Raw genomic sequence first — 238,834 nt, 5'->3', positions numbered from 1 at the left:
AGAACGGCAGAGCTGCACCGAAGAGCTCTCCAGGAGCTCTTTACACTCACTCAACTTTGGGATAAGCTAAGTGCACGGAGCTCTTTAAGTGTCCCATTGTCAGGCATTTTCTGTGGCCCTCGGATCATTTTTGTGGCTCTTTGCTGGGCCCTCTCTGATCTTTTAATGCCCTTTTTCAAGAGTGGGCACTTCTCTGCACTGGCAAAACAAGCAGGAACACAAATGACAGCCTATATCTTTACTAGGAGGATTACACAATTGGCTGCTTCTGTCAGCTGAGCGCATTGCATACCTAGGAGCTCCATCCCGCACTCCCCCACCCAACTCCCTGTGTGTCACCCTCCCATTCCCCTCTATTTCCAGGACACTCACCCCCTGCCTCATGCCAGGGGCACTGTGTATCCTCCATTCCCCCCTTCTCTTCCATGCCGGGATCCCCCCTTCCCATCCTGTGTGGTAGCAACGGGAGCTGAGTAATTGAACGACTGCCAATGGGCATGCAAGCAGATTGTTATGGCCACTCTCCCAGCCTCGCTCATCGGTTTGTCTCCCAGCAGGAAGCTTTGGTGTTTGCAATCCAGCCACATATTGAACAGAAGATTGGTATGTTTTGGCCAAGAATTCACTGAATGACTTGGCGGGTACAAAACCAGACTGTTTTGTGGGATAAATGAGGTCTTTCAATGCATAGTTCAAATCACTATTTTTTTTTTCCAATCTGCTCTAATATTTTTTTTAAGTCCAGCTCGTATCTGCTTGAAAGGAGTGATGTGTTCCCGCCAGTCTGTGCTGTGATGTTAGAAAAGGTACTAATCCAGCAGGCTTTCCGTAATGATCACATCACTGTGCATACATTTCAAAGGAATAATAGCTGTATTTTATGTGCCTTGTATGTATTTTCTTTCTGCACACGCGATGAACTCTTGTCTGGTTTTTTGTGTGTGGGTGATAGTTTTTTTTTTTTTTAATTACACTATGAACACTGATCTCCTGGGATCACATTATTTCTGCTGTTTGCAGTGAGGTGATGTAAGACTTTAAAAAACAAAACTTGCCACTCACTGCAACATGCAATAAAATCTCCATTGCCTAGAGAAATGTCTTTGTCTTGCTCTTCCATAGCTCTACTGGAACTTGCAAGGAATGAATTCAGGGCTGGTTCAATATGCCACGGTACCAGATGTCCGGTTAATCACTAAACCAGCACAGCCACTATAAGCGGTGCTAATTCTCTCATGCTACCATCCCAGTGGTTCATTGACCTGGGACAGGGGAATCTGATGATGGACTGAGAGTAGCGCAGCCTTGTCCAGATTTTGCCTTTCTGCTGAGGCTGATGCCCAAGGCGCTAGATGAATCACTCGAGGAATGAACTTAGCCCCAGCAGCTCATTCCAGAGACCACTGAAGGGTTAGCTGTCTTGGGCGACTACTAGCCTCTGCCGGACTTTGAGCAAGTGCCTGGGATAGGACAGATGCAGAGCTTCCATACCCTGAGCCATCCAGTCCTCAGAACAACCAGCATGTCTGTGGTCTCCAGAAGTTGAAAGAGGCCAGCCAGTCCACTCATATGCTCTCTGGACGAAGGCTTTGTCTGTGCTGGGGTTTTGCCTCTGTGGCAGCCACTGGATAGCTACGCAAGTGCAAGCCCCTAATGTGGACAGGGTCAACTGCTATTGGCTGCACTTTACAGTGGTGCAGCTTTATCCCCGTCTCAGTCGGGAATCTGCTTTGGCACTGCAAATAGTGGCTCTGCGTGTCCCACAGCTGTCTGCCAATGGGGTCTCCAGGGTTTTCCTGAGCACATCAGCATTCATGAGAGCTGGGGTGTTGGCAGAGCCTGGATTTTAAATGTCTAGGTGTGTCTGCCATGAAACACTGAGAGATTGGTAAGTAAGGAAACTAATCCTCAGTCTGTCCATGGGCCAGTGTAATGCAAGTATTGGCTCTGCAACTTTCCACCATGGTGCTTTGCCAGGGACGGTGAGCCAAGATTCTCCTTTGAGTCTAGACGTTTTTTGCATGGTGCTCAGGAAAACGCAGTCAAGCTTGAGCCATTCAGCCCTCACTGCATCCAAACAGAACTTCAGCGGGTAAGAACACGACAGAGAGGGTCGCTTCTTCTCCACAGGCTAATAGTGCAGTATTATTTGTATTCTCACAGTGCATAGGAGCCTCAGTCATGGAGTGGGGCCCCATTGTGCTAGGTGCTGTACAAACAGCAAAGAGACTGTCCTGCCCCAAAGATCTTACAATCCTAGTATCAGCCAAGAGACAACAGGTGGATATAGACAGAAGGGGGGTGCAAGGAAACCGCTTGACCTGTCCAGCTTGCATCTCCCTGGTGCAGTGCCACTTGTTCACCTGAATGCTCTGCCTGTCTTTGTTGTTACACCGATGCCCTCGCTTGGCTGGCCCAGCCAGGTGAAGATCCGGCACTCCCGTCTCCCATGAGCCATTCCTGCCCTCGCTCCCCCCAGGGGAGAGCGGCTCGCTCTGTCCCTTGGCCAAATGCCTTGACTTCCTTGTACACTCTGCTGTGGGATTACGTATGTTTCACTCTTGAGAAATGTCAGTCTCCAGCTGTCGTGTTAGGCATGACAACATGTTGCTTCATGAGTTCCTTTCTGAATCTAGCCCACAGGTCCCACGGCTCTCAAGGTTTCAGCCGCTGTATGCTCAACTCTGTGGTGTTCCTCCTCTCCACGTGAAGCACGGATCACTTGGCCTCTGCTGCTAGGACTTGAACCCACAGCTCTAGGTCAGCTAGGTGTGCCTAGCCAGATATTGTAAGACTAAGCCATCGCCTTCAGTGTATGGGAGTTGCTGGGCTCTGTGTGCAGGAGCAGCTGTGATGCATTGGCTTCTATTGCAGAGACTAGCCCAGGCTCTGCAGTAGATGGAGCCCCTGGCTTTCTTCCATCCCAAAATGTTTGGGTCACAATCTCTAGCTTAGGGTGAGACCCGCTCGGTTCGTAAAGCAAACCTCCACTGAGAGCAGCTGGGTTGCGTGCAAAGCGTTATACCACGCACACGGCCCATTTTCCATTGTTTCTATTGCACATATTGCTGTGGATGTTCTCATGGCATGTAGCAGTAGCACGAGCGAGGTTCTGCAGTACAGTGTCTTGGAAGCTGTTGCAGAGTCCAAAGTGCCAGCGCTCCTAGGAAGGAGGGAGCAGAGACGGCTGCTCATCCTGCTATTGACCCTGCAATCCAGCTCCAATTTGGGGTTAGCAGCAAATGTGTGAACAAAATCTCTTCCTGAAATTGAGACAGCCACAGAATGGAATCCACCCACACCAGGCACCTCCCGGTACATTATCCCCCACCTGGTTTTATTCAGTTGAGACTAAAGAGAGACAGAAGTACAGCACCCCCTAGGAGCTGGTGACTCAGGTGAGTCTGTGTCTGAACACCGGCTGAGACGCCCAGATGTACATGTCTGGTAAACAAACCCCCTTCTGCTGGCTATGGAGATAGTGCCCTCCAGTGGACCGACAGCAGCCTGGATACAGCTAGTGCGGATACTTTGCTCCTGCAAATTCCACGTGCGAAGGTCTCAGCAAACTGCTCCACGGGGGGTGGTGAAAGGGAGCAGAGACCCTTGTTGGCTGTGCTAGTCAAAGTAGGATCTTAATGTAACCGGTACCAAAACAGAGGCATCGCCAGAGCAGGGAAATGCACAAACATCCGAGTGGAATTTGTACTGGTGTAGAGAACTAGCACGAGCCCAGTGCACCCCGTAAGCCTGTGACACGAGCCCAGTGCACCCCGTAAGCCTGTGACACGAGCCCAGTGCACCCCGTAAGCCTGTGGCATGAACAAAGCCAGGAAATATTAACATGTCTGATATCCCCAACCAAAACTCAAGCCACGAGGGTGGTGTGTACTAATGTTTCTGTTACAAGCTGCAGTGCTATGCAGAGCTAGCGCTAGCCACCTCTGAAGTGTAAGGGTGGTCTAAGTTTGGCTATGAATTTTGCAGCTCAAATCTACATCTAATAAAAATTCCAACCTGAAGAACTGCCCCAGGGGCACAAGCGCTCAAGCTGGAGCAGGGAGATGAACCAGGTACTTATTCTAGCTTAAGACCATCTTCTCCTGGGGTTACCTGTTGTGAAAGCTGCTGCTTTTGCAGCACGTTTACTTGTTACACTTTAGGTTGTGAGTGGATTTACTGATCTTGTAAATAGAGAACAGCAGCAAGCATTTCTTCTCAAGGCATTTTACAGACGTTGATGGTGTGTCACAACAGCCCTATGAAGAGGGAGGTCAATGGTAGCATTAATATTTCCATTTTACAAATAGGGACACTGAGGCACAGAGGGGCCGTGACTTGTCCAGCACCACAAAGGGAACCCATGTCAGCTCCAGGGTTAGAATTGAGGTGTCCATTGGCCCTCCAGGATGGAATTGAGCAGGAGGCCACCAACCTGTCCTCATAAGAGTTTTAGAAACACAACAAGGGAACCATTCCAGCTAGCCAAGGACGGCAAAGCCTTGGTCATACCCTACGCAACATATATCCCAGTACAGGAAGGATTCCGAATATTTGTGCTAAAGGAGCACCAGCCTAGAGGCCAACTATATCAAGGCCTCATTATACTGGATGCTACATAATACATAGAAAATGACCTAAAGAGGGTGCAGTCTAGGAACCTTTCACAAAAAGAGCTTTTCTTCCAATTGTTTGTTAGGCATTAGAGCTAAACAGGTGCTAAGGAAACCAAAGAGCCTAATCTAAAAGAAAATCACTTCCCCACTCTGCTTTCACTTCATTGGCCTCTGTGATGTCATAGTTATGAGTTCCCCAGTCCTCTAGAGAGTTGTTCAGGAAAAGCAGGATGTGAGCCCTGTTTTTTTTTTAATGTTAAAAACCAGCGATTTACTTTTTTTTCAATTAAAACTTTCAAGTTTATAACTGCTGTAAGGAAGCCGAAAAACAAACCAAAACTTCACTTTAAACCCCACCTTTGAACTCCAAACCTGTCTTGATTTTCAAAGGCTAAATCATCCACCACAGCTGTGCTAAGCTGCAACAGTTTAAATCCCCCCTGCCCCCATTAATGCCTGTCACCTCAAAAGAGCATTAATCCCACCTCAGACGCTTTAAGTGAACCAACAAATCCCATGCCAAGAAGCCAGGGCTGGTTGAATGATAAAAGCTGAATGGATCCTCTAAAGCCTCTTCCATTTTTCTCCCTCAGTAAATCTGCAAAATGTTTAGGGTTTGGAAGAGTAAATAAAATGTCATTAAATGAGCGTTAGGAGGCAAATAGAGAATATTTTACAATAACCCACAAACATCTGAGCAATGATCAATATAAAGGAGCAGCCCAAGGAAGCTTGCTTCTCGTTGGGAAGAAGGTGGTGACCCAAGCACTTACCTTGCACCTTGGGACATCAGTGTTCAAATGCTGAATTATGTCACACAGGGAAGCTGGTGGTCACGGCCATGCCACCACGTGTGCAGTTCAGAAAACACATTGCATTGCAAACAATTGAAGTCTGGAATAGCAGCCTGGAGCACTGAGCAGGCCTGAGGTACACTGGCAGAGCTGAGTGTGGGGCGATGCCCTGGGGTACTGCATGTCAGCTTGAAGAGTAACAATAGCAGGGGGATCAGGAGGAAGCACAGTGGGGTGGTTCAGGATTGAGGGGCAGTGGCGGCAGTCAGCCAGGGTTAGACCAGCTGGGGGTGGTTTGCGGTCAGGATTGCAGGGCACTGATTTTTGATTAGTCCCCAGCATTCACTGTCACGTAAATGCATCCGATGAAGTGAGCTCACGAAAGCTTATGCTCTAATAAATTTGTTAGTCTCTAAGGTGCCACAAGTCCTCCTTTTCTTGTCACGTTACTGTCGTCAGCCGAGGCCTTTGTACGTTTCATGCACTAGTGTCACAATCGAGCTGATGGAGCAGCTCATTAATCCACATCTTACCACTGAAGCCTTAAAGTTTCGTTGCCAGTTTTCCTGCTGGGAAACGGTGTGTGATGCTAATGGTTGGTTCAGTGTCCCCAAATGACACTTCCAAGTGCTTCTTGGGCAACTTATTTGGGAGCATTCCAGGTTGAGGACTGAACGTTTAAAACTCACCTCTATGGAGGTGCAACTACAAGAGGCTGCTGTTCGCTGTCGTTCTGGGTCGGGTGGACATCACTGAGGCCAGCTGAGGACAAAGATGGTGTTTATATTGCTCGCAAAAATACCTCTGACGGAAGTACTAGGGTTTTTGATTTCAAAAGGGCTGACTTTCAAAAATTAAGGAAATTAGTTAGGGAAGTGGATTGGACTGAAGAATTTATGGATCTCTAAAGGCAGAGGAGGCCTGGGATTACTTTAAATCAAAGCTGCAAAAGCTATCGGAAACCTGCATCCCAAGAAAGGGGAAAAAATTCATAGGCAGGAGTTGTAGACCAAGCTGGATGAGCAAGCATCTCAGAGAGGTGATTAAGAAAAAGTAGAAAGCCTACAGAGAGTGGAAGATGGGAGGGATCAGCAAGGACAGCTACCTTATTGAGGTCAGAACATGTAAAGATAAAGTGAGACAGACTAAAAATCAAGTAGAGTTGGACCTTGCAACGGGAATTAAAACCAATAGTAAAAGGTTCTATAGCCATATAAATAAGAAGAAAACTAAGAAAGAAGAAGTGGGGCCGCTAAACACTGAGGATGGAGTGGAGGTTAAAGATAATCTAGGCATGGCCCAATATCTAAACAAATATTTTGCCTCAGTCTTTAATAAGGCTAAAGAGGATCTTAGGGATAATGGTAGCATGACAAATGGGAATGAGGATATGGAGGTAGCTATTACCATATCTGAGGTAGAAGCGAAACTCGAACAGCTTAATGGGACTAAATCGGGGGGCCCAGATAATCTTCATCCAAGAATATTAAAGGAATTGGCACATGAAATTACAAGCCCATTAGCAAGAATTTTTAATGAATCTGTAAACTCAGGGGTTGTACTGTATGACTGGAGAATTGCTAACATAGTTCCTATTTTTAAGAAAGGAAAAAAAAGTGATCCAGGTAACTACAGGCCTGTTAGTTTGACATCTGTAGTATGCAAGGTCTTGGAAAAAATTTTGAAGGAGAAAGTAGTTAAGGACATTGAGGTCAATGGTAAATGGGACAAAATACAACATGGTTTTACAAAAGGTATCTCATGCCAAACCAATCTGATCTCCTTCTTTGAGAAAGTAACAGATTTTTTTAGACAAAGGAAACGCAGTGGATCTAATTTACCTAGATTTCAGTAAGGCGTCTGATATTGTGCCACATGGGGAATTATTAATTAAATTGGAAAAGATGGAGATCAATATGAAAATTGAAAGGTGGATAAGGAATTGGTTAAAGGGGAGACTATAGCCGGTCGTACTGAAAGGTGAACTATCAGGCTGGAGGGAGGTTACCAGTGGAGTTCCTCAGGGATCAGTTTTGGGACCAATCTTATTTAATCTTTTTATTACTGACCTTGGCACAAAAAGTGGGAGTGTGCTAATAAAGTTTGCGGATGATACAAAGCTGGGAGGTATTGCCAATTTAGAGAAGGACCAGGATATCATACAGGAAAATTTGAATGACCTTGTAAACTGGAGTAATAGTAATAGGATGAAATTTAATAGTGAGAAGTGTAAGGTCATGCATTAGGGATTAATAACGAGAATTTTAGTTGATGCATCCCCAGCTTATAATTAGAAGTAACGGAGAAGGACCTTGGAGTATTGGTTGACCATAGGATGACTATGAGCCGCCAATGTGATATGGCCATGAAAAAAGCTAATGCGGTCTTGGGATGCATCAGGAGAGGTATTTCCAGTAGGGATAAGGAGGTTTTAGTGCCGTTATATAAGGCACTGGTGAGACCTCACCTGGAATACTGTGTGCAGTTCTGGTCTCCCATGTTTAAGAAGGATGAATTCAAACTGGAGCAGGTACAGAGAAGGGCTACTAGGATGATCCAAGGAATGGAAAACTTGTTTTATGAAAGGAGACTCAAGGAGCTTGGCTTGTTTAGCCTAACTAAAAGAAGGTTGAGAGGAGATATGATTGCTCTCTATAAATATATCAGAGAGATAAATAGCGGAGAGGGAGAGGAATTATTTAAGCTCAGTACCAATGTGGACATAAGAACAAATGGATATAAACTGGCCACCAGGAAGTTTAGACTTGAAATTAGACGAAGGTTTCTAACCATCAGAGGAGTGAAGTTTTGGAATAGACTTCCAAGGGAAGCAATGGGGGCAAAAGACCTATCTGGCTTTAAGATTAAACTCGATAAGTTTATTGAGGAGATGGTATGATGGGATAACATGATTTTGGTAATTAATTGATCTTTAAATATTCATGGGAAATAGGCCTAATCCCCTGAGATGGGATATTGGATGGATGGGATCTGAGTTACCCAGGAAAGAATTTTCTGTAGTATCTGGCTGGTGAATCTTGCCCATATGCTCAGGGTTTAGCTGATCGCCATATTTGGGGTCGGGAAGGAATTTTCCTCCAGGGCAGACTGGAAGAGGCCCTGGAGGTTTTTCGCCTTCCTCTGTAGCATGGGGCACGGGTCACTTGCTGGAGGCTTCTCTGCTCCTTGAAGTCTTTAAACCATGATTTGAGGACTTAAATAGCTCAGACATAGGTGACAGGTTTTTCGCAGGAGTGGGTGTGAGAGATTCTGTGGCCTGCATTGTGCAGGAGGTCAGACTAGACTCTCATAATGGTCCCTTCTGACCTTAATATCTATGAATCTATGGCTACAGTGGGGGATTTTTCTTATTACTGCCAGAGACCAGTTGCCTGATCTCTCTTGCCAAAGGTATTTAGGTTCCTAATGAAATAACAGGAGTTAGGAGCTCAAATACCTTTGAGGCTCTGGGCCATACTTTATGAGTATGGGGACTAGCAGGGATTAAAATGAGACCAGTCAAGACTGCAGGCTGATCAGAGGCTGATCAAATATGATTTGAAAAGTGCTTTGCACTCTCACAGTGCATTTCCTCCAGCATTACAGCATGCTATTATTATTATTTATTAGGCATCACAACCCTTTGTGCAGTTGTCTCCACCTTCTGTATCCAGCTTGCCTCTACATCGTGAAGCCAGGAAAGCTCTGCCAGAGAAGGTTTGAAAGGCTGTTAGACGGTAAGGGATGGTAGAATACAGGTGACAACACTGAAAACATCTTAAGAGGTTTCTATTATTGTCCCAAAGCAGCTTTACTGACGCTATTTCAAGAAGTTGTCTGAATCTTCTCTAGCTACTGGTAAACTTCTAGTGAATGCACTGGCTTCTTCAGTTTTGGGGTTTTCTTTGTGGCTGGGTTTTGTCCATATCCATCCATGCAGCTCTTTGGTCGATTCAGGTCTTGCTTCATTGGAAAGGCGTTGCCTGCCAGAGATGATGCTATTGCTGAAGGTCCCTTCAGGTACGGTCCAGTCACCTCTCAGATCTCCAGAATGCTGCATATCCAACACATTTGTAATTGGCTATGAAATATTGCAACAGATCCTAATATCCCATAGCCAAGTTGCTGTGCAACAAAAAATATTGCAGTAATTGGAAAACATCTTTGATTAATGACAGTCTCTCAGAATTAAAGGTGTATATGATTACATCAGATCATCTGTGCCTCATGGTGAAATGTGAGAGAAATACATTGTGACTATTACAAGGGCATTGTCAAGTAGTTCATTCCAAAAATTTGTGGATGGGAATATTCTTAATAGGAATAGAAATATTTCCACAGGTCTGTATAACTAATGAAAACAAGAATGGAGGGGAGGGGGTTACATGAACCTCTTCTCCTGCCATTTTGCAGCCTTGCAATCACCATGCATGAAAAAAACAAATGATTAAGTGAACTAGAAAGCCAGAGTGAAACTGAATAACCTGGTCTCATTGTCTAAGCTAAATGAAGGGCAGAAAAATAATCAAACAAACAGAGTGAAAAGGAAATGTCATTCGAATGTCCTTCCACCCTCAGGTTTTATAGTCTGAAGTGGCGTGGTTGCATGAGCATTTAATCTTATTCCAGTAGAACCCCATCAGGAGCGGGGCCCCATTGTGCATGGTGCTATATAAACACATGGGTTTTGCTGCCAACCGCTCACAGCTTAATCAGTTTGTTAAATGATGTTTAGCTTGAGATTGTCCCTTTGGCAGTAACAGCTGGAGCCTGGGCACAGGAACGATCCGCACAAACTCATTCTGAGCTTGTCATTCAAGGAAAAGAATTAAGGTGCCAAGTTGCACAACAGAACCACCCACATACTGGGGTTGCATAATTAGTGCGGGGTTGACTCATCCCTCAAAGTGGGGGAATGGTTGGTGTGTTCCAATGAGCTGTTGAGCCTTTCCATGGATCCAGGGGGAATGTACCTTCAAGGCAGGTGTGTTACGTTCAGCCCTTGAGCAGCAGCTGTTTCAAGCTTTCATTAAATTATACCTCCCACCCCCCCCCCCAACCCCAGCCCCATTTGAGCTGAACATGACCTATGAGTAAACGTTGAAAGAACTTGACATGTTTAGTCTAGAGGAGAGAAGGCCGAGGGAGTGACCTGAGAAGTCTCCAAATATGTTAAGGGCTGTTCTAAAGAGGATGGTAATCGATAGTTCTCTATTGGCGGTGGGGCAAGAAGAAATGGGTTTCAAGTGCAGCAAGGGAGATGTAGGATAGATATTAGGAAAAACTTTCTAACTCCAAGGGTAGGTGAGCTCTGGAACAGGCTTCGAAGGGAGGTTGTGGAATTGCCTCATTGAAGGTTTTTAAGGACAGGATGGACAGATTCCTGTCAGGCATGGTCTAGGTTTACAGGGTCCTGCCTCAGTGCAGGGAGCTGGATTTGGTGGCCTCTCAAGGTCCCTTCCAGCCCGACATTTCTATGGTTCTATGTTCTGGATTTGTAACCGGTTGGAGGAAGTGAGATTAGAATCAGACCCCATGTGGCTGCACCGTGCAGGGGATGAGAGGGCTGAAAGCTCTGCCTGTGTAATGGTGGCGAGTCTCCTCTCACTTGTACCAGCCGTACACAATGGAAGCTGAACTGGCTTCAGTGGAGCTGCTCCTGATTGGCAGCCGTGGGAGTGAGAGAGCGGGGCACGGCTGGAGCACACTGGGGGAGTCCAGCCAGCGATGGATCTGTTGGCACATTTGAGAACATGGAGGCTCCCTTCACATTCGGCTGCCATGTGTGTGTGTTGGGGGGACCTGGGCCTGCCCTGCCAGGACATCCGCACCTCTGGGCCTCCCTCTTGGGCTCCTCAGTGCGGGTCATCCAAAGCATGGTTACCTCCTACGTGTGAGGGCCAGTGCGAGGGACTCTGAGTTCCCACCCGGTGGAGTGCAGCCTCTCAGGGCCTGCCCTAATTTGGCTCTTTAAACACAGGGGGCTAGCAGGGCTCGGGGGAAGCAGTGGAGACTGCCCTGAGTGCCTGGGTGGATGGGAAGGGCCCTGTTCTGCTTCCCCACAGGTACTGAGGGTATTGCTCCAAGTCCTTTGTGGGGCGGGCATGCTGTGCCTTAGTCCCCAGGCCACTGGGGCGGAGGGAGTGCTGGCTTTGCTGGCCCACTGGGCGAGGGAAGGTTCAGCAGCAGCCTTTGCCCCGGGAAGAGATGGACGCTTGCTTTAGTTTGCGCCCCAGAGTCTAGGCATGCTCAGAGGGAAGGCACCAAGCCCCAAGGAGCACCTCGCTGCTCAGCATGCACAGCGGTGTCAGTGAACTCCAGGGGGTGCTGCCGCCACCCCTGCGTGGCCCATTCCATAGCCACCCTGATGGGCAGCCTGTGAAAGGGGTGCTAGGGGGTGATGCGGTGGGGTGCCTTCAGCATGGACTTTTGAGTGAGCTCCGTGACCTGGATTACCTTCAGTCGCTTCAAGCCCAGTCTACCGATCATTTGGGACAGTCACGGGCACCTGTCCCAAGGCCCAGACAGTTGGGTAACTGGAGAACTTGCACAGCCCCTCTGCTGCTGTAATAATTCAAACCTGACCTCCCAGTTAATGCTACGGGCTGGATGACTGGCAATAAGGTAAAGTTCCTGGTATTGCACATTTCACTTTAATTAGCCCACTTCATTCTGGAGGGAGGGATGGAAGGACAGCAAGTGCAAGTAAATACTTTCTTCAGTGCCTCTCACAGACAGAACTTGGCTCGGAAGGGCGTCCCACACCTCCAGCTCCTGAGAACTAAGCCACGTGGACCCAGGCTCCCTCACTTCCAGGGCCAAATTCTGCAGTGGTCCCCTCGCACTGCAGCAGATAGCAGAAGTGGAGGTGCCCGCAAGCCACGGGAGGAGCCTTTCAGTTCAAATGGGAAGCAGGAAAGCTCAGAAATTTTGTGGGACAGGCTGTTCTGATGAGACTTCCTGCTCCGATTTGCATAGCCAAGATGCTAGAATCGCTCTGATCAGCTGCCCACAAGCTTCCCGACTTTCACACGCTTCCCTGACAGAGCTCTCCTGTGAGTCAGTGGAATCAGAGCAATGCAAAGTGGAAAGGGATAGCTGAAGGGTGGCTGATTTGCCCCGTGTTGGTTTCATGTGCAGTAATTTAGAGTGAATTCCAGCTAAGCAGTGTATTGATTTGTCTAACGCTTGATTCCTTCACCTCCGGGGAAATAGTTTACGCTTAGTCAGACTCCCAAGTTAAATGATGTTTATGGAGTCCAATCAGTTCACTTAGTCAGTTTCAAAAGGCAATACTACTCACTCAAAACCACCCCCACTCCACTCCTGCAGATCCATCCAGTCCCTTACAATGGTCATAAGTCACAGCAGCCAAAGGCAGACCAGCTGATTGAGCACTTTAGGCAACTTGCAGCACTCTGGGTGGAGTCTTCCAGTCACAGCTGCTCTGTACCTTGCCCAGTTCCTGGAATGGTTAATCACGGTTCTGATGCATGCACATGAAGTTTGCACCGGCAGCAGGGGAAGGATTAAGTGGGCCTCACAGCCTTTCTGGCCTGCGACAGCCCCTGACCAGTGACAGGAAGAGCGGGAGAGTGTGCATTCACCCGGTCACCAACGGAAAGCTCATTCATCCCTAGTGCCACTTTTGTTTTCCTCCCAGGCTACTGCATAGGGTGCAAACTCTGACATCATTTCCACCACAGCCTAGACCAGCAGGAAGTACCAGCCAAGGGAAATTGCATCATTCAAATATCAGGAGCTCCCAAGTATGTGAGTTCAGTGCAAAAATGTTTAGTAATCGTCCCGTCAAAAGCGCTGGAATAAAGAGGCGTCACAGGAGGGGTTGGAGAGCAAGCCCACCCTTCACCGGCAGCTCCTGTCCCATAGAGTTGGGCCTGGCGCCCCTGCCTGGTGCACAGGGTCACAGCACCAGTCCGGTTTGGCCCGGCTGTAGCTGGAGACAGAGGGGCGGACAGCTCCAAGCTGGGCGGCATTGCAATGGCACTCGGTTTGGGGGGTCTATTTAAAAGACATTGCCAAGAGTTTGCCAACTTTATTCAGATTAACCCTTTCTGTGACAAACTCGTGAGCATAGCTATTGCTGGGCTGGCAGGATTTGATAGGGGATTGCTGTGCTGGCAGACTTGGGCTTGAGTCTGGGTACTGAACTGCCCTGTGGTCTCAGGCAACACACTTCAACTTCCTCGGTGCGGCCATCCTCACCCCCTCGCCCCTGGCAATGCTGGGAGAGTTACATTGGTTCCCGGTTGAGCCACTGGGAACGGGAAGGGGAATAAGCATGAAAAGAATATTTAGCACAGCGCCACTTCTCAAACCCAGCTTTCGTGCTCTTCAGCTCCACTTCTTGGCACCAGGGCGTGAGGTGATTTAGGTTTGTGTGCTTTCACCCCCATAGGTGACTAAAATAAGAGCAAAGGGGAAGTTCTTGAGCAGCATCCCGGCCGATGACTCCTGAGATGGAAGCCCTTGGAGGCTGGAATCCTGGTGCCGTTTTCCCAGCCTTATTCCCATGGCTATCAATAACAAGGGCTGGGAAAGGTTCCCCATAGCCTACACACACACACATACACACATACACACACACACGCTAGGTAGTGACCCCGCTGCTGAAGGCAGGTAACTGTCAGACAGGAGATAGACATGAAAACACCCAGCCCCGCCCGCTGCACCCAGGGCCAGGAGGGTTTTGAAAACAAAGGGAAAAGTCAGTCCCCACCCATATTGGCTGGTAAATCAAATAAAACAACTGGCAGCTGGTACAGTGGGTGCGGTGAGATGCCAATTCCCGGTCTCTCTCAGCACCGCGGAGGGGATGTTGAAATGAGCGAAGATGAACAAACAACCCAAAGAGGCCTGAGGCGAACTGGTTTTCAGGCGCTGATGGGTTGTTTTCTTATTACCAGCTCTGCTGTGCATGTGATCGGCTCTGTGATTCCTCCCTGAGGGGCTGGTGAAGCTCAGCGGGCTGGGATGCAGAGCTGCATACACACAACTTGTTACTCTCTGGAGGCTGTTCTTGGGGAGGCTCGGGTCAGGGTCCATCCTGCAACAATCACCACTGCAGCTGGTCTCGTTAATGCCAGTCTCAGTAGAATTGCCCCAGGACTGAAAGTACCACGGAGGGGCTTAGCTCTGAGGTGGCCCTACCAGATCAGGGGTGGGGCATGTTAATGGGAGACACCTGACCTGTGATTGTCCATGCAGATTACGCTGCATGTCTCAAGGGGTGTCAATCCAGAACTTTTCCTTAGCACAAAGCTCACTTATAAAACTCGGTTATAGGCTGGCTCCTCTTGCTGTGAAGGCCAAAGGCTCAGCAAATTTAAGGTACCTTTTTTTCTGACCGCAAAGACTGGCGCGTGCAAATGGGGAGTGCACACAGCATCCTGTGTCCGTCGTCGGCAGTCTCACTGCAGCTGGGCCAGGCCCTCAACGGCAATCACCCTTGAGCCTGTGGGCTTGCAAGGCCTGGGTCTGTGTGCGGGGTCAATCCAGTGTTGGCATTACGCCCATGTAAAGTCCCCAGGAATCACAGTGCTATAGTCCTGGGAGCTAGGGGCTGGAGGCAGGAGACCTGAGTTTTAGTTTCAAGCTCTGGCACTGACCTGGCAAGTCACGCCTGCTCTCTGTGCTGCTCTTTCTTCACCCACTCTTTTTGTCTTTGCTAGTTACAATGTAAGCGCTTTGGGACGGGACTGTCTCTCAGTGCATGGCTGTGTAGTATGCAGCACAAAGGAGTTCTGAGCCCCAGAGGGTCCGCTACTGAAACACAAACAGTAATAAGCTTTGTGCTAACCCATTTACATCTATGGCTTCAGACTGCACCTCTCCTCTGGCCTGGCCACTCAACCTATATTTCTGAACCAGGTCTCCAAAGGAATTTAGTTCTCATGAGAAAAATAGCTGGCAAGTTACTACAATTGACGTGACGTTTGCAAAGCGCAGATACTGAGCCCAGCGTAACACAGGGGTTTAGGTGCCCAACTCCCACTGGACTCACCTGACTCCCGTTGAGGCTCTGGGCCTTCAACCTTCACAGCACTGCCCTTGCTGCGGTTCCCTCTAATCAGCGACAGTCTGGCCTTTCTGACGTGTGTGTCTTGTGATGTACGCAGAAAGTGGAGTAGGATGACCTCATTTTCTAGCCTGTGAGCTAAGGAACATCAGGGCACCTGAACTCTAAGCACGTGAGTAATTGCATTGCTCTCCGGGGCTTCGGCGTGTGGCTGGAGCACAGTGGAAGGCAGGGTGTGAATGCAGGGCCCTGGAGAGAGGCGTGCTGCACTACCATGGTAGAAGCTCTAGCTCTGTTGGATGGCTGCCTGCTGGGTGCATCTCCTCCGCTCAGACTGCGACTTACCTGCTGCTTATCTCAGTGGGAACTTCAAGATGACAGTGTAGGCGGTGGGCATTTACAAGCACTGAACACTCACCTAGGCTGGCATCTTTGTCCTAAAACTAGCCTGACGAGCTCTTGTCAGATGATGGCAAAGTTGAGAGGCACTGTAAGTCTTACACAAACAGGACTGCAAGGGCACCGGTCCCTCTGCAGTGCATGCAATTAGCTGGCTGCATTGGGTTGGGTTCACAACCACGATCTCCGTACCATCCATGCCAGTATGAAAGGCAGCTGATCTTCCCCACGCCTGGCAGCGAAATAGCCTTGAGACCTGTGCAAGCTGAGCGATTTACACATGTGTGGGAGTGCTCAGCGCCCTCATGAACGCACAAGGGGTACAGACGCTGCTTAGCATTTCTTCCACTTACGGTGACAGCCTGATGGGGCCATAGCCATCTCGACAGGGATCCCGCCTTTATTTGTAATGAGCTAACCATATTAGAACCCCATGCGCTAACCTTCTGAAGCCAGGCAACAACCATTAATACTGTGCTCATTATCTGAAACCACCCCAGAAATCTCATAGCAGAGTCTCTCCCTCCCCGTCCACACCTGCTCTGCAGGCTTGGATTCCACCCCTCTGGCTGGCACCATGTGCACGATTCACCCAGTCTTGCTGCAATGCTACTTCCCTTCTCCTCACCTGGGACCAAAACTTATGCAAGCACCTGGCCTGGCTTCTGTTGAAATCAGTGGTGGGTGGGGCTTTTTCTATTGGCATCCATGGGCTCTACACTGCATCTAAGGGCTTGTCTACACTGGCTCTTTACAGCGCTGCAGCTGTCTCGCTCAGGGGTGTGAAAAAACATCCCCCTGAGCGCGGAAAGTTTCAGCGTTGTAATGCGCTAGTGTAGACTGGGCCCCAGCACTGGGAGCTACGCCCCTCGTGGAGGTGGGTTTTTTAGAGTGCAGGGAGAGCTCTCTCCCAGCACTCTGCTGTGCCTACACAAGCCACATTAAAGTGCTGCCACGGTAGCGCTTTAGTGATGCCAGTGAAGACTAGCCCTAAGTGATCAGTACAGCTCCTTCGGGGTGACATTCCCCCCAATGCCTTTACTCTAAACTGGATTTTCTGCGGGAGTGGCAGGCCAATTGACATTCTGCATTTCAATTTTCACCAGATTAAAACCCGTGCACTGGCTCTATTTGCGTTTGCACTGGGCTGGGACTGGAATCGAGGTAGCTGTGGGCGGTGGTTATACGCCCCGGCGCTGTGGCGTGCATGCGCTAGAGAAAGGTTATAGAAATGGGTGAGAGCTGGCACCTGAGGGCAAGGCCATTTCCTCCAGCTTGCTCCTGGTCTAGGCCTGATCTACGGCTCCTGAGTTGGTCCCTGTTCCCCATTCTACCTGGGTATCTGGCAGGATGCTGGGACTTAAAGGGACAGCTGTTGAGGGCCATGAATAGGATTGCTCCCAATCCCCTTGAGAAGGGTGGCCAGACTCTCAGACCACGTACCATCCAGCTTTGGCCTAGGGAGCTGAGCACAGCTGCCAAGGAAACCAGTCCCTGACTAACGACATTGGTACTGCAGCACATTGACACTGAAAAATGACTGTTTGAGGTTTATTTTTTAAATGAAAACTCTCAGAAAATGTCTCTTTCTCAGCTGGCAACTGAGGTTCCCTCTAGAACAGGAGCAGCTAGGATCAGGCTGATGGCTGTCACCTGCATCTGCACTGGGGCAAAGGTGGGGTTTAGCTTGGGGGTGCTAGTAACCTGCTGTAAACTGCACAGCCTTGCAATGCTGCGGTTTGTAGCCACCCAGGAGCTGTAATGCAAAGCTGACCAACCCCTCTGGATGTGCCCTTGATCTCCTCTGTTCTGGCTGTGGTGATCGGGCTGAGCAACTTGGCTTTTGCAGCCTCCCCCAACTGCCCTCCTGCTGGTGGCCCTTTCAATCCACCCATCCCAGCAGGACATGTGGGGAGCTGGCACTGTAAATAGATCACCTGTTGCCACGCAGTGGAGGCCTGCCAAGGACAGACCCACTCCCTACAGGGTAGAGGTTCAAAGGGCACTTCCCTGATATTCCTGCCTTTGCATTCTTGCAATGGGAAACCAGAGGGAGTTAGGCACCTAAGGAGCTTTGATGATGGGGGCCTTCCCTGCGCTGCATCTCAGGTGAGAGACAATGAGATAATGTTACTTACCGACCTCCTTGGAGATTAATGTCTTGTCCCTAAAGTACTCTGAGGTTCTTATGACTGAGGTCCAGCAACATCATAAATACCTGTGGGAGCCACAAAAACACAGAGGGGAACCATACAGTGCCCCAGCTGCAGAAGAGGGCAGATTGCTGCAGGGAAGCCTGGCGAAACGATGTCAAGAAAAGGACCATCCCCCTTAAATAAAATCCTTCTGAGTAACGTCGCTCAGCAATGTCTTTCAACGGGCGTGTCCCCGCCCAAACGCAAACACCCTGCCTGGCAGACAGCTCAGTACGGTTTTACAGACATCTGAATTATAGTAAGCTTCCTTTAGGCTCTTTTGCGGACATAACACAGACTCTGCTAAACCTGTCCTAGCTGCTGTTTTAGTACTAGGCGGAGTCAACAAAAACCTAAACTCCAGTGCATTCGACGCCTTTTCCAAACCCCACGGGCCACGCCTATTGTCACTGAGAAAACTGGGTCATCTCTAACAACCTGAGAAAGTGTCCGGTGTGCCCAGGATTGCCGTGAGCTGCTTCAGCGCCTGCTAGAGAGGCGAATGCGTGCTTTCAAAATCTGTTGATGCGCCACGGGACATGCTTGACCCCACTGTTAGTTTACAGCTGCGCAAACAAGTGACCACTGCAAGTGCAAAACTTGTGGCTCTGCTCCCAAAACAGGCTCTGGCTCCAGTAGAGAGGTTACAGTGCAAGTGCTGTGAGGTAGCCGCTCGAAAGTGACAGAAGAGAGCTCTTCTGACCACGACATGAATCCAGCCCGCTGGGCATGGCAGTGGGAGACGTTCTCCCTCCAACACAGAGCTGTCCACACCAGGGCTTAGGTCGGTGTAACTGACATCGCTCCGAGTGGGGCGTGGCTAACTCACACCTACTAAGCCACATACATTATCCCGACGTCAATGGCAGTGTAGACATAGCCAGACCTTCGGTGAAAACTAACAGCTTGGCCTGGCTCCCCGACAGCTGTGCATGGCTGTCTCGCTGTCAGCGCCAGCTCAGCATGGCTAACCCAGAGCGCTTTCTTTCTGTTCATGCCCTCCTGACCCAAAAATCGCCTTTCTTGGCCACACCTCCATCCTGTTTGGCACTCAAGTCCATCACCTGGGCCTCAGCTCGGCATCAGGCCCCCTGCTCTAGGGTCTCATCTTCAGGCATAGGCAGCGGGTGTAATAGGCCAGGGGAGGCTAAGCCGCCCCCAACAAGATGTGGCGCACCTCCCTTTGGTAGCGGCCCACTGGCCTGCAGCCCTGGGACCACCGCCGCCAAAAGGACGCCCAGGCTGTGGTCCTGCCCAGTCCCCCTCCCCCCCCCCGCAAGGCGTTGCTCATGCTGTGTCTCATCTGGGCCCTTGTCCGCCCCTTTCCCCTGCGCCCCACCTCCCACTTCGTGCTCATACTTCTTCTCTGTCACTTCCCTGTGCACCCCCCCACCTGCCTCTTGAATCGCTTCACTCCTCCCCCGTGACCCCCCCCAGCCTGCCACTCACACCTCTTCACCTCCTGAGAGGCAGAGAGTTGTGGGTGGGGGGGTCGGGTGGGGGAGGAGGTGGCGGCGAGGCGCAGGCAGTGGGTGTGGGGACATCCGGCAGGGGGGGAGGAGGGGCAGAGAGGTGTGGGTGGCAGGGAAGGGGCAAGCAGGAGTGGAGCATGGGCTGGGATTTGGAGGTGGGGGGGAGGCTGAGTGGGCGCCGGCCTTGAGGGTGGTGCGGGGGTGGGGAGGGAGGGGCTGGTGGCCCTACCCACTTGGAGGGAGCTTCCAGCCCTCAGGCCAACCTCCCCAGATGCGGGCGTCACCCTTGCCGCCACCTTCTCTTGAAAGCCCGCAGAAGCTGCCTCCAGCACACGCGTGCCCAGGGGCGGCCCTGTGACGCTACGCCCTTTGGGGACCCCACACTAGGGAACGCTTTGGGCATGAGCAGTGGAACCTCATGGGCATCGTTTCGAACGGCGTTCAGCCCAAACGCCACTGGTCACGCGGCTGCAGTGCAGCAACCAAAGTGCCCACAAGGCCAAGCTACCAGCCGGGCAGCTCAGCCTCTCACCCGCTTGCACACTGGTGCCTGCACTAGCCGTTGCGCCGGACTCTACCAATGCAGGCTTGCCCCAGTCATATCCAGTCAAAAATGCTGCTGCAAAGACCAGGGTTTCTAGCCTAGCCTTTTGCCCATGGCACCCCAGTCACATCAAACCTCCACTGCTTGTCTTTGCTTTCAAGGCCCTTCCTGCTTTAGCCTCCCACTCCCCCCCCCCCAGCTCTCATTTAGTACCGTGCTGTCATCTCTCATGGCTGATCAGCCAAAGCTTTCAGCCTCCGTGGCCCTTCAAAGCCCTCCTTACATTTCTTTGATTAGGGTGACCAGATGGCCTGATTTTTATAGGGACAGGCCTGATTTTGGGGGCTTTTTCTTACAGAGGCGTCTATTACGCCCCACCCCCCTGGCCTGATTTTTTACACTTGCTAGCTAGTCACCCTACCCACGATGGCTGCATGAAACGTTGCAACGATTAGCCTGCTGATGGGCTGATCAGTCACACTGATCAATAGGCTCTCATTGGTTCCTGTCACGCGCCCATCTGTCTGCAGCCATCTGTTGGCTTACACAATCAGGTCTTTGGGGCAGGGCCCATCCTTTTGGTCTGTGAAGACAGCACCTAGCCAATGCGAGCCCGGTCCATGACTAGAGCACCCAAGGTACTACAAATAATCAGTACAATACTCATAGTGTCACGAAGTAGCTGGTGCATATATTTCACATTGCTTATTGCTGGCTGGAACAAGAACTTCCCTGTGTAGAGCCTGGGCTCTCCATGGGGAACAGTAATTGAGGTTTTCTTTTAGCAGGGAGTGGCAAGCTGGCTGCGCAGCTGGAGCAGGAGGTGCTGAGTGACGTTCAGCCTGGCCATGACGTGTGTGATACTGGCCAGTCTATGACCCCTGTGCCTGACCAGCTTCTCAATAGTTCACCAAACGGGGGAGGGGGCTTGTGAGGGGCCTCTGCTGAAAGTGGTATGTCAGAAGCAGGACAGTTGCCTTTTAACACCCATGTCCGCCCCATCCGCATGTGCGCTTGCACTGACCCATGCTGCAGGGCAGCCCTGAGCCCTGGGGTGGTGCTTTCCTGCCCTGGTGCAAATGCCTAGCTGAGCCTGCTGCTTTTGGCATGAGGGGTGAGATCAAGGCTACAGCTGCCACCGCTGCATCAGCAGCATGAGCCCAGTGAAATCAAAGGGTACGAGCCCCACGCCTGAGAGCTGCAGCCCTGGCTTTGCAGTTAAATAAGGTGCTCACCAGCCGGTTCGTGGGGTGGGGAGCTGTGAAATAACCTCGCTCTACTCTCCGCCCAGGTACCAGAGCCTTCATGCCCAACCCATCACCTATCATGTGCCACTCCCATGAGGCAAGAATTTTGGGGGGGGGAGGATCTCCCCGCAGTGGCTCTAACATGCCCTGGGATGCTACAGGTGTCATCCGCTCCCCTGCCCCTGACTCCAGCCTGTGGTGGCAGCTGGCTGATGGAGCAAAGGTTAAAACTTGGCTGGACCTGGGCGTCGCCAACAGGAATGGCACGTGCCGCCCCTGAGCCAAGCCCTGAGCAGTAGCTGCCTGTGGGGCCGGTGGCATGGCGTGGCGGGCTTCCCCTATCCAGGCTGTCCCTTGGGCCAAGGGGCTGGGGTTGCACAGGACCCATCCTCCCCCCGCTGCAGCCCCAGCTTGGCTGTACAATCCTGCCCTGGCCTCTCCCCACAGTAATTACCACAACACCCTCTAATGGTAAGGCAAGATCCGGGCCTGGGCAATTGCTGTGGTACCAAGGCAGAGGCTTGAGGCACTATTGACTTTCCCAAGATTTGTGCCCGAGCAGCGTTTCATCCTTCCCGCCGCCCAGAGCAAGTGGGTTGTGCCAGTGTCCGTCACTCAGCAATTGAATGTGGTTGTAGTTTTTGGGCATTCAGCGTTAGGCTGGAAGGACATGCCTGGCTGCCAGGAGCCCCCTGAAGTCCCAGGTTTGGCCTTTCCCACAGCAGCACCAGCCTACTCGTCTTAGAAAGACACGGCTCTCAGCGCCAGGCTGCGCTCCTTCCTCCCTTCACCTCAGCCCCCAGCCGAGCTGTGCTCTGGGCCATATTGTGCCACCAAGGACCCCGCTGCCAACACACTGGGCCCGAGTCCCGCCTCTAGCCCAGCTACGCTTGTTTCAAGAATGGGGTGAGCGGCAGGAGGGCAAAACTAGCGTCACCCACTGCTGTGCCTTGTCCGGCCTCCCGCACGAGGTCAAGCCTGCCGCCCCCAGCCCCAAGGGGCAGGCTGGCAAACCCTAGAGTTAAATGCAGCTCTCGGCCCTCCAGGGAAGCCTCCAGGCTGCAGGAGCGAATCAGCCGGGGTTAGCGCCCTTTGTGCTGTTGGAACAGCATAAAGGCCCCCGGGAGAGCTCTGCCATCGCCTAGTGCCCCAAGAGTGACTGGCCACCTACTCTGAACGTGGTGCACAACCCAACCCTGCAACCTTTTCTTCTGGACAAAGGCTGAGCCGATCCAGCTTGCTCTTCCCGAGCTGGGCTGGCAGGCGGAGAAAGCAGCAAAAACTCATGTGCATCACTCAGCTGCTGAGCTCTGACTCTGAAACACGCTCCAGGTGCAGCTCTGCTAAAGGGTAGGATGCTGACTGGGGACACTTGTCCCACAAAACCCACACATTTGATAAACACACACCGGCTTTGAGACAATTCCAACCCCTCTGAGGCATGGTGGAGGGAAATGCCTTGTAGAAACCATGCAGAAGTGGGTCAACTGGGACTGAAACCCTCAAAAGAAAGGGCTGGGGATCGCAGGAGAGGATCTGCGTTCCAAAGGAGCAACCCAATGTTTCCTATGGAGAGGCCTTCTCCCAGCCGATAGTGGACTTGTCTGGATAAATCACCCGAGGCCAAGCCTGTGTCCTGTGTTTAGTTTAGACACAGCTCTCTAGGGAACAGCAAAATAGCAGCAGCCAAAATACAACCTGCAATGGGAGCGTGATAGTGCATCTGACCCGTTGTTCCTTTCCTCGCTGGACGCTGCAAGAACTGATGGAGACTGCGCCCTTCTGGCCTCACAGGCCATGAGAAATGGAGCACGCAGCACGTGGGTGTAGACGAGCAAGCTTGCTTTTGGAGGGGAGCTGGGGGAGTTTTAGGGCTCCTGGGATTTGCAGTGGCAGGGTAAATGATTGGCATCCCCAACCCCAGCACAGATGGGGTGGGAGCTAGTGTTCATGTCAGGTATGCGTTAATGAAGGGGGAAGCAGCATCAACCCACTTTAACATCATAGATGCAGCATTTGCTGATTAATAAACTAGGCACCATAGGGTCAGTGTGGATCAGCTGCGTACAGAGCTTGACTGGAAGGACGTAAATGCCATTCCTCATGCATGGCTGCTCCCGCGGTTTTAACAGGGCACCACGTGCTTCTGGAAGACACATTACAGGGGGGCTGAGATATTAGAAAAGAAACAGGCTGAAGGTTTACAACAGCCTCGCAGCACATGGGCAGGAACCTACCCCAGCTGCATGCTGACTCCATCTTACTGCTGAAACAAAAATGTTGATCCCACTCGACCCGGGGCTGGGGCAAGAACCCCTGGGAAACAGGGCAAGAGTGAAGGCTGGCCGTTTGCATGGTTGCTTACAAAGTGGGCTGAGGGAAGTTGCCTCCTCCCAGCCTCGGCAGGAAGGTGGCAGCAAATCCTGGCTCAGCGGCACACGGTTAATGCCCTGCTTCGCTTTCAAGGATGTAGCTGTGTCCCCTTCCTGGCCTGGTCACGTAATCGACCTGAAGCCAGGAGCAGCCTGCACCAGATCCCCTCCCCACTAAGGTGGCGGCTTTGGAAGCAGACAAGCCCTGACGAAGGCAGGTGCAGCTGGGAGGAGGAAGGCAACTGCTACAGATTCAGGACAACTTGGGGCAGGTTCAGATGAGCCCCATGATAGAAGAGCGAGAACAAGTGACTGGTTCCAGATTCTCCAAGCCCTGGCCATGCTGGGGGGAGGGGCAGAGGGCTCCGAGCAAGGGCCAAGCACCAGCCAGGTTCCCAGCAAAACTTTTTGGCAAAGGGACAGTCGCCATGAACCCCACCCCACCGTTCCCAGCCTGCCAACGTGCTCTTCGTTTTGCAGCTGACCGATTGGGGCAACAATCGCCCCTGTGCATAGGGCCAGCACCGAGGGTCAGATCCTCACTGGCTTCAATGATTGCGCTGATTTAGAGCAGCTGAGGATCTGACCCTATAGCCCCCATCCGGGCCCCAGGGTTATATTCACCCTATGAGCGGCGAAGACGACGCCACAGCAAGGTCCGGACTTAGTGGCCTACCAGAGCTCACAAGCTTAACAAACAGCCCATGCTACCCGTAGCAGAAGCCAGATCCTTCAAGGCGTTGCACTTCGGAGAGTGAAGAATGCAGTAAGCACCTAACACTGAAAGTAGCACAGGAACATAAATGGCTGCTGGAGCTGCGGGGCGCGTGCCCACTCCCCCTGACAGGGCACAGCTACAGTATCTTGCAATGAACAGATGCAAACTGCACACCCAGCAGCAGGTCACCGTAACATCCCCGACCTGTCAGACGCTGTACTGCATGGGCATGGGGCTGGGGACTTCTACCCTTAAATTTCACCAGTACCAGTAGTGGCACCTGCGCCTGCCCCAGAACAGAAGTCCAAAGATGACAGCATGAGGCCGAGTTTCTTTCATGGCCCAAGCTGTTAATGCGGAAAATGCAACCAGCGTGAGTGCCAGTCTCACGGTGGAGCAGCTGGAAAACAAGCTGCTTGGCTTAGGCCCCTCTTCTTCATACCACTTTGCCTGGGTCTTGTGCAAAGCACATGTGGGAGCCCTTGGCAGAGCAATTCCATCTTGGGCTCAGCAGACATGATTTCTTAAAGGACAGCTCCAACCCCCTGGCTGTGCTCAGGAATTTATGGCCAGATCTCAGCCATGCACTAAGAGCCTGAATACGTCCCAGAGCAGGATTCAGACCTAACTCCTCAAATGGCTTTGGAAAGGGAGTCACCACAAAAAGAAAAGCCAGGTCTGATATGCACTGCACGAACCCGGGACAACAAAAGAACTGTACAGTTCCCCTCTATCTACGGACAGCGCCCTGCCGGGAATAGGGCATGTGATGCTGTAGATCCGCCAGGAACCCCCACTCTATGTTCTCCTTGTCTGAGTCTGAGGAGAGACCCCCGCCTGAGGAATGGGAAGAGAGCCTGTCAGGAGAACAGAGGGACCTGAAAAAGTGCTGGGGAAGGCCAGTGAATACAGCAGGAAGAGTCAGCCCCAGCAGGAGAGGTGCGCACATGGGGCCCAGAGGGAGCTGTGCCAAAACACAGAGGCGCCATGTTCATATTAACCGATTCATTTATACTGAGGCTCTGTATAAAAATAAAAGGGTTCTAATAGGATTAACAATATTAAATAAATATTTAATCGAAAGTCCTTGGCCTAGTTTAGAGCTCGTCCTTTGGGTTGATGTTCAGGTCGTTGGCTCCTAGATGCTCTTGGTCCAATGTCGCTATCACTTCGTCTGCCTGGATTCGCTCCTGCAGAAAAGAGGAGGAAGAGGAATAAATAGCAGCCGCAGCGTCAGTGTCTCCTCTCGTCTCTGAGCTATTTCTCCATCAAGGAGGAAATTCATCATGGCCCAGAAGGCCAGTATAAGACCTAGGTACAACTCACCTGGGGACATGATGTGGCCTAATGGATTGGGCACTATGCTGGCACTTGGGAGAGCCATTCTCAGCTCTGCCACAACCTTGCTGTATCATCTTGGGGAGGTCACTTGACTGCTCGGTGCCTCAGTTTCCCCTCCCCCCCTTTGACTGTCCTGCCTATTTAGAGTTTAAGCTCTTTGGGGCAGGTCTCGTCCGATGCACCGAGCACAACGGGGCCTGTAGTGCTACTGTAACACAAATAACTACAGCCCCGCCGTGTACATGTGTCCTAAACTAAGGCCCCAAGGGATGGACAGGCTGCGGTTGCCAGCCCCCAGGAATCCAGAAAGCAGAAGCAGAGTCTAGCGACTGGATTAGTAGACTGGGTGTCAGGACTCCTGGTTTTATTCTGTTTTTCCAATGACTTGTGTGTGACCTGGGGGAGCTGTTTAAAGCCACTGTGCCAGAGTTTTGCCATCGGTGAAAAGGCCCCACCAGGCTGAAGTAACTAATGGTTGAGATCAGTGGCTGAAAGCACCAGGTGCTCGCAACAGGGGTGTGCTCCTGGTCCTCCCCCTTGCTGTGGATTTCCACTGGGATACTGTCAGGTTTCAGATTAGCAGCCGTGTTAGTCTGTATTCGCAAAAAGAAAAGGAGGATTTGTGGGACCTTAGAGACTAACGCATTTATTTGAGCATAAGCTTTCGTGAGCTACAGCTCACTGAACGCATCCAATGAAGTGAGCTGTAGCTCACGAAAGCTTATGCTCAAATAAATTTGTTAGTCTCTAAGGTGCCACAAGTCCTCCTTTTCTCACTGGGATACTGGTCATTACCCGAATTGTCCACTAGGTGTCACTAATGCTCAGCATAAACATCGCTCTAAGGGGCTGGCGATACTGCAATTAAAATCCTGCCACTGGCCCCTACCAGCTGACTTGGGCTCACGGGGCTTGAGCAAAGGGGTGGTTGAATTGTGGCACAGATGTTCGTGCTCCGGCTAGGGCCCAGACTCTAGGACCCTGTGAGGTGGGAGGCTCCCACACCTCAGCCTGCAAGTGTCTGTCTGCCATGTAGACACACCCTAAGAGCCAGTCCAGATTGCAGGTCCTGTTTCTCGACCTGGCCAAAAACAGAGCCCATGCAAGGGTCACATGGGAAAGCCTCTGGGCATTTAGCTCAAATCCATTTCCTTTAGCATCCTGACTCCTCTCTGGGTGCTCACTGGCGGAAGCCAGTCTTTGGAGGAGGAAAAAAGAAGTTATGAAAACAGGAAGTGAGAGGACGACAGAATTGCCAGGTGAATTTTGGCCTAGAGCCAAGAGCAGCGACCCTCACACCAGGGACACTGGAGGTATGTCTACAATGCAGCCCGGGGTGTGACCGGTGGCTTGTGCAGATGTACTCTGGCTAGCTCCCTGAAAACAGCAGTACAAGTCCAGGACGAACTCGCTCGTGAAGGCCACACCATGGCATCCTCGCTGCTTCGTATGCTGAGCTAGCTGGAGCACACGGCATGCAGGTCCACCTGCACGAGCTGCCATTCGCACCCCCAGCTGCAGTGTAGACAGCCCTTGGGGGTAGAGCTGGTTAATCGTGGAGCAGCAAGCTTTGCCTCTGCCCCGCTGGGAATGATGGATAAGGCATTGCTACAAGAGACACAAGGGCAGACTGTCAGAAGTGCTGGGGGAGCAAGGAACTCCTTCCCCTGGGTCTCATGCAGCTCACTCTCCAAAGACCTTTGAAAATGCCCCCCAGTTTTGATGCTTATAGCCCCTGGCCCACAACAGGGCACAATGGGCCAAGTGCACTATGGGTTTTCTTTGTGTTCCTCTGAAGCGCTTTGTCATGCTTGGGGCAGGATGGGCCTGAGGAACCACTGAGCTGATCCAATACAACAAATCCTCTTCTAAGGCGACAATCCCCTCTGGGGAGAGCCCAGCACTAGGGCTATGCTCCAGGCCCATCCCATTCAAGGACTATTCCCAGGACTTGAGTGTTGCATATGTGATGGCTGCCACCTTGGCCCAACCCGGGTCCAGCCGGTGCGAGGGTGACTGGTGGTGTTGGTGGCTTGTGAGATCCCGGAGGTCAGCCTGGATTATCTGGTGGTCCTGTCTGCCCTTAAACTCTACGACTTCCAGAAGAAAGCGCACGAGTCTCTACAGCTTGAGCCAAAGAGCCCAGCTCTGTGGGTGCGGCTGTAACAGACTGACCCCCTCACACCAGGCACAGCAGGGGACATATAAATCACACCAGCTAGTGGGTTACACAAAGACCTGGCACTTGCCCTGTGTACAGGGGTGAATGCCACCCTCTAAGTGGAGGTTCCAGTATAACCACAATCTGCCCAGCCCCCCAGTGTCATAATGGGCAAGCTCCCAAACATGGCCGAATTTACCGACATAAGTCCCTCAGAGGCAGGACAGGGTACTGTCCCCACCGTGCAGATGGGAATTGGGGCCCAGAGAAGTGAAAGTCACACAGCTCAATCCAGATGTCCTGACTCCCAGTCCAGGCCTGCTACAATGCATTTATTGCATTCATTGGGGGTGGGGGGAAGGGTTCGTTTTGCTTGCGGGAGGCTGGTTGATCCCGTAAGTCCCTTTCCCTCTCTAACCCTATGCTCTGTAGGTTATGACAGTATCCAATGCCCTGAAGATAGGTTCCAGCTAGCTATGGAAACACCCACTGGTTCCGAGGCAGACACAACACTTCTGCCTAGGCAGGCATCTTTGTGGCTAGGCAGAGGGGCCTCTTTGCTGAATATGACAGAGCATTACAAGGAGCTCCCTGGTTTTTCACTAGCTCCCCGCTGTACTGCCCCGCGCCATTCATGACTGTCTCTGCTGCTGTCATGATGGAAGGACTCACCAGCTCTCTGTAAAGTGGGTCCAAAGTGAACCAGAGAGCCACAGCACACCGCTGGCCTTTGGTGACTGCTTTGACCCCATGGGGGTTCTCCCCACCTGAGGAGAAGCTGATCATGCGCCCACACTTTGGCTTGATAGAGGCCTGTAAAAAACACCAAGTCAAACATTGCAAACACAACGAGCATTTAGACTCATGGCAAAGAACCAGCATACTGCAGATCTCTTGTGTTGCCCTGGGTTCCCGTCAGTTCAGGCCTTTGACTTTAATGGATCTCTCTGGATAGCTCCAAGATACTCGAAAACTCAGAGCATTGATAAGATGGACATTTTGCTCCAGAAAAAGGGCTCCGTCCTGTTGCAGAGGATTAACCCAGAAAAGATGAGGCAGTGTGCAAAGTCTGTGCAAAATTCAATGCAACACACTCAATCATTGCAAACCAGCTGTGCTCAAACTAGGCAATAATTAGATGTCCCTTCAAAGAGATCAGGTTAACCTTCATACTCTGACTGCATAGGAAAGGAAATAAGGCATACATTTCTAACAGTGATGGTAACTGCTCCAATGGTTAATTTACCAAGGGTCATGGTGAATTTTCCATCACTGACCATTTTTAATGAAGACTGGATATTTTTCTATAAGATCTGATCTTGGAATTGTTTGGGGGCAGTTCTCTGGCCTGTGCTATACAGGAGGTCAGACAAGATGATCACAAAGGTTCCTTCTGGCCTTGGAAACCAGGAATCTATGAAACATGAGCAATGTTCCTCTTCTCCCTCTTCTGAAGCCATAACATTATACATTTCTGAATTGACACCCTGATTTGACTTTATGATGCTTGGTCCCACAATGGAGTGGATTGCAGTTCCAAGTTACGACATTTCGACTTATGATGCAATTTTCCAGAATCAATTGTGTCGTAAGTCCAAGGACTGCCTGTATCTAGTTCTTTTTTGAACCCTGTTATAGTCTTGGCCTTCACAACATCCTCTGGCAAGGAGTTCCACAGGTTGACCGTGCATTGTGTGAAAAAATACTTCCTTTTGTTTTAAACCTGTTGCCTATTAATTTCATTTGGTGACCCCTAGTTCTTGTGTTATGAGGAGTAAATAACACTTCCTTGTTTACTTTCTCCACACCAGTCATGATTGTATAGACCTCTATCATATTCCCTTAGTCGTCTCTTTTCCAAGCTCAAAAGTCCCAGTTTTATTAATCTCTCCTCATACGGAAGCCATTCCAGACCCCTAATAATTTTTGTTGCCCTTTTCTGAACCTTTTCCAAATCCAATACATCTTTTTTGAGATGGGGCGACCACATCTGTACGCAGTATTCAAGATGTGGGCATACCATGGATTTATCTAGAGGGAATATGATATTTTCTGTCCTATTATCTATCCCTTTCTTAATGATTCCCAACATTCTGTTCGCTTTTTTGACTCCTGCTGCACATTGAGTGGATGTTTTCAGAGCACTATCCACAATGACTCCAAGATCTCTTTCTAGAGTGGTAACAGCTAATTTAGACCCCATCATTTTATAGGTATAGTTGGGATTATGTTTTCCAATGTGCATCACTGCATTTATCAACACTGAATTGAATTCAAAGGACTCATAGCAAGCTTATGTTCTGTCTTTAAATGAAGGTGGCTGGAGAGTGGAAGAGACAAGGACGGGGACACGCTTACAGTCCAACCCTACACTGTGATTGGCTTATTTCTTTAATAGGATATCACTTTCATCATTCTAGGTGCGTTAAGAGGAGTGTTGTACGCAAGACATTGGAGGTAATCGTCCTGCTCTACTCGGCACTGATGAGGCCTTTGCTGGAGTACTGCGCCCCATTTGAGGTGCCACATTTGAGGTAAGATGTGGACAGACTGGAGAGAGGCCAGAGGAGAGCAACAAAAATGATCAAAGGTTTAGAAAACCTGAACTATGAGGAAAGTTAAAAAAACTGGACATGTTTAGTGTGGAGAATAGCAGCCTGAGAGGGGACCTGATAACAATTTTCAGATATGTGAAGGGCTGTTAAAAAAAGAACAGGGATCAAGTGTTCTCCAAGTCCACTGAAGATAGGATCAGAAGCAATGGGCTTAATGTCTCGCTTGCTTCGAATGTGACCGCTAGGGGGTGCAGAAGCTCAGTGAATCGGGCAACCACACAAAGTAGGATCCTCGGCCAGCCTGTCCGGGGTGTATTTTTTTTTTTTTTTTTTAAACTTTGTGTCTTCGTCTAAACCTTTTACTTAATGGATCAGAGATTCCAAAAATCCAGTTTCTGGAGAAGTCAGGAATCCTGAGTGATTGTAGGCGCACGGGATGCCAGCAGCAAGGTTATGACATGGCTTTAGTAGGGAAAATAACAAATACTTTCCTCATAGATTGTATTTTCTAAATGGACAACCAATCTAGTTCTCACTTACTGAGGGAGAATCCCCTCTCATTGATATATTTTGCTTTCCACAACCAAATCTCCGTACAACTTTTCATGAGTGATGTACCCGAGTATTCGGATTCTAATATCTAAACTGTATTGTTAAATCTATTCACCTAAATTTGGGTTATTGCTGATTATATACTCCATGTATCATATGACTTTTAAAAACTAACTTTGTATTTGTGGATAATCTAAGCACTATACCCAGACGTACAGACACTCTTTTCCCAACCTATGTATTATATAAATTATTTTTAACATTAGCTTTAATAAAAATTTTAAATTTGCTTCCACTTGTATCTCCCATGACAGAGGAACAGAAATTTCTTATTAGCTTAATTCGGTAGCAATAAAAACCCTCCAGCCGGTTAAGGCTGTCCTCATTGGCAGTTGTAGAGAGAGGCAGCCGTGAGCCACACTGAAGACCTCACACTCTGGGTAGCCTTGTTCTGCACCATTAGGATGGTGAATATCTTTTCAGATTATACCTAGAATGGATTCTAGTCTAAGGTTACCGAGGCTAGGGATATGACTGTTTTATGGAGGGGCCCACTGGTCTGACATCAGAGCTGAAGTCATCTGAAAAGCCCTAGCTATACACGGCACCAGCTGTGGCCCTTTAAGTGGATCCCAGCATGTTGTTACCCTTTACACTCCTGAGGGCCCAATCCTGTGGCCACTGAAATTGCTGGTGTTTTTCCATTGAATCCAAGAAGAGGAGGGTCAGTTTCATTCAGCAACAGTGGCATGTATCTTTCCCGCACTCCGCCCTGCCCCTGCCGTTTCTCGATGTGACTCAGCTTGGAAAGGAAGTTAACAAGCATCTTCCCGAGTGGAGCAGCCAATCCCTGCTCGGCTGACACATGCTATCAGACAACGGAAGAGCTATGTGAACACGTCCCAGTGAACAGAGTTAGCAGCTTGACATTTGTGCTGCCTTCTGAACAGGTTCCCTCGAGACCATCACAGTGTGGCCAAAGAAGAAGGCTGTTTGTCAGGACACCTGGGTTCTCTTTTTTGGCTTGATGCTAACCTGGTGCACAGCCCTGGGCAAGCTGCATCGCCTCTCTGTGTCTCGGTTTCTCCATTTGTAAACTGGGGAAATCACCATCGCAATCCTCCTCACCAAGACATGAGACTTATCAAATGTTTCTCAAGTGCTTCGAGCTGTTCTGATGGAAAGCACTGCTGAATATCAGGGTTATCATCAGACCCCATGCATTTCGTAGAACTCCTCCGCCATAAACCATGGGCCGATGGGAAAAAGCAGTGGAGCAGCTCTGTTTACTGCACTGTTCAGCGTTAAGGGGAGGGAACAAGAACTCTAAGGTCCCAATCCCTCAAAAGGGTATTCAGGTGCTGAACTCCCATCCAGTTCAGTGGGAGCTTGGTCCAGTCCCTCAGAAGTATTTAGGTGCCTAAGTCCCATGCACCATGGGCAGTTCATTAGTGTTGCGCACTTGTGAGACAAGATATGCAGGGCTGGCCGCTGGTTCAGGAACTCCCACAGGGCCTCCTCTCCCCTAGTACAAAACCTGGTGCTCTGGAGGAATGGACTAGGAAAGAAAACAAAATGGATCTCCCCAGCCAACCCACTGACATCAGCTTTGCCAGCCAAGGCTGTTTACTTACAGTAACAGTTTTGGCATCCATTTCAGTGAATATAAACTCCCCTCCTTCGAAATCCGTGTTCATGTACAGAAGGGCGCTGGGGGAAGAATGACAAGACCCCGGTGAGGCTGGCTGGCCGCCCCTACCCCAGGCAGCTACAAAGATTTGCCTCAGCAGATCTGGCCCATGGGAAGAAGAATGCTCACCCCTCTCCCAGGGCCCACTCCGCCTGCCAGGGAAGTCAGGGGAAAGGCTCCCACTGATGTCAATGGGAGTTGGCTGGGCCCACAGTATTTCAGGGGTTTGAGTCCCGCCTGCCCTGTGGATGCCAGCAGGGGCAGGTATGTGCGGGACGGAGATGCAGGGGTGGGGATGGGTAATCTTTCCTCTGGGTTGTATCTAAACTCAGCAGGGATGCACATCCTTCCTTCCTGGCATGGATGTGCTGACGATCTCCCCAGACTGGCCAGCTTTGCGAAGTGACCGCCACGTCGGGTGAAACAGCTGAGAACACCATGGGGCTGCCACAGCCAACCGGTGCCTGGACCTTGGCCCCCCAATTCCTCCTGGAACCAAGACCATACCATGGATCCAGAGCCTGCCACTTCAGCCCATCGCTGGCTGGGATTTACCTGCTCTAGGGCAGCCTAACTTTACCAGGCATCAGAGCCAAAGTGGGCTCTCGTGGTGCCCAGCGAGGAACATGCCCTGTCTGTTTCCCCTGGCCAGGCACCTGCATCTGGCACACAGCATCTCAACTCCGCATTCCTACCTGTAATCCCGGAAGGTGTAGGCCGGGGGCTCCTTCCAGCACTCGCTGGCCTCGGGATCCAGCAGGCAGTTATCGGCATGGATGGGGTGGCTCAGGTCGTTCCTTTTTTCCTGCTGGCCTAGGCAGTACCACGTAGGGGGAGAGGAAGAGGTAAGATAAGCATGACAGGGTCTCAGAGCTCAGCTCCCCCCAGGGGCATTTGCACTTGGAGGGCTCTCGCTGCCAGCAAAAATGCAAAGACTGCAGGCGAAAAGGGGGAATCTGGAGAGCCTGAAGTCAAAGAATTGACACCTGCCTTGTGCTCACTTGAAACACAATGAGCCTGATGGAACAGACACCCCAATCTGGGGTGAAGGAGAGCAAGGGGGGCACTGAGACAGAGAGAGGAAGGAGGAGAGGCAGAAGAGGAGAGATGAAGAGCGAAAGAACGAACAAACTCGTGCCCCCTGCAGGTGGCTTCCTCCAGGGAGGACGTGGGGCAGGGATCTCCGAGGCAGGAGACAGTACAAAATCGTTGTACATACAACAGCACCATTCCCTCCCTCTTGACTGCTTCTTAAGCACTGAGCCGCAAGGCCGGCCCCTGCCCCCCTTACCCGGCAGGGCGGTGCGGCACACCATGTGCGTGTAGGAGAAGTAGAGGGTGGAGTTCAGCAGGAAGTAGGACTCCACGATCCTGCGGGCCTTCTCGCTGACCTCATAGAACAGGCGGGCGCTCTTCAGCGGGACGCGCCCCTCGTAGCCGAACTGCAGAGCAATCACACACCAGAGTGAGCACGGGCCGCCCAGAGGGTGGCGGAGCAACCCGCCGAGCCACGGGGGCTGGAGAGAGGGGCAAACCGCACCTTGAGAGCTTTGAGGACAGTGGCCCCTTCAAACTTCTCGTTGGGAGTGTGGGGTGAGGTTTTCCCTCGATAGCCATCTCCAGCCAGCATGATCCCCTGGAAAAAATGACACGAGCAGAAGTCAGGGACATCGGTTATCCTGAGCAGAAACCCCCAAATCAGTTTTATTCTTCATCCTGCTCTCCCCACCCGAAATACTGAACCCTCACCAATAAGAGCTACGGACGAAATCAGGCGGGTTCCATTCTGCTTTGGTCACCGTCAATGGCACCCTCAGCTAAGGACTGATGGCAACATCGTTACTGATTGAAATGACAATTAAGCCGCCATGGGTCTATGACAACCCAGGGAGATTCAGGAGTGCAGGGCTCTGTGTTTAGCTCAGCTACTACACTGTTTTTGGGCAAGCCACTCCCCCACTGTGCCTCAGTTTCCCCCTCTCTAAAATGGGGATAATCATCTTATCTCCTCTGTGAAGTCCTTGGAGATCTATGAGTTGAAAGCACCATGTAAAAGCTGGGTATTATTGTTAGAGAACACAGCTCAATTTTGCTAAAGAAGAAATATGGAAAATTATCCTTGCAACTCATGAACTTTCCTTAAATGTCATCCAGTTTTTTAAAATGAAAATATCGGCTGTGGGATTCAAGGCTCCCCCTGTTTCCCCCCTTCCCCAAAAGTCTTGTTGAACTCAAAGCTTATGGCCCTGTGTGCAGAGAGAAACAGGAAGAAAATGATAGATAGCTAGTGAAAACAGCTGGCTGCTATTGCTATCCCTTCTGAGTGAAATGCAAAAAGTAAACAAACTGCACCACTAGGGGAAAAGTGAATGAGATGATTCGACTCACTTCAGGGGTTACCTGGAACACAACCAAAGAGATTATTTAGGAGTGGGCTATTCCCTAACCAGATCTTCTTATGTAACTGGCAAACACAGTGGGACAGATCCTCAGCTGGTGTCTATCAGTGCCACAGCATGGGCCAGCAGTAGGGACTGTAGACGGCGTTTGATATGCTCCCCTAGTGCCTGGATCACACAGTTCTGTTGCAGAAGCCAAGCTCCGACCCTGGATACACACATGCAACTCCCAGAGACCTCGTTAGCGGTTACGTGCTTGTGGGAGGGTGGAATTTGGAGACACGTTCTTTGTGTTTGCTGCGGGCCTTGTGCAGTTAGGCAAAATCAGACAGTTACACCCTCTCCACATAGGTCCCTGGCCCAGACCCTCTGCCCGCGTGGCTTCCCTGCAACCAGCAATCCCCCTTCCCCGCCCTCCACCCAGCAGCCCTCCCCACCATCTCCGATACTCACATTGGCCACTCTACGCAGCTCTCGGCACTCCTCCTCTGATATGACGTTATCCAGTAGCACTCGCTGCGTGCCGTTCAGCTGCTGGGAGTTATAGATGAACTTCACATCGCTGTAGAGCAGAGAACCCCCTACGGGAAAGACAGATATAAAACAACCCTGAACATGACACCTTTTCCCTGGCTTGTCAATCTCACGGAGGCACCAGGCCAGCTGAGGTCACCTTGGTGGCGTTCCAGAGGCCTGGCTTCACAGCTGTGTAACGGAGAGCAGGACCTGGCCTCGTGCCAATAACAAAGACACAGAGGTGAAATCTGCTCCCTGCGAGATTCCCACTTTCTCATCAGGCTCTTTGGCAATGCACGGGCGAGACTCTAAAATGCTGCACGGAGATGCAACGGGGCCCCGGACACCAGCTGACTGGCTTTTTTCAGAGCAGCCAATAGAAGCAATTCCTATTTCAAGTCGACCCTAAATGTCCACTGTGTTCGTTCTGTAAAAGCCTTTTTTGTATTTGGCTCAAGGCACCGGCCCCGGGAACAGTCATCAGCACTTTCTCTCTCTCTCTCTTTTTTTTTTTTTTAAACTCTGTGGCTGCTGAGAGCGAGCTGCATTATTCCAGCCCAAGGCTGCTGACAAGGGCTCTCACTGAGGGCCAATCTGCGGTCATGGAGTGGATCTCCTCCCCCCCACCCCAAGCAGGGCTCCTGGGAGACAGGGAAGCTGTGGAAGTGGCGGTTCTCTGCCGCTGGGGACCACTCCCTTGTGCTGCTCACAGTAGTCTCACCCCTCCAGTGTGTCCCCTCCAGTTTGCTGTATCCTTCTCTTGTCTCTCGTTTTCTACGTTCTAAGCTCCTTGGCGCAGGGACCGTCTCATGAGGCGTGTGCGGCACCTTGCACAAAAGGGCCCGGCTTCCCAAACGCAGCCTCCATGGGCTAGCGCATCACAAACCATTCCTCGTTCTAAGGTCCCATTACTGGAGGGTCATTCCTAAAGGCCCTGGGAAGGGCTGGAGGCAGAAAGGTGACGGCTGTGATTGCAGGCTGCTTGAACCCTAATGTTCCGCCCCCCTCCTCGTGGGCTTACAGCAGCTGATTTGGCCCGGCCGTCCTTCCATCATGCCAGAGAGACGGCCGGGCCAAATTGCAGTGAGTGGCATTGCAACCTGGCACGCAGGGTCGCAATGCGACTCAAATTGTCCTGACAGAGGAGCCATAACTGCTACCTAGTTTATCTATTGCTAGAAGAGCCCCTGTCTGGGATTTGCTCTACGAAGGCTGGCCTGCACCTCCCTCTCCCATTATGCTCTGGGGCAGAGCCCATTTTCCAGGCCTGCAAGCTCGTAGGGGCACTAATATGATTTCGGGCCAGCAGAACTTCAGCACGGTGTCCCAGCGCTGCAGCCGTACACAGCCCCGCTGCGACTCAGCACGATGCCGCTGTGATGCGGCATCCTCTGGCTGCGGGGACGCTGTCGAACACCAGCTCACGAGACATTTCACGTTTGACTGGGCCAGGGGGCGCGCACACTGGTTTCATGTGCTATTCCCTGGAGATTCCAGCCAAGACCCCTGTTTTGTGGAAGGATTTTACACCATCGGTTCATATCTGTTCACAATGGGTCATATCTTGGGTTGGTTTTCAGGTCCTCTTGAAATATACCGGGCAATGTATTGTCCTGATAGTATGGAGATACTGCCATCATCACTTGGCACAAGTTTGCCATGGGCCAGCGTTCCATACTGCAGAGTGAGGCCAGGACAGGCTTTTTGTCCTGGGTTCGTACAACGCCTAGCTCCGAGGGTAATACAAAGCAATACTAGGCAGTTGGCGAATCGGACGCCTACCTTGCAGGGAGCGGGGAAGCAATTAGCCATTTGGCTCACACGCTCTCTCTCCTGCGCACAGACACGGGATGAGGCCGCCCTCAGCCAAACAGAAAAACTAGACAATGAAAACAAAAGTCTGTGTGTTTCGAAAACTAAACCTTTACCCAGATGTTTCTCTGGGTGGAAGGTGAAATGCTCCGGAGCCACGGGGAACAGATCTGCTCTTGGAACGCTGCAATAAAAAGCAGGCAGTGGCAGCTCAGCATTTCTCTGGAAATTTGCCACAATGGAACATTTCTATTAAATGCTGCTTTTTTTTTTTTTTGGTCAACTGCTGTTTTGAAAGGGCCCCAGGCCAATGGAGGAGACATGATACTGAGATCCCATTGCTTGCCGAGGAACGATCTGCAAAGAAGATTTAGGTTTCTTGGAAAAGGGAGCATCCCTCACGGTCTGTTCTTTTGCTTGAGGATAATATTTATTATAAACACGCATGTATCAGAAAGAGAGTCCTGGATCCAAACCTCACACGCTCAGGGCACAATCCAGTTGGGCTCTGAACTTCCTGGATCAGGTTCGTCTCTTATACACACACAATACAGTGGGCACATCTAAGAAAGCTTTTGTTACTGCTTCCTTCTGGATGTGCCTCCAGTAGCTCCCCATTGCTGGCAGAAGATCAACTTCAACAGGATGGAGCTGTTAAAAAGTGAACCACAAATATCCAGCAAGTTGACATGGAAGTGCTGCATGCCCCTGCCAGGGAAAGGAGGGTCACTGCTACGTCACAAATATGAAACTTCATTTTCCTTTTGTTTGTAGGTGCTGATCTACCTGGCGCCTGCTGTGCCAGGTCCCAGCATGTATCATGCAGGTGAGCTCTACAGTGCAAATAGGTAAGTGCTGGGGCTTTGCCCATGGCTAGATTGTCTTTACAAAACTGAAGAATTTGCCCTGGCCTTGCGCTGTTCACGTGGCGGTCTCCAAACACTTTACAGACATCCACTGAGCCTCTCACTGGGAAGCATCATCATCACTACTTAGAGGATGGGCAAACGCAGGCACAAAGGGGTTAACTGGTCCCATGCAGCTGGGAATGGTACCCAGGAGCTCTGACTCACAGTCCTCCGAGTTTAACCATGACCAGCAGACACAATGCTGAACGCGACCTGTCCTTGTCATCCTCATCTAACTTCAGGGTCCCAGTGGTTATAATATTTCCCAGACAGGCCCATATAAGCCATCAAACAGCTGACTGAGGGCTCAGTTCTGCTTGCTTCACCCAAGTGAACAATCCAGTGGAAGCTAATAGGAGTCCTTCTGGGAGTAAAGTGAACAAGATTTGGGGCCTGATCTACTGACCATAAATCAGCAGGGAGCTTTCCAAGCAAGTTCCATGGAGCTGAGTCAGACCAATGGTCCCAAGCAGTGAAAGGCTCTGTCCCTAATTCCTTGATTTTATTACTAATCCCCACCCCACGCCATTCAGGAGTGGAGCTATAATGGTTGTCCCTTTGGGAGGCTTTTAATTTTTGGCGATATTTTTGTAATTCCAGCCATCCGCTGGGGAAAGCCATGAATGATGCCAACTGTATGCTACAGTTACAATGGATCATTTGCAGCCAAAAATAAAAAGGAGCCGTATTAGTTCTGACAGCTAATATGTGCTCCGAGATTCATTCAATCAATCCTCTGGCCAACTTTGTATACAAATGGGGCAGCCAACCCAAAGGAGTTTGGCATCAGAGTTCAGAGGCAAAACCCAAGTACTCAGATTCTCAAGAGACACCAAGACCTTCTGAGGATCAGCTGTTTGGAGAACCAGCAGCTCCATTCCTGCATAGCCCAGCAGCTCTAGCCCTGTGGAGCCTCTAAGCTTTGCAGCAATGCAGCTCCGCATCATGTTCAGGACAGGAAACCATGCTCACAACCCACCACAGGCAATGAAACTAGCAGCTTCTGGAGTAATGCTAACGTTGGGGAGTTCGGCTAACTTTGGCAATCCTCATCCCTTCCTGCCCTGCTTTGTGCCCTCTCCAGGCTCAGGGGACACAAGCAATCTTCGGTTAAACCTGAATTCGAGTGAATCAAGGTTTGCCTGTAACTTCAAAGCCAGGTGAACCCTTAGCTCAAAACAAATATGGTCTTTGCATCCCAGGTGCCTGCTCTGTGTGGCCAGGGCTGAAGCGAGGATGGCAGGAGGTGGCTTGGTGTGTGGAGAAGCTGAAGCTGCCTTCCCTTTCCTCCTGGTGCTCTGGGAGCTCATCCTCAAGAGCAGTACTTTCTGGGGAGACTCATGATGTGTTGGCTGGCTTTGGCGTCTGCCAGGACTGACCCTACAACATTGGGATGTTTATCCTGGCAGAGAGGAGCCCAATGTGGGTCGAGATCAAAAAACAACAAAAGGAACAAAAGGCCTTACAAATGTGTTTTGGTTCCTAACAGCCGGTTTGCACAGAGCTGACCCAGCCAACTTGCAGCAGCTGCCTTGGGAGCTGTAGTGCAAACACTGCATCCTTGTATCACACCGTAGGTATGTTCTTGGCTAGGCTCCTCCAGTTTCCCGAGCCTGTGGTTACAACTGCAGCGGGATCAAGGAGAAACCTAATATCACACATACACAGCGACTGTGCTAATGATTTGTTTGGCCTCCAGTGTGTCCCGAGACTTTATATGCTCATGAGCAGAGGGGCTCCAATATCTCAGGCAGTACGTGCGTCAAAACAAGCTGGAATGGAAAAGGGCAACAAGGTCATTGGCATTTTCTTTCTAGACACCATGGGAGCCAGATTCTGATCTAAATGACATGTGGAAATCTGCAGCAAGTCCACTGAGCTCAGTGAAATTATACCCATACAAAGCCAGGACAGGAAAGAATCAGGTCCCAAATGTGTCCTGGACAGAGTCTGTCACAAAGGGTTTTTCCTGGGCAAATCTCTGAAAGGAATGAAAAATAAAACCCATTTTTTTCCAATTTTTGGAGAGTGTTTTTTCAGATTTTTTACAAACAAAAAACAATCCTTTTTCCTTGTGCCCCCTTCTTCTCTTCCTTTTCTTCTCCCCTTTTTTCACTGGAAACAGGGAAAATAAAAAGGGAATTAAAAGGTGTGTGTGTGTGTGTGGGGGGAGACAGAAACTGAAAGCCTTTTAGTTTTGGTATGTGTTTTTTCCTGAAAACATGGAAAATTTCAGCTAAAGTGAAAATTTCACACAAAAATTAAAGAAAAAAAACCTAAAACCACAAACCAATTAGCTTTTGTACCAGGCAACTTGCTTGAGAGCTCTCAAATACCAGGCTTTCCTACATTCCTTGTGCTATGCCTGGGAGCAAGAGCAATAGATTGATCACTTCCAGCAATGGTGGGCCAAACGCAGCCCCTGGAGGGACATGCAACGTGGTACAAGACTGCCGGGACACTCAGCTCAGGAGGGAGCGTTTGTTGCTGCTGAGAGTGGTGCCTTGATATTAAGGAGGATGGTAGCTATGATGTGCTCCATTGCACACAAACTGGGCTCAGCTGCTGATGATCTGAACAAGTAGCTGATGTGGCCCTGGCAAGTGCAAATGTTAGTTTCCCCTAGTTTTGATCACACAGTGTTATTAATGCTCTGCATCATTTTTGACTGCAATTGCTGACTATGATTTCCAAAGGGAGCAATGGCCAGGATTACCCGGGAAACTTAAGATCTTGTTAAAATGACAGCCAGAGGCAGAACCTTCCCCTCGCCCCATCCAAAGAGCAAAGCAAAGGTCCTGATATTTGACATGCTTTTCTCTCCCACGCAAGCAAGGTGGAGCCGGCTCAGCGGTGGAGACAGGAGATCTGCTATGGCTGGCTTGCTGTCAGGCTGCTTTGAAGCGAAGGAATGGCTTTGGAATTTGGCAAGAGCACACCTGATTTCAAAATCATCCAAGGGAAAAGCTCAGCTGTTAGTATGATAATTGATGGCTATTCTATCTGATTGGGAAACAATCACTGAACCAGTTGAAACCCCTGCAGATAACGTGCCTACCAGGCGTTAGAAGGAAATAACTTGAACTAAGCCAAGATATGAAATTGTGAGCAAGGAGAACAAATATGCAGTGCTCAGAGGACAGGCCTAAGGCTGCTAGCAAAGGGATGGGGACTGGGAATTCCCCCAAAAGTCTAATGCTTCACTGTCACCAAGCGTGCAACTTCAGGCAACAGAGAAAATACTCTCCTCCGGGGTAATGTGCGAGGATTAACAGCCGGACCATGTTTGGAAGGTGAAAGGTGCCACAGAGCACTAAGGGTACATAGTGCTCAGGATCAGTATAAATCACAACACAAGTGAGCTGTAGCTCATGAAAGCTTATGCGCAAATACATTTGTTAGTCTCTAAGGTGCCACAAGTACTCATTTTCTTTTTGCGAATGCAGACTAACACGGCTGCTACTCTGAAACACAGGAACTGCCACATCAGAGCAGCACCTAATCCAGTCTCCTATCTCCAAATTCTGAGCTCACTGGAGAGCGCTCAGCAGTTTGCAGAATTAGGCCCTAATTGCAGGGCATCGTGATGGCAAAATCAATAGGTCCCTCACTTTGGCAGCGTCACACAGAGCTGTAACAAACAGAATTGCAACTCCCACAGCTGACACCAGGATGCGACTCCGTGGCTTCATCCCCTCTAGTGACAGAATATGTGTCTTCATTGCTCACAGAAACCTCTGGTTTGGGTAGAGACCCTTGGCGCAGACTTACCCTCCCGGAGCTCTCGATCCATTTTGGGTGCAGGTTTCTTTCCCAGAGACGGTGCGGGACCAGCTGCCAGCTCACTGTTAACACCCGAGGGGACTCTGGGGAGCAGGAGACAAGAGGAAAAGCCATGAGTTTTCAGTGGGTTTCAGATTCTGGGAATGCTGCTTTTTTTGCAGCCATCAGAAAATCAGTGACACACACACACACACACACACACACACGCACGAAAGGAAACGTGGTGCTGTTCAAAACAGAGTAGGGATTTGGGGTGCCCAACCTGAGACACCTTCAAAAAAAGAGACCAGATTTTTTTTTGGCAGGGCATGGTTCTGCACTTGCTGGACACTGGACCCCTTTACAGTGTCGGCCCCTAAAATCATGAGTCACTTTTGAAAACGCTGGCCTCAGTGTTTGTATGTTGGTTGCATGATCTTCACATCTAAACCGGTACCACCAGAAACTAGCACTTGAGGAAAAGAACAGCATGGCAGACATGTTTAATAATTCAAATATCCAGTGCTGTCCTATAACAGCACAGCTCCTAACGAACCACGGGATTGCCCCTGGGGTCATGGGTCACAATCCATTCAAACTGCCTTTTTAAAACAAAAACCAAACCTTTGGGGTAGTATTTTGTGTTTCTGAAAGGTGCCATAGTCACACCAGAGACTGAAGGTCCCCAGAGCAGGTTCCTTAGGTTTATGGGCAGCAGCCGTGCATGCGATACCTAGGGAGGTGGTGGAATCTCCTTCCATAGTGGTTTTTAAGGTCAGGCTTGACAAAGCCCTGGCTGGGATGATTGGGGGTTGGTCCTGCTTTGAGCAGGGGGTGGGACTAGATGACCTCCTGAGGTCCCTTCCAACCCAGATAGTCTATGATTCTATGCCACCTTGGCTCACCAGTGGAGTTTATCTGTGACCCAGAGGCACTGCAGGGATACATGTGCAGCCCCACACCCTGCTCTATGCACCCATCAGGTCTCACAAGCTAAATACACTAGGACCTCCCAGGAACACCTCCACGCTGCAGGAAGGCTATGAGTGCTTCTACAGGTGGTGCTCTCCCCTCTGAAGGAGTCCGGAGCCCACGGCCCAGCACGGTGCATGGAGATGAGGGTGCTATCCTTTGCATGAGATGTGCGCATCTCGAAACCCTGTGTTTTAAGGAGAGCAGCATGTTCTCCGCACTCACACACAGCACTGGGGCTGAGGAGATCCGGGTTCTAGGTCTTGGCTGGTTGGGTAGCCTTGGTCAAGTCACTTGGGTACTCCGTGCCTCAGTTTCCCCATCAGTAAAACCTGGCTAACACCGTTTCCCTATTAAATCAGGGTGCTGGGAGGTTTAATTCATGAATGTTTGTGACACACTCAGATAAAACCATGATGGGTGCTACAGAAAGGTCTGTAACTAGATGGAAAAGGGACCCATCATTTCCACTGTGTTACTATGCTTGCTGGGATATCTGAAGTTCAGGACTGGAAACATCAGGTACTGCTTCGGTTCTCTTCAGCAAACAGACTGTTCTCTCGATCACAGCAGCGGCCATTTAAAAACCCGGGTGTTGATTCCTGCGAAACCCTAAGTTCCGAAAACAAGGTTGTGTCTTTGGTCAGTGACTTACCTGTGCTCATCCTGACGGGCACCGGAGCGGCTCCAGTAGCTCTGCAATAAGAGAGGGAGGTCAGGTTCTTTACACGGAATGATCGAAGTGACCCACGAAAACGATTTGGGAGGAAAAACAAAACATTGGAGGTTTTTAAACACCGGAGATGGGAATGTAGAAAAAAACCCGTTCCTGGGAACGTGAATGTGATGTCTGTGCTGGCATGTCCCAAGGAGCATGTTTACACACCCCTTCTCTGACCTTCTCTGCAGTGGTCTCTCTGTCTTACACACAAACACACGTGCACAAGCTTTTCTCCATCCAGCGATGCCAAAACACAGGCAGTGGTGCTTGTGTTGCAACTTGCTGATCTCTACAGGAAGGGCAAACAACAAACCAGATATGTTAGCAGCTCTGACATACTCCACGGCACCCTAGAGATGGGGCCAAGATGTGAACTTCAGCATTCCCCTAGTCTAGCCGTGTTCAGAGTCCAGGCATTACAGAGACAAGCCATGCTATGAAGTCTACATCCACATTCATACTTCTCTGAGAGGGTTCAGATCCTTGTATCTCTATCAGGACCATCCCTTCTCCCCACACATTAGGGAAAGGTACACGGGTCACAGTGTCAGCAAATGGCACAAAGCCCATGTAACAGCTGTGGCATTGGTTCTCCCAAAGAAAAAGGTGAGGCAGAAGGGAAAGGAGTGAAGAATCTGCATGCATATTCCACTCTGCACTTCCACATGGGTGGAGTCATGCGTGCATGGCTTTGGAGCACTGTCGCAGTCCAGTGGCATTCAGGATGTTCTCTAATCTGCAAATCCATTACTTCAGTTGCTTACAAAGGATGGTCCAATGGCTAACACACTGGCCTGGAGCCCATGTTCAATTCTCTACTCTGCCACAGCCTTCCTGTGTACCCTTGGGCAAGTTACTTAGCCTCTCTGTGTCTGCCTCAGTTTCCCCAACAGCAAAACATGGATAACATGACTTCCCCAGTAGACCAGAATGCTGGGAGGTTTAATTCTTTAATTGAGTGCTTCACAGATGACAAAACCATGACGAGTGTCACTGAAAGGTCTGTAACTAGACTGAAAAGGGCCCATATTAAAGAATGTGAGACAGTCAGCTACTACAGTGATAGGGGTCTAACAGGTGGGGTCTGTCTCTTTTACACACTGGTAACACCTTTATGGCTTATCAGGCCAATACGTTCTTCTGGACTTAAACGGACATTGATAGACTGCTTTGAGACATACCTCTTCCCTCACTTCACACGCTTGGCCTTGCTAATGGGGACAGAAAACCGGACAGAAATCAAGCGGCAAAGTTTGGAACTAACAAACTGCAATGGCAAGGAAGAGCTACATGTCGTTACCGGCTCGGTGTATGCAAATCCCAGGCCAGTTGCTCCCATCTGCAAGAGGTCGGACTCCAGCTTATGACGCCTCAGAAACTTGGCAGCTTCCTGCAATAGCCGAGGGAAAGGAGAAGGAAGCGTGAGGCTGGTCAAGGCATGAGCCTCCAATTCAGGATTCCTGCATGACTGCGGGAGATTCACTGAGGCTACAAGCACAAACACTTGCCACAGCGATGGAAGGGGTTTTCCATAACTGGAGGAACTGCCCCTGCCCCCGAGAGGCAGTACCAAGACTGCGGGAAGAAATGACCAAACGGCATCTACACTGGGGTTTAGGTCAGCTGAACGATGTCTCTCAGAGGTGTGAATTTTTCATACCCTAAGCAAAGGAGCTAGGTCAACCTAAATTTTAGGTGTAGACCAGGCCTCAGGTTCTCTGCACCCCTCCTTCCCCTGTGTACACGGGCATAACAACCCTGCCCTACTGCAGAGAGCGGTTGTGAGGCTAAATTCCTTATCGATTGTGGGGCACTATGCAAATCGGAGCCAGATAAGTATCTAAGATATATCCAGCTCTGGCAGGAGGAGTCATCTCTCAGGGCTGTGACGGGAACATTCTCCAACAGGGGGAAGGGACCCACTATGGGAAAATTATCGCTACAAAGACATTTCCTCCAGTGGTGACTCAATAAGTCGTGTTTCGTCATCTGACCCAAGGCTAATCCCCACCCCACTTACAGCAAAGCTGTTCCCTGCAGAACAGTTTGGAGTGCTTTGCCCAGTCTAGCTTTAAATGACTCAAGCGGTAAGACCGGCTTTCAGTCAAGCGGTTGACTAACAGCTGTCTGGAGTTCTCCTGATGCTCCTTAGTCTATTTCATCACATTGCTCCTACTCCTGTCCTCTCCCTCCTTGGGCCATACACCTACGTGGGCATCACATCCCCCTTGCTTGGTTGTCATTTGGCTAAAAACTGTCACACCAGCCACTGGCATTAATCCCTAACGTGACCAAGAGAACCACCTGGCCATAATCCTTTAACCTTTCCTCAACATCCGTGATGGTACTAGGAGATTGCCGAATTGCTGCATCAATTGAGCTACTTCTGAACAATGCTTCAGTTGTGGTGCCATGTAGGGTAATTTCAATACATTTATTTATTCTTACCTCTCTGGGTTTGATGGTCTCCGGGTCCATTGCCTCTTCCAAAAGGCTCTTGTAATAATCCGCGTTCTCCAAGACAGCTTCATCGTCCGGGTGGAACAGGAGGTAGGACTTGGCACATTCCAGGGCTTTCACGTACTCGCCAACTGCAAGGGAGCAGAGCAGAGGTTGGGGATGGCATGGAGACTACATGGCATGACTGATCCAGGGGACTCAGGTGTGACAGGTGTGTTGCAGCTAACTAGGAGGAGAGATAAGAAAGAAGCCAGCCAGAGATGGATGGATGAGACTTTTCACTCGTACAGACTTTCACCTGATGGCCCCCAGGCTCATGACAGACATTTATGAATCAGCTCCATCACAGCCCTCTGGAATAGCTGTGTCTTATTGTCTCAATTTTACATAGGGGGAAACCGAGGCACAGAGAAGTTATGTGGCTTTTCCAAGGCCACCCAGCAAATCAGGGACAGAGCTAGGACAGAAGCCTGGAATCAGCAGCAGACCACAGTCCCTGAGAGAAAATAAGGGGGATGGAAATCAGTGAATATGAGAAATGAGCAAGCTCCCAGTTTTAAGTAGGATTTATGATTCTCATGTTGTATTGCCACATTTGCTTATTTTCCTCTTCTCAGGCCCTTAGTATATTCCTCTCTAGGACACTAATTGTAGTTGCTTTTAATAAACAGACCATTGTCTTATCCTACATGTTGTTTTACTATCGACAATAAGCACAAGTAATTACTTCTATGGTCTTGCCAATGTTCGCGATTTTGTTGCGACTCTCGCGATCTTTGGTGTTTATTTTAGGTTGCTACAGGAGATTCTCAGTCTACCTTTTGTTAAAAGAGAAGTTTATAGCCCTAGCGTTTGCAGTAAAAAAGCGCAAAACACAAACCCCAAAGGCTCAGAAACCAGAAAGCCAATGAAAAGATCCCAAAACGTATCATTAAAAAAAGAATCTCATGATTGTTAAGCCAATCTCATGAGTTTGTAGTGGTTGGTTGTGAGCAAATAAGGCTGGTGATGCTGCTTTTTATAAAAGCACTTAGAGCCAGACTTTTTAAAGCTTATTTAGGGGCTAAAGACACAGATAAGCACACAGTGGGATTTTCAACAGTGTGTTGGCATCTAACTCCCCCACCCGGTGCCTATTTAGACACCTAAATACCTTTAAAAATCTGGCCCTTCACTCTTTGCACTTCATTCAGCTTGGAGAGTAACACTAGGCAGGGCTCTTCCACTCTCAGTTTCTAACTGGATTTATTTTCTGGTTCTCATGCTCTCATAGACTAATGTCAGAAGGGACCATCTATTCTAGTCTGACTTCTTACACACTGCAGCCCACAGAACCTCACCCACTCCTGAAATAGACCCCCAACTTCTGGCTGAGTTACTAACGCCCTCAAGTCATGGTTTAAAGACGTCAAGTTACAGAGAATCCACCATTTACACTAGTTTAAACCAGCAAGTGACCCACACCCCAGGCTGCAGAGGGCTCTGCCAATCTGACCTGGGGGGAAATTCCTTCTAGACCCCAAATACGGTGATTGGTTAGACCCTGAACATGTGGGAAAGACCCACCAGGCAGATACCTGGGAAAGAATTATCTGCAGTAACTCAGAGCCCTCCCCATCTACTATCCCATCTCCAGGCAGGGGGGATTTTTGTTACTAGCAGCTGCCAATGGGCCACATGCCATCATAGGCAGTCTCATCATACCATCCCCTCCATACACTTATCAAGCTCAGTCTGGGAGCCAGTTAGTTTTTTTGCCCCCACTGCTCCCCTTGGGAGGCTGCTCCAGAACTTCACGCCTCTGATGATTAGAAATCTTTGTCTAATTTTGAGCCTAACCTTTTGATGGCCAGTTTATGTCCATTTGTTCCTGTGCCCACATTGGTACTTAACTTAAATCACTCCTCACCCTTCCTGGCGTCTAAATAGGCACCGGGTGGGGGAGTTAGATGCCAACACACTGTATCCCTCTGATGTATTTATAGAGAACAATCAGATCTCCCTATAGACTTTGGTTAGGCTACACAAGCCAAGCTCTTTGAGTCTCCTTTCATAAGCTAGCCAGTGCCATTACGTTGTGATGGCATACACCGTACAGGAGAATATTTAAATTCCCAACTAAAGCAGTCTCCACTAACCCAAAAAGAGTAACAAAAGCAAGCAAGGGCTGCTAGAAATTGAGAAGCCCAGCTTTACCTCTGTAATAGGCAAACTGCAAGTAGTCATAATGGAGGGGAAGGTAGTTCTCAATGGGTGATAAACGCCCAGGACGGGTGGCAAGTTCTCGGACACACTCATGTTGACACACCAGGATCTGCATGTAGTGATCTGCAAAGGAAAGAGAGATATGACAATGTCTGTGCTCAGAAGGCTGATGATCAGCTCTTGAGAGATGAGCTCAGCTGGGTTTATGGAGACCAACTTTCACGTCACAAGTAGATCAAAGACACAGGGGCCCCATCCTGTAAGCTGCTGAGTATACTCTGAGAAGTCAATGGGACATAAGGGTGCTCAGCAATTTACAGGAACATGTTGTCCACGCCCAATATCTGGGCCTTCTGCCATGCTCTTTCTAACAGGACTCATAACTCAACTCAGGTCTTGAGCATCTTGCAAGCACATACTCTTCAGGCACAGCTTGGTTGCAGGTGTCTGATGTTTTACTCCATGTTAATTTCCAAGGGTGTACATTTTGCACACATGGTGAGGAGAGACTGTGCTGTGGAAACTACTATTTCTGTCTAAAGCCATAGCAAAGCCACCTCAACATACAATAGGCCTCTTGAGAGATCTTTGCAATGGGAATTAACTGAAGTTGTCAGACTCTAAGGGTCAAAACTCTGAGGGACACCAAGAAGGAGATCAAAGAAACTTGAGATGTGAAAGATTTATGAAGTCATCTAGCCCTTTGGGTGAGGAACAGGGCAAGATTGCTCTCTACTGCATATTTTCCAGTGGTTTGTTCAATTCATTTTTAAATGTGTCTTGCAACAACGTTTCTACTGCTTCCTTTTGGAGACTAATCTATAAAATAACAGGATCTATTAGAAAGTTCTGACTGACTCACAGCCTATAATTTCCTGTGTTCAATTTCATCCCTTGACAACGAAATATACTCCTGTTGCAGCACTCTTTCAAAAGACTTAAGAACTGGATCGTTGATTCTTTCTCTATTGCAACAGCATAATGCACAATACGGGACACATACCAACTGAGTGACATTTTGAGATTAATACTGCTGCAAGCCAGGCTGGGAAGTTCAATGCAATCATTCAAGCTAAACAGGACGGAATGTATGCTAATAATATTAAGGGGAGGAATGCTATCGGCAGAACACCTCTGTTCATTGCTTCTTAAAGATGACAAATTTCTCCGGTTAATTTAACTGAATGGCAAACATCTGCCATAAACAAGATTTCTAACTGGTGAAAGCATACAGTACATGTGCTGTGTCAGCTGTACCATTTACAAGCTAAAGCGGACATCTGATTCCACTTTGGGACCTTTTCTGCAATGTACTTACAAATCCACTTTGCTTGCTGTGTCTCTGTATGCAATTAAAATTTTTAAGGAACAAACATGGGTTGAAATAAAACATGAGGTCTGCTACCAGAGCGCTCCCCCGAGCTGCCAAAATGCTGGCTTTAGGAATTTACATTGAAATCAAGTGGAAACTCAAAACAGTCCCCGTCTGGGGATTCAAAGAACTGTTAGCGTGAGTGGACATTTGATTTTCCAGACACACTCTGAATTGTGCACTAAAGAGAGAGTGGGGGGAGGGGAAAGCTAAACTTTAAACCTACTGGGAGCATCCTAGAACTGAAGGTTGGCAGCAGATCCTAATATCAATCATCACTGACATAGAGTGCTTCCCCTCAATGCTCTCAAAGCGTCCTTCAAAACTTTACAGGCGATAGTGCAGGAATCATTACCTGCCATTGAAATGCAGCCACCTCTGGGGTAGAGAGTGGCAGCACCACAAAATAGCTCAGGATAGGAAATGAAACATGGTTTTGGAGAAACTTAAAACCGTTTTCTCAGTAGCATCAGAATTCCTTCTTTCCACTAAATATAAAGAGGCTGGGAACCAGAGACCTGTCAGTAAATTATAGAGTAAGACATCCTGTAATATATCACTCTCAGTCCTCTGTAGAAAGACAAGTAACAGCAATGGGAGTCTATGTTATTTTGCCTAGCTGCTCCAGTCAAGCTGGTTTCTATGGGTGGCTGGATGGCTCTGGGACTTGGTAACGGGCTATAAACTCTTTCACCTCCTGGTCATGGATTTAAGTCTCAGTGAGAACTGAAAACCTTTCCCATGTGATGGCTGCTCAGTGGCCTCTAGGAAGGGAGTTTCTTGGTCATTCTCAAGTTCCCAATGGACAGCATCACAAAAACCATTCACACCACTGGCCCCAGTAGGCAGCAAGGCCAAGGGCTGAGCTGGCCAAGGACATGGAAGAATCTTCTCAGTCTAGATGAGGTCCCTCCACGTCCATTGTGAGAAACAGGGTGAAGGGAGGTTGCACTGCCCACACTATCTGCTCCGGGGCTTCACTCTCCAAAGCTCCCAGGCACCCTTCACTAATGTCACGGTGACACTCCTCTTCCTCCTGGTACGACCTGATTCTGTTGCTGCTCTGACTATTCCCCCAAACGTCTCCCCCCCACCTCAACACAAGCAATTGCCATCAGAGCGCAAAGCCACCGTGCGCAGCGAGAGCAACATACGTGCACTAAACCAGCATGACTTTTGCCAACTTTGAATGAGTCCCACCTGCAGCATTGCCAAATGATCTCCCCAAAGGAGGTGATCAAAGCCGTCTGACACTAGGACTGTCTCCTCGGGACTCACAGCAAAGAACCCTCTGTTTGGAAAGAGGTGGGAACGCAGCAGGGCTGGTCTCTGGGCACATGCTCCAGGGGGAGGAGGAGCTGCAGATTTTCCTGGTCTCATGCATGATGATGCCCAGGGTTTGGTATAGGTAACCTGAGAGGATGGATGGCAGAGTGGTGTTAGCCTATCACACAGAGACTCTTAGGGCTATCTGCACACAAAAGTGGTACTTTCATTATACTGGTGTAGTTTTAACTATGTTGGTACAGTTAAAGCACTACAAGCCTCCTAGTATGGATAGGTTTCAGAGTAGCAGCCGTGTTAGTCTGTATTCGCAAAAAGAAAAGGAGTACTTGTGGCACCTTAGAGACTAACAAATTTATTAGAGCATAAGCTTTCGTGAGCTACGAAATGCATCCGATGAAGTGAGCTGTAGCTCACGAAAGCTTATGCTCTAATAAATTTGTTAGTCTCTAAGGTGCCACAAGTACTCCTTTTCTTTTTGCTAGTATGGATAGAGTTACACAGTTATAAAAAGGTGCTTACACTGGGATAGCTTATTCCTGTATGGAAAGGGGAATAAGATATTCCAGAAGAAGACACCTTTATGCCAATATAACTATATCTACACTAGGGTATGTACTGGTGTATCTACATTGGCGAGGGTTGGGAGTGGGGAATGACATCCCTAACTGACATACAGGTATGAAATCTACCTGCAGATCAGGTCTTTGAAAACTTCTCTTTTTTTCTTGCATGAGTAAATATTAAAACAAACAAACAAAACAATCTGCTGTCTTGTTCCAAAAACGATCAATTGATAAATCATCAGGTAAAGAGTCTTCCCTCTTTTTGTGCTAATGGTTTCCCATCTCATTGGTCTCAGTTAGGCTCTCAACTTTGTATTAGCAAATGAGTTTTGACACAAATAAAAACTAATCTGCATTTGAATGGAAATATTTTCCATAGCAGTAGAAGAAAAACAATCCCCCCAAAACCGTGCATCAGCTCTCAGAGCTGACAGGCCAACTGCAGATATATGAGACTGCTGAGGCCAAGTGGGCTCAAATTTATTGTTATGCTTTCCCTCACTGCTAATTACAGGCAATCCAGTTTATGGAGAGAGGGTTCCCACTTAACCCTGCCTTGCTCAGGGCCACACATGCAAATCAAAGGACAACAGAGCAGCAGTGTTCAATTCCCTGCACAGGTTTCTAATCTCTAGTAATTCTTTGCCGCTTCCCCATTATTTTAGCATCTATCCCATTTTTTTCGTCAGTGTCCCTGGCCTTTTCAGACAATGAGCTGTTCAGAATATGACCTGGCAAAATCTCCCTCTCCCTACCTAACTGAAAACAAGGGATGAAGTGTGCTAGGCCTGTTTATCATTCCTGCCCATCCCGGGACCCAGCTGTGCAGCCCTCCCGATCTCAGGAAGTCTAGGCAGCTGGAAGGTCGGATGCTCATGTCGGTAGAAGTACAGGACTGGGAGCCAGGAGATCTGTGTTCCATTCTTGACTCTGCCAGTGACTCGCTGACTGATCACGGGTAAGCTGCTTCCTCTCTGTGCCCCCGTTTCCCCCTCTTTATAAACAGGGTGGTAACTCCTCTCCTCGGGGTGCTATGCAACATTTGCACAATGCTTTTAGATCCCTCAGCTGGAAAGAGCTATAGAAGGGCAATGTCTAGCTGTTATCACTCACTGGGTTGTGAACACATTATCCTGACCCAGGGGCCTCATTGCTCCCAACTCCAGGCTCCTGTGTGCCAGACTTTGGAGCAGGGCAGCAAGTGCACAATTGGCAGAATCTGGATTCCTGACGTTTGGGGGTTTTGGTTCAGCCTGTTACAGTGACAGGGACCAGTCGTGAAATTCAGATGCAGACTCATCATGGACTTCAGGGATGAAGTTGGACCCCTGCATGCACAGGTTCAGAAACAGCCTTTGTATTTGGTGGGCACAAAACCTAGCTAGTTTTAAAGATGGAACATGCTAAGTTTATGAATGAGCTCATATGACAGGGCTGCCTCCAATGGCAGGGCACTGGACTCTATGACTAGGGCCCTACCAAATTTATGGCCATGAAAAATGCATCACAGCCCATGAAATCTGGTCTTCTGTCATGAAATCTGGCCTTTTCTGTGCTTTTATCCTATACTTTACAGATTTCATGAGGGAGACCAGCGTTTCTCAAACTGGGGGTCATGACCCAAAAGGGGGCTACGGGGGGTGGTAGGGTCACAAGTTTATATTAGTGGGGGTCGCAGTATTACCACCCTCACTGCCTTCAGAGCTGGGTGGTCAGAGAGTGCCGGCTGCTGACTGAGGGCCCAGCTCTGCAGGCAGCAGCTCAGAAGTAAGGGTGGCAATACCGTACTGTGCCATCCTTCCTTCTGCGCTGCCGATGGCTCTGCCTTCAGAGCTGGGCTCCTGCCAGCAGCCGCTGCTCTCCAGCTGCCCAGCTCTGAAGGCAGCACCGCCACCGCCAGCAGCGCAGAAGTAAGGGTAGCAGTACTGCACCCCCCCGCCGACAATAACTTTGCAACTTCCTTTTGGACCAGGATCCCTACAATTACAACACCATGAAATTTCAGATTCAAATAGCTGAAATAATAACATTTAAAAAATCATAAATCGTATGACCGTGAAATTGACAGGGCCCTAGCAATGATCCATGAGGTTTCTTCAGTCCTGTGTCCTTATGCACATTGTTCTAGACCCCTTAGCATCTTCAAAACACTTTACACACAGCTAGCTAGTGCACGGCAAAGCAGCGCACTGGTAAGGCAGATGTTAATGTCCCCGTTTGGTGGAGGGGAAAACGGAGGCAGGGAGGTGGAGGACCTGATTTTCAGAAGTGCTGAGCACCCATAACACCAACTGTAATCAATGAAAATTGCAGGTGCTCAGCACCTCTGAACGTGAGCCCCAAGCCCGCTGAAGGAGATGGTTTTCAATTCAGGGTTAAAAGGAGAAGTCCCTGGGTCCCAGCTGGCTTTACAGTTCAGCGCTGCTGGTTATTGAAGGGAAGCTGCTTTGCCAAATTCAGCAACGGTATTAAAGTTTATAGTTATAAACACCCCAGGAGCCAAGGCACATACACGTCCTGTGCCTTAAAGGGTCTTGGGGATTGGATGAGACCTCACCTGCAATTGCTTCATAGAGGTCAGCTTTATACTCCAAGTACTCGTACTCCTCGAACCGCTGAGGCCCCTCGCACATGACCCGGCACTCCACATCCGCGGTGTAGTAGCCCTGCAGCGCTTGCTCCAAGGACTCGATGGCCAGCACGTACGCTTCTTGATCATAGTGCTTCACCCCTGCACTGTAGTTCTCCTGCAAAGAAGCCTGACAGTCTCATTAGGCAGCTGGGAACCAGTTCCAAACACGTACAGACACAGGCCACGTGCCAGACAGCGAGGCCCAAAGATTTACAAGTGTATAGGCACTGCCGCGCTCAGCATCGCCACCCATGCCTACCAGATTTAGGAGCCTAAGTCTCATTTTTTAAAAAGGATTTAGGCACTCTGGAGCCTGAACAGCCTTGACTGTCAAAGGGATTTAGGCTCCAAGTGCCTAACCCCCTTTTGAAAGTAAGACTTAGGCTCCTAAATCAGGTAGGTGCTGTAACGCTGGGATTAAATCAGTGCCCATGTGGCACACTGATCTAAAAGAGAATCCTGTAGAACTGCACATTATGCTGAATGAACAGTGATGTTTGCTTAATGAACCTCCTGTGTGTAAATTCTCCAGAGCTCTACGAAATCATTAACCAGTGACTGCGATGAGCCTAGTTTTTGGGTTCATTTTGGTTGCTTCATAAAGCAGTTGTAAAGCTGGCTTAACCAGCTGGGCACTACCAGATAACATCGGCCATATACAAGACCTTACTGAGTCAATGGGAGTTTTTGCATTGGCTTCAATGGGCTTTGGATCATGCTCATGGACCTGACATAACACCGGTACCTCTCCCAGCATTGGCATCGGTGGCATAGCTGGGAAAAAAGAGGCATCTGTGCTCTGGATCAGTCCAGGAATGAAGATGGCTTAAATCCCCCTTTGTCACCCCCACCTCACTCATACCATCCTGTGCTCGTACATCTCAGGGGGTCTGGAGAATCCAGCCCCCATGTAAATGTGAGAGAGCCAGGATGTGTAAACCCATTTACTGAGCCGTCCGTCAAACCAAGCCATTGCTGATACTGAAAGTAGTCAGCGTGTGAGTCAGCAGCTCCTCTACGGAGAGGACAGGTTGGAGTGTTGTGTCACCGGGCATACGACAGGGGATTCTTATAACTGAGGATGTGCGGTCAGCTCCAAGAGGACACGCATCAGAAAACAAAAGGGAATTCTGACAGATTTGTTTTCCAGTTGAACCTTCACGACCAGAGAACACTGGCATGTCCACTGCCAGCCAGAGCTTAGCCCTCAGAATTGCACATTTGATGCATTGCCTTGGATGTACATGGATAAAACAGGTGGGTGAGTAAGTGCCCTAGCTAAATGCATATGGCTGGACTACAGTGAAAATACAGTTGCACAGACGCCTGAATGGAAGTGTAAATGAATGCAAAATGACCATGCTACCAAATCTATGTTTACTGATGTAAATCAGAGACACCGTGGTTATATCTTGGCTATGCACAGGGTAATGGCACAGCCAGGCAGATGCTACGAGGTGGGAATTGACAAACGCTGCCTTTCTAATGCCCAGCACAGACATGGCCGAAGGCTCACACACCGATATTCTCTAGCTAGCACGAGCTCACGTTACAGCATTGCAAACGCCATCCAACCGAGCTTGGCCAGTAGCCCGTGTTACCTTCCTCCAGGCCCAAAACTCTTCCCCAAGCTGGCTGACACTTGACATACGTGTTCAGCTCAGTGGAGAGAGCTGGTTTCCCAAACTCACCATGTGCGGCTTGGCTTCTCGATCAACCAGATGGACCTTCCCAGCCATGGTTTTGTAGTTCTCAATGTCCTGCTGCATTTCCATGTGCTCAGGGTTTGCCATGAAGAAGGTATGAGCTGCATCTGCTGCCTCCTCCAGCTGGTTCAGCTAAAACAAGGAAAGAAACAGGCAGCTGGTAAGTGCCCTGCTAAGCCAAGCCAGAACCGTCCTCCATATGAAGGCACCACACAAGATTTCTTCTGCCACCTACCACTGCTCAGCATTCTGGGGCCATTTAGGACCAAGCTACCACTGCCGCTGAACACAGGGTGGAAATCCTGCCATTTTGTCTGTCCTAAGGGTGCATCAATGGCCAAAAGCAGGAACTGGGAAGGGACCAGCAGCAAATGAGATCAACATTGAGTGATGAGCGAAATCAAGGAAAAACTGAGCATGCAGAATGAAGGAAGTGATTTCAGTGCCAGAGCCAGCCTGGTGCAGGGCAGTTAGGAGATAGGGAGTCTGTTTCCGCCTGCCTGCGTGACCTTGGGCAAGTCACTTTGCTTCTCTGCGACTCAGTTTCCCCAAGTGTACTATGGGATAGCAGCTCCTTCAGAGGTGGGTGCAGGCACAGAACAGCAGTAACTGCTGCTTGGAGCCAGTAAATACACACAGCCTGGTGCCGAGACTGGCTATGCCTAAATCATTGTTGCCACGTTTGCCCTGACACATCGTGGAACACAAACCCTAGGGCAGTGGTCCTCAAAGCCGGTCTGCCGCTTGTTCAGGGAAAGCCCCTGGTGCACCGGACCGGTTTGTTTACCTGCCACATCTGCAGGTTCAGCCGATCGTGGCTCCCACTGGCCGCGGTTCACTGCTCCAGGCCAATGGGGGCTGCGGGAAGTGGCGCGGGCCAAGGGACGTGCTGGCTGCCCTTCCTGTAGACCCCACTGGCCTGGAGTGGTGAACCACGGCCACTGGGAGCCGCGAGCGGCTGAACCTGCAGACGTGGCAGGTAAACAAACTGGTCCGGTGCGCCAGGGGCTTTCCCTGAACAAGCGGCGGACCGGCTTTGAGGACCACTGCCCTAGGCGACGTGTGGAAGAAATCTGGGCGGGTCTGGGGGGTGGGGAAGCATGAAAGACCAGCCACCCCTCCCATTCTAGACCCCTCTAAACTCTCTGACCTGAATCCCCATGGAAGCCCCGCACTGGAAGGGAACATCCTGCAGTGGAAGTACCCTGCCCATCTGCTTTTCCTGCAGCCAGACCCAGGGCTCCAGGCTCTCCTTGGCTTGCACAGGGGACCATGGAGCCCTTGCCAGGCGATTTTAAATTGCAAACAGGCAGATTCTGCTGTCAATCACACCGATGTCATCTGCAGTTAATCCCACTGAGTTAAATTACTCCAGATTTACACTGGTGTAACTGCTATCAGATGCTGGCCCTGCACTGGTCAAGGCCTCCTACACATGTAGAGAGTCCAGCCCTGTGCACACCAGCTGCAGCTGCGGGATCTGCAGGGAAAGAGACAGATGTGGTAAAACATCTGCCTGCTGACAGCCATACACACCATGATGGGGAGAGAAAAGGATAGGAGACAGCTTCACTGGCTGAGGCCCCTGCCCCCAGAATTAATCACAGCACCATAGAGAAAGAGCAGGTGCAGTTCGGGAGCCCAAGGGCTGTCCAAGCTGAAGGCTGGTTGCTAGTGGTGCTAGACTCTCAGGGCCTGATTCTCCTCCAACGGCAGGGGGCAGAGGCCCACCAAGCACGGAAATCCCACTTAACCCTGGCGGTGGTTTCACCGACGCTCCCTCATGTCTCCGCTCCTCACATCCGACTCGGTAAATGGGGGGGCCCACGGTTGCGTAAGTAGATTGCAGCGAGGGAGAGGAGCAGGGTGGGCCTAGCCCCAGCCTGCCCTTATTGCACCAGCCTCAGAGCAAGGGAGGAGGGGACGCACACCGGGAAAGCTTGTGGCGCCCACTGGAGAGTCTGTCTGAGTCAACCAGAAAGCCCCCGGGGATTCCCACCTCCGCACCCCCTCCTCAGTAACGGGGCCTGTCGCTTCCAGCCTGAAACCTTCATAACGATCAGCCTCCGCCGATCAAAGCCACTCCATGCAGCCAGCTCACAATGGTACAAGGGCCTCCGCCCGCAACGAGTGGAGGAGTCGTCGCACCTAACTGATGGGGGGGCGGGAGGGGGGGCACAAGGGAGCAGCGTGATGGTCCGAGAAGCGCTGCATGCAGCAGGCCCAGCACCCCAGCTGCCAGGCCACTGCCTGTGGTTTTCAGGCATCCCGGGAGAGGCGAGTCGGGGGGAGCGATTTCCCAGGTGCACTGCCCTGCCTACACGGTCAGACATTATCTCCCTGAAATGCCTCCTGCCTGCGTGCGGCACCAGGAAGCAGATTCCAGCCACACTTGTGCACATGTGGGAAATTCAGTCTCGATTACAACCATTTGACAGAGACCGAGCACGCCAGACTTCCTCCCAGAGGGACCACAAAGCCTGGCCGGCTCCCAGAGGATGCTACTCACCCGGGAGAGGACAAGAGCCCGTGCTGAATGCTGGCCAGTTGAAAGCCGCACACAGTGTCACAGCACAGCACGACCGAGGGTCAAGCGCTGTAGGGCTGGGAACACGAACCGCCTGCCACTTGGCCAGCACCACGGCTTGTTGGTAAACCACACTGGTTTGTTTGCTTTGGTGCTGTCTGCTGCTCAGATTCCCAGACCAGATAATTGGCAAGGGGGTCCTTCCATTTGTTGCCTTCTTTCTTAGTCTATGCTGTGGCTCAAGATGTAGGTCACAACGAAGTAGCACACCCTGAATCAGCAGGTCGTCTGCCCAGCACACGGCTGGACCAGCTTGCACCGCTCGGACTTTGATTTGTGTGACTGGTCACACTTTATATTACGGTTCCATTTAGCAACAGTCAATGCAGGGTTAATACATGACTGACAGATGTTTCAACAAATGGTAAAGCAATTGTCAGCATGTCTGCCTGGTCTATAGGTTGCTTGTGACATGGGTTATGGGAATTTATAGCTCTTCTACAGGTGTTCATACCCCTCTATAACATGTACTACTTGTGTTTAACAGCTATCAATCCTTTCTAAACCATTCATCCATGGAACCTAAATAATAATTGTGACCATTTTATGTACAGACACTCCTCACTGTAACATCCCCACACATCATAAAGTTTGCCCTGACAACTCTCCTGTGAGTATCATCTGCTACATTTTATCCACTGGGGAGTGCAGATATGCAGAGGTTAAGGCCCAGATTCGTAAAGGGAATTAGGCACCTAAGTTTCACTGATTTCAATTGGTGCCTAATTCCCCTTTAAGGAGCTGGGCCTAAGTGACTTGCCAAAGGCCATGCAGGAAGAATGTGGCAGAGCTCCAAGTTCCCAGCCTGGTACCCTAACCACAGGACAATCTTGTCTCTGCATTTCTCTCAGTTTCTGCACATTTCTCACCCCTCTCCTCCATCTGTTTACAGCACATTCCAGTCAGTCCCTGAGGAACAAGCTGTGCTGCTAGCAGTGGCGCAATGCACCGAGGAAAGGGGTGAGAGTAATGGACATGCCACATAGCTTGGAGCAGGGCATTATGTCTGAGCAGAATGTTTACGCCCTATGGGGAATTGCTAGTTTTGCATCAAAGGCTTGTCAAAATGTAGCCGTGACATTCAAACTGAAAATGTATTTTCACATCTCATGGCAAAAGAAATCAATACCTGAACTGCTTGGAGGTAAGGGGAATCTGTGATGCTTTAACTTCACACTGGATGAAAACAGACCCATTGGCAAGATGGAACGTGCTACGTTCCACTAGGAAACCAGCCACATATTGAGCAAAGGTCAGTCCACTCTTGAGCGATGAACACGCAAGAAGTTTCATGTTTTTATCTTCCAAATGCAAAAAAAAACCCCACCCCACCTCCAAAAAACCCCACAAAAATCCCCCCCAAAACAAAACAAAAACCAAAAACTGTACTGCGAAATCCCACAAGATATTGATGCTTTGAGGCACAACACTGCCCCAAACTGAACAGGTATGTTTAATCTTAGCCTAGATTATCCCAGGGAAACCTGAAGGCAGAAGGAGACCTCCACATGCAGATCTCCTCTGCTCAATGCAGAAGCTGCTTCCGTGATACTAGCCCCCACGGCCTGGCATCCAGCAGAGGGCTCTCCATGAGGTCAGGATCTCAGCAGGAGATTGGGAGGAGCGGGGTTATAAAAAAAAAAAAAGGATGGTCGGAATGCCGCCCCTGGAATTATGCCGCCCCAAGCACGTGCTTGCTTTGCCGGTGCCTAGAGCCGGTCCTAGCTGCCTTGTGGCAATTACCTAGAAGGGGTGTCCATCTGAGGCTCTGGTTCTTTTCTTGTGGCTTCAGCATGGGGATCTGAAGCCATCCCAGCTCTTTGGGATCCCTGGAGCCTATTGGATTTGGGGACAGAGCAGCAACTCATTCTACAGGGGGAGGGGCAAACTCCGTAAATTGGTGCTCACTGGCTTTTCCTTCCCTGTCAGGGACTAAGGCTATGTCTGCACGACATGCCAGGAGTGTGATTCCCCTGCTCGTGTACACATATGTGAGCATAAAGAGCCGTGCAGCTGGTGGAGGGCAGGGAGCTGCAGCGGAGGCACGGCTGAGCCTGAAACCGGTGGGTACGTACATGCTAGTCTAGTTTCAGGCATCATAGAATCACAGAATCTCAGGATTGGAAGGGATCTCAGGAGGTATCTAGTCCAACCCCCTGCTCAAAGCAGGGCCAATCCCCAACTAAATCATCCCAGCCAGGGCTTTGTCAAGCCTGACCTTAAAAACCTCAAAGGAAGGAGATTCCACCACCTCCCAAGGTAATGCATTCCAGTGTTTCACCACCTGCCTAGTGAAAAATTTTTTCCTAATATCCAATCTAAACCTCCCCCACTGCAACTTGAGACCATTGCTCCTTGTTCTGTCATCTGCTACCACTGAGAACGGTCTAGATCCATCCTCTTTGGAACCCCTTTTCAGGTAGTTGAAAGCAGCTATCAAATCCCTCCTCATTCTTCTCTTCTGCAAACTAAATAATCCCAGTTCCCTCAGCCTCTCCTCATAAGTCATGTGCTCCAGCCCCTTAATCATGTTTGTTGCCCTCCGCTGGACTCTTTCCAATTTTTCTACATCCTTCTTGTAGTGTGGGGCCCAAAACTGGACCCAGTACTCCAGATGAGGCCTCACGAATGTCGAATAGAGGGGAACAATCACATCCCTCGATCTGCTGGCAATGCTCCTACGTGTACAGCCCAAAATGCCGTTAGCCTTTTTGGAACAAGGGCACACTATCTACTCATATCCAGCTTCTTGTCCACTGTAACCCCTAGGTCCTTTTCTGCAGAACTGCTGCCAAGCCATTCCGTCCCTAGTCCGTAGCAGTGCATGGCATTCTTCCGTCTTAAGTGCCGGACTCTGCACTTGTCCGTGTTGAACCTCATCAGATTTCTTTTGGCCCAATCCTCTAATTTGTCTAGCTCCCTCTGTATCCTATCCCTACCCTCCAGCGTATCTACCTCTCCTCCCAGTTTAGAGTCATCAGCAAACTTGCTGAGGGTGCAATCCACGCCATTCTCCAGATCATTCATGAAGATATTGAACAAAACCGGTCCCAGGACCGACCTTTGGGGCACTCCACTTGATACCGGCTGCCAACTAGACATGGAGCCATTGATCACTACCCATTGAGTCCAACAATCTAGCCAGCTTTCTATTCACCTTATAGTCCATTCATCCAGCCCATACTTCTTTAACTTGCTAGCAAGAATACTGTGGGAGACCGTATCAAAAGCTTTGCTACAGTCAAGGAATAATACGTCCACTGCTTTCCCCTAATCCACAGAGCCACTTGTCTTGTCATAGAAGGCAATTAGATTAGTCCAGTAGGACTTGCCCTTGGTGAATCCATGCTGACTGTTCCTGATCACTTTCCTCTCCTCTAAGTGCTTCAGAATTGATTCCTTGAGGACCTGCTCCATGATTTTTCTAGGGACTGAGGTAATGCTGACTGGCCTGTAGTTCCCCGAATCCTCCATCTTACCTTTTTTAAAGATGAGCACTACATTAGCCTTTTTCCAGTCATCCAGGACTTCCCCCGATCGCCATGAGTTTTCAAAGATTACTATTACATCCACTGCTGCGACCCTTGTTGCACTTCTATTTATACTTGTGCTCGCTCAATGAGAGCAAGCATGAGCACGCGCACATGAGCAGTGGAATCACACCCCTCACCTGTACTGTAGAAGTAGCCAGATTGGCATGTCTGCCCTGTAACTAGCCACCTGAAGATGTCCCATGGTAGCTGAATCAGGCTTGTGGGGCTCCTATGGTGCAGAGTCTACACAGCTATGAAACAGCCCCGCAGCCCAAGCCCTGCACACGAGTCAGCTGGCACAGGCCAGCCCCGGGCTTTGCCTTGCTGTGTAGACAGACCCTCAGTGGTAACTGGGCTTGGCTACAGCTGGCCAGATGGCACACACAGCTGTCCTCTGCCTAGCACTGCTGCAGTGCTCAGGACTCCTGGCTTTGGAGAGGGGACTTGTTCCCTGTACGTTACCAGAACAGCGCTGTAAAGAAGCCCTGTGTTTATGTTTAATGCTGCTTTGAGCAGGCATGGCCTGGGCCGAGTAAGAGTGGCAGCCTTGGAATTCAGCTAGAGCAGAAGAATTCCTCTGGAAGCAGCAGGCCCAGCCAAGTGGCTGCAAACCTGTTCCCATTCGGAAACTGGAGCTGCCTGCCAGGGTTCATAAAAGAGGCCAGTTGTTTAACTGGCAGAGCAACACCTCCCCCTGCACTATATGCACGGTTCAGTGGGGCTTGGGAAAATACAAGGCTCAATGAGGACGTATATTTTTGTTCCGAGGCAGCTTTTTCTAAAGGTTTAGTGGGAACATAGTTTGGCAGCAAACAAACTGGCTAGTACCATTTGAGTCTCCTCTTGCAAACAAAAATTCCAAGTGGCAAAAATGCATTAAGAAACTACTGAATTGGATTTCCTTTAGCACTGTAAGAACTAGTAGGGAATTAAAAAGAACAGCAAGCCACTGAAAATAATTTTACATGAACAGAAAGCAAGCGAGCAAGCTTGGGGAATCAGAGAAGTGTCCTCAAGTCCAGCCACCCATTTCCTAGACTTCCTAGCGTTTTCCCAAAACATGGCCCTGTGTTTGTGGTACAGTGTGGGGAAACTTGACTGTCCACCTAACTTGAAGAAATGGAGGACTTGTGGCACCTTAGAGACTAACAAATTTATTTGAGCATAAGCTATAGCTCACGAAAGCTTATGCTCAAATAAATTTGTTAGTCTCTAAGGTGCCACAAGTCCTCCTTTTCTTTTTGCGAATACAGACTAACACGGCTGCTACTCTGACACCTAACTTGACTGGTCAGAGGACAAAAAGTTGGCCTGTGGGATCATGGGATACTTTTGGCAGCCTCCCAGAGTACAAGTCCAGTGGGGCAGTGTTTACACTGCAAAGCAATAGGGCTTGAACCCTGGACCCCAGCTTGATTTAGGCTCGAACTCTACACCCGGGTCTGAGCCCTGGGTTAAGGTGATTTGTGTGTAGATGGAAGGGGTGTTAGGGTTGAACCCGAGTTCAAACCCTGGGCTTACATTGCAGTTTAGACGTACCCGGAGGGTACATCGACACTGTGATAAAACACCTGCGCCCTGGCTGCCCGAGCCCTGCAAGGCCAAGTCAGTTGACGGAGCCTCAGGCTTTTTAATCGCAGTGAAGACATGCCCTAAGGGACTTAGCCTGGGGGCAAAGAAATCAATTGCAGAGCTGGGAACAGAAACCGTGTCCTTACTGTCACTCCCCTACCTTCCCTGGGTGGCGTATGGAGGGGACGCTGCAGATCATGTGGAGGCTGAGATACAAACTTGGGAGAAAACAACTTTCTTCAAGTGGCTGGAATCCTACAGCAGGTGTCCCCCAACAGTTGCCTTCAGAATCCTCCTGGCTCTGTGGCAAATGCTAACATGGAAAAACACTTCAGATGAAGATAGGAATCAACTCCAGTAGCGTGCTCCATGAACTCTGCCTATCCTATCATACTCCTGCTTTTCTCATTGGTATCAATGGGCTGAATCAGCCCTCAAATCAACACAGGCACTTCACCTGGGAACTGAAGCTCACTGAGATTTCCATCACTGTAGTCAAGTTTCAGACAATAAAACCTCTAAACTGCAGATTTTGTTCTATTGCCCTAACTCAGCCAAAGTCCACTGACTGGTCCAATTCCCAGCAGACCCAGAGCAGGGCTGTCTGAGAAGGAGCATGTGTGATTGCCTTTGAAAAGAAAATGCAAGCCCCAGTCAGAGGGCATGTCAAAACAGGCTCCAGCTTTGTCCTTTGAACAGCAAAGCACCAGGGCACAGCGATGCCCAGAGGAACTTGAACAATTTGTCCTGTGCAAATTTGAGAATATTTTTGGCTTTAACCCTGTAGTTACAAGCTGTGCAGGAAACAGAGGCTGGCTTTGCTCTTCCTGCAAAACAATAGCTCTCCCGTTTGTGTATTCAATCCAAACAGAAGTGAAAGTTTGAGTTTACACTACAGCACAAAAGAGAGAGAGAGAGAGAGAATTATGTCTTGCAACTTAGTTGATCAGGTAAATTCTACATTATCCATTTTTCAGATAGGAAAAATAAGGCTCAGGGAAGTAATGTGATGTCATATTATAAATAGGTGTCAATGCTAAGAATTGAACTCAGGAGTCCTAACTCAAAGTCTCCCCCAAACCCTGCCCACAGAGGGTACGTCTCCCTGGAATAAAAGACCCGCTGCACAGCTATGGCTGGCCCAGGTCAGCCGCCTCGGGCTCGCGAGGCTCGGCTCACAGGGCTAAAAACTGCAGTGTAGACATTCAGGCTCTGGCTGAAGCCAGAGCTCTGGGACCCTCCCCACCACAGGGTCCCAGAGCTCAGGCTCCAGACGGAGCCCGAATGTCTACAGTGCCATTTTACAGCCTGCAGCCTGAGCCCCGCGAGCCTGAGCAGCTGACCCAGGCCAGCCGCGGGGCGTTTAATGGCTGTGCCATACCACAGCATCTCAACGACCCTGGTTGTAAGAACGGTTTTAACATGGACAAAACAGCTACTTACTGATAGCAGCGTATGAGGCAACTTGGGGTCCAGTCCGGCTGCTGAGGGGAGTGATCTCTCATGGTATCAGACCCTTCTGTCCCTATCCCTGTCCCGTCTCTTTCCACCCCAACCCCAGATCTCTGTCCCAGTTTTTTCCCCAGCTCTTCATCCTCATCCCTGTGCCGGTCTCCTTGCTCACTCTCAGTCACCCCCACAGAGGCTCCTCGTCTGATCCGTCATACCCCAAAACCCCAGCTCCCAGTCTCCCCCACCTCCCCTCTTCCTTTCCTTCCTTTGCCCGAAGGTGGGGAATTGAGAGTACAAGAGAGACAGGCTCCCTGCCCTCAGCTCCAGAGCCAGGACCCTTAGCCACCAGGTTGGAGCACGCTTGGTCATTGTGTGGGATGGTGCACGCATAGTCTGGTCACATGCAGGAGCGGTGAGAGATTGGAGCATGCGCGGTGCAGATGGAAGCTTCAGAGATTTAGCTGCCTGCATCCGTAAAGTGAGATTTTTCCAAAGTCTTAAAATTTGGCCAAATTTGGATGCATTTTCGTGAGAACCATAAAAGCCACAATCCTGGCACCAGGGCAACCTCCTCCTCCCCCACTAGCTCTGCTCCAAAGCGTGGGGGCACTAGCGTTTTTCAATGAAATGGTTATACGAATGTTTTTAACGTGGACAAAACAATGTCTTTTCTCATTCTGAGAAACGACAGCCATTTATGCTGAAAAACTGTCCAAACGCACCCACCTGGAAAACGTCATCCCCAGTGGTTGAGGTTTGGCAAAGTTATAACTGAAAACTGGGTCTTACAGTACGAAATGTCAGGCAACCTTAACTAGTGGCAGTGCTACCAGCTCAGCCTATAATTACAATAGGTTAATTGGTGAGAAGAGGACATTAGAGAAAAAGAAGCAGCTGATTTGAGATTACATCGATGATTGATGTTAAGGAAATCTTTGCACTATTCAGAGCTATTTACAGTGCAAACTTCAGCCTTGATCTCTCTCATTCTTGTTAACTTTGCAGCCCTTTGCTTTCAAAGTTTGTATGTTTAATTCTACCAATAAGCACAATCCAGCTCTCTGCAGCACTAGGATGTGAACCAAAATGCTGTGTATTGCAATTGCATTGTTCTTGCGCTTGCTGGTTCCCATTTCTTTTTGAAAGGTGTATAACCCACCAGTAGGTCCTGTGATGGTTTCAGCTCTTCCTGGGGAAACTCACTCTTGTGCAGAGGGCTTGAATAATTCCTGGACAACAGAGAAGTCGCACCTAACTCCTCAAAATAGGGTGTAAGCAGTGTTGAGCTCGAGTGCTGGGTGAAACTCAGAACATCTGAGCTCCACCCTTTTTCAGAGTATCCCCTTCTGTGTTTGCTTCTGAAATATTCAAGTTGTCCTAGAAGCCAAGCAGTGATAAGTTTCTACTTGTCTTGGAGTGTTTAAATAGAAGCATATATATAAACAAATTCCAAACCGATAAGCTGTTCTCAGAAGCTAGGGTACAACAGATGTATTATGAAACACACCGGGGTCTGCTGCAAAATTCCCTAGAGCCCCAAGAGAGAGGAAGAATGGTTTGAAGTACAGGACTTGGACTCGGGAGACTTTGGTTCAGTTCCTGGTGCCATCACAGACTCAGTGTGTAGCCTCAGGCAGGTCACCAACTGATGGAGAGAGCTAAGTCACAAAGTAAAATAGGAATAATAATAAATAATGCTTCTTTCCTCCACCTTTTCTCTGTCTTCTCTACGTACAATTTCCCTGGGACAGGGACCCTCTCTTACTAAGTGTATGTAGAGTGTGTGTGTGTAGCATATGAGAAATCCCATTCTTGATTGTGGACACTATACTATTAATAACAACTACTAGGGGATGGAAATAAACAATGGAAAAACAGGATCTCAAAAACTATATATTAGAATTGGACAAAGTACAGAGAAGGGCAACAAAAATGATCAGGGGTGTGAAACAGCTTCCATGTGAGGAGAGATTAAGAAGACGGGGGCTGTTCATCTTAGAAAAGAGACAACTAAGGGGGCATATGATACAGCAAGTGAACAGGGAAGTATTATTTATGCCTTCACATAACAAGAACCAAGGGTCACCCAATGAAAACAACAGGCAACTGATTTAAAACTAACAAAAGGAAGTACTTCTTCATACAAAGCACAGTCAACCTGTGGAACTCATTGCCAGGGGATGTCGTGAAGGCCAAAAGTTTAGCTGCATTCAAAAAGGAATGAGAAGTTCATGGAGAATAGGTCCATCGATGGCTTTAGCCATGAAAGTCAGGTATGCAACCCCATGTTCTGGGTGTCCCTAAACCTCAAACTGCCAGAAGCCGGATGACAGGGTTGGATCACTCTAAAGTGCTCTGTTCTGTTCATTCCCTCTGAACCATTTGGCGCTGGCCACTGTCGGAAAACAAGATCCTATCCTCGGATCGCTACCCCTTCCTGCTTCTCCACGTGGGCACCAATGATACTGCCAAGAATGACCTTGAGCGGATCACTGCGGACTACGTGGCTCTGGGAAGAAGGATAAAGGAGTTGGAGGCGCAAGTGGTGTTCTCGTCCATCCTCCCCGTGGAAGGAAAAGGCCTGGGTAGGGACCGTCGAATCGTGGAGGTCAACGAATGGCTACGCAGGTGGTGTCGGAGAGAAGGCTTTGGATTCTTTGACCATGGGATGGTGTTCCATGAAGGAGGAGTGCTGGGCAGAGACGGGCTCCATCTTACGAAGAGAGGGAAGAACATCTTTGCCAGCAGGCTGGCTAACCTAGTGAGGAGGGCTTTAAACTAGGTTCACCGGGGGAAGGAGACCAAAGCCCTGAGATAAGTGGGAAAGCGGGATACCGGGAGGAAGCACAGGCAGGAATGTCTGTGAGGGGAGGGCTCCTGCCTCATACTGGGAATGAGGGGCGATCAACAGGTTATCTCAAGTGCTTATATACAAATGCACAAAGCCTTGGAAACAAGCAGGGAGAACTGGAGGTCCTGGTGATGTCAAGGAATTATGACGTGATTGGAATAACAGAGACTTGGTGGGATAACTCACATGACTGGAGTACAGTCATGGATGGTTATAAACTGTTCAGGAAGGACAGGCAGGGCAGAAAAGGTGGGGGAGTAGCACTGTATGTAAGGGAGCAGTATGACTGCTCAGAGCTCCGGTACGAAACTGTGGAAAAACCTGAGTGTCTCTGGATTAAGTTTAGAAGTGTGTGCAACAAGAGTGATGTCATGGTGGGAGTCTGCTATAGACCACCGGACCAGGGGGATGAGGTGGATGAGGCTTTCTTCCGGCAACTCACGGAAGCTACTAGATCGCATGCCCTGATTCTCATGGGTGACTTTAATTTTCCTGATATCTGCTGGGAGAGCAATACAGCGGTGCATAGACAATCCAGGAAGTTTTTGGAAAGCGTAGGGGACAATTTCCTGGTGCAAGTGCTAGGGGAGCCAACTAGGGGGAGCGCTTTTCTTGACCTGCTGCTCACAAACCGGGTAGAATTAGTGGGGGAAGCAAAAGTGGATGGGAATCTGGGAGGCAGTGACCATGAGTTGGTTGAGTTCAGGATCCTGACGCAGGGAAGAAAGGTAAGCAGCAGGATACGGACCCTGGACTTCAGGAAAGCAGACTTTGACTCCCTCAGGGAACAGATGGCCAGGATCCCCTGGGGGACTAACATGAAAGGGAAGGGAATCCAGGAGAGCTGGCTGTATTTCAAGGAATCCCTGTTGAGGTTACAGGGACAAACCATCCCGATGAGTCGAAAGAATAGTAAATATGGCAGGCGACCAGCTTGGCTTAATGGTGAAATCCTAGCGGATCTTAAACATAAAAAAGAAGCTTACAAGAAGTGGAAGGTTGGACATATGACCAGGGAAGAGTATAAAAATATTGCTCGGGCATGTAGGAAAGATATCAGGAGGGCCAAATCGCACCTGGAGCTGCAGCTAGCAAGAGATGTCAAGAGTAACAAGAAGGGTTTCTTCAGGTATGTTGGCAACAAGAAGAAAGCCAAGGAAAGTGTGGGCCCCTTACTGAATGAGGGAGGCAAGCTAGTGACAGAGGATGTGGAAAAAGCTAATGTACTCAATGCTTTTTTTGCCTCTGTTTTCACTAACAAGGTCAGCTCCCAGACTGCTGTGCTGGGCATCACAAAATGGGGAAGAGATGGCCAGCCCTCTGTAGAGATAGAGGTGGTTAGGGACTATTTAGAAAAGCTGGACGTGCACAAGTCCATGGGGCCGGACGAATTGCATCCGAGAGTGCTGAAGGAATTGGCGGCTGTGATTGCAGAGCCCTTGGCCATTATCTTTGAAAACTCGTGGCGAACGGGGGAAGTCCCGGATGACTGGAAAAAGGCTAATGTAGTGCCCATCTTTAAAAAAGGGAAGAAGGAGGATCCTGGGAACTACAGGCCAGTCAGCCTCACCTCAGTCCCTGGAAAAATCATGGAGCAGGTCCTCAAAGAATCAATCCTGAAGCACTTAGAGGAGAGGAAAGTGATCAGGAACAGTCAGCATGGATTCACCAAGGGAAGGTCATGCCTGACTAATCTAATCGCCTTTTATGATGAGATTACTGGTTCTGTGGATGAAGGGAAAGCAGTGGATGCATTGTTTCTTGACTTTAGCAAAGCTTTTGACACGGTCTCCCACAGCATTCTTGTCAGCAAGTTAAGGAAGTATGGGCCGGATGAATGCACTATAAGGTGGGTAGAAAGCTGGCTAGATTGTCGGGCTCAACGGGTAGTGATCAATGGCTCCATGTCTAGTTGGCAGCCGGTGTCAAGTGGAGTGCCCCAGGGGTCGGTCCTGGGGCCCGTTTTGTTCAATATCTTCATAAATGATCTGGAGGATGGTGTGGATTGCACTCTCAGCAAATTTGCGGATGATACTAAACTGGGAGGAGTGGTAGATACGCTGGAGGGGAGGGATAGGATACAGAAGGACCTAGACAAATTGGAGGATTGGGCCAAAAGAAATCTAATGAGGTTCAATAAGGATAAGTGCAGGGTCCTGCACTTAGGATGGAAGAATCCAATGCACCGCTACAGACTAGGGACCGAATGGCTCGGCAGCAGTTCTGTGGAAAAGGACCTAGGGGTGACAGTGGACGAGAAGCTGGATATGAGTCAGCAGTGTGCCCTTGTTGCCAAGAAGGCCAATGGCATTTTGGGATGTATAAGTAGGGGCATAGCGAGCAGATCGAGGGACGTGATCGTTCCCCTCTATTTGACACTGGTGAGGCCTCATCTGGAGTACTGTGTCCAGTTTTGGGCCCCACACTACAAGAAGGATGTGGATAAATTGGAAAGAGTACAGCGAAGGGCAACAAAAATGATTAGGGGTCTAGAGCACATGACTTATGAGGAGAGGCTGAGGGAGCTGGGATTGTTTAGTCTGCAGAAGAGAAGAATGAGGGGGGATTTGATAGCTGCTTTCAACTACCTGAAAGGGGGTTTCAAAGAGGATGGCTCTAGACTGTTCTCAATGGTAGCAGATGACAGAACGAGGAGTAATGGTCTCAAGTTGCAATGGGGGAGGTTTAGATTGGATATTAGGAAAAACTTTTTCACTATGAGGGTGGTGAAACACTGGAATGCGTTACCTAGGGAGGTGGTAGAATCTCCTTCCTTAGAGGTTTTTAAGGTCAGGCTTGACAAAGCCCTGGCTAGGATGATTTAACTGGGACTTGGTCCTGCTTTGAGCAGGGGGTTGGACTAGATGACCTTCTGGGGTCCCTTCCAACCCTGATATTCTATGATTCTATGATTCTATCCTGGGGTAGATGGACCCTTGGTCTGACCCAGCGTAGCCATTCTTATGTATCAGACCCTTACAGTTCAATACATCTTGAATTACACTAATACTCCCGGAATGACGTTGTGGGAATATCTTCAAAGTTTTACATCAAAATCTTTATATTTCAGCTGCAAGGTCACATAAACACAGCACAGCATCAAGAAATATGCAAGAGCCCTGAAACACTATTGCAGGGTCAGCTAAGCGGTGGCAATGACTAGAGTAGGAAAATGAGGGAAAAAGCGCCTTTTTGAATTTTGAAAAGTGAAATGAAATTTTTCAGCTCAAAACCAAAACTCATTTCATTTTGCTGGCAAATGGAAAGATTTCAAAGGAAGTTTGAAAGCCTGTTTTCATCAAAAAATGTTTAGATGAAAGAATTTCAATCGGTTGTAGTTTCTACTTCTCCTGCAGGGGGTGGACAAACTGTGGCAAACTACTGAATAAAATATTTGTTCTGTGTTTGTACAGCTCCTGGCACAGTGGGGTCAAATCCAGACCCTATTATAGTCAGTGGGAGTTTTGCCATTGACTTTAATGGGGCAGGATTTCATCCAAAATTAGTGACTTTCGGAAACTTATATGGGAAAGATTTGAATAGGGTAAGGACTGAAGTCAGACTGTAGGATGGACCTCAGGTTAGTACCTGCCTGGTCTTAGCACGATTTATAGTGTCGCTTGACACCTAGAGTGCGGCCAGTTGGTTTACTTCAATAGTGAAAATCCTAGATGGGGAATGACTACCATTGCTCTCAGAGGCTGTATGATAACGTATTAATACAGTATAAGCAACTCACTCATAATTCACCCTTTTTCTGGTTTTCATTATGAAGCCAATACAGTCTTTCCCTAGCAACCCAATCTAAATCCTTTGCCCTTCTATGATTGCAGTGTAGCAATCAGCAAGGTTTAATACATAATAATCTCTACATTCTTCCCATTTGCTTGGCAACACTGTACCACTAAGGTATCTGGAACATGTCTTACACAGAGTATGATATTATCAGCACTTTGGCTACTGCTTCATTTTTAAAAGGATAACGACATAAAATCATCATGGACGTGTCATGTAATCCCAATCCTGAACACCCATCTGCAATCAGCTCGAGCTAGCTCAGCTCCATTCCAGGAGAACTGTTTTTAACTTGGACTTGTGCGTAATAATAATTCTGATATGGACTTGGACTCATTCGCATGGTGATAGATCCTAAAAAGCTCCAGACTGATCCCAAGTCACTAAGTGCTGTTCAAATATACATAAAAACACAGTCTCTTCCCCTACACAATCTGCAACAAGACTCAACAAGAAAGCAATGATAGTCAATAGCTAAAAACTATGACCTTAACCCCGCAATCACTTAGGCATGTACATGACTGTACTCGGGTGAACAGGGCCATGGAGTGCAATTGGACCGCTCACCTAAGTAAAGCTATACATGTGCTTAAGTGACTGCAGGATCAAGATCTACAGTGCTGGAAACAAAATGGAATGATCTATTGCCAGATTTTAGGAGCAAGCAATCCATGGTGTTATAGTGGCTTATTCCTGCATTTTTCTCTGTGTGTGTTTAGAGACAGACAGACAAAGAGAGTATTCTCTACAATATAACTAAGTTACAAGAACATTTTCAGGTTGCAAAGTGAATGACTCAAAAGTTAGGAAATATCAGAATGAATGTAGCCTATTCAATGTTAATTCTAACTCCTTTTCCATAAGTACACGACACAGAAATTTATTACATGGTCTCCTATGACTTTTGCCACAGGCTCCCCTTCCTCTCCTGTCTCTTATTTCAATACATTATCATCTGTCAGGATCTGTGAGCTGTCCAGTGTGACTGGCCCAATTCATCCCATTTCTATAATGGATTTCAGAGGTAGTTATGCAGTCATGGGGAAAAAAACCCCAAAACCAAAACCCCACACACCTAAATTCAGCAGCCTCTTGAAACTTGGAGAGAGCTACAGTTCTCCAACTGTGCCTGAAGAATTTGGTCTTTTTTTTGCAAATGGCTTGGCACAGCTGATAGCTGTGCGCACTTCAGAGGTTATCAAGCACACAACTACTTCTGTCGGGGTCAATTTATAATGCAGCCCTAATTTCCTCTCCAATTTGTGTTTTTAACACTAATGCACTTAATGTTCTGCACAGACTACTTCCCTGTGAGAAATGCTAGGCAAGCAAATGCAAACAACTCAAGCACTTCCCCCATCTTGTAGCTCACAAAGGCATAAATACACCGCTTTCCCCTTGAAATAGCCGCCATTCCTTACTCAGACAAGGGCTCTTATTTTTCTGGGTACTTCAAAAAACGGTTTGAACATTGGAGCACTCACTCAAGGAGGAATGTGCTGTGACTACTGGCCAAAGCTTATTTCGTTCCACAGGCCAGACCTGAAGGGATGCTTAAAGAAGTAAGGCTTGCCCATCCCAGCTCACTGTGGTGGAACACAGGACTTTTGCTAGGGCATTTCTCACTGCAGTGGCTGACACAGAAAGTCATAGCATCCAGATCCATCCAAACACATCCCTGTACACAACTCCATCCCATGACATGTGGCGCCCACCAGGGCAGCCTGGATGTGAGTGGCACTGGTTGAAAGGACGTAGGGATACACTTAGATACTATGGCACACAACAGCATAGAAATACAAAAGTCAGAACATCCTGCACGACTGCTTCTGGAATTATTTATGCTAATTTCTGTTCGTTCAAATACATCTCGGTTACCTAGGGAGGTGGTGGAATCTCCATCCTTAGAGGTTTTTAAAGTCAGACTTGACAAAGCCCTGGCTGGGATGATTTAGTTGGGGTTGGTCCTGCTTTGAGCAGGGGGTTGGACTAGGTGACCTCTTGAGGTCTCTTGCAACCCTGATCTTCTATGATCTCCTTGGTAAGGATGCTTTCCCTGTGCTAAACTCTATGGGCTGGATTGTGACCGGTAGCTATGCCAGTACACAGGGTTGGGAAGAGGTGCCAGATGACACATGGCTCAGGAGTACAGGCTGAGGCTCCAGAGGGTATGTCTAGACTGCAATGTAAACCCAGGGTTAGTAGAGCAGACCCTGGGTTTGTTAGCCTAGGGCTTGAGCGTCTACATTCATTTGTAAACCCAGGTTAGGAATTTTTGAACCTGGGAACCAACCTGGAGCTCCAGCATCTGAGTCCCATTCGGAGTCCCTGAGTCCAACTACCCATATCCCATACTTCCTAGTGCGCTCCCAAAATGTGGCCACTCTAGCCCTGTGTTCGTGGTGCAGTGTGGGAAAACTTGACTGATCAGAGAAAGACAAAGAAAGTCAGCCCATGGGATTGTGGAACGTGTCTGGTGAACTCCTAGAGCACGAGTCCAGAGGGGCCATGTCTACATTACAAAGCAATAGGGTTTGAACCCTGGGTCCCAGCTTGACTCAGGGTCGGACCCTCCACCCCACCCAAGGGTCCTGGGACCGAGCCCTGGGTTAGCGCGATTTGTGCGTAGACCAAATGGGGGTTAGGCTTGAGCTTTAGTTCAAACCCTAGGCTTACACTGCCATATAAACGTGCCCAGAAAGTTTGGCCATAACGTGTCTCATGAGCCCAGGCCTCTGAAATGGCAGGGGTTGGAAGGGCATGGGACATCACCCCCACTCCCCAACCCCTGGGGCATCTGAAGTGGCTGGACTCAGAGACCTTCTCCCAGGGCAGGGTACCTGCCACACAAGCATGTGCTGTGTGGAAGGCTTGAGAAAGGATTCCAGCTGCATCGAGTACACCAGTTAAAATGAATCAATCCAATTTTCATAACTTCAGGGGGAGTGGCTGGCTCAGGGATTGGTAAGAGGCTGTGCAGCATGGTGTGATGCCAGATCAGTTGATAGAGACGGACAGTCATTCCCATCTGACATGGAGTACCAACACGGGGGTTCGATCCAGTTCCTAGTGGCCAGGTGTCCATGTCACATGAACCAACAACACAGCCGCTGCCCAAGAGAGTCTCGGAAGTCCAAGGGCTGAATTGATGGTTGAGAACGGAATGATCTCCGGGCACTGGCTCCCTGCAGCTCAGGGATTGCGTGGCATCAATGGGCAGCCGGTGGGAAGCTTGTATGGCTACTGGCCCCCGTAGTGACCCGTTTAACACAGAACTGACATCTCCCTTTGGTACCGGAAAATCTGATCTCTTCAGTCTTTTTAATCAAGTGGCCAGCTGCACTTCTAGCCCAGAAAGCTTCCCCCTGCCTAATCTGCAACAAGACCATAGTTGAGACTAGGTCACAAGCTATTTACATCTGTCGCCTTGTAACTTGCTTTTGCCTGCTCAGGCTGAAGGCTCTGCAGCAGACACAACACAATCATTGTCCAGTAAAGTGAACATTTTAATTCCCCTGCTATCTGTGCTGATGTGCTCCACATCCCTGGGGTGTCTATTGCAACTCAGCACTCAGGTTTCTAGGTCACTTGGGTAACGTTTTCAAAAAACTCCAAAAAAAACTATGACCCAACCCCAGATGCTCAGCTGTACACTAGGGCTACCAGTAGGTAGCAAGAAGCCCTATCATGCATATTGCTGTAAATTGTCAATGCACTCTTACAGTAGCAGGTGTTGAAAGAAATGAGAGTTGAAGAACCAAAGAGGGGTTTTCAGACTGAATGTTATTGCAACTTTCATCACAGAAATTGACTCAAAAGTACACAAACTCTGACAGAGGAGTGAAAGGAAGCAACTTGAGTGGGTTTCATGAATCTTTGGAAGAGATGAATGGGTTTTTCTGCCTTCCTTAACTTCATAGAATATCAGGGTTGGAAGGGACCTCAGGAGGTATCTAGTCCAACCCCCTGCTCAAAGAAGGACCAATCCCCAACTAAATTATCCCAGCCAGGGCTTTGTCAAGCCTGACCTTAAAAACCTCTAAGGAAGGAGATTCCACCACCTCCCTAGGTAACGCATTCCAGTGCTTCACCACCCTCCTAGTGAAAAAGTTTTTCCTAATATCCAACCTAAACCTCCCCCACTGCAACTTGAGACCATTACTCCTCGTTCCGTCATCTGCTACCACTGAGAACAGTCTAGATCCATCCTCTTTGGAACCCCCTTTCAGGTAGTTGAAAGCAGCTATCAAATCCCCCCTCATTCTTCTCTTCCGCAGACTAAACAATCCCAGTTCCCTCAGTCTCTCCTCATAAGTCATGTGTTCCAATCCCCTAATCATTTTTGTTGCCCTCCGCTGGACATTTTCCAATTTTTCCACATCCTTCATGTAGTGTGGGGCCCAAAACTGGACACAGTACTCCAGATGAGGCCTCACCAATGTCGAATAGAGGGGAATGATCATGTCCCTCGATCTGCTGGCAATGCCCAGATCGAAACTTGTTTCGGTCTTTTCTCAGAAGTCTGCAAGCTGTTTTATTGCCTTTTCAGAGCAGAGATATATCCTATGTGTAGGCAAACATATCTTGAAGCAGACGGTTAGCACTGCCCGTTCATACCATTACTGAATGCTGTACTGGGGGAAGAGGGAAACATTAGAAGGGAACGAACCACCTCCAATTTAATGTGCCCTGGGTGTGATGATATTCTCAAGGTCTGAGATGGTCTTATTGATACTGCTGTTTCCTGGGACAGGAGCTCCTCTTTTACATCAGTCTTAAAATATCACTCCAGACTTTAGCGTATTAAAAGAAGGTGACAGTCTGCTTTAACTATGTCCCAGTTACCCTGCAGGGGCCCAAGTCCAACATTCGTCGCCAGGCATGATCCGCTTTGACTTCAAGAGAGGTGCCAGCACCAGAGAGAGAAATTTGCCCTAGAAAACTATATTCCAAGTTGGGGCCTTTGTCCATAGGTCTCAGATTATTAGACGTCTGTATAGGCCTTCAAGTGTGAAAATCCATTTCCTTCCCAAAACACTTGTCTATTTGCAGTCTACTTGCTCAGGTTCTGTACAACAGGACTCTGTGCTACAACCTGCTTAGACAGAAGGTTCTTACCTTAAAAGGTTTAGTCACCACATTGCTTTTTTCCTCATTGCCTTCGACATGCCCACTACCCAGGACAGAAACACATACTTTCTGGAGGCCCCCAACTTTTTTTTTTGGAGAGATTCTTCCATCCCCAAAATGTAATCAATCTCCAGTTTGCTCTGGATGTTCCCCTTTTAAATAGATTCAATGTGCCTCAAACTAGCACATTAGTCTTCTGTTGGAGCAAAATGGAGCAAATATATGCTCATCACAACAAGAGAGGGTTGGCCTGGGTATGTCCTGAAAAAGCTATCTTGAGAGGAAAATTATACATACTACACAATCATATTTACCTGTATGCACACTGGCATGGGCATGCACACACCGCAGAGCCAGACTGGATCAGGTTTTGGAACAAAAAAAGGAGGTGGCCCTTTGGAGCATCCTTACTTTGGAAATTATAACTGGGCTGAACAAACTCCGAGAAAATATTCCACAGGGAACAATCCTGCATCTGCTGCAGGGAGCTAGACTAGCTGTCCTAATGGATCTCTCACTTGGGTGATTATCTCCATGTTATATAGATACACACATTCATGCACACATACAATGGACCAAAAGATTCTCCAGTCTGATAAGGCCACTTTGTAGTGGGTAAGCAACACAGAGTGGCCATAAAGCAGCCAGAGGAGGTCATCAGAGAATTCCCCCTGTTCCAAGAAACTCTCCACTAGTGTGAGGCCAGTGGAAGCACTGTACTACCTTCTGCGCTAGCTACCCCCCATCCCCAACATAAGGAGAGTAGCAGTGCCCTGGGGGCATTCTAGGAGTGGTGGGTGATCAGATTAGGGTGTGGACGACCACAATTTGCTTTGCCCCATCCTCCAGTGGTTTATGGTAAGGTTGCACAAGGACAGTCCCAACTTGCACCAGAGCTGATGAGTCCTGATTCAGAGAGCCCCAGCTGGCCCCCTGCAGCTCCCCACTCTCCATGCTGCCTAAGCTGTGCTCAGACAGAGTTGAGACTCAAGCCTTTCGTACATATATTTGTGCTTGTGCATCACATGCCTTATGCATTCACACGTACACAATTCAGCAAGTCAGGGAAAAGGATCATCACTCATACCCAAGTGACTTGCTGAACCATTTCCCAGAAGAAAAACACCTCCCACTCCCAAATCCCAAACACACTGAATATGTCCTAGGATATGTCATGGGAGCATGCAGCGGGAGATCTGCATGTATTTATGGTCCTGTACCGACCCTTCACTATGATTGATCGATCATGCAAATTGCTCCCGTTGGGATTTTCTCCCAAGAAAACTTGTTTCTGTTTAACACACTCAGAACAAGGCTAAGTCGTGCATTAAATAACACTTTATAAAGAGAACTTTCCTAGAACACGCCCTGTTGGCTCTCTTGGCAAATAGTTAAGGCTGGAGCTGAAACCTGGATGTAAACAGAAGGCTGTGCAGAGTGAATTCTTTCCTCCATGCCAGTAGGTGCAACACATGCAGCCCATACTCAAGCTGAAGTCACGCCAAGGGTGTATCTGGCAGTACGCAAATTCTGCCACCCTATTTTGTAGTGCAATACTGGACCAGGAAGATTCTCTCATACCAGGTGACACATGGCCAGTGGGACATCTGGCGAAGTTGAGCCCTTGCAGCTGAAGGTAGAACTGAGCCCAAAGAACCTACTATTAAAAGAGATCAATCAACAGGAGCTGAAGTCACCAATTAGCTATACTGCAGTTTGTGGTGCAAAACACTATAAATTTGACAATCCAGGTGCCTCATCAATTTCTCCTGCTTGGGCCTGGTAAGAAAATGTATGTATTCTATGTATTTAAATGGATGCAAACATAAATCAGATGGCAAATGAGTAAGTGGCAAAAGATTCTCCTTTCATAACTCCCATTGGGACTGGCAGAATTTTATTTAGCCTTTGGGAAACGCTAAAGAACAGTTTACCTTTTGGTAATTGTAAGAAAAACACTTCACATATTTTTTGGTCAAGCTAGATCAATAGATTTACAAATGCAACCCAGTTCACCTCCTGGGCTTCTGACGTCTTTTGTGGCCAGACATTATTGCCTTTAAAACCAGACGTGAACAGCAATATACAACACCAAACCAGGGGTGAAAGTAACTTAAAGGACTTACCAGTACTCCGGAGTCCTGAGCAGGGGTGTGTGGCCTCGACCGGAAGAGGTGTGGTCTCAACCGGACAAGGCGGGGCCTTTAAATACCCGGGCCCTTTAAATCAAGATTTAAAGGCCCCAGGACTCCAGCAGCGGCTGGGAGCCTTATGGCCTTTAAATCACCCCTGGAGCTACCAGCTGCAGAGGCAGCTGGGAGCCCAGGTGCGATTTAAAGGGCCCCAGGCTCTGGCTGCCGCTACCGCAGCAGAGCACGGCCGAAGCCCCGCTGCCGAAGCCCCGGAGTAACAGCGGAAGGGCTCCGGCCCCGCTTCAAAAGGCCCTTGGCTCTGGCCGCTGTGCGGAGCCCGGGGCCCTTTAAAGCACCAGCCTGGGGAAGCCGGTCCAGTCTGGCATGGCATACTGGCTCTTGCTAGTACGCCGTACTGGACTGTACCGCTTACTTTCACCTCTGCACCAAACACTAAAATGCTGTTTAAAGATCCATGCAGATGTTGCAAGGCAGGCATTCTATGCTGTAATACAGAGGCTGGCCATGGGCATCTTCCTATTCACGAGCTTATAAAATCCCTCTGACTAGTACAGCTATTAATCACATGGAAAAATATCATTCAGAGAGTAATTCATGTATTTTAAGTTAATGCAATTTAGCAGCTGGAAATAGGTGGGAGGAGTCAGCGTTAAGTGACTAGCCAGCTCCCGACAGACTACCAGCAAGCATCCTATGGACCACAGTTTGAGGCCCTCTTTCATAAGACAAGCACAATAATTGGCTTTAATCTTAGATTTCCAGGATCTAACATGAAGAGTTATAAATGATACTCCTGTATTCACTTTAGATAGACACATGGATAGGGGTCCATTGGCAGAAATATCTGAGGTAGTGGGTATTGATCTGCACAGACTAATGGGTGGGGTACTTGTATGTGAAGGGAGGAAGGTCAAGGATGAAATTCTTCAACCTGCTTGAGGCCTAAATCAGCCCAGGCTTCCAGGAAAAACCAAATGTGCAGCAAGAACAATTGTGGCGTATGTCACAGAAGTCTGACAAAGACAAGGAAGCAGGACTGTGCATTTATTATATTCTCGACAGCCACTAGGCATGGGAGCACGACAATACTTTATATTTATATCGCACCTTCCAACATTAAAGATCTGAAAACATCTCAGATGCCACCACAGAAATGCAGACACTTCCTCGGAGATGAGGGGCAGCAACCAAGCAGACCAAGGAGTTTGAAGGAAGAAAACTGGGGAACATTCCTACATTTACTAAAAGGCTTGTGGGATCCAAGGTCCAAGCAGAGCAGAGCTGAGCTCAGTTTTTAAGGCCTAATCCCAAAGATGTGTAAAGTGCATAGAACCTAATTTACAATTTGTACACCGGCAAGGATGAAGGGCTGATCAGAATGCCAGGATTGGAATGTGTATTTCTTATATAATCCTAATCTAAAATCTAGGCCACTAAAACATCCCCTTCATTACAGCACAGAACCTTTGCTGGTTTGCAGACTCCTGCTGTGATGGAACAGCAGTTCAGACCCATGCTTGTTTAGTTGAATTAAGGGTACATGTTCCGTAGGAAGATCTATGAGCTTCACAATAAACTCTGCTGTACACAATAGGCTGTTCGATCTACCTACCCACCAACTATTAGCAGAGCACACTGAGCTTCACAACAGCAGGCTATGCTGGTTTTCTATCAGGGTACAGCAATTCTTCTGCCTGTACTGTACTACTGACACCTCCCTGCAATCTCTGTAAAAAGCAGTATTGTAAGAGTTAATTAGGAAGTTCATGGTGCAATGAGAGAAGTCAGAGACTGGATCACAGAGTCTATCTATGGGCACGACACAGTCCCCTTGACAGAAGATACATCAGACACAACAGACCACTGATATCAACCACCCTCACTCAGTGTCTCAGCATATCCATTTCTCTTGCCTTTTTTCATTTTTTCCTTTCCGGGAGGACACATGCAAACAGGACCTTTCCAGGTGAGGGGTTTGTCTGCTCAAGCTTCCCGCGTCTCATCCAATGTCCTAACACACCATTTTGAACACCACAACCATTGGCTTTCGTGAGGTTTATTGCATCATAAGGAGAGGACGTGCAACACCAGGTGTGGGAGCAGATGAAGAACTAAGCAGCAGGGCCACTGTTTTCATGCTGATGTCTCTAGCAGTAACTAAAAAAAAAGATGGAAGAAAAACAAAGACAGAAAACTGTAGGAGCCAGGAATACTCTGACAATAGAACGGTTTTCCCCAGAGTGCCACAACGGCTCAGCACCTCTTAAAAGACTCAAATGATGAGAGGCTGAATGTCGAGCATGCTGCCATTACTGAGCATTGTCCAGGCACTTCCAAGAGCAGCTTCTCCTGGATGCCCTCCCAAGAGAGAGCTCGAGTTAGATATAACCATCAAGCGCTGGCAACCAAGACACGACAGATCCAGCAAGTAAGAACACACTTTTACATAGTCACTTTTCTGACTTAAAAACAGACTTGTGTCTAGCTGCAATTGGCTTGTCTCAGCACTGCTCCAAGCCCGAACGTGGCTCTCTGACAAAAGACAGTTTATCTTCCAAGGAACGTATCAACTGACCTGAATAGTGAGTTTGGTCCATTTGTTATTTTTAAACAACAGTGTTTATTTTAAAAGTGAATCAGTGAATAACCCAAAGGGGAAAGCCAGGAACAGGACTGTGCTATCTGCATACACTACAAGCAACACCATCCCTGCAAGGGGGGAAATAAAGAGAGGGAAATTAAAACTCTAAAATCCCAAAGAGAAAACAGACTTCCCATGTAACTATTCCCACCAGAATCTTTGACAGTCTTTAAAGAAATGGCTTTGCCTGCCACAGCATTTTCAGAATAGCTCTTACAGTGCTAGATTCATAGCTCAGTTCATCATGCCTACCAAGTGCTGAAAGCATGAAAACACAAGGATGGCAGACATTAAAGCCACTGCAGATTTAATTAAATTAAATAACCACCCCCAACATTATTTGATAGAAATTATGCAGAAACGAAACAGGATTTAAACAAAAAGACAACTTCAGGATCTTAGAAGGGAAGCGAGAAAGGCAGCCAAATATTAGCAGTGGTCCAGTTTCAACATTCATTTTTGGGAGGGCTGATAGTTCAGTTTGGAGTGTGTTTGGGGTGGCCTGGCTGGATCTCTGAACCTCTCCTCATCCATCCTGAAGCAGTCCAGAGTGGATAATGACACGCTGAGGAGCGGTAGAGGCTGCACACTTACACACTTCTCTAACCCAGGCTGCTGATTCTGCTTGCTTTACATAAAATTAATAATACCTCACTCCACAGCTAATCCCACTAGAGCTGACAGAGTAGTGGTAATGGGGGCTGTGAGAGTTTCAGCGTAACTTCCCGTCTTTCTGCTCCATGATCCACCAAGGGCCTCCACTTAAAGGCTCCTGGCTCCCAGCCATCACCTCTGTTGGTCAGAGAGCTGCAATTCTCTCCCTCCTAACCAGGGTTTTTCCAGGCTGCAGAGTTCCCTGCCTACACTGTGATATCCCCAGCAAGCCAGACTGCCTAATCAGATCACTCTGTGCTTCACTTTCTCTTCGAAGGCTATGAACAGTGCCATTGCCAGCAAGCATTAGTCACCACACAGCTCTTTCTACGCAAGTACATTTATTCTTAAGGTGAAAGTAATACAGAGAAAACCTATTCCAAGAAGCTACACGCACGCTAAAAAGCTTATCAGAGATCATCCCCGGCTCCATCCTCAGGAGCTGGTAGGTGTAAATCCTTCAAAACCCACAACTGCATTTCACCCCGGTTACACGTTCATAATTATCTCCTATTCAGAACCGGAACCGAGGCTGGACAGTTCACCCATTTCTTTATAAAAACCAGGGCCTTTGATCTCCAGTCTCTGGGAACAGCTAATCAGCAGACAGTGACATACTCCTCAAGGCGGAGCTTTAAAAGGTTAAACTTTTGCATAACCAGAGGTGGGTAGTTTGCATTAACCTCCGCCTAAGGATGCACTTAATACTTATTGCTCAAAAGTCCATTCCTGTCTGGCACATTTTCAATATAGTCCTTTAACCTCCCAGGCCCTTATGTCACATCTCCCACCCCGAGAGGTTACATGCAGTGCTGGCCCACAACAACATGTAAACCATTCATTTAAAACTAAGCGCCTTAAAGATATTTAATTCAACAGGGTTTTCCAAGGATATTGCAGGAAATGGCCATCTCTGCTAGCTAATTTTAAGATTCATCTTGATAAAATTATGAATGGGATTATATGATGGGTTTGCATGCAATAGCAGGGGACTGGATTTATGACTCTAGAAACTTCTCCTAGAGTAAGGCTCTACTTAATGTGAGGATGTGAGCTTGCAACTAACTCAATATACAAGATCCTTCTTTCTGGAGAGCACTGAAATCATTACAAGAGTCTTCAACCCCGATCCCATGAACCCTCTAACTTCTGGGACTCAAACTGGCCTCTTAATTTGCTCACTGCAAGAGAAGCAACATACGTGAAGTCAGGGGAAAAGGCAATTAGGGAAATGAAAACATACTTGCAGTTTTGGAGCATTAAAATTCTACCTGACTCGAAGAGTGAATTCCACTGAACACCCCGAATTCCCGCTTAAAACCAAAACCAAAAAAATGACACTTCCTACCTGCTATAAAGGTGGGATTTGAAGACTCCAGGACACTATAGTACATTATTCTCCCTAGAGTTTGGCTGAGCCCATGGAATAAGTAAAGAGCTAAGCTAGGATGTAGTTTTTTTAGGAGAGAGGATTGTAATGAAAATAACACACACACACACACACACACACGCACGTTTAGATGCGTGAATCAGAGTAAGATAGTCTCCTGAAGTGAAACTGGAAACGCGTCCATAGCTTCACCGAAATCCACAAGAATTTGGGTAAATCAATGCAGATTTTCACACAAAATTTCATGCTGGTTGTTTCATTGTTTTGAAACGAAACCAGGAAAAACAAGTGACAAGAGCTGGGTTCAGGGCTCATGAAACCAAAACACGGTGGAACGTTCCACACCAGCATCAAAGAGATTGATCTCGAGTAGGCACTCAGATTGGTGGAGGAGTGACAGGTGAAGATGGGAATCAGCTTCATCAGGCAGAGGGAAATGGTCTCAGCATGGCAGATTTCATGCTGAAACGATTTCTGTGCATGATCCCATGCGAAATTGAACCTAAGTGCTCCTTGGAGGAAAGGTCCTCTTTCTGCAGCCCACGAATGTTATGGCCAAGGCTGACTCACAGGAATAAAAGAGCTATCACGATCCCTCGTATAGATATCGTGGTTTCCATCCGGAGGGTTTCCAAAGCACTCTTCCCACCCAATGAAATGTCATCACCTCCGAGGTGGAAAGGACCAGCTGTTTAATAACGCACAGCGACAATCCACACTACTCTTCAGAAGGGGATCTAATGAAGGACTTGGACAATGGGCAATTAGGGGAAATAGTTGATCCACTAATGTGTTCTCTTCTTCTGAAAAGCTTTTGGTGCCCATAGAGTCTGCCGGCAGGAGACTCTCTCTCTCCTTCCCTCCCAACAGCAACCAAATAGCCAGAGCGGCATAAATCAGCTCAAGTTTCTATATAGCTGAAGCTAGCATAGGAAAGGACCTTGGAGGGGGCCCGATTCTCCCCTCAATATGCCAGTTTTACACCAATGCAATTCACTGACTTCAGTGGAGCTACTCCTGATTTGCACCAGCATGAGAGAAGAGTCAGCACCAGTGTCCAGCATGAAATGCCTCTGCCAATAAGTTACAGACAGGGAGCCCATTGCATCCTTGGTGTAGCTCCATTTACTGCAATGGAGTTGCACTGGGCTGAACTTGGCCCAGGCTTTCAGTGAGAAAGCCCTCATGCTGGCCAAACGATCACCTCCACATGCTCCAGGAACCACAAATCTCAGCTGGATTTGCTGCTTCTGAAATGAAAAAAACAAAACAAAACAAAAAACCCCACAAAACTTTGCTTGCGTTCCCGGGCCGTGGCTTGGTAATAATTACTAAACACTTACCAAGTGGACGGCTTTCATTTCCTGAGAACCTGGATCCAATTACTCCAGACCCCCCTCTGCTTTTGACTCAGACACTGAGGCACACCAGTCTCCGAGCCCTCCTGCTACAAAGTTAAATTTTGCTACTGTCTGACACGGAGAGAATCCATCCAGAGTCCAAAATGGCCAATTACTATGATGATTAAGAGTGCCAGGCTTGCTTCACGCCACGTAAGAATAATAAATTATAATGCTTTGCAACGTTCCCATGCAAGGTTCTTTATTAACCTTTGCTAAGCCCTTCAAGCCCCCTGTGAAGGAGGTGTCGTTGTCCCCATCTCACAGATATGGAAACTGAGGTCACATGGCAGATCAATGGCAAAGCCAGAGTAGAACCCAAGAGTCCTGACTCCCAACTCCATGGCTCTCAGTAACCAACCACAATCCAATGCATGTTTATCAGGGCATTCAGTACAACAGGAGGTTAAAGATTCTTTGTACAATGTTCTGAATAGAACACCATGGGACGATCGCTCCAGTAGGACAGTGACGTTAACACAATCTTAACGCTCGTTAACAATCACCAGTTTATAAAAAGACTTGATACCTCACACCCAGCCAGGTTATTCTTAGATAACAACCACAGCATTACAAGGCTATAATTCCTGTTGTCAAACCACAATACAATCAGTGTGGCTACGGAGGCACCTGCTCTATCCCTTGAGCTAGAGGAAAATTCCTCCATTTAGCATGAGTGATCTCCTCCTTCCAAACTTCCAGTCAACCTCAGGGTGGGAATCTCCTCGTGATGAAGGGGTCTACAGCAAATCATGGTATGAAAAGGAGGAGGCAGGTGGAAAACGTGCACCAAGAGAGATGCCCACGAATAGACTTGTGTGAAACCCTGCTCTCACAATGCCAAGACTAGGGTGGGCAAAACTAGCTATGGAAGCATGGAGGCAGTTACAAGAAAATGGCACCCATCCCACTCTACCCTTGGGGGACATAATGGGCTTCACCCAAATGGAAGTGCCCCCTCGTTCTTCCTGTGCATGCACACACCAAGTATGGCCACTCTCTTCAAGGAAAAGATGGCCACCAAGGCTGTATCTACACTGGGGGCTGGTCTACACTACACAGTTAGGTAAGTGCCCTACCACACCATCATCATAACTGCACCTCCATGACCGGCGGAGGGCTTATGTCGGTATAGTCAAGGCGACACAGAGTCTGTGTAGACACTGTGTCCCTTACATCGGCTGTTGGTCGTTGTGTCAATTTCACAGCAGGAACCGTGATACTAACAAGAAAGCCAGGCATCTAGAGCCCAGCTGCCCCCTGCTCTCCTGGAAAACTGAGCCGTGGGACCCTGCTCCCAGCTGGGAGCCAGTGGGAGAAGGGACCAAAAACAGGACTCTTAATTCTCTACCAGTGCAGCTTCAGTTTCAGTAGAGGACAGTGCAATCCTAGGTTTATTGCCACTAAGGGCATGTCTACACTACAAAGCCTATGCACCAGGAGGACTATGTCAGCACGGTCCCTTGTGTAGATCCAGCGACTGCCGACAGGAGTTCTTCTGCCGACATAGTCACACCACCTCCCTGAACAAGGTTCACTGAGCTGACAGTAGCACCCTTCTGCCTGTATAGTGGTGGTCACGGTGGAAGTTCTGCCCGCTTGGCTATGTCAGCGGCGTGGGGTGAGTTTGTCACACATTCGTAGACCAGGCCTAAGTTACATTTAACAATACTAAGCTACGGCCTGTCGCATGTTCTCTGAAAATTATATCGCCTGTTTTCCTCATTTTTCCAACTCAAAAAATTAGGAAATACCACAAAAAAATACCATTGTTTGGAGGGGTGGCAAAGTTACAAGTTTCCATAGGCTGCATTCTTGCTTTTCTGGACACTCTCACTCTCTGGTAATCCAGAAAGCTAGGGATAGCATGATGGCCACATCATTTCTCACAAACTACTCCACTGCCAATGACCACCACACTGAGCCAAAAGGTCGCTTGGTATGAGGCGTAGGAGAGTTTTTATACTAGCACGGTCCTGGGCCTCTCTTTAGCAAACTCACAGCCAGCCAGCCTGTCTTTTTTGATAGCCCACCGCACGAAACTATAAGGCAGTGCACTCTGCACATGGTCCGATATGTGCTGCCCATACTAGAGACCTCTCTTCTTGGAATGTCAGGCTGGACTTGTAGTGCAGATCCATCGGCAAATGGCTAGTGCTCAATCAGACTGCAGCACAATGCCAAAGTGGCATCTTTTCCCTAGGCCCTCCAAGCAGGTCTATCGCAGGTAGTCCATGTGCGAGCTTCTTCCTCGCTAGTGCCCAGGAAGTTTGAAAGAGTTGCGGCACTTTCTGCTATTCCATGCCTTGGCTCCCTCTCAGTTCTGCCAACTCCCATCTTTCCTGACCTGCTCCACCTTCAGTTCCTCCAGTCCTGAGCAAGTCACGCGGCTCTGCTAATACCTAACCCAGCCATAACACTGCAAAAAGATTTGCAGGCTGTTCCAGTCTTGTGAGAGCCACCTGGCTGTGGGCAGTTTCTTTCCGTTCTGACCTACAGCCCCCACCCTGCTCTGCTATCCCTGGCGGCTTCTTGAGCAGAGAATGTCAACTATGCTTGTAGCAAGTGCCAAGGGACCCTCAATTACAAATTCGTCAGGATCTTGGTTTTATTCTCATTTCAGCAGCAGCGCTGGTCCTCTGCTGACTTGGAAGGGACGCTACTGAATTGCTAACATTGCTTCCCTACACAAACTACCATGTGGGATAAAGGAACAGCACTGTAGAGCCGGTGCATTGGGATGAAGATCGTCATACTCCTTGCTGGGGCAAACATGGCACAGCGGCTCCCTCAGGACCTGATCCTACACAGGGTAAAGACTTACTCTGCACAGAGTCCTTACTGAAGTGAGACACAGTGTGCCAGCCTGGAAACCAGCCCTTGCCCAGCCAAGCTCTGACATGCACAGATCTGCCAATTCCTTCAGCAGCATCCTTTCTCCTAGTCCCAGGCCTTGGCTAAGCCGATGGAACTCCATTCATTGCCCATGCCAGTGTATCCCATTGCAGGATAGGAGACGTGAACAGGGTCAGTGGTGGGCATTCCTTAATAGTCTCCTATCCGCCTTGATTTGTAAGAGCGGATGGGCTCTCAGCACAAGCGCTATGGCTGGAGGAACAGGCAACCTGGAGTTGTGTGCCACTGGGAGGAGTGAAGAGGGTTCAATTGCCTGCTGCTTTACTTTCCCTCTCTGACATGGAAGAAAGCAGGCGACTTGGTCCTGCGCCAAGGAGCCCAGTGGGTTGCCAGGATGAACTAGACAAACAGCAGCGTAGAGCCCGCGGGGAGCAAGGTGTGTGTTTCACCCGACTGAATACAGAGGCGCCGTGCGATGCCAACATGGGTTATTTCTCCCTGGAATGAACGTTGGTATTTCTGACAAAGCTGCCACTATTCATTCAGTACAGCATGGCAACTCCCTCCTGCAGCCCCATCAATGACATCATTAATCTAAGACTGAGACATTACCCTCTGTCTGGGACAAAGCGATTTCCCGGTATGTAGAAAATGAAGATCAGTATATGCCTTTATTCAGAACACAGGGGGAGTTAACTCTGGGCAAGAGGCCAATGCGGTCTGTGCTTAGCACAGGGACCTGAAAATCTGAGCTGGTTTCTAAATCCTGCCTCTGACTTGCTGTGTGTTCTTGGACAAATCTCCAAACCACCCTGTCACTCAGTTTCAACATCTGTTAAATAGGTCTAAAACCCACTTACCTACAGACCCACACCGCTGGGAGGCTGAACACTACCACTGGAGACTCTCAGATGCTATTTTAAGGGCCTAAGATGTTGCAATAATTTCCTACTGACTTTAAGGCTGTTAATTAGTCCCCTTCAAGGGCTCACTCAGCCCTTATAAGTGGCTCTTTGTTGCTGCTCCTGTCCACGCCCTGGTCCTTCTTTGAAAATCAAATATGGCTAACTCCATACAAGGCTATTTAGAGAGACTCTGAAATCCATCAAGGGGATGTCAAACAGGGTCAGGCTGGTTTCGTCTTTGCCAGCCTGAACTGTAGCCAGTGGTGGCTCTTCCCTACATCTGTGACCTGCGACTAACAATGGTCTGCCTGTCTGCAGAGTCACCAGCGTGGGTGAGGCCTGTTTTACCCCCAATAAGGGAGTTCCCAGCAGCGCAAAGAGCTATTTCATCTCCAGATGAAATAGCTACAGTGAGAAAGGGAGATGATGCCAAGGTAAAGTCAAGAGAGTTAAAAGGGAAAATTTCCTCCCCTTGTTCCTAACAGCTGAAACAGGCTGGAAAATGAGGGTGCGGGGAAACCTGCAGAAAATTTTGACTTTTTGTGGAAAAAATGAAACCCGAGAAGCAAAAACATTTTAGTTTTCAGCTGAAATGTTTCAATTTTTGAGTTTTCCGACACTTTCCACAAAAATTTCTGTTTTGTCAAAATGCCAAAATTTCCTTCCAAAAAAGTTTTTTGTTGAAAATTTGTCAAGCAGGCTCAGTAACAGCACTTGAGGCTGATGAAGCCAGAATAAGTTTGCCATATAATCAACTTCTTGGCCAGCACAGCGGGGAAAGTAAATCAGATGAAGGCTAAGAACAATATAACCAGAGTCGTCCATTTTACTTTCTGTGTACCGTGAATTTCACTGCACTGTTCACAGCATAGTTCGGGGAAGGAAATAGGAATAAATAAACTCAAACACACCAGTTTTCAGAGACATTAAAGACAGACAATATTTCTATCAATTATATTAACAACAATGATTTCTTGGAATGCTCTGATCACCACAATATTTCATGAGGATTCCTACAGCTGGCTCTGTGGCAGCACCAGCTCAGGATGAATTGTGGAAGGGCAGGGAGTGCAAATGTGACACAGAAAGGTATTCAGGTAGCCAGAACATAATTTGGAATTTGGCCAGAATACCAAGTCTAACCTCTGTAGTCCCAGAATATTCAATGACTATCAGGAGTGAGGTTTCAGAGTAGCAGCCGTGTTAGTCTGTATTCGCAAAAAGAAAAGGAGTACTTGTGGCACCTTAGAGACTAACAAATTTATTAGAGCATAAGCTATGAAGTGAGCTGTAGCTCACGAAAGCTTATGCTCTAATAAATGTGTTAGTCTCTAAGGTGCCACAAGTACTCCTTTTCTTTTATCAGGAGTGAGGAGCACGGTTTTGCATCTTCTCTAAAAGGTGGTCCCTCCAGCAGCACGGCATCTGCAATATCAAGCTCTGGTATTGGTTCAGGAATGACTTAAAGAGAAGGGCATCAATTATGGAGAAGTTACCCACACCATTTCTGGGCTCCCATCCAAGTACAGTTTTGCTTTGCTTGAGTTAACGGTTAGGGCTAAAGCACGGCTGGTAGGTACAGCGGCCCAAAAAGGCGCGATAACTTACCTTTTAGCCAGGTGCCTCATGACAGGCCCAAGGCCGCATGTAGCTATATCCATTAGAACTAGCCAGACCACCTCATGAATTGTCAACCCCGTACCACAGTGTCCTTTTCCAGAATACAATGCACAGGGGCTGCTCCATTTCAAAATATTCTATTGCAAGCAGACATTTCCTGCCAGCTACCGATGGCTTAAGTTTGAAAATGGAGAGTATGGTAAGTTATAATCTACTGTCAAATCAATGCATTTACGCGGCTGCTGGCATGCTTGATACCACCATAATATCACATTTATTCTTTTGTTTTTACTTTGGACTCCTTTCTTAGAGAGTCCTCTTGTTTGCCTAGGTGAGCAATGGCTGCTTGTTTCAAAATGCTTTTGGAAACCAGTCCATCTGTTCCAATCCTATTCTACTGTTGGAATGGCACCAAAAAAAAAAAAAAAAGTCAGCCTAGGTTCCTTCTAAATGAAGGAAAGGCCACAATAGAAAAACTAATACAAAATACATTGGAAAAACATATTGTGGTCATTCCTGGGGCTAATGCAAACCACAACGTGCCAAACTCACCCCTCACATAATTCACTGAAGTCAATAGGTTACATCAAGGATGAACCTAGCCCAATGGGCACAATTCAGCTGGACCTCCCGGTGGTGTAAGTTGCTGGCAAAGGGGCGTAGGTAGCAGAGTTGTGTACCTAGCACCAATGCTACAGTCAGTGGGTCTGACTGTAACTTGCAGTTTTTTAAGCCACCACTTAGCTCTTCTATGGCACTGTCTGTCAATCACAAAATGTCTACAAAAGGAGTGGAAGTGTCTTTATCCCCATTTTACAGATGGGAAAACCGAGGCACAGAGAGCAAAAGTGATTTACCCAAGTCACACAGCAGGCCAGAGCCAGGTATAGAACCCAGGTCCCTTGACTCCAAACCCACTAGACCACACTGCCTCATTAGTAGTGCTACTCAATGACTTCAAGGGAGTTCCCCCTGGTTTGTCCCAATGTAAGTGACAGCACAAGCATGTACGTCGGTCACATCAATTTAACATTCCACATGGACCCAATTCAGCCCTGGCCTCAGGGGGTGCAATTCCCTGTGAAGTCAGCGGGAGTTACACCTGCTTATGCCAGGAATGAATTGGGTGCCAGGAGCACCAGAGATGGCACGGGAAAGCCTGCTTTACTTTGTGTGCAAGTGCCACTCCTTTTGCACATCCACTGAAGGCTAAATGGGCACAAAGCACTCTTACTTGGCCACTTTCTCCTGCTTCCTGACCAACTCGCAGGTGACACAGAACTTAGGTTATCAGGTCCCTATTGACTTTGGTCCAGAAATTTCCACACCCATTTACTCCAGTCTGTATTTAGCCCTATGAGCAGAGCACCAATGGAGAAGAGGCAAAAAAACCCCCAAAACACCAGTTTCAGAGTAGCAGCCATGTTAGTCTGTATTCGCAAAAAGAAAAGGAGTACTTGTGGCACCTTACAGACTAACAAATTTATATGAGCAAATAAATTTGTTAGTCTCTAAGGTGCCACAAGTACTCCTTTTCTTTTTAATAAAAACACCAAGACTTTCTACCACAGAAGCACCATATTTGTTGTCTGTTCTATTCCCAGCCTCTCTTTCTCACCCCGGGCAACTTGATTAGCTGCCCTGTACCTCAGTTTCCCCATCTGTGACATGGAGGAGATACTGATCGTCTCCGTAGTGGGGCTCACTAAAAGTCATTAGAGCTGATGGAGATCATTGCATGGCAAACGCAGGACAGCAAAAGGAGCAGCAGCAGCCGCCCAAGAGCTGGCTGCGAGAGGCAAGCCTGGCCCAACTGAGCAGAGGAGAAACCCAGTCCAGACAGATTGAGCTGGAGGGAGCAGGCTCAGCCCTGCTGGGGTACTTGCGAGGAGGGACCCAGCCCGAACTAGATGGATCAGAGCCCAGCTGGGCCAGAAGGAGACCAGCCAAGTGTCCCACATTTTTCATTGACGGAGACCATGGGACCTCCCACCATGGCAGCTGACAGTAGAGACCAATATGAGCTAATCTACCCTCTTGAAATAAAGCATCTCAGAGGAAACCAATAACTCCAGCCACATCCACCCACTCCACAGGCCTCTCCTGAGGGGCCCAGCACATGTGCTTGCAGTGAAGCGGCCGTCAGGGAGCAGAGCCCTGCTGGGTAATGCCCCGACGGGCAGCAGAGCTGGGTGCCTATTGCACACTCGGGACCCATGCCCTCTGGTGCAGACAAAAGCCAGGAAGGGTCAATCAGGAACCAGAAATTGTGCTCTCTGCTGGGTACTACAGCCTCAAGAGGATCTGATGGAGCCTAACAAACAGGGGTCAGAGTTGGGGGACTCCCCTCCATACCTGCTCATACTCAGTCACTGCATCCAAGATGCCCCAGACTTTCAGCAACTGCGGGAACCTGCATAAAAATGGGGCAGATTGGCATGTACATACCAAGCTGACAGGCAGGTGATGGGTTAAAGCCACCATCTTGTCTGTTATCTTCTAAAGAAAAGGGTTTTCTTGGTTTTATTTAAAAACAACTACCCGGGACTTTGAACCTCTGCACAACTTTAACTAACTAATCCTGAATAGCAGGGGTAAGACAGTACCACCCATACTGATGTAGAAGTTGAGGCACGGGGCACGGATGTGACCATCCCCAAGGTCACACAGCAATTCCCCAGCAGAGCTGCGAAGGGATCCCGACTCCCCTGAGTCCCAGACCACTCTCCTCAAGCACCTTCTGTAGCTCAGCAGGTTTGTGCAACGCCGCCCAGAGCCAGAGTGGTGCCCCAGCTTGACATAGCTGAGGAATAACTAGCCCACAAGCTCCAATTCAGCCACGTATTCCCGTGTAGATGAGAGACATCCAAGGGCAGAGCTGCCACGGGCGTGAAGCACACGCCAGAGCGCTCAGGGCAGACATCCCAGGAGCAAGGCGAACACAAAAAGCTGGTTTCCAGTGACAGCAGCAGAAGTCGGCTGAGTCGTCAGACCACACACGAATGGGAAACGGATCCTCCCTCACCACCGTTCGGCATCAACACTGAGCCAAGTTCCTCGAGCCCCCTTTGCCGAGAACCTCCCCAAAGGGGACTTGGCCACAGCCCTTTGGTGCCACGCTAGTGCCCGGTGGAACGACGAAACCCGTCCTGGGGCTAGGTCAGTGGAGCGGGTGCAATTTATGGGGTCTCTGCAGCAGCAAACGCAGGGTCTGCTGGACGTGTTTGCGGAGGCGTGCATGCGCTGGAGCGCTGCAACGTGCGATTCACTGTGGGGCAGCAGGGAGGGCCAGGCCCAAGTGACACAAGGCCTGACATCTACCCCTCTCGGACCCTGCAGCACAAGTCGGTTAGGCCCAAGTTTTCAAGAGCAGCCTCTAATTTTTGGATGCCCCACATGACATGCCCTGGGCCTTATCTTCAGGGGTGTTGTGCACCAGGCTGCCTCATGAGGGGCACTAACCCGAGGCCACTCTTCAATATTTGGGCCGTCGCACCTCTGTGCCTCCGCTGCTCCACAGCACCCACCCTCCTCCCTGGGCTGCTGTGAGGGTCAAACGCCTGGAGGGAGTTCTGCGACCCATGGACTGATGGCGTTGTAACCACTGCCTGCATTAGGGGTTGGCAGCTGCCTCTGGCTCCAGCGTGCTGGGGTGTCCAAACCCCCCAGGGTCCTTGGAGCAACCCACGGAGATCAGTCTAATTCCTTGTGTCTGCCATTTGAGAGGTTCCCTTCCCCCTCCTACAACAAAGACTAAATATTTCAGCATCCTCCTTAATTTACCTACATACCAGGGGAAGAGGGGAAATCAATTAAAGTATGTAAAGTTCCTTGAGAGCCTTGGATGGAAGCCACGAGGGAACTGCAAAATCATCATCTTTCATGTCTTTCTCAGGCCATGGAACAGGCAGGCCACATTTTTGGTGCTGCTCTTTATTTATGTAGAGCATCAGGTTCGATGCCCACTAGGAATCAAAGAAATTAACACGGGGAGGGGGGACCCAAACCAAACCAAACCAAACCAATTTGGCCTCTTTAAACTACCTCTTTGTCTGGGACAGGATTGTTTCTTATTGTTTGTATCACAGTAACACACCAAGTACAGCCCCGCACGGATACCAAATTTGTATCCGCATACGATCTGCAAAAATGATTTGTGGATATAAAACAGATATCCATGGATGTGCAGGGTGCTACCAATCAGGTCAGGTCAGGTCAGGGTCACTGTTTGTTTGTTTGTTTGTTTGTAGAACACCTGGCACAAGAGGTAAAATGTTCAGAACTGCCTGAGTCACATAGGTGCCTAAATACCAATGGGCTCCTAAACCACTTAGGTAAACTTTTCCAAAGTGCCTCTGGTCTCTGCCCCTATGAAGCTTATGATCCAATCTAAAACTCAAAAGGCAAGTGCCAAACAAGAGGGGAGGAGGGAGGGTGAGAAACAGCAGATCACACAGTTTCATATGCTAGTTATTGCACAAGTACATCCGTAGATTTCAAGGCCAGCAGGGACCATTGTGATCATCTGGTCAGAGCTCCTGTGTAACACAGGCCAGAGACCTGCCCCACAAGAATTCCTAGACCGTATGTTTTAGCAAAACATCCCATCTTGATTTAAAAATTGCCAGTGATGGAGAATCCTGCACGACCCTTAGTAAATTATCCCAAGGGTTAATTACCCTATTAAAAATGTAGGTCTTATTTCCAGTCTGAATGTGTCTAGCTTCAACTTCCAGCCATTGGAGTGTATTATAGATGGAAGAGCCCATTATGAAATATTTGTTCCCTAGGTGGGTACTTACAGATTGCCATCAAATCACCCCTTAACCTTCTCTTTGTTGAACTCAATAGATTGAGCTCCTTGAGTCTATACGGCATGTTTTATCATGTGAAAGTCCTAATCATTTCAAAGCGTTTTTATAATACATACATTCGAATGCCTTACTCAGTCTGCTTTTTAATTGCTCAAGCATTAGGGAAACTCATTGCACTTGTGACCTAAGCCCGATGTGAAACCCCCTTGATGCAGAGGTGACTAGCTGGAATTTTAATCCATAGCACTACAAAAAAGGAGGATGAAAATAATAGAAGTCGGAAAAATACTTATAATATTTTCTCTCTGCGAAACAAGCTGGGACAATATGAAGCCATGTCACAGTTGATGCGACTATATCCGCATCGCCTTGGGCTGATTTCAAAGTCCCTTATCGTTTTAAAGGTCAGAGATTTCACTTCAAGACAACTGAGAAACTGCTAGACAGAAACGGCCTCTACAGTGTCACACTGATTTGAGTAGCCTGGATGAAATCAGGCCGCAGTGCACAGGGAGAGAGCTCAGCAGGCCTGGATTAGCCCTCTGGGAACACGTTTAGGCATATGAAACACTCATACGCAGCCTTTTATGAAAATGAAAGCATCTGCACTGTACCACACACCGCTGCAGAGCTGAAATTTCAGCATAAAAACTGGTATTCTCCCCTGAAGCTATTCAGAGGTCTCATTGTCCCTCCGTGCACCAAGATTGGGTGCTTTAAGCTGGCCTGCGAGTTGTCATGTTTCTATGGAACATCCAACTTGGCACCAACCATTAGAAAACCTTGCACATTCGAACCCTTGATATTTGAACTACGTCATTTTTGAAAAAAAAAAAAAATCTAAGAGTCAGAAGCATAAATCACTGCTTGTGATTGCTATTATCCGGCATTATAAACCTAAGGGAACATAGAGAATGAAGAAAAGGAGTACTTGTGGCACCTTAGAGACTAACATTTATTTGAGCATAAGCTTTCGTGAGCTACAGCTCACTTCATTGGATGCATTCAGCGAGCTGTAGCTCACGAAAGCTTATGCTCAAATAAATTTGTTAGTCTCTAAGGTGCCACAAGTACTCCTTTTCTTTTTGCGGATACAGACTAACACGGCTGCTACTCTGAAACCTGTTATTATGGAGAATGGAGTCGTGCTTTCAAGTGGGTTACTGTACCACCCACGAAGACACCATTCCTGTCATGGCACGAGGGATTGCACGCAAATAGTGATGTGCGTGTGCACCACTGCCCTCTGTTGGTCGCAATCAGAACTACTCATGTGCACGTACAAGGCCCATCACTGTGGGGCTCACTAGAGCTGGGCAGGGAAGATTCTCCCACCCCACCAAAATTTCCGAGATATCGAAAAAATTTCTCGGCCCAAATCGAGACCAAAAGCTGAAATTTAAATGAAGCAGCATCTGCCAACTAGCTCTAGAGCTAAACCTGAATAGTGATTTCCCTTGGGATTCAGAGGTTGAGGCCTCTAGTTTTTGAGACAGGATAATGAGCTTTAACCCTTCAGCCATGTTGTGCAGCATGGCAATAGATACAAAGACTTAGGGGACCAAAGTCCTGGACCTGGTGTCTGCTTTTACAGTGGCATTTTTCCACCCACTCTGCACTGGTGTGAATGACGAGGCCCGGTGCAAAGCAATACTAAATTGGGCTCTGTATCTTCAGCACACTTAAAGGTTCGTGTCCACGGACTTCATTGGATTTGCAAGGCAGGATGGAGGACTCCTCCCAGCACTTAGAGACAGGGTAAACACAATCCCATTACCATGACAACGCACAGCTGTCTTTTTTAAAAACACCAGGGAAAAGGAAATTTGTTCTTTTCTCCCCTTTCTGTTTGAAAATGTGCACAATTTATAACCGCAACAATGGCCTATGCACTGGGTAGTTCTTAACCAAGGATGGCGAATACCCCAGTGTCTAGAAACAGCATGCCAGACCCTCAGCATACGATGGGCAAATGAACCGGCACCACTCCATTACAGCAGCGCTGGATCTGCCCCTGTAACTTTTGACAGAGTAAATCCACATTTCTCTTTTGAAACAACTTTGAAATTCAAGGGTGAAATCCTGGCCCTGTTGAAATCAATGGCCAAACTCCTGTGTACTTGAAAGGCCAGAATTTCACCCAGGGAGTTTAATTTTATATCCAGTTCTCCGCTTTCCAGCCCCTCCTTTCACTTCTCAGCTGACAGTAGGGGAAGGGGTTCCTGCCTGGCTGTCTGGGTCAGATGTAGCGGAGCAGCTCCAGGGACCAGACAGGCAGGATTCTAGTTCGGTAAGTGACATTCCTCTCCCAGCCTCCTGCCCAAGGTAGACAAAGTGGGGGCAGCAGATACAGGGGAGGGCAGATTAGCACGGACCAGGGCCATCATGAACCTGCTGTGTGCGCAAAGAGAGGACAGCAAGGGAGGGCAGCGGACTGAGCAGAAGCTTCTGAGAAGTCACAGAGAGCGGTGGGAGTTGAAGGGACTTTATCTGGTCAAGACAGGGTCTCCCCTAGGACCCAGCTCCTTTGTCCCCCTGTAGCCATGGCCCGTTATACCCACACCTTAATGACTATCTGAAGCCCTCCAGCTAGTGACTAAGCGCTAGAAACAGTCTCCCCATCTATTGTGATTGTTTAAAAGGAGGCAGAAAAGTTGCCTGCTCACTCAAAGGTCTGTTAATATAAATTACCTGACTGCTCAGTCTGATCCCAGTCTCACAACATGAGCCGAGAAAGTATGTTAAATGTCTACAAATAAAAGCAAATGAAAAATTAAATCAAGCCATGCGGGGCTTTGGCACAGCGCCCACCCTGTGTTTAATTTACCAGGGTCTCTGAAAGCTCTGATCCTTCAGCGCTGGATCTAAAGCTAACAAATGGGGGAAAGAGGTCAGAAGTCAATGTACCATGAAGTTGGCTTCCTTCAGAACAGCTTCCGGAGTGGATACAAATATTTGACTTTTCTCTCCCTTCGAAGTTTTAACGCACACGCTACTAAACCTCTGGGTTTGTTATTGGAAGCAGCAGTTTGCATTTTCATTGACTTAATCTCAATGTTATTTCTCCAAGGGTCTGTCTGTTTGCTTTCCCTGGTTGTTCCAGAGAGCAGTAGCTAGTCCTCGGCTGAGCATAATGGAAAGCTCCCCAGACTGAGAATGCAGGGATGCCATCTCCAGGGGCGCTCCGATTTCACAGAGCTGTCAAGTAGTATGTACCCTGCCAGGGCCAGTTCCAGGGGCTCCCAGACAGTGTAGTACCACTGTACCGCTTGCTTCTTTTACTTTTGGCTGCTGGGGGTGGGCGGGGAAAACATTTTCCACCCCAGCCAGTGGCAAAACAGCTCAGACTGCTCCTGAACCCAGCTACCTCCCCGTGCAAAAACAAGCTTATTTATCAATAGACGTAGTTCACATACAAATACACAGTGCCAGATCCAGTAGGATACAATACCCTCGCTAGAACTAGTTACACTGCACTTTTGTAATATACCAGGTACATCCCTACCCCACAGTGCAGACCCCACCCGCACTCCTGGAAAACACACCTGCCTTTGTCTGCAATGTGTCATCAATATCCTTACAGTGCTAGGGAAAAATCAAAATAGCCCCATTCCCGCACCAGGAAGCTGAGTGCTGTTCCCTTAAGGAGTCTAATATAATTCATCCACAGCTTCACTTGGCATATTACAGCCTCTCCTCTCCACCCATGGAGGCTCAGACTGTATTTAGCAGTCTGAGCAGAGGTGAACCCATCCTCTGATCTCAGCTGCTCCGTGCCATCAATGGGCTGCCTGCTTGCTATGCTAAGTATGATATCTGTTACTCCAGCATAAGGTACTACGGAACAGTCCCTGCTAAGAGATCAAGGGCCTATAACGAATAATATTTATAATGAAAAAGTATACCACCAGCATTGTCTGTAAACCACACTCACAGGATGTCATAACCGCACATCAGCAAGAGCTGTGCAATACCCACCAAATCTAAATCAGAAACCACAGTTTAAATCCTCACTTACAACCGGGTTTCTTTTTCCAACCCACAGCATCTGTGGTTCTCCATATACACATGGCTCCCATAGGATTTTACTTTTACAACAATAATTTCATCTAGGGGGGTACAGGCAGAAGGGGTTTGTTGGAACTAACAACAGAGTCCAACTGTCCCATAGAGGGGGGTGAGTTATAAAACAGCCTGGCCCCTGACCTGAACAGAGCAAGCAATTTTGCTTGTGGTGGGGAGGGGAGGGGCATTCATTAAGCTATTAATTAACTTAAATCAAATGAGGATTCCCTCCCCCTTTTTAATGTGCTGAACCCGTCAAAGGGCCAACAGCACAAGACACACGGCACAATGGGTTTATTTTGTTTGAAACACTTTACACTGCTGAAGCTGACCCAACGCTGCCTTCCAAAAGCAGGCGGTGGGATTACGGGCCTCAGGCATGACTCACTCTCCTACCACTGCCAAAGAAGTAGTTCTGGAGTGAGGAAGTCCTAGGAAGACTTAAATTAGAGAGTGGGAAGAGAAGAGGGAAAAAACCCTCCCCAGACGGACCTGTAGGTTCTGCTCTCAACCAGATAATAAGAGGCCTTTGGAGGAATACAGCATATACTATTAAAGGGAGAACAGTGTCTACGGTTTGATATATGTGATTATATAATTAACATACACACAAGTCTAAAATTTATACATACCATATATACATGCGCACCCCCCCCCACATACACACACTCTTCTCTGGAATAATTTTTTCTTTGATGGGAGAGTACAATTTCAATGTCACCAACATTTTCTAACCAGCTCTAATGTTGCTTTGCCTGTGTGTGTCCTTAGTCCATGTCTACACCCCAGGGACTACTGTAGCATCGCTACAGAGACACAGCCATGCAGGCATAACCCCATAGGGTAGACCAGTACACACACCCTTGTGGGTACGCAGAGGTCTTCCAGGGGGTACATCAACTCATCTGGAGATTTGCCTGGTTTTACAACATGCGCCATAAAAAGCATTAGCAAAGTCAGTACAAACTAAAATTTCAGACAATGACTTGTTTACACTGCTCTATCAAGTACAATATTTATGTTTCAATTGATTTATCTTATAATTATATAGTAAAAATGAGGAAGTAAGTGATTTTTCAGTAAGAGTGTGCTGGAACGTTTATATTTTTGTGTCTGATTTTGTAAGTAAGTCATTTCGAACGGAGGGTAACTTGGGGTACGCAACCCAAATCAGACTCCTGAAAGGGGTGCAGGAGTCTGGGAAGATTGAGAGCTATTGGTTTGGATGCAGCCTACAATAATAAAAGGGGGTTTTCCACTGCGGTAGGGACAGCACCTCCCCAAGCGAGAGTAGCTAGGTCAATGTAAGCATCCTTCTGTTGACCTTGCTTAGATGCATCAACTAGGGGAGTTAGTTTACACACCCCTCAGTGGCCTCTCTCTGCTTTCTCCCTTGCAGAGCTCTTCCTTCGGGTCGATGGCAACACACTGGGATGTGCTGCTTTGGAGTCCAATAGCACCACTCCAAAACTACGGGGTCACTGCAGTGTAAATCAAATTGCACGCTACCCCGAGTGCCCACTACCCCAACCAACCCAACTACGTCCTCTGGGTAGAAGTGCCATTGATTTCACAGTCAGAACTACTTCTGGGCTTAAATTAAGCGGGCACGTAAGTGTTTGCAGGAGTGGGGCCTTAGATTGTGAGCTCTTTGGGACAGGGTCCATGTTCTGCTGATTTGTCTGTTAAGTGAAGCACCTAGCATGATGCTGGGCACGATACTGAATGACAATCACGTGGGAATGAAGGCCAACTCTAAGGAACCTAGAGCCTGGCTTGAGAATATTTTCCCAACCCCGACCCCACCATAGGTATGCATTTGGCTGACAGTACGGGATCTGATGCCCTCCAGATCAGTATCCAGTAGGAAGCTGAGATATCAGCGTCCAGTCAAACCACTAATGCTGAGAGAAGAAATCTAAAGCTGGGGCCAACACTGCCAATAATTCAAACTGCTGCAAAAAACCAGAGGCACAATAGTGAGAGTTAAGGAGGTCATGTTAGCAGGGCTTCATTTGTTCCCGAGCTTGCCCCTCTGGGTTTGGCCGTTCGTAGCTTTGGCCCCTCTGGGCTTGCTGGGTCAGTTATGAAAGTAAAAAAAAATTCCTTGAGCCCCTGCAGCTCTCTCATTACAAATTAAGCCCTGCACGTTCGCCTTATTACTGAGATTTTCTGCTCTGTGTTTGTTTAAGGGAAGCCCCCATGTTTCCGGTCTCTCTGGTCATTGTGTATTTAGGCAGCTTTTTCATTTTTAATCTTGATAATGTATAATACAGTCTTAAGGAGTTTGTCAAATAGGGATCAAGTTTAGCCGGGAGACGGGGAGAGTCTTTTCTCTGGAGTGGTTCTTGTGGGTAAGCATTGTATTTGTTGTGCTCAGGTAATCTGAAAAAGAAAACACATGTGATGCGTCTGATAGATCAGGAGAAGCCAGCCTTGGTACACACCTACCTGCTATAATCATAACATCTGTTGCTTTACAAAGCTGTATTGCTACATTGATTATAATATTCAGGAGCCGTTCCTATGGTGCAATTATTAGAGACAGTATCAAGTTGAAATCCCACCTATATTAAAATAAAAAAAATGGACCCTAACCCACTTTGGACTCAACACCTGCACCAAGCCTAGCCAATTTTTGTGATCTTGCTTAGAACTGGTGTGGGGAAAAAATGTCCTCACCAAAAAAAAAAAAAATTAAAAATTAACATTTTTTTTTGTCAAAAATTTTCTTTGAAAACAAAAATTTAGATGAAAATGGACATTTTGGGATGAAAATTTCTGTTTTTGTTGAAAAGCCATTTTCCTTTTGGAAAAACATTTGGAACGGCAGTTTTCAACCAGCTCTAGTTTTACATTTTCTCTCACCTGTTGCTGTGTGAAAGACCCAAGAAGCCCAGCCCCCGAGAGTAACCACTAAACTATGCTCCCTCCTCAAACAGATGCTCTCTCAAATTTGTAGATCTTAGATAAAAGAGGCCGAATGGAGGTGGTGCTTTGGGGGGGGGGTGAAGAGGCCAAGGGGGGGCCCAAGGGCTTGGGGCAGGGCAGCAGGCAGGGCCATAGTTGGAGCACTGGAGCCCACAAAAGACTAACCTGGCTTTGCGATGCTGAGCACCCACAATCTTTTTTGGTGACTGTGTGAGCCCCGGAGCACCCTTGGAGTTGGCGGCTAGGCTGCCCCAAGGGAATCTCTGATCACTCCTCTTGTCCAACTCCGCCCTTCTCTTGCGCCAATGGCAAATTAAAGCCTGCGGCCTCAAAGCCATGCCAGGTTCTTGAAGAGGGGACAGCAGGCCGGGGAAGCATAGCAATCAAGCAGCCTTGATTACGCAGCCTCTTACAGTCAATGGTGCCTATTCCTCATCACCTAGTGGCAAATCTGCAGCTCGGTACACAGTCTAAGTGTGCTGCGGCTGTGTAATGGGGTGGCGGAAGAAGGGAGAGACCGCGTCAACCTCCCAAGCTCCTCGAGCAATTCCACAGCCTGCCAGGCTCTCGCAGACAGCCCACCATGCCCCATCCGCTGCTGACCGGGAAGCCACTGCCAAGCTGAGCACGGGAGAGACTTGCATGTCAGGTGTGTGCAAATGCGAGCAGGCACTTTCCAACCCATGGAGACCACCCGAGGTCACGCTGCTTGTCAATAGCCAGGCCAGAGGAAAGAAAGCAGATACCTAGGGCTTGATTCTCTACTGCCCTTCTCTGTGTAGTCATTTATACAAACACAAAGACAGATAGTTACATAGGTACGTGCGTATGGACACACACACACACACACACACACACACACACACACACACACACACACACACACACACACACCCCGACATTCAGATAGGTCATGCATACACATATATACAGTATATAGATACACTTACATATGCAATATACAAACAAACATTTATTAATTATTATTATTATTATTATTTATTAAATAAAAAGTCTACGTTTGGGACCCAAGCCAATTTGAGAGGGTCCCTTTAAAGCAAACAGGAACGGATCTCAAATCCAAGTTTCAAAGAGCTAGCCAGACTTGTAGTGTGTTTTTCCGCTCTCTCGTTCTGCTGACTCCCCCACAAGGGGAAGAGTTTATAAAATATCTGGTAATTCCATTTCAAGAACAAAGACAGCTCAAGCGGCAACTGGACGTAGTTCTGTGTTCAATAAAATGTCTTGCTTTTTAACTCGAGAAGTGGAAGCCGTATTTTAAGCTACCATTATGGCTCAGAAACCAGCTGGGGTTCTGAAAATTGAGCAAAATCTCGATTTTAAAAGGACTCGTTTTAAACTTCTGCCTCCCTTTCAGTTGTGACTGTTGGCGAAAGCAACCCTGGGCAGCAGCAACCCAGTAAATCCTTAAGCCACTACATGGGTCAGAAGGAAGCGCGGCGGGGGGGACAGCAGAGACAAAGGGCACATTTTTGTCAAGATATTCTGCATCATTTTTTAAAACTAGCTTCAATCACTGTTTAAAATAAACATCCTGGACCTTGAAACTAAATGACTGAGATTCTTGTTGCACTGTTCACACACCAACTTGTTATTGCAGGGTTGCACAAGAACACTGGGTTCTAAACCCTGGCTTCTTTCTGTAGGGCTGCTGAGTGTACTGCACTGCACACAATGGTTTGTTATTGTAGGGTTGCTCAAGAATACTAAACTGTACACCCCTGTTTATTATTGTAGGGTTGTTGGCAGGTTTTATCTTCTGAGAGCCCTGAGGTATTTATTTTTATTTTAAAAAACGTCCTACATATGTAAAGTTTTAGATGGATTTTGCAAACAAATAAGAAAAAAAATAAACTAAATGAACCTCTTTTGTCTCCCCCTGCTCCCACCTTGGCACTCTCCCTGAAGGAAAATATTCTTGTGCAGTGGACAAATAAAGATTGGAGACCTGAGCCCAGCTATTTGTAAGAAACTGGTCAGAGCTGAGCCTGCAGACTTTAAACCTCCCCACATTTGCTCCCCACTAAAGTATGCAAGTAAAGTATGTTAGCAGCATGGGCTGAAGCCAGTCCAGTCATTTTGACTCAGAGAAGGCACCTAGGACCAGGGAAAGGGGAGAAGCAGTCGCAGGTAGAAAGAAAGACCCATTCGAGTAGCCATGTGCTGCTCCCGAAGCAGTTTACTCGACGCAATATTCTCAGTCTGGAATAAAAACCCACAGTCTCCAATTCATCCCTATCAAAAAGGAGGGGGAGCCGCGGAGACTAATGCCATCTAGACAGGCCTTCAGCAGCCTAACTGCAGGCCAGGCTGCATTGACAGCACCAGTAAGTAGTGGAGTGATGGATGAAAAGGGCCACACTACTGCTCCATGTAGCTCTTCATCATCCGCCTCTCGGAGAGGCAGCAGGGGAAGGGGACAAGGAGGAGGCCCGGAGAAGGCTCCTAGACCATACGTCAACTGGGTTTGACCCATCCTTCCAACTCAGGTTTCAGAGTAGCAGCCGTGTTAGTCTGTATTCGCAAAAAGAAAAGGAGTACCCGTGGCACCTTAGAGACTAACAAATTTATTAGAGCATAAGCTTTCGTGAGCTACAGCTCACTTCATCGGATGCATCCGATGAAGTGAGCTGTAGCTCACGAAAGCTTATGCTCTAATAAATTTGTTAGTCTCTAAGGTGCCACGGGTACTCCTTTTCTCCTTCCAACTCAGTGATCGCTGGGTGCAACTTGCATTGACTTCAATAAAAGTCACCTGAGAAGTTACATGAGGACAGAATTTTCTCTTTTTGTAGGCAGCTGGTTTAAAACCAGCCCAGATGGGTAATAAAATAAAAATAACAACAACAAATACCTAGCTCTTTTCATTCCTAGATCTCAAAGTGCCCATGCTGTCCCTGATCTGTGGGTAACCAGAGGAGGTCAGAGTCTGGGACTCAGAGTAGCAGCCGTGTTAGTCTGTATTTGCAAAAAGAAAAGGAGTACTTGTGGCACCTTAGAGACTAACAAATTTATTAGAGCATAAGCTTTCGTGAGCTACAGCTCACTTCGGGACTGTCCATCTGAGCAGCGAAGTTCTCTGCAGAGAAGCTGAACGTGACAGAGAAGCATTGCAAGACGAAACAGTGAAAGGCTTAGACTTCTAGTGACTCTAGGAATGTGCAGCCAGCTGCTTTCCGGCTGGTAAACCAGAGTCATTACAAAACCGGTTATGAAGCCTGGGCAGAAGGGAATTCTGTAACACAGTCTAGGGAGTCAAGTGCTGGAAACCAAACCCTGAGGAAAGCCTGAAATTCATGCAGGCTTATGCACTGCTCTGGTAGGAGACACCCAGGACACAGAGCATTCACGCAGACCGCCCCGACTCCATCCCCACTCGCAGCGGCAATGAAACAAGGCTTCGGAAAAATGCGACTTCACACAGGGTAACTCAAGATCCTCCTGACGACAGGTAGGGCATCTGGTCTGGGGTGGCGGGAAGCAGGGGAGGAGAAGATCACTGGATTGCATTAGAGCCAGTGCTTCTCAAGCTATCTGATGTGGGGGACCGGCAATTTTATTTTCCAATGTGCGCGCGGACTGGCAGCGAATGGCTCATGGACCGGCACCGGTCCCCAGACCACCACTTTGAGTAGCACTGATTTAGAGGAATCCACAACCAGCTCTGAACAGCTGACTCGACAAAACCTACAGGCTTCATTTTGTGCAGTCCTAGGGCGCGTTCACAATGCCACCCGCAGAGCGGGAATCAACCCCCCACCCTCAATGCTGTCCTATAGCAAAGTGGTGGGGTTCAAGAGGAGCAGTCGTACCCAAAGCTCCTGGACAACATGGAGCAACCCTGATGCCAACGTAGACACTGGACCTCGAGACCCACAGAGACCTGACAGCGCATACGTGCCACAGTATAGCCATTAGATGGTAGCAAGGTTCAGTCCCTACGGAGCTGGGCTGGATTTGAACTGGCAGCCTACAGGGGAAAGGCGCCACCAAACCCATAACAGATCTCCTCTCCCACATCCCCCCCCCGCCCTGCAATAACTGCCTTACACGTTGGCCGCACACCTCCCCAGCCCTGCACACAGCTCAGATCATGGCAAAAAGGAAAAAAGAGGTCAGGGCAAATCCTGCCTGCCCCTCCTACGCGTAAGAAGGGCCTAAAATGCAACATGCAGCTCTGCTGCCCCAGGGGATTCTAGGATCCCTACCCCCACATGACGGGGGAACTGACCCCCTGCTTTCCAGTACACTGAGGGTCCGGAGGGGGAGTAGGCTCTCAGCTGGCCTGCAGGCCGTTCCCTTTCCAGGAAGGCCTTGTTCCTAGAGCTACAGGAGGGCTCTACAGCCAGAGGGGACGCGATTCATGTGCACCTAGCAGTCAGAGGCGGCAAGAAGAGATGCCCTTCCCATATTTCCCTGCTCCCACAACAGAAACGTTTTGCTCCCCACTTCTGTTCAGCCTGCTGTACATTTCGGGGGTGGGGGGCAAATATTCGGGGTTGCCCGCGAGTGATCTCACCTATGACCATCTCTGCACGCAGCTGCCCCTGCACCCGAGTCCCCAGGGTGCTGCTCACACCTTGCCAGACTCGGTCGCTAGAAGATTCTCTCTCTTGGAAGACGGCTAAGCAGTCCCCTTTCCGCTGGATGCCCACCCAACGGAGGCTCCATCCCCTGGGGGCGGGGGAGGGGAGGCCGGGAATCTGGTCCAGGATTTGGGTCCAGCTGGCTGCAGGCAGGGCTGCAGCTGGCTCCTCAAGGAATAGTGAAGGAGGCGGGGGGGGGGGGCGGGCGGAGAATTAATTACATTACAATATCTGACAGCTGGAAAATCTGAGCCACCATTATTCTCAGCCCCTTACTGCCCTCCCGGCCCCTGCCTTCCCCTCTCCAAGTCTGTTGCAGAAGAGCAGCAGGGATAAGAGAGTAGGAGTTGGGCTGGAATCACCGGCTCCCCTCCCAGCACAGAGGGAAACCTCATTGGAGGTTCCAGGCTCCCCCCCGCGCTGCTCTCGGGCTGGCTCCGCATCTGAAGGGTCAAAGGCTCTCGCTGCTTCTGGGCAGCAGCTTGCTCCCATCTCGCCTCCTCAGAACAGCTGTGCTGTGTCTCTGCACGGGGCACTAAACTCGCTGCTGTTGCGACGGGGTGAAAATACTCCTCCGAGGCCACGAGGCTGCTGTCCCCTCCGAGCCACCATGTGGGTGGGCAGGAGCGTCCCACAGCACCAGCCTGGAGTACGTTACCTCCCCCACCGTTCCCAGCCCTGCTAGCCCAGGAGGCTAGAGTCCCGAGGGCCAGTAGCCCGCCTGTGAGCCAACATCCAGAGGGAACCTTAGGGCCTTTGCGGGGACCCGGCCTGCCCCTCTCCACAACGTGAGAAATAAGAGCCTTTGCCTCAGTCCGGCTTCGGTAAGTCAAAATTCACAGGCAGGTTGTGGGGAAAGAAGGCAAAAGTTTTCAGCCAGAATCACCAACTCTCAGTTGCTAGCAATGGGCAGCACCTGGTACCAGTGGACACAACCACCCACCTACCCCCTGTCTCCTCAGTCTCACTCCCCTTCCAGCTAACAAGCCCTTCCAACATGCCACTAGACCCCAGGCTACTTCCCAGTAGCAAAGCCCTCAATCAAATCCACCACTGAAAGCACCCTGAGCCGCCCCCCTCTACCACTGATCTTGGGCCACCCCCATCATCCCAGAAGATGGGAAAATGCCTGAGAACACGACTCAAGTAGGGGCAGATCACCCAGAGGAAAAGGTATTTCCAGACATCCAAATTCACATCCCCAAGGGATACGGTCAAGGTGCTATCGCCAGGACAAGGCTCCTGGTTACACTGCAGCGATCGGTCAAATTTTAACCCCTAGGGGTTAGAAAGCAATTTTTATCTGAACCGTTTAAATAGTTCTCTGCTTGCTCCTGAGCACAGCCCTCACGGGACTGAAATGACAGCAGCTTTGGCTTTCCGGACAACGCGTAAGTAAATGAACCACAGAGATTGTTTTCAAAGTGGATGCTAGTACGCAGCTTAAGATCCAGACCTGACCTGCCTTCCTAATAAAAATCTTGTCTCTAGTTCATGGGGGCTAGAGGGAAGGGAGGGGAAGAGGCATTCAGCTCCTGAATGTATTTGGGTGCATCATTCACCAATAAAGAGCTCATGAGCAGTGTGGTGCCTTCATCATCATCATCTCGCAGCTCGCCCAAACTTGAATTTCCCCAGCCACAGATGGTGGCAGGTGGTGGTTGGAAAGTGGCACTTGCTGATGATTTCCCCAATTACATTTCCTTCTCCCAGTGGAAGCAGGCAGATTGGATTGTTTTGCAACTGGAACTAAGAACAACAACTCTCAAACCATGCTGATGGAGTAAGACAGGCACAACCACAAACACGTGCACATGCCACAATGGCCTGGAACACAGAAATGACATGACATACACAATAACCGTAAGTGGCTTGAAACTTACTCATTACTCAGCTCTTAAAAAACAGGTGGGGAGCACTCTCTCAGCTATATACACAAGAGAGAACAAATGTTAACTATGTTATTCTATTCCCTGAGCTGAGTTAAAGTCACAGATAATGCTGGGCCACACACAATGCAGAGGAAACCTCAATATTTGAAAAAGTATCTTTAAAAAAGTTTGACAACACCTATAAGTGTACACCCACATACACACACAGAGTTCAGTAAAATTTCTCACCATCTCCTCTGTTGCATCTCACACAATATACATGAGCCAGCCTGATCGAGATTAAGTGCTTTAATACAAGGCCCATTCTACATGGCACCTTCCCTTGGTACCCACTGTTTTCCCATGTGAGCTAGCACATCCACATTAAAACACCACCCTCTAAGAAGAGAGTCAGAGCATCTCCAAACCCTCAGAGCGGCCTCTCTCAGAAACGCCTCTGTGACTTTTTCCACTGTTCACATTCCTTCACCGAGCTGGGAAACATGCAATTATTTATATTAATTTACGTTCAGGAAAAAGGCTTAAATCCTACTGAAGTCTGCATGGTTAGGGTATGATGTAATTCAGGCAATGGATATTCTCCTGTACAAGGGACATGTAGATTGTCAAATTCCAGCAGCAGTTGGCTTGGCTGCGAGAAATCCCAGGGTTTACATAGCCAGCTTACATCTGCTTCCCCCTTTGTATGTATATCCCTTCCTTTCTTACAGAGCCTAAACAGACATTTAACCATGGTGGAGTCTCATTGCATCTCTGCACAGAGGTAAACGATCAACTGAGCCTGCAGGGACAGGTGCCGATCCTGTTTATCTCCTCAGCTTATCAAGAGAATATGCCCAGCCGCTCAACTCCATGCTGAATCTGTGTCTTCGATTTGTGCCCCCACTGCAGCAGGTGGTTAATGCTACCAAGAGCCTGGTTGGCATGTAGCTATTGAGCTCACCTGTTAATAACTTCCGGTTTGCACTGATCACCAGCCAGAACTCTGCAAAGTGTACCGTTTGGTTTCCAAGAAACTCCAGCCTCCCTGAAGAACATCCCCTCCAGCTTGTGCAGACATCACCTTTTCCAGCCCTCGATCTCAAAACACTGTACCAAGCAGAGCAAGTACCATTATCCCCATATTGCAGATGGGGAAACAGAGGCACGGAGAGCAGAAGGTGCTGAAAAGCAGAGGCCTGCATTTTTTAAAGGTATTTAGGCATTGCTGAACTCAGCCAGTGGGATTTGGGCTCCTAAAGGAGACTTGGGCTCCTAAATCAGTTACGTATGGCAACGCTGAGCTCAGCAATGGCTAACTACCTTTAAAATCTGGGCCAAATTGACTTGCCCAAGGTGTCACAGTGCATCAGGGTCAGTCAGCATTCAGTTCTCTTGACTCCCACTCCTATGCCCTATCTGTTGGACCAAAATCCCTCCTGATTTACAGCAGGGGTGGAGGTGGGGGTAGTGCTTTGGGATTATTCGGGGTAGGGAAAGGAGAGCTAGAGGAGGAAGAGCTTGCAAATTCTGTAGCTGTGTGAACTGGTTCCCCCAACGTTCAGAGAATCCATTAGCCTCAACCCCAGCTTTGAAAGCAAAATGTTTTGCACGGCTCTGCAAAGCCCCTGTAATGCAGCCAGGAATTTTGGCCTACAGTTTCCCTTAATTAAGCAATGGGAATTATGTAATGAAATGTTAAGAGGCTCTCTCACATTTGCAGAATCCTGGTGCTTGGAAAGGGCTGGCTGAATCATTAAGTCATCAGCTCTCTGCAAGTATAGGATCATCAGAATATAAACTAGGAGCTTGACATGTAAACAGCTTTGTAATTAATTTCTGCGGCTCCACCTCTCCCACTTTCTCCCCCGCAGGGTCTGGACAAGAAGGAGGCAGCTGTAAAATGAAGAATTTAACTTGGCTTTTAATTCAACGCTGAGGAGATGCAACAGAACAATCAGATCTAGTGGTATTACATACCAGGAGGTAGATGTGTGGTGTGGATCTGTTTTTCATCAATGCAGCCTTGGAGTATTTACATGAACCTAAAGCTTTAGGTTCCCTTTTAACAGAGAGAAAACAGAATCCATCGGAGATATTATTCCTCTTCCCACTCCTTTTGTGTTGAATTTATTGGCCACTGAACCTTCTGCATGAACTTCCTATGGTCAAGGAAGCCTACAGATAAGGGGTAATGTTTCAGCACCATATGCAGGGAATTACACACAATTCTGGCTAACACTAATGGGAACCGCAGATCTGCTGCAAATGGTGCTGAAACCGTATTTGGAAGTGCAATAAAAATCAGAATGACTAATTCACACACGCTATTCAGGATCAACAATTGTAGACTATATAACATCTAGAAAGAATGAAGCACAGTACGCCTGCATAGCAACATAGCACATAGTCTTCAATAGATAAATTTAGAATGTAACAGATGATGATGATGTCCTTCCCTATGGTTTTTTTTAAAGCCACCCCTAAAACAATTCTCCATTCAATTTTACAGGGTGATTAAAAAAAAACCCTGATCACCTTTCTGCCATTTTCAATTGCTTTCCATTGGGTTTCTCTATCTTGGGCACTTAGAAACACTGAAGGATATGATAACTTGTAGTTTTCTTTTTATTCAACAGCAGCAAAAAGGAACTGTTCTGTCAAGCACAGACAGTTTCCCAGGTTCTCTATAAAAGACATGATGCAATCTGGTCCCTTGCACAAGGTGTCACAAATACTCCTGTTCCCTTGCACAAGGAGCTTCTAGTCTAATTATCCATATTATTACTCTCTCTCTGATGGGGCAAATCATCAGGCTAGAGCAGTGGTGGGCAACCTGCGGCCTGCATGTGGCCCACCAGGGTAATCTGATTGTGGGCCACGAGACATTTTGCTGATGTTGACTTCCGCAGGCATGGCCCTCTGCAGCTCCCATTGGCCGGGAATGGGAAACCATGGCCACCAGGAGCTGCGGAGGGCCGTGCCTGTGGACGGTCAACGTTAGCGAAATGTCTCGTGGCTCACAATCAGATTACTCTGATGGGCTGCATGTGGCCCGCAGGTTGCCCACCACTGGCTTAGAGCAACAGCTGAACTTGGATGTTAGGCATCATGTCATATTCTTGTCTGCAAAGGTTGGTAGTGATAAGTATTAGAAGATATCCAGCTTGTCTCTTGACATAACAGGCACTAGAAGAGTTCAGGATTAGTTCTAACATTCATTCAAAACATCCATATCTATTCACAGCGAGCCTCGTGGGTGATGTGGTACTGACCTCATGTCCTATTCCTGTTCCCGCCAAAGTCAATGGCAGAACTCCCATTGACTTCAGTAGGAGCACGATCAGGTCCATGGTGTGGTACAATAATAATTGCTCGCCTGGTTGGATACAGAACATTAGCAGTTGACTTTTTCAGTTCTTTCCCAGACCACCAGAAGGAAGAGAATGCTGAGGGTCTGCCGCCCCCTGAAAGCCCTCTGCAAAGATAGCACAGCAGGAGTGTGACCGTTTATGTCAGAAGTGAGGCCAGGCCCACTGGAGAGGTTGATTATTTTCCTAGCAAGCATCGGCAGTTCCATACATTCTACTTTAGTTAAAAACTGGAATGAATCTCGCCCTCCTGTTTAGTGGGACAGGCTAGATATGGATGCCAAGGAAACCCAGAAAAATATTGCACACAAGTAATTCAGCTTTTCCTTTTACCTGTAACATCTATGATACTTCTGAGATCTTACTGCAGCCATCTTGAATTATGGGACCCAGAAACAAGGTTACAGAGGAAATCCTAAAGATCAAATACATCATTTGGCATGAACATGCCAAAGCAAGAAAACAAACATATGGAGCTTGCTCCTCTTATACAAGGGAAAAATAATGAACTGTAACATCCTAAGGGAAAGTGAGAGCCCTAAACTAAGATGGGAATAATTTAAAAATAATTGTTTCTATCCTTCTACGTAATTGTATCTGTAATTGTATCAACTGATGCCTTACTAACATAAAATCACATGGATGGGTCCACATGTTGACCTAAATTCTTTCGTCCCCCCACCCCCTACACCCCGCCAAGAGCAGGTAAAAGATTTTATATTATTATGGGAAAGCTATAGCAAAGATTTTGCATTTGTTCCTGAAGGTGTGAGCATCATGGCCACGATTCAGTCATGTGGAAGGGAGATCCACAGTCATGGGACAGCCACTGAAAAGACTTCATCTCCAGTCCTACCCGTGCCATTCAGAGTCTCATTGTTCTTGGGCAGTGCAGCAATCATGGAAGGATTTGTAGAGAAAGATGTGGGGTCCGGTGCTAGAGCCCAATCCTAGCACACCGAGAGCTCTGAAGACCAACACTTAGATCTTAAACTCGCTAGACTATGGACAGCCACTGAGGCAATCAGAGCACTAGGGTGACAAGCGACCCATATCTGACAAGCCAGCAACTTCTTGTACTTGCTAGATATTATTTTATGTATCTGGTTTCATTCCCAAGCACAGCGTGTTGTTACAATCAAGCCTGGAAACCAAGAATGCCCAGAGCACTGAGACCTGGCTTACGTTGGACAGGATGGGGTATGGACCTCGAGCCATTCTGAGATGGTGCAGCCTAATGCTGCCCTGTCTCAACCAGAGCAACCTAACGGACACCAAACCCCATTGGGGTTACCAAAGGTGTAGGTCAAAGACAAATGAAGCCCATGGTATCTTGTTTTTAAGAAGTCTGAATTATGGAGACCGGACAGGAAGGCTACCTGATAATGAATGAGTTTACTTGGGCAAGATGCTTACAGCAGAGGGGTTATGTGCTCTTACCTGGGATTAAGGAAAGGATCTGGAGACACTGGATGGCTTGTAAAGGAGCCTTTTCCAGGCACTCATTAGCTCCAGTGGGGATACAGCAACCATAGGCCCATATTCATAGCCTGTTGAACAGCATGGTGCTGTAGATACTCTCCTACTTTCCCAAGCAACACGTATCACATGCCCTAATCAGATTCTTCTTAGAGACCTAGGCCCTAAACCAATGCATAAAAACAGGCAATCCTCAACCTTTCAGTGGGAAGAAGAATAAATGTATCAAATCTTTGTATAATCCAATGTTTGTCAGACATGCTGGGTTCACAGCCCAGATCAATGAAATCCTCTCCGCTCTGGAAGCTTTACCACACTGCACTGACAATACGCCGACCCCTGAAAATACCACCTCTATGGATGGCGACATTACGGTCTCCAGCTATATTCAATCCCCACCCCCTTTCTGCCTAGACTGCAAGGAATGATGCCAATTGCAATGGGGGTTTTCACCACATGGGACAACTAAGAAGAGAACTAAGATTACCCAACTCATTTCACATGGGCCCCAAAACTCCCTTTGGGTGGAAATTACTATCAGTCATTATCAATGACCTGAGCAGGAGTGGAATGAAGGACTCTAAGGTTAAGAAGTGCCACAGATTATTACTAATACCTGTCCAGTTCCCTTAAAAGCAGTTTCACTAAGATCCATATTTTTTATTCCCCCAAGTACTAAATTTCCACTACCTCAAAAGGCATCAAATTCCAGCCCTTTGCTACAGCTTCAAATTTTCACACTCTGGTCCCAGACACCTCATTAGCTTCCTTGCCACTGGTCCAAGATACAGGGTGTTTGCTATTAAACATGCCAGAAGCAGTCATCACGACTGTCTGCATACGTGCTGGCTCCAAAATCTCATATCTATTTTTTAAATACATAAAGATGAAATTAAGCAGACAGTTGTAAAGCCATGGGGTTTGCAGATTTCTTCTTGGAAAACTTGTGCTAATCCCAGTTCCAGAAATAATACCAGGCATGGTCCTCAATGTGGGAAGGCAACATCCTCTAATATCTTTGATCGCCCTGTTTAACAGGTGGCTTCAGTGATGGCCGATGGTGCCTGAATGCCTGTTTAGGATGTACTGCAAAGCACACCCGTAGGGTAAAAGTGAAATTGGTATTTGGAACTGGTGGCCCAACTCCCCGGCCAGTATGTTGAATAAGGCTTGGAACAATGGCAGGGATTTTACTCCCTTTCGTTGGGATTTTCTATGTTTAACAAAACAGTTCCCTATCAGCTCAACGTCTATAGTTCCTTCCTGGCCTTTCCGATAGCCTCTTCCCATTAAGGTTTCTGCCACTGCTTCCTGCAGGTATCAGTCTGGGCCCCCCCATTGCTATATCTGAGCACCTCACAATCTTTCATGTCTTCATCCTCACAGCACCTTGTGATGCAGGGCAGTGCGGTTATCCCCATTGTACAGATGAGAACTGAGACACAGAGTGACTAAGCTATTTGCCCAAGGTCACACAGGAAGTTTGTGGCAGAACATGGGTCCCCTGAGACCTAGGTTAGTGTTCTAACCACTAGACCATTTTTGCTCTGTCTCCTATCAGACCTTCTGCCTGGCTGGTGCAGAGAGTCCCTCTTGGTCCTTCTATCTTCCTCCCTGAGTAGGTTTCCTCTTAGAGGAAGTGTTGTCTCAAGGTTGTCACCTGACTCAGCTCGTCAGCCAGAGCCTTGAAACAGGGCATTGGGTCGCTTGCATATGCCCCAGACCAGTGCCCTGTTACAGTACTGCTTCCATCTTTAGAAGCCATAAACCAGTGGTCCTCAACCAGGGGTACACGTACCACTGGGGGTACACAGAGGTCTTCCAGGCGGTAAACCAGCTCATGTAGAGATTTGCCTAGTTTTACAACAGGCTCCATAAAAAGCACTTGCGAAGTCAGGACAAACTAAAATTTCATACAGATAGTGACTTGTTTCTACTGCTCTGTATACTATACAGTGAAATGTAAGTACAATATTTATATTCCAATTGATTTATTTTATAAATATATGGTAACAATGAAAAAGTAAGCCATTTTTCAGTAACAGTGTGCCAGGACATTTTTGTATTTTTAGGTCTAATTTTGTAAGCAAGCAGTTTTTAAGTGAGGGGAAACTCTGGGTACACACAAGACAAATCAGACTCCTGAAAGGGGTACAGTCATCTGGAAAGGTTGAGAGCCACTGCCATAAATTGACGGTGTTTGCTTTGGTTCCCTTCTCATACCAACGGGTGTCTGAAACACTGGCCTTTCTCCATTCCTTCTTCCACTCTCCCTCTGTAATATGAAGCAAACTTTTTCTAAGAAAACTGAAAGAAAAATTTAGAGTGTACGTCCTTAATTTTGAGACATTTATATTTTTTGGCCTGCATGTTTTCAGCATCACCCGCCAAGCGCTCCTTGCTGCTTGGCAGGCCAACAAAACCTGCTCAGCCATAAACAAATGAACTTCAACTCCCCCGTCACGCTTTAAAAAAAAAAAAAGTTGGACAGCTGTTAATATGATAAGCTTTTTAACTAGAACTTTTAAACATTGGGAACTTATGTAAACGGAGCAGAAAAACTACATGGAAAGCTATTTGAAACAGTGCTCTGCAAGGTGGTTGATGCTAGTAATTATTACTCATTCATTCTAGTTATCTGTTCTGCAAAGGTGCAAAGGGGAAATAAAGCAGGCAATAGCATTCATTTTGATTTATCTGCAAATGCAAATTAATCACTTGCTTTAAGGATAAGGTCAGGAGGAATTTAGGGGTCACACCACCTCTCTTTGTAGTGGGGGATCTACAGAAGTGGGGAAAAATTCCATCTCAGTTTCCTAAAGGTGTGAGGCGGTCCGGGGAGAATCAGACAGGATGTCCCTCTTCCGCCCACAAGCTGGTAATTCCAAGTGGTTTTATCCATGAAGATCTCTAGCGTAGAAGGGGCCTTAGCTGCACAGTTCAGTGCTGTCTACATTTGAAAACACAGAAGGAATTTAGAAAGGCAGAAAGCTAATCATCCAAGGTGGAGTTTGACAAAGACGTGTGATCTAAAGGACTGATCTAAAGCCCAGTGAAATCAGTGGGAGACTTTCCACTGATTTCAATGGGCAGTAGATCAGACCCAAAACCTCAGGTTCCAGTTAACTAAATAAAGTCAATGTATAAAGAATCCAAGCTAGCTCAGAGGATGAGAATGGTGAGAGACTTCCTCTGTCTGGATCAGATAACTCTAAGTTACCCAGTAGAGAAGACTTTGCTTACATATACGAGACCACAGACAACTCGGCAAGACACTAAGGAATTCAAAGTCTTCAGCTCCAGTTACTGTCGGTATAGTGTTCTGAAGCCCCTCCGAACGCAGCCAGCTTAGACTCAGTGACGTCACCTTATTTTGCTGGGCCTGAATCAGAGATCTAGTCCCATGCCTTTCTGCTTTTGGAGGTTCTTCTCAGCCGGATGCCTTCGGTGGGCACCACGGCTGTGTAATACCCAACCATGTGTAGCCTACGCTCTGGAATGCCCCTTTGGCATGTCAGCCCTTATCTTCCACTTTTACATACCACATGCAGAAATCCAATATTTCCTGTGCCCGTTACTGAACTGCCACTCAGTGGGGACCTGGCATCACACAGGCCTGTGTGCTGGGAGCCGGGGAATCTGGGCTGGAAGCTGAACAAAGTCAGTGTTATCTGGGAATAAAAACTCAGGCCTCCCCGGCTATTATTCAGGGATCCTTTGGCACCCAATACAACTTCCTTAGTGATTTCAGCATTTCTGCCCTTAGCCTTGTCCCATGGCCTCTTGCACACCCTGTCAATGTTAACAATAGCCATATTCATCCCCGATCTGTATCCATAAATGACTGCTAGGTGAGAAGGACCAGTTTTAACCCACTCCTCATCCATGAAGAGATTTACATTTTCAACCCCAGGTCTATGCAACTTCATGCACAACTGTGGGCTCACACACACACACACCTCTACTTTGCAGATGGTTCAAAAGAAAGGGGTAACTCCCTCCCTCACCAACACATTCACACACACACACATTCACACACACACACACACACACACAGCACAAATACCGATGCAACACTGCACTGTGGGGAGAAATAATTCTTTCACAGCTCTACAATGGAAGGGCAGAAGACTTTAAAACAGCAAGAGAGTCATAGTTCATTTTGCAGAGAACTTAAAACACAAGAAGGAGATTGTATGTAGAATGTATTGTGTATTGGTGACTCAGTCCCCCCCTCCCCCACCACACACACCTACCTCTACCAAGGCACTGGGAACAGCACCCAGAAATTTTCCAAACTGTCCAAAAAACTCCTTTGAGCACAAACAAAACATGCAGAACAAATCCCAAACCCCCAAGCGTTTACACACAATGCAAGATACCATCTGGTAACGACAACTGCATTTCCTCATTCTTGGATCTGCTCCCTTTTCGGCATCTTTCCTCCTTTCTCAGGGATTCCTGAGGGTTCTGCCAGGCGAATAAAACAATCTTCCAAGTGCAACTGAACACAAAATAAAAGAGGCTAGTTACTTTAATTGCATTTCATTGGAATCAAAATAATGGCTTGGCTTCGCTTCTCAATGTCAGTAGACGCTAATCTTATTTATCCAAATAACAGAAGATATCACACTAGGAGAAACCCACCAGTCCAGCAACTTGAGACAACCAAAAATGCTGGGGCCTGGAAAAGTGAAATTTTACTACTTACAGCTCACAGTTATGGTTCTCACTTGCACTTAAAAATCCGGAATCCTTTGATTGACTCACATTTGATATGATTCGGACCGTGAAAACCACCCTCTTTCCTCACGTTTCCTCCGAGAAAGGGGGAAGTAATGGAAGATGTCTGAAAAATTATTTTGCTAACTTCACTAACCAGTGGCATCTTCAATGGTAAGAATATAGGTGAGAAACAGCAGCTACAATAAAAACTTGGGACAAGTGGGTTTTCTTGTCAGATGACCTTATTTGGTATCCAAGTTGCACTTCACATTTTTTGTTTGTTTTCAGTCTGAGGGACCTGAAAACAACACATGGAATGGGTTTCAGGGCAAGCTGCAGAATACACATCTGGGAATGTGACCTTGTTTCAAATCAAATGAAACTGGTCTATATCAGAGTGGAATTTATAACAACCCTCCCACCTTCCAAACAAGCCGTTCCTGGTAAGAGCCTGATCCAGAGAGGTGCTCAGAGCCCTCAAATCTACTGAAACCAGAAGCTGAGGGAACTGGGCATTTTCCAATAGCTTCTCAGTCTCTTGAAGATCAGGACCTCAGTTAAGAGCAGATATTTAGAGAGTGAACCCTTGGCACCTGTGGCACCTAAGGACATGGAACCGGAGAGGAGATGAGTGAAAGAAAGAAGCTGCGGAAGAAATGGGCATCCTTCAAAATGCAGGATTAGAAAGTCCATCTGCAGTGCTAGTTCCAAGGCACAAAGGTTAGGCCAAAAGACATCTGGGAAGTTGCGAAGCTCCCAGCGTAGCCTACATTTCACCCTATCCCTGCAAACGTTTACCCAGTCTTCAGCTCCCCAACTGGGACTCCAATAACCCCAACTTTTGTTTCCCTTGCTTTAAAAAGGTGGTACGTCTTAGCGGAAACTTTGCTTTGCACAAGGGATCCGTAAACTGCATCATGTTATTCACATCGGCTCTTATCTTTCAGGATAAAAATAACCATTCAGAAGGTGCTGGGATTTATCCCAGAACACACAAGCCAACATCCACATAAATCAGTAAATAATACACCTACCATCATTTCCCACCACCTACCTAGGGTTGCCAACCTTCCAGGATTGGCCTGGAGTCTCCAGGAATTAAAGGTTAGTCTTTAATTAAAGATTATGTCATGTGATGAAATCTCCAGGAAAACATCCAACCAAAACTGGTAACCCTACCCCACCCACCTCCTCCACCTCGGCAAGATAAAGTCAAAGCAAACAAACTGAAACCATCTGCATGCTTCTTGTACAAGGATTAAAAGTTTCAGGAGACTAGAATGACTTTTCTGTGACTTGGAATACTAATGAGGGCTCTACTGTTCCTCGACAGGTTGACAACCAAATGAAGACTTTGTGCATCACTAAGAATGACACAAGCCAAGAATCTTTACACTTTCCAGACTCTATGCCAGGAGGGCTGCTTCTAATTGAGCTGCTGGAAGAGAGAAATGCTAACCCTTTCTCCTGAAACTACTCTCTCTTTTGGATGACCATCATGACGCTGGGGCCTTCTCACAACAGGGTCTCAGAACAATTTCTCTGGCTGGGTTTTTATAAGGTCACCTATCACCAGCCATAAGAACACCTAATGATTTAGAAACATTAAGGTGAGACTGTGTCATTACTATATGGAGGTGTAGCAAGAATACGTTCATCTCTTCAATGCCAAGGCAAAGTTAGTAGCCTGAAGCCGAGGTTAATGAACTCAGTGCTTCTGAAGACCAAGCTACTTATTTGGGGTATGTCTCCACAGCAGCTGAGAAGGTACTTCCCAGTGCAGATAGAGACTAAAAATAGCACTGTGACCACAATCGAATGGGAGGAAGTCTGAGCTAGTTGGCCTGACCGCCAGAGTACCTATGGGGGTGGATAGTCCAACCTGCTTGCCATGCATTTGTGGCTACGTTGCTATTTTTAGCATGTTAATTTAAGCATAGCTAGTGCATGCTTGCTCCCAGCTGCTGATTTAAATATGTATTTAGGAGCCTAACTTTCAGCACCCATTTTCTAAAAACTTGGCCTGAGTAGCTCCAGATGAAGGCAGGGCCTTTTTTGTCACCTGCCAGACTGGATCTATGTTGCTATTTCTACTCTGAATAGAAGTGTCCCTTCCACAGATGTAGCAGCTGCAGCAGCCATTAGCTTAGCACAGCTAGGGGCTAAGAGTTTGCAGACAGCTATAACAGCCCAAATAATCCTACCCACAGCCAGAGACTTGGGTGAGAAGCCTTCATTTAGGTAAGGCTGATCAGGTCCCATGCGTTAAATTGAACATACAGTACAGACCAGATTCTCCGGAAGGAAATAACTCTTGGTCAGTCAGTGACCTGTGTTCTATTCTGGGCAGAAACCACCATGTCCAGCTGGGGAATTTGCAGGGGTGGGAAAGCTGGAATATACATGAAACTCCCGGGAGTCAGACCTCAAAGGATTTTGCAATGGCAAATGTTTGACTCAGCAAAGAATAAGGGGTAACACCAGAGCCTGTGGGAAACAAGAGCCTTACCCCTCCCCTCGAGAAAGTGTGCAATTGTCGTATGGCCAATTTCCAAGACAGGGAGCATAACCCGAAAGGAAGCTAAATATCAACAGCCTTCCCAATTTAGCAGAGTACAACATTTTCGCAAATGAGCATGAAGCATGTGAGCTGTCAGAGAGAATATTCCCAGTGTTACGCCACCTCAGGAAATGACAAATTCATTTCTTTGTCTGTCATTTGCCTCAGGTAGGACACCACTGTTCATTTGCCCTGAGAGAAAGCACCCAGTGTCGGCATAATCTGCTCCCCCTGAATAAGTGAAACTCCCATAGACTTGAAGGGAAGCAGAGTCAGGCCAATGCTGTGTGCTTTGAAAATCTTGCTCTTGTCTCTGCTCAGAAATTCAGTTCAAGTCAGTTTAATTGACCAAGATGCAAGAGTCAGTAAGTGCACTAGTTATCTAATTACATCTAAATCACAATGCTTGGAAGAGTGGTTCTACTCTGAAAAGTGACTCTACAAACACCATGTGGTGATCCATGCCTGCTGTCTCCGTAACAAACGGGCACAGTTTACAAGTACAAAGGTTATCCTTTCCTAACTGCCAATGCAGCATATTCAACCTGGGCTCATAGTCAAGCTGGGTTCCTTCCTTCTCATGTGTTATTTGCAAAATCTACCCTCAGGGGCACCTGTGCCGCCACATTCCCTTCAGTGGGTTTGCAGAGGTGTATCTATCTGGAACTGTTTGTGAAGGATGCACGAGGAGAAATGGAATCCGTCTTAGTTATGAAGAAGCACTCTGAGCACAGCTAAATAGTCCAGTCCGTAAGCAGTTGGTTTGCTACTGTTAAAATTCTAACACTTTATGACAATTTTGCATAGGTGAAATATAAATGAATAATTTATTTGGACTTTGTATTTATTCTCCAGACTGAATAATGCGTATTTCCAACAGTGGGTGAACATGGGCTGTGGCAATATTTGTGACTCAGCCATGTCTATTCAACTCATCCCTATTTATTCCACCTTTAGTTATAGATGTCTAGATTCCAAGTCAGAAGGGACCATTGTGATCATCTAGTCTCAGCCCCTGAAGAGCACAGGCCAGAGACCTGTCCCAATGCAATTCCTAGAGAAGAGCTTTTAGGAAAACATCCCATCTCGATTTAAAAATTAATCGGTGACGGAGAATCCACCACAACTTGGTAAATTGTTCCAATGGTTAATTACTCTCGCTGTTAAAAATTTACACTTTATTTCCGGTCTGAATTTGTCTAGTTTCAGTTTCCAGTCACTTGATCAGGTTAGACCTTTCTCTACTAGACTGAAGAGCCCATTATTAAATATTTGTTCCCCATGTAGATACTTGCAGATTGTTATCAAATCACCCCTTAACCTTCTCTTCATTATGCTAACTAGATCAAGCTCTTTGAGTCTAATCACTATAAGGCAGGATTTTCTAATCCTTTAATCATTCTCATGGCTCTTCTTTGAACCCTCTCCAATTTATCAACATGCTTCTTGAATTGTGGGAACCAGAACTGGACACATTATTCCAGCAGTGGTATCACAAGTGCCAAACACAGAGGTAAAATAACCTCTCTACTCCTACTCAAGATCTCCCGTTTATGCATCCCAGGATCTCATTAGCCCTTTTGGCCACAGCATCACACTAGGAGCTCATGCTCAGCTAATTAGCCACCATGACATCCAAAACTTTTTCAAGGTCACTGCTTCTCAGGATAGGGTCCCCCATCCTGTAAGTGCAGTCTACATTCTTTGTTCATAAAGAAATACATTTACATGTAGCCACATTAAAAAGCGTAGTTTGCTTGTGCCCAGTTTACCAAGAGATTCAGATTGCTCTGAATCAGTGATCTGTCTCAGTCACGATTAGATTAGTCTGTCAATAGTTCACACACTCGTTATGGGTAACCACTGCTCTCCTATAGGAGACTCTGCACTGAACACCTTGCCAGGCAAATACAAATGAAATAACTTAGGGTCTCTCCCATCTGGTGCAACCCACATTAATCCAACGTGAGCCACTGAGCTAAGGAACTAAGGAACTTTGTCCCCACTAGACAAGGGACAAAGATCCACACTGGATTAGTGTGGGTTGCACATTAGGAATTCATTGGCCAGAAAAAAAGGTATGGCTGCAGTGAAAGAAGGAATGCTATGAAAGGAAACGTACGTACTTTAACCAAGGTGATCTTCCAACAGGCTACCTATAATATGAGCACTAGCAACAGCTCTTCTTACTTCACACTAATATACGCATTCATTTTCTATTCTATTCCAGGAAAAATGCACCAGAATTGAACAAATAAATCAGTTAATTTCTCCAATTACTATCCTCCTGCTGCTTTAAATTTAATGGGATTAATGGACCCTTTATTAGGATCCTTTTTTCCCCTCTCTAAACATTATATTCCAACTCTAGGACTAAAGACTTTGCTCAAATTCCATAATAATCCACAGCAGTTGGCTGGAAGAGTTTCCTACAGCAACTACACTTTTTTCAAAAGCTCAACATGCTTCTTAAAATAGCATTTTTGCACAAAAAACACTAATTCAGTAGCTTTGCAAGGATTTAAATAAGAAACCTGAAAATGATAAACCCTGAGAACATACACATCAGGGTACATATAATGCAGGGTTTGTTGTAACACTGGAATTATAGGGTGCTTTTAATACACATTTTGGTACTATACTACCTTGTGTTGTGACCCATTAACAGCTAGCCAGGCTGGGCCCAGTCATGACTTGGCTGAGTAATTGAGCTCATTCTAGTGTCCAAAAAACGTAATTTTTTTCCCCATTCACTTTAATGAAAATCAAAAAGCATTAAAGGTCCCAATCTTGCAGAGTCCGGAGCATCCTCCCATGAATGCAGTTCAGCTAACCTTGCTAGGAAGAGGTAATTATTTCATGAGCTATGAACGCTCATTTGTGATCCACTGTCTGCGAGTTGAAATCCTTGCTGAAGGAGAACCTCTGTGGTCCCTATTAAAGTCCTTTGCACGCTGTCATAAAAATAAAGGGAAGGCTAACCACCTTTAAATCCCTCCTGGCCAGAGGAAAAAACCCTTTCACCTGTAAACGGTTAAGAAGCTAAAGATAACCTTGCTGGCACCTGACCAAAATGACCAATGAGGAGACAAGATACTTTCAAAGCTGGAAGGGCGGGGGGGGGGGAAACAAAGGGTTCTCTCTGTCCGTGTGTTGCTTTTGCCGAGACCAGAGCAGGAATGCAGGTCAGAACTCCTGTAAAGGGCTAATGAGCAATCTAGTTAGAGATGCGTTAGATTCTGTTTTGCTTAAATGGCTGAGAAAATAAGCTGTGCTGAATGGAATGTATATTCCTGTTTTTGTGTCTTTTGGTAACTTAAGGTTTTGCCTAGAGGGATTCTCTATGTTTTGAATCTGATTACCCTGTAAGGTATTTACCATCCTGATTTTACAGAGGTGATTCTTTTTACTTTTTCTTCAATTAAAATTGTTCTTTTAAGAACCTGGTTGCTTTTTCTTTGTTCTTGTCTCCTCATAGGTCATTTTGGTCAGGTGCCAGTGAGGTTATCTTTAGCTTCTTAACCCTTTATAGGTGAAAGGGCTTTTTTCCTCTGGCCAGGAGGGATTTAAAGGTGGTTAGCCTTCCCTTTATTTTTATGACACAAGCAATCTGACCCAGCATATGCATTTCTTTTGCAAATGCGAGGGGAAAACAAACAAACAGCCATCTGTACATCACAGCTGGATATTCAGCAGTCTACATACCCTCTTGCAGTGTGAAATGGGGCTTCCACAAGGATGAACAGCCAAAAGAAAAAAAAAACAAAAAAAACAAAAACAAAGTGTTTGGTTTCTTGGCATCTGTTCTGGTCTGTGTTACCACCACCAGCAGCAGCAGTTATAAAAGTCTATAATTGATTCAGTCAGTGCTCCCTTATTAAACCTAATGGTGTCTAACTAGGAAGGAACTACAAGCCCCTGAGGATTTGTGGGAGAACAATTTCTGAGACGAGAAGAGGAAAAGAAGGTGGCAGCTTTCCTCAGAACAAGACATGATGCTTAGAGGTTTCTTTAAAGCTAGGAAACAACTGACAACAACTCACGGCAGGCCTTTCACAAGCAAAATCTGGTGGGTGACTGCATTAGATTAGCATTAGAAAAGCGAGTCATAAGAAAAAGCTCCGAGTTTCCTATTTATGATAATTATACAACGAAATATTCCTCCTCCATACATGGTCCAATGAAGTCACACAGCCTTAAATCGGTGAAGGAGACCTAGCCTTTTTCCAACTTCAGCAAGGCTCCCACCCAAATCCATATGTGATATTGGTTTTTTACCTTGTATTTAGACTACACCACACTATGCTCTGCCCACAAGGGATGAATGCAGACCTTTGTGTGGAAAAGTTTTCAGTTGAATTGCAGGCTGCTTTTCTGTGGCCAATGAGGTAAGACGACTTTAGCAGTGGCTTACTTTAAATTCCTTCCACTCTATGACATTGCATATCTCCTAAAAGAGTCATTATCTTAAGTTACTCAAGAGCCTTGCTGATAGGTCTTCCAAACTGGGCACTCTAGTACCGATGTGTAAATTACCACATATTTCAAAACCAAATGCTCCCAGATTACACATACTCACCATGGTCTTGTTTTCTGCCATTCATCGGTATCAGTGTAAAGCGGCAGGGCAAATCAAACAAATTACTTCATTCCTCCTGGGACAAAAACGAATGTGAACAAAGAAGCAAGCATTTAGAAATTCAGGCAGCCATGTGTTGCTAAGTTCTTCTCCAGCTGGGAACTCCAAAAGGCTCGATGAAGTGCAACCAATAGACCTTTTCCCTAAGGCTGTGAGCATGCTCAAGATCCAGGATTTCTCAAACCCATGTCAGTGTAGCCTGGGAATGGAGGCTTCCAGGAGTGCAATGATTTAATACATCTTCCCTGCTATAATTAGTAAAGTGCAAAGATAGATGGCTCAGGTGAAATAAGTTTCGGGATCTCCATCAAGTGCCAGGGGATATCTGTCTGTTCCATCACACCAAATGGAAATCTGCAACAAGTTATGAAGACTAAAATCTAGGGCTGCTGGGGACTCTCCCATCCTGCGACAGCATAGGTGTTACAGAGGACTGAAGTGCATTACTACAGCCGTAGAGTGCAGGGTTGTCCCAGGCCTGGAATACCAAGGGGGTGTCATAGGTCTGGTTTGAGGTGGAAAAAAGTTGTTTGGAAGATCCAGGACTAGGGAACTGCTAAATATTTGCTCTCACTCATCTGGGTTTCCATACATATGTAGCTCCACTGACCTGGCTGGAATTATTCCTGGTTTTCACCAGTGTAATAGAGCAGGTTCAGCTCCCCTATGAATTGACTCCTGTGCAAAGAGAGATAACTGTGGCAGCTGTTGTAGATAAGTTTATTTTTCTAACTAGAGAATACATTAAAGGAAGACAATAAAATGCAGGACCGCCAAGCAGGAGCGGAATGTAAATGCTAAGGAATCCCTCCTGAATCCAACACTAACAGCAATGGCTAGGCCAGTGCAGAACAAAGTCACCAGCAGCAAATGGCCCACTCTGCTTGTACATATGTGCGCACACACACACACACACACACACGTGCATGCTAATCAAATGGCTGAGACACCTACCCAACTCAACCTGACTTTGCAGAGCTGAGCACGAGGAGGGAGGATGTTGCTAGAGCAAGATTTAGAAGGAAAGCCCGGCACCCAGGGGATGGGACTAGGATGCAGACGCGGCCATTTCCCCAGGGGGATTCACAGCTGGGCGGGATGCAGAGCTGCTCAACATCATCATTTTTTGGCTGAAAATAGCATCTTCATCGAAATGGACATTTCGGCAGAAAACAGCCATTCTCAGGGAAATTTTTCAAATGTTTGATGAGAACAGGAACACCTTTGACCCAAATGAAAGCTTTTGTTTCCATCAACAGGCAGGAGCAAGAAAACATTTTCCCGATCCAGCCTTCGGGGACTGGCCAGACTCCTGCTGTTTGCTGTAGCGGCTTTGGGACATATGGTCCTCAAACTGAGTGGCCAAGAATATAATAGGGACCGATTTACCGGTGCTGTTACACCATATAGACGGCAAAGCCTGGAGATCTGTCTCCCCACAGGAAACTGGTGGTTTCGCAGCTGAGCACCCGGCAATGAACACTGACAAAACCAGGTTCAGGAGCCATATATCAGCTAACCAGAGTAGGTCCCCTTGGGTTGTAGTCTTTGTCACCCTTGGCTCCAAGAGCCAGGGCCCAGCACACAGCTCAGTAACCGTACAGCACTGCTATTTCTGGCTGCATTCTGTTTGTACCTCTGGCTGGAGTGAAATTTTCTAGCACTGACATCCTCCTGTTGTTGTCATAGGTCACTGGGAGGGCAAAGTCTTTGCCTGAGCCAAACAGTGTTCCCAGATAAGAAGGGGGTGGGGGTGATGTTCTGCATTGGTCCAAATAAAAGCCGGCCAAGAAAGGAGTGTTCAGGAATATGAAGCGAGAGCTCTGAATGCAATAAGCACAAAGACAGGCTTCCTGGTGCAGAAAGGGGAGAATACACCAGGGGCTTAACTCTACCATACAACTGTTGTAGCAAAAGAAAATGACAGAGCTAGTTTAGCGAGGGCCTGCTGTCCTTGCTTGGACTTGACATACTCCCAGAAAAAGGAAATTGTAGCTATATCCAAGAGAAAAGGATTTTTCCTTCCTCCCCTTCACATACTAGCCCTCCTGTCTTTTTTTGTTTTTAAACTAGATATGAGTCAGATCCCAAACACACACTCACAGACCTCGGGGGAGTCAAAAATCTCAGCTGGAAGTTTGCAATCTGAGCCAACCACCCAACTTGGCCTTTGAAAAATAAGGCTGCCAGTGTAGTAGCTTTTATGTACTTGGCAGACTACAGCACTATTGGCATGCTATAACCACTCCTGTATGGGGAACAGAGAGCTAAACTGACTCTTCACTTCAATTCAATACTTAACTTCCCAAAGCTGCTGTCCTCCACCCCAGAGATGGCTGCATTTTAGTGCTGGATGAAGTAATCCTGCAGATACTGGGCCAAATTCTGCTTTCATTTACACCTGAGCAAGCCCTCCTGCTTCAGTGGTGCAGCCCAGGTGCAAGTGAGAAGAGAATTTAGTTTTTGTGACCCCTGGCTCTAAGAGTCTCAGTGCACATGTAGAATAGGTCAATGAAATGTACCGAGCATGTGCAAGGGTGCACTCATCACCCATGCATCTGAAAAGACTTCCTTTTGCACATTTTGCTTATTGCAATATTAAACACACACAAAAAAACTAAGAGCATTTGAATTCTTCGGGTAACTGTGCTCATTTATTCTACTCTCCACGGATCATTTTCAAAGTTGCTGGTAGTTTATTCCCAAACAGGAATGTAAAGAATACATCTGAAATATGCCCCAACTTTAGTCCTTATCTAATAGGTCTTATTCCAAACTCGGAGGGTAGGATGGTTGTACGCTGCATATTTTCTGTTGCTCTAAGGCAGTGCGTGGATTTGTAAGAACTCAGAAACAACTTTAAACCCTCTAACTTTCAAGAACAGAAATTAATCTAAGTGATCATTCAGGTCTACGTAACTGGTTTGGTTCAGATTCAAAAAACTTTAACGGGACTAAAGAAGTATCATATATCAGCATTTCAAAGAGAGGATCCAGAAATAGTCATGCAAAACAGAAGCATGGTGATTAAAACAACAGTGAACTGGAGTTAAAAACAACCCCTTGGATAACCTCATGCCCCATTGCAAAGTCATTTTCCAAAGCATGTTCTGCTGAATGTTTAAAACTCATGCAGCAATCAGGCAAGGAATGAGTCCCCAGAGATGGGCTGCTCTCCTCATCTAAGTTCAGGGCCGGAGTTTGAGAACATTCGATTCCCAGAGCTTTAGCAGTCACAGGATGGATTCAGATTTCTAAGGCTTAGTCAAAATGCACCCTCTGGGCCAGCCCGTGTGAGGAGGATGGTACTGAACCCTCTAGGATTACAGGTATTGCAGGATGTTAGGAGACATTTAGTATCCTTCGGCATAGCGTCAAAACCTGACCCTTTGCCAAGTGAGAGCACCGGTGGCTGAGGACAGGGGGAAAATCAGCCCTCCACTCAGACCCAGCATCTCACACCCGAAAGCAGCTGTAGTTTCTAGCAGCTGTGAAGGACTGGGGGAGTTGTGGGGCAGCTAAAAATCCTCAGCTGGTTTGTGGACTCTTAGTGGTGAAAGTTTGAGGGCTACTGGACCAGATGACCCAGCAGAAACATCCCTATGAAAAAAATCCCTTGGAAAATCTCCGGGCGGTGGGGGGTGGTGGCCAGGAAAAGGAAAGGAGGGGATCTGCCTGTCCCTCACTCACAAGAGGAATCCTAGCTGCTTCCTACCCATTACAGATGGACATTGCTGCAAGTCTAGCACCCTGGATGCTGTCCAGCTGGTGTGTGCTGCTACATGCCCTGATGACGGTTTTATGTGCCAGCCACCCACTGTGCCCCTGGAGTCAAACATTCCAAAGCCGTGATGCCAGAAAGCCCAAGGTGTTTCCTCCTTGATAGCAACAGGCACTTGGGTGACAGCTCTATTTACACCATGTCTGGGAGGCGCAGACTGTTATCTTTAAAAGGCCATAGCGGCCACGCCAGGGAGGAGACATGGGGACAGGGAACATGGCCTGCACTAGCTGTGGGGTTGCAGGAACAAAATAGGAAGTTTCTGTAAAGCACTTTAACCCGCATTTAGTGTTCTGGTTTGGCGATGAGCTGCTGATCAGAGGCACACACAGGACATTTGCCTCCAGTCAAGGAAATGGGCTAGAATTACAAATCCAGGATGCAGGGAACCTAGGCCCAAAAGTATCACGTTTCTGCCGACAGTGATATTGATTTTCTCCACTCAGCCTTTCTTCCATTTACCTGCACGTGATTCTGGTGACAGGGGCAGGATTGACTGCCTGGGGAAACTCGCATCCTCTGTCCGTCCACAGACAGGATACAGGCTTGACTGCGGACAAGTTGCCCACCACAATGGTCCCTGCCAAGATGCCTCAACCCAGGACGAACAGACCCACCCATAGCAGAAAGAGGCCCCCAGGGCCCACCCTTGGGTCCTGGATCTCTCTACAACGGTGCCAATGCAGCACCAGCAGAGAAAGCGGTGTGTGAGATGTGGAAATTAGGAACTAGGCAGACACCTGCCCTTCCTGCACCCATCCCACACAGCTATCAGTTGGTGACGACCCTCATCACTGCTGACCAGCAGTGCCTGGAACCAGAGGCCAAACGGCCCCACCCCGCCCTGCATTTTCCCATAATACGTATGTTTACCGGCCACCGAAACTACTGCCCCGCAGGGGCAGATGGCACAGTACACGTCCACGCCAGCGCCGAGAACCTGCTGGCAGGCAAGGGAGGTTTTATCGCTGGCGTAAGGGACGGTACAATGGCGTGGGTGAGGCAGGCCAGCCGGAGCAGCAGAGGAGCCACCACACCTCGGGAGGGAGTGAATGCTACTGCAGAAGCAAGAGGTGAATGCCAAGAATGTCCTGTCCCTTTATGGCCCAGAAGCCAAAGCAAAGGGTAAAGCATGGTTCAGTTCAGCCTAACCCTGGGAGCGAAAACCCTCAGGTGTCCACTCAGAGATCCTTCCTCCTGGACTGTCCCCACCAGCCACAGTACCAAAGACCCACAGCTTGTCTTATAGTGTGCCGGGGGGTGGGGGTGGGGAATAATTAAGTCATTCCCTGCAGCCAGCCTTACCCCACTACCCTGCAAATTCCCACACTCACGCCAGGCAATTGTCTTTCCCCAAGCCAGAGGGAGATGGCTTAACCCCAACTCCTGGATCGACGCCACCGACCCTGTGATAAAGCATTACTCCTTTTCCAGCGTATTAACTAGCTTAGACAGTTACTCGCTGCCTGCCCACACATGCATTAGACTGGTAACACTCACAGATCAGGCATGTAAGCAGGGTCTTAGGCACTGCGGAGATAGTGATTTATAAAGGGATTTAGTCACTTGCAGATTTACACACACCATGCCGTCATTTAGGTCAAGATCATTCTTGTTGACACATGGCTGCTCTCGCTGGGCAATCCCTTCTAAATACTGGGGAGCAGAGGAAATAGAATAAAATCGAATAAAAATCCAAAAAGAAAAGGAGTACTTGTGGCACCTTAGAGACTAACAAATTTATTAGAGCATAAGCTTTCGTAAGCTGCATCCGATGAAGTGGGCTGTAGCTCACGAAAGCTTATGCTCTAATAAATTTGTTAGTCTCTAAGGTGCCACAAGTACTCCTTTTCTTTTTGCGAATACAGACTAACACGGCTGCTACTCTGAAACCAATAAAAATCCAGTTTCCTTAAAATAGTATCTAGTCCTAGAAATGTCCTGTAGTACATTCCTTTAAGAAAACATGTAAGAGTTTTTTCTGCTCCTCCATGGATGTCAATATGGGTCTTTTCCAGAAGCGATAATTGACTAAGGCCTTGATCCTGCAAACAAACACTCATGCACATGATAACATGACATAGGAGAGTAGCTCCACTGAGCCAAATTCTGCTTAGTTAAACCAGTGTAAGTGTAGAATAATGCCACTGAACTCCCTGGGTCTACAGCAGTATGAAACTGGAGTAGTGAAGAGCAGAATCTAGCTGGTTGAGTTCAATAGGTGCAAAGTTACTCAGGTGCTTAACCTTTTGGATAGTTCCTGTGTTCTCCTGCCTTGTCAGTAAGGTCCTGATTCTGAAAACGATTAAGATGAGAGAATGGATGGAAAATAAATCAAGACAAGCGGAGGATTTGAACGAGAGAGGAGATTCTAAAAAGCATATTCCAGTAGCTAAACTGACATCACAATTCTTGAACCATTTTGGCATTGTGAAGGCTCAGGATGGTACAATTTTAACCACAGAATAAAGAAAATCCATTGAATGGAACCTCTCCAGGCTGTGCTTAACCAGCCAGAATCACTAACACACATTGAGAGATGAGAAGAGATAGCAGACTTGCCTAGATCATTGGAAGTAATCACCTTTGAGGAAGTAACTAACGCTACAAACCAACTATAGGGTTGTAAAGCACCAGGATATGATAACATAGATGGTTGAAATGTTAAAAGCTGGTGTCAAAGTGATGATGAATTACATAAATGGTCATACATGCACAGGTTGTACAAAATGGTTTGGGGAAAGTAGAACTGTACTAAAGACTGAGGAAGAAGAGGTCTGTAAACTTCCTAAAAAAGGGGGGACCAGCTTCTTTGCGATAGCTGGAGAAGAGTGACAGAGTTGCCAATTTTGATTGGACGTATTCCTGGAGGTTTCATCACATGACAATCTTTAATTCTTGGAGACTCCAGGACAATCCTGGAGAGTTGGTAACCCTAATGAAACTCCTGTGTGTTCCTGGAAAGGTATTTTGCATTATCATTTCAAATAGGATGAAAATTGATGCTGATCAAGTACTCAGGGAAGAACTGGCTGGATTTTGATCAGGTGGGTTATATTCAGACCATATTTGAGAAGACTCAATGAGAAAGACTTAGAATACCAGCAAAAGATGGTTGTTTGTTGATTTTATGAAAAATGTTTCATAGTGTCCACTGAGAAGCCTTCTGGAAGATCCTGAGACACTATGGAATTCCAGCAAAAAGAGGTTAATTAGATAAAAGCTTTGTAGGATGAGTCTCTGTGCTGTACGAGGACAGAGAGCAGATACACTGAGTGGTTTAAGATTGTTACTGGTCCAAGGCAAGATTGCATACTATCCCCTCTTCACTTCTGCACTGTTAGACTTTGTGATGAGAAGGGTGATGGCTACTGCAGAGGACTCTGGCATTGTTTGAGCAAGAGAAGTGTGAGACTTCGATTTTGCAGATGATATTTTCCCATTTGTCAAACATCTGGAAGAATAGAAAGATACATCGATGTACTAAAATGAGATTGTACAATGCTATTGTCTTCCCACTACTACTGTATACTTTGGAAACATGTCAGATGGTGGAAATACATAAAAAGGAAGCTGACTACAGCTTTGTTTAAGAATCACCTTGGGAATTCATAGGAGAGATTGTGTAACCCACGTGGAAGTGTTGTACTACACAGGTCAGTGGACTGCAGATTCAGTAACTGGACAGAGACAGCTACAGTGGTTTGGCCATGCCATCACGCTACCATGTGGCACAAGCACCAGGCATGTCTTACACGGGATCCCATTTGGAGAGAAGAGAAGACATGGAGGACAAAGAATGACTTATCAGAAAAGTATATTACCGTCATGGGGACAACTTACGATGGGATAAAACATCTTGCTCTGGATAGACAAGAGTGGGGGGAAAATGGGCTGCCTCAAGCGCCCTGAGGCATGGGAGATTCTAGAGTTAAACCAGATGCTTCAGAGGATGATGCAAGAAACCCACAGCAATAGCTGTTGGATAATCTGCTCCCCCCACACTAGATCTCAACCTGATTTCTAATCATTAATGATTGGCTTAAGTCCTGAGGCACAAGCTTTAATATCCCGGCCAACATTTTTATTGTCATTATGACATTCTGAATATTCTTGCTATTTATATATTCAATCCCTTTTTTAATCTTTTTAATTCTTGGCCTCAACAACTTCCTGTGGGAGTGTGTTCCACCGTCTAATTACGCATGGTAAGACCAAGTATATCAGTTTTGAATTTCCCAACTTTGTGTTTCACCAGATGTCCTGCTCTTCTTGATTTAGAATACAAGAAGAAGGGAAGTTCCTGATCTACCTTCGAGACCATTCATTATCTCACATCTTATTCTACCCTGCCTCTTGTTCATATCCTTCCAAAGATAAATAATCCCAAACTTTTCAATCTCTCTTCAAATGAGAGCTTTTCTAGGCCTTTGATATGTTCCAAAGGTAAAATAAGATGCTCTCCAGAAGTATTTGTCTGAGCCCTGGGAACAGATCCTCTCCGGTTGGGAGCCATACATGGAGTGATTATGACACAATCTCATTAAACTCCCCTCTTCAATTAGGGGAGATGATAACAAGGGACTCCTGGAAGCTGCCTCCAGCATCTCCGTTATTGGCACTTCCTTCTGCAAAATCCTCCTAGTGCATTGGCAAAAGCCAGGCCAGCTCATTCATCTCAAGTCTCCAGAATAATGTTGTGCATAGTATGAGTCTAATTTCAGCTCTCCTGTTATGTTGTTAATGTAATGCTGTTTTCAGTGCCCAGGAAAAGGCATCCAGCCAATCTCAAGAGGTGTTGAGTCCCTTCCACTTCTACTGACATCACTTAGAGTTGTGAGCGTCTGGCTCCGCTGGAAACCAGTTCTGAAGTTCTGTGACCATAGAACTGATACACCGCACGGATCACACGTCTCCCCACAATGCCCAACTCCTGACGTGAGGGGGATGTGGGCACCTCTAGGTACAAAGAAGTGGTACTGTCTCTGTTTATGCCTATTTAGCACTCTCCCCGGAGAGCCTATTACAATGTTAACACTTGTGCATGAGGAACCAGACTGAGACCCACCAAATAGCCATCCCAAGTCAACAACTCCCCATCACCTCTGAACCAGGCCAGATGCAAACCAACAACTGTGTGTGCGCTGGTGATGGAGGCATCCATACGGATCCCCTGAGTCACTACATCACCCTTAGCTGATTGGCCATCAACAGTAAACCAGCACTTCATTCCTCACAAACATTGGGCAACTCACTAGGAGACATGCAATGAACTGGGGTTCAGATTTTTGCAAAAATGGAGGCCAGACATTAGACTCCTGTGTGCCTATAAAAAAAATGTAAATAAGTGACCTGAAAGAGCTGAGTAACCAGCAGCTCCTGCAGTCTTCGGCAGGAGTTGTGGGCAGTAGGCACAACTGAAGAAATAGGATATTTATTTGAGGAGCCTAAGTATGGATTTAGGAGCCTGATGTCAGGTCCCTCGTTTTTGAAAAACTTGGCTGCATGTATATGTAAGAGGACTGTTGTCCTCTTACTAACATTTGGGGGGGGGGAGGGGTTGGCTAGGTCCCACTACTACAAGAATGGAGAGAGGCCAATGCTCCAGGTCAGTCTGATTGACAGGGTTAATCAGGGAGTCAGGAGGCCAGGGTGGGTCCTGTCCTCCATATGAGCTGTAATTGCCTGGGTCAGACAGAGTGGGGCTGAGCTAAGGAGAGAGCCAGGGCCCAAGCTGAGCTAGGAAATAGAGCTGAGCCAGCCAGAGGGGCCAGAAAAGCAGCCCAGGATGCAGGTCAGAGCTGGGAGCAGAGTAACGGAAGCAGGAGGAACCAGACTGAGACCCACAGAGCAGACCTGTCCTGGGAGCAGGGCTCAAGCCACAGAGCCAGAGGGGCCAGAGCAGCAGCCCAGGGGGCTGGAGGCAGAGCAGCAGCAGCCGCCCCGTGCTGACACAGAATGGAGCTGGAGCTAGAACAGTGTAGCTGGGGCTGGAGCAGTCTGGAGCCGGGTGCGGTGAGCAACTGGGGCCAGCCAAGGGGGGACCCTGGGCAAAGGGCCCAGTGCAGAGAGACACCCCCAGCCAAGGGTCCTTGGAGGCCAGACTGGGAGGGGGATCTTAACCCGACAGGGGGCTGACACTGGGAAGAAGGAAGGGTCTCACCGCCCAAAGCCTGGAGGTGTGCGGCCACCACCACTGCAAATGTCCAACCCGCAGCATCCCTGTAGCACAGCCAGGGCCTGGGCAGGGGCCACAGACTGAACTGCCCTGATGTTCCAGCGACATTGTTTGCGATGGTCCCTGCCACAGAGCGGGGTGATGTGTTTTCCTTTAACCTTTCCTTTCCCATTTTTCCTTATTCTTTTTTTTTTTTTAATTAATTGTTGATTAAATAACTTGCATTTGCTTTAAATTGTATGCAATGATCAGTGGGTCAGGGAGGTGCCCAGTGCAGAGAGAGTACCCTGGAGTGGGGACACCCTGGCACTTGTCCTAGGTGACCGCAGCAGGGTTGGGGGTCGAGCCCCCCAGGAAACCTGGGCCCAGCCTTGTTAGGGTTACAAGGACTCTGCCAGACAGGAGAGTGGAAGGGGAGCCCTCAAGGGTAAAGGAAGTGGGAGCGAGGACTCAGATCCTTTCACTAGCCCACTTCACCGGGGTAGTGCAGAAGCCAGGAAAGTTCCCCACAGTAGTGGGACCATTCCCCCGCTTACATATAGTTCATCACTTTCATGCGCTTCATTACTTATGATGCCTCAGTAGGTCTGATTCCTCCTTCACATCCAATCTTCAATGCTTTCTGTTTTTAACTACAACCTTGAACATCACGCTATTAATTTTGCCTGCCCATGCCTGTTGTAAGTTGAAAGCTTAGCACCTGCCGTGAGACCCATCATGCTAATGAAGCAAGCCTTGTGCCAGCTCTGCCCTTTTTTACTCCTGAACACCGCATCTGCATGCTTTACATCAATAAAGATTAAGCTTAAAACGCACCACACCAGGGGCAGCTGAAAAACACACCAGCTTGCAAAGATAATTCTGCTGCATCTGCACATGGCAAGGTTGGAGTTGCAGGGTGGTGAGCAATGCAATGGCATTCTCAGGGCGAGGGACAGCCAGCCATCTTGTTCCAGTCCAGTTATGAGCACAAGTCATCCTTTTATACAGGCCCGAAGGAACATGTTTTCCCTTTTTTTTTTTTTTTTAAATTATATAAACCAACAAGAAGCGACAAGAAAATATTTGGCCTCCAGCTCGGATAGGCCACAGCCAAACTCTGCCCTGCATTCCAGTTAATACATGTGGGTTTGGCTTCCCCTCCAAGGAAGGAGAAAAGGACATTGATGATCTGGGATCAAGATACTATTTTTGTTGATATAATTATTCAGTGGCGAATCCACGACCCTGGCTGTCAGCCTCAGAAGGTCAGTTAAATGCCCAGTTGCGGTGGTGAGGAGGTGGTTGGCTGGACAGTATGGCGTGGCTAAGGAATGCTGTTTAGCTATCTGCCCCTTGCATGTAGACACTCAAACCCCTCACCAGGATCAGTCCTCAGAGACCTAGGAATTAAAGTCCTTGCTTCATGAACATTATTGCCTAGGATTAGTCAGAAACTAGAATAACCAAGGAACTTCGAAGGCTGTGCTCCCTGCAGTCAGAATTGCTACTAAAGACCACAGGCCTTCCCCCATGTAAATGCAGAGCAACTCTGGAGACTTCAGTGGAGTCATTCCAAATTCATACGGGTGTAACAGAAATCAGAATCAGCCCCCATCCCCTCTTAATGCCTCTGAACACCTACTTGGGGAAGTGGTTTGATACAGGAACCAGTTCTGTGCAGTATCAGTTTATATTAACAGCCCTTTAGGATCCAGTCTAGCTTCCTTTGACTTCAGTAGGATCAGGAACAGGGCCCTGGCTTGAAAAGAAAGGATTGATTCTCTTGTCATTACCAGAGCCGTCCTCCTTCCCCTCCACCCCCCATTATGACCCTTATCCTCCCCACAACGGGCTTCGAGGAGAGAGGAGACCCCAACACCCACATGGGGAAACTTTACTCTCCAGTTGAAATTGACAAGAGGAGGACTAAAGCATTTCAGCTCCAGGCCGCTGGTTCAAATCGAGCCCAGGTACCCAATACTGGGAGGTACTTAGGCCCCTTGCAAGGGAACTGAGGACGCTCTCAGCACCTTGCAGGATCACGTCCAGTCATTGCTATCTGGTGGTTGTCGAGTGGCTTTTGTGAAATGAGCTGGGTGGATCTCAGCCCAACTTGTAACAATCATATTTTATGTTCACACCATTTAAAAAAAAAAAAAAAGCCACCACCATTGGTAGCTTTGTTGCTCAAACAAGGGCCTGATTTTGAGAGCCCAGAGCACCTGCAGCTCCCACTGACATCAATGGGGGTGCTGGGTGCTTATGAGATCCAAAAATCAGGACCCAAGTCACCTTTTTAACCTTCCAAGCTCCCTCCCAAGTCAGCATGGAGACACATAAGGGGGCCAGTATGCGGGGTGGGGAGCCAAGAAACCCGCATGGCTGCACCCCTGGGCCTGCGAGTGGAAGAAGTTTTCATTCAGGACACTGCCATCAAGAGCGAGTAGAGGATAGGTTCTTAAGTCCATGGATTTAGGGTAGAGCTAGTCCTTATATTTAGGTTTATTTCTCATACAAATTGATCAGAGTCTAATACCTTGTTACCTTGATTTAAAGGTCATTCAGCGCCCTCTACACATGTCCATATGGGGTTTCCGGATCGCTACTCTGTCCAGAGAAGATGAATGGATGGGCTGTGTCTGGACATGGACCGAGTCACTTTCATTTGCAGAGCTCCTACCCTTCTTCAGAGACTCAGGGACTGATGTGACTGACAGAACATTCCCATCTCCAGCTGACTTCAATGGTAGCGGGATGCCGCCTTCAGGGCTGAAGGCCTGAGTCGTGTTTCATAGATCCATCCCACAAGGCTCTGGGCTGGAAAGCTTTTGACCACCAAAATGTTTGCCCTCTGGGTGAGGACTAGGGATGCTATTTTAGACAATCTAAATTAAAGAGATTTTCCAAGAACCCAGCTCTGAAATCTATTTAATCAATGGCAGAGCAAAATCAGTCTTCAAGATAAAAGCATCCCCCTATTTATTAACATTATTACCATACATTTCTATTTCAACATTTGTCTGGGATACAGGGCATCTGTCAGATGAAAACAAAATAGACCCCCAAAAGAGCATAGTGGGTGATACCTCTAATGAGAAATAAGTTAAATCGTTTGTGCCAGCACAGATTTTGAACCAGTGGCTTTTTCTTGTGTTATCTACCACTAGGCATCAGGCAGCCAAAGGCAATGGATTACCAAGAGAACAGCATTTTCCACTAGTTCTAGCAAATTCACCACAGTCAGAGATGTACACTTAGGATTTTTCATAACAGTAGTATTTACATTTCTGTCATACCATGATCCCAAAGTTCTTTATATTCTCCAAAAGATAAAGTACACAGGGGTAACTTCTTCCACTACTGAAATTCATCCCCCTGGGAGGTTGAACCCTGCAGCTCTTTAGAACACACAGCAACACTGCAGATGATCTTGGTGCCAGAAATTAAAAATAGTGGGTTGAGTTAAAACGTCTAGTCTCCATTATACTGGTGCAAATCCAGAAGAAAAAACCTCCATGATTTCCATCTAGTGATTCCAGCTTTACATCAGTGTGAGAGGAGAAACTGGCCCAATGTAATTATGCAGTTTGAAGTTTAGGCAGGCAAAAAGTAATTTGAGAATATGGAAGGAATTTGGCACAAGGACCATGGTAAACATTCCTAGTCTTGCAACAAGTGCCAGGGGACCTTTAATGGCTGCAAGTGGTCCATTTCAAATCTTACGCTGGTGCTAGTGACAGACTATGGGAGATTTAAGCACACTCTCCTGCAGGACTCCTACATTACTCAGATTACAAACCCTTTGAAGCAGGGATGATCATTTTGTTCTGTGTTTATACAGTGCCCAGTACAGGGACTCCTATGTACCATGAGAATACAACAAATAATTCCCTTCCTGAACCATCTGCTGCTGTGTTGTATGGCCTTGGTCAAGTCATTTAATTGCCCATGCTTCAGTTTCCCTCTCTGTATTAGTTAAATGTGAAGTGTTTTAAAATCCTTGGATGAAGAGCATTCTACAGTATAAGAGCAACGTAGCAGTAGCATCTGTTCACAACAACAGATTACTGGTAATAGGATGCAGTAGTTAAACGGACATTGCAAGGTCATGTTTAGCCAAAATACAGTGTTTTTACAAACACCTTTTTAATAAAACTGAAGATCAATACAAAGTTTTTCAAGTTTTAAAAACAAAAAAATTCAACAGAAGCAACTTTATTTAAAAACAACAAAAAAAACCACACCTTCTCCTGTTCTAAGGACAGCCACATTGTACTAATGCATGAAATCCCCAAAGTAATATTGGCTAGAAACAAGTTATTCTGGTTAATCTGTAATCGTTATCCTAGACAAAAGAAATGCAGAAAAGTAACAGAATAAAGAGTAAACATACATTTGATTTTTAAAACTATTTCCATTTTAATGATCTATGGTGTTTGAAAGAGGCAAGGACATTATTATTCTTCAGAAACCACTTTTTATCCTGATAATACTCCAATGAGCTTCCTACCCCCCTACGTCCAAATCTTTCCTGAATTACACCTGAAATGTATTTAGTGGTTCCAGGCTACAGAAATAGGATTTACACTGCCTCTCTTGTCATGGTGCATAAATAGAGATGAGGCTGAGTAGACGGGTAGACAGAGGCATAGGTTTAGAGATGGATAGTTAGAAAAAGGTAGCAAGCACTCAGGAGCTGGAAACAGAAAAGCAAATGTGGAAGGAAGCAAAGGCTATTAAGATCGTATGACAAACAATGCAGGCAAAAGACGGACAAGAAAAAGACTAAAGGAGGAAATGAGAAGCTAGGAGAAAAGCCAGAGGGTGAGGTTAGAAGGAGCAATTGTTTTTGATCAACCTCTCAAAATTTTTTCCAGGAAGTTACTAGTTATTTTTGGCCAAGGATTCCTGACTCGTGAGAATCCGTGCAGGGAATGGGGAGCTCTGTTCTCTTGTGCTGTTCACAGGCAGAACGTCCACAGCAAGTTCCAACAAGGCTACTGACTCAGCAGTTTGTAACCGGCCAATGCTGTCGTATCTCGCAATTTCCTACTTCCCCAACCCACATGCCTAGCAGAGAAAACCCCTAAAGAGGGCAAAAGCTTTGGCCTCCAGGCTACATTCAGACACAAACCAAATTGCCAAGGCAGCAAAAGCAAGCGAGTCATAATTCAAATCAGAGTCCAGAGGGCAAACAGCACCAGTGATCCCCCAAATCCCTCCTACCAAAGCCTAGCAGGCTCTCAAAGGACAGCAGCCTGTATGGACTGTAAGAGACAAGACATCCTGTATGTAATAGACGTAGAGCGCGTTCAACATATTGCCTCTTCTGATGACGAAATGGGCGTTTGGGAACACATGACAGACCCTTCTCTTCTCCAGGGGCTGGAGAACTCAAATCTTTTTATTCCCATTAGTGCGCCCCTGCCCCGTCATTCTCAATCCTTATTTGTTCTTCCAAACACTGGCCCACCTGGCAACGGCCATTTCTGGCCGTCCCTGGGGTATTTCTGGCCCAACTGGAAACACTGGAGATCTCCTGGGGAAGCATGAGCATGGGAGGTTTCCAGCCCAGTGGCTTCAAAGAAGGCCAGAGGGCACATCTGAACTTTGGGGTGCTTGGCCAAATGTCTGCAATAGATCCCGCACTAGGGCCCTGATCCAAAATCCACCCAAATCAAGGAGAGGCTTTCAGCTGACTTCAATCAGTTTTGAATCAGGCAGGAGTTTGCTCAGGCCTGGGGCACACTTCCTTGCATCAACATTTTGTGCAGGAATTTGTGTTTCATTTTTAAGCTTTTATGGGTTAGCGAAAGCCAGAATTTTCCCCCTTCCCTCAACTGACAGAGTTAAAGGCTGATCTGCTCGTGGGTTATGGTCCAACAGGGTTGTATGGTATCATCCATGAACCTAGAAACTCCCACCTATCATTGCAGGAGTGTTTTTCGCACATATTTAAAAAAGACAGAGGCAAGGTGCCCAGTGAATTGGCCAGGATAGCGCAGCAAGTAGCACTGGGCACCAGAAAGCCTCAGTTTCTAAACCCAGCTCTTCCACAGACTTACTACAGTGACTTGGACAAGTGACATTGATTATTGGGCCAAATTCTGCTCTCACAATGGTGTAATAGAGCTATCCCATTGTAACTGAGGCCCTCTGAGTACCATTCGAATCACACTTTCACTGGTGTAATGCCGCTGACCCAAAGGAATTACTGTAGAGCTACAGCCATGAGAGATGAACATTTGGCCCTCTGACTCAGTTTCCCCATCTGCAAGGCAGGGATAATAGCAGTTGCCTTCCCTGATTTACAGGGCTGGTGTGTGGATGAGTTTGTATTTATACAGCACCATATTTTGTAAAGCACAGTACAAGTGCCAAGCCTTACATTTTTTATTTATTCCATTTTGTCATTACCATCAAAGGGTTCATTCCCCTCCCCTCCTGAGAGCTAAACAAACGAGAGGTCACTAGGAGTGGGACGGAGAAAGCACATTCCATACAGTTCGTTCTCTCTGAAAACGCAAATGACATCAAATCCTGCCGTCCAACCACATAAGGGAATCTATGGAAGTACCCAGCAGCCAGTGACCCACCCACTCCCGGCAGAGTGACGGGAAGAAATTGTCCAGGGTACGCAGTGGGATGTTTAACTTAATCTCATTTCCTCTTTGATTTCGAGACAAGCAGCAAAAGCAAGACACTGCTTGGATCTCCAGAAGGTCTGCAACGTGTTTAGGCAGCAGGTCCATTACAACCACCACCACCACCAATAAACGCTTCTCCGCAAAGGCACAAAGGAGCTGGGAATGAAAATGCCAAGTGAGAGACAGACCTACTAAGAGCGAGACCTACGGGGCGGGGGGGGGAGAAGAAGGGTGTCACAGTCTGCCTGCCTCTCTCGCCAGATGTCATACAAGTGCAATTTGAGAGACAAGGCGCATGAGGGAATATCTGTTGTTGGACCAACTTCTGATGGTGAGAGAGACAAGCTTTCGAGCCACACAGAGCTCTGCTTCATCTCTGTATGGCTCCAGTGCTGGTCTCTTTCACCAGCAGAAGCTGGTCCAGTAACAGACATTATCTCACCAGTCTCCAATATCCTGGGACTGACAGGGCTACAACTACACAGCATACATACAAGTGCAATGCGAGTTGTACTCGTAAAGCCTGAAGTCACTGGCAGCTACAGGTACCTGGCAAGTCTGGAACTTAAGGCCCTACTTGCTAAAGTGAATGAACAGATAACATGGTTGCAAACAGCAGTTGCCAGAACAGAAATGAAGCCTCTCCCTACCCCCTCCTAGAGAGATGTGCAAGTCTCAGAAGCCAGCAGAACCTGTGTGCAGAGGGGCTATTAGGGGAGGAATTCAGGGAGTTCTGCACACCCCAGCTGTGTCTGCTGCATTGGACAGGACTGTGGGTGGGTGAACAGAGCTGGGGTGAGTTGTGCTCTATGCATCAACCCTTTTCCCAGCCTCCCCTCTGCCTCAAACTCCCCCCCAACAACTTCAAGTTTTAGTGGGGTGGGCGGGGGTGTATCCCATGCCCTGGGGAAATATGCCAAACCAGTTTACTCAGACTTGGCACAGGAGGTGGTTTTGGCTCTCAGTACACGTACGTCGAGGACTCGTGGTCAGTACAACTCAGGCAAATCCAGTCTTGCACAAGGATCAGTCTCTGCACCTTAGGGGGCCTATCCGGATACATGGTTATGGAGAGAAATTCTTCCAGCTATCAGATACCCCACTGATGGTTTTGCTAAGCAAGAAAGGTGCTAAACTGAGAGGCTCACTGGAGGCCAAGGCAGAAAAACCTGAGATCAGAAGAAAGGTTTCCATAAAATGATTTTTAGAACTTCCAATTAAAATAGTTGTAGTCAAAGAAAAAAAAAAATCCCTAGAGGCAGTGTGGGATAGACATGCTTTGAGAAGGAATACAGGCTCAGATTCTTAAAAGGTTTCAGGCACCTAAATGTCCAGTGATTTCAATGCAAGTTAGATTCCTAAATACCTTTCAGGATCTACGCTATAAGCTCTGGGGGCTGTAAAATCAAACATTGGCAGGGGGCTCAGAGATTGCTGTGGAGTATGTGAATCTTCTTTCAGCTCATCTTTTTGAAATGGAGGAGTTCTCAAGTTCACTGTATCCCTTTAAATGAGGAAAACAGACTCTGATGGCAGAAGCAGGAATGGAAGGCAGCCCTTATTTGGCAAGCACAAAAGAAGACCCTAAAGCATGGAGTAATTTTGCTGAAAGGGAGCCAGACATAATAGGTTCAATCCATATCCTCCTGTGAACTCTATGCAGGCAGACCCCTGAACCCACGGGCAACCCTGTTAACTTCACTGGATTTGCTTCTCAGGAGGAGAAAGGTTGAAACTGCGTATTTCTCAGGAAGGTGACCTGAGTTGAGCTCCACAAAGGTGAAGGCATCCGCCCACGAAGAGCGCATTGCAGGAAGTTCTTCTGGCTTCAATGACACCAGAATTTGGACCAATCTATAACCCTGTTTCTCCGGTGGTATTTCTTTCTAGGGCTGCACATTATGCACGCTGGGGTTGTTAACTTCCTGTAAATCTTTTCCTTTGCATTTCCAGCCCTGTGGATTGCAAAAACCTCAAACTAAGACATTACAGAACAGGAAGCAAAGCACAAAATGCAGTTACGATTTTCAGTGGGTCCTTAATCACAGGGATTGATGATTGTCACCCATGTTCTGTCGCTGTGTAGTTAATACATTACAAGCGTTTATGCTTTCAGTACTGACATTTGCTTCTCCATTTGGCTTTGGTGGATTGCTGCAGAATCGCCACCACCAAGCCATACTCTTCATTGAAAAGGGCAGATTCCACTTAACACCTGCCTTTATCAACTACAACCTTGTGTCAATTAAATAAGGAAAAGTCCAGAGGGAACATCCCAGCAATGTTTTACATTTTCAGCTTGGCACAGAATAATTTCCCAAAGAGTGTCTATACTGTTAGCCATAAAATGTCATCTTCCTGCAGGTATCAGGTAGCTCAGCAAATACAGCATCACCCTTGAATTAAGAGAGAGGGGGAGAGAGAGAGAGCGAACGCGCCCGCCAACCTCAGCTGTCCAGGAGGTTTTCTGCCCACAGCATGTTCATTAAAAAGACAACACAGTCTTCATGAAGAGTAAACAGTGATGATTTGGGAACAATCATCAGGACAAGGGGCAGATAAGCAGGATTTCAGAGGCTACAAAAACATTGATTCTACTGTACCCTATAAAGTATTTCATACCACAAAAAATAGACAAAAGGCAGATGCAATATGATAATAGAAATCATGTATCCTCTTGCTACATGCACAGGGAGAGAGAAAGGAAGTGTCACTGAAGTGGGTTTAAGGTACTGCTGCATTAAAATGAAAATGCCTCTTGTACCATAACTTCACAGTTGCTGGGTTTTCCTTAAAACGTTCCCGTAAGGCAAGTCATTTTCAACCCTAACCCAGTCCCCTTTAAACTTGCATTAGGAGGAAAGAACATGGATGCTTTAATGATGTACTGAGTTTGAGAGTCCTCAGCCACCAAAGAACCGGAGAAGGAATGTAACTGGCATAAACCATAGCAATTCAGGACACAAACTAATGTCTTAGCATAGATAATTGTCCAGGACCAACTTATCAGTACATCCCTTTGGATACCATGGGTTTGCATTTTCCTTAGGCTTTAGGGAGCCCAACACTTGGGTTTCACATTGGCTCATCTCTCCCCTACATCATTCATTATTTTTGCTTCATTGTACATATAGTGTTACCAGTGAGATGGATAGGGACTGTAGAGACAGATGAATGGCTGGGTGGGGAGACAGAAGAAGGGGTGGATGGGGAAGGGATGGACTGGCTAGTTCCTGACTTGGGTTCACACCTGCTGAAGCTGTTTCCACAGGGCATCCTGAGCCTGATGAATGGATGGATGCCTCAGTCTCACCCGATGTATGCCACCACAAGTAGACGTAGGGCTCCAGGTGCCAGATTATAAAGGTATTTAGACACCTTAAGGATGCAGATAGGCGCCTAGTAGGATTTTCAACAGCGCCAAGGAACCAAACTCAGACCGATTTCATAAACATGTATGCCTTTAAAGATCTGGCCCCAGGTGCCAAGGGGATGGGTGGAAGGGATGAGGAAGACAGACAGGGATGAAGGGAATTAACAGAAAGACAAGTGAATGGATGGAGAGGATGGCTGGCATCTGTCACCTGGATGTACATCTGCTGCAAGTAGATGGATGGGGGGGGAAGGGGAGGAGGCGAATAGATGGAGGGGACCGGCCAGGGCCAGCTCTCACCTGGGAGTACACCCAGTACACGTTGTTGTAGGACACCCTGTATGAAGCGATGTGGGGATGGATGGTGGAGGTGGAAGGAAGCTGGAGATGGATAAATGGGGCCCGGCTCTCACCTGGATGTAGGCCTGCTGAAGGTAGCCGCGGAGGGACGCCGGGGGAAGGGGGGCGCCGCGGAGGGACGCCGGGGGTGGAGAATCGCGGGGCCGGGGGGGCGGAGAGTCGCGGGGCCGGGGGGGGCGGAGAGTCGCGGGGCCGGGGGGGGCGGAGAGTCGCGGGGCCGGCTCTCACCTGGATGTAGGCCCGCTGCAGGTAGCTGTAGGGCACCCGGCGCTGGAAGTCGGCCCGCACCTCCTCGCTGGCGCGGTGCCGGGAGGCGGCCCCCAGGCGGCGCCCCTCGCACTCCCGCAGGCAGCGCGCCCGGCGCAGCACGGAGCCGAAGAAGGGCAGGTCCCCGCCGGCGCCCGGCCCGAGCCGCCCCGGGGGCTCCCGGCAGCGCAGCCCGCAGCGCAGCCGCGCCTCCCGCAGCTGCCGGTGGCTGCTCAGCGCCCGCTCCAGCCAGCGCACCGCGCCCGCGTAGTCGCCGCCGTCACACGCCTCCACGCCGCGGGCGAAGAGCGCGTCGAAGGGCGGCAGGGGCTGGGGCTCCGCGGGGCCCCCGGCAGCCTGGCCCAGCAGCGGCAGCAGCAGAGCCCCCCAGAGCCGGCTCCGCCAGCCGGGGGCCATCCGCGCTGCGCTCGGGGCGGCGGGGCAGGGGCAGCGAGGGGCAGGCGGGTGCAAGCGGGGCTCCCTAGGCTGAAGCCGCGGGGCTGGGCTGGGCTCCGGCTCCATGTGCTGCTCGGGGACCTGCCCGGCTCGCCGCCTGCTCCTCACTCGGCCGCCCGGGCGTGAAACTCCACCCCGGGCTCGGCCGCCGGCCGGCAACTCTTAAAGGGACCCGCGCTGAGTCACACGCTCCTCCTGCTCCGGAGCGGGGCGGGCTCCGCCCTGGGAATCGGAGCCGCCGGGCGCTGGGGCCGGGCAGGGTCACGCTCAGCCGGGAGCTCAGCGCCGGCCCGGGTTAGCGCAGCGTGCCCGAGCCCCTTCCCAAAGGGGAGGGAAGGGGGAGCCTGCCGCTCCTGCCGCTGGCGGAACCCGCCGCCGGCTTCAGGGGCAGCAGGATCGGGCCTCGCAGCCGCCGGCGCTAGATCGTCCGGCTGAAGCTGAGCAAGGAAGAACGCCCCCCTCCTGCTCCCCCAGCCCCATCCGCGACTCCAAGTCACTTCACTTTCAGGCAGCGTCGACTAGGTGCCAGGAGCCATCGCAGGATCTGGCGTGTTCGGTTCTAGGACATGACAGAACAAAAAGGTTTAAAGATGAAGGAAGCCATGAAGCTGCTACCAGATAGGAAGTGGTGCCAGGGTGACCAGATGTCCCGATTTTAGAGTCCTGAGATTCGGGGCTTTGTCTCATACAGGTGCCTACTCCCCCTCCCCCCCCCCCAGCCCTGTTCCAGTTTTTCACGCTTGCTATCTGGTCATCCTAAGTGGTGCACTAACTTCATTCAACCCCGGTCACTATTGAGCTGACCCAAGAAGAGATGTTCAGCAGCATTTAAGCCCCCGCTGAGGGTCAGAGCCCCATTGTGCTAGGTGCTGTATAGACATAGGTAAAGACCCTCCGTGCCCCAGTGAGCTCACAGTCTGCACAAGTGGAGAAAACTGATGACTAGGTTGTGTAGGGGGGGAGAGGGACTCGTCATAAATCCAAAAAGTCTCCTCAAATTTGTTGCAGAAGTGCCACTCTGGTGCAAAGAAACCGGGGTAGCTCTGAAGCCTTTAAGGCACTGTGTCCTGGGCAAGATAGGTAAGATCAGGCTGAGCTGGGGGAGTTACGGGGTTAGAAGATCATGAATAAGTGCTGTGGGAAGGAAGCCCAGTTTGTGTACAGATTTCTAGCTACATGCCCCACTCTAGCAGGCCTGGGAAGGGCAGTGGTTGGTGTGGTAGGGGTTGAGAAGGCAAGGAAGTCCCTCTTAAATGATCTGCTTCATGGCTGTAACGTTTTAAAAAAAAAAAAAAAAAACTTCCCAGCTGCAGGCAATGTCTTTTCTTCTCTCCTGCTCCCTTAAGTTCCCTGTGGTTTCCTAACTATTTGCTAAATATTTTGTGACACTCTTCAGTCTGCTGCTTGGAGACCTTGGTCTCTGGCTTCTCTGTCCCCCTTTCCACCTACACAAGCCTCCAACCTCTAGGAATTTTGCAAATAAATCATCAGGGATGGACACAGTGAGCAAGAATGGAGAGGTCTGTGAAGCATCCTCCTCATCTCCCAGCTGTGTGTATGTCTCTCTCTTCAGGGTTCCCTCTTCCAAAGCTACAGCACCTGCTCTGCCAAAATATTACTCATTTTGGATTCATTTTAAGGCGGTATTTTTTGTTAAAGCTTCTCATTCTTGCAATGAAGTATTTGGCAAATGCAGCTCAATGAAACATTCAAAAATCTCACTGTACAGTGGGGGAAAAAAACTAACTGTAATTTCAACTCATATTGTTGAATCCCTGACAGCAAAAAAGTTTTTAAAAGAAGTTCAGTTGATGTGGGGGAAAGAAGCTTTCACTGCACAGGGCGGACTGGGCAAAAGTCTGTTGGAACCTTTTTTTTAGAAACCCAGGATCTCATTCAGTTTCAGACGGTCAGCTCTTTGGGGCAGGGCTCATCACTGATTATGTGTTTATAAGTTTCAGAGTAACAGCTGTGTTAGTCTGTATTCGCAAAAAGAAAAGGAGTACTTGTGGCACCTTAGAGACTAACAAATTTATTAGAGCATAAGCTTTCGTGAGCTACAGCTCACTTCATCGGATGCATTTCCCCTCTGTTTTTTCCACCAAATGCATCCGATGAAGTGAGCTGTAGCTCACGAAAGCTTATGCTCTAATAAATTTGTTAGTCTCTAAGGTGCCACAAGTACTCCTTTTCTTTATGTGTTTATAAAGCACCTCGCACAATGGGCCCACCAAACTGATCGCTGCTGAAATGTAAATGTTTAATAATAATCATGGAAGTAAACCTAGACCAGCCCTGGCAGGTGTCTGTCCAACCGCTTCTTAAAAGCCTCAAGTGATAGGGGATTCCACAACCTCCCTTGGAAGCCCGTTCCAGAACTTAACTACCATTACAGTTAGAATATTTTTCCTAATATCTAAGCTAAAGCTCTCTCACTGCAGATTAAATCTGTTACTTCTTGTCCTTCTTTCACTACAAATAGTTTATTTGACAAAAAGTGCAACCGAAAATTATCAGTGTATTTGACAAAAAAAGTTTTGGCCAATCACAAAACAGCTAGAGGAAGTGATGGTGCTGCCATCCCAACCCCCAGATCCTAATTCCTCACACATACCTAGGTACTGGAGCTAGAGGTGCTGCCGCACCTCCTGGCTTGAAATGGTTTCTATTATATAAATGGTTTACAGTTTAGTTTAGTAGGAGGGGGAAAGGGTGCAGCTGGAATGCATTGTGCCCTGTGTATTTTGGCTTGCTGAATGGTCCCTTGGGGTTAACCAAGGATTTTGCGGGCTAAACCAGGTGTTCAGGGTGACTCTTTCCCACCTGCTCACAACAGGAGGGAGCATTGTCTGTGCCCGCCAGAATAAACCCTCCTCAACTGCTGGCAACAAAAGCACTCTGCAGCAGGCTGTACAGGACTCATTCTTTCCCAGCGCAGGCTACACTGCACTTTGTTACACTGGAGTGCTCAGTCCTTATATTCTGGACTCCAACCCCTGTTCGCTGATTTCACTGATGTTACACTGGAGGCCAGAATACCCAGGGCACAATGCATTCCAGCTGCACCCTTTCCCCCTCCTACTAAACTAAACTGTAAACCATTTATATAATAGAAACCATTTCAAGCCAGGAGGTGCGGCAGCACCTCTAGCTCCAGTACCTAGGTATGTGTGAGGAATTAGGATCTGGGGGTTGGGATGGCAGCACCATCACTTCCTCTAGCTGTTTTGTGATTGGCCAAAACTTTTTTTGTCAAATACACTGATAATTTTCGGTTGCACTTTTTGTCAAATAAACTATTTGTAGTGAAAGTAGGACAAGAAGTAACAGATTTAATCTGCAGTGAGAGAGCTTTAGCTTAGATATTAGGAAAAAACATTCTAACTGTAATGGTAGTTAAGTTCTTAAGATAGAGATTCAAATAAAAGCAAGTAAAAAGGTTTAGAAAAATAAGGTTACAGGTAAAAAAAAATCCCATAAAACACAGTTGATAGCTTATCTATTTACTAGCAAGTTACTTTCCTGTGTTTTTCACCCTATGGTCAGTCCTTACAGTGCTTGTCCAGTCCAGGAAGCTGGTATCTGCCTTTCATCAGATACTTGTACCCTTTCCTCTTCTCTAATACAGTTACAGACAATTGTTTCTCCCCCAACCCTCCCCCCCGGGTCCCCAATTCACAAATTTTGTATTTGCCTTTGTAAATCCTCAAGCCTGCACCTGGTTCAGACAGTAAACTTAGGGCTGGCTCCAGGGCTGGCAACAGTTCTTGGAGTTGATTGAGTTAGCCCTGGGACCCGCCTCACCGCGGGGGACAAGTTTAATTTCAACAGTTTGAAGACCTAATAGTCTACATTTTACGTCTCTCACAAACTATTCCCCATATAAACATCTTGCAATAACTATGACAATCAGGTTTCAGAGTAGCAGCCGTGTTAGTCTGTATTCGCAAAAAGAAAAGGAGTACTTGTGGCACCTTAGAGACTAACAAATTTATTAGAGCATAAGCTTTCGTGAGCTACAGCTCACTTCATCAATGCATCCGATGAAGAGCCACAAGTACTCCTTTTCTTTATGACAATCAGCTGGTTCTTAGCTTTTGGCAGACACCATGCATGAACCGTCTTTAGTGAAATATTGAGAAGATGGTTGGACACAGGGAAAATATACTTGTCTGAGCATCTCTGAGACACAGCATATGAGGCTGCTCGAGTATATGCTGGGAGTAAAATCGGTCCCAGAATCAGAGGGGTGCAAAGATGGAGTAAAGCCCCCCCACTTCTTGGCTGTATCTCCTGAGAGGCACAGGTCAGGCTTTATTTGATTTCTTCCTCTATTTCCAAGTCAATTACACCAGTACTCACAGCGCATGGTCAGCACTGAGGCCATGAATAGGAAGGAATGCAGAGCCTGAATGAATGGAAGAGGGTGAAGTGAAATGAAATGTTTTATTTCAGTGTGTTACCTTTTCTGAGCCAGATGTTCTTTTCAGAAAAATCTTTTTGAAACAATCAAAAGGGTTCTTAGGCACGAGGTGTTATTTTAGAGCCGGGTCCTGTCACCTTACTCATTGAATGGGTCTGATTCTGATCTCACATCAGATTTACACCAGCATTGCTCCATTCACATCAACAGAGTTAGGTCACTGTAAGACCAGAAGACGCATGAATGAGGAAAAAGAAAAGGAGTACTTGTGGCACCTTAGAGACTAACAAATTTATTAGAGCATAAGCTTTCGTGAGCTACAGCTCACTTCATCGGATGCATTTGGTGGAAAAAACTGAATGAGGAAGAACAGGATCCTACCCTTAGTTCCAGCAATACCAATATTAGTTTATTATCATCATAACTTGTAACCAGGCCCCAAGATGCCCGAGACATCTTTCAAGCCTTTAATGAAAGGAATAATTCTAAATATGCAACAACTCGACCCGTGTTCAGCAACTGTTGATCCTGGTTCCTGCAAGGTTGTTTTGAAAGTTTTTTTTTCTTACATGAACAGATTCATCAGAAGCTCCCCTCCCAAATACACCCTGAGATGTAGGTCAAATCCCCGATGATTTGGCAACATGACAGGAGAAGAACTTTCCCCAAAGAATGCATTTTAAGTAGAACTTATTTATCTGGATCCATGTGTCAAGCCCCCCTTCTGTTTCATTAGCAGTTTTGACCTGATTATTCACCTTAATTCTCAGCTGAACTTTGCAAATCCTAAATCAAACACTCAAAGCTGTGCAGCCACATACCATAAGTAGAGAGAGGTTCAAACCAAAAGGTAAGCTCTGACACTTCTAAACTGCAATGGCTTGATCCTCTGCTAGGGTACATCACTGCAGCTTTATTGAAGTCACGGGATCTCTTCTGATTTACAGTAGCTGAGGATCTAGCCCTGAATCAACATCTGATTTCTGTGGCATATACCTATCTGTAATCATAATTCCCTTTGTATTCAGAGGAATGGTGATGGTGAAGATGGATGGATGAAAGGAAGGTGAATACAAAGCTTACAAAATGCAACAATAAATGCGGTCCAGATTAGGAATATCTTTTTATGGAAAACTCACCCCTTGAGTCATTTAGAATTAGACTAGTCAAAGCCCTGGAGACTCCTAAGGGGGAGAACCATTGGAGGCTTGGGAGGGAACAGTGAGATGACCTCTCTCTCGCTAATTCTGTATCCTTTGTTTTACTCAGAAGGAAATCAATAAAATGACATGTTGCAAAAGATCAGGAGGGGATGGAGGTGAAAATACAGGGTGCATCATGGCTTTAAAAGGAGGGATGAGAACATCGCATCATCTACTCCTGAGGGTTTAGCTATCATCTCTTTGCTGATGCCTCATAAATTACTCCTCCTCACCTGACCCATCTCCCTCTGTCCAGGCCTGCATTCCAGCCTCTCTGACATAGCATTCTGGATGCCCCACCAATAACTCAAGTTCACCTTGGTTAAAGTGAGCTCCTTATTCTTCCTCCCAAGCCCTGTTCACTTCTGCCTTCCTCGGTAGCTGCTGACAACACCTCATTGTCACCCTGGGAGTCATTGTCAACTTCTCCTTCTCCCTCAAGATGCAGGCCATGATCAAATACTGCATTTCCTGCTCCACAACATACACAATCAAGAACCTGATACTTCCTCTCTGTCCTGACAGCTGAACACTTGTCCAAGCCCTGCTCATCTTGATTACTACAGCCACCTCTTCTCCAACTCCCTATGTCACCCTTTCCAGTCTGTCTAAAGCTTGGCGGCTTAACTTAGCTTCCTTGCTTGTCCGTCTGAACATGCCACCTGCTCCTTGTACCCTTCCGCTTGTTTCCCTTCACATAGAATTTCAAATCTAAACTGCTTGTCCTCGCCCTTGAGATCCTACACAACTCTGTTCTGGTATAAATCTCAGACGTTGTCCCTTAACCCATCTTCCCCACCCTCTGCATTCCACTAACAATGCCAGTCATGACAACATGTTCTATTTATTGCTCCCATTCCCATCCCTGTGTCTGGGCTGCCCTGTATGCATATGTAACCCACTGGCAAGTGTGTGTTACAGGTCCCATCTGTGTTCAATCCACAGAAGATATGATTTGTTAGCTCAAGCTGTAGTCATTTATACTTTTAGCTCTGGAAGTTCATGGTTCAATCCCTGGTATGTTGGCTAAGAGGGCGGCCATCACATATAGATCCCACTTTGCAAAGTAACCATCCTCTCCCCTTCCAAATTCTTCCCAAGATACCCTAGTAAGAAACAAAGCCAGCTCTGGGTTGTTCCCTCCTCTGGATCTCCCAGGGTTCCTCTCTTTTCTGATTATGTGTTTTTGGGTAATATCCAGCTCAAGTAGACATACTTGCGCTAGCTCCAATAGAGCTAGTGCGCTAAAAATAGGAGTTCAGCCATTGTAGTATGAGGGGTTACCTCCCCAAGTATGCAGCTAGGGTCCTGGATGGGGAGTCATTCTCAGGGAGGCTAGCCTTTTCCACCACTTGCGCCACAACAGCTACATTTCTATTTTTAACGCACTAACTGTGATGGAACTAGTGCGGGTGTGTCTAGATCTCAACTGCAAGCTCTATGCAGTGTTCAGATACCTGGGTGATGGATCAGACATAAGAAATTACACACAAGAGAATAGAATTGTACAGTATCAAGCACACGGTTGGCACTGAACAAATTATATATCCATATATCTCTCTCAATATAGATATAGATAATAATAAACAACAACATGAATCACTTGAATAAGAGGCTTCTCTGTGTTTCCATGTGCAGACAGTTGTATAACTTTATTAAATGCCAAATGCCTGCACACTTTGCTTATGTAGAAACTTGGACTACAGTGCAGTTATAAATTAAAACTAATAAAAATAAAGTTTAACAAGTCCATACAAAGTACACAACCACAAACACACTAGTGACTGGGAGGGGTTGGCCAGCTGCCTATGTCTTTGAGCACAGATTTAAAATAACTCCGAAACACCACGCTACTTATTGTGCTAACAATTACTAATGCTAACAAATAATTAAATTACATTTTACATAGCACCTTTCCTACCTTAGTGTCAGAGAACACTTTACAGATTTAAAGAAAGTTGCAGAAACTAACAGAAAAAATGTACATGATACTAGGATCAGCAAAAATATATTCCTGGACTCATGTGATACAGATATATTCAATACATAGTCCAGAGTTAATGAGGCTCTTGAATGGTTTCACTATATAACTTTTGTCTGAACTAAAGCTGTTAGCTACAGTTATCTATCTTTTTGGTTGTATTCTGTATACAAAGGGCCAAATGTATCCCTAGTGTAATGCCACCCACATCAGCGGCATTACAAAAGGGACGAGTTTAGCCCAAAGCGTATATATGCACAAACATGCACACACTGGCTCAGGCTGTACGTTTGTGAGAGCATGATCTACACCATTGAGTTAGGGGTTGATTTCAGCAAGGCCCCGGTTAGTCTGTTCAGTGGAATGGAGGGAGAGGTCAGTAAGTGAGCTCTGTTTTGGCAATGCGTGAAGGATGAAATTCATGCAGGTGGGTTGGGATTATCCAAGGCAACTTGTGTCTATGGCAACAAAGTAGTGATTCAAGAAAAACAAATCCTTATTTGAGATTTCCCTGAAATGTGGGTGATCAAAGGGAGTTAGAACATGATTTCTCTCTATAAATATATCAGAGGGATAAATATCAGGGAGGGAGAGGAATTATTTAAGCTCAGTACCAATGTGGACACAAGAACAAATGGATATAAACTGGCCATCAGGAAGTTTAGACTTGAAATTAGATGAAGGTTTCTAACCATCAAAGGAGTGAAGTTCTGGAACAGTCTTCCAAGGGAAGTAGTGGGGGCAAAAGACATATCTGGCTTCAAGACTAAGTCTGATAAGTTTATGGAGGGGATGGTATGATGGGATAGCCTAATTTTCGCAATTAATTGATCTTTGACTATTAGCAGTAAATATACCCAATGGCCTGTGATGGGATGTTAGATGGATGGGATCTGAGTTACTGCAGAGAAATCTTTCCTGGGTGTCTGGCTGGTGAGTCTTGCCCACATGCTCAGGGTTTAGGTGATTGCCATATTTGGGGTCAGGAAGGAATTTTCCTCCAGGACAGATTGAAAGAAGCCCTGAGGTTTTTTCGCCTTCCTCTACAGCGTGGGCACGGGACACTTGCTGGAGGATTCTCTGCACCTTGAAGTCTTTAAACCATGATTTGAAGACTTCAATAGCTCAGACATAGGTTAGGGGTTTGTTACAGGAGTGGGTGGGTGAGATTCCGTTGCCTGCGTTGTGCAGGAGGTCAGACTAGACGATCACAATGGTCTCTTCTGACCTTAAAGTCTATAATTCTACATGTCAGTATAATACCGTAGCTAAGTGACCAGACTGGGTATAAGGAGACCAAACTTTTAGTCCCAATTCTGTTTCTCATTTACTGAATGACCAAGGATTCTTCAGTTTCCTGATCTGTAAAATGGAGATGATACTGTTCATGTATCTTTGTAACATGATTTGATATCTATGGAGCAGATATTCTGGGGATGTAATCAGGAAAGCCCCATTGACTTCAAAGCACTAAGTGTTATTATCAGTGACAAGTGAAGAGCCAGAAGTAGGTCATACAGGGTCATATTGAACAAACAAATATAAAGTGGATATTAGAGACTCGATGGAGGAAGTAATATCTTTTATTGCACCAACTGCTGTCAGTGAGAGAGATGAGCTTTCAGGTGGTTCTTCAGGTCATAAAATGGATATTACATTTTAGCACCAAGTTAAAGTTGTTAGGGAGGTTGTGTTAGGGAGGTAATATGCTATACGGGTTGTATTCTGCAAGGATACATTGGCCAAAAGAGGGAAAACAAGGAAGCTCATAAATTGATGGATTGTATTGCCGTGAGTGCAGGGGATGGGACGAGATGACCTACTGAGGTTCCTTTCGCTCCTACACTTCTATGATTCAAATGGGAGCAACTCATTGTCCATGAAAATAAGGCCTTGCTAGTGCACTGGGAATGAGACAGTAGGTGAAAATACTCAGCAGCATCTTGAGGTTTGTTTTGAATCAGTTTGTATATTTGGGTGTGAATGTTTAATGGGCCAAACCCATCTCTGAAAGGGAAGTCAACAAACTTACACCAAGATTAAATTTTGCCCAGTTTGTTTTTTCATTGGCTTATTTTTTTCTGTACATTTTCTCATATTTCTGTTGCCGTGCTGCATTTATTATCTTTGTCTTTAACTTTGTCACTTTTGGTCCTGTCCCAAAATGCCCTTCATCAATTAAACAGTGTTTAAAAATAAGATCATGTGAAACCTGTGGTTCGCCTGAGCCAATTAAAATAGTCTCCAAATTCCACTCCAAAACACACCCTGAAAAGAGCAAGGTTTTTATCTATCGACCCCTATCCCCAACTTACCCAGTAGTGGAAGACAGTAGTAAATAAAGCAAGTATTTCCTTTCCCAGCACAACTCTCAGCTGGATTTAGATCCCACTTTGATTGTGGGAGGAAAAAGGGACATTTAAAATATGAAAGACCCAGAAAGAATATAAGGGAAATTTAAGCCCAATATTAGGGAAAACTTCCTATCAGTGAGACCTATTCAGTTAGGTTTCTCGGAGACAGCAGTGAGAACCCCATCACTTGGGAAATCTAAAAATAATTTAGACATGCATTAGATAATGTACTTTAGAGAACGATGCACTGGAGACAGATGGATTAAATGCTTATTATTAGCAGTATGATAGAGATCCCAGATGAGAATCTTACAGTCCAAATAGCCAAGACAGACAAAAAGTGAGAGGGGAAATGATCTAATACAGTAGGTCTTTCCTGGTTTTAATTATGGAAATAGAGGAGTTCTATGAAAATAGAGGAGAGAAACTAGAAAAGATGAGTTCATTTATTTAACACGTCTTATGTTTCCTAAGATTTTTGTGTCAAGATTCAGCATTCTTCCAATTACTACAGTTCTAACAAATCTACCAAAATAAATAAATCCTTATTTTTGGATTACTACTTTGCAATAATAAAAAATATAAGAAAAATGACCTACAGCTAAGAGGTACAATACTCAGTGGCTCTTTGTGATTATTGTGGTGTATTGAAAATGTAAGCTGTCACTTTAAATCAGGGATAGGCAAACTACAGATGAGCTCTTGCTGGGGAGAGGAGTCTGGGGCTTGCCCTGCTCCAGTGCTCCAGCCAGGGAGCATGGTCGGGGGCCGCTTCGCATGGCTCCAGAAGGCAGCAGCATGACCCCTCTCCGGCTCCTACTCATAGAGGCAGCCAGGGGGCTCCATTCCACACACTGCCCCCCCCCCAAGCTCGGCCCCCACAGCTCCCATTGGCTGGGAACCGCAGCCAATGGACGGGGCAGTGTGCAGAGCTGCCTGGCGGTGCCTTTGCTTCTGGGAGCTGCTTTAGGTAAGCGCTACCCGGCACCTGCACCCCTGACCTCCTCCTGCACCCCAAACCCCTCCCACAGTTCTGATCCCTCTCCCGCCCTCCGAACCCCTCGGTCATAGCCCGGAGCACACTTCTGCACCCCAAACCCCTCATCCCCTCCCCACCCTAGAGCCTGTACCCCCAGCCACAGCTATCACACACACCCCTGCACCCCAAACCCCTGCCCTGATCCCCCCTCCCCTCTCCAAATCCCTCAGTCCCAGCCCAGAGCACTCTTCTATACCCCAAACCCCTCATCCCCAGCCCCACCCCAGAGCCCACAGCCCCAGCCAGAGCCCTCACCCCCTGCTGTACCCCAATGCCAATTTCGTGAGCATTCATGGCAAGCCATACAATTTTGATACCCAGATGTGGACCTCAGGCCCAAAAGTTTGCCCACCCCTGCTTTAAATGCTCAGGGTTTTTTTTTTCCTGATCCTGCTTGCAGGCCAAGGGACTCAGTAGGGAATTGTGTGATCTGGGCCTGGCAAGGCTAGCAACAGTCAGTCAGCAGGCAGAATGTCTAGACTAGAATAAGGTGCAGTGAATTGTGCTTCTCTGTTTTAGGGAGCAGCCTGTTTTGTCTCTCTCTGTTTTGGGGTTCTTGTGTGTTATCTTTCTTAATTCTAAGAAATAAAGTAGTGTTACTTCAGACTTCCAGCAAGAGTATTGTATGTTTTCATCTAACTTCTCTGTGTTTGTTCTGTGACCATAATAATTATATCCCCTAATACAAGATGGGAAGATCAACCTAGGGGGCAGAAACAAAATCTTTACTCTGGCAAAGTCAGGCTGAGATGGGTCATTGGACTTAGTGTACATGTGCAGAGGAAGACTCAGAGGACACGAAGAAAATGTAAGGATAAACAAATTGTTAAATGAATTTGGCAGAAACATTTTTTTTTCAGTAAGATGCTTCTTTTATATAGCAACTAATGTTCATCCTAAAGGATCCCAAAGTACTCTTCAAACTGTATATATACAAGAATCATTTCTCTACAGCTACTAGGCAGACAGCAAGCATATAATACACTGCTCAGATGTGGGAAAAGAGGAAACTTTAACCGACCAAGGACAGCAGGGCTAACTTCTGTCCTGAAGGAAAGTGCCATGGGGAGAACAGACAGGGCCAACATTTTTAAGGTCTTATTCAATAGACAATAAACTGCCAAGAACTCAATGTGTCTGATTCTCCTCTCACATTGGTGTAATTTAGGCGTACGCCCACAGAAATCAGTCAAATTACACTGGGGTGGCCATTGACACATCTCCAGGTTCCTCCAGGAACAATGTGGGCCAGTCCCCACCTGCATGACCCCGCCCCTCCTGGCATGACCTCATGAGTACTATGCATGCAAGGGCATGGTGCATGGAGGATGCCATTTTGAAGAGCAGGCTGCCTCACCCCTGCCGATGTGATCTCACATGCATGATGTATGTGAGCTCATGCCGGCAGAGGTGGAGCAGTGTGCTCTTCCAAGTGACATCCTCCATGCATGATACAGGACAAAACCACATTCAGTTTTGTCTGGACAGGGGACAAAACAGGAGTGTCCAGCTTAAAATTGGATGAATGGCCTGCCTACGCTGGTGTGAGGGGAACGAGGCCTAGTATTTCTACTCTGGAAGGATGGAGGGCCGAGTGAATCTTACCTGGAGTTGAACCTCTGTTTTCAGGGAGTCCAAGGGTATCAACCACAGATTCGTAGCCCTCTGAACCTGGTTGTTCTGCACTGCTTAGGCATTACAAAGCAGCTGATAAAGGCAACTGGGGAGTCCCCTACAAGTTCCTCTATAACACCTGCCCATGCAGCCTAGGGGGAAGGGCAGGGGCAGGAAGGGGTGTGCTTAGGAATGAAGATGGGCATGAAGCCACCCCTGCCCACCTCAGTTCTGTGAAACGCATGGCTCAGCCAGACCTGAGGCTCTGGTGGTGACCTGGTGCTGTCAGTTTCAGAAAGGAATAGACCTGTCTTGGTAAGCTTGGGGCATATGGCATTGGCATCCAAATGTACTGCTCAGGGCTCCTCCTGTCACCCCAGGGAACAAATAGCCTCATGGAGGGGAGGAGCGAAAGGCTTGTCAGCCTTCTGGGATGGATGGATGGATGGATCACAGCCAAATGATATCGAGTGTTTGCAGAGCCACGGACACCTCATGGAACACATCCTGTTTGGAAACAATTGTAACCCTTCTGCACATTAGAGTTGGCAACTACAAGGGTCGGGTTCAGTATCTAGGGGTTGTGTTTCAATAACACAATGCAAAACTGGCTTGAGCCTCCACTCAGTGACCGGGGACAATTACATACCACCCCTCTGGGCGCCTCTAAGAGGCAATACTTCCCCTCTCACAAGCACAGAGTCTGAGTGTAGCAAAAGCCTCTTAATAAAGGAGGGAAACAATGCAGCATTATGTTGGGGAAACACCACAAACAGGATTCATAACACCAACCATGAGCAAAAGACCCACCCCCAAGTAAGTTTGGCAGTGTCCTTTTCCCCTAAGGGTCCAGCAACCCAATAATCACCCCCCAACACACAGTTTCTGTCCTTCGTCAGTGCAGCCCCCCCCCCAGAGTTCAGAAGTTCATCTGCAGAGTTTACCTCCCAGCCTGGGTGGAAGTGAAGGGAGGTATGGGAGGCATCTTACATGCTCCGCTGCTCGGGTCGATGGCTGAGTGCCACGCCCCTCCATGGGGGTTCTGCTGCAGTCTTCACCACTAGCCGTGCCTCTCTGCCAGCCATCCTGCTGGCCGTTCCTCTCTGCCAGCCACCTAGCTATCTGCTCTGCTGCCCGTGCTAGCCATCCTGCTGTCCGCTCACCAACTTGTCTTCAAGCATCCCCCATACTTAACACAGCTCTCAGTGATCTCAGCTCTTAGTAACTTCAGCGATCAGTGACTTTTAGCTGATAGTAGGGGAGCTTCAGTGCTGGTAAACCACTAGCTCAAAGTATGTCTAATGCTTTGATCTATGTATCAGTGATTTTAGCTTTCCAGCATGTAACAGGACTCCTAATGAAGCCAAAATTAGCTCTGTTATTATACAATGGAAAGGGAAAGGGTCAAAGTAGTGTTTAGGGATCACCCTTGCCAGGTACACATACCTATCCCCAGTCTCTTAGTTCACTGGGTTTTGGAAACCATGTTCCTTGCCTAGCGAGTACTCCTTAGTTGAGGGCGAGTCCCTCCATCATAAAATGCCAAGTACAGTTCTACTGTCCTTGATTCATTTAACCAGGATAACAACACTTTATTACTCCTGTCCCAATAACAAAGAGACTGGGGATCCCACAGCAGTCAAAGTGACCATTTGGGCAAGAAGTCCATCATGCTAGGCAGGGTGGGTGTGCCCATGCAAATGAGATCAGCCCCTGAAGTCCTTTTCCACACTTACCACCAGATGTCAGGGTAGAGTTCATTCTGACTACGCAATTCTGCCAATATACACACATTTTTTTCTCTTTTTGTTTTTTCTTCCCTTGTGGCCAAATTCTGCTCTCAGTTAAACTGGAGTAAATCCAGAGTCACTTCAGTGAAGCCAATGAATTTACTCTGGCTTTACACTGGTATGAGTGAAAGGAGAGTCCAGCCCCTTGCTGCTTATTTCTGGAAACAACTGCATGAAGCTTTCAGGCCAGATTCTTATCTCAGCTACTGCCAGGTGAACCTGGAGTGACTTCCGTATCTTCAGTTGGGTGACTCCAGATTTACATCTGGGTACCTGAGATCAAAAACTATCCCTTAGTTCCTGAGGGGTTCCTCTCTGCTCTTACCATATTGTCCCAATCTAAGGTGATACAATGTGCCATCAAAACCAATTGCATGGCAACCAACTGCAATATCTGTATTACAGTAGCACCTAGAGGCCTCAGCTGGGATCAGGACCCCGTTGTGCTGAGCACTGTACACACAGAGTGAGACAAACACCTTGCCCCAAAGATCTTACAATCTAAGTATACTGAGGGTGTCTGGGAACCAGAGATACAAAGGGATTTGCCCAACGTCACTCAGTAGGTCAGTGGCAGAGGAAGAACTAGAATGCAGTTCTCCTGACCGCCACTGCAGTGGCCTGTCAGGTGGACCACGCCCCTCTCCATGGCAAGAACCCCCAGTTGAGACTGGTGTGATCAGCATAGTGCCATTCAAGCAAACGGAGCTGGTGGGGTGATTCCTCTGGTCTGTGCAGCAGAACCTCATCGGTTCCTCCCGAACTCTACTTGGCAGTGTGTGGATGTTGGGGGAGGAGGACTTGACCTTAAAATAGTGACCAAAAATAGAGCTCAGTTAATATCCCTTATAGATTTTGCCAAATTGTATAAGCTTTGGGATGTGTCCAGAAAGGGGCACAAAGTGGGAAAGGGGAGAGGATTGCTGGGGACAGTAGCAGGACCTCTGGCTATCTTAATTTACTACTTACTGGAATGCAACTTCTTATAAAAACAATAAAAAGACAGAGCTGCTTTTAAAGCTCCCCTTCACAAAGGCTCTCTCAGAGGCTAGGAATTATAGCATGTGGTTGCTTGTGTGATCCCTGCAATTTCATTAGGGAGCAGCAAGCAAGTCTCACTGCTAGTACTTGGGGTTGGGAGTGAGGTTTTCTGGTATGCCAGGCCAAAGGTGGCTTTCAGAGCACATACCCAGGGGGAGCAAGAACAAAGGATTGCAATGATCTTTCACTGTGTAAATCCATCAACTAGTGATGGCTCTGGAATTGGCTTGATTCTGATGCTGGCTCATGTAGGGACAGTTATTAATGAGAGAAGAGGTAGCAATGGAAAAAGAGTTATGTGAAATCCTTCATCGTTGTGCAGGGATCTCTAAGGAGGTTCTGTCTCTGTTATTCATTTAAAAAGTTTCAGAGTAGCAGCCGTGTTAGTCTGTATCCACAAAAAGAAAAGGAGTACTTGTGGCACCTTAGAGACTAACAAATTTATTTGAGCATAAGCTTTACGAAAGCGTATGCTCAAATAAATTTGTTAGTCTCTAAGGTGCCACAAGTACTCCTTTTCTTTTTTCATTTGAAAAGGGCTCCATGAAACTGGGCTTGAATGGTTAGCTGGGCAGAATATTTCTCTCTTTAAGCAGTTTCAATTGTTATAAGCTGAGAGGGTTGCTACAAATGGCAGCCATTCAAGTGGCTGGAGAGCATTTCACAGCAAAGGTTTTCTGAGCATATATGAGCAAGGCGTAGGGCATTTTCTAGGGATTAACAACTGGCTGGCTGGCGATGATGGCCCTGTGCAGCATCTGAGAGGACTGTTAACTACAGCTGCTTGCTAACTCCCAGCTGCCTCGTGCTGAGTGAGTTAGTGCTGCTATGAATTAAAACAGGCTTTTCAAAGAATACATCCTTTTGAATAACCCATTGGGATTTCAAGGCTTTTGACAAGAGCTTCAGGGGCAGCCCTGAAGTCTGAAGTTCCCCATTTGCCCGTAGCAATAACAGAGGCAATGGTCATGTATATTTCCACCCTGCTTGGTGGCCAACATGCCCAATGCCTGTGTTAGAGGGAGTACATCTAAGGTGGCATCTTCACTGGCAAAACTGGGACCCATTTCTCTTCCCCGGTGCCGACTTGTGTAGCTGCAGCAGTGGTAGCAATTGTGGAAGCTGCAGTGTAAGTTTAGAGGACTCCTTGGTAAAGATGCCTGAGCCTGTCTGCACTACAGCTTTGGCTGCTGCTACAACCAGTAGAAAATTGTGGCTCCTGATTTTTCCAAGTGTAAACAAAGCCTCAGAGTGGAAAGGGAGAGTGGTCTCCGTGACTCATTTAAACCTTGGCCTTCCTGCTGAAACTGCAGTCCTTGCTCAGGCAAAATCCCCATCAAAGTCAGTTGGTGCCCAAGGCTGCATATTGTGATGGTGGTTTTTGATCAAGGACATTTGTCTATTGGGAACTGAGCTGAAACCAGCAAATGCAATTTATTCAGGTTACAAGTCAGTCATCAGAAGGCAATAGCTTGTTGGCCCTGCTGATCTAGGTTAGCTTTGAACCAGCAACCTAGTAGTTCCCTGATTAGCACCTTTTTGACTTTGGTCTTTGACTTAAGTTGGGACAGGTTGAAGCGTTTCCCATCTGATCTTGTGTAGAGATACACTCCATCTTTCATGTCCTTAAACGCACAGTTCAAGAGTACTGAGAAGAAGATTCCAAAGAGTGTAGGGGCAAGAACACATCCTTGCTCCACTCCGCTTTTCATCTCAAAGCTGTCCGAAGTGGACCCATCAAACTGGACAGTTGCTCTCATATTGCTGTGGAATGAACATATAAGGCTTAACGAGGTCGGTGGGCATCCTATTTTTTCTAGTATAGCAAATAGACCTGCTCTGCTGACTATGTCGAATGCTTAGGTCCACAAAGGTGAAGTACAATGGTCGGTTTTGCTCTCTGCACTTTTCTTGGAGTTTTTGCAGAGAAAATATCATGTCTATAGTTGATCTTCCAGCCCTGAATCCGTACTGTGATTCAGGGTAGACCAGATTTGCCGGCTGTTGTAGGCACACTAAGATGACTTTTGCTAAAAATTTTCCTGCTACATTTAGTAGTGAGATGAAGCTCTACTACAAGAACTCATGGATCGCCTTTCAATTGTCTGTGAGGCATTTGCTCTCATCATCAGCATCAAGAAAACGGTTGTATTAGGCAAGGGGTTCCACAAGATCCTTCAATTATCCTAAATACAAATCAGCTAGAAGTAGTCCAAAAGTTCAGCTATTTAGGTTCTACAGCAACCACCAACCTCTCCCTGGATGAAGAACTAAATGTTCACATTAGAAAGGCTGCCACCATCTTTAGCAGACTAACTAAAAGAGCATGGGACAACTCAAAGCTGACCATCAAGGCCAAAATGTTAGTGTACCAAGCTTGTGTCCTCACCACTCTCATGTCTGGTGGGGAAACATGGACAACTTATGCTCATCAGGAGAAAAGGTTAAACAGTTTCCACTTATGTTGTGTACGCCGCATACTCTACACTAAATGGCAGGATAAAGTCACTAACGCAGAGGTTCTTCAAAGGGCAAATTTACCAACTGTGACAGCCCTGCTCAAGCAAAGATGACGGTGCTGGCTGGGCCATCTGAATAGGTTGGAAGACGGACGCATGCCCAAGGACATGCTATACGGGGAGCTATCAGAGGCAACAAGAACAACAGGACATCCCAAGCTTCGCTATAAAGACACATGCAAGCGAGATATGAAGGAATTTGGAATTGATCCTGACCAGTGGGAAATCTTGGCAAGTGATTGTAACAAGCGGCACCATCGTCTCCATCAGGGTATCAAAGTCCATAACAGAAGCTGGCCCCCAGAAGCTTGAGGAGAAAAGAGCCGGTAGGAAGCAAGCAGCTCCCAGACAACATCCAGACATTTGCAATAACTGACAAAGATCGTGAAAATCTCAGAGTGGACTATTCAGTCACATGAGACATTGCAAACAATCTACATCAATGGGGGCAACCTGCGGCCCATGGGCCGCATGCGGCCCGTCAGGATAATTCGCTGGCAGGCAGGCAGGCAGCCAGTTTGTTTACATTGACCGTCCACAGGCACGGCCACTGCAGCTCTTAGTGGCCGCGGTTCACCATTCCCGGCCAATGAGAGCTGCGGGAAGTGGCGTGGGCTGCAGGGACATGCTGGCTGCTGCTTCCTGCAGCTCCCATTGGTCGGGAATGGTGAACCGCGGCCACTGGGAGCTGCAGGCAGCTATGCCTACAGATGGTCAATGTAAACAAACTATTTCGCGGCCCACCAGGGGTTTAGCCTGATGGACTGCGTGCCGTCCGCGGGCCGCAGGTTGCTCACCACTGATCTACATCATAGGCTGCAATTCCCATTGTCTCTCGCAGACAAAAGGCTAGAGGTGAAACTAGAGGTAAAAGTCTCTGCTCGACTCTGCCAGTTTTCCAAGCCATCTTGTTCCACTGGGGTGTTTAAAAATCATATTGCACATTTGCTGCCACTAATGTCATTTTTATTTGTTTGTATTGGGCATCTGGAGAGAAGGATTTCTCAGTTGGTTTGAGGTATTTCCTAGACCTCCACCAGACGTGGAATCTTATGGAAAGTCAGGCCAACATCTACTCTTGGATCGGATCGTAGAACTGTGTGGAGTCTGGGAAGAAGGAAGAAATTAGATGTGGGGTGCGGGGGGTAGGAAATCTCATAAATCATCTGAGAATATTTGGATGCTTCTTTTTATACTTATCCAACACACTTTAATATTTGGGCCAAACTCCACTGGGGGAATGCCAACAAAAATCAGTGACATTTGGCCAGCAGAGAATGTAGCTCTTTTCCTTCATGTTCATGTCACTTCCCTTTATAGGAGGATGGTATGTCTGCTTTCTCATCCCAAACAACACAGTGAGGCTATCCCCTGACCCCCTACAAACATTTTGGGGGTGAATTTAGTCATCTTTCATGTTCAAGAAAGTTTTTGTTTGAGGTTTGTTTAGCACTCATTTAAAATCCATTTGGAACTCAAGATACTTTTGAATTGAATGAAGCACATGCACTGAAAGAAGCCTTGCCTGGGGGAAAGGGGGCTAGCCCTTGATAGAAGGAAGCCCAGTTAATAGGCCCCATGGCAGCTTTTCCCACCTCACCAAAGTTCAGCCAAAACGAACCTGCATCCTGATTTTGCAATCAGCTCCCAGCTGTGCCAGATGGGTGGGACTGGACAGTAGGTCATGATGGAGGCAGTACATTCAGTTTCATTTGGGGACTAAATCAGATTTTGCCTCCCAGGAGAGGTGCTATCAAAAGGCTAGTGCACTAAATCATTAATAAGGATATCCAGTTTTTGCAGCCATTTCTTTGTAGATGTATTTTGAGGGCTGTTTTTAGCTTTGGATAATTTGAGAGCCCCCTGCTAACATGATTAGAGACATTTGGGGCCTGATTCTATTTACATTAGTGTAAGTGAGATCAGAATCAGATGCCACATTCAGAGCTCATTGCAAGTGCCAACATTACATCTTTGTTATAGCTTTGCTTGGGAGAGCTGGAAATCAGCCAGGTGTGTGGCTGGTGTATACACTCCAGTAAAGAACAGGCTTGAACAGAGACAGGTTCACACTGCAGGAATATTCAGATAGAAACCTCGAGCCAGATGGTTTTAGGGCCCTTCTGACCAATGCTTCACACACAGGACTAGATCCTTACAGCTTCATGGGGTTACACTCGCTGTAGATCTGGCTCAGAGTCTTCAGATTTACAATGATTTTAGTGTAATATCCACTCCACTGAGACAATCACGAAGCAACACAACCCATCAGTGTCTAGATTCCAAAGAGCCATTTATGGGGCCAAAATACCATAAAAATCTGATGTTTCCTCCATATAGGAACAGGAATTCTATTAACTCCTATGTTGGGACAGATTGCACCAAGTAGCATCAATTCAAACCTCTCATGGCATACACTGTATGGGTTTGGTGTGAGATACTCTGGAGATGGAGACCTATACAAAAAACTAGATAGATAAAGAGGCAATTCCATGGCTCTGAAGAGGCAACAGTATTGGGCCTGGTTAGTAATTGATTTTGAAAGAGGGATACCACTTGCATCTGAAAGGGAACATCCTAGAGATTCACAGACTAATGCAAAACCACAAGGCTTTGAGGAACCATGACTGGAGAAGAAATAAATGGTCACATCACTGAATACGAGAACATGTTAGATGTAGCACTATAAGAAAAACCAACTAAAGATGAGTTTCAGAGTAGCAGCAGCCATGTTAGTCTGTATTTGCAAAAAGAAAAGGAGTACTTGTGGCACCTTAGAGACTAACAAATGTATTTGAGCATAAGCTCACGAAAGCTTATGCTCAAATAAATTTGTTAATCTCTAAGGTGCCACAAGTACACCTTTTCTTTTTGCAATTAAAGATGAAGAATGAGGACAGAAGAAAGCTTGGTATTATTCCAGGTGGTGAGCTAAAACTACAAGAGGATTAACCTAAAGAAGATCATTGTTGTGCCAAGACGGTGTCTTCATGGGAAAGAGAAGCTCTGGGACACAGCCAGGAATTGGAATGGTTGGGCGAGTATATGAGGTTTGGTCAGGACAAGATGGTGTTTTTCATTCTTTTCAACTCAAATTGTGGTCTTGGAAATGACTGTATTAGGGCAACTAATGTTTGTTAAAGCACTTTGTTTACTTTTTTCTGAGAGACCCAAACCAGTAATTTTAAAAAACAGAATGGAGAAAACCTATTGTATTTCCTTTATGCAGAACACAAAACCAATGGCCAAGGAAGCAAGGCTGTGCCAGGCCACAGTGGTCTGTAGCGTAACAGAAAGGGGTTAGGTTATGGAGAAAAAACAAAACACACACACACACATGGATTTCTAGGATGAACTAAAATAATGAAAAAATATTTTGTCTTTCAAAAAAACCCTCATTCTCTGGATAGGCAGGCTGACGTTTTTAATTTATATTATATATATTTAAAACACAAAACTATGTTAAAGAATATTATTAAGGTTGCAAAGTCAAGCACTCAAAAGTTCGGAAATGTCAGTATTAGTGTTGTGCAGACAATCTTAATTCAAACCCCTTGTGTGTATGAATTATGAGGCAGTCATTAATTACATGATCACATGGTATTTTCCCCACAGGACTCTGCCTCATTCAGTGCACAGTGCTGGCTTTTACTGCAGCTATTCAATATTTCATTTTATCCTCGTTGTTCAATGTGTGGCCCCGGTCTCATTTATCGCACGCTCGTCACACCCTGTTCTGAAGACAGAAGAGTTAATTTCCCCATGGGCATTTCTATAGCTTTCCTTGCTCTGGTATTTGTGCTTTGTAAACATTGATGAATTGATAGTCACAACACCTTTGTGAGATGAGGGGGTATTCTTACCACCACCTTACAGATGGGGACCTGAGACACAAAGACAAAAGTATCAAGCTAGTGCTGGGTGGCCAATTTGAGAGGCCAAAGACCTGATTTTTCAGGGTCCTTAGCATTATATAGCTCTTTATCTGTTCAAAGCACAGCTTCCATTGACAGCTATGAGTGCTCAGCATGCACCCAGAAAGTGTGTGTGACACTGAGACTCCTAGGCTAAGGGTCCTCTGTTCTTTGCAAACAACTCTTACCTCAGACCTGACAAACTCTCTACATCAAGCATGTTTTACAGGATTTTTATGCATAAAGAGTAACATGCTAAGGTATCTACAAAAAGCTTGTCACTTGTCAAGATTCTTAGTCATTGTGAGATGTATGTACAGGTAATATTTAAGGAATAATGTATGTATATTGAAAGTATGCTCTATGGACTTGGAATAGACATTAGTCAGCGGGAGACAATGTGTCTTGGTGATGGTCCATTTGGGCGGGAGGGAGTTATCACTTCACTCAACTTAGCTTTGCTCCATCCCAAGACTTACAATGGAAAACCCATCAGAGATAACTGCAAGCAATGTCTTGAAGGTAAAAAAGACACGTTACAACATGAGCGGGGTTCACCCTGTCTGTGAATAGAAAAAAAACGGTTTCGGTATAACACGGGGAAGAGTGAAGTCCTCTGAAACCATTCACTGAGGAGACGTATTGAGGAATGAAGTGTTCTCTTAAAAAAAAAAATAGATTCTGGCCCCTTGTGAAGCCAGCCAGCTCTGCAGTGGACTGAACTTTGGGGGCAAAACCTACTTTATTAGCTAAGAAAGGGAACAGTTAATAAGTGTAGACTGAGGTTCACGTTTTAGGTTGTGTCTTGTATTGTAAACTTTTGTTTCCACCACATTCACTCTCATTTCTAGATAAATCTCTATTCTTTCTTAAATAAATATATTTTTGTTTTATTGTAAGTGCTGTGTGTTATACCTGAGCAGTGATTAAGGTGCAACTCATAAACTGGGGTGCATTGCTTTTTGGGTGCAGAAGATCTGGGATTTCTGTGAACAGTCAGTGTCAGGAGCTGGATTGCAGAGGGGAACAATTCAAAGGGACTTGGGGATTGGGGTACACCTCTTGTTAACCTGGAAGGAGAAGACAGGGCTGGCATAGCCCATAGGAGAGCGCTTGAGGGGCTGAAAGGCTGGTGGTGTTAAGGAGTTGACACCCCGCCAAACACAGGAGAGACTCTCTCACTCTGGAGGCAGGGCTTACAAGGTGACTCACAGTCCTGGGTACCCTGAGAACCATCACAATGAGGAAAACAAAATTAGCGAATACCCGTGAGGAGTTCATTTTAAATGACTTGCCCACAATCACATAGGATGTCTATGGCAGAGGCAGGGACAACATCCCCTTCTCCAGGGCAACTTTCAACTACCTTAATCAAGAGACTGTCCTTTCTCTTCTTGCAATGTCTTGCTCATTTACTACATACCTTCCCAGCTGAACTCCCTATGGTAAGTGCAAGAGACCAGGACTGGTTAGACCAACCTCTCACACTGGCTGAGTCTTGGAAGCCCTCCAGCTGATACCCATACGATGATAAGGGAGAAGACAACTAGTTGCTCAGAGCCTTCCTTGGGTTGTCCATGCTCCAGATGCCGAACAAGTCTGAAAATGGGTTTGAAAATAAAATAAAATAAAATAAAATAAAACTAATTGGTGTGGGCAAGTTGCGGCACTGTGGGTCTGAGCCTTTAGGGACTGAACTTCCAGACAGGGAGCCAGGAAGCTGTGACGCAGAGCCAGTCGAAACCAGAGTAAAGCAGAACTTTGCCAGTGCCTGAAGCACTGAGCCATCACTGATCATCACACACATGTAAATCTACTGCTCGAGGGAGGTGCTAGACTGACAGCTCTGGAGTCCAAAGCCACAGAACGTGTGTAGCACAGCTCCCACCACATGCTCCGTTGGCCAGTCTGAATCCTGTTAACCTCTTGGAATTCCCACTCCAGGTTTCATTTAGTCACTAGCTTTTCTGCTGGGACTGCCAAGAAGGAGGGCAAGAATGTTGGGTTTGGTGACATGCCCCCTGGGAACTGGACTGAGGTCATCAGACTTGTTTCACAGATTCTTTGCTCTTCCCTAAACTCCTTCTCAATGACTTACTGCGGGCCACACCTGAGATGGCCTCTGCCTGAACCAGCGGGCCAAGCACATCTTAGGATGTAGGACATATTCCAGCCCCTGGTACACAAGGAGGCTTTGCAAGTAACTTGCAACTCATGGCTATTGAGGGGGATTGCTTTCTTCTTCTGAAAATGGCACCAGTTTCGAAAGGGAGCCTGTTTGATGTCTGGTGCGTTTGGGGTTGTGGAAAAATTTATGAAGTGTTCCCTGACCATTTTTTTCCAAGAGGACATTGAGTCAGTTTTCTTCCAAAGAATAACTGGATGCAGACTCTTGGAATATGTGATCTCACAGTGTTTATATTTATACCGCTCACAAAGCCTCTTTTATAGCCTCAGTATCTGTGAGGCACCGAGAGCAGTCAGTGCAAGATCACTCTGTGAGAATGCTACCTCATGGCTGGAAGGGATCCGTTTTATTGAAGGGATGGTTGAGGAAAGTAACTACAGCCATGGCCATGAACTGAACAAATACAGCAATGAATATTAAAATGATGAAGTAACCTAATAAAATATATCTGTATATACGATAGGGAACAATTCTGCTCAAATGGTGGGGGAAGGGGTGGATTATGCAGACTAGATCATTTAACAAGATGGTTCCATCTCTGATTTCTGTGAAATTCTCTGCATAAGAGGCTCAATGAGAGGTTTCTTTAGCAACTTCCCTAAAGAGCCCCTGCTATCCTACAACAAACGTAGAGCAATATTTCTTTTTGAAGAAGTGCCTATGTCTAATACAACCTTGCAAGGCTGTCATGGAAACATACCACCACAGACAAAATCTATTTGCCCTTTTTCGTAATGATGATCATGGAAAAACTAATATTGTACTTGCCATTTTATCTGGGATGAGCGGAGAGCAGGGTTTTGCAATCTGTGTCACGTATGACACCCAGGCCGTGGGTAATAACAACTATTCATAGCTATTATAAAACACTTTTCATCCACAGCTCTCAAAGCGTTTTAGAAAGGAAGGTGTCATCTCAATTTTACAGATGGGGAAAGTGAGGCACAGAAATATGAAGTGACTTGCCCTAAGGTCACAGGCAGAGCTGGGAATAGCACTCAGGTCTCCTGCTCTGTCCTCTAGATTATGCAACCACAATACATGTCCTGGCTTTATCTGGACTGAAACTCACTCAGCTTGGGCCAAGAAAACCCAGTTTAATGCACATCTCTTTTCCTGAGGGGACTTGAGAGATGGGCTCTGGTTTGGCTTCATTTCTTTTCTTTCATAATGCCCAGGTGAAATGGGTGGCTTATATTTTGCGAGGCGGGATTGATGTGGGGGAGGATGGGTTATTTCTCCTTTCGTTTGATACATGAATCATTAATGGTTGTGAACTGAGGAGACTATTTGTGGTCCACTGAGCAGGCTTCAGGGATGGGCAGCACTGGACCACGATTTATGGGTATGGAAGTGCCTAGAGCCTTTAAGAAAATTTAAATAAATATTAAATATTCACCCCCCACCCCCACGGTTTTAGTCTGAAAGATACCTGAGGGAAAGCTGCCCTCTCTGCTTTAATAGTTCAGCTGCTGCTTGTTTTCTCACCTGGAATCCTAAACCTTTGTTTGGAGGCCTAAGAACTGGTCATGAGGCTGGACAACTTTGTTCTGCCAAGCAATTAGGGCTTGATCCAACACCCACTGCAATCACTGGGAATCTCTGTATTGACTCCAATCTTCCTGAGACTGGAAGACCCCAAATTAATTGCACGTGTGGTGCACATTTCTGAAGACTTCCAGATGCTAACAAGACCATCATGTCACAAATGGCTTTTAATAAGTACAACTATGTGAAACATTAGCAAGATTATGGGGTTGGGCCCAAAGCTTGGCCCACTCCAATCAACTGGAGATTTGTCATTGACTATAGTAGGGCCAGGATTTGGTCTCTACTATGCAACAAGGGGGACCAAGTGTCCCATTAGTATCGGGACCATCCTGATATTAGTAGCTTTGTCTTATATATGCAATTACGTCCCCACCCCCAGAAAAAAAAAGTGTCCCGATTTTTCACACTTATTATCTGGTCATTCTATATGCAACATTGTGGGTTATATTCCTCTGTGTTTTGCCAGAGTAACTCTTCTGGCCCAGAGTCAGAGAAAGGCGAGTCTGTCCCATTATCACTAGCATTTTCCCTGATGCCACTGTGGACCTTTACTGAATGAGCAGGAGGTCCTAACCTGCAGAGATAGCCCCACTGATTTTAATGGAACAATTCACAAGAGTATTACAAGTTTGCAAGACCAAGCTCTTCTTGCCTTTTGCTCCAGTGGGGTCCTTTTACGGAGGCAGTGACTGAACACATGGCTTAGTGCTGAGCGATGTACAAGACTGAACATCCAGGATTAGCCTTTGGCTGGCTTTCAAGGAAGGTCTCAGCTGCCACATTCTGGGCAGCTCCCACCCAGGAGAAGGAATCAACATCTCTTCAGCATCCCACCTCAGCCGGCAGGAGTCTAGTTTCTGCATGCCTCAGAAGCGAGGCGGGAGACAGGGGCTTGGAAGGAGTTGCGGGCTTTGAGGGGGGGGGGTTGTTGGTGGGGGAGAGTGAGCTTGGGTGGGGGGCAGGGACTGTCTTGGGAGGGGGCTCCTGGGAATGGCAGAGCCAGACTAGGGAAAGGGTCATGCGGTGGCAGAGGAAGCCTGAGGCAGCCCCCTCATTCTGCCCCCTCCTCATTTCTGCTCCCCCCTTTTGATCCCTTCCAGGCCCCACCTGCGCAGCCTGTCCTTCCTCCTCCCCACACCGCCCTGCCACCACTCTGGGGGATGCTGGTGAGCCTGGCACTAGCAGGGAAACAGAAAGAGGGCCACCTGAAGCCAGATGCCACAGCAGCGCCAATAGAGAGTAACTGCATCAGTCTGCCCACAGCCCAGCAGGATGCAAAATGGGCAATCCCCGCTGGATGCAGGCAGGTGTGATGAGGCCCAGAGCATGAGTGTCCTGCCAGGCACTGGGCATAAGGCAGTACTGAGGGAAGAGACGGCCTTGCATGGCCAGATCTGCACCTACCCCTCTTGGGAGAGTGCAGGACTGCTAGGAAGCCTCTCCCCAAATGGGAGGTGGAGGCACAGGGAGAGACAAAGAGGATGTGGGACCAGGGCTCAGCCCCCCTACAACAGGAGTTAGCCAGGGCCAGCAGAGGGAAGTATATTGCACCTCTTACAGAGATATAGCAGCACGGAATCCTCTCCACATAATGAGCTTTCTGCCTCCAGGGCTTCCCCTGGGGTGGTGGGTTCTTCACCCTTTCCCACACAGTGTGGGGTCTTACAGCACCAGCGAAGCCAGAGAAGGTGGGGAAAGCAGTGCCTAGGGAAATGACATAGCTCCTTAAAATCGAATCACTCTCTGCCTAGATTCCCCTGGCCCCCAGCTTCCCGGGGCTTGCTTTAGGCACAGCTCCCTCACACGGAAATGTTTTCTACAGCCAAGGGTAAACCGGTTTCCTCTCCAGCTTGTGGCAACCTGCTTTGGTAAGCCCTCTGGGCAAATTAAACAGCATACCCAGTACACCAGGTTACCTTCCTCAGGAGTCTGTATTAGTGTTTCTTCCGTGTGCTTCAGGCACAACACAAATACTGCGACAGCTAGGAGTCCCCTGTCCTGCTCCCTGAAACGTGGGACCTGCTGCAAGCCAGGATGTGGGACTTTTCATGGCTAGGAATCAGTCTGATGCTTGCATTAGAGACCGTTTAAACACATTTCTTTTTAAAAAGAAGAAAGGAATGCATTAAGTGTATCTGCAGAAATGCAGTGATACCCTCCCTCTTAAATGAATGACCTGATGGAAGAATAATACACCAATTAAAGCACGAAGCTTCCAGTGAGGTAAAAAAGTCAAATGTGAAAGGATACTGTTTTGGTGAAAGGATAAGTGTTATGTCCATGTATTTTATTCATAAGAAACCTTGACCTTGCATTAAGGCAAGCAAAACCCATTGAATAGAGAGGCCATTATAAAACCATCGTGAGGAGTATTTCTGGTGTGACCTTCCCTGTATGAGTCACAAGACGTGACCTTGCATCATTCTGCAGATTCTACTGGTGACAACTTTGAATGAGTGGGCAGTAGTTCCCTGGGACTGCATAAACTGACTGGTTTAAGCAGAATTAAGGCAGAATTATTAGAACTGAGCTGTTCTTTTTCACGGAACTGCCTCACTCTGTGTGGACTTGGCACAGCTTGGGGTTTCCCGAGTCTCATTCCCTCCGAGTTCCCTGTAAGCAGTTCCACCGTATCGGAGCCTTGGCGGGTGTATGCGTGAGGAAGGGAAGCTACGTTAATTACCTTTACTAATTTTTTTTGTACATGTATATTTTTTTCCTCTTAGCATTTTATACTGTTTAAGCTGAACATTGTATTTCATATACCAACCCCTCTCCCCCACAAGTCCTTTAGACTAAGAGAACCCAACTGCTCAGTTAGTAGAATAGGGTCCAGTCCTGTATCCCTCGCTCTCAATGAATAGTATAGTCAGTGCTCTGAGTTACAGTGAGATATACGATGAGAGACTTTGTATGGACAGTTTGATGGGCCAGAGAATGCCTATCGTTTATGCCCTCCTTGCATCAATCCATCCTATCTAATACACCCAGCCTTTCAGTAAACAGGCACCAAGGTTATGCTGACATCTAGTGGTCTTCTTTACTGCAATCAGAAAAAGCGAACTAACATTTCTCTCTTGCTTCTATTCAAACTGTTTTCATAGCAAGATCCCTTCCTTATTCAGTCTTGTGTGACAGATCCTCTTTGGCTACCTCCCATAATCCTTTGAGGAGGACATTGAGGAGGTCAGTGCACTGGTTGTATAAGGCTGGTTCTCCTACGTAGTTTGGCAGAACATTGGAGACAGAAAATAGGAACAAGTTCCCAACACCCTCCTCTTCTCCCCAGACAGTTGGTGGAGACCCCTTCAGGTTCCACTACCCCCACACCAAGAATCTCTGCTCTAGGATGTTGTGCCAAGGTCTCTTGCAATTGTGCACTGTTGAGGACTGATGCAGTTTATCTATTGATCGACAACATCTTGAGTCTTTATGGAAATGTCTCAATCACTCAAACAAGCCCCGGTCAATTTTAGCCTAAATACACAAGAGCTGAGCTCAACCCCAGGAGTGAGGAATAGACTCATGGACTTTAAGGTCAGGAGGGACCATTATGATAGTCTAGTCTGACCTCCTATATAATGCAGGCCACAGAATCTCACCCACCCACTCCTGTAACAAACCCCTAGCCTATGTCTGAGCTATTGAAGTCCTCAAATCATGGTTTAAAGACTACAAGGTGCAGAGAATCCTCCAGCAAGTGACCCGTGCCCCACACTGCAGAGGAAGGTGAAAAACCCCCAGGGCCTCTGCTAATCTGCCCTGGAGGAAAATTCCTTCCCGACCCCAAATATGGCGATCAGCTAAACCCTGAGCATGTGGGCAAGACTCACCAGCCAGACACCCAGGAAAGAATTCTCTGTAGTAACTCAGATCCCACCTCATTTAATATCCCATCACAGGTCATTGGGCATATTTACAGCTAATCGTCAAAGATCAATTAATTGCCAGAATTAGGCTATCCCATCATACCATCCCTTCCATAAACATATCAAGCTTAATCTTGAAGCCAGATATATCTTTAGCCCCCACTGCTCCCCTTGGAAGGCTGTTCCAGAACTTCACTCCTCTGATGGTTAGAAACCTTCATCTAATTTCAAGTCTAAACTTCCTGATGGCCAGTTTATATCCATTTGTTCTTGTGTCCACATTGGTACTGAGCTTAAATAATTCCTCTCCCTCCCTGATATTTATCCCTCTGGTATATTTATAGAGAGTAATCATATCTCCCCTCAGCCTTCTTTTGGTTAGGCTAAACAAGCCAAGCTCTTTGAGTCTTTCATAAGACAGGTTTTCCATTCCTCAGATCATTCTAGTAGGCCTTCTCTGTACCTGTTCCAGTTTGAATTCATCCTTCTTAAACATGGGAGACCAAAACTGCACCCAATATTCCAGATGAGGTGTCACCAATGCCTTTTATAATGGTACTAACACCTCCTTATCTCTACTGGAAATACCTCACCTGATGCATCCCAAGACCACATTAGTTTTTTTCACGGCCATATCACTTTGGCAGCTCATTGTCATCCTGACAGGTTTCAGAGTAGCAGCCGTGTTAGTCTGTAATCGCAAAAAGAAAAGGAGGACTTGTGGCACCTTAGAGACTAACAAATTTATTTGAGATTTCTAAGTCAGCCATAAAAATGTTGGCATACTGTGAGGCCATGTGGGTATCCATCGCAGTGCCGCGGATTTGAAGTTATACATTGTCCCCAAATGTGAAATAGTTATGGGTGAGGACAAAGTCACAAAGTTCAGCCACCAGGTTAGCCGTGACAGTATCGGGGATACTGTTCCTGACGGCTTGTAGTCCATCTTTGTGTGGAATGTTACTGTAGAGGGCTTCTACATCCATAGTGGCTAGGATGCCAACATTTTTATGGCTGACTTAGAACAACGCTTCCTCAGCTCTCGTCCCCTAATGCCCCTACTCTACTTGCGCTACAGTGATGACATCTTCATCATCTGGACCCGTGGAAAAGAAGCCCTTGAGGAATTCCACCAGGATTTCAACAATTTCCATCCCACCATCAACCTCAGCCTGGACCAGTCCACACAAGAGATCCACTTCCTGGACACTACAGTACTAATAAGCGATGGTCACAAACACCACCCTATATTGGAAACCTACTGACCGCTATTCCTACCTACATGCCTCTAGCTTTCATCCAGATCATACCACTCGATCCATTGTCTACAGCCAAGCACTACGATATAACCGCATTTGCTCCAACCCCTCAGACAGAGACAAACACCTACAAGATCTCTATCAAGCGTTCTTACAACTACAATACCCACCTGCTGAAGTGAAGAATCAGATTGACAGAGCCAGAAGAGTACCCAGAAGTCACCTACTACAGGACAGGCCCAACAAAGAAAACAACAGAACACCACTAGCCATCACCTTCAGCCCCCAACTAAAACCTCTCCAACGCATCATCAAGGATCTACAACCTATCCTGAAGGACGACCCATCACTCTCACAGATCTTGGGAGACAGGCCAGTCCTTACTTACAGACAGCCCCCAATCTGAAGCAAATACTCACCAGCAACCACACACCACACAACAATACCACTAACCCAGGAACCTATCCTTGCAACAAAGCCCGTTGCCAACTGTGTCCACATATCTATTCAGGGGACACCATCATAGGGCCTAATCACATCAGCCACACTATCAGAGGCTCATTCACCTGCGCATCTACCATGTGATATATGCCATCATGTGGCAGCAATGCCCCTCTGCCATGTACATTGGTCAAACTGGACTGGACTCTACGTAAAAGAATAAATGGACACAAATCAGACGTCAAGAATTATAACATTCAAAAACCAGTTGGAGAACACTTCAATCTCTCTGGTCACTCGATTACAGACCTAACAGTGGCAATTCTTCAACAAAAAAAACCTTCAGAAACAGACTCCAACGCGAGACTGCTGAATTGGAATTAATTTGCAAACTGGATACAATTAACTTAGGCTTGAATAGAGACTGGGAGTGGATGAGTCATTATACAAAGTAAAATTATTTCCTCATGTTTATTCCCCCCCACCCCTCACTGTTCCTCAGACGCTCTTGTCAACTGCTGGAAATGGCCCACCTTGATTTTCCAGGATAAATACATCCAAAAATTGAAATTTGAAATTTGAAAGTTTGAAATTAAGAAACTCTACTGAGTTTACCCTTATATATTTAGAATGTTCGAACAGTTCTACCGCAACCCCCCAGATGTGAAAGCTTTTTGGCTCATGTGTGTCCTGTATGGCGATCATTATGCTCTGTATTTGAGGTGCTACTAAGAACCCCATAAAAGGATCTGCAGCTGATCCTAGCACTCAAATGGCAGGAGAGGCTCTAACAAAAGTGGTCACAAACTTTGAGAGAGCTTTTGATTCTGTTCTGATGTGCAAAGGGTTGTGTCAATATTAATTTTGCACAGATCGGTTCCACTATCTGTACAATTCACATATACTCACATGAGGGGGAGCAACACAGCTCCTGGGAGAGCCTTAACTGAGACTAGTCTGTATTCAGTTCATGAAGTGAATTAACATCGTTTGCTGTTGGGGGACAGCAATATTAACAATTCACCATTCTGGAGCACTTTATGCACCTTAATTTGTTAATCCCCATCACACCCCCAAGAAGTGGTTAAAGAAGTATTATGATCCCTTTTGTATACAGGCAGGAAATTGAGACAGAAAGGAGATGGGACTTCTCCAAGTCACTCCGTGAGTCAGTGCCAAGGCTGGGATTACAAATCAGGAGATCCTGGCTTTTAGTCCTGTGCCCAGTTCAATAGTCCATGCTGGTTCCTTGTGTGGGGGGATATATAAACATTTCATCTTAAAGTGTTCCTTTGGCTGGTGCTCAGGAATATGTCAGCATTCCAGTCTGAAGGTTAATGGGATCAGTGCACACCTCCTAAACAAGCTAGCTAGTGAGACCACTTTTTTTTTTTAAAGAAGCTCACAAATCCAGCAAACTCTGACTCTTGGTAGGTTCTTTGCTGCTTTGTTTTTTAGGTCTTCCCCTCCACCCCCAGCCCCAATGTGCATTCAGAGCTGGTGCAAGGAACCAGGCTGAAAAGGCTTGTTTATTCACAGAACAAATACAATATGAGGAATTATTTAAGCTCAGTACCAATGTGGACACAAAAACAAATGGATATAAACTGGCCATCAAGTTTAGACTTGAAATTAGATGAAGGTGTCTAGCCATCAGAGGAGTGAAGTTCTGGAACAGCCTTCCAAGGGGAGCAGTGGGGGCAAAAGACATATCTGGCTTCAAGATTAAGCTTGATAAGTTTATGGAGGGGATGATATGATGAGATAGCCTAATTTTGGCAATTAATTGATCTTTGACTATTAGCTGTAAATATGCCCAATGACCTGTGACAGGATATTAGATGGATGGGATCTGAGTTACTACAGAGAAATCTTTCCTGGGTGTCTGGCTGGTGAGTCTTGCCCACATGCTCAGGGTTTAGCTGATCGCCAAATTTGGGGTCGGGAAGGAATTTTCCTCCAGGGCAGATTGGCAGAGGCCCTGGGGGGTTTTCGCCTTCCTCTGCAGTGTGGGGCACGGGTCACTTGCTGGAGGATTCTCTGCACCTTGAAGAGAAACCACTTTAAACCACGAGTTGAGGACTTCAATAGCTCAGACATAGGTTAGGGGTTTGTGACAGGAGTGGGTGGGTGAGATTCTGTGGCCTGCATTATGCAGGAGGTCAGACTAGACAATCACAATGGTCCCTTCTGACCATAATGACTCTATGACTATGAGCAGCTGCAGTGCGAGCTTTTCCCAGTGGGATTTCCCAACACCCCTCCTGAATTTCCCCAACATCCCCACTCCCAGTGGTCAACCAGTTACATGCAGTGTTGACAATGTAGTCATTGGTTGGAAATTTGAATCGAAATTGAAACATTAATATACACTTTAAAAGCAAATACAGTGTATGATAAAATACTTGAATCTGGGAAAGCATAATAGGTTTGAAAAGTATGAACAAAAACTAGCTTCCTCATACTGCTGTTATTTATCACAATGTTGGCACATTTGTTTTGGCTGTATTGGCCAACCTAATAATTTCAAATTATGATTTGTAAGCAAAGTCTGACTGAGCTCTCCCTTGATAGCTCGTGATGAGCCAGGGGAGGGGGGAAGGCTTCAGGACCAGATGGTATTTACATGAGCTCACTTACTCTGCCTAGGTATCAGAGTAGCAGCCGTGTTAGTCTGTATTCGCAAAAAGAAAAGGAGTACTTTTGGCACCTTAGAGACTAACAAATTTATTAGAGCATAAGCTTTCGTGAGCTACAGCTCACTTCATCGGATTCATCTGCCTAGGTAGGTATTCTGCTAGCAGACAGAGCTGTGTTGCCCAGGTAATCAATTTTGGCTGGTGCTGGGTTACAAATCGCTTTAGTACCGATTGTGGGGGTCATGAAATGTTGATCTCCTTATTGTAAAAGTAAAGGGCAGTATAACTGCACTTAGCCCACCTGAATGAGGGGGGTCTCCCTCTGCGCTTAATTTGTACTAGGGCTTGCCAGGGTTGAGCCCCGGCACCTCTGGGCTTGCTGCATCAGTTATGAAAGTAATAAACTTGCTTGAGCCCCGACATCTCTTTCATTACAAATTAAGCACTGGTCACCCTCAACTGAACTACACTCGCTAAGCAGGGGGTTTGGATGCCAGATCCTAGTGGAGAGAGAGAGAGAGAGTGGGTGGGGTACAGATATTTTGCTTGGTGGTGTAGGCTCTGCCTAAGAGTCATAAGCCTGCCATTTGATGTGCTCCTATTCCCTGTTTAAGCATCCACAGAAAGTCATGATTTTAGAGGCCTCTATCAAATTCCCCGTAGTCGTCTCTTTTCCAAGCTGAAAAGTCCCAGTCTTACTAATCTCTCCTCATACGGCAGCTGTTCCATCCCCCTCATCATTTTTGTTGCCCTTCTCTGTACTTTTTCCAATATATCTTTTTTGAGATAGGGTGACCAGAACTGCACACAATATTCAAGGTGCGGGTGTACCACGGATTTATATAGTAAAAGAGAAGAAGGAGCTTAATATGCCAGACTGATCAGTCAAGCCAACACTGACAACCTACATGAGAAGGCTGCAAAACACCATGCCTCTGGATTGCATTGACATGCAGAAAGCTTTATAAGCCAGCCACTGCCAAAGCCAATTTTAGAAATACTTAAGGTTGTTAAGAATGCTGGAGACACAACATAGCTTTATGTGAGCCAACATGGCTGTCGCATCATACTTTTTTTTTTAGCAAGAGATACCACACACTACAAACTGGGGGCCAATGTTAAGTGCATTGTCACTTGTTCATCCTGAAGTTGGACACTGGTTCCGAACAAGACTTGCCCCAAAAGCTCTCTATCTTTCTGCAAAACACTCAGCTGGCTGGCTAGAACACAGTGAAAGACTCAGCAATTGAAAAAGTGAAGAACTCTCTCCCCACATTCAAAAAATGTATATACATGGCTGATGAACGCATTCATACAAATAGGCATCAAGTATTAAGTCATTGCTTATGTTATCTTGACGTCCATGGCAGGGCCAGTAGAAGCATTCTAGATGTTCAGGTTGCAGAAGACAGCTGCATCTGTGACATCTTAGAAGAGTTAAATGCTTGTAAATTGAACCCTAAAGAGATGATTGCTTATGCATTTGATGGAGCTGCAAACTTCTCTAGAAGACATAGTGGATACAAGCTTTGCTCAGAGAAAAGTGTAATCCTAATCTCTCCTATACACACTCTCTCCTACTCCAACTAGCACTAGTACGAGCTACAGAATCTTCAAAACACATTAAAAAGTCATAAATTTAATGGCTTTGTTATACTCTTTTTTCAGCAACAGTCCAAAAGGACTGAACATCTTGGAAACAAATAGAAGATACACTGGGACTGAAGTTCAAATTAGTCCAACCCTGGAAAACCTGCGGGCTTTCTCATGAGTGATCCTTGGCTGTTGTCTTAAAATTACTGCAACCGTTATTACTGGCTTTGGAAAGTGTCTACTGAGATAGGACAGATCTAAGTAGTGCAGCTGATGGACTACTTTTGCTACAAAATTCAGAGAATACTTCTCTTGTAAGTCTACAGTTAAAACCACTTGGGTCATTAAGCAATGCCATGCAGGAATCTTCTACAACAGTGGTAGATCTTTGTCCAGCAATAGAAGCTAGCCTTGGATCAATCAGAGCGATATCCATTGAAAACGTACTGGGAGAAGCAAAGACTTTAGTCCAGAAGTTGACAAATGAAAGCTCATATATTGAGTCCTTATGTGAAGAGGACAAGAAGTGTTTGTTAAACCAGCTGAAAAAATACACAGACTTGATTCTTACAAATCTACAATAGTGATTTCCAGATTCTTCTCAACCTCTACGTCTTATAAAACATTGACAGTTGAGTGGAGTGAGGCTTTCCCGGCAATGGGGCTGCCATGTGCTCAAGACAGAATAGAGAATCTGAACACAGAGTGGAATATCATACGACGAACGAATGAAGATTTAACTTCAGCTTCTTCTTTCTCATCACTAGTGGCTTGACCCGATCTTTGTGCTCTGTTTCTTGGGATGCAAGAAGTAGGAATTCATTTCTTGCTACTCCCTGTCAGAACAGCTACAGTTGAGCGTTCTTTTTCCTCATTAAATAGAATTTTGTGTTCTGAAAAAAGTCACCTTCTGCCGGATCATGAGCATATCATGAAGGACTGGAAGTAACAGACAAAAGAAGCCACCAAAGGTGAACGCATTGCATTTGAGAAGTTCATTAACAGAGTTGTGCAAAATTACAACAAGAAACCAAGAAGAATGTAGATATAGTGCTGCTTTGAAACCTTGAGCAGCCAACTTTAATTTCTGTGACGATTTTAAAATGAGTTGAATCTAATAAAATGGTTGTGAAACATTTTTTAGTTTTTACTATGGTGCCATACGGCCTATCTTCTCCCTCACAGTCTCACCCCTCACAGGCCCTCCTTCTCCCTCCCCCCCACCGTGTATTCAAACACCCCCACTAATTTCAATTCCTGGGGAAAACACTGGCCACACTGCTTCAATCCTGCCCGGGAGGGACCAACACGATGGGCAGGTCTCCTTTGCTTGCTGCTTAGTCTTTCCAGAGTCCAGTGCAGCTCTAAATATATATTCTACACAGGTCTGTCGCGTCCTGGGGGCATTACCTCTATACATTTCAGCAGGACTTTGGAGCAACCGAAGAAGAGGCTGCCTCCAGAGAATCCAGCCAAGCTGTGGGAGCAGGAGCTTTTCCCAATACAACCCACTCAGGACACAAAGTCCAAACACATCCCCCACCCTGAACTTTTCTTTTATTAATAGCAAACACAACGCAATAACATATGGTCAGTGCAAACCTCCAGCTCAGGCTTCGTTTCCATCTCAACCCAGGGGGATTGCCATTGTCTCTTGGCTTGGCCATGTTTGACTCTCTAGCCAAACTAACCCATCCCTCCTCTAGATTCTGACCTATAACCTGACCTGTCCCCTGTGACTGAGGCAGTCTGTTTAAGGACCACCACCCACAGCCTGAGAGCTCCTTCCAATCACTTCATTCTCCCTTGGGTCGCAGGTTCTTCCTTGTAGAAAACTCCCGATATATAGTTCAGCTGACACAACTCCTCTTCCCTCTGGGGTCACTGCTGTCCTCCTCAGCAGAGCTGAGTCAGTGTCCCCGAAACATCCCTGTCTCCTCTCTGAGGTCTCTTATCCAGGTGTTAGGCTCTTGCCTAGGAGAGCCCCACAGCTCTTCCCACTCTGTCCCTGGCATGAGGGAAGTGAGCTGTTTATATTCCTGGCTCCCCTCCCAGCATGCTTTGCTGCAGCAGTCCACAACTCCCAGCATGCTTCACCGCTGAACAGAAGCCAGGAGCAGCGTAATGCTGGATCCATCACCTTCTTAAAGGGCTAACACAGGCTGCTAAAGGTTCCTTTCTCAGGGCTACTCCGTCCACACCCTAGATCCCATCTTTCCTGAGAGACACGCCCACTTCTATCTTACCTGGGTGGGTTAATGAGCCACCTGCCTCAGTAAATCAGCATACCCCACTTAACCCTTTCCCTGCAGCACCTGCACCTGCTATCACGATGGGGTTGTTTCAGGCCAGCACAACCATCCTTTTACAATGAGTCCCAAGTGTGCTGGGAGAAGACTTCAGGAGTTTAGTGAGAGTTGCGGGAGTACTCAACCAGCAATGCTCACAGATATATGTACATTGCTGTCAAGTCTCAGCACCTTGATTTGAGAAGATCCCAGTAATCTGGAAGGAGAACAGGGTCCTAAGCAGAGTTCTGATGGCAAAGCAGGTGAAAATATAACCATTCTCCTGAGCCAAATTGCAGGATGGGAGATCAGCTGGGGCTTGGTAAGATCCAGCACATGGCTGGCACGTAGATATCAAGGTGACAGACACTTTATAAATACCAAACAGAGATGCTGGTGGGACCCCCCGGGGCTGGCTTGAATCCCATCCTTGACTAGCATGCTATCAGTTGTTAACACACACAGTTACGGGGCCAGTCCAGAAATAGTTCTAGGACTCCCTGGAAGGAAAATAGCAAGTAGAAGAAGAATAAAGCTATGAGCAATATTCATGTATCATTGCCTTGCCCTCAATGTGGTGGGTGCTGTCCACCCATAGGCAGACACATCCCTGCCCCAAAGAACACTCACTAGACAAATAAGGGAGGAAGGGAAGAGCCATAACATACAAAATCAAAGGGTTTAATATTTGATTAAATAGAAGCAACCCAGAGCTTAGCTGGCACCCTTATCACAGCATCTGAGTACCTCACAGTCTTTAACGTATTTATCCTCACAGCACCCCGGTGAGGGCAGGCGATGCTACCATCCCCACAGTACAGATGGGAAATGGAGGTACAGAGAGGCTAACTGACTTGCCCAAAGTCACACAGGAAGTTGGTGGCAGAGCAGGGACTGGAACCCAGGACTCGCAACTGCTAGGCTAGTGCCCTAACCACTGGGCAGCCCTTCCTCTCTTCTTAGCTAATTAGCCAGTTTATTTCTCACATGCATCCTAGCAGAGTTGGGTCTTGAGTGGGATTTGATTGCGGGCAGGGCAGGAGCCTTGCAGACCAGTTCACAGGGGGCATTTGGTTCCAGCCAGGTGGAGTGTGAAAGAGCAGCGATGGGTGAGAGAGAAGTGGGTCGACAAGGGCTTGAGGCAAACAGGGACAGTGAGAACAGCCAGGACAGGCAGAGGTGGGAAAGGCCTTGAGAGTGAGGGCACTTGGTTCCAGCCATGAATTGGCCAGTAGAAGCGAGTGCTGAGCTGTGCTCTATCTGCCCAGAAGACACCTCCTCTGAAAAGTGCCAGACCTGCATCTAGCCCAGGGTCTCTGACCTCCAGTGCTGCTGGCTGCTTCAGTCATTCAAGGCTCTGGAATCAACCCTCTCTGCCTGCAGGTGGGGGCATGAGAACACCTTTCCCTGTGCAGCTTCACCCTGCCCAAAGCTGCAGCAGGGATGAAAGAGCAGATTGGTCACTTCCATCCTCTGCTATCCGGCGTGCAGAAAGGAAAGGTGGCGGGGGGAGTGACAGTCCGATAACCGAGGGGGCCACATCCACTCGCTGTGTTGCCTGCTGTAGATATGAGCCAGAGCTGGGAATTTCAGAGACGGGACCCACCTAAACACTGGGGTTCTCCACTCCCTGTGCAACAGACTCCTTCTGCCAGTCGCCTTCTGCCACTGATCTTTTCCTCACAACCAATCCCTAACTCCAGCAACATTCAGGCCTGGCCTAAGCAGGCACCAAGCCCACTGAAATCGATGCATTTGTACAGCAGAACCTAGGGACTCAATTTGGGGGTTGGTTTCTCGCTGCCTCACTGGGCTCAGAAGCCAAGACTCCAACAGGACCCTTTGCTTAATCAACGCCTGCTTCTCCTGACACTGAACCTTTTGGGATTTGTTAGTAGCCCGTGTATATCCTTCCCCTAAGTGCAGTGCTGGGTGCATCAATTTATCTTGCTAACGTGAAGTTCTCTACATGCTCAGATGGTGGCACTTTCACCTCTGCTTTGGAAGGAGACACGTTTCAAGTGGAATTCCATCTGAAAGCAGCCCCAAAGCAGCAGGCCACTAAATCCTTGGCAGGAAGAATGCAAGCAAATTAATCAGGAAGACCGGGAGGGACAGATGCTGCTCTCAGCTACAGCCGTGTAGGTTTGCAGTGAGTAGAGTTGGCCGGAATTTTTCAGGCCAACCTGTTTTTGGAAAAAAAAGACATTTGGGCCAACCAAAACTTTTCACTCATTTGTGTCCCATTTGCCAAATTGTTTTGGTCCAAAACAAAACAAAACAAAATCTGAAGAAATGGAAATGTTTCATTTCAATATTTTCAACACACAACATTTTGATTTTTCACAAATCAAAAATCATTCACAATGAATTTTCGATTTGAAAATTCCCTCCATTTTATCTTAATTTTTTTTTAAACCAGCGCGTTTTATTTGACCTGAAATGAATTTTTTAAAATTCTTTGATTTTTTTCAGAAGTGCCAGTGCTTGGAAGAATCACACAGCGCTAGTAGGTTGTTACCGCCATCCACCACAGTGAGTTATTCAGGACTGGCACCTTGAACCAGAGAGCAGGCTTTGGCCCAGGGCTCTGCACTGCTTTTGGTTAGCATGAAGTGCTGGGGACCCTCTTTACAAGCCTTCCTGCTGCAGATCTCTGCAGTGCAGAGTCCAGGGAAGATCCCCTCCACACTTCCCTCCGGGGTTTTGAAGCAGCCTGGTCGGCGTTGTGCAGAGGGCCAGATCCTCTAGCTCTGCCAATTCTTTCTACACCCTTGGTGACTCTGCTCCCCACTTGCCTCCTCACACACACTTCCAGCAAGCCCTCTCCCTGCAAATGGTGAGCTGCCCACCATCTTGTCAAGACGAAACCACTCCTGGGTCTCCTGACAAGCAGTCTCAGCCCATAGGCCCAGCTGCCCTGGCATGGCCTCACTGTACAAAACAGGGGGCGGAATACAGTGGCAAGGGCAGGCTGACGAGAGCAGGAGGTTGCACTGAGGCTGGAACAGGGGAGCTAGGGTGTGTCAGATGTGGCTCAGGCCAGGCACCCCAACATAGGCCCTCCTCTAAGCTGCCACAGACCCTCCCTCTCCTTCGCCACAGCACCTCCGGGATGAGGCTCTTATCTCTGGAAACTGGCTCAGCCTGATGGGTATAAAGCATGTCAGCACCGGCCAGTGTCCGACGGTGAATCCTGAGACTCAGTTAGTTAATTCACGTTCTCCTGGTGCAGAACGGGGCGGAATGTAACCCATGCAGAACAGAGCTGTACAAAGCTTCACGGTTTTCACTTTGTCCATTCTGAAGGGTCGGTACCCAGTGTGGACGTGATGCCAATCTGGCGCAAACCCAACTACGGAGCAGGAGCAGATCCAGAGAAGGGCTAACTTGAGGTGGGAGCTCAGCTAAGGGTATGTCTACACTGCAAAAAGAAAAAAAAATATATAAAGTAAAAAGCTTAATTCTCAACTCATTTTAGCTAACCCAAATTAGCCAACTCAGGCTAAAATAGTACTGAAGACACAGCAACTTGGCTTTTAACTAGCTTAGCAGCTAAAGTTAAAGTCTTGAGAGAAGCCAAGTTGTTGTGTCTTCACTGTTATTTTAGCCTGAGTTAGCTAAGCCGAGTTAAGAACTCACCTCTTTTTGCAGTGTAGACATACCCTTAGGGTTTGTCTACACAGCCTGTGGAAATGAGCCTCCTAGCCCAGGACAACAGACTGGGGCTTGAGCCAGCACTTTGAAAATGTGCTGGCTCATTCATTCATGAATGTAACCTATGCAGAACAGAATGGACAAAGTGAAAACTGTGAAGCTTTGTACAGCTCTGTTCTGCATGGGTTACATTCATTCATAAATGCATCCGATGAAGTGAGCTGTAGCTCACGAAAGCTTATGCTCAAATAAGTTTGTTAGTCTCTAAGGTGCCACAAGTACTCCTTTTCTTTTTGCGAATACAGACTAACACGGCTGCTACTCTGAAACCTGTCACTTTGAAAATATCTGTGTAGACAGACTCTTTGACTCCCTTTCTGACATGGCAGCCTCTCCCTTCCCCACTTCCAGATTGTCCAAAATGCTGCTGTTAATGTTACCAACTCTCGAAATCCTTCCACTGGCATCTAATTCTTGCTGCTTATTAGCCAGCTGCCAGTGCTCCCCAACAAGGCTCTTCACAGCCTCCCCCTGCTATGTATCTGCTCTCCCTAGCTCCCTGTCAGCCCCTCTACTCTTCCCAGGCCTCTCACTTGCTGTTCCCTGTATCTCCTTCACCCATTCTCAGCTACATTCCTTCTTCCTACTCCCTATCTTCCCCATCCTGATCTGCCGAGTGCCGTCCTTCCTGTCCCTTGGAATCCTTCTCCAACTTCCTCCCAATCCCTCCTCCCTTCTTCCCTTCATTAACAACCAGCTTTCCCCCTCCCTCCCCTGAACTATTCTTATCTTGTGTCTTATCTTGCCTCTGGGTTAGTCCTGTCTCATTTTGGTTGCCAGCTCTCTCTGAAGCATGGAATTTGCCTCATTCCATGCGTGCTGGGCGTCTTGTAAACCTGCCTTGTTCTATTAAGGGTTGCAACAACCTTTGCTGTTATTAATGATACAAATAAACCATCTGAGTAATTAACATTTCCTGGCACAGCTCTCAGATCTGCCTCTAGCAGCAGGCCTGACAGTGGGAATTGTCCCAGAGAAATTAAACACAGAACTTTAAGATCATGATGATAAGAATAATGAAGGCTCGTTCTTGCTTCAGGGCACAAAGCAATCACCGACATTTTAGAGCTTTGCACAATGGCCTTGTGTGCAAATTGGGTGGGAGTAAGGGGTTGTTACTTTCTACTGATGCATCAGGTACTGGCAGTTGCCAGCAGCAGGACAGACTAGACGGATCAAAGAGCAGTTTTCAGATTGGCAATTCTAAACTGTGTTTCAGAGTAGCAGCCGTGTTAGTCTGTATCCGCAAAAAGAACAGGAGTACTTGTGTTACCTTAGAGACTAACAATTTATTAAAGCATAAGCTTTCATGGGCTACAGCCCATTTCATCGGATGCGCAGAATGGATAACATTAACTTGGGTTTGAATAGAGACTGGGAGTGACTGAGTCATTACACATATTGAATCTATTTCCTTAAGTTAAGTATCCTCACACTTTCTTGTTGTCAACTGTCTAAATGGGCCGTCTTGATTATCACTACAAAAGTTTTTTCTCCTGCTGATAATAGCTCATCATAACTAATTAGCCACTCACATCGTGGCCACTATGGATATAGAAGTCCTCTACACCAACATTCCACACAAATAGAAAAGGAGTACTTGTGGCACCTTAGAGACTAACAAATTTATTAGAGCATAAGCTTTCGTGAGCTACAGCTCACTTCATCGGATGCATTTGGTGGAAAAAACAGAGTAGATTAAAACAGATTTATAAATCTCTACTCTGTTTTTTCCACCAAATGCATCCGATGAAGTGAGCTGTAGCTCACGAAAGCTTATGCTCTAATAAATTCCACACAAAGATGGACTACAAGCCATAAGGAACAGTATCCCCGATAACGTCTGTAGGTCTGTGATCGAGTGACCAGAGAGATTGAAGTGTTCTCCAACTGGTTTTTGAATGTTATAATTCTTGATGTCTGATTTGTGTCCATTTATTCTTTTACGTAGAGACTGTCCAGTTTGACCAATGTACATGGCAGAGGGGCATTGCTGGCACATGATGGCATGCATCACATTGGTAGATGCGCAGGTGAACGAGCCTCTGATAGTGTGGCTGATGTAATTAGGCCTTATGATGGTGTTCCCTGAATAGATATGTTGGCAACGGGCTTTGTTGCAAGGATAGGTTCCTGGGTTAGTGGTTCTGTTGTGTGGTGTGTGGTTGCTGGTGAGTATTTGCTTCAGGTTGGGGGGCCGTCTGTAAGCAAGGACTGGCCTGTCTCCCAAGATCTGTGAGAGTGATGGGTCGTCCTTCAGGATAGGTTGCAGGTCCTTGATGATGCGTTGGAGAGGTTTTAGTTGGGGGCTGAAGGTGATGGCTAGTGGCGTTCTGTTATTTTCTTTATTGGGCCTGTCCTGTAGTAGGTGACTTCTGGGTACTCTTCTGGCTCTGTCAATCTATTTCTTCACTTCAGCAGGTGGGTACTGTAGTTGTAAGAATGCTTGATAGAGATCTTGTAGGTGTTTGTCTCTGTCTGAGGGGTTGGAGCAAATGTGGTTATATTGTAGAGCTTGGCTGTAGACAATGGATTGTGTGGTATGATTTGGGTAAAAGCTGGAGGCATGTAGGTAGGAATAGCGGTCAGTAGGTTTCCGATATAGGATGGTGTTTATGTGACCATCGCTTATTAGTACTGTAGCGTCCAGGAAGTGGATCTCTTGTGTGGACTGGTCCAGGCTGAGGTTGATGGTGGGATGGAAATTGTTGAAATCCTGGTGGAATTCCTCAAGGGCTTCTTTTCCACGGGTCCAGATGATGAAGATGTCATCACTGTAGCGCAAGTAGAGTAGGGGCATTAGGGGATGAGAGCTGAGGAAGCGTTTTTCTAAGTCACCCATAAAAATGTTGGCATACTGTGGGGCCATGCGGGTACCCATCACAGTGCCGCTGATTTGAAGGTATACCTTGTCCCCAAATGTGAAATAGTTATGGGTGAGGACAAAGTCACAAAGTTCAGCCACTAGGTTTGCCGTCATGTTATCAGGGATATTGTTTCTGACAGCTTGTAGTCCATCTTTGTGTAATGTTGGTGTAGAGGACTTCTATATCCATAGTGGCCAGGATGTGAGTGGCTAATTAGTTATGATGAGCTATTATCAGCAGGAGAAAAAAACTTTTGTAGTGATAATCAAGATGGCCCATTTCGACAGTTGACAACAAGAAAGTGTGAGGATACTTAACTTAAGGAAATAGATTCAATATGTGTAATGACTCAGTCACTCCCAGTCTCTATTCAAACCCAAGTTAATGGTATCTAGTTTGCACATTAATTCAAGATCAGCAGTTTCTTGTTGGAGTCTGTTTTTGAAGCTTTTCTGTTGCAAAGTTGCCACCCTTAAATCTTTTACTGAGTGGCTAAAGAGGTTGAAGTGTTCTCCTTCCGGTTTTTGAATGTTATGATTCCTGATGTCAGATTTGTGTCCATTTATTCTTTTGTGTAGAGACTGTCCAGTTTGACCAATGTACATGGCAGAGGGGCATTGCTGGCACATGATGACATATATCACATTGGTAGATGTGCAGGTGAACGAGCTCCTGATGGCGTGGCTAATGTGATTAAGTCCTGTGATGGTGTCCCCTGAATAGATATGTGGACAGAAAAGGAGTACTTGTGGCACCTTAGAGACTAACAAATTTATTTGAGCATAGCTCATGAAAGCTTATGCTCAAATAAATTTGTTCATCTCTAAAGTGCCACAAGTACTCCTTTTCTTTTTTGCGAATACAGACTAACACAGCTGCTACTCTGAAACCTGTCATTATGTGGACAGAATTGGTATTGGGCTTTGTTGCAATGGTAGGTTCCTGGGTTAGTGGTTCTGTTGTGTGGTGTGTGGTTGCTGGTGAGTATTTGCTTCAGGTTGGGGGGCTGTCTGTAAGCGAGGACCGGCCTGTCTCCCAAGATCTGTGAGAGTGATGGGTCATCCTTCAGGATAGGTTGTAGATCCTTGATGATGTGCTGGAGAGGTTTTAGTTGGGGGCTGGAGGTGATGGCTAGTGGCGTTCTCCTATTTTCTTTGTTTTGTTATATTGTGTGTTTGTTACAGATCAGACCCTGATCTGTGCAGATAGAGGGTGACTCCCGTGGGGCTCTGTGCAGCCACAGCAGTCTGCCCAGACAGATCACAGTCCAGGATCGGGGCCTTCAGGTTATAGTTGTCTCTATTAGGTAAGTCAGAAAGTTCCAAAATACCATGAGAGATCCCATTCAGGGGAGACCCGCTGTCCAGATTTTCAGACTCAGGATGACTGGCTAGTTCAGAGATGTTTCCAGCCTTTTGGTTAAGCAAATTTTAATAGCTGAATTTTGTAGTTTGCCACGCAGGGACACTAAGAACATCATTTCCTCTGAAATCCACAGTTTGAGGAACCAGAACCAGTATAAACTCATCACTCTTCCAAGATCAGGTCATCATCAAATGACCTTTCCTCATTTTAGCACTTAACTGCTGGTATCTAGCAAGGCTCCACCCAGCTTTCTGGGGCTCAATAATATTGTCCATGGGAACATTAAAGGAAACATGTGTTATAGTTACATCTATTTAATCTAAATAACAAGCTAAGGGCTTCCAAGAGACACTTCCTTAACTGCCCAGCCCATCTATCCAGTGATGATACAGGATCCTTGTTCTTCTGAATGATCACACTAGAAAACACCAAGGTATATTGTACATTTCCAGACCCCTTCTACAAAGTAAACAGTGATTGTTTGGTGCATGGCACATTTTAAATGAATGAAACACCAGTGTGTGGTTAAGAACTGCTGAACTCAGATTATGAGGAATACAGAAGTGTAAAGATCTGATGGATACGATTCTGGAAGCTACATCCAGATATACAGAATCTGATGAGGGCTGCCTTTTTCCATTTCCAAGGCCCATGTCTTTTTTTTTTCAGCTGCCAAAGCTGTCCCTGTGTCTGCTCAAGTTAGATGTCCAGGTAATGGATCTGATATGTGTTAAGATTCTTCTTCCCGGCCCTTCTAGCTTCTCTGCGCTCTGAATTGGAGTGCCCCTGGGTTTTTTTCAGGAAAGTTGCAAGGAAGTTCTATTGTCCTGATCTGGCAAATCACAGATAAGCTCCCTGGCTCTGAGGTGGAATCTCTCCAGGCTCTGGGTTTGGAATGTCACAGACATGATGAATCCAAAATGTGTCTCTGTTGTACGGATAACCAGCTTGGTATTGCTGTCCTATGTATATCAATACTTTTGTGAACCTAAAGGCATTACTGACATAAGCAATCTGCCCTGTGACAATGTAACTGCACTTCACATGTGCTCCTCAATCCAATTCATAGAATCATAGAATCATAGAATATCAGGGTTGGAAGGGACCCCAGAAGGTCATCTAGTCCAACCCCCTGCTCAAAGCAGGACCAAGTCCCAGTTAAATCATCCTAGCCAGGGCTTTGTCAAGCCTGACCTTAAAAACCTCTAAGGAAGGAGATTCTACCACCTCCCTAGGTAACGCATTCCAGTGTTTCACCACCCTCTTAGTGAAAAAGTTTTTCCTAATATCCAATCTAAACCTCCCCCATTGCAACTTGAGACCATTACTCCTCGTTCTGTCATCTGCTACCATTGAGAACAGTCTAGAGCCATCCTCTTTGAAACCCCCTTTCAGGTAGTTGAAAGCAGCTATCAAATCCCCCCTCATTCTTCTCTTCTGCAGACTAAACAATCCCAGCTCCCTCAGCCTCTCCTCGTAAGTCATGTGCTCTAGACCCCTAATCATTTTTGTTGCCCTTCGCTGTACTCTTTCCAATTTATCCACATCCTTCTTGTAGTGTGGGGCCCAAAACTGGACACAGTACTCCAGATGAGGCCTCACCAGTGTCGAATAGAGGGGAACGATCACGTCCCTCGATCTGCTCGCTATGCCCCTACTTATACATCCCAAAATGCCATTGGCCTTCTTGCACATTTCTTGCACAATTCCTACACATATGTGGGATAAAACACACTGTTAAGCTTTGGGCTTGCTTCTGCTCCTTTAACTCAATTGCAAAACTCTCCTTGACTTGTAAAGGAGCAGGATCTAACCCTTAAAGGTGACCTGCAAGACACCACATGATCCATTGTCTACAGCCAAGCTCCATGATACAACCGCATTTGCTCCAACCCCTCAGACAGAGACAAACACCTACAAGATCTCTATCAAGCATTCTTACAACTACAATACCCACCTGCTGAAGTGAAGAAACAGATTGACAGAGCCAGAAGAGTACCCAGAAGTTACCTACTACAGGACAGGCCCAACAAAGAAAATAACAGAACGCCACTAACCATCACCTTCAGCCCCCAACTAAAACCTCTCCAACGCATCATCAAGGATCTACAACCTATCCTGAAGGACGACCCATCACTCTCACAGATCTTAGGAGACAGGCCAGTCCTTGCTTACAGACAGCCCCCCAACCTGAAGCAAATACTCACCAGCAACCACGCACCACATAACAAAAACATTAACCCAGGAACCTATCCTTGCAACAAAGCCCGTTGCCAACTCTGTCCACATATCTATTCAGGGGACACCATCATAGGGCCTAATCACATTAGTCACACTATCAGAGGCTCATTCACCTGCGCATCTACCAATGTGATAGATGCCATCATGTGCCAGCATGGATTCACCAAGGGAAGGTCATGCCTGACTAATCTAATCGCCTTTTATGATGAGATTACTGGTTCTGTGGATGAAGGGAAAGCAGTGGATGTATTGTTTCTTGACTTTAGCAAAGCTTTTGACACGGTCTCCCACAGCATTCTTGTCAGCAAGTTAAGGAAGTATGGGCCGGATGAATGCACTATAAGGTGGGTAGAAAGCTGGCTAGATTGTCGGGCTCAACGGGTAGTGATCAATGGCTCCATGTCTAGTTGGCAGCCGGTGTCAAGTGGAGTGCCCCAGGGGTCGGTCCTGGGGCCCGTTTTGTTCAATATCTTCATAAATGATCTGGAGGATGGTGTGGATTGCACTCTCAGCAAATGTGCGGATGATACTAAACTGGGAGGAGTGGTAGATACGCTGGAGGGGAGGGATAGGATACAGAAGGACCTAGACAAATTGGAGGATTGGGCCAAAAGAAATCTAATGAGGTTCAATAAGGATAAGTGCAGGGTCCTGCACTTAGGATGGAAGAATCCAATGCACCGCTACAGACTAGGGACCGAATGGCTCGGCAGCAGTTCTGCGGAAAAGGACCTAGGGGTGACAGTGGACGAGAAGCTGGATATGAGTCAGCAGTGTGCCCTTGTTGCCAAGAAGGCCAATGGCATTTTGGGATGTATAAGTAGGGGCATAGCGAGCAGATCGAGGGACGTGATCGTTCCCCTCTATTCGACACTGGTGAGGCCTCATCTGGAGTACTGTGTCCAGTTTTGGGCCCCACACTACAAGAAGGATGTGGATAAATTGGAAAGAGTACAGCGAAGGGCAACAAAAATGATTAGGGGTCTAGAGCACATGACTTATGAGGAGAGGCTGAGGGAGCTGGGATTGTTCAGTCTGCAGAAGAGAAGAATGAGGGGGGATTTGATAGCTGCTTTCAACTACCTGAAAGGGGGTTTCAAAGAGGATGGCTCTAGACTGTTCTCAATGGTAGCAGATGACAGAACGAGGAGTAATGGTCTCAAGTTGCAATGGGGGAGGTTTAGATTGGATATTAGGAAAAACTTTTTCACTAAGAGGGTGGTGAAACACTGGAATGCGTTACCTAGGGAGGTGGTAGAATCTCCTTCCTTAGAGGTTTTTAAGGTCAGGCTTGACAAAGCCCTGGCTAGGATGATTTAACTGGGACTTGGTCCTGCTTTGAGCAGGGGGTTGGACTAGATGACCTTCTGGGGTCCCTTCCAACCCTGATATTCTATGATTCTATGATTCTATGATTCTATGCCCCTCGGCCATGTACATTGGCCAAACTGGACAGTCTCTAAGTAAAAGAGGACACAAATGGACACAAATCAGACGTCAAGAATTATAACATTCCAAAACCAGTCGGAGAACACTTCAGTCTCTTTGGTCACTCGATTACAGACCTAAAAGTGTTTCAGAGTAGCAGCCGTGTTAGTCTGTATTTGCAAAAAAGAAAAGGAGTACTTGTGGCACCTTAGAGACTAACAAATTTATTTGAGCATAAGCTTTCGTGAGCTACAGCTTACTTCATCGGATGTAAAACTGCATCCGATGAAGTGAGCTGTAGCTCACGAAAGCTTATGCTCAAATAAATTTGTTAGTTTCTAAGGTGCCACAAGTACTCCTTTTTTTTAGACCTAAAAGCGGCAATTCTTCAACAAAAAAGCTTCAAAAACAGACTCCAACGAGAGACTGCTTAATTGGAATTAATTTGCAAACTGGATACAATTAACTTAGGCTTGAATAGAGACTGGGAGTGGATGGGTCATTACACAAAGTAAAACTATTTCCCCTTGTTTATTTCCCCTCCTATTGTTTTTGTCAACTGCTGGAAATGGCCCACCTTGATTATCACTACAAAAGGTCTTCCCCCCCCCCCCCCCCGCTGGTAATAGCTCACCTTTCCTTATCACTCTTGTTAAAGTCTTTATGGTAACACCCATTGTTTCATGTTCTCTGTGTATATAAAATCTCCCCACTATATTTTCCACTGTATGCATCTGATGAAGTGAGCTGTAGCTCATGAAAGCTTATACTCTAATAAATTTGTTAGTCTCTAAGGTGCCACAAGTCCTCCTTTTATTTTTCCTTTGCTTCCTTATGATGGATAAAGAAAACCTGAAAGATTGTAGTTTTATTTTTATTGTTATCTGCTTACTTTTTAATTTCCTTTCCTTTTCTTACATTAGAAAATTAGGACTTGTCTAAACCGACTAGACTGTTTAGCACGCTTTGTTGTTTGTTTATGGTATCATCTACTTAACTCTGATGCTTAAAGGCCATTCAGAGGAAGAGATGTCTTTGTTAAAGTCTCAGTTCCCTGATCCCTTTCAATTAAATTGACAGTTGTCAAATACACATCTCATGAGGCACCCAAGGAGTTCTCTAGGAAAATAACAGACGTGACATTCAAACATTTCTATGGTAAAGCAAGAAGAAAAAAATACAATTTCCCTGTCTCCCCCTCCTCCCTTGCCCCCTGCAAGAAATATACTTTTTTGGAAGAAGCAAAATAGGGCACAAACCCAGTTAAAAACAGCCCTTTGGAAAGGATGGCATCCAAACCTGTCAATCCCTAACAGCAAAAGCAGCCTCTGCATTATGCCAGTAGCGCATGGTGATTATCCTTTGCTGAGGGGCCACATGAAGGGCTTTGGCAGTTGTTGTTACATAATTATCTATGTGGGTTAGATTTTTAAAATGCAGGGCTACAAATGTGTTGGTAACTTGGGTCCAGTTTCCCCCCGGTGTAATGTCACTGAAACCATTGGATTACGTCGGGGAGCAGTTTGGCTCCCTGTGTCTATGGCATTGCTTAAGCCAAATATAATTACACCCCTTGCTGCTGAGCCTTTTGGTTCCCCTGCAGTAAGTTGCTTCCACAGTCCTGTCCTACTTGTTTGGCGGTTATTATCAGATCTGTTCATTACTAAAAAAAGGCCCCACCCACAATGATGAGTGTGTTTGAGGTAGATTAGATTAAAGAGTAAAACCCTAGGAAAATGGCTAGTCAACCAGGTGGTGCACATACTGGATTTGGGAATTACAGTGGTTAGCATTCTGTGAGTTAAGCTAATGATCACCAATGAGGTTAGTATGTTACACTAATTGTAGGATATAAAATTCAGACCAAGACCCAGATTCTGCACAGCCCTAAGTTTGTAGGGTTGTTTGGATCTGGGGTTATGGTTCAACCCCCAATATGGAGACAATGTCCCGCTGCAAAATTCAGACCTGAGTTTGGATTTTGAACATCTACAATATTTTGAGGTGTTTGCTTTGGTTTGATCTGATCTCTACTGTATCGTGGTCAAAAGAATGAGCGATTCTGGTAAAACAAATGTGACACAGCTTCACAATAATTGTCATTAACTTCTCCCTCTCCCCCATTTTTCAATGAATTGGGCAAAAGTTTTCAAATTTCAAACCCCCCAGATAGGGGGGGTAGGTGAGGAAATGTTCTTGGAAAATTATCTTTTTTTGACCAATTTTAGTTATCAGCAATCAAATGATAGTTTCAATTGCCAGTGTTGCTACAGTACGTTGCATTGTCAAGGTGTGGGTCTTTTGGAGGCAAATAGTGTGGTGAATTTTTTCTCTGCTTGGCTAGACAAAAGATTATAAGAGGAATAGAGTGTGCTACAGCTTTATCAGATTTCTAAGCTGCTTAAAAACATGCCTGAACGTGAAGCAGTGGTGAACCAGGCATTCCGGACATCAAGTTCCAGGGAAGGAGAAACCCCAGCAGAATAACCGGAGTTTGCCTGAGCGTAGAAGCCAGTGAAAATGCCACGCTGCTGTAACTGACAGAGATTAAACTGTTTCAAAAACTAGGTGATGCTGTCATAGCTCCCGACTGTCCCTCATTTGTGATCCAGATTTTGTCCTCACACATGGTGGCATCTCACTTTCATTATGCTAAGGTATTTGCATCAGGAAGGGGAAAAAGGCTTCCAGACAATGCTGTTTATGCTGTTAGTCTGACCTCTTTGAAATGTATTGGGCCTAATTCTGATTTTATTGCCGGTGGTGTAACTCTGTTGGTTTCAGTGAAGTTACTCCTGACATACACCCAGTAAGTGAGGTCAGATTGAGACCTAGTAACATTCTTTCTTACGGTCCTTATTATGGGAAGTTTATCCCCTTGGCTGCCCCATATTTGCTGGGTCTCAGATGACTTCGAAGGTTGAATTTTGTCTTGGGAAACATTTGGTTTAGAGCTCAGAAAATTAGGTTCATTTTATTTTCAGGAGTGAATGTGCCTCTAGATAAGACTCTTAGAGGTAAAAACCAGCTTGTTCATTTAGGTATACAAACCATTTACATAGGGGTCTGTCCAGAGGGTTCCTGGGGTGGGGCAGAGGTATAGCACATAGACCTTTCAACTCTGAAAGATCCAATGGAAGTTCAAAGTTGTAATGGGCTGGCCAGGCCTTGCCTGGGTCTGCCTCTGGTTTAGACAGCCTGGGTTTGAGCTAGGGTTCAGATGCGATGGTGTCAAAGTCTCATCTGCTGTACTTGCAAGATTTCAGCTCAAAACTGACGAGCTCTCATTAGATCAACCATACTTGTGAGATTTCTGCCAGCTTGAGTTGGAAAATAGGCTTCTTCTAGTTTGGGATATTGCTGCAATCAAATAGGGTGTCTTTGGTTGCAGGAATTCAAATCCACCCCCTTTCTTCCTGCTCTCTGAAATTGTGTGGGGAAGAGGAAGTGGGTTGGATTTGGGTTCTCGTTTGGACCCATTGCCAATGCCAGTTTAAATCCTGTCTAAAGTGTCCAAAGTGAGACCAAGTCATCACTATTTGATGTATATTCTTTGGAAACCTTTTTACAATGAATAAATGGGGTCAGTCCACTTCTGAAGGGGTACCCTACCTCAAAATAAAAAAAACTAGGCAATTCTACAAAGATTATCCAAACACTGCAGCAGCACAAAGGTAAACTGGGATGCTTTGGCCATTGCTAGCAAATGCTTTAGTACTTTGCATATAATATATACACCTACATATAGATGTGGGTATGCATTCACACATGTACACACACACACACACACACATACCCACATACATACACACACAGAGGAGGTATCTATATCATAGATACCACTGCTATCAGTAACCGTCCTTTAGTCTCACAGAGGGATTCAGGATTGAATGGACAGCATCAACCATCTCTTGCTTCTTTCCTGGTCAGCACTTAGATGAGACCGTGAGGGGGAAGGCTGCCCTGCCACTTTCCTTGTTCTCTCTGCTTTGTGCATGAACACAGGACTTCATGGACTCTGAATGTTAATCCAGCACCTTTTGCCAGCATTTAATTCACAGGGAAAATATTAAAAGAGGAAATTGAGCTCTGCTTCCTAAAGTGAATTATAGAATGAAACTGTGCAACTGACAGGACCCCAGGGAGCAGTTTGGGAAGAGGGTTGCTGTTGAGGTTGGATACTGAATCACAATCCCAGCAGGTGCCTCTTCTGACTTGCTCTTGACCCTCACAACCAGGGCTGCTCACCTCGCCCCAATGTTGTGTTTGAATGGCTGGCTGCATTCTACCGCTCCCACAAGAGCATTTGTGCATGTTCATTAGCAAACACGCCGGTGGTCTGAGTAAACACACAGGGCCACCCATTCTGAGAATAAAACAATGCTACAGAGACTGAGCAGCAAAAAGCTTTTAGTCTTTCATTGTCTTCAGTGCTCTTAAGGGGGAAATACACATTTGTGCGAAGGAGCCTTTCACAGAGCGGAGCAAAAATGCCTTTTATTTTGCAGAGGAAATTTCGAAAATGTTGTTTGTTTCGGTTTCATCAACCTTGCCCATGGAACGGTATTAGGGTTTTCAGCCAAAAAGCCGAAATTTTTCAGTGCTTGTGAATTGTTTGCTTTTAAAAAGGTTGGGTTTTGGGAATGATTCTCAGCGTTTGGTTTCCACATTTTCGGAAGATTTTTTTTGCTTTTTTCAACAAAATTGTTTATTTTTTATATTTTTTATACACAAAAAAACCCCTATTTTGACAAAATTTCGACCCATTCTGATCGTTCTTCTGGACATCACCCCTCCCCCTTCAAAATGAAATGAGATCAGATGCTGCTTCACCTAAGCTTTGATTTGTGGCCATTCCAAAAGGAATACTTCATGCATGGTCTTTTGGTTAAAGGCATGGAACTGGGTTCAGGAGGTCTTGGTACAATTCCCAACTCACCTGAGAGACCTTGTGCAAGAGACTTAATCTCTTTATGCCTCAGTTTCCCTGTATGTAACAATCTATCTATCTGCCTTAGGGTTTTATAGTGCTGCCTATCACTGTGAGCTTTCCCTGTAAAATCAACAGCAATAGCAAAGTCCCTCATGATGTCCTGGCATCGCTGTCTTTTCTCCCTTTTCACGGTCAAAACTGTACTTGTGTAGGGGTTTTAGATTTTATTAATTTACTTTTGTGTGTGGTTGGCAGCAGTCTTGAGGTAGAAGAGGGGGTGAGTGTTGTGGGTATCATTCTTACAGTGAAAAAGAAAAGGAGTACTTGTGGCACCTTAGAGACTAACAAATTTATTTGAGCATAAGCTTTCGTGAGCTACAGCTCACTTCATCGGATGCATTTGGTGGAAAATACAGTGGGGAGATTTATATACACATTGTTTCATGTTCTCTGAGTGTGTATGTAAATCTCCTCACTGTATTTTCCACCGAATGCATCTGATGAAGCTTATGCTCAAATAAATTTGTTAGTCTCGAAGGTGCCACAAGTACTCCTTTTCTTTTTTGCGAATACAGACTAACACGGCTGCTACTCTGAAACCTATTCTTACAGTGGAATGGCTTTTTTGAAGAGGAAGGTTTTGAAATGTCTTCTAAAGAGGATCACAGACTCTGCATTCTCTTGATCTCCTCTGGAAGTTTGTTCACTTGCTGGACAGAGAATGCTGTGTTTGCAGCTCTCACATGCTTTGTGCCGGGCCCTGAGATCTGCATGGTCCCAGAAAGCACAGCTGACATGGTGGTTCTGAGATCCTAATTCAGTCTTTGATGTAGGTGAGGTGCCGCCTCACTGAGAAAAGATATTGTGCGGTTTAATTAATGAATATGGGAACTCTGTTTCACGTATTAAATTGTTTCTAATGTCTTCCACTCTTGGCATGTTGCTCATCTTCTGACATACTAGGCGTGGATTGTGCCTATACTTATGTTTGTACAGAGCCAAGCATGAATGAACCACAGGCAGTGATGAAGTGAGCTGTAGCTCATGAAAACTTATACTCAAATAAATTTTGTTAGTTTCTAAGGTGCCACAAGTACTCCTTTTCTTTTTTGATCATATAAATAATTCTGAAAAATGTGTGTGTAATGTGCTTGAAGATCCACTGATGGAAAGCTCTATAGAAGGGTAACAGTCAGTGTAACAATCCTCTGTAAGTTATAGATGCAGCCAAGCAATGTTTGTTTGATTACCCAATTGGATAATAACAGCAAAAGGAAGACTAAAATCTGAAAACTAGAAAGGCAATGAATTGACAAACAAGGCATGGGTGAGCCGGACTGGATAAAATATTTTAAGAAACAGCTTGAACCTTTGCCAAAATCTCAATCTAACCTTGTTTAAAATTATTTATTATTATACCTTTTAACCACCCAAATCTACTGCTGTGATCCTCAACTGCCAACATCCGCGGAATTGGTGACTGAGCCTTACTTTCGGTGATCACTGGGGTGTCATTATAAACATCAACAAAAGCTTTAATTTGTTAGGTCCCATACCAACTTCGCAGTGAGCCCATGTTAGCCTTTTTCAAAGTCTGCACGAATGGTTAGGCTTTGTTTATGTTGGGAGCTCCAAGATGTCCACCCTTCATTTATTTAATTACTCAGTGTTGCAGGAATTGATTGGGAAAAGAAACACATGTTTGGAATGTGAAGGCCAAGAGCTAACAATAACAAACAAGTTATGCGGGCTCTGAACCTACCTACTCATAGTGTTCTTTTAATTAATGGTTTTAATTCCATCTTAAATGATTCACGCAACCTGTGCAAAGCAGGGCTTCTACCTGAAACAACATTAACCTGCTACTGGTTTGGGCTGTCAGCTTGCCAGATCTGTGATGTTATTGACATAAACTGTGACCGTATAGATCATTGTTGCAACCACTGTTATATATTTGCAGCAAATATTGTACAAAGGTTGTTGTGCGTGGTATCTATAAAAAGGTTATGATTTGCTGGTTATGATTATGCTATCTGTATGCATGTATCATTTCTGTATTTAAAGTTATAAGTATTGGCTCTATCCTGTCTGTATTTCAGACTTGTGCTATGCTTCTGGGGATTGCAAAATTGGGTTAGGGTTACACTACTCCAAGTACTAACCTCCAAAGAAATTCCTGTTAGTGGATGAAGTTGTGTTGGTAATTCAGTAGGCCAGAGGTGTGTGTGCGCTGGAGATGCCATCTTTCCCATAAAACACAAAGTGAAGGTCTTAACTACCTCTGTTCATTAAGGTACCTATAACACTTTTGAAAGAGTAGAGAGAGCCTTGATATCCTAGCCAAATGGCAGGTTACATAACTCCAATCTAGTTACCTAATTTCTCCCTTCCGTTTCTGAACAGAGTTGTGGGTGGTATTGCCAAGTACAGGCAAAAAATGAGAGAAAGGATGGTCCACTAGTTAGTGTGCTTGCCTGGGCTATGGGAGATGCAGGTTCAGCTCCTACTCTCCCACATATATTCCCTGTGATCCTGGGCAAGTCACTTACTCTCTTCCTGTACAATGGGATAATAGCACTTCCCTGCCTCATGGGGGTGTTGTGAGGAGAACACATTAAAGATTGGTTTCAGAGTAGCAGCCGTGTTAGGCTGTATTCGCAAAAAAGAAAAGGAGTACTTGTGGCACCTTAGAGACGAACAAATTTATTTGAGCATAAGCTTTCGTGAGATCCGATGAAGTGAGCTGTAGCTCACGAAAGCTTATGCTCAAATAAATTTGTTCGTCTCTAAGGTGCCACAAGTACTCCTTTTCTTTTTACATTAAAGATTGTGAGGTGCTCAGAAGCTGTGGTGAGCCAGCTAAGTACCTTAGCTAGATGATGCTGCACATCAGCAAATTGAGTTTTGTGTATGTGTGTGTGTGTGTGTGTCTTAGTCCTGTGAACACTTACTGCCAAAGGTAAGGCTGACTTTCTAGAGCAATCCCATGGCTCAGGCTCTGTGTCAACATGATCCGTCTATTAATGGCAAATTGACAGGTGTGTTTATTACTGGGATGATGTTGCATATTAAACTAGTCCCATACCATGGGGCCAGAACAATTACCTCTCAACTGTCCCCTCTTTGAGACAGGGACCGTCTTTTGTTCTGTATTTGTACAGCACCTTAGGGTCCTGGCCCTATGCACTACCACAATGCAAACAGAATAATAATAATATTACATAGCACCAAAAAGTCATTGTCCATAGGGAGTCCCTGTGGAATGAGGGTGTTTGTAGTGATGGTTCCTCAGGGATCAGTCCTAGGCCAGAAACTTTTCAATATTTTCATCCATGATCTGGACATAAATGTAAAATCGCTGCTGAAAAAAGTTTGCAGCGTGGTAAAAGCTGAGGAGCCCAGGGCAGTCATAGAGTAATCTAGATTGCTGGATAAACTGGGTCCCTTCGAATCAAATGCTTTTTAATACAGCCAAATGCAAAGTTACACATCTCGGAACCAGGAGTGCAGGCCCGATCTACAGACAGGGGAACGGTCCCCTGGACAGCGGTGACTTCAGAAAGGATTTAGGGGTCAGAGTGGACAAGCAACTCAACATCAGCTCCCAATGCCATGGTGTGGCAAACTAATGCAATTCTTGGCTATACAAATGGGAGTAGAGGTAGGAGGAGAGAGGTGACTGTACCTCTGTATCTGCCATTGCTGAAATCCTACATCCAGTTCTGATACCCACATTTTGAAAAGGCTGTTGAAAAATTGGAGACGGTGCCAACAAGAGCCACAAAAATTATTCCAAGGCTAGAGAAAAAGTCTGACAGTGAGAGACTTAAAAAACCTCAATCTGTTTAGCTCATCCAAAAGAGGACTGAGAGGTGACTTGATGACAGGGTACAAGAACCTTTACGGGGAGAAAACTCCAGGTACAAATGGGCTCTTTAATGTAGCAGAGACAGGCAGAACAAGAACCATTAGCTGGAAATTCAATCCAGACAAATCCAAATTAGAAGTAAGGCACACGTGTTTAACAGTGTGGGTGATTAACCATCGGAATAAACTCCCATGGGAAATGGCAGAGTCCCCATCTCTTAAAGTCTTCAAATCCAGACTGGAGGCCTTTTTGTAAGAGATGGTTTAGCCAAATTCAAGTTTACTGGGCTTAACACAGATGTAACTGGGGGAAATTTAATGGCCTGTGATACATAGGAGATGAGATTAGATGCTCTAATGGTCCCGTCTCATTTTAAATTCTGTGAATCTTTGAACCTTTATTCCGTGTAACTAGAGTAACCAACCACAATTCAAGGTGGCTCTAAACACTCCTTTACAATATTAGGTGTTCTTTTGTTTCCCCTCAGCCCAGTTCTCAGAGGAAGCATTTCAAAGTCATCATTATGCTTATCCTCCTTTGCTGAAATTTGCATTCTCCCCCACCCCGCTCTGCCAATATTCCCAACTTTATCCAGCCGTTTGTCAGCCACTCACACAATCATCTCTGTGCCTTCTTGCCCAGGGTCCCCTGTGCTTGATAGAACCTCCCTGAGCTCATCCACCAGGCCCCTTCCCTGTCCATACTCCAGTCCCTCTTGAAGACCTACTTCTGCTCTGCTGCCTGCACAAATCAAGTGATCTTGCATTGAAATTACCTGTTGCTGTCCCCCTTTCCCAAAAGTCTGCCTTCTTGTCTGGGAAGGAAATGCTTTTTCAGATGATGCACAATCAACCTGTGGAACTCTTTGCTTTAGAATATAATTGAGGCCAATAGCTGAGCAGGGTTAAAAAATGAGTGGACATTTAGCTGGATAATTAAATCTGTAGATACAACAGAAAGGGTTAAAACAAGAATAATTTAGCTAAACCATCATGCTTCAAGGGCATGAGCCAGCCTCTGACGAATGGGAGTCAGGAGGAAACATTCCTTAGGGGCAGATTATTTCATCACTACCCACTACAGGGTTTCTTGCATCTTCCCCTGAAGCCTTGGGTGCCAGCCCTGTTAGTGATAGGAGACAGAAGTAGATGCCCTCTTGGTCTGATGCAGAGGGCAATTCCTATGTTGCTATGTCTGACTCTAAATTATGAGCTTCTCAGGAAGGGAATGTCTGTAAAGTGCTTAGCACACAGTGGGCACTGCTGTAAAGAAAAGGATATAGAAATAATAACTGCCGATGCTGATGAATCTGGTGCAAAAAGCAAAGCACACTTCAGAAGGTCGGGTCTTTGATGGTTGTGCTGATTGCCACCCATTCGTTGTTACTCTTTGAGAAAAAAGTAGCCCATTTGTGATGTAATCAAAAAGTCCATGAACACTGGTAGGTATGAGAGTGGCCTAGGAACCTAAAATTTGCCAGACCCAAGAATTCATCCTGACATGTGTCAAAGACACAGGAATGTAAATTTTAACAAAAAGCAGAAACAGCCCTGCTCCTCCACCCCTCAGTTCCTAATTCCCAGTTAGAGAGAGAAAAACTTTTATAAGACTGCTGGGTTTTTGGCATCAGATTTTTCTCTATTGTGTAGTCAATATAATTAGAAGGCCAACATGCAATGCCAGCCCTGCCCCTACTGACACAGAAAGAGGGTGAGTTGAAGAGTATTATGATGAGTGACTTTAATATCTTTGTAACAAACAAAATGCTAATAGATCCTCACTGCATCCCTGTGTGAAGTTTGTATGTAAATATTATTATCTCTAGTTAACAACCTTTACCCTGCCCTTCAGTGATGACATGCAGCAACCAGACAATTATGAACAAGGCATTTTAAAGTTTGTGGACCCAGATTAGATTAAATGGATTTTTAAAAACACATTAGACATTTTTCATATTTTGCCCCTTGTCTCATCCCCGCAGAGCAGAGTGAAAGTTGTTCGGTGTCTTATCTATACATTCCTATGATTCTATGATTCCTTACCTTAATGTATTTGAATTTCTTTTACCTGTAATCTTACCACTGAATTTCCTTTATATTCTCATGCACTGGCAGAGCGCTATGACACCTGGATTGCAAACACAGCAGGGAAATGTTTTGGTTTGCCCATTTTCAATGGATTTTATTAAAAGCAAAATGTTATAGCAGCATTTCTGCATCTAGAAAGCATTGTTTGAACCAACCCTAAAGTTTGGGGTCAAAATAGACCTGATCATTTCTTTTTGAAAGTATCTGGAGTTAATGAGGCAGAGCCTCAACTGGTGTAATTGTCATTCCTCCGTGGAAGTCAGTGGGTTCAGTGAGTTCTGTGGAGCTAGGACAATTTAACGCCGACTGAGGATCTGACCCATTCTTTCTGAAGGGTGACCTAACTACAACCTGCTGGTTAACATCAACAGAGCCCTTTTCCCATGCTAAACATTACTGCATCAGAAAATTACAGGGTGCTGTAACTGAGACTCCCTTGAGTGCAGAATCTGAAGCTGGGCCTGAACTAGATCACTCCCTTGCAAAATACAGGCAGGGAGGTCTTTTTATTGTTGCCATGTCCCCCAGCATGAGGCTAGACACCCTTCCATGGAGGGGATAGGCATGTGTTTGTGCCTGTGTCCACAATACTGATACTTCTATAGGAATTTTACAGCTTCTAGCACAGAATGGAGGCTGGCAGGAAGGGTGCCTCAGTCCCTCTATTCTTTGACCTTTACTAGCACAAATAGTCACAAAGGAAAATAAAGTAATTGAGTCTGAAGACAGAGACTCTGTCCAATATATTGTGACGTTACTTTGCCTCCACCCCAGCTGAATCCAATCCAAGCATGAGGAGCTGTGGAAGTGTTACACAGTGCTAAAGAAGAGACAGGCCTGTCAGGTGTCCATCAAAGGCAGGCAAGGTCTGCCCACAATAGTCTACATTCTGTCTAGGGTTTGATCTCTCACACCCAGATCCCTCCACTTTTAGCATGGATTCTTTACACATTCTAACACAGATCTCTGTTTTATCAGTAAGAAAGAAAAGCAAAATGCCACAAAAAACAAAAGCAGGGTTTGTTTTGGTTTTTTTTTGGTTTGCTTTTAGAATATAAGGGAGTGTGGGCTAATGGTTAGACCAGCGATCAGGTCTCCTGGGTTCCATTTCTAGCTCTGGGCGGAACTGTGATCTATTAGCAAGAGGACATAGAAGCCAAGACTCTCAGATTCTGTTCCCAGCTCTGGGAGCTAGCATGGTATCATGGCTAGACAACTGGACTCGTGGGTCTATTCTCAGCTCTGGAAGGGGATGTTGTCTAGTGTTTAAAGTGGGGGTGGGGGGGTATACAGGGTGCCTGGATTTAGTGGTTCTGACACTGATTCTCTATCAGTTCCCTTGCCCAAGTCACTTCCCTTTCTGTGCCTTTAGTTTCACCTCTGTAAAATGGGGATAATAAGAATCTGAACCTACTTCTCAGGGCTCCTGCTTTGAGATCCCCATGGAGCAGGGTAAACAAGCAGCTCTGCTTCTCTTTCAGATGTGTTCTGACTGCCTGGAACTAACTGGCCAGCCACTGCCTGTTCAGAAGAACTGCCGAGTGTGTGCAAAAGACACTGTGGGCTCTGCAAGTCTGTGGAGCTGGAAAAGGCAACAATTAAAAATGAGGCATCCAGCTCCTTTTACTGCAAAAACAAACATCCCCTCGCTGGGGGCTTTGATGGCAGAAGCAGTCTGGATCTAATCAGTCCACCTTTATGACTCACTGATCCCCATTCATCGCGGGTGCAGCTCCACTGAGGTGAATGGGGTTATACCAAGCCTGTGTTTGGCTCATGCTAGCCACCCTCACTAGGAACTGCTTTTAAGGAGGAAGCTCTTAAAGCAGCAAATGATGAAAGCACACAGGTAAATGATCATTTGCAGCTGCGGTTAGGTGAGCATGACCACCTGGGGGGGATGTTCCACCTACTCTTCCAGGACATGTGGTCAGAGAGGTGGATCATCCGGTACCATTTCTATCCCCCAAAAACAGAGTACATGCAGCTTCCCTGGTAATATGGATTTTATTTACTGCTTTGTTTTTCCTTTGGCCGAGTCCGTTTTCACAGCTCCCCGGTTGCTGTCCTAGTTGGGGAGCTGGCTATGAGAACATCATCAGGCTGACCTCAGCATCAGGCTGAGAGTTTACACCTTCTCCCACCTCCCCCAGGCTGCTGGGGGAGGGGAGACCCCAAATTAAAAACAAAACCCTTTAGAATCTTTCCCTCTGCAGGAGATGACCCCGCAACACAGGCCCGCAGGACCAGCATGCTAGGGAGGCTCTTATCACTGGCTGTCCCAAGGATGGTGCTCCTTCCCCAGAGCAGCAGGAAGCAGAAATTGGGGGCAGCTCAGAGGATGGGTGTGTAGCACCTGCTCAGGTGGTGGCAGAAGCAGAGAGCGGTTGCTGGCCAGGTAGGAATGGAGAATATATATTATAGTCGCTTTCCTTTCCTTTTAGTAGATGTAAAATGAAATAATAACAAATAATAATAATAATAACTAATTAATAATAACAACAGCATTAGCGCTTCACTACAGTGTTTCATCCAGAGAACCCAAGACACTTTATAAAGGCCTGTGTAACACTGGGGGATCAGACTAAATTGGGGGAGTGGTAAATAATGAACACTACTACAGAGTAATCTGGATCGCTTGGTAGACTGGGTGAAGGCAAACAGTATATGTTTTAAAACAGCTAAATGTAAATGTATACATCTGGGAACAAAGAATGTAGTCCAAGTTTAGTACTGGGGTACTCTATCTTGGGCAACGGTGACTCTGAAAAAGATTTTGGGGGCCATAGTGGTTAATCAGCTGAACATGAGCTCCCAGTGTGATGCTGTGACCAAAAGACCTAATGCCGTCCTGGGATGCATGAACAGGAGAATCTCGAGTAGGAGCAGAGAGGTTATTTTACCTCTGTATTTGGCCCTGGTGTAAGATGCTGGAATCCTGTGTCCAGTTCTGGCATTCACGATTCAAGAAGGAGGTTGATAAATTGCAGCGAGTTCAGAGAAGAGTCACGAGAATAATTACAGGATTAGAAAACATGACTTGGCTGTATCTACACTACTCACCTTTTAGCAACACAGCTGTGCCACTACAGCCATGCCGCTAAAAGGCACGCAGTGTAGCCGCTGTTTGTTGGTGGGAGAGAGCTGTGTGTTTTTTTCACACCCCTGAGCGACAAATTTTTGTCATTCAGGTTCCAGTGTAGACAAAGCCTCATAGTGATAGATGCAAGGAGCTCAATCTACTTAGCATGCCAAAGAGAAGGTAAAGAGGTGACTTGATTACATTTGGTAAGTGTCTACATGGGGAACAAATATTTAATAATGGGCTCTTCAGTCTAGCAGACAAAGGTATAACACAATGCAATGGCTGGAAGCTGAATCCAGACAAATTCAGACCTGAAAAAAGGCATATATTTTTAATAGCGAGGGCACTTAACCACTGGGACAATTTACCAAGGGTCATGGTGAATTCTCCCTCACTGTTCATTTTTAAATTAAGATTGGGTGTTTTTCTAAAAGACCTGCTCTAGGAATTATTTTGGGGCAGGTCTCTGGCCTGTGTTATACATCAGGTCAGACTAGATGATCATGATGGTCCCTTCTGGCCTTGGAATCTGTGACTGTATGCCCACCAGTGTAAGTGAGAGGGGAATATAAACCTCTGAGTCTTAATAGTTATTTGAGCCAGATTGTTCTGAAAAATCTGCTTAATTCAGCCTCTGTCATAAGCTTGCCAGTACTTCTTGGTTTTGCCCTTGGCCAGAAATACCACAAGAAGGTCTTCTTTCCCCATTTTGCTAGTAGCTCTGCTTCAGGATCATGAGAGGAAGAGAAGAGTCATAGGGAAATGCTATTCAAAAAAATTAAATTAAGCTATTTTGAACCTCCAAAAAAGATTCACTTCCAGTTTTTGGTGAAGTGTTTTTTCCTACATGGCTTGCCCAGCCTCAGCAATGATGGCATGTCTGGGGGAAGCACTGAGGGGAAGATTGCTACTCAGGTATCTAGCAAGAATTTTAAAAAAATTGAAATGTTTTATGTATGGCACCACGGCTAATGCTCTATGGAATCCAACTGGAAAAGGTTTGACATTGGTGCTGTGCAAACACTGGCAAAAAGTAATTAACACTGCTGGTCAAAATGGGGGAAAATGTCAAAAATGTTCACAAAAATGTGTCATTTCTTTTAACTGAACTTGGAAATTGCTCTGGAGTTGGGCAAAGGTAGCATAGGGAACAATTTATGAGACAAAGGTGGCCCCATTCTCTGTTGCCTGTGAACAGATTGTTATTTTTATTAATTTCTTCATGGTTCAGTATGATTTAATGAATGTTTTACAGAAGGCTACCAGTTAACTATTCCTCAGGATCATTGTTTCCAGTATGAATCACTTATAATTCACGCAGTTCTATGCAATAGGCCAGCTAAGTCACATGGTATTGCTTCTTCCGTCTGATGGGATGACTGAAACTTCTTATGCACAGAAGGTGGCCTGGATTATTCACTTATGCAATGAACAGTCTCATGAGTGTTCATTAACGCCATTACTTGTGAGACTTTCCCTGCCTGTGAATTCTTGTGAACAGCAACCACCTCCAGCCTTGTTTTACTGGTAGCAATGAAAAGGCTGTGAACACTGCTAAAGTAAATTTGTGCTTCCTGACTGAATGAACAGCCATGACTTTTTTGATTTCAATGTTTGCCTGGTTCTGCTTAGTTCTCCATAGTATTTTCCGTGTTCTGCCAGTAACGGATGGCACTCCCTTTCACGGTTTGTATGGCCTCAGAAGTTGAACACCTCAGCTGAGTCCCTTTGCCAAGTGTGAAACCTATTCAGTGTATTTACGTGTGTGAATCTAACATTTCACACACACTGATATGACCATCACCAGCCAGATGAAGAGCCGAAGGATGAGGTGAAGGTCTCAACATGGAGAAAGAAAAGGAGTACCCGTGGCACCTTAGAGACTAACAAATTTATTAGAGCATAAGAAGTGAGCTGTAGCTCACGAAAGCTTATGCTCTAATAAATTTGTTAGTCTCTAAGGTGCCACGGGTATTCCTTTTCTTTTTGCGAATACAGACTAACACGGCTGCTACTCTGAAACCTGTCAACATGGAGAGTCTCTTACTTCTGATTTAGTTCCAGAGGCAGAGAGAACCAAAGATCTAATGATTTACAGAAAGCACCTTAACTCCTAGCTGCTTGAAAAGTCACCAGCTAGCCTGGATTATAATTTAATATTTCATCTGGCAGTAAGGTTCGGTAAATGCCATAAACAGCTATGGTGCCTTGAGAACAATGAATAGCAAGTGGAAGCAGTTTCTCATCTAATGAGATCAGACATGTCTCCTCACTGGTATAACTCTGACATCAATATGACTGGTTGTCAGCCAGTCTCCAGACTAGTAGACAAAGTTACTATCTCCTACGCTGAGTGGCTTCACAAATGGTAGGGTTTCCCGGTAAGTTGCTTGTAGGTGGCACAAAGCCAGGGGGCTGAGCTCCAATGCGAAACCTTCCCTCGTCATTCCACCCCAGCCCAAATTCCTTTGCTGTGTCACTAAAAGTGGGGGGTGGGGAAAGACACATGGAAAATATGCCCAGATGTGACCCTGGTTATGTGTTTGTGGAGGGAATTATGGGAGCAAGGGGTGGAGGTTTCCTTTTGCATAGAAGGCGAGGAGGAATGTGAGATATGCCCCAGCTAGGATCATGAGAAAGAAAAAGATGTCCTGATTTCACAGAGATCTCATGCCCACCTCTGCCACAACAGTGTAACTCCACTGGTTTCCATGGAGATACGCCCAATTTACACAGCTGTGAGATCATAATGTGGTCCTGAAGAAGGACTTCATCCTGCACTCCAGGTAGGTATCAGGCTGAGCAGCAAACATCACACGAAACTTTACCACCTCTCCTAGTTGGGCCTAGAGCTGCAGGATGGGCAGTACTGTTTGATCATGTGAAGTCATAGCAGGCATAGAGGTCATGGCCGAATTCCCTCCTCTCCAGTCTTGCAACACAATCTGACATCTTGCTGGAAGCGCACAGCCCTGCCTGACCCTTTGTGCAAGCATCAGCAAGTTCAGCTTTGTGTGCAGATGGGAGATTTGTTTACCGTTTTGCCAAGAACTTGGAGAGGCTCTTGTCTTCACAGGAAACTTCAGCGGAGCTTGAAAAGTCCTTGGGGGGGGGAGAACATGGGAAAAAATTAATCTCAATGAAAGCCTTGACTAATTGACAGGCTGAAATGAGATAACCCCGGACCCCAAACTGTGCCAAGGAAACAGTCTGCTCCAGGCAGCTCAAGCTAGTTCAGCCAACATCATGCCTCTCTGCTTTGCTTTGCCTACTTTACAGGTCCCTAATTAGCTTCATTCCCTTTGTTTCCTGTAGTAAGTGAATAGTCAGTGAGCAGAAAGGGAGCAGAGGAGACAGCTTCTCTACTGACAGCAAGGAACAAAACACTGCACACAGAGTTTGCCTCCCATTATATATCCCTGAAAAAGTAAAGGGGAGGGAAAAAAAAACATGATGCAAATTAAATACACTCAGATTCTCCTGCAGCCTCTTAGTTTCCATAGTCTATTGTGGCTAGAAAAGCCTCAGGACAGATTCATTAGGGCTGGTGATGCAGCCAGGGTGCCTGCTCTGGCCTCGAGCGGGAGCAGAAAGGGTTAACGTTGCTGCCTCTGTGGGGGCGTCTGACTCAGTCGGTGGAAAGCTGGGGCTCCAAGGGAATGCGGAGCCTGATGAATCCCGGGATGAGAGAAGGCTGCAGCCATTTTTCGTCCCTGCAATCTCGGCCATGGACGGACATTTCCGCCCCAGAGATCATAACACCAGAGATAGAGTCCATCCGCTCTGCTCTTATAGAAGAAGCAGATGAACCCAATAAAAGCCCAGCAAGGGGTGCGGAGTCAAAAGACTCCGGAGACGTTAGAGCCCAACCACCCAGCTCCCAAACTAGAGGCAATGGGAAATACTCCCAGCATGGTGCTAATTGGAGAGGCCCTGGCACTACTAGAGCCACCCAGGACCTCGCGCCATGGGGCCCTGGCCTCAAGGCAATCCCATAAGCTAAGTACATAATAATAGATGGGATCAACCATCCGGCTGGCTTGGTGCAACAGTAGCCAGTGCAAGATGCTTCGGAGGAAGCTGCCCTCTGGCCTGCCCATCGCTCAGGTAATGGTAGGAAAGCAGGTGGCAGGCCATTAGAAAGGAGGATGGTCTCCAACTCCTCTGGGTTCAGTTGTATCTCTAAGGCAGAGAGCTCGCACTGCTCCTGTCTCTTCTGGTAGCCCTATAATGCAGAGCAGACCCACAGGCTCCCCTAACTGCAGGAGCTCTGTGCCTGGTGCCATGCCCCTTCCCTTCCCCATTCCTGCTGGTTACGCCCTGTGTGCCCATGTGCATCGAACCGCTTCCTCTCCAACCCTTCCTGCCCTTCTGGGGTGCACTGTGCCCTCAGGGCATTAAGGCCAGAGCAGCCATTGTGCCCTTCTGATTGCATTTGCACCTGGCCTTTATAGGGTCTGTCTACACTGCATTCTAAATCTAGGTCTCTGGGACCTGGGCTTCTGGACTTGGTGTTTCCAAGCCCGTGTTCGAGCATCCCCACTGGGCTAACAATGGCTGGACCTGGGTCTCACAGCTGTCTAACACATCCGTACTGCACTCCACATACGCTCTGGCTTGGCACTGCTGCTTGATGCATGCCCACACTGCAAAATGACAGGGTTTGTACGCGAGTCATAGCAGGACTTGGGCTCTGACCAACCCCTGACCAGGGTCCTCGGACCCAGGTGCTAAGAGCTTCCTGACTTGAGTCAGACTGATTTGTGTGTAGCTGGAAAGGGGGCTGGAGTTCAAACCTGAGCCAGAGCCCACGCTTAGTATGCAGTGTAGACGTACCGAAGGAGACCACACCGGTGGGAAGAGAGTCCTTTGCACTCTCCATCTGCCCGTCTCATTCAACAGGCCTCAGCCACTCAGTGACGCATTGTAGTACAACAGGTTTTATTCAGTCAGCCTGAATCCCATGGGCCTGATCTCCGTTTCTCTCTCTCTTCCATACCCTCCCTCCCTCCCCCTGGTTATTGCTCTGTGGTAAAAAATGAATGGTGCAATTGGGTTTTCTTAAAAAAAAAAATCCATTTATTGAAAACATTGTTTAACACTTTATACAAAGTCCCCCATGGGAAAAGTCTGTTCCCTCTGCTCTGGGTCAGACCTGAATACGTAAGAGCTGAGCTCTGCTGTGGACAGACCCAGCCTGCGCTGCTGACTTGTCAAACCAGGGACTTCTCAGGCAGTCACGCGACTCGCCTGGAAGCTGTGGGTGTGGGAGGGCTGCAGGACTGGGCCCAGCACTGACTTAAACCTGGAGCTGGCCAATGGGCTGTACTATTGCAGTGTTCCTTGGAGAACAGGTGCCTGTCAGATCAACCCTAGCTTGCAACAATCAAATAACCCACCAATACTTCTTACATATTTCAGCCCCAGGGCTGCCCTTATTCACACCAGAATGTCAAGCAATTTGACTACCTCTGAACATATGCCAAATGATTAGCCCTGTATATAGAAGCCACCGGCTTCTTTCCTTTCAGACTGAGTTTGTGTTTCAGACTAAACTGCCTTGGCCCTTTTGGGAACATGGGAATTGCCAGGCTGGATCAGAGCAGGTCCACCTAGTCCAGTATTGTGTCTCGGACAGTGGCCAGCACCATCTGCTTCAGAGAAGGTACATGAAATTTTTCCCATAAGTTGCTTTCCTCAGATATGCCTGCTTGCAATCACTGCCTGGACATCAGGCTTCTGGATCTCTCTTTGGTGAGCTTGGATTCAAAACTTTGGGACTTGGAATATGGGCTGGATCCGTCTGGAGGAAAACAATCCAGGGTGAAAACAGCAGTGTCCTGAGCAAGGTGTATGTCTGTGTCAGCTATCCGAGGGGAATCTCTCAGGAACTGGCCCTGGGCTCAGTCGACATATTTATGAATGACTTGGAAGAAGAGGCAAACCACATGCTAAATTCATTGACGGGGGGGATGCTAAGTCAGGGAGAGTTGCAAACAGCAGCGAGAAGTAGAGAGAAGTAACAGAAAGCAATCCATAGAGGTTAGGAGTAAGAGCAAAACTTTAAAACTGAATTAACCAACCTAGAAATTTGCAAGTTAATCCATCTGGGTTGTTAATCTATCCAACTATACTCTTAGCCCAGCAGAAGAATCTGTCCTATCTCGGGGCCTCTTCTTTTGCCCCTCCACCCCCACGAACATGATACAGTTCTGTGGTGACCTAGAATCCTATTTTCGACGTCTCAGACTCAAGGAATATTTCCAACACACCTCTGACCAACATATTAACCCACAGAGACCTTCCTGCCAACACTACAAAAAGAAGGATTCTGGGTGGACTCCTCCTGAAGGTCGAAACAGCAGCCTGGATTTCTACATAGAGTGCTTCCGCCGACGTGCACGAGCTGAAATTGTGGGAAAGCAGCATCGCTTACCCCATAACCTCAGCCATGCAGAACACAGTGCCATCCACAGCCTCAGAAACAACTCTGACATCATAATCAAAAAGGCTGACAAAGGAGGTGCTGTCGTCATCATGAATAGGTCGGAGTATGAACAAGAGGCTACTAGGCAGTTCTCCAACACCACTTTCTACAAGCCATTACCCTCTGATCCCACTGAGAGTTACCAAAAGAAACTACAGCATTTGCTCAAGAAACTCCCTGAAAAAGCACAAGAACAAATCCGCACAGACACACCCCTAGAACCCCGACCTGGGGTATTCTATCTGCTACCCAAGATCCATAAACCTGGAAATCCTGGACGCCCCATCATCTCAGGCATTGGCACCCTGACAGCAGGATTGTCTGGCTATGTAGACTCCCTCTTCAGGCCCTTCGTTACCAGCACTCCCAGCTATCTTCGAGACACCACTGACTTCCTGAGGAAACTACAGTCCATCGGTGATCTTCCTAAAAACACCATCCTGGCTAGTATGGATGTAGAAGCCTCTACACCAACACTCCACACAAAGATGGACTACAAGCCATCAGGAACAGTATCCCCGATACTGTCACGGCTAACCTGGTGGCTGAACTTTGTGACTTTGTCCTCACCCATAACTATTTCACATTTGGGGACAATGTATACCTTCAAATCAGCGGCACTGCGATGGGTACTCGCATGGCCCCACAGTATGCCAACATTTTTATGGCTGACTTAGAACAACGCTTCCTCAGCTCTCGTCCCCTAATGCCCCTACTCTACTTGCGCTACATTGATGACATCTTCATCATCTGGACCCATGGAAAAGAAGCTCTTGAGGAATTCCACCAGGATTTCAACAATTTCCATCCCACCATCAACCTCAGCCTGGACCAGTCCACACAAGAGATCCACTTCCTGGACACTACAGTGCTAATAAGCGATGGTCACATAAACACCATCCTATATCGGAAACCTACTGACCGCTATTCCTACCTACATGCCTCTAGCTTTCATCCAGATCATACCACTCGATCCATTGTCTACAGCCAAGCGCTACGATATAACCGCATTTGCTCCAACCCCTCAGACAGAGACAAACACCTACAAGATCTCTATCATGCATTCTTACAACTACAATACCCACCTGCTGAAGTGAAGAAACAGATTGACAGAGCCAGAAGAGTACCCAGAAGTCACCTACTACAGGACAGGCCCAACAAAGAAAACAACAGAACGCCACTAGCCATCACCTTCAGCCCCCAACTAAAACCTCTCCAACGCATCATCAAGGATCTACAGCCTATTCTGAAGGACGACCCATCACTCTCACAGATCTTGGGAGACAGACCAGTCCTTGCTTACAAACAGCCCCCCAATCTGAAGCAAATACTCACCAGCAACCACACAACAGAACCACTAACCCAGGAACCTATCCTTGCAACAAAGCCCGTTGCCAACTCTGTCCACATATCTATTCAGGGGATACCATCATAGGGCCTAATCACATCAGCCACACTATCAGAGGCTCGTTCACCTGCGCATCTACCAATGTGATATATGCCATCATGTGCCAGCAATGCCCCTCGGCCATGTACATTGGCCAAACTGGACAGTCTCTACGTAAAAGAATGAATGGACACAAATCAGACGTCAAGAATTATAACATTCAAAAACCAGTTGGAGAACACTTCAATCTCTCTGGTCACTCGATCACAGACCTAAGAGTGGCTATCCTTCAACAAAAAAGCTTCAAAAACAGACTCCAACGAGAGACTGCTGAATTGGAATTAATTTGCAAACTGGATACAATTAATTTAGGCTTGAATAGAGACTGGGAATGGATGAGTCATTACACAAAGTAAAACTATTTCCCCATGGTATTTCTCCCCCTCACCCCACCCCCCACTGTTCCTCTGATATTCTTGTTAACTGCTGGAATTAGCCTACCTTGCTTGTCACCATGAAAGGTTTTCCTCCTTTCCCCCCCTGCTGCTGGTGATGGCTTATCTTAAGTGATCACTCTCCTTACAGTGTGTATGATAAACCCATTGTTTCATGTTCTCTGTGTGTGTATATAAATCTCTCCTCTGTTTTTTCCACCAAATGCATCCGATGAAGTGAGCTGTAGCTCACGAAAGCTTATGCTCTAATAAATTTGTTAGTCTCTAAGGTGCCACAAGTACTCCTTTTCTTTTTGCGAATACAGACTAACACGGCTGCTACTCTGAAACCTGTAATTAAACTGAAAGAACCAGAAAGCAGACTCCTCAGAAAGCAGCCATGCTGAAAGAAGACTACAGGTGATAGAGGACAGCAGCTTGGACTGGCGTTTGCAGGGTGGTACTGAAACACAAATCAGCACCATTGTGTGCTGCATCTGCTGAGGCATCACGCCGTAGATTGACAAGGTGCTAATCCCTCCATGCAACACTGGAGAGAACATACCTGGAATACAGTGAATAGTTCTTGCCGCCTCACTCCCAGAACTGACAGTTTGGGGACAGGGAAATTTAGAGAAGAAAATGACAAAAAAGCTAAGGAGATGGATTCTTAGAAAAGAATGTACAACTCAGCTCAGAGATGACTAAGGATGTGGGTGGTGGATTGGATGTAATATCTGGTAACTAATATTTGAAAGGAGCAAACTTCAAGGAGTAGAGGAATTGTTTAAGGTGGTGTCCACTGGCGCGTGTGTGTGTGTGTGTGTGTGTATGCGTGTGCATGCACATGCACACATCTGTTTGTGTGTAGTAGTAATGGGTAAGAGTAAAGGGTAACACTGAGCAAAGTCAGACTGAGGGTAAATACAATCAGAAAAAATCTGCAATACACCTTTGGGGTTTGCTAATTTTTGTGATTCTAGTCTTTGGTGTGCTGATCTGTACATAGAAGAAAGAGGGATAAAATAGGAAGCCATAGCAAAACCATAAGACTTTATTAGACCCTCTTAGAACAGGTACTATGGGTCAGGTCTTTTCCCTAGGCCGGGAGATTTCTTCTAATACTACTTTTTCTATCACTTTGTATAGAAAAAAATATACACACCACACTGGACTCCAGCTTAATGGGATAAAGGGGGTGAATTGTTACCATCTAATTGAGATTTTTTTTATATAAAGCACAAATATTTGTCTGAAAAAAGTATCACTTTCCCTTTTTCTCCCAATGAGCTGCAGGATCAAGATTAACACAAGATTGGAGGCTACACCTTTCCAATGAGAATATCTATGAACAAGGCTAGTCTTCCTCTTTGGGCTGGGAGAGAAAGGAAGATTCATGTCCAGTAATGAAGAGGATTATAAAAATATACACATTTGCTGTAATAAAAGGAAGGCAGTATGCAGAAGGTCCAAACTCCGCTCTGATCTGGTCTCCACATCTTCTCTTTAATGAGCTTTGTCGCTGACACAGGTAGCTCCTCCCCATCTCGATTATACATAATCCTTTCCTGCTGAGGGAGCACTCTTTGGGTGGGCGCGGGTGGGTGGGTAGGAAATTTCTCTTCGTGGACAGGAGCAGCAGAGGAAGGCACCTCCCAAAATGGTGAGAGAAGCAGCTGCCCAGCCAATGAAGAGGGCCTGTCCGAATTCAAATCTGGGGAGAAATAATAAATAGTAATATAAATATCAAAACATCCTAGGGTCAGAGGCAAAAAAGACCCCCAGCAAACTCTGGCCAGAGAGCCAACCAACATGCAGCACAATCCTTGTTCAGTACAGCAACATTGCCAGTCCTAAAAATATGGAGTCAGGACCCCCTAAATCACGAGATTGGCTAAAAAATCATGCAGTTTAGAAACAGAAAACACGTTGAGCTCCTTTTCCTTGCCTTCTGGTTTCTGAGCCTGTAGGTCACACCTGGGTCACAGTTTCAAGCCTTTCTTTGCTCCCACAAGGGCTAGAAATTTACTCTTTTTATAAAGAAAGTGAAAGCCAAGATTCTCACCTAATCATATGCCTCCAGGAGCTTGGGCTTTAAGAAAAACACCAACTATCAGGAGACTTGAAACCATGAGAGTTGGCAGCTCTGTGAACTAATTTTGAGTACCTAGATCCCCACTGGGTTTATGGGTTTTCCCCCATGACTAGAATGTCTATGAAAGTCACACTACAGTGATTTCATACATCAGAGTTCAAACTGTCATCCACCCTCGATAGTCAAGGGATGCCCTTTTGCTATCCAATGGCAATTCAGGTAGAAATGTTCATGGGGCTGTGTTCTATTTAAAGTACCGTAGAGCAGGTAGGGGTTATATAATGTCATGTGCTAAGCTGGAGTTTAAGTATAATCAAATAAATGAAAGAACATAGCAGGTGCAAGTCAGCAACAAAATCTAGGAGCCATAAGTAGCAGAATCACATTTTATGGACAAAGTATGAGGGTGTTTCATAGTAATGGCTCAAAACAGTTCTGTTTACAATGGAAATACCCTTGTGTTTCGGACCATTATAATGTAGCAATTTCTTAAATAAGAGATGAGATATTAAGGTCTTCCAAACAGGTGATAATAAATCTTTATATCACCCCAAACCATCCCAATTTATCTATGCCCAATGTTTGATTTACTTTGTTAGGGTCCAGGGGGTGTTGTTTATTTAGCCTCCCTCTGATTTCTCCCCTTTGAGTTACATTAATTCTAAAGCTGGTTGGAAAATGATGGGGGGAGGAGGAGGAATCATGACACATTTTGTTTCTCTTTTTCATGGATTTTGTTGTTGTTGTTGAAAATTTTCCAACTAGCTCTTACCGACTCTTCTGGAAACAAAGATGCCATTGGTATGGGAAGGGTTAGTGACCCCCCGCCCCACATAAAAGCAATATGTTTATAGACTGGCTTATCATTGGTACTATGTGTGGTATTACTATAAGTATGTTGCTCTTTGTTAGTGCCTTTCATTTGAGGATCTCAAAGAGTTTCCCAAACATTCATTTTTTAAGCTTCACAACTACATTGGGTTATTTCTCACATTTTACAGACGGACAAACTGGGGCACAGAAAGAGGATCAAAGCCCTGCTCCAGCAAACACAGTGATGGAGCTAGGAATAGAAGGCCAGACTCTTATTTCACTGGCCTGTGTTCTAACCACTAGTCACTACTCCCCCTGAATTACAAGTATTAATTGTGTTTGTACTGCACCTAGCACAGTAGAGTCCTGGCCCATGACTAGGGCATCTAGGCACTACAATAATACAAATAATAATAATTACTTGTCACAGTTAACTCACAGGAATGGCATACAGTCCAATTCTGCAAGGCTTAACCGAAAGATGAAGACAGTGTAATGACACCAACTTAAATTCTTCGTTCGCTTTTACTCATGCAGTCCCTGTGATTCCACTAACAGGGCACTATTTACACCAGTGGTGTATATGGCACAATGGCAAAATCTGTATCTGACTCTCTTTTTTCAAATGCTAACCAGTTCAAAATAGAGTTAAAAAAGTAAAATCGCTGGCGTGGAGACAGGGTTTTGTGGTGAAAATATAGAAATAAAATTGACCCCATCATATGATTTCAAAGTGCAATTTATCACAAAAGACTTTGTGAATGAGTTACGTTTCACTGTTAACTACAAATTACCAATCTTGCCTCTCTGGTTCATCACTCAGTTTTGGACATTTGTTTGGCACAGGAAAACAGATTAGAAGAATCCAGATCACCTCCTCTATGCCCAGAAAATACAATGTACAGCAAAGTGGCTTAAAACATCAGTTTGCAAAACCTATGGACGCTTGTTAGAAATAATTGGCAGCAGCGAGGTTAAAAGCATCACAGAAATGCACAGCAAAGGTGAAAAACTTCTGTGTGGCATTGTTGGAATACTAAAAGAGTCGTTCTCGAGACTCATTGTTCTGACGTTTATAGCCTACTATGCTAGAAGCCGCGATGCTAGTGCTGGCTCTGCCCCTCACCTGCTGTGCAACCGTGGGCATGTCACTATTCTTTGCCTCAGTTTCCCCATATGTAAAATGGGGTAATGATACTGGCTCTGCTTCGTAAAGCACTCAGAGGTCTATAGCCAAAGAGCCCCATTTAAGAACCACACTGAATATCTCTCTTTCATGGCAAAAATTGTAAACCCCCATAATTTTAGCTTAACATCAAGGGACACACCATTTTAATCAACATTAAAAGTTGTTTTAAATTTAAAATTAAAAAATTGATATTAAAAATTATGAGGAAAGTAAAATCAATACTCACTTTACCAAAAAAAAATGCTTACAATCATTTAATGCTATTTCACTATTTGTTCACATACTGGGCTCATGCCTGGCCTTCCCATGCTGCTAAATGGGTTGCAGCTAGATCCCAGCTAGGTGAGAGGAGGATCCTGGCATGCAAAAGGGGTTTGTGGTACAGCAGGAGAGGAGAAACCATGGTTTCAAGCAATTTAAAAAGCTGTACACCACTACACTGGGCCTGGATGGAGCCAAATATCTAAACATTCACGGAGGAGGCTTACTCAGTAGAAGGCTGGTTGGAGAGAGACCAAGGGCTTGGTTCACCATTGAACCGTGTGTTGGCATGGATAGCTGTGCAGAGCGAGTGAACAGCGCTACCATTCCAGTTGGGTAGCATTTTGCCCTCACTTTGCACAGGTGTCAAAGTGCAGGGCAGTGGGCAGCTGGGCCGCACGACCTTTTATGAGAGTCACAGAAATTATGGCTGATGTCAACATGCCACTCTAGGCCTTGCTCTTGCGACAGGATCTGCATGGGCGTCAGGATCCAGTCACGCGGCTCTAGTTGCATTAGTCAGATTTAACCCTTCTAACATCTTCTGTCCTATGACAATCACCCAAGTCTCACAAGGGCTGGGAAATGCCTTCAAGCAAACCCTGGCAGGGCACCAGTAATCATGATAGCCCACTCTTGCTCCCGCTGAAATCAATGGCAAAATTCCCATTGACTGAGATGGGTCAGGCCCTGCACTGCAACTTTCATTTGCCTTATGGTACAGTGTCATTATGCAAGACTGGCCGTTACCTGGTGTTGACGGGGGTGAAAGGGTTGTAGAAGTCCCGAGCCACTCGATGTCCATACCAGGATGTGGCCACCAAGACGTCAAAACCTGCCAGTGAAATTCAGACAATTAAATGGCTGGTTAGTCAATAGGGAAGCCTCCAAAGAGATGACATGATCACAGCAAAGATTAGTACATTGAGGAACTGCAATCCTGAGAGGTGCTGAGCATCCACAACTCAAAGCCAAATTGTGGCTTGAAGCCACAGGCCAGCACTGGGTGGGAGATATGGGTGAGGGGCCAGTGCCATGGACCCCACACTGGTTAATTCAGCACCCATTGCACTGGGGACAGCTGCCATCTGGTCCCTTTGGTGGCAAAAACCTGGCATCTCAGCACTCTTGGGACTTTTCAACCCATGACACAGCATGCCAGGACACTAGAGAATGGGGCCAGCCCAGCTAGTTAGTGTAATCCTTTGAACAATGGAAATTTTGGAAAAGGCCAACCAAATGAATGACTGGCCCTAGGACATGCAATGTGTGTCTGCAGTTTCCAAAGGGTTAATACGTGAAGGCAACAATTATTTCCAGATGTTCCAGCACAACTAACAGGTAAAAAGCACTTTATACTCTCCTCTCACCCAAAATACCTGATTGCAAAATAAATCCTATCCAGAAATGGGCACTGATAGGTGTGTTTGGTCTTTGAAATGTTACCAACCTGCAATAAGGAAGATCACGCCCCCAAAGACAGCCATCCTCATCTTCTTCACCTCATCATCCTCCATGCATTTCATGCATTTCATGCCAGTCACAGCAACAAAAATGGCAATGAGCCCCAGGAGTATGCCAGCCACCATCAGTGCCCGGGTAGCCTGCAGACTGCCTACAAGGACAAACATAGTGTTGTGTTGAGTTAGAGTTACCCTGAGGTCATCAGTGTGTTGAAAAGAACCCAAGGCCCACGTTGAAACACAAGTTATTGGGCTTAATATAGAGGTAATGGTGAAGTTCTATGTCCTCTGTTAGGTACTACTTTCTGGCCTTAAACTCTATGAAGAACTATCATGCATCAACTCGATCATATAAAGTGGTGGACACACACACACAAAACTTCTTCTGAAATCAATGACAGAGGGCTCAGCTCCTTGCAGGATTTGATCTTCAACAACTTTTGTTCCCTAACCATTTTAATTCCAATTAAAAAAGAATACATTTGCTAGTTATCAAAGGAAATAAGTTCGGTTTTAGGCTCCGATCTGGCAAAACCTTTAAACACATGCATAACTGCAATCAATGGGAACTCTTTAGTGTTCAGCACTTTTGAAAATCACACCTCTAATTTAGGTGTCTCAGAGCTTGACTCTATGGTGCAGCCACGCGCACTGAGGGGCGGGAGTATGAATTCTAACATGGAGCAAAAATATAAAAAATGTAAAGTCATTTCTGTTAAATATAAAGATGGCATAAAAATTGGTGGAATGGGAAATAATGATAGGGACAGGTCAGTTGTACCAACCTATCTGTAGCATGTGGTAAGGTGGGCTCATCTGAACAACATACATTTTAATACTGCCAAGTGCAAGGTATAGGAACAAAGAATATAGGTCACACAAGATGGGGAATGCTACCATGACACAGAGCAGAACGTAAGGGTAGGGAAATAAATGAACATGGGCTGTATGATTCTGTAGTTAAGAGGCCAAATAAGAGATTTTGATGCAAAAGCAGGGGAATATCAAGTAGGAGCAGTGAGGAGATATTACTTCTGTATTCAGCATTTGTGGGACCATTATTGGAATGCTGTGTCCCGTTACGGCGTCTACACTCAGAAAAAGATGCTGAAAAATCAGGAAGTGTTCAGAAAAGAGTCAGAAGAATGGTTTGAGATCTGGGAAACCTGCCTGACTGTGAGATGTATGCAGCTCAATCTATTTGGTTGATCTAAGAGAAGGATAAGAGGTGACTTGATCATGGTCTACAAGTACGTACACGGGAAAGAGCTTTCAGAGAGTGGATGGCTTAAGGCGTAATGGGATCCTAGTGCTCAGAAGCTGAATAAAAGCTACCTGTTATGCTGACACTTGTGAGAAGGGACCAGAATAGGGCCTTTATGTCACTCACTGGCCGGCACGTGAAACATTTCCACCTATGCCAGATCTACAGAGGTTGTGAGTCTGTTACACACCCAGCTGCAGAGCCTGGCTCTTCATCTCAGCTGCAGGGATTCATGCTCTTAGCTCTGGAGGTCCCTGGCTCAAACTATGGCATTGACCAGGATGGCAGCAAACTCACATCTATTCTATGTAGGTTCTTAAACCATGCTCTTCACTGTAATAACCAAATCCTCCATAGCTTCATGCTGTTCCTGCAGCAGGGGGGTTCTTTCCTAGCCAATCATAGCCCCTACAGGGCAAGTGTCCAAATCTGGCTGATGGAGTTTCCCATCAGGAGGCCCTTAGGCTGCACCTGGAGCAGTTAAAGACACACCAGGAGCAGATCTGTTGAGGAAGAAGGTGCAATTTTGACACTGTTTATTTTCGAATTCCAGCTGCTCTTTAATCATCGTTACACCAATCCCTTTCCCAGACATTCTGGGTCTTTCCCTTTGTCTTTTTATAGAGTCTTTGGAAGATTCCTTCCTTAAAAGCCAGGGAGAGTTGGCCCTGAATAGCCCATCAGCAACAAGGGTTCAGCAACAGAAAGGCACCAATATCTTAAGGCAAGTCAGGACCAGTCTCTGTGTAAATGTTTCAGAGTAGCAGCCGTGTTAGTCTGTATTCACAAAAAGAATAGGAGGACTTGTGGCACCTTAGAGACTAACAAATTTATTTGAGCATAAGCTTTTGTGAGCTACAGCTCACTTCATCGGATATAAATGTTCAACTTCTTAATGGTGTAGGAGTAGGTTGTGCCGTGCAGTGAAAAAACAAACGGATCCAGATCAGTGGGAACCGACACACCGTGCACAAGAAAAAAAATCTCTGGTCTCTTAGGGGATTTTCACTTTCATAGTGGTAGGGCTTGGCTGGCTTGTGTTTCCCTGCCTTTCCTTAAAAGGGAAAATGCCCATCAAAGCAACACAGGTGTTTTTCATTGAGTTTCCTTTGTGTCACCATTGGTCATGGCTTGCAAGCTGAGGATGCGAGTCTCCTCTTGCTTACAGCAGTGTAAATCCAGGGTGACTCCAATGACATTAGTGGAAGTTCACGGGTGTAAGGGAAATCAGAATCAGGCTTTAAATGCATATTATTATGCTATTAAACAAGCAGAAACATTCATCATCAGGCTCAGTGATCAAGCATGGGTGATTTCAAACCAAAAGAATATTTTGTAACACTGTTTCTATTGGTCACTTTTTTGTATTTGTCAAGTTACGTTGAATCATTTTTAAACTAATATTTGTCAATGGAATATAGCTTAAAAAGACTGACACAAAAATCAGCTTGCATTAGGATACTCATTCCGCAATAGTATCCAAGAGCCCACATGTGTTTCATGCTAAATTTTGCAACATGTCAGCAGCTTTGCAATGGCCAATAGCTGAGTGTATAAACTGTGATTTTCTTTGTACGTGAGGAAGGGTTGTTTGTCAGATGTACTGTGACCATATGTCACATACAACATGTCAGGTCTATTGTGCATAATTTAGGCTCATTCTGATTGTGAAAGAGATGACCCTAAAGGGAGAGAGGTTTTGAAAGCAATGAAAGCGTTTTGCAAGAGGTTCAGAACTGCAGGACGTAATCTAAATATTGGACAACTAGGAGTAAAAGCCCAGTTACTTGACACAAGGGGTAATAAATATAGGAAATAAGTTACAGGGTGAGGTATTTGACAGAGAGGAGTTAAAATGACTTTAGAAGACACTGAAGGTAATTTTAGTACTAACCACAGTTACAGCATTTACTTCTGCAAACCTTAGCTGATTATCCTCATGAGATCCCTGCAGAATTGGTAAACCAGGATCACCCTCCAAACTTCACAGATGGGGAACCAGAGAAATCACAAGATTTTCCAAAGCCCCACAATAAATCAGTAACAGAACATGGGGTTAGATGTCAGGGGCACGTGATACCTAGTCAGCCGTTCATTCCCCTAGGCCACACAGCCACCATAGCTGGCAGAAAAAAGAGGATTGAGGCATTTAGCAAAGGAGGTGGCTGCTGGGACTAGGTTCAGGACTGTTTGGCTGAACGGACCCAAAGAGTTTTCTATTGGTCATCAATTATCTGATAAATGAGGAAGGAGCAGAGTGCTTTTACCTGGTCTCTACCTAAAGATCACATTTGATAAGGACACTTGCCCATGAATCTGACAGAGTTCCATAGGAGAAGCTGCTGGTAAGGGTCAGAGTTAAGGTTCATGTGTTTGACTTTTCAGCATTTAGGATTTTTGAACTAAAAACTTGCTATTTCTTAGCTTTATTTACAATTTTAGCTCTGCCTTAATGAAGGGTGTGCATGAGAGAGAGAGAACATGGAGGTGGGTTGAGGTTTTTCGTTCATATGTTTGTGTTTGCCTCTGAATATCAATACTGTAGTGGTCTATTCTCCTTCTCTCAGATCCCTCCTGCCAAAGTGTCCTGAGGTTATTTCATGGAATTCCACCATGTGCCCAAGGAAAGGGCTTTCCCCTCTATTTCAATGCCTGTTTCCCCCAGCAATGGGCAAAATCTTAACTACAAAGAAAGACCTTCAAGCCATTATCTCCAGTTCTTTCCATGGAGAATTTCTCAGGGTCACACTCCGTTTGTTTCATTTTGCTCCAGTGACTTGAAATGGTTAAACTGTTTGTTCCCCATCTCCTTCTCTGCAAAATCTGCTAATCTTAGCTGAGGTTCAAAATTGAGTCCATGTGGACCATCTTCCTTGTGGAGAACCAGGGCAATTATCGAGCATCTCTGGATCTGCAAAGTATTTACTCACATGGGCCCATTCGGTAGCACAACCTATTCGTATAGATTGCATTTATTTGTAGTTGAGATGAATCTCCCCAAATCTTGAAAAAAAAAATTGGATATTGCAAAAGGCAACAATATACAGCAATAGATGATGTTGTGAGGGAGTCAACTGGTTGGGTACCAGATGGATCAGTGTTAGATCTAGCCTTGTTTAACATCTTCCCAATCTGGAAGGGGGAGTAGTATTACCAATGAAGCTCCCAGATGATACTAGACTAGAAGGAGTTTCTTGGCGAGCTTAGAAGCACGGGCAGAAAACAACAAAATGAGATTTCATTTGAAAAAAAAAAGTACAATGACCCATGTGAGGGGGATAGAATTCAAACACAGGTGTTCAGTGGGAGGGAATAACCAGGGCAGCAGTAACAGCCGAAAGAGATGAGGTCTGATTGTGATGACACCCACTGGTCATTCAAACCCCTCCTTAACACATGCTTCTGGTTCTGTCTCTCTACCTGTCACTCTCTGTGATTGTGCCTTCCTCCCTTTTGCAGAGTACATTGATAGTGGTTAATTACCACATGGGTTGTAGCTACCAAGTAACCAAGATGACAGCTCAATACAAGATTATCTAAATCTGCACACATTTGAGCGTTAGAGAACAGAGGCCAGTGACAGTCCGTGATGACTGGTCTTCTAGGGCACTTGTTCTGTTTACTAGAGAAATAAGGGATTGTTTCTCCATCCCTTGCTCATGCAAATAGTTCCACGGAAGTCAATGGAGGTGCAGCTGCTCAGAACCTGTGAAAAACAGGCCACTTTTACTTAAGATCCCAACTAAGGATTTAGGAGCCTAACCACAGGCACCCTTGTTTGAAAACATTGACCTTACCCAGCTGTCCACCAAGAACTGGACTGATACCAAACCACAGCCAGCAGATGGCACCAGGATTTGGTCTCTACTATCCATTGTTTACTCAAAGGTGAAGGACTTTTGTTGCCGTTTAGTAATAACGAACCAGCTCTGCAAACATTTCCTAGTGATGGGAGATAGTAAGTAAGTATAGGACTGGGTCTTAAGACTACTGCTGGAAAGGATTACCTTTCAAATATTAGGAGTACTTGTGGCACCGTAGAGACTAACAAATTTATTTGAGCATAAGCTGTAGCTCACGAAAGCTTATGCTCAAATAAATTTGTTAGTCTCTAAGGTGCCACAAGTACTCCTTTTCTTTTTGTGAATACAGACTAACACAGTTGCAACTCTGAAACCTTTCAAATATCGTAACTTCGTGCAAATGCTAGAGGCGCTCTCACTGAATTTAAAATGTGAAAAGCAACATCCATTACAAAATATGCTAACTCTCCGCTGCAGGGAATTTGATTTTGTCTGTGGCCATAGATTTGGACATATGAACTACATGATGCACAATTTATCGACGTCCTAGATAAGATTTTTCCATGGCTATCAGTGGCTGGCAGAGAAATAATCATATGAAGTGGTGTGATAGCAGAAAGGTTTCACTGGAGTAAGTGTGGGATTTCTTTTAGACCTTCACATTTCAGGCTGGATTTTGTTAATGCCGCATGTTAAATAAAAGCTATGTTAGGGAAGTGACTGGCGCTCATTTTGTAAACTCTGCACTTTTCAAGCATATTCCCTTTCGCGGCTCTGTGTGTGTGCACACACATTTATCTTGTACTGGTTCTCCACACAACCAGCTCCAATCCTTGATGGGTTGCTGATCAGCTGACGTGTCTGCATATTTTTAGCTAGAATAGTTTTCTGACAATAACTGGACAATTCCCTGCTACCAGGCCATACAAGGCTTACGCAGCCCAGGGATGGCAGAGTGCAGGTGACACTGACAAGTGCTACACTGTTCCCTATTCTTATGAGAACAGTAACTACCCATGAGTCACAAACAGCCCATGAAGTATGGGAAACATGTTACTCAAGCTACTCCAAACAGCTCAGGCAGGAGTGTTCACTTCCCACTGGGGTTCGACAGAAGCCAGAGCTACTCACCAATGCCAAACCTTCAAGAATGATTCACTCAGCGAGGCCCGTCTTACCTGCCTTGCTGTTGTACCATTGTACCAGTGCTGGGTGAGGATGAACTTTCTCCTTTCCTTTTATTATTGCCTTTCAAGGGATGCTTAGGAAAAACAACCCCCCAGTTTTAAGATTAGACAAAAGCCTCTCTTTGTGACAAGATCAGTCTACAGGAAGGATCCTCAGAGGCAAGCAGGTTAAAAAATGAGAGGGATTTTATCTTATGTGGAATAAACATCTAATGTACGGCAAAACACAAAAAAATGATTCACCCAGGTAAAAGGGATAGGTGCTGAACTCCAATCAAAAGGGTCTTTGATTAAGCATCCAGACTGGCAACTCAGGCCAATGAAGTTCTCTATCTCAGATCATACAAACTTTTGGTGGTAGCAGTGGAAGCTTTACCCAGGCTGTCCCACCGGATGTGGGTGCATAACCTAACAACTCCAGTCAGAAGAATGCCACCTCTAGTAATGATGAGGTACTTAAATAACCAGGGCACATATAGTTTTGGACTCTGCTTGCTGAAAAGGAATGATTAGTGATGGTGATTTTTGTTGTGACTACACTTTATCTCAGCCAAAAGGCCGAGAAGCGATGTGATGCAGACACCTGTCCACTAGCATCCACAAAGATCACCAGATAAAGAAAGGTCCGACATGTGAGCGACATCTGCTCACACTGATCTGGGCCAAAACTGAGTGAGTGAGCCGGAAGCGAAAGGCCAGGCAAGCCTCTTACCCAGCCATGGAGCCAGCCACCCCTCCAATCCCTGAAAAGTCCATTCCTAAATTTGACATTGTGCTATTAAAAGCACTCTAGAAAAGGGTGCGGAGATCCTCTGGGCTGGGGGCTAGTTAGCGACTGAAAGGTGAAGGCTGGCAATTCCACAAGGTGTGTTCAATACAGACAGAGATAAGGACAGTGATCAGCATGCACTGCTTTATACTGTGCCTGCCTGAAGCAGGGGAGAAGGTAGGAATCCCCGCTGTAGTCGCTCAGTGACAGCATCAGAGAAAGCCTCCCTCCTGAACCAGCCCATCCACACCGCCCCTTTTCTGAAGCCAAACACTCGCCTGGCTTGGTGGCGATTCAGGAGAGACATTTCCTCCATAAAATCTGGAAACTGTTCCCCACCCACAGGCTTAAGAACACTGAGCACGTAACCTCTACAGCCACGTAGGAGACGGTTCCTATGGCAGGTTCTGCTGTCAAGCCAATACTTTGTGACAGAGATTTCAATCCACTCTGCTGCAGCCGCACCTCCCACAGGTGGTCTCAGTGGGATTCCGTCTGGCTCTTCATCTCCTCAACACAATGTGCAAACATTAACCAGTCCCCACAGTAACCACGCTATCCCCATTTTACAGAGGGGGGAAATGAGACACACCGGGGCAAATTAAGCGCTAAGCCCAGGAAAGTCCAAATCCCATTGAGCTGCACCTGCTTATTCCAGAGCTAAAGATAACAGAGAGGTGGGTGACTTGTCTAACTCCATCCAGCATGCTGGTGGGAGCAGTAGGATTAGAACCCGGCTGCTTCTGCTACTAGTCCTAGGATCAGTCCTGCAGCTCCCCCAGTCAAGTATCATGGTGTGGCACTTGTGACCTGACAGTGAAAACTTCCCCCCACTCCCACCAGGGAACAGCCTCAGCGAGGATGCTGGGGATGCAGGAAGGGAGGGGTTCACACGGGAATAATGTTGCTGGGCCCGGAAAGCATCCAAGCCCTTGTTTATTTTCTGGGATGGGGCGGGGAATCCACCCAGCTTCAGCAATTAAGCAGCAGCTGAGTCTCCACTTGCCTGAAGTGCGGTGCCTTTCCCAGCAGCAACACCCCACAGGGTGATGGATGGCTTGGACGGGAACAGTCCCGACAAGACCCCAGAGGAGGAGCTCTGCTTTGAGAGAGCGAGAGAGTGCGTAGGTGGGACCAAGAACTGGCAGGTGATGGTGCCAGGTGTCCCACTTCATTGATGCTCTGGCTGATTCTCCCAGCTCTGACACACGTGCAGAAAAGGGCTCATTCCGCCGAAGGCAACGGGGCTACTTGAGAATAAAACTGCCACAGGCGGGAGGTGGCTCCGGCCCTTGAATTCTAGGGCAAAGGAGCACTTCCTATCTCATTGGGAGCTGGGCACGGCGACCCATGGAGGGTACGGGTTGGAACAGCTCAGGGGCTGCCCAGCGATGTTCAATGCACCCTGCCTCATTGCCAAGCTTATCTTCAGCCACAGGCTGGCCTGTATGTGCGGGGAGGGTAGAAAGTGCGCTCTCCCTTCTCCAGCAGAGTCCAGCATGCACTGAACAGGTGAAAGGACCTTATGGCTCGATCCTGCTCTCCTCATTCAGGAGAAAATCCCAATGATGTAAAGGATTCTGGGGGTCAAGAGGAGTTTTCCTGCAGTATGGCCCGTAGGGCCGCCCGTTATAGGTTTATCATGTGATCGAATGACACTGAGGGCTCAGCCCTGGGCCCTGGCACTGCAAAGCATCAGCATCCCCCACTGTCACAGAAGAACCATTGTTTGCAGAGCAGTAATCATCAGTTAGTTACAAATAACTGGGCCGGATCCTGTGGTCGTTACTTAGCTTGTAAGGAGTCATTAGTCAGGCGATGCGTGTACTCTAAATTAAATCCTCCTGCAAAATCAATGGGTTAAATCCAGACTAGTTCTTTCAGGGAAATCTAATCTTTCCAGGAGTCTGTAAAAGCCCCAAACCCCACTAGCCTCCCCTGTCCCCAGGGAGCTAAATATAAAAGGTCGGAGGCCTCATCTATGCACAAACCAAACCAAACATTGATTTGAAAACGGATTTTGGTGACACCGGCCCAAGGTTGGTGTGTAGTCGCGCCCCGATTCTCCACTGCCCCACACCCAGGGGAGCCATTTAGAGCTAGAATAGTGTACTGCACCCACTTGCACATCAGACTGACAGCACTTATACCCACAATGCACAGCAGTAAATGACTGTATGATATGCACAGTATGGTGTCGGGTGGGGGGTGAGGTCTCAGGGCGGTGGAAAGCTGAGTCCACAACCGACGGTGGATACCAATAATGAGGGTGGGTCATTGCAAGCCTGAGTGTCCAATGGCAGCACCTGGGGAGCGAGGTGGTGACTGACTGATTCCAATAAACCTGCACTAGCACTTCTAATGATCCCTTTATAGAGTCTCTATGGAAAACTGCATGCGGGCTCCTGGCCGAGATGACAAGCCGGCATTGTTATTATGGTGTTTCACAGGGTTAGTCACAGCTGGAAAGGAATGTAAGGAGCACTACAGGGCCAGATCCAAAGCCACTGACGTCAATGGGAGCCTTTCCATTGCTTTCAATGGGCGGGGGGTAAAGGGGTCAGTATAAAGGAGTTGCTGTAGCCGTGTTGGTCACAGGGTATGAGAGAGACAAGGCAGGTGAGCTAATATCTGTGATTGGACTGACTTCTGTTGGTGGAATTGGTCCAGTCGAAGATATTACCTCACCCGCCTCGTGTCTCTTGGGATTACAGGAGGCCATCAGGCTAGTCCTTAGGAATTTATTTTTCCTTCTTCAGGTTTTAAGGTAAATGACAGCAAGGGAGCAAGGCAACCACAGGCCCTGACATTCCAGGCCCTTCTATAGGCGCATGGCTTTATGCGAGGGAATAGGCCTCTTGAATTCAATAGCCTTGGCTTCCTTAGGAAAGGTGTGTCCTTAACTCTGGTTAGCTACGCTGCAATCAGAGGTGACCGAGCTAGCAGCGAAGGCATGGTAGCATGGGCTAGCCCCGGGAGCAATTACTCAGGGTCCCCAAGCAGGGTTATCCAGCCCTTGCTGCTGCCCGAGCTGTCTTTGCTGAAGCTTTGGGGCAGGTCTCTGACCTGTGCTATGCAGGAGGTCAGATCACAATGGTCCCTTCTAGCCTTGGAATCTACGACTCAATTAAAGCTAGCTCCAGTGTGTGTATACGTGAGGCAGGCACACCTCTGACTGCAGTGTAGATAGACTCAGGGTAAAATCCTAGTGAAGGCTTGTTATCACAAGTGAAAGGTCAGGGTAAACCCTAGGCTCGCCTGTAGTCTGTGAGTTGGCCTGCTAACTCCTGGGGAAACTACCAACTATCCTGGTCTTCACTAGGATCTTACCTCCTTGTAGCTAACTCCAGGTTAGAGCTAGCTAGTGAAGAAGCATCCCATGGGGCTAATCATGGGTGAAAAATCACATACCTATGAACTTGTTTTGCAGGATGGGGGTCATGATAACTAAGTGTCAAAAGGAACGGGTACTCGCTCACAAGGAGAGCATCATGGACTATATTTTAAGCACCAGTGGTTGCTTTGGTGCTGTAGAATAGAGGTTCTCAACCAGGGGTCCAGAGCCCCCTGGGGGGCTGCAAGCAGGTTTCAGGGGGACCACCAAGGAGGGCCAGCATTAGACTTGCTGGGGCCCAGAGTAGAAAGTTGAAGCCTCAGCACATGGGGTGAAAGCCCGGGGCCCTGGGCCCCGCCACCCGGGGCTGAAGCCAAAGCCTGAGCAATCTAGCTTCGTGGGGGTCCCTGCAGCACGGGGCCCCAGGCAATTGCCCTGCTTGCTACCACCTAACGCCGGGCCTGGATTTTCTATGCAGAAAACTAGTTACTGTGTCACATGGGGGAGGGAGGGCTCAGAAAGAAAAAGGTTGAGAAACCCTGCTGTGGAAGAAAATAAGCTCTGCTTACATAATCAAATGACTTGATTTTGCTCCTTTTCAGAGGGGTAGCCGTGTTAGTCTGTATCAGCAAAATCAATAAGGAGTCCTTGTGGCACCTATTTATTTGGGCAAGATGTTCTTGTCAACTGTTGGAAATGGGCCACATCCACCATGATTAAATTGGCCTCCTTAGCACTACAAAAAGTAATTTTCCCTCTGTTGATATTCACCCCCTTCTTAAAAAGAAAAGGAGTACTTGTGGCACCTTAGAGACTAACAAATTTATTTGAGCATAAGCTTTCGTGAGCTACAGCTCACTTCATCGGACCCCCTTCTTGTCAACTGTTGGGAATGGGCCACATCCACCCTAATTGAATTGGCCTCGTTAGCACTGACCCCCACTTAATAAGACAACTCCCATCTTTTCATGTGCTGTATATTTATACTTACCTACTTTTTTTCACTCCATGCATCTGATGAAGTAGGTTCTAGCCCACGAAAACTTATGCCCAAATAAATGTGTTAGTCTTTAAGGTGCCACAAGGACTCCTTGTTGTTTTTGATCTTGCTCGCAACTGGAGATTTTCTATTGACTTAATTGGGAGCAGGATCTGGTCCTAAAAGAATGTTTTCTGCACAAAGAATAAGAATCACATCGGACTGATGACTAAGTTTTGTCCCCAATTCACAGAAGTGTGTGCGGTAGCTCTGGTAGTTTCTGTAGCCGATGTTGAGTTGTGGGAACAGACAAAAGTGCTCAGATTACTGCAGTTTCCCCCTTCCCCTGTGAAAAGTTTAGGTTGGAAACATTTTGCATAAAGGGGCAAAGGTTGGAAAGTATCACCTTTTAGCAAAACAACACGAGGCCATTTGTCAGCCGATTATATAAACAGATCCATTCACCTCCAGCTAATCAAAGGGGTGGGGCTGCAGGTTTTCACCCTCTTTTCCAGACAAATCTCTCTCCAGCCCTCAGGCCTTAGGGAGGTAGAACTCAGGGTAAGATCTTGTTTATGCTACAAATTTAGTTGGACCCAGCTACAGTCACTCAGGGGTATGAAAAATCCACACCTCTGAGGGCCATAGCTCTCAGACCTAAGCCCTGGGGTAGATGCGGCTAGGTTGATGGAAGATACTTCCATCCACCTGGCTACAGCCACTCAGGAAAACAGCTCCTACAGTGAAAGAAAAACCCTTTCCATTGCTACAGTCTTCGCAGGCTTGTCTACACTTAAAAAGTTAGAGCAACCTAGCTATGTCAATCAGGGGTGTGAAAAACCCTGCCCTAGGTCAGCGCAGCTAACTCCCAGTGTAGACGCAGCTATGTCACCAGAGGAATGTTCCTGTTGACGGAGCTGGCCTTGTTCGAGGAGCTAGTGTTCTGATACAGACGGAAAAATCCTTTCCATTAGTGTAGGCTGCATCTGTACTGCGTGGTTTCAGTGACACCACTTCGGGGCCGTAGCTATGGGTCTGTAGCCTCTGTAGCACAGACAAGCCCTTAGTCAGTGGGAGTTTTTCCTGAAAAGATGGACCCTGGATCAGCCTGTATTTCATCAAGAGAGCTGTGGTCTACACTTAGATGGATCTAGCTACAGCACTCTGGGGTAGTGAAACTGACAAAGCTCCAGCATAGCCGTGACTTCATTGAGAGTCGAGGATGCTCAGCGCTTCCCAGGAGGGGCTCAGCACCCTGCTGACTCAGGCCCCAATGGAGGGGTAAGGACAGACACAAGGATGTGACCACACGTGATTGCATCTGAAAGGATTAAGAAACTGTCTTCCTCTGAACTTTCCCAGGGGATCACACCCCTCTCTGCCATCACGTAAACTCAGGCTGTTTACCTAGAGAAATTTGTAACTGACACAGAATGTTCTGTTCCCGGTTAGAAGAACTTTAGAGTCAGATTCTGATTTTCAGCCACGCAGGTGTAAATCCAGAGTAATGGGGCTGCTCCAGATTTACAGCTCTGAGGGATTCAGCCTTGCATGCATCCGATGAAGTGAGCTGTAGCTCACGAAAGCTTATACTCAAATAAATTTGTTAGTATCTAAGGTGCCACAAGTCCTCCTTTTCTTTTTGCGAATACAGACTAACATGGCTGCTACTCTGAAATCAGCCTTTAGTGTGTCTCCTCGCACGTTATCTTAGCTGCTTAGAGAATTGATAGCATTCAATTGATGTAGGGAGTTTTTAAAGCTCCTTTTCCTAGATTGCTATAAATAGGAAACTCCCTGCATGAAGAACACTATAAACAACAGTAAAATTGAGCAGATTCCTCCAGAGCTTCAAATTCCTTCCTCCCCCACCTTGGCTCATCACTAATTCCGTCTTGCTGAATTTTTCGGTATGAAGCAGTTGTTTCCCAAAGCGCTGATCTCTCTGTTCTTGGCATGTTTCGCTCACTGAGCTCATTCATTAATTATTGCTTTTCCACCTCCTGTTTCTGACTCCTTTGTCAAAGTCCGGGACACAGACCCAATTCTAGCAGCCCTCTCTCCTGAGCTATGCGATTGCTTAGACTCCAAAGGAACTGCTCCCAGCCACAGTAGCAGCCAAGGTGTCCTGTAGAATCTGCAGGAAATGGGCTATTTTGCCCCTCAGAACCAAACCAAAACTCGGATTACTCATAAGAGGAAGGAATCAGCAATCCTGAACTCTTTACAGATTCCTATTAGATACTTATGAAAAAAAATTGTTTCTTTTACACATTGATTTTCTGGCAACTAACCCAAACTATGAAAAATTAAAATCCAAGTAGAAAAAGGCAGCGAATCATGGTGGCAGATTCTCCTTTCACTTCCCTCTATCTTCCAAAATAGATTAGTTAAAGCAGCATAAGACACCAGGTACACTGAAAAAAGAATATACATGCATGGACTGAAGGCAGCTTATGCTGAAAAAAAACTAGTTCTACTGAAAAAAAAACCCCTTTCCCATGTAGACCAGGCCTTATCTGGAGTAACACTGTGAATCTGACTGAAGCAACTCTGTAGCTACTATCATGTGAAAAGAGAATCAGACCCACTGACATACAATTGTGTAGGGCAAGACCTATCTGCACCTTCAGTGGCACCAGCTCAATCATATCTATCACAATGAAAACAAAATACAAGAAGTGTTTGTGTCTCCTGGCAACGCTTCCCCTGGCCAGGGTGAAAACAGAACCAACCGGCATAAGAACAGCACAGTTCACAACCCTCCAGTTGGTACTTACCCTCCAGTTTGAGCAGAGAGTCATACACCTTGCACTGCATCTGCCCCGTGCTCTGCATGACACAGGACATCCAGAGTCCCTCATAGATAGCTTGAGCTGTCACAATGTTGTCCCCAGCATAAGAGGACATTTTCCACTGGGGCAGGGCTGCACTGATGATGATGCCGATCCAGCCTATGGAAGCAAGCACGAACCCCAGCAGCTGCAGACCTCCGCTGGCCATCTCTGTGCCAAAAAAGGCTATTGCTCGCAGATAGCTTTCAAAGTGTCCAAAGGGTCCCTGGATAGTAAACTGAGCTGCCCAGACCCCGAATGCTGCAATTGATCTGCCTGCTTCCCACCTAGTAAGAGTAACAGCAATGTGAATAACCTACAAACAGTCTTTCCTTTCTTTCAGTTCTTTTATAATCCAGGAGCAAGAGGCATCACTGAGAAAGCACCTGAATGAAGGGCAGAGCCTGTCTGGATCTCAATTTAAAGTACAGTCTTCGGGTTGCCCCCTAGTGGTTTCACCTGACTTCCCAGCTCGCAGGAGAAACTTCTGATTCCTCTGGAATTATTAAGAATTCAGGCGTGGTTTTCCCTCCTGTCGTGTGAACATGTGACTTTTATTACTTATTTCAGTGGGAAAACAGGTGATTTTCTCCAGCACCTTGCTC

General features: G+C 46.8%; 2 protein-coding genes across 2 annotated transcripts; both read right to left on the bottom strand.

Annotated features, from left to right (window-relative positions):
* Nucleotides 1–25,392: 25,392 nt before the first annotated feature.
* Nucleotides 25,393–146,783, bottom strand: P3H2 (prolyl 3-hydroxylase 2). Its single transcript, XM_038416793.2, has 15 exons — nucleotides 146,161–146,783; nucleotides 55,996–56,142; nucleotides 54,230–54,419; nucleotides 48,442–48,573; nucleotides 46,234–46,376; nucleotides 45,086–45,175; nucleotides 43,720–43,760; nucleotides 42,102–42,196; nucleotides 35,548–35,675; nucleotides 34,236–34,331; nucleotides 33,987–34,137; nucleotides 33,391–33,508; nucleotides 32,640–32,715; nucleotides 28,571–28,711; nucleotides 25,393–25,586 (listed from the first exon to the last, which is right to left on the bottom strand). Exons 1-15 carry the CDS (start codon nucleotides 146,698–146,700, stop codon nucleotides 25,494–25,496), a joined length of 2,181 nt encoding a protein of 726 aa, XP_038272721.1. The 5' UTR covers nucleotides 146,701–146,783; the 3' UTR covers nucleotides 25,393–25,493.
* Nucleotides 146,784–219,270: 72,487 nt separating this feature from the next.
* On the bottom strand, nucleotides 219,271–238,634 carry CLDN1 (claudin 1). The gene is made up of 4 exons (XM_038416560.2): nucleotides 238,176–238,634; nucleotides 224,047–224,211; nucleotides 223,347–223,431; nucleotides 219,271–219,952 (listed from the first exon to the last, which is right to left on the bottom strand). Exons 1-4 carry the CDS (start codon nucleotides 238,396–238,398, stop codon nucleotides 219,790–219,792), a joined length of 636 nt encoding a protein of 211 aa, XP_038272488.1. The 5' UTR covers nucleotides 238,399–238,634; the 3' UTR covers nucleotides 219,271–219,789.
* Nucleotides 238,635–238,834: the final 200 nt, after the last annotated feature.

Source organism: Dermochelys coriacea, chromosome 9 (assembly GCF_009764565.3).
Source record: "Dermochelys coriacea isolate rDerCor1 chromosome 9, rDerCor1.pri.v4, whole genome shotgun sequence".
Lineage (NCBI taxonomy): Eukaryota > Metazoa > Chordata > Testudines > Dermochelyidae > Dermochelys > Dermochelys coriacea.
This window is presented reverse-complemented; position numbering and strand designations above follow the sequence as displayed.

Excerpts from the sequence above, each read along its gene's own strand:
- P3H2 (XM_038416793.2), bottom strand. The coding sequence starts at position 146,700 with ATGGAGCCGGAGCCCAGCCCAGCCCCGCGGCTTCAGCCTAGGGAGCCC. Across the intron at positions 48,574-54,229 it reads CCTCTATGAAGCAATTGCAG|ATCACTACATGCAGATCCTG; the intron begins GTGAGGTCTCAT and ends TTTCCTTTGCAG. Across the intron at positions 32,716-33,390 it reads TACACCTTCCGGGATTACAG|CGCCCTTCTGTACATGAACA; the intron begins GTAGGAATGCGG and ends TTCTTCCCCCAG.
- CLDN1 (XM_038416560.2), bottom strand. The coding sequence starts at position 238,398 with ATGGCCAGCGGAGGTCTGCAGCTGCTGGGGTTCGTGCTTGCTTCCATA. Across the intron at positions 224,212-238,175 it reads CTCTCTGCTCAAACTGGAGG|GCAGTCTGCAGGCTACCCGG; the intron begins GTAAGTACCAAC and ends TTGTCCTTGTAG. Across the intron at positions 223,432-224,046 it reads CGTGATCTTCCTTATTGCAG|GTTTTGACGTCTTGGTGGCC; the intron begins GTTGGTAACATT and ends TTTCACTGGCAG.